Source organism: Setaria viridis, chromosome 5, assembly GCF_005286985.2.
Source record: "Setaria viridis chromosome 5, Setaria_viridis_v4.0, whole genome shotgun sequence".
Classification (NCBI taxonomy): Eukaryota; Viridiplantae; Streptophyta; class Magnoliopsida; order Poales; family Poaceae; genus Setaria; species Setaria viridis.
Window position 1 is genome coordinate 13,437,245 of NC_048267.2, and position 285,132 is coordinate 13,722,376.

Consider the following 285,132-nt stretch of genomic DNA (forward strand, 5'->3'; position numbering starts at 1 on the left):
CAAATTATAAGCTGTTTTGATTTTATTAAATTTATAGACTTCATTATCCAATGCATAATAATATCTATATATCTAGAAAAGCCAAACAACCTATAATTTGGAATAGAGGAAGCAGTAAATAATATGAATGTAGAAAAATCAAAACGATCTATATAATTTGAAACGGAGGGAGTATATAATGTTAGATCATGTGAGCATCACAATATCTAGCGCGCATGGATGCCAGTACTATGAATGACGCCTGCGCCTTCACAATAGGCGTGCTCCACGCTCAGCTTGAGCCTTGAGCCGCTCATGACGTACGCTACGTGGACCTACGGCTGAATGCGAGCGATTATGAGGTTGGTTATGGTCCGGTGATGGCCGGTATGGGTCCAGGGCCACCGATCAGTGCAACCACAACCACCCGGCCCGCCGGCGGTCCGGTCGCCGCCGACGATCTCTCTTTTTTTTTACTGTCGGATCCTCCGACGCGCGGACGATTTTTCACCAGCCAGGTGGTGTAACCCGACATGTCTTGGCATCTCATTTTCAGTATTTCACTGCAAATAGAACCAAAGCACTACGAGGCAAAAGGTTTGCCATCTCACACTTGTGTGGGTGCGAGAGTTTTTCCTCCCTTTTCGACGTTGCTTCACTCGGTTTACGGGGAAACCTGCCGCCGGCCTAACACGTGCACGGCCGCGCCGTTCCGGCGAGCCCCCGGAGCGCTCCGTCGTCGGGTCACCGACGAGATCGGGGCGCGGAACCGGCCATGCCGGCTGTCGCTCGCGGATGCCGACGGCGGCCTGTGGCTGTACGCGTACGCCGGCTCCATGCCCGGTTGCTCACCTGCTGCTGTCGTCACGTGGCGTGCTCGTCTCCTCTGCTCTCCAGATCCGACCCCGCCCACCGGCTACCGGCCCCGCCTCGTCGCCGACGTCCGCCCGAATCCATGGGCGGCCAGTCGCCAACGCTTCAATTTCTCACGGGCCATGCCCCGCAGAATACAGTTGCCTCGGCCCTCGGCTGCGATGCCAGAAACGATCGGCGCTCTGCTCTCCTGGTTCCTGACGGAGGCCAGCACTGTAAGGTCTGTGAGAGGTGAACACAGATTTCACTGTGCAGCAAGTTTTGGTGGTGGCCAACTTTGCTTCAGTCAGTCACCACTGGTTCAAGTTGGCTACTTGTGGAACCGGAAATGGAACCAGAACCAACAAAGATCCAGCCTGCCCCCTCTGTTGCCAATTGCAGCATCACCTCTGGTCCTCAGCACCTTTCACAGTGCTCAAAGGTCACATGAACCTTTCCTTTTTTACCGTTCAAGGTACTCAAAGGTCAGCAACAGAGAAGCAACCAAACGAATGGAGGGGATTGGGAAGAATTTGTAACGACAGCTGCTCATGGCTAGTACGATGTAGTATCAGATATGATCGTTTGATTGGCATCGAGAGGGACAGTATTGCCAATGCCGTTGGTTTGCAGTGCACAGGAGGGAGGCTCCAAAGAATACAGTAACGACAGCAGTAACACAGGAATTATGATAGATCAAAACTGCAAATCTCTCGGCAGTTTCGGTAGTACAGACTCGAAAAAGGGGGAGAAACAAAAGAGGAAAAAGATACCGGACGACCAAACTAGTACAGGTAAAGACCAGCGCGTAATCCTGGCTGCCACACCAAATTATACCAATCACTAAGCCGCCGGGCGGCGACATGGCTTTGCTGCAGCAATTGCCAAAGCCTTCTTATCTTCTTCTGCATCTTCTTCTTCTTCTAAGGAAGCAGCCAGTCACTCACTGATCAGACACACATCCACGAGCAGGAGCAGCAGCAGCAGCAGTGCTTGCGGGTAACATCAGCAGCAAGAGGTAGATGATAAGCACGGAGACGGACACTCTTCTTCTCTAAGCGGACGCCTTGTCGAACTTGAGGGGCTTCACCACCTCCCAGGTGAAGTCGGTGTCGTCGCGCCCGAAGTGACCGTAGGCCGCGGTCTTGATGAACCTGTTGCCGCCCTTCTTGAGGTCGAGGTTGATGGTGATCATCCCGGGCCTGAAGTCGAAGTTCTCCTTCACGATCTTGAGGATCTCCTTGTCGGGGATCTTGCCGGTGCCGTACGAGTCGACGAACACCGACAGGGGCTCGGGAACGCCGATGGCGTAGGACACCTGCACGAGGCAGCGGCGGGCGAGGCCGCTGGCCACGATGCTCTTGGCCGCCTGCCTGGCGATGTAGGCGCCGCTGCGGTCAACCTTGGTGGGGTCCTTTCCGGAGAAGGCACCACCGCCGTGGGCTCCCCAGCCGCCGTAGGTGTCGATGATGATCTTGCGGCCGGTGAGGCCGGCGTCGCCGTGCGGCCCGCCGATGACGAAGCGGCCCGAAGGGTTGAGGTGGAAGATGGTCTTCTCGTCGAGGTACTTCTCCGGGATGATGGGCTTGATGACGTGCTCCTTGAGGTCGGCGGCGATCTCGTCGTTGGTGACGGTCTCGTCGTGCTGGGTGGAGATGAGGACGGTGTGGACGCGGACGGGGACCATGGCGCCGCCCTCGTTGACGTACTCGACGGTGACCTGGGTCTTGCCGTCGGGCCTGAGCCAGGCGCAGGTGCCGTTCTTGCGGACCTCGGTGAGGCGCGCGCCGAGCTTGGTAGCGAGGACGTGGCTGAGCGGCATGAGCTCGGGGGTCTCGTCGGTGGCGTAGCCGAACATGTGGCCTTGGTCGCCGGCGCCAATCTCCTCGGGGCGCTTGGTGAAGTGGCCGTGCACGCCCTGCGCGATGTCGGGGGACTGCTGCTCGATGTTGACGAGCACCTTGCAGCGGTCGGCGTCGAGGCCGACGTCGTCGGAGGTGAAGCCGATCTCGCGGCAGGTGTCGCGTACAATCTTCTCGTAGTCGACGGTGGCCTTGGTGGTGATCTCGCCGAACACCATCACCATGTTGGTCTTGGTGCAGGTCTCGCAGGCCACCTTGCTGTCGGGGTCCTGCGCCAGGCACGCGTCCAGGACGGCGTCCGACACCTGGTCGCACAGCTTGTCGGGGTGCCCCTCGTTCACGGACTCCGAGGTGAACAGGAAGCTCTCCGCCGCCATTGCTGCTGCTGCCTTCTCGGGTAGATTACTCCACCAACCTCTGCGCATGGGAGCAATCAAGGAATCATCAGAATCCACTGCGCATAGTTCGAATTGAATGACCAACAAATGGTAAAATTCGATGCCTTCAGATCCAAAATTGGCGCAGCACAGACAGCATAACATGCACAGGCTGCGCTGCGAGATCTAAAAATTCAGAAAATTCCCAAATTTTCCCCATTGCTGACTACGAAATGAGGAATTGATCCCCTCAAAATGATCCATTGGTCTACTAATGAATACTTCCGCTACTAATGAAGATAAACCAGCAAACGAGACCCCAGATCTACAGAACCGCTGCATGGACGATAACCACCGAATCCCACACCACCAGATCCAACACCACCCCAAGAAATGGCCACCAGCTGCATACAGCACAGAGAAAGACCCCAGCTTTCCAGTATCCCCGACCACTCACACCCACAAAAGGCACGAACCTAGTAGCGAGAAGGCCGGCGATCGATCGAAATACAGAGAAGCAGGGGTTGTGGGGCGAGGTGGCTCACCTTGCGCTGCTGCTCTTTATTCGGGGATCCGGCAGGAGAAAGAGGAGGAGAAGAGGCGGACGGATGTGTGGCACGGGGACTCGGGGATGCTCGGTGGCCGCCATTTATAGCCCGCGCCGGATCCGGGGAGGCCGGTAGGCACGGCCGGGGTGCGGGTGTACCCGAGTCGCGGTGCGAAAAGTATTTCCGCGGGTGGGCAGGCGCGCACGTGAGGACGCCGCGGCCTGAGCCTGACCGGATGGCCCCACGCCGGGCAGAAGCCACCCGATGGGCGGTACCCGGTAGCGGACTAGCGGGAGCGGTAGCGCTCCCTCACCAACCCCACGGCCACCACCACCAACCCCCCATGATGCGGGCCCGACCCCACCTAACATTTCTCTCTCCCTAGTAGAACTATCATTTTCGTTTCCCTTTGCTGATATTTTTTCTTTTTCTTTTTCTCCCGTAGTGGAAATTCCTCAGCCTCAACCTGAAATGGAAAACAAGTTTGCCGCCTCACCTACTACTACTGGTTCCATGAGGGCCTATTTATTTTTATTTTTTTGGGTGTAAAAGGTAACTTTATTTGTGGATGGCTACGGTCGGTGCTTGTCGATTTCGAAGAAAAAACTTGTTTTCCCATTTTCCCATTCATAGGTTTTACTTTCACAAATTATTGTCGCTGGGAGTAAGGCTGGACAAATTTTACCAAGAACCAAACCAAACTTACCGAGAAACGAAACGACCTAAGAACCGATATTTCAATTACATGTTCAGTTAGCGGTTCTTAGTAACCGAACTTTTAATCGGTTAAATCGGTTCCATACCTCGGTTAACTGAAATAACCGAAGTACTGAGAATATTTGGAGGCCCATTAAGGCAGTAAGACCCAACTTCAAGTGCTTAACCCGTGCCGACCCCGAGTCCCCGACCATGTGCACTTTCACTTTGGAATTGGAACCCTAGCCAGTAGCCAGTAGCCATGATTTTGTGTACTGTTTGGGTTTTCGGTTATAATCGGAACTAAAAACAGAATTTACTCGGTTCTTATTTCTGAAAAGAACCGATCAGGTCCTATTTTCTGAGAACCGAGTTATACAGGAATTGAGGAACCGATAATGTTAGAACCGAATGCCCAGACCTAGCTGGGAGAAAAGAAATTACACGAATAATTTTAGCATGGCTTTCAACGCCTAAATATGGACTGCATGTAAACAGTTTTCAAAATACTTAAGTGCAGGTCAACATGGTATATCCTCTCGCTTGAAAAACGTTGGACTTTTATGGGTCGTGAGTGTGCTCTCCGGACCATTTGGCGAATTAACTTCTTCCAAAAACGCATAAAAATCATTAATTTCTGCAAGATTTTTATGACGCAAGCTGCTCGGTTGGAAAACCTTTTCACCATTTTTTCTTATTCGTGTGACTTCTGTGATATAAGTATAATTTTATTTATTCATACTTTTTTCAGCCTTTAGCTGAGCCTGGATCAGTTTTGCAAAAGAAAGCAAGAAAGAAAGAAAGAAAGGAAACAAAGAAAGAAGAGAAAAAAAAGAAGGAAAAGAGGCATATGATGAGCACGCTAATATTCATTTTGTTTATCAGGAAGCATGCTAGGCGGCTAGGCCAGCGAAGCTGCGCAGGTCCAAAAATAAAAAGGAAAAATTAAGTCAAAGATGCGGATGTCCGGAAGAATACAGAATGTGGCCAGAAAGAAAGAATGCCTTTGCGCTTGCTCACGCATGATCCCGCCACTAGCACCGCACCTCCATCTCCATGGTTGCAAATGGTTAGTCTAGTAAAAAAGAAAGAAAGAAAGAATCACTAGGCTGCCTTTTATTTTAATTTAGGTCTTATTTGGATTCCACCGGATTCTCAGAATCCAGCTTCTAGAATCCGGCTGGGATCCAAACACTCCAAATTTTGTCTCAGATTTTAAAATCTAGAAGCTAGGTTCTCAAAATCCTAGAATCTGAAGTTAGCTAGCTTTTGCTAGATTTTGAGGACCAAGTGAGAGAGAAGATAGAATCTATGGATCAAACAATCTTTTTAGATTCTACCCAAAATCTAGCTTTTGGAATTTATCCCAAAATTCTAATCCAAACTGGGTCTTAACCTGGTTTGCCCCCTCTTCTTGACTTCCAGATGTCCCTAGTTTTAAGAACTTAACACTACAAGATTAGGATTTTAGAAGGTATGTAAACATGTGGAGCTTCAAAAACTTTATAAACAGACCATGATTTTCGAGGTTTGTAAGATACTTTAATATTCCCTCTATTTCAAATTATAGATCGTTTTTGACTTTTTTAGATTTATAAATATTATTATGCAGTTAGATATATGCTATATCTAAATGGAGGTTAATTTGCTGGGCAACCTATGGAAGCCTAGAATGAAAAGTAAAAAAGAAAGAGCAACCAAGCCACGCATGTGCTCGTGTGTTGTCGGCTTCGTTTAAGACAATCGGACAAGCTGGTCCAGCACCAGCAGTAGCAGTTGCTGCGTGGCCACGGCGACATCTTTCCAGCTGACGCTTCCCGTCACCAACAAAGAGTCGTTGGGCTCTGGCATGAAGGTAAACAGTAGGAGTATAGTATAATGGAAATGGTAGAGCCATACTACTAGCAGGTAGTATATTCTGGTCTCGTCCCTTATATTTTAGCTGCAAAATCCTCAGAGCGTTTGGATGGATTACAGATCGACAACAAAATAACAATAATAAAGATTGCTTCAAGTACAAAGCTTTTTCTGGGTGCTAATTAACAAATGGAAATGGAAGAACAAAATGATTCGAGGAGGACGAGAGGAAGCCGGAGTCTCGGGCGGGCCACAGCCCACAGCAAAGCATGCTTCATGATGCCTCACCCGGTGTCTGTTTCTGTGTCTGGTCCGGATTAGGAGTAGGGGATCAGAGACACCAGCCGCGTACACCTACCACAGGCAGCAAGATCCTGCCCTCCATGGACGGCGTGCCTCCAGCCTTGCCTTTGTTTTCCTTGGAAGGCAAACCGTGCGCGCGTGCATGCCGCTCTTGGGCACGCCGGCTGGCTGACGTGTCGTGCAACAGGCTGCTCAACCTCACCTCGCGCACTTCACGCCTTTCATCGCTGACGTGTAGTAGGATTTAAACCTATTTTTCGTCCGTTAAAAAATACATTTATTGTTAGGAACGACCCGCCACAATCCCTCTTTGGGGTTTTCTGTACGAGCTAGGCATTCGGTTACCCGTCACGTAGTTCGGGTTTTAAGAACGTGGGATAGGGTACCATGGATCCTACCGATCATATATTGGTCGGTCTTGACAGGTGAGCTCGTTCGACCATGTCGTGCGGGCCAAGGCGTAAAGATAGGTGGAGTATAAGTTCGGAGGCCGACCGAATGGATTTTGTCCGAATATTATGGGATACTTATTGTATATCGACTCAGATTGCTTTTCATGTAACAACCTACTATGATTAACTATCCGATTGTAACCCTAGGTCGTCAGCCTATATAAGGTGGCTAGGGATGCCTCCAGAGGACACATTAACTTTTCGCACCTGCAATCAGCAATACAATCCACTAGAACACAGGGCATAGGGTATTACTTTCCGGAGACCCGAACCTGTCTAAACCTTTCGCCCCTTTGTTACCATTCGAGTTCTTGGTCTCACGATCTCCCCCACCTACAAATCTACCACCTGAGTAACCTCATGGTGAACTGCCAGTCACTAAATCCGATAGTTGGCGCGCCAAGTAGGAGAGATCGCGAGATCCTCCCCAGCGAATTCGATGGCATCCTGCCGCAACGTCATCTTCCCCGAGAGCATGAAGGAATTCCTCACCAATCCAATCCAGCTCCGCTTTGGGAGTATGCCGGCGGACTCCGACTCCGCCACCTCCATCGCCGACTCGGTGTCTATCGCCAGCTCGGCTTCTGTCGGATCTGCATCGACGGAGCAAGGTCTTCACCCGAGGATCATCGCGCCGCTTGCCCAGCAGGTCGGCGATCTATCTCTCTAAGAGAGGATCGCGCGCATCCTTGCAGCAACCCGCCCATCTACACCCTCCGATCTAATCGTGGGGCTAGATCGCATCAGCAACGCCATTGCTGAGTACATCAACCTCTCTGAGGCGGCACTATGCCCCGGAAGGTCGGCGCAGGGCTCCCCCCACGCCCCTTTTGGCATCAAGAACTCGGTTGCCGTGTCTTTCGAAAAACTCATGCAGTCTTTCCAGATCCAATCTGAAGACCCACCTGAACCCACCCAGTTTCCGGATTGTGGCAAGTTTCAGGTCCCTTGCTTCGTCCTAACCCAAAACCCTTATGGCGAGGGTGATGACGGAAGCTCTACGTCACTAGATTGGGAAGTCTTCGCTGTCTCCGCCGATGAACCTCCCGGTGATAGTGAAACCTCCTCCCAAGAGGAAGGGCGCAGTGAGAGAAATCGAGACTGCGGCAGGCGCCGCCAACAGGAACGAGCTGAGCCAGTTCGTCAGCCGCTTGCTATCCCCGCAGCGGCCGGCACACCGCCCGTCCCACCGGTCTGACCCAACGGTGCTGTCAATGATGACCAGGACGATGCGGGAGGTCGGCAAAGGCACCCTAACCCCCCGCCCACTCGCAATCTACAGGCCTACTTAGAACAAGCCGGTCACGACATCTTCGCCACATCCCAAGCCAACCTGGGGGCTGTTTTTGCCGATCTGGTAAACCTTCTAAATTCAAAGCAACTGCAGCGGATCCGGGCACGACTCTGTGTTGCTAACGCCCAGATCAAGGAAAAGGCCTAGGCTCTGGCGCGCTCAATATGCCGATCGTTGCACTCCAGATCTACATCTACCCGGCACTCCTAAAGCCGATCTACTCAGAGTAGATCTGATTGCAGCTGAGCCGACACCTTCACGCCGACACAGATGAGGCCGACAATGTCCAATTCCACGACAGCAGGCACCGCCACAACAATGACTACGAACCGCCGACCCACCAAGACCACCAGCACCAGTCCAGGCCGGAGCCCTCCCGACCTCGGAAGAGGGCCCTTGAGGTCCTCGCCACCGAAGCTGACCCTGTGAGGCAGACAACTTTCCTCTAGGAGGAGTTCGACGACACATTGTGCCCCTTCCACAAGGATGCATGCCAAAATCTTCAGGACTGCACAGTCCTCAAGAAAGAGCTCGGCATCCCGATGAAATACAATCGGCTTTGCGGGAATGACTATCGCAAGGAAGACAACCTCCGCAACAATTGCCGCCGCAACGACCACCGCTGCGACGATCGCGATGGCCAACGCAAAAAAGAGCACCGCGACCAGCGCAACCCTGACGCCAACCAGGGCGTTGGCAACAACAACGGCGAGTTCCAGCGCGTCGAGTGGGAGGTGAACATCATCATCGGCGACCTTAAAGCTTTATGCAGTAATCGCAAGCACAAGTTGCACAGGCGGGAAATACACTTCGTCTCTATCACACCAATCCAGTATCTGCGCTGCTCGGAGATGCCCATAACCTTCTCCAAGGAAGATCATTGGGTGCACATCTCGGACCCCGGGTCTTACCCGCTGGTGGTGTCCCCCACCATAGACAAAGTCCTCCTCTCCAAGGTGTTGATCGATGGTGACAGCGGCCTCAACATCATCTTCACCAAGATCTTGAAGAGCATGGACTTCAACTTCGAGTGGCTCCTTCCCTATGAACACCCGTTCTAGAGCATAGTACCCGGCAAAGGATCCTATCCTTTCGGGAGAGTCATCTTGCCGATCACGTTCGGCACCCCCGACAACTACCGCACCGAGCACCTCACCTTCGAGGTAGCCAACTTCAAGACCCCCTACCATGCCATATTTGGTAGGCCAATGCTGGTGAGGTTCATGGTGATCCCCAACCATACCTACCTCATCCTCAAGATGCCGGCTCCAAACGGCGTCCTCTCTATCTTCGGTCATGTTAAAACGTCCTACAAGTGCGACACGGAAGCCGTACAGCTCACTGAGACCCTGGAGTACTCGGCCAACAACACCATGATGCTTGCCGAGTCCAAGAAGGTGGACCAGAATTAGCTGATGTTCCCAGAGGAGGACCCGACACCCATGGCGCTGTAGCCCGACCCGCAAGTCAAGATGATCAACCTCGGCTTGGAAGACCCCTCCAAGACAGCCCTCATCGGGGTCGGCCTCACCCCCAAATAGGAAGACGTGCTCACCAGTTTCCTCCGGGACAACTTGAACATATTCGCGTGGAAACCATCTGATATGCCCGGTGTCCCGCGGGAGCTGGCTGAGCACTCCTTGGAGCTGAGCAAGACAGCAAGGCCGGTCAAGCAGAAGCTTCGCCGTTTCGCTCAAGATCACAAGGAGGCCATTAGGGTAGAAGTAAATAAGCTCTTAGCTGCCGATTTTATTTGTGAATGTAAGCACCCCAACTGGTTAGCAAATCCAGTCCTAGTAAAGAAGAAAACCGGTGAATAGAAAATGTGTATCGACTGCACCGATCTCAATAGGCGCTGCCCTAAAGACCCCTTCCCTCTTCCTCGCATCAACCAAGTCGTGGACTCCACAACAGGCTACACCCTGCTGTGCTTCCTCGATTGCTACTCGGGCTATCACCAGATTGCCCTCAACCCCGCCGACCAAGATAGGACTGTGTTCATAACGCCCTACGGCATCTACTACTAAAACACCATGTCTTTCGGGTTAAAAAACACCGGTGCCACCTACTAGAAGGCAATCTAGGGCTGCCTCACAAAATTCAGCAAAAACGTAGAGGAGTACGTCGACGACGTAGTTGTCAAGACCAAAGACAAAGAAAACTTCATCGCCGACCTCACCCAAACTTTCGACAGCCTCCAGGCCTATCGATGGAAACTCAACCTGGGCAAATGTGTCTTCTGTGTCCCGTCCGGAAAGCTCCTAGGCTTCATGGTCAGCCAATGCAGCATCGAAGCCAACCCCGTCAAAGTGGACGCCATCAGGAACATGGTGCAACCAACCAGCAAAAAGGACGTCATGAAGCTCACAGGCATGATGGCGGCGCCAAGCCATTTCATCAGCAAGCTCAGCGAAAAGGGGCTCCCATTCTTCAAGCTGCTGGAGAAGGCAGACAAGTTCGAGTGGGATGACAAGGCCTGCAAGGCCCTCGAGGAACTCAAAACATTCCTCTTCCCGTCATGACAGCTCTGGCCGATCAAGAAACCCTGCAGCTATACATCTCTGCAACAACACACGTTGTGAGCATGGTGCTAGTTGTAGAACCCGAGGAACCTGGCCACACCCATATGGTGCGAAGGCTGGTATATTACGTCAGCAAGGTCTTGAGCGACTCCAAGGTCCGCTACACACATGTCCGAAAATTACTCTACACAATCTTGATCATCTCTCGTAAGCTACGTCACTACTTCCAAGCGCACAAGATCCGAGTGGTCTCCTCTTACATAATCGGCAAAATCCTGCACAACAGGAATGTCCACAGGTTAATGGTCAAATGGTTTGTGGAGCTCAATGAATTTGACATCGACTTCTGCCCTCATCATGTGATCAAGTCCCAGATCCTGGCTGACTTCGTTGCTGAATGGATTGAGATCTAGGAGCCACCTTCCCTAGAGAGGCCGGAGCACTGGAGAATGTACTTCGACGGCACCCTCAACCTCGAAGGATCTGGCATGGGGTCCTCTTCATATCCCTGAAAGGTGAGTAGCTCAAGTACGTCCTCCAGATCCACTACAAGGCTACCAACAACGGTGCCGAGTATGAGGCCCTCATACTTGGGCTCCGCATCACCGCCTCACTCGGCATTAAGTGTATCCTCGCGTTTGGTGACTCTAAGGTTGTCATCAAGCAGTTCAACAAGCCCTGGGAGTGCACCAAGGAAACCATGGACACCTACTGCGCCAAGACCTGCAAACTCGAGTCTCACTTCGGCGATCTCGAGTTCCATCACGTCCCCAAGGAGCACAACATCGCCGCCGTCGTCCTATCTGAGCTCGTCTTGAAACACACCCAAGTCCCAGTCGGTGTGTTCGTCCAGGACTTGAGCAAACCCTCCGTCAAGATATTGGACCCAGACCAAGCTGACGATAACACCCAGGCTTAGGCCGACCTAGCGCCCACCGATGTCCTGATGATCGAGGCGGAGGAAGGCTGGCGCGCACCTTTCATCGCATTCATCACCTACAATATGTCCCCAGAGGAAAAAGCCGAGCACGAAAGCTTGCACGACGCAGCACCAACTACTTTGTGATCGGTAACGAATTGTACAAGAAGGCCGCATCTACCGGCATTCTGATGAATTGCATCCTTCTCAACGAAGGCCTTGAACTCCTCCACAATATTCACTCGGGTTCATGAGGGAACCACGCCACCTCGGGCAATCTAGTCAGGAAAGCATTCCAGTCTGACTTTTACTGGCCAACTGCTATCGCCGACGCAAAAGAGCTCGTCCGGAGGCGTAAAGGGTGCCAATTTTTCTCCAAGCAGTAGCACCTCACAGCGCAGGCCCTGCGTACTATCCCACCATCCTGGCTCTTCACATGCTAGGGGCTGGATATGGTCGGTCCTTTCAAGGCCGCTCCGAGAAGATACACCCATATCTTCGTGGTAGTTGATAAATTCACCAAGTGGATCGAAGTTAAGTCTGTCACCTGTATAGAGTTGGCCAAAGCTGTTCAATTCGTCGAAGAGCTCACACACCGCTTCGGGATCCCCAACAGGATCATCACCGACCTGGGCAAACAATTCAAAGGATCTGTGTTCTAAGATTTTTGTCAGGATAACCTCATCAACATATATTACTCCTTAGTAGCTCACCAGATGCATTGGCCAGGTCGAATGTGCGAATGGGGTGGTCCTCTAATCCCTCAAGTCTTGCATCTTTGACGACGCATCAAAGTACGCCACCAAATGGCTCCACGAGCTACCCCATGTTGTTTGGGGTCTCCGCACCCAAAAGAGTCAGGCCACTGGCTACACCCCATTCTTCCTTGTCTACAGCTCAGAGGCTGCACTGCCAACAGATGTAGCTTTGGTGGCCCGCGGATTCAATACTACATGGAAGGGAAAGCAGAAAAGAGTTAGAAGGTTGACATCGACAGCTTAGAGGAACACCGCGTGGCGGCTCTCATCCAGCACGCACGGCATGAACAGTAGATTCGACACTACCACGACAGGAACATCCAGGAACGCTCGTTTAACGTCGGGGACCTAGTGCTCCGCCGGATCTAGTCCGCCAGATCCTGGGAGGGCCCCTTCATGATCAAAGATGTCATTCAACCCGGTACATACCGGCTGCAGTGAGCAGATGACTCAGGTGTCCCGAACCCGTGGAACATCCAGCACCTACGACGTTTCTACCCTTCGGATATAAAAGCTATATACTCTTTCAACTTTCCTCATATTGAATAAATAAAACATCATCGGTTCTTCGTGTACCTACTATCGTTTTGCTTTCTTAACGAGCTCTTACTTACGCTCGGGGCTGTCCGATCTGATCGACAGACCACACCCTCGCTGCTACGCTCGAGGCTTCCCCCATTACGCGCCGATCTGCGGGTCTCGCCTCTTCTCCTACCCCTCTCATGACAAGTACGACTAACTCATGTGGACAACGTCCTAGTTCGCGAAACCCAGAAAACCTTGCGTCCGCCCCCTCTACAAGGTCGAGAACAACTCAGCAGAGTGTTGACCAGGCAAGGCTGGGTGCTTAGTGGCTACAGGCCTAAGCTACACGATGTCTTGTCGTATGCGCCAAAGGAGGAATGGAGGCTTTCAACTTGCATAAGTTAATTGACTAGTTTACTTGTGTCATGACATAGATTGATACACATGTTAGTTTTTCTCATTACAGGTCCAGTTCCTTAACTACGTCCTCCGCGGCTTGTTGATATCGCTCGGCCAGCTCCGGGAGGTTATCAGCATCAAAGTCCTCGGCAACGCCCGTTCCAACACGCTCCACGGGCAGCCGAGGGAAGTGCGTCTTCAAAAGCGCCATGACATTTTTAGCGCATTCCACGGCGGTCTCCTTCATCAAGGCCTTCAGCCAACTTGGCGCACTCTTCAGGTGGTCCAGTAGTGGCGTTGGCTCATTAGTGTTGGCCTCGGGTTGGATCATGTCCATCACGTAGTCCGCGGCCGACCTCAAATCCTCCAGCTCCACTTCTAGCCCTGCAATCACCACCTGATCATGCTAAAGACTATGCATCGTTGCAATTAAGCACCAGTCCATATCCTTGCGCAAGTCGGCCTCATAGGCAAGGTTTTGTGACACGACATACACACGGTGCACGTAAATATCATGATCTTGCTGGAGTCGGGCATTGGCTGCTTCACACTCTTTGAGGTCTCTCTTAAGGCTGTCTTCGTTCTTCTGGGCATCTGCAAAGCAATTAGATTCAAGAATAGACACTGGTCCACATCTAGTGGATCTGGACTCACAACAAGAATTGAAGCCATTACCATTCAGCATGGCGTCGAGGCTGCTGTGGTTATATGTTTTTGGTCGGCAATCTCCTGATCTTTTTGTTGGATCTGCTCTATGACGTCCTCCTTGGCCTTCCTAAGCTTGTCCTCCAGGTGCCCGGCCTTGAGATGATACTCCTCGGTGCGGTGGATGGTGTCCGCCCTCTTGTGCGCACGGTCGGCCAGGTTCTGGGCAAGAATTATCGCAACTAATTAGAGAAGGAAACAAGGAATGATGATTAACATCAAATTAGTTTGGCTAACTTACGTATAACAGCTCAGTGACCTTGATGGAAGCCTGCTTCAGCTCGGCAAGGTCTCTCTTGTCCTCGGCAGTCTCCTGCGCCGGAACCATCCCAAAGAAGTCCAGTGTGAAGGGATCATCTTCTTCGTGTGTGTTGACATTGGCCTCATGGCCCACCGTCCCAGCATCAACTGGTGCCTCCCTGGGGTCTTCCTCCATCTGGATCTCGACGTTGGCATCCGTGTCACTGGGCGCGCCAACTGTATCATCTTCGGCAGCGTCTTGTCATAGGGGCGACTGCTGGTCGGGCCTCTCAGGCTCTGTCACTAGGCCACTTTCAATGCCGGCCTGAGTAGCAAATGCCGATGCAACCCCCTGGGGTGCATCAGACGTCCGACCTTTTGCTTGGGTCTCGACGCCAGCATCCTGCGGGTTCGGCTCATCATCCATCACTGCCTTGTTGCTCAGACAGCGGGACTCAGAGATAAAGCGACGCAGCATACATACAAGCTTTCAACAACAAACGATGTCGTGAAACCATGCTCTTCTCCACTTGGAACTTTAGGCAGAGAGGCACTGGCGGTGGCAGGGTTGGCACCTTCTACTCTCCCCCGTGGATTTCCATCTTCAGCCGCTCCTTGACCTTTTCCACGTCGGCAGCTATTGTCTTAAGGAGCTCAGCCTTCTTCTTTTTCACAGTGGGACTGGGCGAGTCGGAGTCATCGCTCACCACCGCAGATAAGGCCTCAACCATGGAGGCAGGTGCCGCAGTTGGGGCCTCGGTCTTTGTGGCCGCCTTCTTCTTTCGCTTCTTCTTCTCTGCCTCTGGCGCCTTGGACTCCGTCACCTTCCACATAGCCTGGCGCGTCTGCCGCCCAACAGGAGCAGAGCTCCCCGCCTCCATCCCACTACCTTGGACTTGCACGTCCTCGTTTGAGCCATTGAAGGAGGAGTCCGACTCCCAGATAAGGGCAGTAGGCGGTTGGTCGACCTCGGTGGATGGATGGAGCTTGGGCCCTTGTTGCTCAGTGCTTTCAGGGAGTGGTGCCGGACAGAAGAATTTTCACTCTCGGCTCTGACAAGTAAAATAGAATCAGGCAGAAACAGAGACAAAAGTGAAGTAAGCAAACTAAATGATGAAATCAAGATCTTACTAGGTCGGCTGACCTCAGGAGGGAGTACGTCTTGAGGCAATGCTTGTTCTTGATGACACCACCGAAGAACTTGCAGACCCGGGCGACCTCCTCCCGGGTAACCTTCCGCTGTGCCCCCCAGGTCGGATCCAATGGTCCCGAGTACTCATACGCCGAGTGGACCCTATCCTTGATCGGCTGCGTCAGCCTCCGGCAAAAGTTGATGCCACAGCCCCGGCTGTGAGCCCATGACCTTTTAGCTCAGCAATCTCTTTCAGGAGCCGCTTCACTTTGACCATTTCTGTGGAGGTCGACTAGTTCGACCACTCGGCATTGTCACGAGTGCATATCCAAACTGGGGTAGCAGCTCGGGCTTCTGATTGGCGATGAGTAACCATTCCTTATGCCACCCCTTGTTTGAGTCCTTGAGCTTTAGATCAAAATACTCCAGGACTTTCTTTGGCTGCAGTGAAAATCCACAACCACCAATCACTCTCGGCTTCCCCTTGGTCGACACAACTTTCAATTGGTAGAGATATCTCCACAGATTGAAATAGAGAGGAATGTTGAGGAAAGCTTCTCAAAGGTGGATAAAAACTGCGATGTCCAGTATGGAGTTGGGGTTTAGATGCACTTACTCAATTTTGTAGTACTTCAGCAACCCACAAAAGAAATCCCCTATCGGGATCCTGAATCCCCGCTCAAAGAATACAGCAAAGATGACGACTTCGGTCTTGTCCTCTGTGGGGAACTCCTAGCCCGCGGTCGCCTTCCATTCTAGGAGGGACTTGGGACCGAGCAAGCCGCGGTCGATGAGGGCTTGGATCCTCTCCTCTGTCATCACGGATTTCACCGAGTACGTGGTTGGATCTAGTGCCTGCTCCACCACCATTTCTTCGGTTTCTATTCCTCAAGAAGTAGATCTGATGAAGGCGGGCCTCTTGGTTTGCATGCGGTGGGGAATGGTGGCATGACGACGATGATTACAACCTTCGGGCGGAGGAGTGGTGGATGCGGCTGGCGGACGCGACGGCACGATTTAGTGCTCTCGGGCCCGGCGACGATGGCGTTGGTTGCGGCGGCACTTGGGGGTGAGTGGGGTGGAAATGAAATGGAAACAATGCCTCTTCAGCTTTTGAAGGCATTGATGGCGTAACCCTAGCGACGAAATCCGCAAGTCTCCCGTTACGGTGCAAGCGATGGACGAAATCTGTGGGTTTTCTGTTAAGTCTCGTGGCGTGCCTCCTTGGCTCTGCTAGTCCTCGCCCTTGAGGGCTGGGTGCCTATTTCTAGTCAGAGTGCCTCCGTGGCTCTGCCAGTCCTCACGCTCGAGGGTTGGGTGCCTATTTTGGATTGGCGTGCCTCCTTGGCTGTGTCAGTCCTTGCGCTTGGGGGCTAGGCGCCTATTTCTGTTCGGCATGCCTCCGTAGCTCCGCCAGTCCTTGCGCTCGCGGAGATCACAGGTGTATGACCAAATGTGCATGGCTATGCGACTGTTGAGCTCCGAGATGTCTGGCATCCTGTAGATCGAAGGAAGCACATGGAGGGCATCCTATAGATCTCCCCCCGGCATCATCTTCTGACTCCATATGGAGTAGCCCCCAAGCCTTGAAGCGATTAAACTAATTGGTCCAGGGGTCAAGAGATATTGTCAGTCTGTGGTCATTGTATTGTTAGTGACCAAGATACGGTGTCCAGCCCCCGAGCTCGAGGACTGGCGGAGCCAAGGAGGCATGCCGACCAGAATATGATGGACAGCTCCCGAGCGCGAGGACTGGTGGAGCCAAGGAGGCACGCTGCCCTAAAAACAGCGCCCAGCCTTCGAGCGCGAGGACTGACAGAGCCAAGGAGGCACACTAACCAAAGTAAGACGCCCAGCTCCCAAGCGCGAGGACTGACGGAGCCAAGGAGGCACGCTGACCAAACTAAGGCGTCCAACCCCCAAGCGCAAGGATTGGCAGAGTTAAGGAGGCACGCGGACCTGAGTACGGTGCCCAGCACCCGAGCGCGAGGACTAGTGGAGCTAAGGAGGCAAGCCGACCAAAGTAAGGCGCCCAGCCCCGAGCGCGAGGATTGGAAGATTCAATGAGGCACGCCGACCAAACTAAGGCGCCCGGCCCCCAAGCGCGAGGACTGGCAGAGCTAAGGAGGCACACGGAGTTGCCTTTCGTACCCAGCCCCCGAGCTTGGGAGGTCGGCCGGGTGGCAGGAGGCACGTCGAGTCGTCTGTAGCGCCCAGCCCCCAAGCCTGGGAGCCGGACGAGCCGTGGAAGCATGTTAAGTCACCTCCCGTACCCAGCCCCCGAGCCTGGGAGGTCGGCCGGATAGCAAGAGGCACGCCGAGTAGTTTTGGAGATGTAAAAGGATAATACAAAGATTATGTAGCATAATGTAGAACATTTAATAATTGAAAAACTCAGGATTTTATTCTGCATAAAAGTAAGTTCTTGCGCGTCCTGCTCTTGTAGGCCATGTAATTTCCCCAAGTAGTTAGCTCGTTACGTTTAAGCACCTGATCTTGCCGGGGTGTTGCCGAGAGCAGGCTCGAGCATGCTTAGTAGGAAGCGACACATGAGGGCCAGGCTTCACAGATTAAGGCGTGTGCTATCCGAGTACATTAGCAACCGTTAAGAGAGACGGACAAGCTGCAAAGCAGTCGGAATTGTGCAGAAAAGCAAATGCATGCGCTGGGCACTCATAGGGTGCAACCCCCCGACTACTTGTGTAGTGGATGGACCAAACTGTATAAGCAGTCGGGGTGTGACTAGGGTGGTCGGCGAAAGTCACGGACACATAGAGGAGCCAAGGCGTATGGAGGTATACGGAAGCCGTAAAATAATTTATTGAAGGAAAAAGTCCATTTTACTCCCCTCACCTACCCACTTTGTCCGCTTAACCTCCTGAACAAAGTTTTGGCTCATGTTACTTTCCTGAACTATTTGATTTGGTCCAATCTACCCCCTAATTAGATTTTTGTTTTTTCATCATGTATGAGTTGAATTTTGAGTTCAAATTTTGTGAGCATGTACAAAATATGATGCCTTATATTAGAAAAATATACTAAAAATTTTTCATGGTTATTTTCATAGGTTAGGAATATTTAGTACCAAATTGATCTTAGATATACAAAATTGTACGAAAAGTAATCATAAAAAAGTTCTAATATATTTTTCGAACATAGAACATCATGTTATAAGTCAACTGACCAAATGTGAAATTAAAATTCAATTTGTACGTGAAGAAAAAAAATCTAATTAGGGGTAGATTGGACCAAATTAAATAGTTTTGGGGAGTAAAGTGAGCCTAAATTTTGCTTAGGAGGTTAAGTGGACAAAGTAAATAAGTGATGGGGAGTAAAATGGACTTTTTCCTTAATTTAAAATAGGACCTAGCTTGATTTGTGGCCGATTTGGAGATCGGCGTGTCATCCTCGTGATTGGGCTTTTGAAGCCCAGGAGCGCCATTTGGTCGTCGTGGTCGGCGGACTATTGTCGATGAAGCATAGTTGCGGTTAAGGACATTGCTGCTAAGTCGCCAAGCTTGATTGATGCCGAGTTGCTTGCCATGTTGTCGTTCCATGCATGCATCCATGCATGCGTTGTATGTAACGTGCCTTAGAGGAAAAAGGAGATTAAGATAATCTTAGCCTACCACAGAAATAAAAAGAGCTCCCAGATTGAATATAGAACAATAATATAAAAGCAAGAGAATCTTCTCTGACATACGCACGTATCCTGATCCATCCAATACGCACGCTATGCGCCGATGTCAATAATACCTAATCACCCGCGTACCGAGGTCAGGGCCGGTACTTGCTGACGACGCCAGGGGCCTGTTTAGTTTCCCCCAATATCCCAACTTTGACACTATGCAAAAAGAAGATTCCCCATCACATCAAACTTGCGGTACATGTATGAAGTACTAAATGTATACAAAATGAAAAACTAATTGCATAGTTTGGTTGTACTTTGCGAGATGAATCTTTTGAGCCTAATTAATCAATATTTGGACAATAATTCACTAATACAAACGAAACGCTACAGTGTGCTACAGTGCTAGCACAGTGATTTTGGACACCCAAAATTAGGCAACTAAACAAGGCCTAGGTTGCATCTAGGGCACCATGCCTAGAGGTCGACATGCAGTGGAGAAGCAACGGCATAGAGACCCGTGCCACCATGCCAGATCGACGAGACTAGCAACTGAGCGGAACAAATCTCGTCGAGTTGCCAAATCAGCCCGATGACGCGGTGACGCAGATGTAAGTGGTGATAAATCTGCCATCAAGCTCGCTAAGAGGATTCGGCGATTACCCCTACCTGGCACGCCAACTGTCAGATTTAGTGTACCGGCGGTCCACCAGGGGGTTACCTAGGTGGTTGATTTGTAGGCAGAGGACATCATGGGACCAAGAACTCGAATGGTAGCACAGGGGCGTAAGGTTTAGACAGGTTTGAACCTTCGAAGAGTAATACCCTATGTATTGTGTTTTGGTGGATCGTATTGCTGATTGCAGGTGCGAAGAGTTAATGTGCCCTCGGGGGGCACCCCTAGCCGCCTTATAGGCTGACAACCTAGAGTTACAATCGGATAGGATCTAATTCTAGTCAGTTGTTACATGGAAAGCAATCTGAGTCGGTTTACAATAAGTATCCCGTGATATCCGGGCAGAATCGTTCATCCGGCCTTTGGACTTGTGCTCCACGTATCTTTACACCTTGGCCCGCACGGCATGGTCAGGCAGACCCCCTTATTAGGACCGACCAGTATCCTGGTCAGTGGGGATCCAAACCATCACCCGCGAATTTCAGGTTTCAGAAACCAGAACCCGAGAACTGCTCGAGGAAAGCAGAACCCGACAGATCGGGTACCCGACATTTTGGGTTTAGGTACGGGTACCCGAGACCTACCTGACCTACTTATCTCTCCCCTTTGTTGCCGCTCGTGGTGTCGGCAACAAGGTTCGGCGTTAGCGCCGGTGCTGTCAGCGCCGTGCCGCACCCAGTCCCCACCGATGGAAGCCACCTCCCTTCAATCGAAGCTCCCCAAGCACATGTCGTTGTCCTGCCCATGCGTCGTAGGCATCGATGGCTCCATGCCTCCATGGATCTGCATCCAGCCTTGGTGGAGACGGGCAAGCCGCTGATGCCATCTAGCGCGTGGGTGCGTGGTGGTAGGGGGCAGCCACGCAGGTAGGGGCGTGAGCACTTGGCTTGGCGGCAGCGGGTGATAGGGTGTGGTGCGGAGATCGGAGAGAGATGCTGGGCAGAAATTGCATGCACTTGCTAGTTAGGGTAGAGGCTTCTCTAATTTCGGGTTTCTCAGGTAATTCGGGTACCAAAGGTTAAAACCCGAACTGATCGAAGTAATATTGGGTTCTTGGACCTGGCACCCGATGTAGGTTCGGGTTTTTCGAACTTTGGGTACTTCAGGTTCAGGGTTGGGGTTTTCAGGTTCGGGTATCGGGTTTTATGCCCACTCCTACGAGCTAGTACCAAACGAAGAGCCAACGTAAATGAACATGAATCTACATGTAGTGATTCAACTGTAGGGGTAGCAACTGCAAAGCGAGTCCTGTACACATAACATGAATGGTGAGTTCCCTTTTTTTTCCTCAAAATATAGGACATATGCATTCACATACAATTGTATGCACACTAAGCGCTACGAACACACGCATATATTATAATTTTTTTAATCACACGGAGATGCTTACCAAAACACGCGCAATCATTTTTGTAGATATAGAAATCCTACCCTACGATCCACAGTAATATTATTATTAATCTTTGGAGTAGTGGATTTTTTTTGTTGGTGGGAATATTTCAGCGCCATTGCTAGAGGTTAGAGATGTCACTCCTCGTGGTCCTCCTGGTTTGCTTCCACGAGATTAGGTTGCTTCAAAAAAATCAAAAGCCAAGTTAAATGGGTGAGTTTAGAGCAACTCCAAGAGCTCCCTTTTATCAACCCTAATACCTCAATTAGGGAGATGAGGAGTAAACCAGATGCTCCAACAGCTCTCTCAAACTGTCCGTATTTTTGCGGGGACGCAAAAAAAGCTACCGTCATCCTGCATATTTTCGCAGCCCCACTCTTCCCCAATTGACCTCCCGAGCGATTCCTTCCCCCGCGTCCTACTCCGCTGCTCTGCCTGGGCCTGCTCCACCCAAGGTCGGTGCTAGGCAAGGCGAGCGCATCTACCTACATGCCGGCGCTGCTGATGGCGGCGAAGCAGATCCCCTGCAGCGCACCGCTGCCGAAGCTTACCTCTCGTGCGGAAGTGGCTGGCGGCGTCGCAATTGGAAGTGGCTGCGATGGAAGCAAAAGCAAATCGAAGTTGTTGTCTCGCGGTAGCACACAAATTGAACTCCCACACAGCAAACAATTGCTAATTTACCATTATTTTTTAATTCAATTTTGGGAGCAACTCTCGCCGGAGCAACTCTTCCTTGCGGCCGCTTGCCTTGCCTCGCAGACGTCACTTTGGCTGGCCTATTTTGAATTATTAGTGATAATTTTTAGCGATCTACTATGGGCTGATATGTTTTTAGGAAAAAAATTCTTTTAGCATAGCTCCTAATACTTTGTTTTGGGGAAGAATTTTTTTTAGTAACTTTTGGAGTTGCTCCTACCACCGAACTCTAGTTCATCTTCCAGTGTTGGATGCTTTTACCTGCTGTGAGGGCTTTCAGCGAAATTACCCCCAAATAACCCGCCATGCCACTGGTGGGCGTACCGTTTCGTTTTCTTCCCGCCGACGCCTCCTCTCGGTCAGTTCCCCCCGACGCCGCCTCTCCGCCTGCCGCACGCCGCAACCATGGTTCCGGCGGCGGCGTCCGGCCCTGTCCTCCGGCGGCGCGATGAGCCACACCGGCGGCGGCCCTCCTTCGCCTCCCATCGAACCGGCGGCGCCCTCCTTCGCCTCCCCTCGAGCCAGCCGCCCCTCTCCGGCGACCACCCCTTCGGGCCCCTCTTCTCCTCCGGGCGCAAGGAGCTTCCTCGCCGGCGCCAGGAGGTCCCCTTCGGCGGTGACCTTCTCTATCCCCGCTAGCGCCGTCTCCCCTGGTCGCTTTGCACCCCGTCCGCCTCCCCTGCGAGATCTTGCATCCCTGCCTCCCCCGTCTGATCCGCAGGTAATCTCCCCCAACTGCCTTGCGTCAGGTCCAGCACGGTGCACGACGATGCAGCTGCCAATCTCGCGCGCCCTCCCTCAACGGCGAAGATGATGAGGACCGAGGACCCCTTCCTCCCTGCAGCCCTGCGGGCTTCGTCTCCCTGTTCTCGGCTTTCTCCCTCGAGTGCCACCTCGCCACCGGCCTCCTCGCCAAGCTGGAGCACGGTGAGCCTGCCACAAGATCTGCAGCATCTTGTTCTTGTGCTCGTTCCTGTGTGTTATGCTCAAGTTGATCTCTAGATTAAGCTGTGTCATTGTGCTTGCAATTGCTATCAGTAGCTGAGCATAGAATTTCTCGCTGCAGCACGTTCCTATCAGATACTGTTAGTATAGGTGTCATCCTGTGTGTTGATTGATCGGATGAGAAATTCATAAGTTGGTACAACTGATGTCCTCCTGTTTTTTAGGCTTACTTCAATTGATGATGATGCTGTTCGACAGCGCGGCATTTTATTTCTTTCTGTACATAGTGATGTATAGAATCCTCCTTGCTGACTTGAAACTGACCTGCAGTTCTATCTCCATGTAAATGTAAGTATGAGTTGGGTTCAATTGCTCTGAATAACTCTAAATAGTAAATACCATTGTTCTTTTCTGAAAGTTGGCACAAGCAAGTTTTCCGAGAGGGAGATAATTAGTGCAAGTGGATATTGTTATATAAACCATATGTCTTTAGTAAAATTCTATCGTTGTAATTGTGTGGACCATCTCTTAATGGTGGAGGGTGGATGCAAAACTTAAACTTTTCCTTTCTAAAATAGTAATTTGCATGCGAATTATTGAACAACACAATGTTTTATAATCAATTTGAATATCAACGGTCCCTCGGGCCTTCAGGGCGTTACAAACATTTCTTTTTACCAAACCTACAGTTTCACATATGTTCCAACCAAACGGCTTTTAGCTTTTTTACAGCTTACAGCCCACAACAGCTTTTCCACAGCTCACAACCTAACCAAACAAACTCTAGATATACGACATATACAATGTGTAATGGACACTAAGGCTGTGAGGCAGATTGTAGTACTCCCTCCGTCCTCACCTCGCGCACTTCATGCCTTTCATTGCTGATGTGTAGCCGTCCCAAATTATAGATCGTTTTAGCTTTTCTATGTCTAGATGCATGCAAATAGCTATGAACCTAGAAAAGCTACAAATAACTATAACTTCTATAAAAGCCAAAACGACGTATAACTTCTATAAAAGCCAAAACGACGTATAACTTGAAATGGTGGGAGTAGGATTTAAACCCAGTTTTTGTACATTCAAAAAAATGATACAATTTATGGTAGGAAAGACCCACCACAATCACTCCTTAGGATTTTTGTGCTGACCCACCAAACGAAGAGCCAACACAAGCGAACACGAATCCTATACAGCAATGCTGCAGTTGAGTAGTACTTCCTCTATCCTAAATTTGTTGAGTAGCACTTGCTCTGTCCTAAATTTGTAGGTTGTTTTGGTTCTTCTAAATGCATAGTTTTTCTATACACTTAGATATAATGTATGTCTAGATGCATAGTCAAATCTAAGATTTATAAAAGTTAAAATGATTTACAATTTAAAACGGAGGGAGTACGTGTAGTGGCTCTAACGGCAATGTCAACATGAATGGCATTTCAAATATAGGACATATGTCAACATGAAAGGCGTTTCAAATATAGACATATGCATTTACGTTCAATTGTATTCACACTCAACACTACGAATACACACACTTTAATTTTTAATTAGATGTAGATGCTTACAAATACACACGCACAATCGTCTCTATAGATACATGCATAAAAATCCTTCCCCTACTATACACATTATTATTATTATTTATTATTATTGTTGTTGTTGTTGTTGTTGATGTTGTTGTTGTTGTTGCAGTGACTGTTTTTGTTGGTGGGAGTATTTTCAGTGCCATTACTAGAGGTTAGAGGTGTCACTCCTTGTGATCCTCGTGTTCCTCGTGGTTTGCTGCCACGAGATTAGGTGTGCGACATATACAGTGTGCAATGTACACCGAGGCTGCGAGGCAGCAGGCAGCGGTACCTCTCTGTCCGAGTCCCGACTCCCGAGATGAAAAGAAAACAACGGTCTCTGTTGTCTCTCCGACGGACTCTTCACGCGATGCGCGGGAAAACGCAGAGCGTGCAGTGGCGTCGATGGGGGGGAAAAAGAGGGCAAGAATCCGAAAGGAGGTGCTGGGTCCACGGCATCACGCACGGAGACGGTGCGTCCGTCCAGGTTCATTATGGAGTCTGGACCAGGACGTTTATACCACTAGTAATTAGTAAATCAGGATAGCCAAATCAAGACAGCTCCTACTCCTAGCTTAGCAAGATTAGTCCGGCCCAAAAATTGGTGTAGCTGGCAAGCCGTTTCAAGCAGATAAGCTGCTATTGCTATCCATGAGTGATGAGTCACTTGTGTGACCATTTTAGATCCGCGGTTTACACGATCTTTTCTTGTTCTCTGAGCGGATGCTGCCAGGATCTGGGTTCCAAAAGAAAGAATATTCAGGTTCCAGATCATGCCACGGGTGCGCACCTAATCTATGTGACCTCAGAACCTCACGCCTTTTTCTTAAAAGAAAAAGTTATGCAAGACGAGAACAATGCAGAGTCAGCTGGCTGTTTGTAGTCGGTGGGTATCTCTGAGGTCTGAGCTGAAGAAGAACCCAAAAAATGGGGGGAAGAGCTTTGAAGCTTAAACTCTTAGCGGACCAAGCCCACTGGAGTTGCACCTTTGCATTCTAAGCCCAAGAGATAAATTTCATGCAAGCATAAGGCCCATCTGGTCCATTTTACGTGCTGGGGTTTGGTAGACCGCAAGACAGCCATTCACAAGACAGCCCATGGGCGTTGCAGGCCATCAAGTACATAGACTAAGGGGGTGTCTTGTTCCTCCCTAAATTTTAGCTCCTGTCACATCAAATGTTCAGATACTAATTAGAAATATTAAATATAGACTATTTACAAAATTCATTACTATTTGCTAATTATGATTAATTAGGCTTAATATATTCGTCTCGTTATTTAGCTTCCATCTGTGCAATTAGTTTTATAATTAACTCATGTTTAGTCCTCCTAATTAGTCTTCGAATATTCGATGTGACACGAACTAAACTTTAGCTTAAGGAACCAAACGCCCCTGTGGTTTTGGCGTGATCTTCGGGATCTCAGGTTAGTGTAGTTTTTTAATTATTTTTTTCGATGGTTGCTAGCGGTTGCTAGCAGGTGGTATCAGCTCTCCCAGAATCATTCAGCAAGTCTCGAGGCCACCAGGTTAGCACCTCTGCTACCCCGATATGTCAGGGAGGGTGCCGTATCGGATACGTATCTGATACCGAAACATCATGGATACGCCACGGATACGTTGAGCGGCTCCCCCACCTTTTGCTCTAGCAGATCAGTGCCTCCTTGCTTTTTTTTGTTACCCCCTCGTGTAGCCTCTTGACTCAACGTTGTGCTCTAATGGTGTTGTGTGCTTGTGCTTAGTGCAAAACGATAATCACAAGCTTATATTTACAGTTTCTGCTATTATAAGTATTATATCAATTATTTTTAAAAATAGTAAAACGTATCCACGTATCGAGTTTTTTGGACAATGGCGTATCCCCGTATATGGACCAAACTATGTCTGAATTTATCACAGCAGGTGGACCCAACCAGACCAACCGATGCTCATTTAAAACCAAACTTATCTAAACTAACGAGCAGCTTCCAACCGAACAAAACCACCCATTGCTACCTCCTACCGGTTCCTGAACATGGTTTTCACTGTCTGCCAAGCAGCAACCTACGCTTGCCATTCGATGTCACAATGGGAACTTGATCCTTGCGTTAATTAGCATCCTCTGGCAACAAATTAGGTAATTAGCAGCGTCAGGCGTGGTGGGAGTAAGCCTGGTAACGGATCGTGATCCGATCCCAACCCTACTTCAGCCCTATTTAATTAGTTAGTCAGCTCGATCGTTATCCAATTCTCAAATGATTAGTACTATCCGATTCGATCCAACCCTTCAGCTAACATCCTCCTAATCCAGCCCTTATCCTATTTATACCCACGGGCCAATCAAATTGCAAAGAAGGAGCACGATCCGTGGGCCAAGCAGGAGCCTAGAGCCGCTCTAGCACTTTCTTATTTGTACGTTCCTGTGCTACAGGCCTACAGCCGCTCACTCAGGTACATGCTCAGGAACGGGTAGATGTTGACCGTCAACTGCCCACTTAGGAGTCACTCTTGCACTTTCATATTCGTGAGCTGCCCACCAGTAAAATATTCATATAAGAAGATTGGTAATAGTACAAGCTAGAAAGCAATAACGGCAAGCAACAGGCTAAGAAAATGTTAAGATACTCCTGAATTCGTACAAAGTATACTGAATATATGGGATAAGAAAATGTCAAGATGGTTCAGCATATCGGCTTCACACGCTTTTAGTATCTGTAAAACAAAAGAAATTGTCAATTAGTGAGGAACAAAGTCAAGACAGAACAAGCATTGTCAAGCATTTGTCAAAGACAAGCAACATGCATGAATGACCAGATTTTGCTCACCAGATTATTCATCATCTTCATTTTCCTCGTCTGAATCAAACATTCTATGACCGGTCATTGGTTCACCTTCTTCTTCTTCATCAAACCCGATTAGCCAATCTTTTGCACAAATCAATGCTTCAAGCGTTTCAGGTGAGAGAGATGTCCTATTTTCCCAAGAATCCTTCCAGCTGCATTAAAGGCTGATTCTGAGGATACTGTGCTAACATGAATAGCAAGAAAGTCTCTAACCATCAAGGACAACATTGGATAAGTATCACAATTTTTCTTCCACCATGCAAGAACATTGAACTACTCATCTGACCTCATAAGGACTCTAGGGTCTTCCAGATAAATATCCAGCTCTGACCGTTCTTAACGGGCCTGTGAGCTTTGTGATGTAAACTGAGCGAATGCAAGCTCTACCCACCTTTTACCAGAAACTTATCTTAAAGTAGTGCTACCAGACTCACCAGACTCACTTGTGCTCTGCTCATCATTTGATATATTGAACACAAGCACACTATTGCTCCTGACAATCTTTTCATACTCTAGGTAATATTTCTTCAAATACCGATTCAGCTCCCTCATTTTCACCAATGGTATAGAAATAGAACTTGATGAAGTCAGTTTTCATACTTGGATCAAGAACAGCAGCTATTAGAAGAGCAATATTAGGCTTTGTCCAGTGCTTTTTCAAACTTTGCATGCATGGCATTAGCTATTTCATTAAGGAGCTCATTTGAATTCCACACCTCATCGAGCAAAACATCTCGGATTGCTAGAAACATCTTCAAGAAAAGGTGGGCTGTAGGATGCCTGTATGTGGAGAATGCTTTAGTTGCCTCACTAAACTGTTGCAAAAAAACCATGAAGGGCTTTAGCTTTTGCTGATTCATCTTCACTTGGAACTTGGTGATGTTGCTCTACCGCATATCTGTTGAGAGCCACCTTATATTTCAAAGCATCATGCAACATATCATACGTAGCATTCCAACGGTGCGGAACATCCAGAATCAGTCCTGACTTTGCTTTGAGGCCTGAATTCTGCACAATTGTGTTGAAAATCTACATGCGGGATGGTGTGGATGTAACAACTTTTATAATGTCCCTCACTCTCTCAATTGCATTTGAAATTACCTTCACACCAGCCTGAACCATGATGTTGAGCACATGGGCAGCACACTTGACATGAAGGTGTTCACCTTTGAAGAACATCCTAACACCTAAAGCATCACGAATGTCCTTTTCACACTGGTATTGTCTAATGTCAGTGTAAACAGTTGTTCAATCAACTCCCTCTCCATCAGGCATGAGGTAATTCCGTCATGTACCGCATATGATGTATGAGAGAAAGAAATCTTCTTGAATGCTATGATTTTCTTATGCAGTTCAAACTCCTCATCGTTGAAATGTGCTGTAACACCTAGATAGCCTAGGTTCTAGTTAGAAGACCACAGATCAGCTGTAAGACTAACATGGGACTTCACCTTTCTGAACTTGTCCACCAGCTACAACTTCTCCTCTTCATAAAACAAAACACAACATGTGCGTACACTTTGATGACCAACAACTCTAAAAGATGGCTGACAATAATTTATCAAGTTTGTCCAATGAGGATCATCAGCTTTACGGAAAGCAATCTCTGCAGTGATAAAATATTTGGCAATCAAAATACGAAATACTTCTGGATCAAAGACACCCTTTTCCTCATTCAGAGACTTTGGCTTCAATATTGCAATGAATCTATCCTTATCCTCTTGTGGAATGGAATGATAGTGAATTGCAATGTGTCTGTTGAGGTGCATTGTACCTTTTCCAGGTTCAGAGGACAATTGAAACTTACAGTATCTGCATATTGCCTTCTCCTTGCCATCAACCACTTTGGTATCCACAAATTTCCAAACTTTAGCTCTCTTCCTAGATGATCGACTTGATTGGTCAGTTACCAGACTATCACGACTATTGACCTCAACCACAACTTCCTGTCTTAGATCCATATCACCTAGATGACACAAATGCAATTTCAGTATAAGATAACAAAAAGAATCACAATTGTTGCAAAAAAAATTAGAACTACTGAACATATATCACCAGAATATGAGCCTATTACTATGACTAAAGCATATAAGCTGTGTGCCTATGCAGAATGAAACACCACAAAAGTAAATTCAGCAACGAGCATATACCATCACAATGACACCTTCAGAGTAATTATAAAACAAATATTTAGTAACCAGCCAATGCTAACAAATATTCAAGATGGAAGGAGAATATTAAAAATTTTCTGCTATGCAATGGCAAAATGTATCAATCTGAACTTGTTAGCAAAAAATGGAAGGAGAATTCCACCATGCACATCAATCTGAACCAGGCAAATAAATGGAAATCTGAACTTGATATCGACAGAACCTTCTTTAGCCCTCTTGTCCCCTGTCTGATTGTACTAGCATTGCGTACTATAAGAACTTAGCTCACCTAAAGCACGACGAATGGGAAGTTCGAGATGTTGTCAGCGGGGCGGTTGAACTCCACGGTAGGCGCGAAGTTGCCCTAGTCGTCGACGCTGCCTCCAGATCTTGGAGCTGACCCCTCACAGCGCTGCGCCGGATCTTGGAGTAGCAGGCCGCCCCGCAACACCATCGCCAGCCCCTCACAGCGCCGCCGCTATCGTCTTGCGTAGTCGCGTAGTGGCGCTATTATCTCGCCTGGAGCCTCTTTGTGTAGCAGCGCTACGCGAGTCGCTCCTCTCTGTGTTTCTGCAGACCTGATAACATTAAGGCCCTTATCTGATTCGCGGGCCACGGTCCACACGTTGAGCTCGAGGCACAGCTACAATCCAATCCTTTTAACAAGCAGTCCGATTCAATTCGGCCCTTCTCTACAAGAGTCCATATAGGATTCGTAAATCATAGCCCACGAGTTGGGAGGCCCTTACGGCCCTTGGGTATACAACGCCCATTACCAGGAGTAGGTGGGAGACACGGGCGTGAATATCTAGCAGGATAAATTGAGTCAATTCCCTCGGTGCCACAAAAATTTACATCAATTTCTTCGGTGCCATAGATTTTCTCAAAATTCCCTCAATGCTATAGATTTTCTCAAAATTCCCTCAATGCTATTGAAATTTAAATTTATGCCCTCAATGCCATTCCGTCCATAGTTCCATCCATGATATATTAAATATTCTTGTAAAAGACCCTTTTACCCCTCCTCTCACCTGTCAGTGCCCATCTCAATCTCCTCTCTCTCTCTCTCTCTCTCTCTCCATTCTCTCTCTGTTCCAAAATCTACCAGGCCATCTTCGAGGCCTTCGCCAGCGTTCCTCGCTCGTCGTCCGCCCCGGCGGTCCACACTGCAGCTCACGGGCGTCAGGCACACCGCCGCCGCCGTCAGGGAGATCGGGCGCCACCTCGCCTCCCTTGCCGCGTCCCTAAGTGTGTCGTTCGAGTTCCACGCCGCCACCGCCGACCGCCTCAAGCAGCTCCGCCACCGCTGACTACCTCGAGCGGCTCCACCCCGCCGCACTCCAGCACCGCGTCGGCGAGGCGCTCACCGTCACCACCGTGAACAGGCTCCACCGCGTCCCCAGCGCCCACCTCGGCCCGCTGCTCTCCATGATCTGCGAATAGGCGCCCAAGATCACTACGCCTTTCTCATCCCAAATTCTAATCACCAAAATCCACTGGAGCTACCAAATTTTCTCCTCAATTCAATCCCTGCAAACCCACCACCAATGCTTCCTTTTTCCCTCAGCGAGCACACAAAGCAAAGTAGGGCCAGTCCCAAAATCTCTGCTCTCTCTGGTCCCTTCTGAATAGAGCAAGCAGATAAGCACAGTAGGGTAATGCGGCGCGCTGGTGGTTGCATGGTCGTGCGCGCCGAGCGACGCGAGGGTGCGCTGGCGGTCGCACGGCCGTGCGGGCCGGGCGAGGAAGACGAGTAGACAACGGCGGCGCGAGGAAGCGAAGAGAGGAAATTGAGAGGGGGCACCGACAGGTGGGCCCCTAATCCAGAAGGGTAAAATGGTCTTTTTAAGCACACTTTAGAGCAACTCCAACAGATCCTCTAAATAGCCCCCAATCCTAAGTTTAGAGGGTGAAGGAAAAAAACATCCAGTAGGCCCTCTACTCTACTCCCTATTTTGTGGAGGCCTCCAAATTCCTCCCTCCACTCTCCATTCCTGGGGTCTCTGGAGAGTCCTCTATCCATGGGGCTATTGTTGAAGTTGGAGACACTTTTACTGTCTCATCACATTTGATCTTTGAGAGCTTTGGTTTAAGGGCTATTGCTGAAGTTGCTCTAACACCTCATGGATGGAACTATGAACAAAATGGTAATAAATCTAAATTTCAATGGCACCGTGAGGAAATTGATGTAAATTTATGGCACCGAGAGAATTGACTCATCTAAATTGGTCCAAACCAATCTCAGCTGGACTGAACCCAACCAAACTAACTCTTAGGGCCAACCGATTCCCATCAAACTAAGCTCAACTAGATCAAAGACTAAGGGGGTGTTTGTTTCCAGCCTCCTAAAAATTTTAGCTCCTAAAAGGTGACTAAAAAAGGACTAAAGAGTCAAACACTCATCCTAAAAGGTGACTAAAAAGTTTTAGGAGGCTCAAAACTTCTAGTCCCTCCACCCCCTCCTAAAACCGACTAAAACCCATCCTGGACCGCCACTACCCCCGCACCCATGTCCCGACAGCACGCTTCCCGCGCCAGACCCGTCCACCCTCAACCCCGCCGAACCCATCCCTGCCACCGCTAGATCCGCCAACCTCGCTGGCGTCCGAGGCCAAGAAACGCCGTCCGTGCCCTCCCCCTCTGGTCCGTCGCTCCTAGTCCAACCTTTCCCGGTTGCAAACCCCACATTCTTCCTCGCCGTTCCCTACACTCCCCCAACCCGACTGCCGCTCAATCTGCCATCGACTCTGGTTTCCGCGACCAAGAATCGCCGGCCAGGAGCTCCCTCGCTGGGACCTCCTCATCCTCGTCCTCTTGCTAGTCGTGGCATCCGCCGTCGTCCAGTCCGCGATGACCTCCTGGGCCTGTGGGGTGAGTTTCTTCCCTCTCCTATTCTCGATCTAGTGTTCTTCCTTCCCCTTGCTGATCTAGTTTTGTGCGCAGGTGGATTGTTCGCAGTATGTTCCTTCCTCGTGCCATCCCCCACCGCCGGCCGTGCCCTCCTCCAACCCGGTCGCGCCTCCTTCGCTCTTGCGCGCCCAAGCACATCACCCCGCCCATGGACAAGTACAATTACAGGGACTTCCTATCTCAAGAATCTTCCTTCGGTGCAGGTAGCTTTCTCATGTAATTGCCGGTGACGAAGAAGACGACATGCCCTCTGAAACACACTCTCAGGTAATTGCCTATACTTGGTGAATGAAATGTTGTCTCTGATATGGTAGTGAAATGTACGGTTGCCTTGTCATGTATGAAATGTTGTCTCTGATATGATAGTGAATTGTAACTGGTTGCCTTGTCATGTATGAAATGTATGATAGGGACTTGTGAATTGTATGCTTTCCATTTATTTTCCAATTGTGTGACATTGCAATGCTTAGTGTGACAATTTCTTTTCTGCTATAGAATCTTCATGATAGGGCCGATTGGTCCGAAGAAAACACACATCATTACTGTGAACTTGCTGTTGAGGAAATAAGGGCAGGGAATTGTTGTAAAGGAACAATGACACGTAGAGGTTATAATAACATGAAAAAAGGATTTATATTAAAGATTGGACTCAATCTTTCTATCAAGCAATTCAAGAACAGATGGCCACAGTGCAAGACTTTGTACACATTTTGGAATAAGTTGCAAACTGATACCGGTCTAGGGAGAAGATCTCATGGCACTGTAATAGCATCAACTGCATGGTGGAAAAGGGAGTTAAAGGTAACTTGTTTGTAATGTTGTCAAACATGTAATGTTTATATTCATCAGTAGTTGGTCCTGATAATTTGTTTGTTGTTGTATAGGAAAAAACTGAATGTAGGAAGTTCATGCTTGGTGTGCCTACATATGTTAGATATATTGAAGAGATGTTTAAAGGAACTATAGTGGACGGTCAAGCTTCTGTCATACCAAGTTCATCAACTCAAGACAAGGGAGATGATGAGGGAGACTTGGGTGATGAGGAGGGTGAAGAACAAGAGGAAGATGAGTTCCTAGCAAGTCCTATGAGCAGTAGCAATCGCAAGAGAACAAATAGCACTGCAAGCACAGCCACAAGCACAAACAAGAAGAGTAAGAGCCCAATGGTCAAGATGTTCCAGGGGCTTCTTGTTGACTTGCAAGTTTCTAGGAGTAAGGAAGAAGCAGCACTAGCTGAAATGGTAAAGCAGAGGGAAGAAGAGTTGGAAAAGAGGCACTAATTTAGGCAGATGGAGTTGGAAAAGTGGCACCATTTGAGGGAGATGGATAAACAGATGCAGAAATAGATGTCATGGCCATATGTGATTTCGATATGAGGTTTACTTTTGTGGTGGCTAGTTGGCCTGGGTCAGTTCATGATATGAGGGTGTTCAAAGATGCAATTGACAAGTTTGGAGACAAGTTTCCGCATCCACCTGAATGTAATGACAATTGATTGTATGCATTTTCTCATTATTACAACACTTGGTCTGTGACTTACATAATCCATGTATTATGAATGTGCAGACAAGTTCTACCTTGTTGACTCAGGTTACCCAAACCGACCGGGATATCTTGCACCGTACAAAGGAACCAAGTCCCACCTGCCGGAGTTTAGACAAGGGCCAATGCCAAGAGGTAAAAAGAACTGCTTAATTACTCACATTCTTCATTTCGTAATGTCATTGAACGGTCGTTTGAAGTTCTAAAGATGAAGTGGAGGATATTGCTTGACCTTCCTAACTATCCAATGCAAAAGCAAATCCATATAATTATTGCGTGCATGGCACTACATAATTTTATTAGGGAGAGTTTTTTGAGAGATGCGGACTTTGGTTTGGTTGATCATAATGAGAACTATGTTCCATTCATCGAAGGATCCTCTTCTGACGGTAATGTGTCAAATGTACATTACAGAGACGAAGATTAAAACATGAACGAGTTCCGTGATTGGATAGCCGATGGTTTGTTTAGTAGATCATAGATATCAACTTGTAATGGTTGTTTTATTAATGTGTTGAATTATTGTATGGATGATTTATGGACACTACTTTTCGATTGTATGAGTGTATGTACATTTGTATGAACTTTTTTTACTGAATGGAATAAACATGTGGCAAAAAAAATTAGTGCCTAGAGCTAGCTCAGTGTGTTAGCGCCAGCAACAAAAAATTTTGGCGCCTAGAGGTACCTTTGGTGTAGGGTGTGGCGCCAGCAGCAAAATGGCGCCAGCCAGCGTAGGGAATCCATGGCGCCAGTCAGAGAAGGAGCAGGGGCATGGAGGGAGGGCAACATGGTCCTTTTGCCACAGAATTTATTGCCTTTAGTCAGTTTTAGTCACTGGAACAAAATAGTCTAAAGGCTGACTAAAACTTTCTAGAAGCTAAAATTTTAGGAGCCTGGAACCAAACTAGGCTCAACAAGATCAAAGACTAAACTGAGAAAATTGGTTTTACACCGAACCGTTGGCAGCTTTACCGGCGGTACCAATAACTGCACTGAACATGTACTGCTGTAGCAAATTGCAGTGAAGCTTTGAGGATTTAACTCTTAGCGAACGAAGCGGGGCCGCAAGCCAGATAGGATGCTTGGCTTAAGGCCTGTTAGCAGCCCACGAGCACCACCCTCCGCAGCCACCATGGCCCACGAGCACCATCTTCTCTTCTCTCATCTTCCTCCGCCACCACCGTCCTTCTCGTCATCTTCCCCGACGAGCACCACCCCCACCACCTCCTCCTCCACCCCAACCGGCTGCTGCCGTGCCGCCCCCCACTGACCACCGCCATCGGCTCGCTCGCCCTTCCGAATCCCATGGGCATCCTCGTTCCACCGCCGACCACCAGCCCACCGGCCATCCGACCCCAACCTAGCGCTGCCTCATCTCCGCTGCCACCGCCAGTCCTCCGACGCCCCCAACCCCCTCCTCATCTATAGCCGCAGGCCATTAGAGCCCCCCAACCCCGGTAACCTAAACCATAACCCTAAGCCACTGCCTCGACCACCACTAGCGGTGACCTTGCTGCTGGCCGCCCCCGCCCACACCCGGCCCTTGGCCCGGCTCCTACCCGCCGTCCTCTGTGGAGTGCATCCAGCAAAGGCAGCAGCGGTGGGGCGTGCGGAGAACAGGGCGGCAGCGACGGATGAGCGGGTCGATGGCGGCAGCTCAATCGGGAAGTAATTTCGGGTTATGGGGAAGCTAGACGCATCCAACGGACAGGAATGCAAGCACGGATCTCCAAGAGTGGAACCTGTGTAACAAACGGGCGCCCACTGGAAACTATGCAATCTAGCCCAAGAGATAAATTTAACGCAGGCAGAAGAAGGGCCAGCCCACCGGACGTATATGACTTACGCTACGAAAGAAGCATTCACCAGAAATCCCACGGGCGTGGCAGGCCCTTACCCCTACCTAGGCCGACATTCAAAATTAGCAGCTCACGACGCTAATAGCCCCATCAACATTTTGCTTCATGATTAACGAAAAAACAACATTTTTTCACTTCTTTGCCAATTATTACAGTATACTCTAACCAAGCCGTCTTTGGTGTGGATAATTAACACCACCTCTCCAAAGCAGACAGACGACAAAGGACATAGGAAGAAGCTTGATTTTCCACAGAGGCACTACTGTATACTCTTTTGGATGATATCCTCATTTATCAAAGTCTTATATACAGATTTTGCACCGAGAAATGGCCACTCTTGTGTAACGCTTCTAATTTGTTCCCAAGCAGGAGCTCTACGAAGCAAATGTTTTATGGACCCGACTTTGGCGCCGAACCGCCACCTTGGAGTTTCAAAGTCCAGGAAAATGGGTTTCACATTACTCATTTAGAATATGGTAATGGAAAATGGGTTTCACATTACTCATTTAGAAAATGCCTTAAAACGTGTAGCTTTGGATCGTTGCTAAAGATAAAGGTACGCCGGTAGAGATGCTTTAGCAGTTTAGCCTGCTGCTTTATACTGCTCACTCTCAGTGAGCTCTTTATAATGCTTTAATCGAGTGCTCGCTAGTCCCGACCTCCTCCGATCCATCATCCCCTTCTATATAAACTCCCCCTGGACCAACGGCTCGAACCGTGTGTCCCAGCCAGTGACCTGACATCACTCACTGCAGGCTCGACAGAGCTGATCTGACCAACCAGCACTCGGCAGCTGGAGCCACGAGCCAGGTATAGTTGCTAGGCTGCCACACGGCCGGCCATGCGCGCCGCTAGGCAAGGCAAGCCGGCGGCCGGAGGAGTGGCCCTGCTGGTGGCCCTCGCCGTGTGGCTCCTGCCGGCGGTGGCCCGCGCGCAGCTCCGGGTGGGGTTCTACGACACCACCTGCCCCAACGCCGAGGCGCTCGTCCGCCAGGCCGTCGCCGCCGCCTTCGCCAGGGACGCCGGCACCGCCGCGGGCCTCATCCGCCTCCATTTCCACGACTGCTTCGTCAGGGTAACGAAACTTCAGCTTTATACCACCTGCGGCTTTATTTAAACATGAAAAGGTGCGTCGTCCGTTTAAAAAGTTTTGACATGGTTGCCCATGCAACGCAATGCTTTAAATTGAAACATACGAATGCAACGCGATCTGATGTATTTAGTAACTTATTTAGGTTCAGTAATTAAGAACGAGCGTCTGCGTTAGCTAGGATGTATGATAAACTCACTACGTACAGTTACCCAATAAATGAGCGGGGAAACAATTCAGTACTTAAGAAAAAAACAGAGTTCTTCTTCCGTGTATAATGTACATGAGATGTAGCGTTGAAAGGCGACATGGATCAAATTGCTCTTATGCACATAATTAATTTCATGAGATTTTCCATCATGCTTTCTCTGTTAGATTTTTTTCTCCCTAGTATTCCCAGTTAATTGCATGAAAAAGTTACCCATATTTCATTTTAGTTCCATGTTACGGAAAGTTACAAAAAAAAACTCACCGTAGTTATTAGTTTTCATCGTAAACCCTCCTACAAGAGTATTAGAGACTTGGCGATTAAAATCAACTTGATTTAAGTGGATGAATTAAAGTTCTCCAAATTTTGAGTGAGATGATCCTGTAATATCTTTAGTCTCTATGTTGGTTCCCGATCCTTTGTGGTTGAAAGAAATGAGCTACACATTCAGGATGTATTAGTGTATAATGACCCAGCCCGACAACATGAGCTTCCTCTGCTTTTCAGTTCTATCCCCTAGCTTGACATTGAGTCCATGAGTTTTCGAATGAACTTAGCAATAAAAGGCAAGATATGACACTGTTCTTATCAACATTATATAGGGGTATCTATTTGTAATAGATCCATATCTCACAATACTAGTTTACACAAATTTGGGGACACCATTTGTAATGGGAAAGAAGTAGAAGGAGAAAGCTGTCTCTTGAGACAAAGAGACAAAGCGTCAAAAGCACAAAAGCTCCGAAAGCAAGTGAACGGCATATATGCATGCTCTGATGTTTTCTTTCTTGGAAGGCAACGCATATTCCCTGCTTGCAAATGTCGCCAGGAATGACCTTTCAGCAGAAGAATCTCACTGATCTTTATCTTTTTTCCTCCCCATGCTCACATGCATGGATGATCGTACCAAAAGACAGTCAAAGTCAAGGACACATGCACAAATATGTTTCCTAGCTAGCTAGTATCTTCTCTTTAGTAACAAAAGCATGGACCATTCTCCCTTGCAAACTTCAGAAACAATGTATAGGCACAGTTGCTTTGAAATAACTAATAATCTATTTGTATATCTGTAGTAGGACACAAAGAAATAACCTTTGATCATCGATACAAAAAGACATCTTGAAGATATTTTCGTTAAAGCAACCCAAAACCGGACTATTCCACAGATTCAACTGATTTTGAGCAGAAGGATGCTGAACGACCATCTGATCTTGTATTCCATATTATTAGGTCAGTTAGTTTGGTTCAACTATCTGATCAATCGTCGTCTCATTCCATCCAAGGATGACATGATCTGTAAATCAAACAGCTTGTTAGAAAAAACTCTCCGAAAAATTAAGAAACCTGAAATTTAACTGGTTTGATTGAGTAATATGACACCAGACAACCATATGATCTTGTATGCCGTGCGATATCAGCAAGTTCATTAGTTTGGTTCCATGAAGAGGTTGATCAACCCTCATCTTTTTTTTTATTATAACATTGACTGATTGACATGCGTCTTTTATAACACTACTACAATGCAGGGCTGTGATGCTTCGGTGCTCCTGACCGTGAACCCCGGCGGCGGGCAAACGGAGCGTGACGCCGCCCCGAACAACCCGAGCCTCCGCGGCTTCGACGTGATCGACGCCGCCAAGGCCGCCGTGGAGCAGAGCTGCCCGCGCACCGTCTCGTGCGCCGACATCGTCGCCTTTGCCGCCCGCGACAGCGCCGCCCTCACCGGCAGCGTCTCGTACCAGGTCCCGGCGGGGCGGCGCGACGGCCACGTGTCCAACGCGTCGGACACCGTCGACCTTCCCCCGCCCACGTCCACGGCCAAGGAGCTCACCGACCTGTTCGCCGCAAAGAACCTCAGTGTCGAGGACATGGTCGTCCTCTCCGGCGCCCACACCGTTGGCCGCTCCTTCTGCGAATCCTTCGTCGACCGCGTCTGGAACCGGAGCGCCAAGCCCCCGGCCGCAATCGTACGCCGCCGCCGCCGCCATGCTCGAGCTTGCTCTCTTGCTGCAGTATTACATATATAATATATATAATATGTATGCAGGTGGACGCGGGGCTGAGCTCGTCGTACGCGTCGCTGCTGCGGGCGCTGTGCCCGTCGAACACGACGCGGGCGACGCCGATCACGACGGCGATGGACCCCGGGACGCCCAACGTGCTGGACAACAACTACTACAAGCTCCTCCCGCGCGGCATGGGGCTCTTCTTCTCGGACAACCAGCTGCGCGTGGACACGGCGATGGCGGCGCTGGTGAGCAGCTTCGCGGCGAATGAGACGCTGTGGAAAGAGAAGTTCGCGGCGGCGATGGTGAAGATGGGCCGCATCCAGGTGCAGACGGGGACGTGCGGGGAGGTCCGCCTCAACTGCAGCGTCGTCAACCCGTCGTCGTCGACCATCGAGCTGGGCTCGAGCGCGCCGGCCGCCGACGAGAATGGCGGCGTCGCCACGAGCTAACTGTTCGATGCCTCTCCGGCCGTCGTCGTCGTCGATTCGAGACTCACGATTTGCGCGCGCGCGCGTCCTTTCGACGCGCACGTTTCGTTCTAGCTTGATTTTATTTGTCGCGTGGACTCTTGTTTTTGCTACGTCGATGGCAGACTTTTCGACGATCTCTCTGCGGTGATTGTGAGCACCTGTGTCTTAACAGTCCGGACTTGAACTTTCAGTGGTCGATTAATAAGCACGTACGCGTGCGTGTTTCATGTTGTTGTCACGATACTGATCTGATGATCGATGAACATGAGAATCTGTCACTTCCATTGTCATATTATAGCTTGATTTTTACACAGCTAGCTATCTTTTTTTTATTGTCTACATGTCATGTTATGTTATGTCTATATATGTCGATCTATAGTTTATGGCGAAAGCTATTATTTCATATTTTTGGTTTGGTGATGGTACTATTTTTATATTGGGCGTATAATTATTGCGAAAAATGTCATTATAAAAAAACATATCTCGTAGTGTGAAAATCCTCAAACTGAATATCCTCGTATAAAATTTCGACATTCCTCAGACAGACTCTGCGTCTTTGCCCAAGCCTACATGGGTCGGCCCATTAACTTCGACATGTTGCTTATTAGCCCATTCAGCCCATCTGCTCATGGAGCTCGTGATTGTTCTTTTTCTATCGCCCCATTTTCTTTTCTGTACAGCATATGTGCGTACGATTATCTCCACGATCAGTACTTGGTCCCGATTAAAAAAAAAATTACTGCAAGACTTGGTTGGCAGCCAATACATCAAAGTTGTTCACGAAAGCGAAGATGGAACGGTTAGCACTAGTCATTAGATACATGGACGGGGACCTGTACTGCAATTAAGCACAGTAAAATAAGTCTGCCCAGTAAACCTACGGCCGCAACACGTACGGAGTAGGCTGTTTTTAGTTGAAGGTGTGCTCCTGTTTGACCGTTGCACTTGATCTGAACCCACCATCTTCAATCTAGCGGCTGAAGGACGAGCACCTAATGCCAAGTATACTGTCAAATATATTAAGATGGGAGAATTGGAGATATAGATCACATGCATTTGGAAATACACCTCTACAACATTAACACGTTACAAGGAAGTTAGCCGTCAAAATTGGACCGATGCCGTGCTAACACCTATAAATTTATTTATTTATTTATTAGTTATATATATATATATATATATATATAACCGAAATGTCACTAGCACACAAAATGATTCATTCCATTTGTGGTGAATTAGATTTGGTAGCACGGTCTCATTTTTCAAATCCCATGAGAGCCATGCGGCACATATATATACTAGACATTTGCTGCATGCGCGCTGTATCTTTAAATTAACCATGGTTTTATTGAAATAGAAAACTCCACCACAGTCCACAGAAGAAAGGGCCAAAATTAGTTGTAGTCTTGTAGATATATATAACTATATAGATTAACACTATGACACGCAAGTGGTTCTTTGAACGTAGATGCTTAAACGTGTGGTTTTGTGATAGATTTAACAGCGGAAGTGTAGGTTTAAGATGTTTACTCGCGCTGTTACAATATTAACAGCGGTCATATAGGCATAATATATTCAAGCTGTACAAAAGGCGTATCTTCATAATGTTCTATGAACATTTCTGAATACATATTAGAAGGCATGTTCAAGCCAAATAATTTGCTTGAAGTTGCAGCCGTCATCGACGGCACAAACACCAACACCGCAAGAATATAATTATGTTTCACATATGATGAATTCAGCTTCGTAGCTTGGTCGCTTGGCCTCAACTACCACTACTGGAGAACTGAGCATTCATCCCGAGGCTTAGTACCAGTTGCATTTTGATCCGGTACTAATGTGTCCCCGACGAGGTCCCCATGAAACCCTGCCTTCACCCGGTACTAAAGGTTGCACATCAGTACCGGTTGAAGCATCCACCCGTACTAATGTGCTTGAGGGTGGCGGGGGCGGGCGGGCGGTGGGAGGGGCCGGGCGGGAGGGCGGCTGGGCCAGGCGGTTTTTTTTAATATCCCTTTGGTACCCCCTTAGTACTGAAGTTGCAATACCGGTTGCACAACCGTACTAAAGGGGGTTAGAAACTGGTACTGAAGGCCCTTTCCCCAGTAGTGTACCATATCTGGTGAAAGCTATGCTAGATATAAAATTGACATTTGAATCACAAGATATCTTATATTAACAGACATTCTTAATAATGAAAAAGTTAACAAAAAACAGAAGTAAGGACAAAAATTAAGATGGTCAATAGCTCAGTTATCACAAACTAGAGCTAGGAACTTGGATATATACATCACTGGACGTCCCCATTCAATTAATCAACTTCCATTCAGTCAACAAATGTGATTCATATGATCATTAACTAACTGAGACTTTGAGAAACAACGACAGAAGTATTAAGTATTATATGCATGCACGTTTCCCACATATATAAAGGATGCGTGTATGTGAAAAATTCCATACTAGAGACGGGCCAAATAATTTGTAGAATTGTCACGAAATTCCCGAGTTCGACGCGGCTTTTGTCACGGAGAAGTCAGGTGTAGGTGTGTAGCTCCATGATATAGACATGACAAGTTCTTGTTTTGCTCATCGATCGATATCCTCGCAGTAGTACAAGTGGAGGACAAGGGCCTTGAGGCAGAAGCAAGTGATCCGACAAATCAACTAGCCAACCAATGCAAGCGCAAGGTAATCAAAGGCTTCTTTGGCCATGTGGACTAAAGGTACTGAGAAGTACTCAAAATTGCAACACATGCATCCAAAAGGAAACAATGTTAATGCAGGGGTTACGTACAAGGCAACAGATTATTACGGATTAGAGTAGGTTTGCACGGTTATCGATGAACCAAAGTGTGCTCAAGAGTGTCGAAGAAGGATTAGCCCCCATGTTGGAACTGTCCTTCCAGTCATACAAACAACGGTATGATTTCTGGAGCTCCTCCATATAATAATATTTCTAAAGCCAGGGTTGATTGGTATGGTGGATCATATTTTGCTGCAAAGTGCAAAGCAATTGTCCTGTATCTGGACTATCTTAACAGGTATCTCCGATCGACATCAAGTTTCGTGACACCAACGTTTCGTATGAATTTGTTGGCAAAGGCCCGGGATTCCTTACGTAGAGCTGAGGTTAATTATGTAGGTACTAATGGTCCTTGATTAAGTTGATGGGGAAAATTAAGTTGAAGGATATTCCCTTCATCCTCTCATTTTGTGGGTATATATGAAATGGGTGCTAAGGAACCTCGCAGTTGGGCAATGTGGGCATGTGGGCATGTTGGTATGATGGTTTAAGGCGACTCTAGCTAGAGTAGAGGAACAAACAGTGAATGCGTAATACCGTAAGGGTGACAATGATGGCTTATTGATGCATTAAGAATCACCTTTTCTTAACATAGCAATCACATGACAAAAGAAAAGAGGTAACAAGCTAAAAGAAGAAAACTAACTGTGAAACGTAACTAGAACGAGCAAACAAGCAGCAAAAATTAAAGTGCTGTAAAGAATCTAATGGAAAAATGATGACTTGAATAAATGAGTTTAAAGTAAGTTATGTGTTGATCACTCGTACTTTATCTTTTCTATGTCTGGTTATCATGGGCTCAGATTTGGCTTCTTGCCTTTTTCCCTAGTTGGTCATCAGCTCTCAGTGTACATCATCCACATCCATGCAAAAGCGCCAAGAGAAATGCAAAAGCAGTGATGATAGCGGCGCATACAGCTATCTTCCTCTCCACAAGTATAGAGTCATGCTAAATGTTACTGGTTTAGAACAACTATAATCTTCTTCTTGAAAGGAGAGTTACCTGAATCCAGCGTGAGAGAATGGAATGTTATTTAACTTATCAGCTATATATAACGTAGTACCTCAGTTCTAATATATGACGTTTAGGATATGATTAGTTCATTTTAAACTCCATATATATATCTAAGAATGGATGGACTAATTGCTAGACATACGTATTATCATTAATAAATAAGAAAATAGAGCATTCTTTCCTTAGCGCGTCTAAATAAAACAACCATGACAGTTAAGCAAAATAAGAATAAGCTAGATTTATCGTCTTCAAACCTAGAAAATCAAAAAGGACGTATACAAAACGGATTGCTTTAGGAATCATAGATGGATTGTCGCACAAGTTAGTTAGGTCGTAAGAATCAAAGTTCTAGAACCTATTTTGAAACCAAACCTCTGACCCAGCACCAACAAGGAGTCGCAAGCCCACTATATGAAAGATATTTGAGGTCTAGTTCACATTGTCACAAGTACTTATATTAGCATGAAACAAAATGCTGCTCCTGTATCAGTAACAGTACTGTTCTTTGAAGTAACCCAAATGAACGTCTCCAAACAGCTGTGTTTAATTTCAAAGTGTTTTACGTAGTAAAATTACACTTTTTTATTGCATTTATGACATCTTGGACACCAAAGTGGTCTCTAACGTATAACTTTCACAACTACCGTATTATATAAGAAATGGCCGGTAATAATAAATTTAAATTAATGCATTATATATAATTATTTTTAGGAAAACAATCCAATGATTGGTACTCTGCATATATTTGTTTAAAATTAGGAATCAAAGTTAGTTACAAATTTGACTACACGCTTTGTAGGGTTTCATAAAGGTATGGAGGAAGGAGTAATTCTTTGTAGCCTTCTTGTTAAGAGTCAAACCTCATAATCTTAATCGATCTCGCCAGATATAATTTTGCAATACAAAAATGATATCATCTGACTCACATATGGAAGTACTTTCTTATGGTAATGATTTTGTTGCTACAAACATTATAGTATATATAAGAGTGGGTGTAGAGGCCGGGAATTTCTTTCAAGGACTCATATCACCTCGATGTAAAATCTAAGAAAGTAATAAAGTTTTCCTTATAAAAAAAATATAAGAATGGAGCTAGGGGTCTCTTGCTTGGTTGGCTAGCTCATTGTAGAGTAGAGCTAGCAACAATGGTATGGTTCGAATCCTTGTTTGTGTAGATATTAAGCCATCCATAAAGCTGAGGGTTGATCGAGCATGCCTTATATTTTGCAATGGAGGAAGTAATATATATTTTTGTAAGTAACAATTTCGTAGATATGACACATGGATCGGTAAACTTCACCCAAAATCAAGCTCCTCTAGATCGAAGATCGAACCCAAAAGAATTTGCTTCATAGTAATAACAAGAAGTTGCTTCACAACGTAGTGAATCAACATATTTGAATAAATTTGCTTAATTTAGTATTTTCGTCCAACCATGGTGGTTCAAGTTGCCAAACATACGAGCTCTGATCTCTCTCTAAAAGGAAAAGCAACAAAGATGTGGCCATTCATTTGATTAGTTATTAAAACGAAAGGTAAAAGCATGCTCGCACACGGTAATGGACCTACGGACTACGGTTTGTGAATGATTGTGTAGCGATGGCATCTTTTTGCCAATGACTCTGGCATCGCGTTCCCTCGCCTCAAGAACTGTGCATGCCAAAATCCCTTCTATATAAACCCTCATGTTGTCCCACAACACACACTCGGAGACATACAGAGAACTAGCCTAACTAGCTAGATCTATCCAGAGGCATACATTATCGATCTCGACATGTCGCAGGTTCGAAGCAAAGGAATGGATGGTGCGGCGGTGGTGGCGGCGGTCATGGCGGCCGCCGTTGCTCTGCTGTGCTTCCAGCTGCCGGCGGTGGCCCAAGGCCAGCTGCAGGTGGGGTTCTACAACACGAGCTGCCCCAACGCCGAGTCCCTGGTGCGGCAGGCGGTGGCCAACGCCTTCGCCAACGACTCCGGCATCGCCGCCGGCCTCATCCGGCTCCATTTCCACGACTGCTTCGTCAGGGTATGCATGCCTCTTCCCCATGGATATGCTGTCCTGTTTCTTCTCTGCTCGTTTGGCTTGACCTTTTCTCTCTCGTATTTACAAAATTACAGTAACCGGTAGTACGTTATCAATTGGCTCTAGCTAGTTCTGGACAAATTCCATAAACAGACCCTACTGTTTATGCATCCATTGATCCATTCTATGGTTAGTCCAGCGAGTGACATTAGCTAAGGAATTAGCCAGCAATTGCACAGTAAAAATTCAAGTATTTGGCCATTCTTTTCTATTGAATATATATGGACGGAATAAAGGGTTCAGACAGTTGACACAGTTGCATATGCTTTGCTTCCTCCCTGGTAACTGGTTCTTCACCTTTTGGTTTGTTTAATTTGGTCGGTATTCCCTTCTTTTGGAGATGTGGACAACACTGGACAGGCTTGTGTTTTGTAACTAGTAACTACTATAATACAATTTAAAGTCCTAAGTAACCAGGAGAAAATGATCGCCGATGCATGCCATGGAAGTCATGGTACTCTAGCTTGCTTTCAGCCCATCACTTTCCTCCCCCCATCCTATGGGTATAGCTAGCTGGAAAGCTCGAAGTATAGTAAACCGAAAGAACCTCGTGTATGAATTATTGTCAAACAAAGTAACGAACGAACAGTCGAGATCGGCATACTCCTACCATGGAAAAAGTAAAGTCAAAGGAGCTAGCTCCACCTCCCTGTCCCTCTACTTGCTAGCTCCCGATCGAACAGCTAGCTTTTTCAGGCCACAGATGGTGCGGATGAGCACTGCGCCACGTGCATCTTCGTGCTTGTGGTCGCCACTCGCCAGCACTGTATGCTGGAACAATCAGAAAAAGTTATTCTAGTTGAGAAAACACGTACAAAGGACAGTAAAAGATTCCGTAAATTTTGGTTACACAAGAGTTACCACAAATGATATGATCATCAAGCAACTTAATTCTGCGACGAATTGTTACTCTACTTGTTCTTGATTTTGCAATCCCGATCTTCGTCGTGCAGGGCTGCGACGCGTCGGTGCTGCTGACCTCCCCGAACAACACGGCGGAGCGCGACGCGGCGCCCAACAACCCGAGCCTCCGGGGCTTCCAGGTGATCGACGCCGCCAAGGCCGCCTTGGAGCAGAGCTGCCCGCGCACCGTCTCCTGCGCCGACATCGTCGCCTTCGCCGCGCGCGACAGCATCAACCTCACCGGCAACCTCCCGTACCAGGTCCCCTCGGGTCGCCGCGACGGCAACGTCTCCACCAATACGGACGCCGTCAACAACCTGCCGCAGCCGACGTTCAACGCGTCGCAGCTGGTGGCCAACTTCGCCGCCAAGAACCTCACCGCCGAGGAGATGGTCATCCTCTCCGGCGCCCACACCGTCGGCCGCTCCTTCTGCACCTCCTTCCTCACGCGCATCTACAACCAATCCACATCCGCCCCGATTGTGGACTCGGGGCTGAGCTCGGGGTACGCGGCGCTGCTGCAGGCGCTGTGCCCGTCGAACGCGAGCTCGTCGACGCCGACCACGACGGCGGTGGACCCGAGCACGCCGGCGGTGCTGGACAACAACTACTACAAGCTGCTGCCGCTTAACATGGGGCTCTTCTTCTCCGACAACCAGCTGCGGGTCAACTCCACGCTCAACGCCTCCGTCAACAGCTTCGCCGCCAACGAGACGCTCTGGAAGGAGAAGTTCGTCGCCGCCATGATCAAGATGGGCAGCATCGAGGTGCTCACGGGGAGCCAGGGCCAGATCAGGCTCAACTGCAGCATCGTCAACAACGGCTCGTCGTCGGCGTCGGTGGCAGCGCCGAGGATCGAGACGGCGATCTACTCTGGATCCACCGCGTACCTCGACGAGATCGCCACGAGCTGATCGATCGGCAACGATAGATGTTGATGTGGGCACCGTGCCTGTCCATGTTTAGGTTATTATGTCTTGTGTACGTAGTACCACACGTACGTGTGTGTACGTAAGTGTGTCATCCTACACGAAAATTTCATCGCATTGTCGTCTTTTTTCTGAAGAACAGGCACGAGACTGTGCGCCATTTCTATTACTAAAGAAGGAGTTTACAAGCAGCCGGCTTGAGCGGGCCGCCGACCAGGGAAGAGCTTAAAAAAACATTACACTCCAGTATCATCATCGTCATTATGTATCCCATGAATGTCGTGTATCATCAGTGAATAAATCTTGCGTTCTTAGACTCAGGTTTGGGCTGCTCCATAATTTTTTGCCACCAAAAGGAAGAGTATATTTAATTATAGTATGGAGGATTTTTTTCGAAAAATTACATACGCAAACATTCATATACACATACGTACTCATGTAAACGTAACTTTCTATGTGTCATACGTTCTTCCAACCTGTTTTATTTAAATCTACAAAATGGATGATGCTAATGATACTAGGACATGCGCTATACCACAATTACACCGTGCTTTTTTAAATTGGTTAATAGTTCTCACGAATTTTCTTTCTTTGTTTCCTCCTCCCTCGCGACGCAACTCCCGAATGTACTTCTTATCCTAGCTGCCCGCTCACCTGCATTTATGACGGTTTTCTCGCCATTGGATCCACCACCACCATCTCCTCTCACCCTTGTCGGTCCACTACCTGCTCATAAGACCATCTCTAGTGGCCGATCGAAAGCGAATCATCGTCCGAGCTGGGGCACTCACGAATCGATTCAACCAGTAGAGAATGTGATTCATACAGGAGAGAGAAGACCCGGATCATAATCTTGAGTCGATTCATGGTGCCACATGCCATACCGTGTTGGTTGCCTGCCCCTGTCACTCACCAGGACAAGCTTGTCCTCTTTTCCTGACGAATAGATTTGTTCATAGAACTAGATGGATTTGTTCTGCGGATGAATCGATTCAAGTGAATAGTTACGTGGCTGTCCTCTTTTCCTGACGAATCGAAAGCATTGGGTTTCTGCTTGAGACCGGGGCTGGGGCGTCCCATTGCATGCTGCCCGCCCCTGCACTCAGGTTCATTGCCAAGCTGGCCTACCACCTAGTGACCTCCGATATGCCTCTACCCAAATAGCACATGAATCTCATGTTGTAATCCAGGTAAATCCATTACGAAGAAGAAATTTATAGTATAAAATTCTTCTTGAACCGACTAAAACTAAAAAAATTCAAGGAAGAAAAAAAAACCCGTTGGATTCTTGTCTTTAATTGGATTCCTTTGCAATTGAAGACAAGCCAAAGGCTGTAAATATAATAGCATGAATTTTGTTTTGTGTAGAATGAAATTTTAATAAAAATAAAGAAGAGTCTTCATAATGACGAAGACCTTACTGAAAAAATTAAATATGCCACCTGCGAGCTTTACCATGACTCATTAGGAAAACACCTAAATCTGGAAGCAATCATGAAAATAAATTCCATAATGCCTTCAAGAAAAACAAAATATTATAGGGTTAGTTCGGTTTGCAGGAGGATTAAATCACTACCAAATTTTTAATCCCCATCAAACCAAGCAAGCTCTAAGATGGTAACACACTTGCAAGAGATAAAATTTTGTGTTGATTGTTTATTTTGAACTCTTTGTTTAGTTATTGTTTTAAAAATAATCCATCCGAACAAATATTTGCAGATCACCTCATTTTGTCATGCCAGTCTACGTGGCACGAACAAATATTCTAGTCAGTGCGACTAAAAGGTTAGATCTGCAAATATTTGTGTTGACTGGGTTATTTTTAAACAAGAATTAAGAAAGGGTTAAAAATGAAAATGTTCAAACGCTGCTAACCACACTGGCACAAGCATGTTCACACTAAGTTAAAAGTTCACCAAAATTCCAGTCACCGGTATTCTAGATGTGTGGATAAACCTCCAAATTATTTGTGTACGATCTGCGGATTCTTTTCATTTGATAATTAATTGTGTCGCATTGCTGATTCTTTAATACTATTTTTTTGAAATTACATAATGGTACGCCTCATTTGATAAGTTACAAAAGTGTACCCCAATCGTCTATTGGGTAGATGAAATATTTCGTCTACCCAACGAACGAAATTATGTAATTTAGACGAAATCAGTGATTTGTCCACTGGGTAGATAAAAATAGATAGGCCGGACGAAGATACTCTGGGGCCCATAATTTCGTTGGCCCGGTGGACGAAATCTACTCCCTATCCATTCGAGCCATCCTCTCCCTCCCAACGCTATCTCTCTGTCGGCAGGCGGTGGTTGGCAGGCGGCGCGCATATCGGCGTGGGGCAGAGTCGGCGGTGGCAGGCTGGTGGCATGGGTGTAGCACCTCCGACGCCGGCAGGAGGGCAGCGCCCAGCCGTGGCGCCGACGGGCGTGCGGCAGGGAGCAATTGGTCGCGGTGCAGGCGGGCGTGCGCGCGGCAGGCAGCAGGCGATGGCTGACTTGGCTGCTGAGATGGCAGGGAAGTTATTTTTTTTAGTTTTTTCCTAAACAGATGTGTTTAGGATAGGAAATGTAGTTCATATTATTTGATAGTAATTTTATGGTTTGTAGAGGATTTTAGGGTTGAGGCAATAGGATTTAAGTAAATACTCGACATTAGTTTATGTTTTAGATTTGTGTTAGTTTTAGGGTAGATTTAATTTATAACTAGAGTAGCTTGATTTTAGGTTAAGTACTCAACATTAGTTTGTATTTAAAATGTATTTTAGGTGTAACGATAATAGTTTTGAAAGTATAATTGATAGTTGAAATGTATGTCAGGTGGTAGCAATGTCGAGCGGAAATTAGATTAGAGTATTCTATGGTAATGGAGAGATCATTTATGGGTCAATGGTTGAGGATTTGAGTTCTCTCCCCGAAGTCATTGTTGAGCATCCGAATCCGGAAGGTGCTAATATAAGGGATTTGAAAGATTGGTTCATGGAATAATTTTAGATGGATGCAAGTGTTTATTTCGTCACAGTGAAATGCCTTTATCTAAGGAGCGTGAATCTAGTAATGTATGAGCTTAGAGTGGCTGACCGAACATTTCAATGGAAGAAATAGGTAGAATGGTGCAAACGGTGTAATGTTATGTTAACCATTCTAGTTCAACCATGTTCAAAAGAGATTGTTCGAGAGGCAAGCTCTTCGCAGGCACCCGAGATCGAGAGCAACTGTGGGGATGATGTGTCACTGGATGGGTTGAAGATCGGAGAGGAAGGTGCTGTTGGGAGGGGGTAGTTGATGTTGAAGGTGTGGCTGATGGCGGAGAAGATGCCCAAGATATTATTGAAGAGTTAGAGACTGTTGACCGCAGTGCCATGGAAGATGAGGCAAATTTTTTGAATGATGAAGTTGAAGATGATGATGATGATGATGAAGAGGCCGTGGGAGGGGCCAAGAGGGGCTCCTCTCCCTACCATCACATGGCTAGGTTCGTTTGGCCCAACGGAGTATATCCACAGTTAGATTAGTTCCCTTTGGAGGAATGTCAGTCGTTCCTTCCGCCACAATATCTCAGGCCTTGTGATGACCGCAACGATGTGTGGCCATAGTGTCACCACACGAAGCCCTGTGTCATGCAGATGTACAATGACTGGGGCAATTGTGATCAACTCTTCTTCAGATGCCCTATAGGTTTGGTGAGTAATATTTCCCCTCGCTCTCTACTATTCGCATCGCATGGGCTAACACAACCTTGTATGCAGTCCTACCTTGATGAAGGGAACTGCCGCTTCACAAAGTGGGTCGACCCTCCTGTTCAAGGGCACACCAAAGAGTACATCGACTACCTCAAGTGCAAGATCTTCAATCTCCAGCAAAGGGTGGAGAGCCTTGAAGCCGATGCGGAAGCAAATGCTTGTGTCATTACTATCAAAGGTGACCCATTTGTCCAGATCCGTGGTGCAAGTGCCTATACCACCGCAACAAGGATCTTCCTCCATCTCCACCTTCCTCTGGTGGAGTAGGATTCTACAAGGCTGGACCCTCGCAGTTCTCCCAGAGCCAATACTACTAATTTGGCCGTTTTGGTTTTAACTCGGCTCTCTAAATTCCCTAAGGCATGTTAGGTTTACAAACAGTGCATGTTTAGATTAGCACATCATCGTACATGCCATACAACTTGTGGTAGATTGTTTAGGTAAAAGGTGGTGTCTGCATGTTGTACTGGACATTGTACCCTCTTTGTCATTTAATTTTGTTGTACTCAGCAATGCAATTTATGCTGGGAAGTGCAACTTGAATGGTTCGAAAAAAATTCAGATGCATGTGTGTTGTCCATTATTTTTCCTCACACAATGTTGTAGTTTTTTTTTCGAGGGAGGTCAATTATCGTCCAATGAGCATACGAAAATAGGTTTTCGTCTATGGAGAAGATGAAAACTAGTTTTCATCCGGTGAGCAGATAAAAACTAGATTTCGTCATGCAAACAGCGTCCACCGATGGATTATTTAAATTTTGTCTTCTGGTTAGATGAAATTTTGATATTTTCATCCATAAGGTGGACGAAATTGTGATTTCGTCTATATATTGGTTAGATGAAATCCCCTGTTTTCGTCTAGTGGGCCAACGAAATTAGGATTTTGTCTACTGGGTAAACGATTGGGGTACATTTTTGTAATTCCTGAAATGTGGAGTACCATTTTGTAATTTCCAAAAAAGGTATTTTAAAAAATTCCTCGCATTGCCGCTGATATAATAGGTGTTGTATGGTGGCGCAAATCCTACTTGGATTAGGACTCAATAGGGGTGTGCTATTAGGACTTGTAGTTATACTAGGATTTGAGCATTGAATCCTACTAGTGTAGGACTCCTACTTGCATGTATGAGGGTCTTGGAGGGGATTATATAAATGAGGGGGGTGGAGCCTCTAGGAATAAATCAAGCTAAAGGCAAACACCAAGGTCTCATCCAAGGCTTGTGAGAAGCAATTAGGAGCACTCAAGAGGGTAGGCTAGACAATTCTATAACACTAGATTCTTGTAATCTTGAAGGGTCAAGTAGGGTTGTGAGGGAGTGACAATCATTTGTACTCTTTTGGAGTTGTGCTTAAAGAATTTGCGGTCGGCTTCACCAAAACCCTATTCTCTTGTCGTGGTTGCTTCAACGCCATCATTTAGGATTTTCTACAAGATTCATCTACGTTGTTCTTGATACGGTGCAAGCTCGTGTCGTACTCGCAATATCCTTTCTAGATTCGGGGGGCTATTGCGCATAACGTGGAGTATCAGATTCTAACAAGTGGTATTAGAGCCGAGGTTGGATTGATTCGATTTTGTGATAAGGTTAGCAAAGCTAGGAAACATGAAATCAAGACAATGTTAGGGATGTGGAATAAAGTAGAGAAATTTGATGGCAAAGGAAATTTCAACGTGTGGCAGTGCGTGGTGCCAGATGTGCTTGTCCAGCAAGTGTTGATTGATGCTCTTGAGGGGAACAAACCGGAGAGCACAATTGCTGAAGAATGGAAGGTGATGGAGAGGAAGGCTATTAGTACAATTCGACTATGTCTCTCTGATGAGGTAATGTGCTCGGTAATCAAGGAGAATTCACCAAAGAAATTATGGAAGAGCTTAGAAGACTTGTATATGGCAAAGTCGCTGACAGATATTTAGGTTGCGCATGGAGGAAGACGCATGATTCATCGACTATCTGAATATCTTTAACAAGCTTTGTCACACAGCTGATTTGTGTGGATAAGAACATTGAGGAGAACGATAAGGACGTCATACTGGTTTCATCCTTACCGTTATCGTGGGAGCAATTGGTGATGAATATTCTCATCGGAAAAACTACTCTCAACTTCAACGCGACAGTTGCATACCTACTGGAGGTGGAGTCCTTGAAGAAGCATTAGGAATCTTCATCCTCGGGTGATTAAGCATTGACTGTTTGAGGTGGAGCAGGAAAAGTCAAGAATCACAGTAAGAAGAAAGGTAAGAGCAAGGGCAGCAACACATGCTATCTTTGTGACAAAGAGGGTCACATGATAAAAGACTGTCCAAATTTGAAGAATATGAGAGGAGTATGCTAAGTGGCAAGTGAGGATGAAACTGATGTACTTATCGTCAGTCAACCAGATACTACTCATGAATGGATATTAGATTCGGGGAGTTGCTTCCATATATGTTCGGCGAGGGAGAAGTTTGACCAAGGATCTCTACGCTCGGCGAATGAAAATGTTCACTTGGCGGATTGCAAGGAGTATGCAGTCACTGAGGTGGGAACGGTTACATTGGAGATGCATAATGGAGCACATTGCACACTAACAGGAGTTCGGTATATCCTAGGTTTGAAAAAGAATCTAATATCTGTAAGGTCGCTAGAACTCTAAGGTTGTGGCTTATCGCTTCAAGGTGGAGTCATGCGAGTTACTTGAAAAGGCCAAGTAATCATGAAAAGTATTTGGATTAATGGAGGATACCGAGTGATAGGAAATCTTAAAGGTGGTGCAACCATTCGGAGATTTTGGTAAAAATCCTGATCAAGAGAAGGAAGTCGTCTCGTCAACGACCGGTACTCAAATCTCATTTGTAGTCAAGTGCAAGACTACAAAGGTAGTTGCAAAATCTAACAGTCGTAGAGGCGAAGCTATGATCTGTTGGAAGGAGGAAGACGTGGTGGGACTGACCACGCAGTAACGGTGAGTAGGTGGAGCTCAAAGGCGGTACAAACCTATGGCATGGAGGGCTGTAGGAAAGGATGGTGTGGTTAACCAAACTACACAACGAAGGAGCTCTTAGGTGGAGGGTCCGGGCATTGTAGCTTGGACAATAACATGCACATTGCGATGATGTGTACGAGCTCCCATGGTAGGGGCACTCCTGTGGTTGGAGTATAAAGAAAATAAAAAAAGCTGTGTGACGACCGACCCCTAATCTTCCGAGTTAATCTTAATCGGAGCCCTTGATCATAGTCATCTACCTTGTTTTTACCGCGCCCGAGTGCTCAGCCTTCAGCCCGATCCCGACCCCTGAGACCCGACCCCTCCCCGCTTCACTCAGATCCCGACCCCGGCGAGCTCAGCCCACCGTCGGATCCTGCTAAGCCTTCCACAAGCGTCTGTTCTATCCACCCGGTGGAACCGCGAGATCTTTTCCCCCAGATCCTCCGCGACAGGCGCACTCGAGTTGCATGCCCGCTTCAGAGTCTCCCTGCCACGTGGCTCGTCTTCTCCGACGCCGCCGCTCAGTTTTGTCTCTGGCTAGCGACCGAGTGGATTCTCGCGCCCCCTTCCCCAATGGCAGCGGAAGCCCCTCTACAACCTTTCTGCAGAGCCTCGCCTCCCGCGCCCATCATCACGCCGCCAGATCCCGGCCCCAGTGCCCGATGTCGCCCGTCTTTTCCGTCACTTCGACCACAGTCGCGCCGTCTGGTCTCTGCTACACGACGATTCCTCCATCGCCAACCCCGACCACGGCAGCGACAGCTCCTTTCCCCGCCCTGTCAGAAACCGCCCGACAATCTGTTGCTCCGCGCTCGCCCGCGCGCCCGCGGCCGCCTGTCTTCTCACCTGTGCGCCCTCGATTCTAGCGCCGTTAAACCGGTCGCTTCTATCAAATCTTCCGCACGACGACGCCCGCCTTCCGCCAAATCTCAACCACCGGCATAACCGCTCCTACGCCGCCCTGACGGCAGAACCCAATGACTGCTGGCGTCACCCCCGGAGTCCTGCACCACCGCCCTCTTTGCTCAATCGCCGCCCCGGCGGAGCACTCCATTGCTTCTCCCCAGCCTTCGCGCCACTCCCCTTCTCTCTCTCCCGCGCCGCTCCCTTCTCCGTTCCAGCAGCTATAAAAGGAATGCACCAGTCGCCGGAGTTCCCTCCGCCATTGTTGCCTTCAGCCATTCTCTCGCTCCCTGCTCAAGCTCCTTGCGCCACACACCAAGTTCTTGAGGAACTCTTCTCTCAGATTCTCCCTCAGTTTTCTCCAAGTCACCCAGCCGCTTGCTCCTCCGTGCTGCGTAAAAGCTTACTTGTGATCTGCAAGAAGCATCGCTGCCGCCGGAGCATTGCCGGTCTTAGCCGTTGTTCAAGCTTTAGTTCCTCCGCCCAAGTCTGCCTCTTCCCGACCCTAAGCTTTCCTTTCAGGAAGAAGGTAAGTTGCCGACCCCCAGTCCGCTTCGCCCGACCCCTCTTATCCGCCCGACCCCGGTTCCGTCTCGCCCGACCCTATCTGTTCCGCCGACCCTTATCTGCCTCGCCCGAGGGTTCGGCTGTGATCTTTTTCTTCAACCCGAGGGTGTATGTGTACAAGTTAGGAACCCTCCAGCGCTTGCGTATGAGGAACCCTAGTATACACACCCTCTAGTTCAAGGATCAGATCATAAAGTTCCTTTCTGACCCTTGCCTCTTGATCATCACCAGCTCTCTCGAACCTCCCTACCCTCCTGCTCTTTGTCGCGAGTTTCTGGGCTCAGGCGAGCCAGTGTTGTTGTTGAAATAACCGTCTATGCTAACTTTTGCATTGCATTCGTGTAGAGCTGCACCTCGCCGACGGCTTCTACGAGCTACACCCGGCGCCAGAAGACGAAGCTGTAGCCGAGCTCCTGCCTGCTGAAGCCGAAGTCGCCCCCGAAGTCGAGCAGTTTCCTTCCTCTTTGCTCGAAGGCAAGCCCCGGTTGCATGAAAACCCTGCGTGTTTTACCAAACTTGCGCATGCCTTCTGTAACATGCTTGGGCATTTACGTATAGAAGTTGTTTGAAGCCCTAGCTGCATAACTTAGTTATCCCCATGATCTGAGCACTAGCTGTTGGACCGAGTAGATGCATTGCTTAACTAGGAGACGGTAAAAGCCGAGTGATTCCCTGTCACTCGCGAGTTGTAGGAGTTGCATGTTTACCCTTCTGTTACAACTATAAGGACGATGGACAGGGTAGGGTTTTGGTAACTCTTTGGTGGTCGGATGGTTGTCCCGTCTATCTATGAAATCTTGCTAAGGCCCGACAGTGGTGGTGTTCGTGATCAAGTGTTTGAAAGTACTAGCCTCATACTTAGTATGGGATGAGGAAGCCTAGTACCGGATTGAACCTAGACGTGAGCGGTCGCCCCATTGTTCTTGGAACGGAGTTTCCCCTGTTGGTTGTCGCACGTGGTGGCAAGCGTGGTCACAGGACGGCAGAGGCCGGGTCTGTGGAACCTTGCACGCTCCACTGGAGGATATCTTGTTTCAGCATCCAGAAGTCTTCTACTGACATAATAAATTACCCGCTCCTTGCCTTCAAACTCCTGGACTAGAGCCAATCCAATAGTTTTTTCATCGGCTGATAAGTATAGTTTAAACGGCTTACCAGTTTGAGGGGGAACCAACACTGGTGGTGAGACCAAGTATTGCTTGATATCTTCCAATGCTTTGCGCTGCTCTTCTCCCCATATAAATTCCTGGTCCGGCTTTAGCTTCAGAAGTGGCGTGAACGCCTGAATCCGTCCAGATAGATTAGATATAAATCTTCTGATGAAATTCACCTTGCCGATTAGAGACTGCAGTTCGGTTTTGTTCTGTGGGGCCACGACTTTGTTGATGGCCGCTATGGTCTTCCGATTGATCTCTATGCCTCGTTCGTGTACCATGAATCCTAAGAACTGTCCGGCGGGTACGCCGAAAGCACATTTGTTGGGATTCATCTTAAGACCGTGTTTTTTGGTACACTCTAGCACTTTTCGCAAATCGGCCAGATGTTCTTCGTGACCTTTAGACTTGACCACGACATCATCGATGTAGATTTCTACCAGAAGGCCAATGAGTTTGTGAAATATGTAATTCATAGCTCTCTGATATGTAGCGCCAGCGTTCTTCAAGCCGAAAGTCATCACCACCCACTCGAACAAACCAAGGTGGCCTGGACATCTGAAGGCCGTTTTGGGTATATCCTCTTCGGCCATAAGTATTTGATTGTATCCGGCGTTTCCGTCCATGAAGCTAATGATTTTATGCCCCGCGGCAGCGTCGATCAGTACATTGGCCGTTGGCATGGGGTAACCATCCATCGGTGTGGCCTGATTAAGATTCCTGAAATCAACGCAAACGCGTAGCTTCCCATTTTTCTTGTATACTGGTACGATGTTAGAAATCCACTCGGCATAACGACATTGCCGAATAAATTTTGCTTCGATTAGCCGAGTTATTTCAGCTTTTATGTCTGGTAGAATTTTAGGATTGCAGCGCCGTGCGGGTTGTTGGTACGGCCGATACCCTGGTTTTATGGGTAGCCGATGTTCAACAATGGATCGGTCTAAACCGGGCATCTCGTGATACTCCCAAGCAAAACAATCCTTAAATTCCTTTAATAAATTTGTCAATTTACACTTGTACTCTGGATCTAAATTTGCACTAATATAAGTCGGCCTTGGTTTGGTACCATCGCCTAAATCTATCTTTTCCAATGAATCTGCCGATGTGAACCCGTGCCCTAGCTTCCCATCTTCTCGGGCGAACTGATCCATCTATTCTGAATCTTCGGAGCCGACTGCTCGGATCGGCTGTAGGCCAAAATCGGTGACCTTCAGGAAATCGGTCTCCCATACTCTACCTGATATGCACCTGACGGTTTCGCAGCTCCACTGTTACGTGTCGGCTGCCGCAATGCTGTATGCGGAGTCGGCTTTGACCACCTCGATGTTATCGCCGACCCATTGTACGAGGCACTGATGCATTGTTGACGGGATGCAGCAGTTTGCGTGTATCCAGTCTCGGCCAAGTAGCATATTTGTAGGATCCCTTGCCATTAATAATAAAGAAGGTGGTAGGAAGGGTCTTACTGCTGATGGTGAGGTCGACGCAGAGAGCACCGCGAGCGTTTGATACCTTGCCCTCGAAGTCCTTGAGCATCATGTCTATCTTGGTCAAGTCGTCGTCGCTTTTCCCAAGTTTCCGGAGTACGGCGTACGGCATGATGTTGACTGCAGCTCCTCCGTCTACCATCAATCTAGTGAGGGGATGGCCATCAACATGCCCCTTAAGGAACAGCGCCTTCATATGTTGTCGTTCGTCATCTTCGGGCTTTTCGAACGTGGCCATCATGGGCTCCAGGGCCAACTGCGCTGTCTGTTCTTCTATCGCCGATACACCCTTTTGATCGGTGGGAGTCATGAATTCCATCGGCAAAATGAAAACCATGCCGATCTCGGCCGCCGATTCGTCACCCGCCGACTCGTCGTTCCCTTTATCGTTTCTTTTGGGGCGCCACACCCGAGATCTTCCTTCCTTCTTGTCCGTCGCGCTTTCTTCTTCTTGCTGTTCCCATTGGCGGAGACGTTGGATTCTTCGTTTTTGAGACTTGGTCAATCCGTCGGGACACCACTTGGGGTTTATTGGTCTTCCCCCTGACCTGGCGCGTTCCCACTCCGGTTCACGTCCTAACGGGTTTTCATCTGTCACCCGAGCATCGGCCATCTCTTTGAGCCGGCTGTGAATGCTGGCTTTGTTGTCCGACTGGTCATGCCGATCAGTCCTGCCCCCCTGCCTATCATGTCGTCTATCTTCCGACCGATCATATCGGTCACTTCTGCCCCCCAGCCGATCACGCACGGGAGGGCGCTGGTCATCTTGGTTGCGCCAATTCCTGCTGGTCGGTTCTGGCCTTCCGTCTCTGGAGCGAGACCTGTTGAACGGCCGATTGCCACGATAAGGACCGTTGCATTATGGGCAAGTATCGGCTGAAGGTAGCCTGAGGTTGTGTTCCCAACAGTGAATGAAGAACGGACATCTCCAGTGCTCCTCGTGCCGACGCATTGCTTCTTCTCGGGACCTTGAGCGTTCATGCTGACGTTGGTACTTCTGGAGCAGGAACTGGGAAGTAATGCGTGGCCCTTCTGACTCACCATCGTCGTCCTCTATCCGCCGCTTCCCCTTGACATCTTCAGGGGTAGCTTGATTTCTGGGGTCGACGGCGCCACTCTTTTTGGCCGATTCGGACGTCAGCACTTTTGTTTGGAGTGAATTCTTCCCCGTATCAACCATGTTGGTAGGAAAGGGGTGTTGGTCAATCTTCATTGGCCTGGCCGATTTTGCCGGCACTTCAAATTTAAGTCTGCCTTGCTCAATGGCCGACTGTATCTGCTGCCTGAAGATTTTGCACTCGTTGGTATCATGGGATGTGGCATTGTGCCACTTGCAATACTTCATCTTTTTTAGTTGTTCGGCAGAAGGTATTGTATGGTACGGCGAGAGTTTAATCTGCCCTTCCTGGAGGAGAAGGTCGAAAATTTTATCGGCCTTAGTTGTGTCAAAACCGAACACTTCCGGATCCTTTTTGCCGAATGGGCATGATATCGGCTTCTTCCCTTTGATCCACTCCGCAAGTCCGACTTCAACATCTTCCTCATCCTCTAACTCTTCCAGGAACGCCACTTTCTTTTGGAAATTCCTCCGCGGATCGAAAGGACGTACCTCCTGTCCAGACAATCGGTGAACAATCTGGCTCAGACTTTTGAACTCTTGTGAAGCGTATCTTTCTTTGATGTGGGGCAGAAGGCCTTGAAAAGCTATATCGGCCAACTGTGCGTCGGTTAGAGCCAGGGAGTAGCACTTGTTTCTGATTTCCCGAAACCTCTGTATGTACGAGGATATCGGCTCATCACTCCTTTGCCTGAGGCTGGTCAAATCGGACAGCTTCATCTCATGCACCCCAGCATAGAAGTATTTGTGGAACTGTCTTTCTAAATCGGCCCATGTGATAATCGAGTTTGGCGGCAATGTCGTGAACTATTGAAAGGCCGAACCAGACAGAGATGACGAGAACAACCGTACCCGTAGGGCGTCTTGCGTAGCTGCTTCTCCGTATTGGATGATGAATCTATTCACGTGCTCTACGGTCAAAGTATCATCCATCCCCGAAAATTTAGTGAAGTCAGGAACTTTATACCGATGGGGGAACGGCAATAGGTCATATGTAGATGGGTATGGTGTTCTGTAGGTATAAGTTTGCACTTTCGGCTTCAAGCCGAATTGTTCTTGCATCACCTCCGCAATACGTGCCGACCAATCTGGCTGTTGCTGGTGAACTGTTGGCTGAGGTATCGGCACGTGCTGGTAAATCGGAGGCTGAATAAACGGAGGCTGATGAAAAGGTGGTATCTGAGTGTAAGCCGGCTGTGTAGTAAAGGCTGGTTGTTTGAATGAGCCACTCGTTTCATCGTACAGCATGATTTCTGCTGTCTTGTTGATCTCCGGAGCGACAGGCTGGTATGGCGGCACGGTTGGCCGAATAGCAGCCTGGAAGGATGTCTGGAATGGGGAGTTCACTTGACTGGCCGATTGATTCTGACCGGCCGTGACCGAAGGTGCCCCCCAGGGTGATGGGTTAATTGGGCTAACTGGAGGGAATAGCGCAGAGGACAGTTGGATGGAGCCATATCCCATTGGAGTTGATGATGAGGAAGCACCTGAACTTCCGACCGAAAATTGGATCGGCTGCGAAGCCGAATTCGAATAATTCTGGTTTGGGGGAATCGGCTGAAAATATGCCGGTCCCCTGTATCCTTGAGGTATTCCTCCGGCGAAGGAGTTGACAACAGCATTGTGCACCATATTTGAAAGTACCGGTGACTGATCAATGAAGGCGTGATAAATAGACTGTTGAATCATATCGGACATTTTGTCCGAATCCTCGGAAATTGTGATCTGACGGGGAGGAGGGAATGGATTCTTCTTGATAGTCTCCCCGCTTCTGGAGCGACTGAAAGACTTTAGGCAAGCTTTCCGGAACTGCGCCGTACACTTGTCCAGTTCTTCCTTCTGGTCGTCCTTCAGATCTGCTTCCGTCACCTCGATGACGTTATCTTCGGAGACTTCAGCAGCTTTCGACATGATGGCGGTTGTATCTGTCCCACCAGGCGTGCCAAAAGGAAATGGGCCCGACACGGGTTAGGGGATTGATGGGGAAGGCCGACACAGGAAGCGACCTCCGGGTGCGCGGATGTCGTGAGGCTAGGTTCACCATGCATGGTTAAAGAACTCGAATCGATTCGTCTGCCTCTCACAGTTTGAGATTGCTTGATCGCTATGTCACCCTGAGTAAATGAGGAATCTGATGATGACATGTTTATTGATTTATCTTCACCTCTTGTTTGGCTCTATGATTGTTTAGAATAGGTTGCAAAACCTAGACCAGCTAATGAACTTAGAACCGGAGCTAAAACTTGAAAATAGGGTTTTACTTAGTGCTTTTGGCAAACAAACCCCTCAGCCAAAAAGCCCTGCATGTCTAGAAGGAGGAGTAGTTTTACTCCTATCGGTTAAGCCTTGTTGAGCTTAGTAGCTCAGCCTTGTTGTGGCTCCTGTTTTTTTTAGGTGAAGTTGCTGCTCCCGACCCTCCTCTAGCTGGCGCTTGGCCGCCCCAGCTCCCGCCGGGCTGGACGGTCGAGTGGGATCCCTCCTCGGACGGCGAGGAGAGGAATCAGTGATGTCCCGGCTGGCCTCACCAGGACATCCGACCCCGACGAAAGCTTCCGCTAGTGTTTACCTCTGTGGTCTTCGTTTGAAACCTTGTAAAACTCTGATGTTGGTTTTTATGGCCGAACTAAACGGGTAAATTTGCATAACTCAGTGGACTCGTTGTATTCTCTGGAACCACTCACCTTCGTGTGAGGTTGCTAACTCGATCCTGTTCAAGTGGTTAATCGGATGAAATCCGACGGCACTTCGTGTTAACTTGGTTTAGGCAGGAGTGTCGCATGTTAGGTGGCTTAACTCTGTTAAATCAAGCTAATCCGAAGTGGATCCACCACAAGCTGATTTGGAGCGAATTCTTGGAGGAGCACGGTGACTTCAAAGGATTAGAGTCAAGGTGGAGATTGTTGTATGTTGACTCAAATTCTACTTGAATTAGGACTCAATAGGGGTGTACTATTAGGACTTGAGCATTGAATCCTACTAGGTGTAGAACTCCTACTTGCATGTATGAGGGTCTTGGAGGAGACTATATAAACAAGGGGGTAGAGCCTTAGGAATAAATCAAGCCAAAAGCAATTAGGAGTGCTCAAGAGGAATAGGCTAGACAGTTCTATAGCATTAGATTCTTGTATAGGGCAAGAATCGGAGGATCCTAAAGGGTCAAGTAGGGTTGTGAGGGAGCGACAATCACTTGTACTCTTTTGGAGTTGTGCTTAAAGAGTTTGCGGTCGGCTTGACCAAAACCCTATTCTCTTGTCGTGGTTGCTTCAACGCCGTCATTTATGATTTTCTACGAGATTCATCTGCGTTGTTCTTGATACGGTGCAAGCTCGTGTCGTACTCGCAATATCCTTTCTAGATCCGGAGGTTGCTGCGCGTAACAAGGGGGTATCAGATTCTAACAATAAGATCGTTGCATTGCGCAGTCGTTCACAACTGCACCATCTTCAGTGGCGTACCTAGTGGGTGGGCCATGTATGCCATGGCATACCTAAATTTCTAGCTCTAGCAGATCAAAGAAAAAATATTAAGAATTTATAACATTGAATTAAGACATGTCTAAACTATTTATATTGTACTTATGCTAGTTTCCAATTTAAATTTTGAATTTGGGATATATAATATCTTTAAAATGTATTATCATAATGTATTCTCTAGCTATTTACTGAATTGATTATTGGAGTATACTATTGGAGTGTTTGCATGGCATACCCAAGTTAGAATCCTAGGTCCGCCACGTGAACATTCCTGATGATATCTTAGATGGACAAACAACTTCGTCTAATGGCCTTAATTTCAACTACGTCGGAAGCATCACGTGCTATCCATGTCCTCATCAATAAGGCTACCCCCACACAAGTCTGCCACACCGGCGAGCTGTCTGTACCTGGTCATCTCTGAAAGAGGAGTGAATCAGTGATACGGATCAACGAAACCCGCATCAATCACCGGCCACGTTGTGCAACCTAACAAGTTATACCCGCATCAATCACCGGCCGCGTTGTGCAACCTAACAAGTTATCTGGATGGACACCTCTTCCTATTGGAAATTGGAGTTGAGTCAGTCACCAGGGGCCTACTGCGCCTGCACCTTTGGCTTGACTTTCCAAGCAACCTCGGTGGGAACCTGAAAAGGTGCCTTTGAACAGTCAGTCCGCGTCATCTATCCTATCATATTCTATCTCCTCGGTACTAAGATCAAGCTTGGAGACATTTTCGGATCACGTCGGATATTTAATACCAATTAAAAGAATTAAATATGAACTAATTATAAAACTAATTGCATAAACGAGGGCTAATTCACGAGATGAATCTATTAAGCCTAATTAGTCCATGATTAGCCCATGTGATGCTACAGTAAACATGTGCTAATTATGGATTAATTAGGCTTAATAGATTGTCTCGAGAATTAGCCCTCATTTATGCAATTAGTTTTATCATTAGACTATATTTAATACTTCTAATTAGTATGCAAATATCCGAGGTGACAGGGATCGAAGTTTAGTCCGGGGAATCCAAACACCCTATAAATGTGAGGTGGTGGTAGTAGTAGCCTCGTAGGATCATGCACCCCACGGATTTATCACTATGTGAAATCATGTTAATACTTTCGATCATAAGTTTTCTAGGTAACATATACAAGAGGATTAGAAAATTAGATTTGTTCATGAAACCATACTGACTTTCAGTAGAACAGAGGTACTACAACTCCGATCTCTTTTGTAGTTAGTAAGGCGTGGCCAAAATTTTAATAGTCAACCTCAAACCTTTTGATCAGTTATCATGATTATTCATACAACTTTTAATCATAAACAGCTGATGATTTGGACAACATCACACATTTTAAGCTTAGTTTTGACCATTGTTTTCCGTGCAAAAAGTACGTTTGAAAAAAAAGACAATTACTCCCTCCGTTCCAAAATATAGATCGTTTTGATGTTTTGATTTTTTAGATACATAGATTTTGCTATGAATCTAAATATAGGGTTATGCATAGATATATAGCAAAACTATATATCTAGAAAGGTCAAAACGACCTCTATTTTGAAATGGAGGAATATCGTGCCTTCAGAATACAGATAGTCCGCGTCAAAATATTATCAGTCGAAGTTTAAAAAAAATCGTTGGAACTTTGTCCAAACCTTAACCACTCTTTGACGGGAGGACAAATTTGAATTTTCTCCCATGTAGACGCACTCATCATTTCATACTATGAACCACATATTTAACGGCGACATTTCAATTTGGATAGAGCCAAAACTAGGTAGGCTCTATTATAAAAAAAAATTAGTGAGGACACCGGCTGCTACTACTAGCTTAGCTTAGTTAGCACCCTCGCTAAAAAACCGGGCTGGCCCCGGACCCCCGGGTGCCTCTCTATAAATGCTAGAGCAACCGTCGAGTTAATAAGCAAGTGCCTGCTCATAATCAATTGTGTGGTTGAGCAAACAGCAGTCTCAGCTGACAGGGCCATTCTGGCAAGGCCGGAGTTTAGAAGGATGAGGATGGGCGGAAGCCTGGCCGGGCCGGTGGCGCTCGTCGCCGCGGTGTGCCTGCTGCTGCCGGCGGCGAGCCTGGCGCAGCTGCAGGTGGGGTTCTACAACACCTCCTGCCCCAACGCCGAGGCGCTCGTGCGGCAGGCCGTCACGGCCGCCTTCGCCAACAACTCCGGCATCGCCCCCGGGCTCATCCGCCTCCACTTCCACGACTGCTTTGTCAGGGTACGTAAAGATCTAAAGATATACTACGGCAAACATGCATACGCAAAACGTTGGTGTCGGCACAGCATGTTGGCTCCCTTTGATTTTTCACTTATTCATCTCTACAGAGAAAGAGTTTATTCATGAAATATGGAAATATTGTTTAAAGTTTACTCCCTTATTATGAGAGAGAAAAAAAGAGAGAGTAGCACCCAAGTATGAGTTAGAAAATAGCAGGACAAAGCCCTCGATTTGCTACCTCTGGTCTCTAGCACCGGTCTTGTTTATTTGTCGTCTAGCAGGACATCTGTCGACATGTTACACATCATAACACAGTTTTGGCTATATATTATTATTCTTAATATTATACTGTACAAATACGAAACAGCAAGTAATGATATAAACTTTCTACCTCAAGTATCTTTTTATTTGAAGTAGGGATGGAAAGGCCCCTACCTAATATTTATTTAAGAACGGACTAAAACTGTAAAAGTGCAAGAAAGCAAATCTAGCTTTCTACGTACGATGATTATGTTAAAAGAAATTTTACAATGGTTAAAAAAATTAATTTATGTTTTGAACTAATACATTAGCTTGTCCTAACGGCATGTATTTAAAAATGAAGGGGCCACAACTCCCATGTTACTGTGATCAAAGTTTGAAATAAGTTCAATTGCATAGCTTGGTATGGCATCTTATTAAACAGTGATAGGGGGTAGTAAGTAACTAAGTATGAACACCAAAGCCATCCATACACATGAAACAGCTGAGAAGTGCAATTTCTAGAACAGGAAAAGAAGGGGCATTAAATTCTGATTATGACTAATGCTAGTAACTCCTGAATGCTATACGTGCCATGCATCTGCATGTAAAAATAATGGTTGGATTAGTGTAAGTCAAACCGAAGAAACTTCAAATCAGTGTGAAGTGGAGAATGGTCTTGGGGAAAATACTGTCCAGCACGCGTCGCCCACTAGTCCATGTGCACATGTGTACTGTTGTGTAAAACATTTCTCAATTTCGTTTAAATTTGACTATTGATTGTGTAGTATTTATAATTAGCTGAATATATGCATGGTGCATAATCTTTTTCCCTATCTTGTCCTTAACATATTGCGCCACACCTATATATTGTACGTCAAAGCTGCATAAACAATATACATATTTGTTTAAGGGTGTCAAGTGTGAACAACCACAGAAAGAGGTTGTTTGTCTCTATCATAAAAATAAATGCGAACATTACAACCAAACAAAACCCTGCTTGCACCTAACACGTGCCAATAGTCTTGGTCAGTGTTCACAAAGTTTCTTCCCTTAAGTATTAGGTCGTTCAACAGCAACGAAAGCTCAGTTTGGATCCTGGCAGTATATGCTCCCTGAACTCTTGGAATTATCCTTGTTGAATACATAACATGAATTATTCTTGTACTTCAACATGTAGACCTATCATCGTTAATTGAATTGATGGACGAATAAGTCATTGTTGGTGACTATAGTACTGCACATATACTCTTATAACCACCTAGAAAAGTACTAGCAATATGTTGAATTATTGATGTCGTCTGAAAGGTACGTACTAGTATTTACTAAGATTTCTGCTATTCAACACCTACCTACTGTTTGGAGTTTGGACCATTGCCACCTGCTTAGCTCTCACATTCCTGCAATTGAATGAGTTGAACAATTAAATCAATGTTAATTCTGTTGCTGTCAGTCCATATCAGGGTTGAAGATTACGTGTTATCCACAGATAATTGAGCATGCATTGATGTCACATTTGAGTACAGTAAAAAATGTATTTCTAGGTGTATAGAGAAAACTGTCTATCTAGAAAAGCTAAAATATCTACAATTTGGAATGGAGGGAGTAGATGAAATTTTTTTTTGCCGATTGATACAGGGCTGCGACGCCTCCGTCCTCCTGAAGGTGAACCCCGGCGGCGGCAGCACGGAGCGTGACGCGCCGCCGAACAACCCGAGCCTCCGCGGCTTCGAGGTGATCGACGCCGCGAAGGCCGCCGTGGAGCGCAGCTGCCCGCGCACGGTGTCCTGCGCCGACATCCTCGCCTTCGCGGCCCGCGACAGCGTCAACCTCACCGGCAGTAACGCCTTCTACCAGGTGCCCGCGGGTCGGCGCGACGGCAACATCTCCAGGCAGGACGACGCTCTAGATAACCTCCCGGGTCCGAACAGCACGGCGCATAACCTCACCGATGGGTTCGGCCGCAAGGGCCTCAGCGCCGAGGACATGGTGGTGCTCTCCGGTTCCCACACCATCGGCCGCTCCCACTGCGACTCCTTCCTGTTCAAGAACCGGGAGCGGCTGGCGAGCGGCACCATCAGCCCGGCGTACCAGGCGCTGCTGGAGGCGCTGTGCCCGCCCACCACCGGCCAGTTCACCCCCAACACCACGGAGATCGACCTGAGCACGCCGACGGTGCTGGACAACAACTACTACAAGCTGCTGCCGCTGAACCTGGGCCTGCACTTCTCCGACGACCAGCTCATCCGCAACGCCACGCTGGCGCCCCTCGCCAACAGCTTCGCCGCCAACGAGACGCTATGGAAGGAGAAGTTCCTCGCCGCCATGATCAAGATGGGCAACATCGAGGTCAAGACCGGCTCGCAGGGGGAGGTCCGCCTCAACTGCAGCGTCGTCAACCCGGCCTCGTCGTCGTCCTCCGCCGAAATCGAGATGCTCATGTTCCCGGGCGGCACCACCTCAGACGATGCTCCGGCCGAAGACGTCGTCGCCACCAGCTGATCGATGGAGATCTATACGAACTATCCTGATCATCGAGATGCCACCTACTGAACGTATGTATGCTTCGGGCGTGCATGTTTGAACGTGTATGTGCGGTTATTATACGTGGACGTAAGCTTTGTGTTTAGGGTGTGCGTAGTGTACGTGTACACGTACGGCTCTTGCGAGCTAGGCTTTGAGCGTGCGCCAAGATCGAAAGACATGTATGATAATAAAGTTGCAAGAATAAAAGTTACATGATCCAAGCGAGAAGTCGAAATCAGCCTATAGGCCGGGGAATCAGATTTGTACAAGGAGGGCCGTGCTAATGAATTACAGAGCAACCAGCACAAACTTGGTCGATGTGTGTCTCTTCCGTGCCTGAATCGCGCCTTGACGCAGCAGTGTGATATGATGCTCTTCACCTTGGAAGACCGTCCTGCTTGTGTTGTTTCTTCCTCGAGAGCCACATCGGGAAATCCTTGACCGAAACAAAGAACGAGCTGCCGAAACCGATAAATAACGCATGACCCTGCAGATCCTTGATATCGATTAGATCCTGTTTCGCAATGTCTGACTTGTACACTATGACTTGGGGTGTGTTTGGTTGCTTGTATCATTTGGTTCATATATGGAATGGTTCAAAATAATAATGATTATTTTATCTGGTTGGACGAATTGTACCCTCCCATCCAGGATAAAGCCATCCCACTTAATACATTATTCTACTAATAAGAGTACATAATCATATGGTACAAGCAAATTGGTTGAACCTCACCATATATCCAGGATTATCCATACCTTCATCATGTGGTGCATGCAATCAAACACGCATTGATGTGTCTTTGGCTCCTGGTTGTCACTGATGTAAAAAGTATCGCCAGACTTGAAGGAGGTCAGCCCATGGAGCCCGAACAATATGGCCTTGTTTAGTTGTGAAAGTTGGGATGTGCCAAATTACTGTTACAGCACTGTAGCACACTGTAGCGTTTCGTTTGTATTTGTGAATTATTGTCCAAACATTGACTAATTAAGCTCAAAAGATTCGTCTCGCAAAGTACAACAAAACTGTGCAATTAGTTTTTAATTTCGTCTACATTTAGTACTCCATGCATGCACCGCAAGTTTAATGTGATGGGGAATCTTCTTTTTGCATAGTGCCAAAGTTGGGAGTTGGGGGTGAAGTAAACAAGGGCTATATTTGGTACAGTCTAGAGAGACTTCAAAGGCTGGGAATTAATACTATCGACCAAGGGAGCAGGCCCTCTAAAATCAATGGTGTGGATCTCGCCGCTGCGACGGAGGGTACCGTCGAGTAGCTAGTTTTCCAGGTCCTGCAGACGGCTGCTGAGCTTATGAAATCTAGGAACTCCAGAGCACTGAATATGCGCGTTAGCAGATCCTCGGGAAGCAGGGACCAATCGCAGCCGGGGCACGAGATTTCTTCAGCTGGATCAAGCACACTTTCATGGAGTTGTTCATCTTCGCAGGAATTATTATAAATCTGTTTATTACCCAGCGCAGCGCCTGCCCCTTTTGCGACTTCTTCTTCTTCAACCATGGAGTCACGGAGGAGTTCTTGGTTACGGGGCGAAACTCCAACATCATCATGAGATTTCATGGATATTTCTTGATTATCAGATGTTCTCTCTCACACGTCGCCAGCTCCCAAATCGCCTCTAACCTAAAGTTTGCTGGTCCACGCTTGCTACATGCATGGAGGAGAGTAGTACACCGATTTTTTTTTGGTTAAAGATAGTACACCGAGTTCGAATCAGGCTGGCTGCATTTTGCAGATTGGGCCGGGCTGACGTTTCAAAAATGTCATTTTAACACCTCATATAGCAGCGTGGTTCCACTATAATGTGTTGCATCGATCGGCAGACAGTTTCTAAAAATTACCATGACTGTTAATATGTAAATTGGCCATGCTTTTGCATAGATAAATTATCAAACAACACAAAATGTTTTGACAAAGTATAAGGACTAGTTTCTTTTCTTGTGACTCCAAAATTCCTCTCCAATATCAATACATGAAATTGTAGTAGCAACACATATGCGTTCAAGCAATATTGGGGGAAAGGTTCCCGTGTGTTTCAAATTAAATGGACCCGCCTAATTTGGGTACCAGGATTGAAAACATGGTGAACCGGCCAAGTTTACAAACAATAATTGAGACGACCAAATTGAAGCAATTGACACTAAGTTCTGTTTTATTGTAAATTTGAAATCCATGCGTCCCGGCTCGGAGCCAGAGGCGCTTTTCTTCGCTACGACATGGGATAGATGCTTAAGCAAAGAACATTCGGTTGAGCTCTTTTGGCGTGTGCTGCAACATGCTAACAATGAGCCAATGCATGTCAAGTCTTTTCACAAAGAGAAGTTAAACAAGTTCAAAGATAAAGGATGGGATGCAAAAGAGCATGTCTGACCAATTTAGTCCATGCTGATCGAATCAAATCGAGCATTAAGAATTAAGATTTCGAAAGAAAAATATTTCTAAAAGGAAAAGGGAAAAGGACGTTGTCTTGGGGGAGGGAAAAAAGAAAGCAAAGTGGTTGATGCCGCCATGTACGTAACTCTAGATGAGTGTAATCATGCTAAAGCTTGCCTTGACCGCGATCTGGAACACGAGGCACATCACATACCCTGACGAAGCATGCAGTCATGGAGGAAGAGCATGTCCAAAGGTACAAGAGCGACCATTTTTCACTTGGATGCCCGAGCCAGGTCCAAATCGTTCAGCTGATTACCTGAGCATGCAGCAATGGAGAAACTAATTCACCTTCACCGTACCTCTATTCTTCAGTGCCAAAGATCGATTGGACGGTTAAGGACACGTTAGCACAAAGACAGAGATTAAGTCAAGGTGAAGTGCCGCCCCACCTGCAACGACTCACAATGTTTAGTTTCAATTAAATCGGCCAAGAATAACGATGGTCGGCATTAATTCCGGAAGGTGATGATGGATGTATCCCAACATAGACTTCAGACACGATGAAATGCTTCAGCGTGCAAGATTTAAGACGGCAATGCAACTTGCTAATACCAAACCTAAACAAGGCTAGGTTCCCAGATAGGACCAGTTGCCCACAGCTAGCTGGTTCCTTTTGCATGTTCCTTCAGACCTTCACCTACCAGGCCTTGAGAATATATCATCCTCTATCACTATCAGCTAGTAAGAGATAAAGATTAGTTACTACAGATAGTAGTTTAACCACCTCCAAAGCTTAAACAGAAGAGATTCCCTCATTCCCGGCCTTATCAACTTGTACACACTCGATTATTTTCTTCCCTGGGGACCAACACATAGATTCCTTATTGTTCCTGAATATGAAGTCACAGAACAGTGATCGAACACACCTCACACACTAATACAGGGAAGGGAAGCTTCACTTCAACCACACCCACACATGGGGCCTGGGCATGCACAACATGAATGGTGTCAGGGAGAAGGAAAAAGCATTCCAATGGCACCACTTGTGCAGTGCACTCTTTCACATTGTTCTTTGACATATCTACCCATCCATCTCATATGGGCCGGGAAACAATAAACTATCCTGTATTACAGTAGGCTATATAATCCCCAAAGACGCTCAAGGCTTAGGCAGCCAAAGAACCAGCAGCTGGACCAAGCTCCCAGCTTAGTGTCGACATGAAGGGCTTCTTCTTCTTCTTCACCACCTCTGCACTTGCCATCCTTGCGCTCCTCCCGGTCGTCGCCATAGGCGCCGGCCTCAAGGTCGGGTTCTACAACAAGTCCTGCCCGTCGGCGGAGTCGCTGGTGCAGCAGGCGGTGGCTGCCGCCTTCAAGAACAACAGTGGCATCGCCGCCGGCCTCATCCGCCTGCACTTTCATGACTGCTTCGTCAGGGTATGTGCTCTCTGCGTACATGAATGCTTTGTAATACAAGTTGTACACTTGTACTATTTTTACAAACAGATGATCGTGCTGATCGACTGGACGAGCACCCAGCAAACATTATCTGTACTTTAACTTTAAATGAACTAATGAATACAGTTAGCAAGAATTAGGTGGATGATAAATAGAGTTAGCTACCCACATCTCATTTACAATTTGCTTAGGTACCGTTGACTAGTGCGTTCCGACTGGCCGAGTCTTTCTTGTGGACATCGGTTACTTTTACACACATGCATCTCGGGTGCTTTAGTTGTTTCTGGTCCCAGACGTGTGTGTGAGGTATGGGTATGGCGACGAAAAAGATGACCATGACTATGCATAGCATAGTGGCTAGCAGTAGCACTGCACATATCCATTCACAAAATGTGTAGCCGGCCGGAAAATGCAAGTCTGATCCACATCCACTGTTTGCGTAGCTGCACTTGTGACTTAGTTACTGTTACTGATGAGCGATGACGGTCCATATGATTCCTTTGTAGTATGCATGTTGTGTATCTTTAAGCAAAGCATAGTAGAAAGAGGTCCTGCCAGAATAACAAATTTCGCAAAGCAAGGAACAAGACAGATCGGCAATCTATCATTTTTGCAGCAGTCTCTTGCAAATAAAAGGGAGTGCCAGTGTTTGAAGAATATAGACGACATATATGAAACTTTATCCCTTTCGAGAAAGAAGCACACATGGACTAGTTAATTGCAACAGTTATTGAGCTGCTGGTTAAGTACTCCATGCATGCCTCCGTTATCATGAGCTCTATTTGCATACTTTCCTTTATACTCAGAATAGTTTTCATTTGGTAAATGGCTGAATAACATGTTTCAGACATCAGTAAGAACTGTAACATCAGCTTTTTGCTAAAAAATATAATTAATACGAAAGACAATAATAAAAATGAATGGATACGGTTAGGAACCAAAATCGCATTTATTTTTGTTTAGGTACCGTGTTGACTAGTGCTTGCCGACTGCCCAACTCATAGATGTTGCGGCACACATGTATCTCGATGGCTGTACTTGTTGCTGGGCCCAGGCAGACGTGTGTACTTGTATGGCAACTACAAAGACAGAGATAGATGACCTTGACCATGACCTTGTGGCGACCACTGCAAATGCATTTCTCTTGAAACAACGCCTAGCAGTTGCTTGCTGCTAATACTGTGGAGATTTAGTAGTCCCTTGCTAAAAACCTGCTCCGCTCCATTTCCAAATGTAAATCTTTTTTAGTTCCGTGCCCTAAGACTTAAGTATCTTTGATCAAGTTTATATAAAAATAGACTAATATCTATAACATCATCAGTTGTGTTTAAAACACTATGAAGTAAGTCTAGTTAGTATAGTTTATTTGGTATTGTAGACGTTAATACATTTTCCTATAAACCTGATCAAACTTAGGAAAAATGTTTAACTTATAACAAAACTAATTAAAATAGCCTATATTTTGGAATAGAGGGTATATATGTAGTTGGAAAATTTTATGTTCATGTCTAATCCACATCTAGCTTACCTTCAAGCAACCTAATAAGATGACACATGTGCACAAACAATTCCTAGAAAGGACGACCAGTAATCTTTAGCTGGACTTGCAGGGGGAAAAAAAAGCTAAGTACCTGCAGCATGAACCTAATGCAATTCAGAGAGATGAGCGTCAGTTTTGTTTGTGTTATCATGAACTTATGATGCAAGTAACTAAGATCATGTCAAATAGTAAAAATTTCATGGCGGACGCGTTACGCAGGGCTGCGACGGCTCCGTGCTGATCGACACGACGTCGAACAACACGGCGGAGAAGGACGCGCCCCCGAACAACCCCAGCCTGCGTGGCTTCGAGGTCATCGACGCCGCCAAGAAGGCCATCGAGGCGCGGTGCCCCAAGGTCGTCTCCTGCGCCGACATCCTCGCCTTCGCGGCGCGCGACGCCGTCGCTCTGTCGGGGAACAACCTCACCTACAAGGTACCCGCGGGGCGGCGCGATGGGCGGATCTCCAGGGACACGGACGCCAGCAACAACCTCCCTTCCCCGCTCTCCAACGCCACCGAGCTCGTCGGCAACTTCACCGGCAAGAACCTCACCGCCGAGGACATGGTGGTGCTCTCCGGCGCGCACACCGTCGGCCGTTCCCACTGCTCCTCCTTCACCAACCGCCTCTATGGCTTCAGCAACGCCAGCGACGTGGACCCCACCATCAGCTCCGCCTACGCGTTCCTGCTCAGGGGCATCTGCCCCTCCAACAGCAGCCAGTTCTTCCCCAACACGACCACGGAGATGGACCTCATGACGCCGGCGGTGCTCGACAACAAGTACTACCTGGGGCTCGCCAACAACCTGGGGCTCTTCACGTCGGACCAGGCGCTGCTCACCAACGCCACGCTCAAGAAGTCCGTCGACGAGTTCGTCAAGAGCGAGAACAGGTGGAGGAGCAAGTTCGCCAAGGCCATGGTGAAGATGGGCAACATCGAGGTGCTCACGGGGACGCAGGGGGAGATCAGGCTCAACTGCAGGGTCATCAACAGCGGCAGCAGCTCGGCCGGGATCGAGCTTCAGATGGGCTCCGGTGGCGACGACTCTGCCGAAGAATTCACTGACATTGCAACGAACTAGATATTGTGTGATGTGAAAATGTGATGCTCATGCTCTTCGGTGGTGTGATAAGTTCTACGTCAGGTTTTTTTTTTTAGCATGGTTCTACGTCAGGTTGTTGCGCTTGACAGGAATGAAATAAACTGAACTTATGGAAACATGGGGGAAATGAGGTTTGTTTGTTCTTTTTTCTGTTTTGGATGATGTTTGGATCTGTTTGTAACAATGCAAGAAAATAAAATAGTAAATGAAATGTCCTTCAACGGGAGCATGTGTTGTGCATTACTCTGTCAAAGCAGAGCATCGACAATGGACCATCATACACTAGTGTTGCTATATTATCTCGAAAACTGAAAGAATGAAAGGGAGTGGGGGGCAAAAGTATTCATTCCCTCTTACTACTGCACAAGTATCCTACAATTTGTTTTACTATGCTTATATTCGAAATGGCTTATCTTATGCAACTGGGTTGTATGAATCGTGTATACAGAAGTTAAAAAATATATATAATGTTTAAGAGATGGCTTGACATACGCAATCACCAATCGGTCAATTTTAATCATATATATACCCCTTGGAGTCACAATGAGCAACATTTTGGGTTTCGGACATAAGTTACAAATGACCCTGACTTTTGTATATTTTCTTCCTTATTGGACTTTACTAGTTCATCAATCTATACTTCCGCACGGGCTAATAATTTTAAAAATTATAGTTAATTAAAAATAAAATTCCCTAGCTAATAATTAAAATTATTTATCTGCAACTCGTTTATTTATTAAATATTCTTACAATACTCTAATTTTGGTTGAAATTAATTGGTAATTACTTTATACACTTTTTCATCCTTATTCATAATTTTTTACCTTACAATGCACCTCCATACATTGCGTTTAACATTAAAAATCAGTACTTTTTAGCGCTATCTCACATACATGTATAAATGGTCTACACGGTAACATACATCATGCATATATACCTTAACTTAATATTTCTATATTAACAAAGATAGAAATAGGTAATTTAGAATCATATATTTGTTTACATTTCAATATTTCTATACAATAAACATGCCGACAATTAGATTAAAATTTTGGTGCGTACTTTTGGTTATTTTTTAATAACGGATAATTATTGGTTACTGTACGATAAAGATGCAGATAATTATTGGTTACTATAAATTTATTTTTTATAATACGGAGGTGGGTAATTGGTTTAAGGTTTATTATATTTTCTAAAAAAATTACCCACATATAAAAATTACCAAATTGATGCTCCAAGAATTTCTCTCTTTTTCTAGAGTGTCCACCTAGGATTCTTAGGAGGCTTCATGTGAAGGCTTCAAAAGGAGCCTCTAGTTAGTAATAGTAAGATGATATTCTTGCATATATAGTGTTATGCTTGGCTCTTATGCTATGTTTATAGTTGTAAGTCCTTGCTATAGTCTATATTCATGTCATTTACAAAAAGCATGTTTATACTAGTCCATCTATGCCACGAAATCGGTTCCAACGATCTTTATGGTTGCTCCAGCTTTAGCTAGTCCATCCATTGGGTGGGAGTCCATGGGAGGCTGGTTATAGTATTCTTTAATTAATGTAAGTATGGTGCTTGGGTTAAATGAATATGGTTAAATAAATATCTTTGGATATGGGTGTGGCCCACTAAATGCAGAGGTAGGTGGCATGTGGTGATAGCCCTATCCATCCTTCATGATCCTCCACATTCTGGTATAACGTAAGAGTTCATAAATTACCATAACGCTGGCAGACCAGCAGGGAATGATCTCTCGGTACTGCTTGGGAGCATAGAACTAAATCCTAGATGTGTATCTTTTATGTGCATGTGTATTAGTTGCGCAGTATATAGAAAGTACATATGAACCTAGAGTTTTTTCTTATCTTTCTCCCTAGTCTTATTTATCAGAGTTTGATTCTCTTGTGTGTCGCACTAACTCTATATTATCACTTACCCCTATTTGTACCTTGCTTGCTCAATCATGATACATTCCTGAACAGAGTAACTCTTTTGACGCTGCCTTCTTCTGGGATAAAATAAATAACTATAGCCCTAAATACTCATGGGTGAAATGCTACAATAGTACGCTTGCAGATTTATTCGTGATCGAAAGAAATACCGACAAGCATTTCTAGCGTCGTTGCTAGGGATGGCATTGGTTGAAAAGTTTACTACTGTTCGTGCATATATTGTAATGGGTAGCCATTGCCCAAACCGGCTAACCTTGGCTTTGTTTTCTCTTCTTGTGAAAACATGGTAGTGTATGACTAGTTTCGGCAAGAAAACAGGGTAGTGTATGACTGGTTTCGACTTGTCAATAAACTTTATTGAGAATCTGGAGTCATTTGTGAGAAGGATACGATCTTGTGCCATTCCTCCTCAAGGCATCCTTTCGGAAACCGAACCAGCTCTTTCTGCACCATCAACGTCCAACGCAATGGCCCAAGCATAGAAGACTCTTTGTGAGTTATCCGCTCCCTCTGCTGCCAACATGCCTACCGAGCCCGTTGTTAGCATTGGGACGCGAACTTCAAGATCAAAACGGGTCTCATCACCATGGTGCAGGCTAGCCCATTCTGTGAGAAAGCCAACAAGGATGCAAGCGCTCATCTACAATTGTCCATGAAACTCTGCAGCACCTTCACCATAAGGGGAGTCACTCAAGATGCCATCCAACTCCAATTGTTCCTATTCTCTCTAGTCGGGAGGGTGAAGCAATGGTTCTGTGCGAACATAGGTGAAGTGGATACTTGGTGTAACATCCCACTTTTTAGAGTATTAAAAAATACAGACTTTTTAAATTTTTTCTTTAAATTAAACATACTTCCTCTCTCCCAAACATTCAAACCTTGTTACAAATAAAACTTGCATGAAATCTGAGCATATATGTTGCATTTGATTGCTTTAGATTTCTCTCTTAGGAATATATCCTTCTCCCAAAATCCTAGTGTCGGATTCATCAGGGGGTTACCCAGGTTGTAGATTTGTAGGCGGGGGAGATCGTAAGACCAAGAACTCGAATGGTAACACAGGGATGCAAGGTTAAGACAGGTTTGGACCTCCAGAGAGTAATACACTATGTCTTGTATTCTGGTGGTTTGTATTGCTGATCGCAGGTGCGAAGAGTTGATTTGAGGTGGAATGAGTTGACGTGCCCTTGGGAGGCATCCCTGGCTGCCTTATATAGACTAAGATAGGATCTAATCCTAGTCGGTTGTTACATGGAAAGCAATCTGAGTCAGTTTACAACAAGTATCCCGTGATATCCTGGAAGAATCCGTTTGCCCGGCCTCCGGACTTGTGCTCCATGTATCTTCATGCCTTAGCCCGCACGGCATGGTCGGGTGGGCCCACCTGTCAGGGTCGACCAATATCATGGTCAGTGGGAACCCGTGGGTACCCTTATCCCTCAAGCCCCCGAGCAATGTGGAGTCAAACAGGAACCTGACGGATGCGCAATGAAGCTTGTAATGTACTTGGCTGAAGGTGCGGTGTCGTCAAAGTGATGGAGAGGTTGCGCAGTGCACAGAAAAGGAAGAAAAATTGAAGCTTCCATAGGTGTATGACCAAATGTGCATGGCTACGTGACTGCCGAGTTCCAGGATGTCTAACATCCTGTAGATCAAAGGGAAGCACATGGAGGGCATCGCAAGACACACTCGATATGGAGTAGCCCCCGAGCATTGAAGCGATTAAAGTAATCGATCCAATGGTCAATGATCAGTTGTATTGTTTCTGTCATAAAAGGGATCCAAATATAGCACCCAGCCCCCGAGCATGAGGGCTGGTGGAGCCACAGAGGCACACTGATCTGAAATAGGCGCCCAGCCCCCAAGCGCAAGGACTAGCAGAGTCACAGAGGCATGTTGACCTAAAGTAGGCACCCAGCCCCCGAGCGCGAGGACTGGTGGAGCCACGGAGGCATGCCGACCTGAAGTAGGCACCCAGTCCCCGAGCGCAAGGACTGGCAGAGCCACGGAGGCATGTCGAGCTGCCTCCCACCTCGAGCCTGAGAGGTCGGCCAAGCAGTGGGAGGCACGCCAAATCATTTGTGGCACCCAGCCCCGAGCTTGGGAGCCGGCCGAGCCACGGAAGCATGCCGAGTTGCCTTCCGCCCCGAGCTAGAGAGGTTGGCATGGCAACAGGAGGCACGCCGAGTCATCTGTGGCGCCCAGCCCCCGAGCCTGGGAGCCAGCCGAGCCATGGAAGCACGTCGAGTCGCTAGCCACCTAGCGTAGGTCAGCTGAGTAGCGGGAGGCACGCCGAGTCATCTGTGGCACCCAGCCCCCGACCTAGGAGCCAACCGAGCTACATAAGCACGCCAAGTCGCCTCCCGCCCAGTCTAGGTTGGCTGAACAGCAGGAGGCATGCTGAGTCATTGTTGGCGCCCAGCCCCCATGCCTGGGAGCCGGTCGAGCCACAGAACTATGCTGAGTCGCCACCCACCCCAAGCTAGAGAGGTCGGCTGGGCAATGGGAGGCATGTCCAGTCATCTGTGGCACCCAGCCCCCGAGCCTGGGAGTCGGCCGAGCCACGGAAGCACGTCGAGTTGCCACCTGCCTCAAGCAAAAGAGGTTGGCTGGGCAACGGGTGACATGCCGAGTCATCTGTGGCGCCCAGCCCCTGAGCCTGGGAGCCGGCTGAGCCATGGAAGCACACCGAGTCCCGCCCCGAGCCAGAGAGGTGGGCCGAGCAACAGGAGGCACGCCGAGTAGTTTCGGAGTTGTAAAAAGGACAATACGAAGATTATGTAGCATAATGTAGAGCATTTAATAATTGAATAACTTGGAGTTTTATTTGGCGTAGAAGTAAATTCTTGCACATCCTGTTCTTGTAGGCCATGTAATTTCCCTGAGTAGTTAGCCCGGTACGTTTAAGCACCTATCCCTACCATGGTGTTGCCGAGAGCGGGCTCGAGCATGCTTAGCAGGAAGCGACACATGAGGGCCAGGATTCACGGATTAAGGCATGTGCTACCCGAGTACTTTAGCAACCGTTAAGAGAGACGGAGAAGCCGCAAAGCAGTCGGAACTGTGTAGAAAAGCGAGAACGTGCGCTGGGCACTGGTAGGTCGCAGCCCCGACTGCCCATATAGTGGATGAACCAAGCTGTGTAAGTAGTTGAGGTGTGATGGGGTGGTTGGCGAAAGTCACGAAGACATAGGAGAATTGAGGCATGTGGAGATATACGAAAGCCGTAAAATATTTAATTGAATATATGACTTAGCTTGTTCGTGGCCGAGTTGGAGAATCGGCGTGTTGTCCTTGCGTTTGGGCTTAGAAGCCCTAGGGATGGCAATGGGGTGGGTTCGGATCGGGTGGAGTGCCTGGGCATCCAAAACCAAAACCCGAACCTAAAACCCAAATCCAAACCAAAAACCATTTTGGGTTAAAATCAATCCCCGAAATTGAAACCCGCGGATACTCGAAACCTGACGGATTAACCGAAACATGAAAATGAGCAGAACAATATAGTGTAACAGCAACAATACAACACCAAGTTTAGGGACAAGTTGAGTGATAATTTGAGTACCAGTAACAGTACAAGTCTTAAACGATTTTGAGTACAACAACAATACCAATCTTAACAATACCAGTGTCGTTATCAAGATTAGTGGATCAAGACTACGGCTAGTAAATTTCTTTTATGCGCGTAAGGCTTCGAATGGTAGCGTGAGAGGACACGGGGTTAGACTGGTTCGGGCAAGGAAAGCCTTACGTCTAGTATGAAGAGCAACTCGTGTTACTCATGCAAGGTCTATAGTAGGGGGTACAAACGGGCGAGAGAGGGAGCCGATCCCAAGTCTCTTGGGTGTGCACTGATGCTCTAGAGGTGAGTGTGTGGGTTCTATTGGCTTGAGAGTCCTCCTCATATTGGGGCCCCTGGTTCTCCTTTTATAGCGCAAGGAGGGCTCAGGGTTACAGGTGAACCGGGTATGTGGAGAAGTCAAAGAGATAAGCTAAGTAAAGTAAAGTACAAGGAGAAGGACCAAGTCCTCGAGTCGCCGCCTCCTGCTCCGGCCTTCGGCTCCTGTCAGTGTGTCCACCGGAGGAGGGTGGCTGTCTTTGGATCCTATCGACGATCTTCCTGGCGACTGCTGCCGCCAAGCATGATGAATGTGTTCGGTCGTGGCAACTGTGCACGTTTGGGGAGACGGCTGACCCCTGTTGTCCTGCTTATGGTCCGTGGGACACGGACGTCGCGTCCCTGTCGCCGGATACACGGGGCGTGAGAACGGGCGGAACTCCCTCCTGTGTCGGGCGGCGCATGCCATGAGTGCCTTACGACGAATCAGGCAGAGCCGCGGCCACTATAGCCTGTGCGGTCATGGCTACAGTGTTCCACCCGGGTACTTGTGGCGGTCACGTCGAGGGGCGCGGACGCCTTTCTACGCGCCAGAGCCGCTGCGCATTTATGGCAAGATCGGTGAGGGGCCCACAAGATCCACGCCCTCGTCTGCCAGTCTGCGCCCAAGGCGGACCCTTGTCTTGTGGGCCCGGATGAGTCCGACCCACTACGCCCGAGGTCGGGCGAGGCAGAACCTTGCGGCGAGGGGTCGGGCGCATCCGACCTTGGGACCGTGGGTCAGGCGAGGTGGAGTTTTGCCATCGAGGGGTCGGGAGTGTCCGACCCCAGGACCCTAGGTCGGGCAAGACGGAGCCGGATGTTCCCTGCCCATGCTGGGCCGGCGGCAATCGTCATCACCGCAGGTGGGCCTGGGCCTTTATGATTGTTGTATTAAGGGGCATTAGGAGGCCGTTAATATTTCCCCCCAACAACCAGTACAGCTACAATTTGAGTACTAGTACAGTAACAGCTGAAATTACAAGTTCATGGACAATTGAAATTATAATTATTTCAAAGATAGCAATACAACGACGCCAACTTGGGGAATTAAACTTCGCTTGATCAGTTCATCATTCATCCATTATTGTGGAATCATCTTCATCCTATGAAATAAAAATAGAGAGAATATCTCATTACTAAAATGTTGAACGTAGTGTAAATTCACAAGTTGAAAATAGAACTATAGAAGCAAATAACAATACCATTTCTTCATCTTTTTCGTCAAGGCAAGTCATCAAAGCACCAACAAAAGTGGACTGAGAACCTACATTGATATAGTATTCACAAATTAGTTTTATTGCTTATCCGTAATGAAGAACACATACTTATAGAAATTGCACTTTCTAACTTATTCAACATGTCGGCATGAGACCATGCTTGAATGCACATAAGTGCTTCTATCATTGATGGTGTAAGCCTACTATGATGTGGACTAATTATTCTTCTACCTGTACTAAAGACTGACTTGGATGCCACCATTGTCACAGGAATAGCAAGGACATCACGTGCAATCATTCGTAACGTTGGGTATTTCAGCCCTGCATGTTGCCACCACTGAATGATATCCAACTCTTGTATCCTAGGCAGCAGTGTCTCTTCCAAGTACAAATCTAACTCTATATGCACATAAGTGGAGGTCACAGCTGGCTGCTTGGACATGTAATCATTAAAAGTGTCCATCCAATCCTCATCGTCCATTTGAGTAGGAGCACTAGGTCTAGTTTGAGCACCATCTGTTGTGGCAACATCCTCGATAGCACCTTGGTAATCGAAAACTAGATTGTACAACAAGTCTTTCACTTTGTTGACAGCTTTCATAGCTATACTTTCTAACCCATGAATTTTTAGAAAAAAAGCATTCAACAATTGCAATTTAAACCTAGGATCTAGGGCAGCAGCAACAGCCATCAAACTATGCACATCTGACCAATACTTGTTGAATTTTTCTTTCATTTTAATAGATATTTCTTCTACCTTACGAGTATCACTGCTTTGCCACTTCCTAATTGCAAAAAAAATGTTGCATATTTAGGGGAAGAAAAGGTTGGCTGTGACATATCTAGTGCCTGGCAGTAGCTCGGTTACATCATAGAATATCTTTAACCTGTCACAAAGCTCTCTAGCAAACTTTCAATAATCTTCAAATGGAACACATGAAGCATGAGAAGCAAGGCGTTCAAAAACATCTTGGTAAAGTAGTGTAGTGCTAAGCATGATATAAGTTGAGTTCCATCTATTGTACAATCAAGAGCAATTCTTTTTTCATATTCTCCTTTCATCTGTGCTGCCATTTTCTCAAACTTCTCATGCCTTTTAGGAGTGGCCGACCAGTATGCTACACTATCATGCACGTTATCAATTACATTCTCCATGACACTCATTCCATCTTTCACAATCAGATTTAAAATATGTGCAGCACAATGTATATGAATTAATTTGCCCTTCAACATACAAGAGAGGAGTGGTAACTTGCCTTCCATAGCAGCCTTGTTCTTTGCAAGGTCATCACCATTAGTGCCAATCATATTCTTCATGAGGTTGTCATTGACACTACAATTGTCAAGAGTTATAGGGGACAGGTTCCTCTCAAGATGCCAATCTAGGAGAACTTCATGAAGAACATCAGTTATAACCTCTGCTGTATGTGGCGCTGGAACATAAATAAACCTACAACAAGAAAATATCATAAGTGAATAAGTGATTGTGGTGGACAGTTTGCTCTCAACAGAATAAATGCATAACACAAGGAAAAAATGCCATGTTTAAAGTTACCTAATAAGGAAACTTTTTAGCTTCCAATATTCATCTAGAAAATGGGTTGTAACTACCATGTAACCTTTCCTCTGGTGGTTTGTTGTCCACAAGTCTATAGTAACAGCAACACAAGAACTCAATTTCTTGATATAATTCACCATAGATTGCTTCTGCACTTGATACATATCCAAGATATCCTTCCTAACTGTGTTTCTAGACACTACTTTGAATGTTGGCTGCAATGTTGCACAAAACTTGCGAAATCCAATATGGTCCACCATGGAAACAGGATACTCATAAACAATAATCATTAAAGCAAGTTCTTTCCTAGCGACATCTTGATCGAACACATACTTCTCTAATGTGACTGTGCCAACTTGTGGGTTTGCAGATAATTTAAAAGTTGATCGTGTTAAACCTTTTCTAGTAGCTCTATCCTAACATACAACAATATGATTCTTCAAGTGAGTTGTACCATTTCTTGTCTCCCCACCTAAATATTTTTTTTACACCATTACATTTTGCTTTCCAAACCCCACTAACATTAATCAAATCAAAGTCTTTCCATACTTCAGATCTTAGCTTCCTCTTAGTACCAACAGGAACATCATCTTCGACCTCTACCACATCAGTATTACCTACAGTTGCAGAATCAGTTGCTGCCGGTGCTGCTAAATTGGATGGCGGTGTTACTGAATTGGCTGCAAGACATCGACGAGTTTGAGGACGAGAACCCACAGATTGAGATGCTGCAACAGCTTGAGATCCACTGGAAGCACCAGGAGCGGACATTTCTCACTTCATGTTGTTCATTTTAAAAGCAAAGTTATCAGTAGAGTTGAGCAACACAGGACTCATGCCATATCTTTCACTGCAAATTCACTAAGAAACATTTGCATTTCTTGTTCACTAATTACTAAATGCAACCATTTTCTTCTTGACAGGTTAGATGCAATAGTACATAGGAATGCAGCTACTTCAAATTTAAAGATCTGTCAGCACATAAGGTACAAGGAACACAAGAACATGCTATAGCGCAATGTACAATTACTCCATCAATTCCACATGGAACCAAAAATGGATATGATGGGAACAAAAGAAGGAAAAACTCTGTTCAGGAACATTTGTGCAAGTAAACTTTCACCTGCAGACCTGCCCCCTTTCCCTCCCGTCCATCCCCTCCAGAAGTCCAGATCCAATACAATGGTGAAGGGCTCGACCCTAAGTCCCCAACGATTGACCTTGGTGATCCAAATCCCCTTGGTGGTCTGCTGCCTGCCATCAATGCCACCAAGAGTCCAAGAGTTAACAGCAAAATTTGAGATCTAGGGAAAGGGATGTGCCATTGCCGTCGTACCTCCTGGACTGCTGGAATCATGGAGAGGTGAAGCCGCGAAGGAGCTGGAGGTAGGGACGCGGGGTCCTGGCGTGCCGCCGTGCCGGGGTGCTGGGGTGGAGCGCGGTCGGGGACTTGGGGACGGTGCACGGTGGCGGGGGCATAGAGCGCGGCCTCGCGGGCGGCAAGACGCTTGCCGGAGGGGTGAGGCCACGCGGGATGGCCTCACAACCGACGGCCGGACGGCGACAGGGTGGGAGACTGCTGGACGGCGGCGGGGCAGACTGCTAGTGCCAGACTGGGGGTGGGGGTGCGACGTGTACGGGACTGCGGGGCAGCGGGGGCTGCCTGGCCGCCTGGCGCCTGCCACCTGCAGTGCGGAGTGCTATTTGTTGTGGTTATATATGTAGCGTTACTAATGGGCTTCTATTGGGCTGAGTTGTTTCGAGGCTTCGATGGATAACTGCGGGCGATTTTAAAAACCTGCCCCAAACCCGCGATATTTCGGGTATTCAAACCCGAAAAACCATGGGCAAAAATTTGGAACCGAAACCAAAATCCGTGGACCCGAAACCAAAATCCGTGGACCCGAAACCTGCAGATATCCAACCCAAAACCGATCTGCTGCCATCCCTAAGAAGCCCCAGATGCTAGCTTGGTCGTCATGGTCGGCGAACAGCTGGTTCGATGAAGCAAACTAGTGGGGGCTCGTCCCCGACTGAGTCTCAATTGGCCAAGACTTGTCCCTGACCAGTACGCCAGATCCAGGTGGTTAAAGGTGTCGCTAGTGCACCGACATTGCTGATCGAATGGGAAGTAGGTCGGGTTGCCCTGAATGTGGCCGGCCTCTTGTTGCTTGGGTCGTCATGGCTGTCATGCAGTAGGGCATGTGTGGTTGTGCCGCACATCTTGCGCAGGCCAAGGATGCAAGGTCCATCCCCTGCCAGATCCTCGTAAGATAGTCCTCACAAATCAAGGAGATAATATAGAAAAAAAATTGTTAGCTGCCATGACGAGCAACGTATGAGATTGGGTGGAATGGATTAAGGGGGTGTTTGGCTCCCACATGCTAAAGTTTAGCACCTGTCACATCGGATGTTTGGATACTAATTAGGAGTATTAAACATAGGCTAGTTACAAAACTAATTGCACAGATGGAGTCTAATTCGCGAGATGAATCTATTAAGCCTAATTAGTCCACGATTTGACAATGTGATGCTGCAATAACCATTTAATGATGGATTAATTAGCCTTAATAGATTCATCTCGTGAATTAGCTTAGGAATTCTGTAATTAGTTATGTAATTAGCCTATGTTTAATACTCCTAATTAGTATCCAAACATCCAATATGACAGGTGCTAAACTTTAGCACGTGGGAGCCAAACACCCCCTAAATAATAAAAGGAAAGGAGAATTGTTCCCTGTTGTTTGCGTGGCTGATCCCATCCAGAAGCACCTATTTTCTATTCAACCAGGAGTCAAAAAACAAATCGAATCTCCAGCCGACCTGACTTCATGCGTGATGAATGCGATTGATCCAATCTCGGCGTTAGGGTCGTCGGGCATCCTGTGGCAGCGCACAATGGAGGCCCCACGGCAGTGTACAGTGGAGGCACATATGCGTCCAAAGGCATGATGGTAAAGGGGTCAGCGGTCAATAAAGAAGAGTCGGTGTATGCGAAAAATTAATCAGTGAGTAGAAAATCAAGTAGATCGATTTGAGAGCGATGATAAGAATGAATCACTCGGATTGCAAGATGTGGTTGATGATTGCCATCGAGTTCGCTGGTGAGGATATCACGATCACCCCTACCTGGAGTGCCAACTATCGGATTTAGTGACCGGCAGTCCACCAGGGGGTTACCCAGGTGATAGATTTGTAGGCGGGGGAGATCGTGAGACCAAAAACTCGAATGGTAACACTGGGGCACAAGGTTTAGACAGGTTCGGGCCTCAGAAGAGTAATACCCTACGTCCTGTGTTCTGGTGGTTTGTATTGCTGATCGTAGGTGCGAAGAGTTAATCTGAGGTGGGATGAGTTGACATGCCCTCGAGAGGCGTCCCTGGCCGCCTTATATAGGCGGACGACCTAGGGTTACAATCGGATAGGATCTAATCCTAGTTGGTTGTCACATGGAAAGCAATCCAAGTCGGTTTACAACAAGTATTCGTTCGCTCAGCCTTCGGACTTGTACTCAACGTATCTTCATGCCTTGGCCCGCACAGCATAGTTAGGCGGGCCCACCTGTCATGGCCGACCAACATCCTGGTCGATGGGGACTTGTGGGTACCCTTATCCCTCACCTAGAAATAGTTCCTTTTCCAAAAACCCTAAGATTAATATTCAGATTCAATTTGAATATTAACTTCTAAACTAAGCCCTATGCAAACCCCCACCAACCCTAAACGTGTCGCATTCCTTAAAGATCAAAACTTTCTAAAAGTCCCATTTCTAGATCCTGTTCAAACCTATAAGTTAAACCTCATCTACATTTGAAATCTAATTCAAATTTAGATCCAAAACCCTCTTCAAATAATAAATAAACCCTTTTAAATGGCCGCGGGCCAACGACCTCCCATTCAGCCCATCTGCCATTCCGGCCTGGCTCATTTCGCCTTCTCCCAATGGCCCAGCTCCTCCACTACAGCCCATTAGCCGGCCTGCCTTCTCCGCTCGCCCTGGCCTATCTCCCCTTCCCGTTCGCTTGTGGCCCAGCTCACCCCACCGTGCGGCCCAACAACACGCGCAGCCCAACTCGCGCAGGGGCCCAGCCAGCCCACCACAACGGCCCAGCACCGCGGCCCAGCTCGAGCATATAGTCACCGCCGCCGCCGCCACGGTGCTATTTCCCTAGCGTGGCCACTGCCATCCACCGTGCTGCCACCGACGACGGCCAGGCCAGGTGCCTCCTCCCTTCTTCCCCACCGTTGCCACCTTCCCTGTCACACTGGCACCGGCATTTATTCCGTCTATATCCCCCCTCTACCCTTTCCCCCTATCCTGCTCCCGTTCAACCCCCGCTGCCGTAATTACGTCACCTTCACCACACTGCAGCTGCCATTCTGCTCCACCGCGCCCTGGCACCAGAAGTAGCTCCCCCACGCCTGCCTTCGCCCACAAGTGAGCTCGTCCATTCCCCCTTCCCTCCCTATCCTCTCCGCCACCACACCCCCATTGTAACATCCAAATTTTCCTATGCATCTAAAATATGGACCCCAAAATGTTTTCTTAAAATTTATATACCAATTCAAACCTTAGAGCCATGCATTTGAAAATTATGCATTGAAATATAATTTTCATGAACACATGTGCATTTCATTGAACTAACTATCTAGTTTACTTTGAGAATATCTCACCCAATGACCCTTCCAAACCTATAAAACAAAACCTATTCAAATTTGAAATTACATTTCAAATTTGAAAACAAACTCATAGACAAATAGATGGAAAACCCATAAGAACCTAGGCAGGCCGATGTCCTTTTTTTCAGCCTGTTATCACAACTAGCCCGGCCTGCATCGATCCTCCTCCCTCTCACGCACACACAAGGCTATGCAGTCGGCCCAGCCAGCAGCCCAGCCCGCAACCCCGTCATCCCCTACCTTCGGTTCCTCCCCCCTTCCCTTCCCCTCACCCGCACGCGATGTCACGCCAACTGTGCACCGCACCCGGCCCTATGGCCACCTCCCCTGCTCGCTTTGGAGCACATCGTAGTCGCCCATGCCTCCACTACCCTCTACACAGGCCAGAGCCCCCCTCCACCCCATAACCTAGCCATCCCAATCCACTCGTGCGCGCACCAAAGCACGCCACCGATGGCATGCCCACCTTGATCTCCCTCACCCCCGCCGGATTCACCCCTCCCTGCAAGCGCGCCGTACCCGCTACACTAGGCGCATTAAATGAGCCCCTCATCCTCTGCCTAGATCCTCTCCCTGTCCTCATCCACTCCGACACTGGTGCCACGTGTCGCCATCCACTGGCGCCACATGTCGCCATCCACTGCTGCACCAATGCCACTTGTCCCTGGCTAGATAAGCTCGGACGAGCCTCCCCGCACACCTCCTTGCCTCCTCGCCCCTCTCCTCTCAACCTCACTAGCCCTCGTCGGAAAGTAGGACCTTGCTGCGCTTCCTCCACCTGCCGCCGCGCTCTATCCCCTAGAGCCGGGCCGGGTCAAAGTAGAGGAGCTCCGTGCGGTGATAGCCACTCCTCCCCACATTGCAGTGCTGCTCCCCGCTGGTGCTCCGAGTTCACCCTCCGACGCACGCTCCGGCAAGCTCCCCTGCCCGCACGGCGCTCCGACATTACGACTCGGGCGGTGCCACCACTCCCTCTCCTACCCCCTACACCACGTCCACATACACCGCACACACACACACACACACCTCTCTACACTCTCTCCCCCTTATTCTACTACGGCCACATGGATTATTTCACACCAAACCTGGCAAACCTATGCTAGAAATTCCCAAAAATTTACCCAAAATTCACTAAAAATATTAGAACCCATCTCAAACCTAGTCATGCCTTGTTTGCACAAATCTCACATCTATAACCCCCAAATTAATTCCCATCCCTTTTCTAAAATAGAAAAAGTCCATATTTTATGTGGCCAAAATAGGGAATCAATCCAAAGAGCTTTAGGAAAATCCTAGAAAATTCTAGGAAATTACCCAAGCCTTTTAAAACCCAATTCTACTCCTTTAACCCATGTTTGGTGTATTCCTTTAACTCTTTGCTTGATTGCTTACATATAACTATGATAATGTAGGAAACAACAACATCGGAAATGCATTCGATGACCCGGATTAGGAGGAGGAAGCTTTGAGTGACTCGGACTTCGAGGAAGGCAAGTCCCACAAATCATCATCATCTTTTGATCCCCAGCTTTATTAATAAAATAAACCAAGATAATAACTTGTTTACCTTATAAGTTTTGCATACTTTCCTTGATTTCCTTTCTTTGCTCATCCTAATAATTTTGAGCCCTCCTTGATATCATGAACCCCACATACACTAGGTCGTATCATGACTCACAAATCCTAAGGAAGAGTGAGAGTACTTTTAGAAATGGCATAAAAGCAACTACAGTGAGTCTAGCAATCAGTTAAGGTTGGACCTGCGAGTAACAGGGTAGCCTCGACAGATGATCTTATCCTAAAAGCTTACTCTAGTCACATGAGGACCGGCTCATGGGAAAGTCCTTCTGGTGGACAGTACAGCCACACGTGCCAAAAAGGTACATCCTTCGGGAGTTCCTAAACATGTGGGGCCTTGATTCACACCCCACCAACTGAACCTAATAAACCGTCCCAAGGGGCCATGGTAGGCAACAGATAGATTGGAGCAGGACCTTCGCGGAGTCCCAGGTCTGGTGGACACGGGTCGCGAGTTGAGGTCCGTAGGACCTGTAGACATATTATGCCAAGTTATGATGCATCTTTTCCCGGGATAGAGTCCACGAGTAGACATAGTGTGACCCCTGTTTAGACCCCATCCATATTTGTGGACGGAGTTAGGGAATGTTATCTAGGAATAGACACTGGTGGGTACGGGTCTCGTAGGTCAGTAACGCCTCCGTACAAGGTATGGGCTGATCGAATGTGTGGGTAAAGTGTACACCTCTGCGTAGAGTTATAAAACTATTGGAATAGCTGAGGCTCACGGTCAAGAGCTCACGTAGTTGAAGCTCCCATTGATTAGTCATAACCTGCTCTATGAAAAGAGTGATATTTAGGCTCGTCATGAGATGTGTCTAGAAATAAGGCAAAAACTGGCTCAGGTAATCCCTGATAGATCCTGATGCTCTTAAAACTTAGGGACTGGTAGGGAGGTAGATTCCCCTCTAGGACCAACAACTTATAAATACCTACATTCCATTCTCTTTCAATTTACTATTGTATACACTATGCATATTGTTAGCCTTCAGGTATATTTCAAACTAGCAGCTATTCCTTGAGAACCTGCATGAAATAATACAACAAATGTGGGATTTGCTGAGTACCCATTGTATGGTGCTCACTCTTGCTTCCCCTTCCTTCCTTTATTCAGAGGAAGAAGTTGCTGGTGAGGAAGATGAGATTTTGAGGATCTACCTTAGGAGCCAAGCCGCTTGTAGGCTTAGGACTCCGCTGTATAATTAAGGTTGAGGTTACGACCCCTCTTGTATCATTAGTAATATGCTTTCTCTTTTTCAACCTTATGTAAATTATCAATAAAAGTTGTATGAAGTATGGATGTGATACTTCTTATGTGAAGTGCTCGTATCATCTACTTATCCCGGGAATGATATGAATGACATTCGGGGTCCCTTAGGGGCAGCCCCCACACCCACCCACCATCAACTGCTGCCATGGCATGCCACCGCAGCTCTGACAGCCTTCCATGGCCGCCGGCCGCCCCTATCCTCTCCACCCCATCCCTTCCTTAGCCACCAAGGAAGCTCCGACGACGTGGCGCCCTCCCCGGCTCCTCCGCACCTATAAAAGCCGCCCCAATCCATCCTCTCCATCCACACACCAAGCTCCAGTAGCTCAAACTCTAGCCTCCTTGTGGCTGCACCCCTTCCCGTCTCCCCCTCGCCTCTCCAAACCATGTTCCTCTCCGTGCCCTCCGCATGAGCTATAGAGGGTTGGAGCACCCCTAGCCCCAAGCTCCAGCCGCCCCCTTCCTCCTCCCATGGCGGGTAGGAACAAGGAAGGAGAAGATCGGGGTGCCGTTTGACTCCGTCCACTCGCCCTCTCACACACGGCCAGGTGGACGCCACCTAGGGGGTGACGGCATCAAACCCCGTGCCATCCGCCACCTTCCCCCCCTTTGTGGACAGGGACCACCTGAACCAAAGGCCTAGTGGCCTTGGTCCACCACGCCTACGAGGCTGGCCCACGGAATAGTAGCCGTAGACTCCCACCCGCTTGCGCCAGCCAGTGTGAAAATGCTAGATGCACCCGGTAAGTGTACACCATTTTTCACTTAGAGCCCTTCCATATTTCCAAAAAATCCCCAAAAGTTACCAAAAATACTAAACAATATTCTAAACTAATCCCTATACTCCTTTCCCATTGTTCATCACATTCATACCCTTTTCCAAAATATCTAGCCCCACATAAATAGAAACCCTATAGAAATATACCCATAGATTCATGTCCTGCCAATCCAAGCCCCAAAAATTCTAGGAAAATTCTTAAAAAATACCGTAGAGCCATCTAAGCCTATTTCCATGCCCATATTAGGTCACCTTGCCCAGGCTCTACCTCAGTGGCCGAAGTGAGTCCATCAAGCAAGTTCTATGCTCAATTTTCTATCCGCTTGATCTTGCCCGAGCTCCACCCTAGTGGTCGAAGTGAGTTCGTCATGCAAGCTCTCTGGCTTCCACTTGATCTTGCCTGACTGCACCATGTGTACTATCCCCTAGTACCAGGATAGACCAACTGTCACACAAGCTCTCGAGTTCCACTCCTACCCTACATAAGGAAACTAGACCAGCTCCATCTGCCATAGGGTCAAAGTCGAGCTTGTCTTACAAGTTTCCTAGCCTTGAAATCCATCCTCATCACCCAGCATCCACATCATACTTAGGGTCCATTCTAATACCCAACCGTTGTGCTACCTAATCCAAACCACATATATCGACCCAATCTAGCCGTTATGTTGCCCAACTAAAAACCCCAAATATCGACCCGACCTAGCCGTTATGCCGTCCATCCAAACCCTAGAAAATCCATTCCTTATTCTCTTATAAATTCAACAATTCCATCCATTAATTATTTGCAAGCTTATTTCTAAATAATTAATAAACCATTCATCCTTTATCCGAGGATTATCCTTTGAAATCCAATAATTCCCAAAATATCCATTATCCATTCTTTTTCCATTTCCTTTAGTCATATATTGATTGCTAGGAATTTATTGTTAAATTATTTGTATAATTGCATGCTTGTTGGAGCCGAGAACGTGACCAAGACCCGGCTGGAAGCCAAGGATCCTAAAGAAATTTTGACCGTCGAGAAGACAAGTAGACATGTTAGCCAACTAGGCTCCGACAAGAAGCCAAGGAACCAGAAGGCGAGAAGTCAAGACCCTGGTCAACCTTGGAAATGTGAATGAAGGCAAGTCCTAGAACCAACCTCCTTGATCATATTTTCATCCTATAGTTATAGATAATAAAATATACCAAGATAATAATTTAACTTGCATGATTTCTTAAAACCATTAGGATAGCCCCTCTATTCCCTCCCTCACCTTGACTTGAAGCCATTGCTAGCCAAAAATCCTACTAATGACCCTGGTCTCGACTAGATTGATGATCGAGCGTCATCCCTTAGGAATATCACAATTATAATGTATTTATGAAAAATGTGAGAGTTTAGTAATAAAATAAACCAACTAAAGAGTTAGACACCGTTAAGGACAGGGCAAAGGAGTAAGGGGGCCATTGGTGGATTCTGTCCCAATTCTTACTCCAGTCACATAAGGATCAGTTCACAGGCAAGTCTTTTTAGTGATACTTACAACCATACGTGCCAAAAAGGTACAGCCTTCGAGAGTGCCTATCTGTTGGGGGGAAATATTAACGATTCCCTAAGATACCACTTAAAGAAGCAGACACGAAGGCCCGGGTCCACCTAGACGTGATCAAAGCTCCGCCTCGCCCGACCCAGACGCTAGGATCGGGAACGTCCGACCCCCCTCCACAAAGTTTCCGCTTCGCCCGACTGCGGCCCCGGGGTCGGGGGCGCCCAACCCCTCATCACGAAGTTCCGCCTCATCCGACCCCAAGCGAAGGGGTCGGGCGCGCTGAGGCCCCCGTGGCAGGCATCCCCTCGGATACGGTCCAGATGGATGAGACAGACAAAATCCTGTGGGTCCCCCCGACGGCCTCACCATAAATGCGCCGCAGGCCTGGCGGAGGGAAGGGATGACCGCGCACCTCACGCAACCCGTCGCAAGTACCCGTGCACGACCACACTGTACAGGCTACAGTGCCGGCGGCTGACTCCCATTCGCCGCAGGGTACTCACGGCCTGCGCCGGCCGGAGCGAAGGAGAGACTGGCCTGTCCTCGGGCCACGTGCACCCTCGGGTCCCACGCAGCAAGGATGTGATGCCCTCTCTCCAGGAGCCATCGTCTGAACAACAGCATCCACCGTCCTCCCCAACAGACACCAGGATAACGACGGAACGCCCTCATCATGACCCGACGCCTACGGGTAGTGAAGGAGCTATCTGTAGGGTGCAACGACAGTTGGCATACGGCGGCCTCCCCTTCCGGCATGCACGCCGGCGTTCGCCAGGGGCCGGCAGAGGCGTCGGGCGCCTAGGAACTTGCTCCTCCTTCCTGCCGTATTTTTTACCATTCTACGCTTTACTCTTTACAGTCCTCTTCACCCGATCCCGACTGTAACTCCGGCCACCCCCCTTGCAATATAAAAGGAGGAATCCAGGGCCGGAGGGGGGATCGGCTTCTTCTCCCACAAGCCACAGCACACAACGACTCTCCCTGAGAGCGCAAGCACTAAAGAGACTTGGGACCAGTCCATCTCTCATCGACCTGTAACCCCTACTACAGAACCCCGCGTGGGCAACACGAACATCCTCGATACTGGACGTAGGGCTTCCCTTGCCCGAACCAGTCTAAACCCGTGTCTCCCACGCAACCACCTGAGGCTTACGCGCATAAAAGAAATTCACTAGTCTAAGTCTTGATCTGCCGATCTTGACAACGACAGTTGGCGCGCCAGGTAGGGGACCTTTGCGCGTACATTCCCAGCCTCAGATGGCCAATTACGATAGTAGCTTTGCTCCGGGCTCCCTGATCCGATTCGGGAGCCTGGACTTCCTCGCCACCGGGGAAGGGATCGAGCTGATCCCGGTCCTCATCCTACCCGCTCGCCCAGCTACGCCCGGCCCTGCCGCCGGGATGGCGGCGAGCGGTCGCTCGCCTACCGGAAGGACCTCACCAAGGGGACAGCCCTTCGGGATACGCAACGCCACGGGGGCCTACGGACGCCTCCTAGCGCGGTCCATGACCGCGTCGCCCGCGAGCAACGAGCTCGTAGGCGCAGCAAGGACGATCTCTGATGCTGGCTCCAGCAGCGGGAGTCCACACCCCTCATGCGAGTGCCTCATGGCCGACGCGCACTCCGAGGGATCCAATGGCAACGATGCCGAGGGGAGACAAAGGGCTCCCCCCTCGCGCGCCGCAGCTTTAACCGGAGCCTTACCAAGGGCCCCGGAGTGCTCTCGGCAACCAGAAGCGCGCGTGGGCGCCCGCCAAAAAGTAGAGCACCCCCCACCACGAGGGGGGAGCGCGACAACAGGCGCGCGACGTCCAGCAACGCATCTGCGCGGACGGAGAGCGTCCGCAGCTCTTTGCCCGCGCTAGCCAAAACGTCGCAGCCGCGGCGGTGTTGCTCTGACAGCTCCCCGAACCAGCGATGCCCGAGGAGCGACAGGCACGCCAAGAGATGCGCAACCTACTCGAGTGCGCTGCCGTCCAGCAGGCGGAAAGTTCGGCGTCCCGGCGACGCGGGCAGAACGCCAGCCGGGCGACGCCTGACGCGCCCCCAGAAAGGCGGGGGGAATCTGTCCATCAACCCCCTCCGGGGGTGAATAAGGCCGCGTCCGCCTGACGGACCTCGCCACCCGCGGGAGGTGAGGCGCGATCCGTCCACCAGCGCGTCGGTCTCGTCCGCGACGCCCGCGACACCCTGAACGCGCGGGGACGCTCCCGCGCAGACAGGGAGGACGGGGCAGATCGAGGCTACCACGTCCACCGTGTCGGGTGCTACGACAGCGGGGAAGACTGCAGCCCGAGCCCTGGACCGGCTGGGCCTCGGGCCTTCTCTGCGCGCATCCTAAATGCGCCCTTTCCGCCGCGCTTCAGGCAACCCACGAGTATAGCCAAATACTCAGGGGAGACGAATCCTGGAGTGTGGCTCAGCGATTACCGGCTTGCATGTCAAGCCGGCGGGGCGGATGATGACCTGTTTATCATCTGCAACCTACCCCTTTTCCTGGCCGACTCCACGCGAGCTTGGCTAGAACATATCCCTTCAGGACGCGTTCGCAACTGGAACGACCTGAAAGAGGTTTTCATAGGAACCTTCCAAGGGACGTACACGCACCCCGGCAACTCCTGGGATCTTCGGAGCTATCGTCAGGGGGCGGACGAGTCCCTCCGGGATTACATCCGGCGCTTCTCCAGAAAGCGCACCGAGCTCTCCAACGTCGCAGACGCCGACGTCATAGGAGCCTTCCTAGCAGGGACCTCCTGCCGGCCCCTCGTTCACGAGCTGGGGCGCCGAGGCCCGCGAACCACGGAGGAGCTCCTCAACATCGCCACTAGCTACGCCTTTGGCGAGGAGGCTGTTGGAGCGATCTTCGATCGTTCCAAAGGCAAGGCGAAACGGGAGGAGGACGCCGACGAAGGCACTTCCAACCGCCAGCAGAAGAAGAAGGGCAAGCAACGACGCGAGGCCCCCCTTGTGGCCGCGGTCGAGCGCAAGCTGGGGTAGCCGCCCCCCAAAGGCGCTCCCGGCTTCTTCGACAAGTTGCTCGAGGGACCGTGCCCGAACCACGAGTTCCCCGTCAAGCACGCCTACAAAGACTGTAACCTCATGAAGAGATACTTCGTGGGCAATCCAGTGAAAGGCAACCGGAAGCGGAAGCCCGATGAGGAAAAGAAGGGCGACGAAGAGAAGGAAGACGGCTTCCCTAAGGTCGATGGCTGCTTCATGATCTTCGGTGGCTCCGCAGCGTACGACACCAAGCGCCAGCAAAAGCTGGAGCGCCGGGAGGTCTACGCGGCTGAGCCTGCAACTCCGGCCTTCCTCGACTGGTCCGGGCCGGCCATCACCTTCGATAGGTCCGACCACCCTGGACGCGTCCGGCATCCGGGGCGTTACCCACTCATCGTCGACCCTATCGTCGGCACGACGCGCCTCACCAAGGTACTCATGGATGGGGGCAGCAGCCTCAACCTCCTCTACGCCGAGACTCTCGACGCTATGGGGATCGACCGCTCCCGCCTCCGTCCCAGCAAGGCACCTTTCCATGGCGTCGTGCCAGGGAAGCAGGCGACGCCTCTCGGGCAAATCGACCTGCCCGTTACGTTTGGGACCCTTTCCAACTACAGGAAGGAGGTCCTCACCTTCGAGGTAGTGGGGTTTCGCGGAACCTACCATGCCATCCTAGGACGGCCATGCTACGCTAAGTTCATGGCGATCCCCAACTACACCTACCTCAAGCTCAAGCTGCCGGGGCCCAACGGGGTCATCACCGTCGGTACGACTTTTCAGAAGGCATACGAGTGCGACGTCGAGTGTTGCGAGTACGCCGCGGCCATCACCGTCACGAGCGGCATGGCGGTCCAGCTTGCGGAGGTTGTCGAGGATCAGCCCGACTCCAAGCAGTCGAATACCTCCTTCGAGCCCACCGAAGGTATCAGGGAAGTCCCTCTCGATCCCGGCTGTTCCAATGGAGGGGTTGTGCGGATCAGTGCGGCCCTATCCCCCAAATAGGAAAGCGCGCTCGTCGACTTCCTCCGCGCGAACAGCGATGTCTTCGCGTGGAAGCCCTCGGACATGCCTGGCATCCCGAGAGAAGTCGCCGAGCATTCCTTGAACATCAGGGCCGGCTCCAAACCAGTGAAGCAAGGCTTGCGCCGTTTCGACGAGGAGAGGCGCAGGGCCATTGGCGAAGAGCTCCAGAAGCTCCTGGCGGCCGGGTTCATCAAGGAAGTGCGCCACCCTGAGTGGCTGGCCAATCCTGTCCTTGTACCAAAAAAGAACGGGAAATGGAGGATGTGTGTCAATTATACCGGTCTCAACAAGGCGTGTCCAAAGGACCCGTTTCCTTTGCCACGCATAGATCAAATAGTCGACTCAACCGCCGGGTGCGAGACCCTCAGCTTCCTCGACGCATATTCCGGCTACCATCAGATCGCGATGAAAGAGGCCGACCAGCTCGCTACCTCCTTCATCACCCCCTTTGGTCCCTACTGCTACGTTAAGATGCCGTTCGGCCTCAAAAATGCGGGGGCTACCTTCCAGCGATGCATGCTGAAGTGCTTCGGAGATCTCATCGGGCGGACCGTTGAGGCCTACGTTGACGACATCATGGTCAAATCTAGGAAGGGTGACCAGCTCATTCCCGACCTGGAGCTAGCCTTCGAAAGGCTGAGGAAGAAGCGTATTAAGCTCAATCCCGAGAAATGTGTGTTCGGAGTCCCAAGGGGCATGCTATTAGGCTTCATCGTCTCCGTGCGCGGCATCGAGGCAAACCCGGAGAAGATAGCGGCCATCAGCGACATAGGGCCAATCCGGAACATAAAGGGGGTGCAGCGCATCATGGGAGGCTTAGCCGCTCTAAGCCGCTTCATCTCACGCCTCGGCGAGCGGGGTCTTCCTCTCTATCGGCTCCTGAAGAAGTCTGACCGCTTCGAATGGACCAGCGAGGCCCAGGAGGCACTTGACCGACTCAAGGACCTCCTAACAAAGGCCCCAATTCTGGTCCCGCCCACCGACGGTGAGCCCCTCCTGCTCTACATCGCGGCGACCACCCAGGTGGTTAGCGCGGCCCTGGTGGTGGAGCGGGAAGAAGAGGGGCACGCTCTTAAGGTGCAACGCCCGGTGTACTTCATCAGCGAAGTCTTGTCCGAGTCCAAGACACGATATCCACAGATCCAGAAGCTCGTCTACGCCATTCTCATCACGAAGAGGAAGCTGCGTCACTACTTCACCTCCCATCCGGTAACGGTCGTTTCATCATTCCCGCTTGGTGAAGTAATCCGGAACCCAAATGCTACAGGGAGAATCGCGAAGTGGGCGCTTGAGCTTATGGACCAGCGTATCACCTACGTCCCCCGCACCGCCATCAAGTCCCAGGCACTTGCCGACTTCGTGGCCGAATGGATGGAGGTTCAAGCCCCATCGGCGCCAGAGAAGCAGGAGTACTGGACGATGTACTTCGACGGATCACTGATGAGGGCCCGCACCGGAGCAGGCCTCGTCTTCGTCTCTCCACTGGGCGTGCGCATCAGGTACATGATCCGCCTCCATTTCCCTGCATCCAATAATGTCGCCGAGTACGAAGCCCTACTTAACGGGCTCCGCATCGCCATCGAGCTGGGTATCCGTCGGCTGGACGTCCGAGGCGATTCCCAGTTGGTCGTCGAACAAGTCATGAAGGAGTGGAGCTACCACGACTCCAAAATGGTAGCCTACTGCAACGAAGTCCGTAAGCTCGAGGATAATTCGACGGGTTAGAGCTCAACCACATCGCAAGGCGCTTCAACGAAACCACCAACGAGCTGGCGAAGGCGGCGTCCGGCCGAATGCCCGTCCCTGACGGCGTTTTCATTAGTGACCAGTAGAAGTCTTCAATCCGTTATCCGGAACCGGCAGGGTCGGCGAAGCACCCCCAGCCCTGGGATCGGGACCCGAGCCAGGGGAGGTCGGCGACGCGCCACCTGTCCCGGACCCGAGCACCGGTCCCGAGGAAATCAACGCTGCTGTACCCGACTCGGCCCTGGAAGCCGACCCATCCGACCCCATGGTCATGGAAATCACGGCAGACCCCACGGCGGGGGCCGACCCCCCAATCGACTGGAGGACCCCGTACCTCGACTACCTTGTCCGCGACACGCTCCCGGCAGACAGAACAGAGGCCCGCAGGATCGCGCGCCGCGCCAAATCCTTCACCATCATCGACCAGGAGCTCTACAAGAGAAGTCACACTGGGATCCTCCAGCGCTGCATCCCGATCGAGCAGGGAAAGGCACTGATCCAGGATATCCACGCCAGGGCTTGTGGTCACCACGCCGTGCCAAGGACACTCGTTGGCAACGCCTTCCGACAAGGTTTTTACTGGCCAACCGCGGTCGCGGATGCTACCCAGGTAGTCCGCACCTGTGAAGGATGCCAGTTCTTTGCCCGCCAAACTCACCTGCCCGCGCAGGCGTTCCAAACCATCCCCATAACGTGGCCGTTTGCGGTCTGGGGGCTGGATCTCGTCGGACCCTTCAAAAAGGCGCCGGGCGGCTTCACCCATCTGCTCGTCGCTGTCGACAAGTTCTCCAAATGGATCGAAGCAAGACCAGTGGCGCAAATCAGGTCCGAGCAAGCGGTACAGTTCTTCACCGACATCATCCACCGCTTCGGGATCCCAAATTCCATCATCACCGACAACGGCACGCAGTTCACCGGGAAGAGATTCCTCCAGTTCTGCGACGACCACCACATCCGAGTGGATTGGGCGGCAGTGGCGCACCCCCGCACGAACGGGCAAGTCGAGCGAGCCAACGGCATGATACTCCAGGGTCTCAAGCCACGGATCTTCGACCGCCTTAAAAAGTTCGGCGGACGGTGGGTTGCGGAGCTTCCCGCAGTCCTCTGGAGCTTGAGGACGACCCCCAGCCGGGCGACGGGGTTCACCCCGTTCTTCATGATCTACGGGTCAGAAGCCATCTTGCCCACCGACCAAGAATACGGGTCGTCGAGGGTCAAGGCATACGACGAACAAGGAAACCAGGCATCACTCGAGGACGCACAAGATCAACTCGACGAGGCGCGAAATGTACCCCTACTACACTCGGCTAAATACCAGCAGGCCCTATGGCGTTACCACAGCCGCAGGATACAAGGCCGCGCCTTCAACGTCGGTGACTTAGTGCTCCGCCTCGTCCAGGACAACAGGGGTCGGCACAAGTTGACTCCCCCATGGGAAGGCCCGTTCATCGTCGTACAAGTACTACGACCAGGCACCTACAAGCTGGCAACTCCCGACGGGCAGATCTTCAGCAACGCCTGGAACATAGAACAGCTAAGGCGCTTTTACCCATAGCTCTTATTTCCAAGTCCTGCATAAACTTGCCGTCATTTCCATTTTTTCCTTTCAAGCTCAGGGGCATCCAACCCTGGCCTCGTTCCAGGGCCGCATACCCCTCGGGGGCTACCAGTTTTGTTCTTCTGCGAAAAAAGAAACCTCGAGCCGCCTCGGTTCAGGCCTTTTCCTTTAAAGCTTAGGGGTATCCGACCCTGGCCCATCTCCAGGACCGCATACCCCTCGGGGGCTATCAGGGGTCCTGACCCCAGCCGCTTGGCGCCACCTAAAAGAAACGGTTTTTTCTTTTTCAAACCGAACACTCCCTTTCTAGACCTTTGGGCGCAAAAAAGAAATGGATGCGTGAACGGTGCTTAGGCAAGTTTGATCGGACTGCGAAAAAACCTACGCCCCAGCGGCTACGGCACCTTCGCTCATCAAAACTTACTCACGCACCCGGCGACGCATTCTAAGCTTTCGAGCTCAAAGGAACAGTAAAGGGGATCGGGATTTCTTACGCAACAAAGTCATAGAACAGGCCCGTATGGCCGACGCAAAACAAGTTCAAAGACTGACATAATTACAAACTTTTGGGGCGCAAGCCCGGTACAGCTAACTTGACGAAGGGTCGGCAGGAGGGGCGGCCTCATCCTCCAGGAGCTTCGCGAGGGCCTCCGCCGGCGCGGTCACCGCGGCATCAATCCCATCCAGCTCAGCTTCGGTGTAGCCCGCGGCGTACCCTTCACTCATCCCGGCAAAGTTGATGCTAGAATAGTGAGAGTCGAAGACCCCGAAGGCTCGCCGCACGCCAATGTGAAGCGCGTCCACGGTGATCTCGCGACGCCGACGGCGTACCCCGAGGACACGAGCCGGCAGAGAGCTCGACCCCTCCTCCGGAGCTACGCCAAAGTCATCGCAGACGACGCGGACCGCATCTCGCAGGGCGTTGTGCTCGCCGCGCTCCTCATCGAGCAGACCCCGCAACTTGGCGATTTCACCTGCAGAAATCATCCAGAAAATCCCACCAAGTCAAAGAACAGAACACAAACAACACGGGAACGCGGGAACGGAAAAAACCTCACCGTCGGCCTGGGTCTTCAACTCCATTCCCGGTCAGCCCCTCGGGACACGGCGGACTGAAGTCCCTGCACTTGCGAGCGAAGTTGGCCGGTCTCCGTGCGGAGGGCTTCACGCTCCCCCCTCAGCTGCGCAAGCTCCTCGGCGTCGCGGCGGGCCCTCTCAGCAGCAGCTTGAAGCCCCTCGGCATCGCGGCGGGCCCTTTCGGCGACGGCCTGGAACTCCTTGAGGTCGAGGCAGGCCTTCTCGGTGACGGCTTGGAGCCTGGCCTCCGCACGCCGCGCCTCCTCCAACGCCGCCCGCTCACGCCCTTGCAGGTCGCGAATGACCCCCTGGGCGGCGCTGATTTGCAGGGACAGGTCCCTGGTGCGCTCCCTTTCGGTATTGAAGCGATCCCAGAGACCCTGCTGCCGCCGGAGGAAATCAGATTTCCCCCGACTGCCCTCTTGGAGAGCCTGCAAAGCAACACGCCGTTAAGGCAAAAAGCAAAAGGGAGGTACTCATCACCAACAGTAGGAGCAACATACCTGGCTGCCAGGGAGGACGGTGTTGCCCAGAACTCCCAGTGCTGAAGACAGAGCCGCCTGGACCTGGGCGATGCCGCCCTGCACCGCCTGCCACTTGTGCCACTCGGCGGCGTCGTCCAGCGCGAAGAGATGCCTCGGCGGGTCATCGCGGGATGACCAGCGGAGGACGGACCCTCTCCACGCCCTGGGAACGGAGGAAGCTGAGGCCGAGGCAGGGGCCGACCCTGACGCTACTGTCGAGGTCAGCACCATGGCACTAGAAGCCGCCGGGTCTACTGACGGCCCCGGCACCTGCACGCTCGTCGCCGCCAAGGCCGGCAACGGTATCCCGGTGGGCACCTCCGCCTCAGCCGCCGAAGCCACTCCCACGGGGGTGATCGGGGCGGAGGTCCCTGCCTCCGTTACCACTGCCTCCGCCGCTGCCACGCCTCCGAGAGCAGGCGCTCCCTCCGCCTCTCATCCCGCCACAGCTGCGGGGGCATCCGCCCTACCTCCCGTCGCTGCCGTCTCCTCTGCCTCGTCGCCGTCGAGGTCGATCACCTCCCCGGCCTGAGAGCCCGGGAGGATCGCGCCCTGAGTTGAAGGGGCGACCGGAGGAACCGAAGGCGGAGTAGAGTCCGCTCCCCCTCCCGCGGCTGACGCCGCCGTCGCTCCGCTAGCCGCCTCCACAGGGGCCACCTCCGCAGGGGGATCCGCGGCCGCACCAGGAACCCCGCCGATCGCCGCGGGAGGGGCCGCGGCCCGCCCCCCGGAGGAGGTCAACAACCGCAGCGCCTTCTTGGGTGCCAACTGCAGGGTGAGGCCACGGGGAGTAGTGCTGACATCAACGGCCAGACGTCAGCAGAAACGAACGAAAAAAGAGGAGAGGAACGACACGCAGGGAAAGCCAACTTACGTCCTCGTAGCACAAGGGCGGCGCGCGCGCTTCGCCTCGGAGCCAGACGCCGACCCCGGGGCATCCGGCAACGGCCGCTTGTCGCCGCTTCGCTGCTCTCCGGCAGCGGGCACGGCGGTGGAGGCAGGCTCCACGGACCCCCGAGGAGCGCCCTGAACGGACTCCTGGGGAGCGCCTCGCGCCGGACCCAAAGCTGCGGCGGGGGCAGGCTCCGAAGACCCCCGAGGGGCGCTCCGTGTTGACACCAGGGGGGCACCCTTTGCCGACCCCGGGGGAGTGTCCCGTGCCCGCTCCTGGGGACCGCCCTGCGCCGACCCCTGGGAGGCGTCCCGCACCTGCTCCTGGGGGACGTCCTGCGCCGACCCCTGGGGGCGGCCCGCGCCAGATCTTGGGGCACGCGCTGTGCTGGCCTTTGAGGCACAGCCCTAGGGCCTGGAGGAGTCGAAGCCCGGATGGACGCCTCCCCCGCTTCACCTCCTGCGGCCATCCGCGGGGGCGCCCCCCGAATGACAAGGGCGCCCGATCGCGGGGGGGGGGGGACCAGCTCCTCCTCCCCCTCTTCATCATCTTCTTCATCTTCATCCTCTTCATCATCATCGTCATCGTCGTCGGACACGAGCGACCCCCTCCGCCGCCGCTGGAACTCCTTGGCGGCCTTCTTCCGCTTCCTCGCCGTCTCCTTGTCCTTGCGGCGCTTCTGCGCCTCGGCTTGGAGACGATTGCGAGCCCTCCGTTCGGCATCTTCCAGCACCGGCGGAAGGGAGTCTGCGACCCGGGTTAGCGAGCCCTGCAAACGCAAAACAGCTCCGCGTCAGAGCGACAAATAGCAGGACACAAAGGAAGGAAGACGATGCCCCAACTCCTTACCAGGTCTATGAAGCCCGCCTCCAGGCGCATCGGCGGGTGCCCGGGAATCGGGTACTCGACGTCCTTGTCCTCCAGCGCCTCTCGAAGCCGTTGCCGAATCTCGGAGGCGGCAAGCGCGCCCGTCGCCAGGGCAGTGCCCTCGGTCGGCGCGTCAGGGGATCATGGCGCCAAGCGGTCGGGTCCGGAGCATCAGCGGCGCCACCCGTCGGGCGTGGTACGCTCCGATGACCCCGGCGCCGGTGAGCCCGTTCCTCTTCAGCTGCTCGATGGCCTGCAGCAAGTCGGAGAACCGCTTCTTCTCCTTCTCCACCGGCCCGTACGCCCATACCTCCAGCGCCGCGTCGATGGTGCGGCCGGTGAAAGCCGGCAGGAGGGAGTCCGGGTAGCTCTTCACGTAGAACCACTGGTTGTGCCACCCCTTGTGGGACGCCGAGGTCTTCACCGTCATATACTCCTTGTAGCGAGTATGACGAAGATGGATCCCGGCGCACCCGATCGGCACCGGAGGCGACCGCTGCTGGCTCCCGGCTTTCCCCGACTTCTGGTACAAACTCACTGTGAAAAAGTATTTCCACAGCGAGAAGTGGGGCTCGATGCCCAGGAATCCCTCGCACAGCGCGACGAACGCCGCAATGTGCTAGATCCCGTTGGGGTTGAGGTGCTGGAGCTCGAGCCCATAGTGGTGGAGGAGCCCGCGGAAGAAGCGGCTCGGGGGAGAAGCGAACCCCCGCTCATGGAAGTGAGCGAAGGAGACGACGTAGCCGGGGGGAGGCGACGGAACTTGCTCCGTCCCCGGCAGCTCCCACTCGCCCGCCGCCGTCCTCTCGCAGAGGAGACCCTTCCGCACCAGGCCCTCGGCGCGCGAGGAGGTGAAATGAGAAACCCCCCAGGAACCCATCGCCGGAGGAGGGAGGAGATCGACGGAGACGGGAAGAAGAGCACGCGGCTTGAAGCGAAGGAAACGAGGCAAGCGCGGATGAACTGAGCGTGAGGCTGGAAGGCAAGAAGGCTCGAATGCGGAAGGAAGGCGAAACCGGCACGGCGAGCTCCTGCTTTTATAGGAAAGGTACTGGGGAAGCTAAATCGATGCCCCGGCCGCCATAAATGCAGCGCCAGGTACGCCCCTTCCACGCCCATTTCCTTTTCGAAAACCGCGCGCACGATCGGCTGCGAAAACATCCTATCCTCCTCGATTCGCGGGACGGCGCTCCCCATAACTCCACTTCCCGGGTAGCGCGCCCACGACGCCCCCCACATTCAGCCCAGGCGCAACGACCGCTCCGTTCCGGCCCAAGGCCCACAGGAAGGTAAGGGATACGGGGCTGAAAACGCCCCTACGGCCCATTACGGTCCAGAGGTTCGAAAGCTGGCCCGACACGGGTTCGACAGCTGCCTCAGGACATCCCCCGAGCAAGGAATGAGAAGGGACGGGCCCGCTAGCGGCCAATACCCAAGCGAGCGAAAGCCAAGGGCGTCCCGATCTCACGTTCGAGTCCCGCCCGGTATAAAATTCATGGTTTTTCCACGGGGAAAGGCAACGAGCCCCCAGATCCGGTCGAACGGATCCGGGAACTATATGAACTGGCCGGTGGGAAATTGGAGTGCGCCACCAGCTTGGCCCGAGCTGGACCTCCCCGAACGGGGACCGGGACTCCACTCAAACCTACCCGTTTGTAGCTCAAACGAGCACCACGGTTCGTCCAACGCGGATAACGTGGCCCGGCTCAACCCCTCCGTCCTAGCGAACGGACGCCTGAGGGACAACGATCAAAAGTCGACCTAGCCTCCCGATCGGTTTCCTGCAATGAGCAGGAGCTCGGGGGCCAGCTTCGCAACCAACTACCACGCGTGTGGTCACAATTCGCAGGTTCCCCAGCTAGGCTGAAATAAAGCAAACGCGCCATAAAACAGAGCCCGCAGCGAAACAGCGAAAGAAGCCTCCGGAGGAGCACTTCTGCTCCACCACAGGCTCGGGGGCTACTGTTGGGGGGAAATATTAATGATTCCCTAAGATACCACTTAAAGAAGCAGACACGAAGGCCCGGGTCCACCTAGACGTGATCAAAGCTCCACCTCGCCCGACCCAGACGCCAGGATCGGGAACGTCCGACCCCCCTCCACAAAGTTTCCGCCTCGCCCGACTGCGGCCACGGGGTCGGGGGCGCCCGACCCCTCGTCACGAAGTTCCGCCTCGTCCGACCCCAAGCGAAGGGGTCGGGCGCGCTGAGGCCCCCGTGGCAGGCATCCCCCTCGGATACGGTCCAGATGGACGAGACAGACAAAATCCTATGGGTCCCCCCGACGGCCTCACCATAAATGCGCCGCAGGCCTGGCGGAGGGAAGGGATGACCGCGCACCTCACGCAACCCGTCGCAAGTACCCGTGCACGACCACACTGTACAGGCTACAGTGCCGGCGGCTGACTCCCATTCGCCGCAGGGTACTCATGGCCTGCGCCGGCCGGAGCGAAGGAGAGACCGGCCTGTCCTCAGGCCCCGCGCGCCCTCGGGTCCCACGCAGCAAGGATGTGATGCCCTCTCTCCAGGAGCCATCGTCTGAACAACAGCATCCACCGTCCTCCCCAACAGACACCAGGATAACAACGGAACGCCCTCATCATGACCCGACACCTACGGGTAGTGAAAGAGCTATCTGTAGGGTGCAACGACAGTTGGCATACGGCGGCCTCCCCTTCCGGCATGCACGCCGGCGTTCGCCAGGGGCCGGCAGAGGCGTCGGGCGCCTAGGAACTTGCTCCTCCTTCCTGCCGTATTTTTTACCATTCTACGCTTTACTCTTTACAGTCCTCTTCAAGATCCCGACTGTAACTCCGGCCACCCCCCTTGCAATATAAAAGGAGGAATCCAGGGCCGGAGGGGGGATCGGCTTCTTCTCCCACAAGCCACAGCACACAACGACTCTCCCTGAGAGCGCAAGCACTAAAGAGACTTGGGACCAGTCCCTCTCTCGTCGACCTGTAACCCATACTATAGAACCCCACGTGGGCAACACGAACATCCTCGATACTGGACGTAGGGCTTCCCTTGCCCGAACCAGTCTAAACCCGTGTCTCCCACGCAACCACCTGAGGCTTACGCGCATAAAAGAAATTCACTAGTCTAAGTCTTGATCCGTCGATCTTGACAACGACACTATCGATGTGAGGCCTTGATTCACACCCCACCAGCGGAACCTAGTAAACCATCCCAAGGGGCCACGGTGGGCAACAGGTAGACTGAAGCAGGATCTTCGCATAGTCCCAAGTCCGGTCGGCACGGGTCATAGGTTGAGGTCCAGAGGACATGATGCCATTGTATGCCACGTTATGATGCATCTATTTGCCATTGTATGCCACGTTATGATGCATCTATTTCCTGGGATAGTGTCCAAATATGGATATAGTATGACCCCCTGGTTAGACTCAAGCTGTACCTGTGGATGGAGCTAGGGAATGTTGTCTAGAGATAGACGTTGGTGGGTACGGGTCTCGTAGGTCAGTACCGCCTGAAGCTGTGGTATGGGCTAATCAAACGTATGGGTAAAGTGGACACCTCGATGCAGAGTCATGAACCTATATGGATAGCCAAGGCTCACGGTCACGAGCCCACATAGTCAAAACTCTCGTTAATTAGTAATCGTGTGTTTATAAATGGTGTGCTGGTGAGACACTGCCGAGGCCCTAAGAGGGTTAATTTAGAATGAGGCATAAGCCAGCCCAGAAGTACCCTAATGGTCTGTGGTGCTCTTTAAAACTTGGGAACTAGTAGGGGAGGTAAGATCCTCCTTCTAGGGCCAACAACTTAAAAAGAATATAACTCACCTCACCTGGCATGAAATAGGTTTAGTAATAAAAAATAAACCTCATATCCTTTCCTTGGTTATCCCCAGCATTTAATATAATTTCAACATTAAGATTTGTTGAGTACCATTCATAAGTGTCCTTAAGCTTACTTTCATTTGTACTGGGCTAAGACTTATTTGGTGCTTTAACTTCATTCATGAGGAATGGGTATCTGCACCGCTCTCAGCTGCGTAAGGTGAAACTTATGCCTGTTTTATTGCTTAAAATACTAAACTATAATTATGACTGTATTAGCATACTGATCCAAGGATTAATACAGGTGATCAACGGGACCTTCAGAGTGAGGTCCTCACTTGGGATAAATGTTCCACGGTGTTCCTCAGGAAGTTCTTCCCGATGGACAAAATTAATACCCTTCGTGGAAAGATCTCAAGCTTCTAACAAGAAGCATCAAGTTAATCCCTAAAGCATGGGAAAGGCTCCAGGAGTACATCCTGGCCTGTCCTCACCACAAGATGGATGATTGGCTCCTACTCAAGAACTTCTACAATACAATAGGCTATCCGTCAGCCCGTAATCATGTTGACGCTGCTGCTCGATTTAGGAAGGGGAATGCTAAGCTATGCCCGAGCAATTTTCTTGCTCCCTACTCTTGATTTTTTTTCTTCCCCCAGATCTTCCCATCTTCTCTAGCTTCGACGAGCTTCGAGCTACTCCAACGAGCTTTTAGGATTCGGGGTTTGGAGGAGGGAGTGTACCTATCTCCGACAGACCTAGAGAAGCTTCAGGATAGCGGGCGGTGGTGGTGCCGTCCGCCGAGATGACGATGGATCCCTTGTTGGGTAGCGGAGGGGTGGGGGCAACCATCGACGATGATGACGATGCCTGCACGTGGAGAGACAGTCGAGATGGCGTCGCTGTAAACGAAGAGGGCGGCGGTGGAGGTGGGGGCGAACGGTGATGGGAGCTCGAATGGAGAGTGTGGGTGGAAGAGGGAAGAGGGAGGAGCGGTGGTGGGAGGGCAAGCCTCGCCGGCGCTGTCGGGGGTGGAGGTAGCGGTGGAGCTAGTGGGTGAGCGGATGAGGTGGGTGAGTGGTGGTGAAGATAAAAGGAGGAGCCCAATTCGACCGTCGATTTAGGATCGGATGGCAAAAAATCGAGCGTGCGAAGGATATTTTCACTCGAGTGGGAAAAGACAGCCAGGAAATCCGCTTCCTTTAATTCTCCCCAAAAAAAAATTCTCCACAAGCCTCACGGTTTCCCTCTCGCCGCCGTAGATGTCGGCGCCGCCGCCGCAACCAGATGCGCCGCTCCCGCTGCCGTTGCCGCTGCCGCCCCTCCCAGCGGACCTCCAAGTGGAGATCCTCTCCCGCGTCGGTAACGCTGTCTCCGTCGTCCGCTGCGCAGCCACATGCAAAGCCTGGCGCTGCCTCATCCAGGAGCCATCCTTCCTCCCTCTCTTCTACCGCCGCCGCGGATCCGGGGGCTTCGATCCCTTCTCTCTGCTCGGGTTCTTCTTCCGGGACACCTCCCAGAGGCTCCCCCGCCGCCGGCTCTACCGCCGCCGTCCCACGCGCTTTCTCCTCCTCGGGGCCTCGCAATCGCGGCCGTCGTCACCCGTGGTCCTCCCGCTGTCCCGATTCTTAGCGACCGCGGGCGACCTGGACGGCTTCGTCCCCGTGGCGTCCGGCGGTGGCGGCCTCGTTGCCCTCTGCCGCACCCTGGGCTCTCGCGACACTGCCCGGATCTGCGTCTGCAACCCCCTGGCCGGGACCTCCACCTTCCTCCCACCGTTGCCGCCTCTCTTCGTCCCCGAGAAGACCATCTTTCTCGAGGCCGGTGGCTCCTCATTCCGCCTGCTCACCGTGATGGACGACCAACGCGTGCTCGTCCTGCGCGTCTTCTCTTCCCAAACTGGGTGGTGGGATGCGGCCGTGGCAGCGGAGCTTCCTGACAACATGGTGATGATCGTCTCCTCTCCTGCCGTCGTTCACCGTGGTGCCGTCCACTGGATATGCGGTACCCATGCCCTGCCCAACGCAGTGCACACTGTGGCCGTTCGCCTCACTCAGGCCGTGGCATCAGTCTCCCGGATCAACCTGCCGCCACGCGCTGGCTTGCACCGCCTGACGGAAGCTTCAAGGGCAGTCCATTTGACCAATTCAGTGCAGGACACCCTCTCCTTGGTCCTTGTGGATGAACTGGTACTATCCATCTGGAACCTTGAAGAAAGCAGTCCTGATGGAAAACAGTGGTCTTGTTGCAAGGCAATACATCTGATGCCAATGTTACCACCCATCAACTTCTCTTGTCGCAAAGTGGAACTCTCAATTCAAGGGTTATGCGAGAAGAGCGGTTCTTTGTTCTTACATCTGGTGGGTGAGGGCCTCTTCATGTTCAACGTGGAAACGAAGAAGCTTGTGAAGGTTTGCAAGGACCATTTTGCCAATTACCTATGCCCATATGTGGCAGATATTGGTTCTTGCCTAGCAGCAATGAAAAAGTTTTGATGGTCGGATCAAGATTGAGGTTTTATTTCTGCATGATCGTGTTGAAGTCCTTATTGGAAAGGAATGTTCTACATTCTGCTTTAATTCGATGCACTTAAAGGTTCCCTCTTTATTTGAAGATGGTGCATTGTGATACCATCTGCTATGTTTATTTGCTTTTCTATTTTTTTTACTTGGCATGGTTTATACTGTTTATTTAGTTGTAAGAGGGCACAAGGTTGTTGAATGCATTAGATGCAACTAAGAAAACATTAATTCGCTGCAGTGGGTTTAATCCCTCGGAAGGAATTTGGGTTCTGTAGTGACATGGAAATGGAAGAAATGGAGCTTGTAGTTTTTTTAATTGATTTCTTGCAGCCTAGTTTCCATCTAATTGAGAAATTAAGCATTAAGACAGCCTATAGGTTCACAATTCTTGAAATTCTACAGCCATCGTTGTTGCAGCTGCCATTGTTTTTCCATATCCTGTGAAGCAATAGGTCAAAGTTCAATGCAATTGCAGAATTCCATCCACTCAGATTTTGCAGAATTCCATCCACTCAGATTTTGACCCTAAGCCCACACAACACAATGTACCCTTCTGCAGCACTGCAGATAACTCGAAATTGCCCCTTTAGATTTCTTCCGTAGCTTTTGTTATTTTGATTGCTGTTCAATCATGTATTATGCACAATCAATTACATGAATGAGATCGTATGCACTATACCTTCTATAGTTCAACCATGTTAAATTTCTTTGAGCAATAGCAAATTGCAGCTGTTATTTGTTTAATTATTTCATTCTGCCTTTAAGTAAGTTTGCAAATTGTGGTTCCTTGGTTTCCCAGTGTCATTATAGGTGTGTTCTGTGAACTGTAAGCAGCTTGTAAATACCGTGGAACATGGCATATTGTGATGTAACGAAGTGATCATTTTGTTCAATTTACATACTTTTTACTTGTTCATCTCTCCCGTGGCATATTGTTTTGACAAGTGTAAGATGCATAATCCAGTAACCGGTTATGTCACCTCTGTTTTGTGGCCTTTGATATATCCCAACCTGCTGTGGATTGTGTAGCCAAATTGCCTTCAAAGATCAATGCATTAGCTGAATCGATCTATTTTGGTTTATGTTTGATATCTAATACAGTACATTGTTGACCCTTCTAATATGTCACATGAAACTCAATTTCTATAATACCTTGTTTTCTCAAGCATTTTTTTTAAAACACAGTACAGATGGACACACACATCTATGAATGCACATGTGCAGACCCTCACTGTGCACGCATGCAGACAATCTACCACTGAAGGACAATATCGTTGATTTCTGAAATAAATCTAAAAAAGTACGATCACCCGTGCCAGTTCTAGGATTTGAACGTAGATGGTTCCAAATAAAAAAAAAGTTTGAACTACAAAGTTGTAGATTTTAGAGATCTACACTTTTCACATAAATTTTATCTTCATTTAAGTTCATATGAAAAAGTTATAATTTTTTTAAAGATGTGGTGCCTAAAGAAGGAAAATTTCGCCGGTTCAAGTGGGTCAAAAATATATTTCGCCGTTTCAGCTGACAATAGATTCAGCTGACAATAGCCGTTTCAAACAGTTATATGCATATAGATTTGTAATTTTTAGCCGTATGCATATAGATTTGTAACTTTTTATCAGGACATATATTTTTGCAAGACACTAAAATAAAAAATGTAAAAATAAAAATATTTCCGCGCGAGTATGATTGTTATTGTGTCCTAACTTGCAGGCCCATCTATGGAGCAGTATGGGCCATTTCGATTTTCTAATGGGCCCTCGTACAGCCAGCGCAACTGAAGAAATGGCAGCCACAAGCTTCTCCGAATCCGATCCGCGCCCTCCGTGCGTGACCGAGTCCTGCGGTTCGCCGCTGCCCCCTTCTCCGCCTAGCCGCATGCATCGTCAAGCACGACCAACGGCCATCCCCTGCTTGCCTGCCTATATTTACAGGCCACCTGCTCGTGTATCGACGAACAACGCGGCGTTGCAAATGTTTGGTTCACATGGCTGCCACAGGCATCTTCCTCCTGTGTTGCACAAGACCACCACCATGAGCTACATACCATGCCGCCGCCACCACCACCAGCAGCCAGCAGCCACATACCAGCTCTCCATGCCAGTGCCCGGCCCACAAGCAATGGACAACGCAACGCACTACACCTCCTGTCCAGCGCCCAGAGGCTCGTCGCCGTCTTCTTCTTCCTCCTCGCTCGTGGACTCGTCGGCTCATCGGGCGACACATCGTCCATGCCGTACGAAGAGGATCGCGGACGTACGTCAAGACCCTTATCCCTTATGCCCTCGTCGTTCAAACCAACCGTTGGGCAGAAGCAGCAACGACTTGATTGGATGATTGCAGCTGTCGATGCGTGCTGCGAGCAACCCGTCACCGAGAGGGCGGCACACGGCTCTCAGGCTGCTCGAGCTCACCCGCGCCCAAAGTATCTCTGCGGGGCAGCATAATCTGCTGAATGCCGTCTGGTTAATGCAGCTCCTTAATTAAAAAGCAACATTGTTTTACTGCATTGACTAGGTACAAGATTGCAGCTCCCTACTCAGTTATACATTGGCTTGGTATATATATAGGTTATCTTTTAGAGGCCAACTTCGCAGATCTTAGTTGCAACGGCATCTCAACGATTCGGTGCTGGTGGTCAAGGAGTTTTTCATCCGAATGTATAGCTGGCTGTACAGGATTGAGTGCATCATTATTGCATCGGGTCCTTTGTTTTCTTTTGTAAGGTTGTGTGTATCTTAAATATGAAGAGGCGGAGAGTGGTTTAATATATTTGAATCTGTTATTAGTGTGAGAAATTTGCTTTCTTTTGTAAGGTAAGTACATGCACATGGGTGGCAGTGTATAAAACTAAATGTGTTATTAGCGTGGGATATTTGCTTCCTTTTGTAAGGTTTTGTAAGGTTGTGCATGCGTCCTGGATATATAAAGACCGAGAGTATTTTATTTTGTAAGGATAGGCCAAGAGTATTTTATCATCGCTCCATCATATTGATGTGACAATATTGAAACCGATAAAAGTTATTTTATCGGAAAAATGTTACCCCTCAATGCGTCCTTGGAATCATACAACGGTAAAGTAGAAATGGGTGGTTTCTTAGAAGAATTTATCCGCCCTTATGTAACCACAAAAGATATATACAGTTGATCATTGTGAATCACTCAATCACTACTGGAAAAATAACCTCTAGTACCGGTTGTGCAACCGGTGCTGTACAATCGGTACTAGAGGGTGTTAAAAATTTAAAAAAAAATAAAAAAATCCCCCCCCCCCGCCTCCCCGCTGCGCTGGCGGCCCTCCCCGCCACTCCTCCTCTGCCCCTCTCTAGCCTCCTCCACCCCCGCCGCCACTTCCCGTAGATCTGGCGCCATGGAGGCAGGGGTGGGCGGAGTCTCAGAGGGAGGGAGAGAGAGGAAGGGGAGCTCTGGGCGGAGGGAGAGAGGAAGGGGATTGGAGCTCTGGGAGCAGGCTGAGGGAGCGAACTCAGTGAGAAAGGAGGGACGAGGGAGAGGGAGCGGATAGGATAAGGAGTGGGAGCAGGCGGAGCAGTGGAGCGGCTGAAAAATTTTCTAAGTGTTGACGTGAGGATCCGGTACTAGAGGGGTTCCGCCATACTTCAAATTTGGATCCGATACTAATGCTACCTTTAGTACCGGATCCAAATTGAACTGGTACAAAGGCTAGGAATGAAAGGTCATATTTCTAGTAGTGAATTAAGGGCATGTACTGAGCATCCATACAACATCGATCATCGGTACATGATTAACCGGTCTGAGTTTCATCTTTTTTTTAAATATAATCGACAGCTCCTGCCTCGTTCGTTTAAAAAAACATCAATCATCGAGAATCTGACATGTCTGATACTAAATAATGCACTGCGAAAAGGAAGGGAAGAGAGAAGCACACAAGATTTAGCATGCATGTACCTCTTGAAGTCCTTCACACACAAACACAGGATACAAAAGCATGGATAACCAGGACACAACACGATGACTGCAACAAGAACAAGCCAGAGTTTGGTCATACCATTAAACAACCATCCACACCCACACACCATACTCATGGACTCACGAAGCTCTACACAGAGAGAGTTAACCAGATTTTGGAAGATACAATTCGAGCCGGTGTGTTATCTTTATTACAAGAAGTGGGACGACTACCTTCTTTTTGTAGATTTCTCCTATAACAATAGTTATCAAGAGAGCATTAAGAACAGGGGCGGATGTAGCGGTGGGGTGGGCGGGGCTCAAGCCCTCTACCGCCGCTCGGACAATGGAGCACACTAGCCTCTCCATGATTTTTTATGAAGAAGGGAGAAGAAGAGAAGGGAGAGAAGAAAGGGAACAAGAGAAAGCCCCTCCTAAGCTCACGGGCTGTATCCACCACTGATTAAGATGGCACCTTTTGAGGCTCTTTTATGGATGCAGAATACCTCTTAATTGGTCCGAGATGGCTGAAAGGGTAATCTTTGGGCAGACCTTGTTAAGGAAGCAGAAGAAAGAGTTCGGGAGATTCAAGCTAAGCTTAAAGCTGCTTTATCTAGGCAAAAGAGTTATACAGACAAGAGAAGACGTCCTCTAACTTTTCAAGCAGGAGAATATGTATATCTCCGAGTTTCAATTCACCAGTGAAGGGTATTCAACAATTTGGGGTTAAAGGAAAGTTGACCCCTCTCCTCCAGGTACATCGAACCTTATCTGATTCTAAAGCAACGAGGTCTAGTGGTGTACCAACTCATTAGCAGCTGTGCATGATGTTTTTCACATATCATAGCTCAAAAGATGTTTAAGAGTGCCAGAAGTCATCCTTGGACAACAAGAAGTTCAACTCACATCAGATCTTTTGTATGGAGAACTACCGATCATGATTTTGGATCAAAAGAGCTGTGATACTCGACAGAAGAGTATCACATTTTACAAGGTTCAATGGAGTGACCACACTGAAGATGAAGCTACATGGGAATAAGAGGAATACTTCGTCTCACAATATCCGGAGTTGTTTGAGAATCAAGTGATGTAAGTTGTGTAGGCATGTGAGATCGTAGTCCAGTGTGAACACCCCAGTTCTTTTGTGAGAATGTATAATGATATGTATATGACACATTTTTCTTTCCACTGTGAAAATCATATATGTGAATCCTGCAAATTTTGGGATGAGATTTTCTTAAGGGTGGAGGGCTGTAACACCAATGGTGTTTATAGAGACAAGTCTTACTCAAGGAACTAATGAGGAGAAATATATAAAAACAGGGAAAAGAAAAAGATTAGGGCTTCGTCAAACAAAGTCAAATGAGGGTTGACTAAGTCAACCATGATGAACCAAGCCAAAAGAAATGAGTTTGGGTCAAACATGACAAATCGGAACAAGTCAAAGGCAAATCAGGTTTAAAAATTCAGATTTGATCTTGATTTGTGAAACATGCCAAATATGGTCAAGCACTCATGTTTAGGTCTAGACTTAAAAAGATTTTATATAGAAACTTTGGAAAATGTTCCATTAAAAGTTGAAGTGGAATGTTTGCTGAAAATTGTAGACTAGTTGTTGTTCACAGGAAAATGGAGTTTGTATAATGTTAATTGGAGCTCAAAGTTTGAACTGTATACTGTTTTGAACTTTGTCAGACTTGCACTTCATCTCTGAAACTGAACTCAGGAATGACAGGTTTTTGGTCGAATTTCAGAGCTCTCTATCCCTCAATCCGTGAATCCTTTGATGAAAGTTCTTATCTAGCAGTTGTATCCCTTTGATCCAGCTACAACTTTGTTTAAAGGTGCTTGGCAAGGTTATGTTTGAATTTGGCATTTTTTGTGCATTTGGAGCTTCAAGAGCCGGCAAGCAGTGTGCCTGCTTCACCAGTGCGCCAGCCTGCTTCACCGCCAAGCAAGGGCGTACCGCCACGCGCCGTCGGGCAACGCGGCCAGCAGCAAGCAAGCAGGCAGGAGCTGGACGGGGAGATAACGGTGAAAGGTTTGAAATTTTTTAGTGCCATCGTCGTCATCCAGTTCTTCCTCCCCGCTCCCGCCCAGTTCGACCGCAAGACCTCACCGCCGATTTCGTCGCCGTCAAGCCGTCACCGGTCGTATCCGCCTGCACACCACACCATAACCACCAGACCGACGCCCCAGACCACTTCTCGTCCGAAGAAATCAACCCAAGCGCCGTCGCCGACCCTGTCCTGTTCCGCCGGCCGCCGTCAACACCCCCACGGTGAGGACCCAATTCCCGGCCCTCTCCGCTCAAGATAACTGCAGGGATGAGCTCGCAGGAGCTCATGGATGCTCATGCGCGCGCGTGTTGGTGTAGATCTTGGCTAGGGTGGCTGGAACGCCCAACCCTAGCCAGAGCACGCCGCGGCCATGGCCGCCGTTGAGTCAAGCAGCCGTTAGCCGTGCTCCGGGGATGTTAGCGGGGTATGCGATGCGATAGCTCACGTGGGTGCTGTTAAGTTCTTGTTCGGCTTTGGCCGCTAATCAGACAGAGTTGTGCGCCACCGCCGTGTCTGCGCGCCGTCGCCGCCGCCGCAGGCGCTAGCCGCCGTCGATCGCCGTTAGTCGTCGATAATGCCAGCAGTGGGTGCGCCGTGCCAAGCCGAACCGATGTGGGTACATGTCGTCGCGGGGGAAGCTCACCGGTGGCGAGAGCGCCGCCGGTCAGCCCCGCAAGGCCTTGGTCAAGGCCGGGAGCCCTGTTTTGTAAAGTTTAAGGACCGCGGGCGGGAATTGAAAATAAAGTCCAGGGGGTGTTGTGCAAGTTTTGCTATTTATGTTTTAAAAATGCATTTCAATAGGTTAAATTGGCATAATTCATACCTAATTTTAGGAAACTCCAAAATTGATGAAACCAGTTTTGGTGAGTTCATCTTTTATTGTGATACAAGAAAAGTAATTAAGGGCATTGGAAAATATTTTTTTCCTTTATTTAAACCTCTTTTAAAATTAGGATGTAATTTCCTTTAATTATTTCCTTAAATATATAAAATTTAGGAAATTTCAAAAACAAGGACTATAAGTTATTTTATAGTTCATAAAAATAAGCGACCATTTAGAATTTATAAAAATGGTTTATTAGATTTAAATTATGATTAAATACTTTTCTTTCATTAAAAAATAGGATAAATCATACTTAATTGATTTATAATTATTACTTGGTTAAATAAATAAATCTTGTTCTAGGAAAAATATAGAGCGCTCTTATTTAAATAGGCTAGCCTTTATAGAAAGTAGAGGATGGTTATTTTATGTTGCTTATCATTCATTGCATCATTTCGTGTAGATTTGAAGCCGTGTGGAGTACGTGGAGATTCCCTCTAAGCTAGCTCAGGAAGGTGAGGGTGTGATCGTGGTGGAGCAAGGTCCTGAAGCCACCCTGGAGCTCATTGTCGAGCTCGCTGTCCCTAAGGAGCAGCAAGGCAAGCATAGGAGCATTACTCCTATTTAACCTTTGCTAAATTGAGTCCAAATTTCCTTATTCATGATTATGCATTAGGTCTAAGAGTTGAGTGGAGTCTTCTTATGCATTTCACCTTCCTTGTTTTAAGGACATCTTTGCCACCTGTTTAAAAGATTAGAAGGTTAAGTCTAATCTGCTAGTGCCTTAGAAGTCAAGTAATTCCCCATTACATGATAAGGATAACATCTAAAGTTTGTTAGAGTGCAAAACAACTTGTTTAATAAAGAGTCGGGTAGGACATGGTTTCATGTTAAAAGATGTTGATGAATGTTGATGAAGAAGTTGGAAGTTTTGTTCCTGTTAATGGATCTAAGGCCTATTTGATTGGTGGCCTTTTGGTCAAGCTTTGAATACCGTAATCACATGCTGTTATGTTGGACCCGATAAACTGACGTACTTATAAGGTGCTGAAGTTTGAACTGTGATTCGCCGTGCTTGACGTGGACCGGTAAGTGGGGTCGTGGGCATTAACTCATGGGACCTTTGACCGGACAATGATGTACAACAGGACACGACCCCGGGCTATGCCAGCTCAGTTCAGGTGACGGAAGCCGAAGAGGGACAAGTTGCCACTAGCGATCTGACAGGTTGCGCATGTGTCGTGTGGTTAGCTCCCTTTTCTGCAGGATGTAAATGGGTTTGAATCACCGCACTTCTCGAATATGAACAATATGAATACCACTTGATCTCTTACCATCATCGTAAAGTTGCTTGCTAATGATGTTTATAAATGATTTATGATGTTAACTTGTTTTGGCTGGGAGTCCAAACTTTGAAATATAAGAAGTCTAGCAACTAACATGAGATAAAATATGCCTGCTAAACTTGAGTCGACAAGAAACCCAAAGAAAGCCTTGCATGCCCTTGAAGTCTTTCTATTGACGGGTTAGTCTTGCTGAGTACCTTTGTACTCAAGATTTGCGTGACTTGTTGCAGTTAAAGAAGGTCAGTAGATGTCCTATGCTTGAAGGAAGGAGCTCCTGAAGACGAGGAACAGGTTGTGGGCATGACGTGTTTCTCTTAGACACATTTGTTAATTAAAGCGTTTGTTAATTAAAGACTTTATAGCAGTGTTATCCCTGACTGTGAACACTCTTAGGTACTGGTATTGTATGTTTAAGTCAACTCTCTTATAGTTGTAATATTCCGCTACTGTAAATTATTTGTTTAAAGTTGTGATGAGCTCCTGCGTGTTGCGATATGGAATGTATGGATGTATCAGTTGAAAGTGAAGCCTTAAGGTGAATTGAAGATACCCGACGGACTACTGGATTTACACTGATTCAAGTATGCGGCGTGTTGGACGCCCAAAGCCCTAACCGGTGTCACTTGAGGCAGTTTAAACTAGACGGTTCTGCCACATATCTCAGTAGGCACTGCTACAAAATCAACTCAAGAAGACCAAAATTTCTCAGTTCAATGGAGATACGATTACCAGTACTAGAAGCAACTAGTGGCAGATTTTGTGGAATCCATCTTCAGTTCCAACCACGAACAATCTTGACAACGGAAGCACATCAATCGTTGAAAGCACAGAAATGTTTTTGTGTTTCATTCCTCTGTCAGCCGAATACAAGTTCTGAAGTGCTAACTGCTGATGTCGAATCTGCATGGAAGTATATGAAAATCACTTTCACAAGAACCAAACGGATTTCAAGCTCATACCATACGTTAAATTGCTAAATGGAGGCACATTGTGTTAGAAATAGTAATTTTTTTGAGATTAAACAATGGTGCAGGTTGTGAGAAAGATAAAGTCTTACATCACTACTTGCTGGCCTTGAAAGAGAAGTTAGTGCGATTTTTTTTGTTTAAATTGATATCACATCGTGGGAGATGCCATCTGAATGACTTCCGAAAATGTTTGACTGCATTGCCTGATTCCCACTAATCTAATAGTTATTGGTACAAACCAATAACTCACCCTAAATCTCCTCGAATAAAGGAGTTGTTGTGACTCTCCCAATATGATAGTTAGATTGGGATAAGATTATTGGGTGACTCCAAAAGCAACTCTCCCAATAATAATAAAAGTGATGTTGGGAAATCCTCATTAACTAGTTATTGAAAAATATTTATTGGGAGACGGCTGGAGATGCTTTAGTTCGACTCCCCCTGTTCTATAAGTACCTCCTGTAAATTTCCATGTAAATATCACCACTCTTGTACTCTTTCCGCTTTTTTATTAATGGAAAATTGAAGTACAGTGGGGAACACAGCTTGCCCTTCAAAAACAAGTTATCATAAGTTATTATATACTAGGATCATGCTCGTGCGTTGCTACGGGCAAAAAAAAAACTGGAGTACACTATGTCATACAAAATTAAGGAATATACAACTCATATTTCAACTTGCTTTACATTTAATTCAAAGAAATGGAAGTATAAGTGTTCACTTCGTAAACTCAAACCTGCAACTTCACTTTGGAGCACAGCCTAGCTTCTATTGTTCCCGATGCCGTCCGCGGGCGCGAGGACAACCAGCGTGGGTTGACGATGGTGCCACCGTGCCAACACCAGATGACAACGACGACGCCAGGATGTGTAAGCAGCTTGTCCCCACCGCCTCAATGATTTTATAGTTCGTTGATTTGTGTTCACACGGTGAGCAGCATTAGTTCAAGAGAAATTAGGACCGTTAGGCAGAAATGAATTAGAAAACATATAACATTAATAACACATATTTATAAATCAACTTTGGTCAGAAATATAAACATGAGTTAATCATAATTTCAAATAGAATTACATGAAAATCACTAATTAAAATTTCCCGTTGGTTCCATTTTAATTAGAGACAAAGCATTCGCAGCGGAATAAATTCACATAAATATTCAACATTATTCTAGGCATTCATCATAAATTACTTAGTGTAAAATTCATTGAAATACATGATAAATCATTAATAATTCTCGTGAAATACATCAAAAATATGTTAAAACAAAGAAATACATTGAAAATAAATGGAAAAGCCCATAAATGTGAAGGGCCAAGCAGGGCCAGCTCCCTTTCCTTTCTTCCCGTAGGCCAGGCCCAAACGAAAACCGGCCCAAAAGCATTGGCTCGGCCCGCTCCCCAGCTCGTTTTCCCCAGCCTTGATCTGGTCCGTCCATCAGATCTGACGGTGGGCCTTAGCTCCGCCCGGAACAAAAGATCCTCCGTCGGCTGCCTACCCTTACCCTATAAATCATTCCACCCATGTTTTCTGGATGAGGATAGCGGCGGCGGGGAGAAGGCGTCGAGCGTCGGAGATCGCCGCACCACCGTGGGCCCTTTTGCCGATGCCGCGTGTGGCTTCACCACACGTGGCTCCATCGTGCGGCTCCACAGTGGTGCGCGCATATGAGTGGTGGTGTCACGTGTGGTCACGGTGGACTTGGCGGGATCATTCCGCTATGGCGCATGTCAACGATCGGATCCATGATGGCAATGTGTGCGCGGCAAAGCAGATCCACGTGAGGCCACGCGGTGGCGACACTAGTAACTCGTAAGTGCCACGCGGTTGTTCTGGGGATTTAGGGTGCAAAAGATTCCAGGATCTAGGGTTTCGAAAATATTGAGAATTTCTTGGGATTTTACAGAGGTTTTCTTGAATCGATTTGATTTTCCCCTCCTTCTACTTGCTGCTCGTGCCTAAAAGGTCATGCTCTAACGACTTGTACTGGGATTTTGCGTCACTTTTGAGTGAGCAGAGGTAGATTAGCTCTGTCGATCACTCCCATGGTGGCGTGTGTTAGCAGCGGTGCATGTTGGCTTAGCCGCGATGGCGCCTGGCGACGTCAACGACAAGATTTGCACGGCTCCCATTTTGAGTCTATGTGCGTCTGGTAGCACAAATTGATATGGTGGGTGCCCATGTGCCCCATCGAATGAGTCAATGCTATTGGCTCGGCTCGCGATCAGCTCAAAATCGGCTCGGCTCGCGATCAGCTCAAAATCGGCTCGGATAGAATTGGATGATAAATAAGGCCTCAACGATTGTTATAGTGGTAACAACGATTGAGCACCGAATAAGTCGGTGGCTGTGTCAGTGACCGTTCCTAAGTGTACTTGCTGCTTGCACGGATTCATACGGTGACCCCTTTGGGCTATCACTGAATCAGTCAATGCTGCTGTTTTCTGTGCACTTGAATAGCAACGGCTAGTTTCTTGCCTTAGCCTATAAATACCTCTTGTGGTGGTTCATTACATCCCTCTTAGCACTCAGTGAAGCTGATAGGATAGATTTGAGGCCAAGGGCAAGTTGAGCACTAGAAGTGATTTGAGAAGTTCTTTATTGAAGATTAAGGACATCATTATGCTTGGAGAGTAGTAAGTGTGCATCCATCCATCTCTTTGTCTTGTGTAGGTTAAGTGAGAGTCTTCGCTTGTTACTCTTGGTGATCGACATCACCTAGATGCCTTGGTGGTGGTGTTCTTGGTGAGCTCTCAAGGAGGTGACTTGTGAGAAGCCTCAAGAAGTGTTGTTCTCGGTTTGGAATCCGCCGATCCGGACTAGAGAATGGATTACCACCAGTGAGAACTTGATCCTTGCGTGGATCAAGGGGGAGCTATACCCTTGCACGGGTGCTCAAACAAGGACTATGGGATAGTGCCGACTCTTCGATGCCTCGAGAAAAAATCGGCATTCTAACCCTCTCTTTACTTTCCGCACTTAAATTCCGCATTTCAATTCCTAGAATTGCCATGTAAGAGTAGGGTTGGAACTAGGTTGCAAACCTCACTACAAGAAATCATCCGACCTATGACGAACCAAAAAGTGTCATAAATGCATTTTCTTGCATCATAAATCGTGATTTATGATGCGGGAGTAATGAAAACCCTTCGTCATTAGTCGAGGATCATAAACTGTGACTAGTGACGTTCCTTATTTCGCTGCGTCACTAAGATTATGACGCCTACAAATCATCAAACAGAAACATCATAAATTAGATCCTACTATTTTGCCACGATGGACAGAATCTGATGTGGCATGATGATTGTGACAAATTATTTTGTCATAAAATGAATTTGGCCCATTTGTTGTTGGGTCGAGCCCAAAATTGTTCCCACAGGCCAATGTTGTTCCGATAGCTCAAAATTTATTCCACTTGGCCCACTTGTTATTAGGTCAAGCCCAAATTTGTTCCACAGGCCAATGTTGTTCATATAGCCTAAAATTGATTCCGGTAGGCCCATTTGTTGTTGGGTCGAGCCCAAAAATTGTGCAAATTATTTGTGGTCCTTTTAGTCCCGATTTATGAATGAAATTGACTTTTGTCCCAATTATATGTGGGCTAAGCCCACTTAAATAAAACATAAATTTAACTAATCGAGCCTGACAAATAATTGATTTCATTTCAATTCCGATCTGGTTGGCAAAATAATAAATAGAACACACATATTTATTGTTCCCCATCGAGACAACCACTACCATATTGTTCATCACATATCACAAACTATTACAAGATAACTGTCTCACAAAGAACAGAGATTAACAAAGTGGCATCCAGGTCATAATCTCAAGAGACAAAGTAGAGCATTGATCTTAACCTCTTGTATATGTTAGCAGTTGACGAAGGAGTGCTTCACTATCTTGTGTTACCTTCTTCAATTTTTCAATCTCAGCTGACTGCAATTTGAGAGTTGATTCTGATTCTTCTGTCTTCTTCTTCAAGGTAGTTAACTCTTGCTGGTGAGCAACAACCCATTGTCGAAGTTGTACCCCATCCTGTTTGTCGGCGTCAACTTTCTCCTCATCAACACTGCCGCATAAGGATTTGGTAGAGCTTCTTGAGTACTATGCTACCACATCACGTTCTTGTTTTCCAAGAAGCACCATTGATTTGAGAACTTCCAGCTAGCAACAGTGGATCCGAAGTCAGATTGTGATCTTGTAATAGATTTAAAGTAAGGAAACAAGGAACATCAATAATCATCATGTGTTTATTTTGTTACCCTAGAGCTAGACTGAAAAGGAGCAACTACAGATGTTGACCCTCTGGCCGGCTGAAATAGGATACAATCAAACTTCAGTTGATGCATTTGTTTAAGTATAAATTAAGAGCGAACAAACAAACAAGCACAAGAACATGTGGCAAAGGTTGAGATCATTCGTAAACTGAAGCAATTTCATCTATTAAGTTCTACAAACCACATAAATAATTTAACTTGCCACAAAAATATATTGGAAAAGGTGAAAGATAAAGGGGATCTGCTAGAGCAGTAATTTTTCACCAAATCTACCAATAGGGTACAATAGATCCACATTCACCAATCTAACTATAGTAGTGAAAACTAAAGAGCATGGGAAAGCAATCTAATAATTTTATCTATTAAGTTCTACAAACTACATAAATAATTTGACTTGGCACAAAAATAATTATTGAAAAAGGTGAAAGATAAAGGGGATCTAGTGGAGCAGCAATTTTTCACCAACTCTCGCAATAGGGTACAACAGATCCACATTCACTAAAGCATGCAACTACAATAATGAAAGCCAAAGAGCATGTGGAAGCAATCTAATAATTGAATTTAGCAATACGGGGAGGAGATCGCTGACCTGACGAACATGAAGAGAAGGAGGTGATGAATGCCGCCTCAAGGGAGCAGCCCGGGCATGTGCCGCATCCTCGGTCTTCTTCACACGTACTCGAGCACGGTAGCCGCTGGTGGCAGCCTCGGGGAAGCTGACGGAGCGACGGCCTCGAACCATCTCGTAGCTTCAAGCCCATCACTGAGGAAGCCCACCACTCGTAGCTAAGGTAGCCCGTCGCTAGTCTAGCTTGACGGTGCTGCTGAGGTCGCGCTTGCCGCCGCCACTGCAGGTCTACTAGGGCTATTCGGCAGGAAGAGGAGAAGGGACTGATTTTGTAATTACCATGCGGGATGTAGGAGGCTTGGCTCCCCTCTTTTATTTATATGTAACGAGGGAGGACCCAGAGGAGGAGTGGGCAATTCAAAATTTTAGATCCTGCCTTTGTGCTTGGTAGCGGGAGACGAAACTCTTTGGAAACCGCCACGAGACCTGGGTCACTGACATGTTGGACCGCTTGGGACTCAGACCCAAGCGTTAGTGACCTTACGTAGATGAGTGGTTCTAGAAGGGAGTCTGGGATAGTCCGTGGCATCATGGCATTAATAAGAACTTCATGGATTATCCTCCTTTGTAGATTCATGTCTGCAAGATGATCCGACTATTGCATTACAAATGTACTTCAGTGCAACAAATTAATGTATCGTTTTTATTGTTTACATGATAAAATATACTTAAATAGTATATTAAAACTACAGTGGACCCTGGCGGCAGCCTCCTAATCTCTACTTGACATTCTTTAAAGCAAGTACGCGGATCCTCTTGATAACTTTAGGATGGTGGTAACACACGAACACAAAATCCTCTGCGAGAATTCCGTCCAGCGAGATTAGTGCTATGAGAGACATGCACTTCTCCTACAATTGGGTGCAGTTACTCTCCAATGCCCATTGTAGAAATGTGGTCACAGTTTTCTCACACGCCATGTCCCACATCTTTGATGCACACTGTAGCTTCAACCGTTCGACGTAGTACATGTCGGCGAGTGAGAGTAACACGGGCTAGGCGTTGACAGGGGTGTCCCATAAATGAGCCTCCTTTGGGAGTGATCTTTCGCAGGTGTATTTGATCAGCAGCGAGAAGCCAGCAGGGTTAGTGTCTTTAATTGAAACAATTTTTGACTTTGACTCCACTCCGTTGCCATAGAGCAATGCCTCCATCGCACAAGATAGTGCCGCCACATCGGCCCGTCTTGCTCGAATCACCCGGTCGCCTATGTTGAAGATGACGTCCATAGGTCTTGGGCTGCAATTGTTGTTGATATGCTTCTGCCTACTGATGGAGGTGGAACTTCAATGTAGTCGTCCTCCAGTACTGTAATAGTGCAGGATATGTTTACGAAACCAGAACGGTCCCACACATGCTCAATCTCATCATGCCCCATGAGGCAGTTAAAGCCATGTTCTAGATTCCCATTCCTGAATTCAAGTTCCTTTAAATCTTGAACTTGAAATGTATCATCATAATCAGTTGCGTCTCCAGACACCACACAGAACAAGGCTCGTACCTACATGCAAGGATTCACAGGGTTGACCATGCGAGCGTATATGTGAGCATGTGTATTCATAGCAACGAGACACCTACCTTTTGTGAGCTATTCATCTGAACGAGGATGATGAAAATTCCTTCTGGTCCTAATACCTGTAGGGTAGCAACGTATCCTCCATTGATGACCTCCGATCATGAATGTACTGATTCCTTGTACTGCCCACTAGTTCCTTCTACTTTTGTTTCCGCGCTTGAGACTAAGAAGTCAACTTGCGACGCAGGGAACATGTAGTGTGTAATGCCATAACTATAAATGACAATGATCGACTTGTGGATACCATACCTCTTATAGGTGGAAGTGTGTCATTCCAAAATGGCCATTCATGAACATCCGTTATCAGTCTTGAATCGACATGTCCCTACAGTGGCGATCATGAATGCTCGTTACCAATCTTGATTCCCACCCTCTGGCGGTATTTGGTCCGCCATATTCTGCCTAGGCCTAGTCGCATTGACCAGTTCATGTTTTTTAGGCTCCGCTAGCATGCGAGAATCGACATGTCCCTGTAATGGCAATCATGAGTTGGACTAGTCATGACATCCTGCAGTGTGCGTCTGACAACGTAAGGACTATCCAACCTTATTGATTTGTGCAACATGACAAAAATTATTCTCTTTCTCTAGATGAACGGTGGCAACATCTTTCTTACATTTAACTCAAATTCAAAAGGGAACCTATGACTCATAATCTCACAAGAATTGTTTTGCATGAATGTCTTGTGTTATATGTTGGACAATCCAGCGAAATGTACACCTGCACACGTCAGGCTTATCCCGTGACACCCATCATGCACACATGTAACCGATGTGCAAAACTGAAGATTCCTACCTACATTTGTGGCAGGCTTAGGCCTGAATATATTCTGAGCATCTCACATTTTCATTGCAACTTTGGCCCGCCACACCGACCTTGTGTGCCCGATGTAGTGCTCAATAAATAGGCGGGTGCACAGCATTCTTGCAAGGCAGTGCCTTGACTCATCAATTCACCATCTTGCATTGTTCTATTGGAGGTACGTGCCCGATGTAGTGCTCAATAAATAGGCGGGTGCACAGCATTCTTGCAAGGCAGTGCCTTGACTCATCAATTCACCATCTTGCATTGTTCTATTGGAGGTACGCGATGTTATTTTCTTGTCTATCTCATTTAGTATATGCATGTTATGGATATGGTTAGTATTGTAAGCCTATGGTGCCTTTCTTCTTCATTTGTGTATGTAGTAGAGAATGGCCGGACATGGAAGAAACGGAGCATGAAACTTGGAGGAGTCAGAGAACTGGGAGCAGCCTACCCCCATGGCACCTCAGCAGCAGCCGACTCTAAGGCACCTTCGCTTCTACCGCTAGTAACAGCACCTCAGCAGCACCCTGTCCACATGACACCTCTGCTTCAGCCGCTGGCAATGGCACCTCAGCAGCACCTTGTTCGCATGGCACCTCTGACTCAGCCGGTGGCAACGGCACCTCAGGATCAGCTGAACCTCATGGCACCATCTTTTCACCCGCGGCCAAGGCCACCACCTCTGCTGCTGCCCGTTTAAATGCCACCTCTGCAGCCAGTCCTCATCGAACTAGATGAGTCGCATGAGCTGAAATGGTCTGTGTTGGCTTTTCTTCAGTAGTCCAGGCTCAACCGTGTTTGTCTCCATGGTATGTGGGTCTGCACTTTTTGCCACATGGGTCACAGGCAATGGACGATTCGTGACCTCTTGTTCGACGCACATACCATTGCCATTTCACCTGCATGGTTGTGGGATACTAGGGCAAGGCATCATGCTTTAGAAGAGTATCTACGCTAGGATGGCCGTTTTGCTAAATTCCGTGTTGCCGCGAGGTTGCCATGAGCCTATGATGGTAGTAGTATGTCGATGCACCACTTGTATGCCTATGAGTTGCCATGCTTTGTTCGTTAGAGTGTGTCATTGTACCCATAGTGGATGTATGCCAATGTATGCTTGATTCCTTTGTTAGAGTGTGTCGTTGAACTTGTATTGATAGTGGATCTATGCCTATGTATGTTGTGGCTTATGAATGTGGTGCTAGTAATAAGAATGATCATGTTTATCTATATTCTAACGCAAATTATTGCATTTGTGATTGGTACGTTGACGTGCCCCAAGATATCTTCTTCTAACAAGTTGGAAATCTTTAGTGAGGAAAGAGGAAAGTTCGTTGCCCTGATTGTTAACAGACCAGACGATAGTGCAAGCAATAGGCCTTCTTAGTCTCACAACAATTGTGTAAAGCATCCACAAGGAACAAACTTTTGTGAGGAAGGGGGAAAGTTCGTTGCTCTGTTTTTGAGCTGATCGGATGAAAGTGCAAGAAATAGGCCTTCTTGGTCGCAAAATAGTTCTGCTAGGTTCGACAAAGAGAAAAGTTCGTTATTTAGTTTTTGAACAGACCGGATGAAATTGTTACCAATAATAATGCTACTTTATTAAACCCATCTTACTAGCAAAAGAAAACCTCATCACAAGGGATCTAGATCCACGATGGCAACAGATTGTTACCACTATGACTAATACCACTAATTCTTCTTCTTCTACTACTACTAATTCTTCTTATTCTTCTACCACTAATACTTCTTCTACCACTGATTCTTCTTCTTCTTCCACCACTAATTCTTCTTCTTCTACTACTACTACCACTACTTCTACTAGTACCACTAATTGAGGCGCCGCTTCTTGGTCGATGGTGTATTCGGGACCTTGATGCATCTGCCTGACGACGAGGCCATCCCTCCGTTACCGCGGCCCATAGAAGATTGAGGACCTCCTTGGCCGTCGCTCGCGGATGAGGCTGTCCCTCCATTGCCGCTGCCTGCGGATGATGGCGCCGCTCCATGGCCGCCGGTCGAGGACCAAGATGGAGGTCCATGGCTGCCGCTTGACGAGCATGGTAGAGATCGACTGCCGCCGACCGACGAGGATGGTGGCTGTCCCTTCCTGCATCCTCGGGCTCTGTGCATGAGGATGGTGGTGCCCCAGCAAGTGGCAGTACTTCCGCACCCCTGACCACGGCCACCTCTTACTGACTTGCGGATGGTGCGATATTGGAGAGGTACCTGATCGATGATTTTGATTTGTTCCACCAACTCCAAATCATCAAAGGATGTGTCCCCCGTCGCTCGAGGAGACAACAAATTGCTCGGCTCCGAATCCATCAGCCCTGGAGCTTTCTCCTCTTCATCAGAGGATGTGACATACACCATCACTCTAGGAGACGATGGTGCCATGGGGATAGGAAGAAGCGCACTACCAGACTGGGGATGTTTTGGTGGTTGCAAGAATGATGAAGAAGCTTACTCGACAAGGGAAGAGAATAGGATATAATCTGACACTGCCCTTATTGACAACTGACCCCCGCAAAGTAATGTAAAATCATAAAGCGATCCTCCAATCTCTCCATGAGTGCCACATCATCGCGCTATTTCCAATACTTCCCTTATCATATCACGGTTTCTTTAGAGGTGTGGGTTCATTAGTGATAGAAATACATAATTTCATTCCACGGATTCAAATACATAATTTCATTCCAAATGCATACAAGCCATAGCATTTAAATAAGCGATACAAACACAGGAAGGTCTAGTCTATTAAACAATAGTTATACAAGATGATCCGGTGAACATGAACAGACGGACGCAGTTGTTAGAACTCATACATAGGAAGGTCCTTTTTGCAAAACATCAATACATCGGAAATTCACCAACCAGTTCCACTCCCTCATCATTACTCTATTTTGGAACTGCAATCTCTGCCTCGTCCATAACTTCCCTCTTCTCTATCTATTACGAGTCCTCTATTGTTCTCTGCTGAAGGTCCTTATGATAAAATTCCGACTGTCACACTACTCAAAGAATAAAGGAAAACTAATATTTCTTACTCGCATATTTGTTATCCATATCCTAGTTCCACATGTAATGGCAAATAACTGATTTCAGGGATACAAGTCTGTACAAGAGAGGAAACGTGCGCAACCGCGGACGAAACACACTGAAGAACACTTGACGCGTACACGACGGATAAGAGGGCCCACATGCCAGAGCAAACTAGTCCAATCTAGCACGGGTCCATGAGGCAAAGGACCAAGGCACACTAGGTAGCCCACCACACAAAGGTGGTGGGGAACCGACCTAGCCCAGGGTCGGTCGAACCGCAAGTTCAGCCAAACCTGGACAGGCGGTTCCCGCCTCATCCTCCATGTGGTGGTGTCTGGTTGACTGAGGATGGCAGTGGGAGAAGATTCCCCGGAGATACCTCCCAGGAATCGCCCTCAACCACCTATAAAAGGAGGTCGAGACACCCCTCTACACACATCACACTTGAAGCCTCTCTCCTTCTCTCTTGTGTTACTCTTGTAATCCTTAGGCTAGTGGAGCTAGGCTAGAGTTGAAACTCTTGTAGTGCTAAGCAAGACTTTAGGTCGGTTGGGGATGTAACCTCTGACTCTTAGTATGGCTTTGTACTCGACTTTTCGGTATCCTATCTATAAAAAGTATGGTTGTTATGCTATTTCGGTAGTATGCTATACCATGATTTGTGCTTTATTAAGTTATACTCATATCCTTAGGCTGAATCTATGTTGCCGCATCGGTTCGTTGTGCCTTCAGGCTTGCTCTAGTTCTATGCCTGTCGATCATCATGTTCGGGGTTCCAGAGGGGCTAGAGTAGTGATCACATATATCATCGTGAAGCTCGGGACATTGGGATCAATCGAATATGACTGTGCCCCATGGTTTAAGAGGTAGGCGGTAGGTGGTGACAGCCCTGTCCGTCCCTTGTAGTCCCCCACCTTCGGGTATGGTATAGGAGTTCTGAAAGAAATCTTGCCTTAGCAGACTAGGGATGGGAATTCTCCCCGTAATGTTGTATGCCTAGAGTTAGCTCTAATCATGTGCTTGTATGACTCTTGCTAATATAGATAGATGCCACTAGGACCTCTTGTATGTCTTGCTCCCGCTAACCTTGGGCTTATTCTTTTATTCTTTATTCTTGAGATTGGCTTGTGTGTGTGTCGCATTACCCTCAAATATTTATCATGGCTTACCCTTGTATGTACTTTGGTCTATTACTTAAGCTTATGATCTTGGATATGTATCTGATAAATCCTTTTACACCAATACCATACTTTGGGAAAAATATAAATAACGATACTCTGAATATTCTCCGGGTGAAATGCTACAATGATATATCCGTGTGCTTGCAGATTTATTCATAATGTTAAGAAATACCAACAAGCATTTCTGGCACCGTTGTTGGGGATGGCACTGGTTAAAAGATTTATCAATACATATTCTTGGTTGTTTGATTAAGGAATAGCCATTGCTTATACAAGTTAACTTGTCTTTGTTTTCTCTTGATGGATGAAAACAGGGCAGTGTATGACCGGTTTCGACTTGCCGACCAACTTCGTCAAGAACTTAGAATGTCTTGTGAGAAGGGTTCGACCTCGCATCATCCCTCCTCAGATCATTCTTTCGACAACCGAACCAGTAATCCTAGCACTATCTGCTCCTAAGGCTATGGCCGAGAAGACTCTTCGTGAGTTCTCCATCCCCTCCACTGACAACGTGGCCACCGGCCCTGCTGTTGACCTGGGGGATGTGAACTTCGAGCTGAAGACAAACCTCATCAACATGGTGCAGGCTAGCCCCTTCTGTTGCAAGCCAAACGAGGATGCAAATACTCATCTCCAACACTTCGTTGGCCTATGTGACACCGTCACAATGAGAGGAGTCACTCAAGACGCCATTAGACTCTGCCTGTTCCCATTCTTCCTCCTCGGGAGGGCGAAGCAGTGGTTATACAAGGACAAGGATGTTGTCAACATGTGGGAAAAATGCTCCATAGCGTTCCTTGCTAAATTCTTCCCGTTGGGCAAAACCAATGCCCTGGTCGAGAAGATGGTCTCCAACCATGGGTGGAGCAAAGAACGACTCCAACCTCGTATGCGGGGCATGCACACCGTCAAGGAGATGGACATGCTAGCCATTAAGCTTGATCTCCTACTCCGTCAAGGTGGTGGACATGCTAGCCATTAAGCTTGATCTTCTACTCAAGCACATGGACGAATGGCAGAAGCCTCAAGAACCCATGCTCAAACCCGTTCAAGCCTTGGACTCGCACCTCACGTGTGAGGTTTGTGGAAACGAAGGACACTCAAGAAACGACTGCCCCGAGACCCGAGAGGATGTCGCCTACATGAACAACAACAACAATCGGTACCGTCTTCAAGGAGGTCAAGGGTGGAACTAGTCGTGTCCACCTTATCAAGGAGGTAATAATAATGGTAATTTTTGAAATTACAATTCAAACCAACCCTCCTTAAAAGATCTTTTTTTGGCCAAGCTAAAATCAATGAATCTCTTTTGAAAAAGCTTGCTGCCAATGATAGAACTTTGGAAATCATCAATGATAAAATTGAGAGTCTTTCCTCAGCTTTTGAAAGCCAAGTGAGATTCAATAAAATGATTGAAACTCAATTAGCTCAAATTGTTGCTGTTGTTCCTATTTCTGAACCTAGGAAAATCCCAGGGCAACCAGAAAATGTGAGTGCGGTTACCGTTAGATGGCGCAACCCATCTCGGAACCTGCCCACTACTAACCATGCAAGAAGACCCAGACATCAACGAAGAAACTCATGGGAGGAACCGGGAGTCAAGAACGAAGAACTGGGGTACCCGGCGATCAGTTGCTCAATGTGGGACTTCCACATTGAGAGAGCCTTTTGCGACCTTGGTGCAAGTATCAACATCATGCCCAAGGTTATGTTTGACACAATAAATTTCCCCACTCTTTCTCCTACCATGATACGTCTGCAGCTAGCTGACTCGACGATTCGCTACCCCGAGGGGATAGTAGACAACCTCCCAGTAAAAATCTGAGGTACTATTATCCCCGTGGACTTTGTGGTCCTTGTTGACGGTCATTAAGTACCAAATATGACCATCAATATACTCAAAAAAAAAAAGGAGGATTGGCATTTCTTACACACATATTTGGTTTCGAATAATGTAGTTCCACTTGTCCTTGGAGATTATGTGGTTGCAGGTGAATTAGCACAAAAATATGGAGAAAGCACCCTCTATGGATCCAAGAAACAACCTTCTGACTAATAGGAGGTTGCCACGTGTGCATCCCATGGATTAAAGGGCCCACAAACTACAACAACCACCTCAATCCACTAGATAACACACACAACCACCATTAGGACCCACCAGGCAGTCCCCCGGAGAAAGGCGGTTGCGAGGCGGCCCACAGGGGTTCGGTCAAACCGCTCTTGTCCCCCCTCGTATCCAGCCTCCATGTGGCAACGGTTTACATCGGTTATGGGATATTCCCCGAAGATTCCCTTGTAGAACTACCTCTTGGAGCCTATAAATATGAGGGAGGGGCTCCATTCTAGGACACACGCCACTCTCTCCCACTTAATTTCCAAGTTAGTGGAGTGTCACACCCTGAAATTTTTAGATTTCAGGATGTGATTAAAAGGAATAATTAAACAATGATTTTCTCATAATTTTAAAATTTTTCCAACATTTATTTTCCTTACAGGAAATTTTGTATAGGAAAAATAATTGATTGTTTATTTAAATTAAATAAGGTTGTACTGTGTCTGTGCATTCATGCCAAAATATCTTGATGTTTCTTGAGTGAAAAAGGTTTTAATGTGTGTTTAGACGATGTCCACACCCTTCTGAGAATTTTCCAGCTTTTTCTTCAATTTATTCTCCTTTTTCGTAGAGCTAAATCTATTTATTAGAAGGCTCCAAATTATTTTTCTTTAGTTCCAAGTATTTTATTTGGATTCCTCGTGTCCCAATGTATCTCTTGGAATTTTTTTGGAATTTTTGGGATTTTTAGAGTATCTTTCGTGGCTTAAATAAATTATCTAGATTTTCTGGATTTTTATTTACACAGGAAATGATTTCTAAAAAAAAGAAAACCTATCCTTTCCCATTGGGCCAAGCCTTGGGCCCAACCCGCTCCGACCCACCAAAGCCCATCGGCCACTGCTGCCGCCGCCACCGCTGGCCGGCCTTGGCGTGCGTGCCATGCCAGGGTTCGCCCCGCGCCCTATATAATGCGCCACCCTCGCTCACTCGCTCCCCTGCTGCTCGCCTCGCCTACGCCGCGCTGCCGCCACCGCTGCAGCCGTATGCGTTCTACCCCTGAGGCCCGACCGCCGCCGCCGGTAAGGCTCCTCGGCCACACAAGTGGATCGGACCGAAGGAGGAGGAAGGTAAGCTATTTTTTGCACTTTAGCCCTTGGAGAAATCTGTAATTCTTCGCCTTTCTTCTGAGTCTTGTATCTTTTACAGAAAAAAAACCCTAGAATACCTAGACCGTTCCAATCTAATCTGAGCCCTAGAATCTTACAGATCTAACCCTGAGGATTCATCTAATCGCAGTGACTATTCACTAAGTCTAGAGTATCTTCGCTGCTAGCCCCTGAGATCTACGATTAATCGCGATTAGGTCCTTAGAACCTTGTTTAATCCATAGATTACACATTTTAGCTTCGTTTCTATCCGTTCAAGTTGCGTTAGATTCATAACAACATAAATTATATGTTAGTGATGATGTTTTCCATCATTGAATGTTTGTGAAAATAAATTTAATATTAATTTGGTTAATACCTATTAAACATGTTATCTTCAATTAAAAGCTATTTAGTGTTATACACTGCTTTTAATAATTAGTGTTAATTTGATTAATGCTTACTCTTAAATGTATTTCCAATTAAAAGCTAATTAGAGATATACCTCGGTTTTTTATCAATTAAACTTAATTTGATTACTGTTTATTTAAGTTGTTTTATAAATAAAAGCTATGTAGGTTATATCTCGAGTTTTCATAATTAAATCTTAATTTGGCTAATATAAATGGAAATATGTTTTTGAATTATAATTTAGTTAGTTCAACATGAATCATAAAGCTATGTGCTTAGATGTTTACATATACTTTATTTTCAAATTAAATGTTTAATTTGCATAAATTGTACTTGAATGTATATAAATAAAATTGGACTAAGCTTTACATCATCTTTTCATATGTAAATATGACTTGATTAATTCCAACTAAGGGTATTTCTCTGAAATATCTTTACATTGTTTTCTTTATTTATATATGAAGCACATAGGCTTTTCTCTTTCTTTTATAATTCAAATCTCTCGATAGCTTTATCTTTACAACCCTAGTTTCTTTCCCAGCATTTCTTGCGTTCGCATGACCTTAAATTCGAGCCTTACCCTTTAGTGCACCCTTTTAAAGCTTTTCTTTGATTGGTGTAATATTCTTAGTTGTACTTATTTGTTTGTTTTGTATGCTTTTGCCAATGATTGCTTCGAGTAGAAGGATTGTTGTTCGAAAGATTTAAAGATCAAGAGTTTCAAGAGAGCACGAGTTGAAGAGCAGTAAGAGTAAGTTTTCATTGGAGAAAGGCAAGTATCCCTAACCATCCTTCTATCTATGCTTATTTTACAAGAATATCATGGATTAATTGGAACATGGAGCGACCACCTAGAAAAACAGTACAACCGTAAGACCAATGGGCTCTGGTCTTGGCTAATTAATTAGAGACTCTAGTTTGTGATAGTCTTACTGAAAGGGCAAAAGGGGCTCATAGGTTGTGCAATGGCTTGTCCAGCCAAGGGGTGTACGCACCACTTGGGGGAGGGTTCATCCCCTTACGAGGAAACCTTAGCGGGTTCTCACTTATTAGGGAATCTTTGTGCTTGTAGCGTCCCTATGCAGTCATACCTCGGTAGTGTGATAAGTGCCTACTTTTGCATAGCATGGTTGGGTCTAAAGTTCTCTTGAACTTTTACGCGACTTGTGGTGAAAGGTTACAACCTCTGCAGAGTGTAAAACTAATATATCAGCCGTACTCACGGTCAAGAGCAGCTTGGACCCTCACATGTATAATAAACTTGAAGATGGACTTAAATCATTTATTCTAGTTATTTCTTGTGGCCTTGCTGAGTGCCAACCATAAGTGTACTCACCCTTGCTAATTGTTGCTCAAAAGGAGAAGGTTTGTGAAGTTTTCTGAAGATGATGCTGAGTTCTAGGCGTACGCAACCCCCAGTCGATTGCCTGTGAAGTTTGGAGCCTCTATTTCTAGGATTAAGTTGTATATGTCTAATAGACTCGTAAGTCATTATTTATATTTCTTTACGTGATACTGTTACTATTATTCACTAATGATGCCACTATATGTATAAAACTAGATCTTGGCATACATATAGGTAGCACTTGGTTTTGTTTTAAAACTAGCTGTGACATGGAGTTAGGCTAGAGTAGCTCTCCTTCAGGTTCCAGGTCTCCTTAGAGTCTAAGGTATGGCTCTTGTATCTTACATTCCTAGGTTGAATTTATTCTATTCAAAGTATTCATCTTCTTTATATAGTGTTGTGCTTGGCTCTTATATGCATCAGTTAGATATATATCCTTGCTATGTTGATGTGCTAGGATTATACGCTCGTATGCTAGTCGTATACCTTGCTATCGTAGTATAGGCTTATATACTCTCATGTATGCCTTGAGACCATGCTTCAATACATACTCTGTGTGCATATATACCTTGTATAGCTTAATTGATCTATGCTACGGCATCGGTTCAATGGCCATATCTATGGCGGTTTCAGCCCTTGTCACAATAGCTCGGGTCGGCTAGAGTGTTGTTAACAATGCAAGCATGGTTCTTGGATTGATTAGCTTCTTTGGATATGAGTTTGCCCCACGGGTTGCTAGGGGTAGGTGGTAGGTGGTGACAACCCTATCCATCCTTCGTAATCCCCCACGTTCGGGTACATTCTAGGAGTTCGAAAATTAGCAGTAATTTTACTGGGTGGAACCAGTATGGGTACTGTCTCCTCCTGTGTGCTTGGGTGCATAGGCCTGAGTTCTATACAATGTGTATGTATGTTATGCTTGTATGATCTATGCAGTATATAGGAAGTACATATGAACCTAGAGCTAACTCTTAATCCTTCTCCCTAGCTTAGTTATCTTGAGATGATTCCTGTGTGTGTCACACAACTCCTCTATCATTATCTTACCCCTGTCTTGAGTATTGTCTCATTCCATCTATGGTATACTCATATGTATAGTAAACTCTTTTGACCTACCCGCCTTCCTTTGGCAAATACGATACTCTTAGGAATACTCTTAGGTAAAATACTACAATGGTATATCCGTGCGCTTGCAGATTTATTCGTGATAGTTAAATATACCAACAAGCATTTCTGGCACTGGTTAAAAGTTTTTACTTTGTATATGTTTATATTCATAGTTGATAGATCCTTACTCAAGCAGGATAACCTTCATATGTCTTCTCTATCTTTGATGTGAAGACAGGTAGTGCATGACTGGTTTGACTTGCCGACAAATTTCACTGAGAATCCGGAGTCACTTGTGAGAAGGGTACGATCTCGTGTCATTCCTCCTCAGATTACTCTCTCAGCAATCGACCCAGCTTCCTTTGCACCATCTACGTCAAACGCGATGGCCCAGAAGACTCTTCATGAGTACTCTGCTCCCTCAGCCTCTCAGGTGCTGAAAGGCACTAAGGTGGACACGGGGAACGCAAGCTTTGAGATCAAGATGGGTCTCATTACCATTGTGTAGGCTAGCCCATTCTGTGGGAAAGCCAACGAGGACGTGAGTGCCCATCTGCAGCAGTTCCTGGACCTCGCATCACCTTCACCATTAGAGGGGTGAGTGAAGATGCTATTCGTCTCCGATTGTTCCCGTTTTCTCTTCTCGGGAGAGCGAAGCAATGGTTCTATGTGAGCCATTCAGAGATTAATACATGGGATAAGTGCTTGGCAACATTCCTCGCGAAGTTCTTCCCGTTGGGTAAAACCAATGCCCTTCATGGGAGAATTTTGAGTTTTCAGCAAGTAGCTACTAAGTCAATTCCCGAGGCATGGGAAAGGCTCCAGGAGTACATCCTGGCCTTCCTCACCACGGGATGGACAATTGGCTCATCCTTCAAAACTTCTACAACAGGTTGACTTCGACAGCCCGAGGCCATGTTGATGTTGCTACTAGAGGAGCCTTCTTCTCGCTTACCATTGATGCTGCTACAACATTGATCAAGAAGATGGTCTCTAATCAAGGGTGGAGCGATGAGCGACTCTAACCCTGACAGAGAGGTACGCATATCGTCAAGGAAGTGGACATGCTTACCGCTAAGATGGACCTCATCATGAAGAGATTGGATGACTACACCAAAGAAAAAGCTGCCATGTCCAACACTGTCCAAGCTATGGATTCTCACATGACATGTGAGGTTTGTGGAAACACTAAACACTCGGGGAATAATTATCCCGAGACTCAGGAGGACGTGTTGTACATGAACGGCAACAACAACGAATATCATCCACAAGGAGGCTAAGGGTGGAATCAGCAACACCCTTACCAAGGATTTAAAAATGGTAATTCTTTCAATCCTAACCAACCCTCCTTCAGAGATCTCATTTTTAGGCAAGCTAAGATCAATGAAAGTTTTACTGAAAAGTTAGCTGCCAACGAGAAAACCTTGCATAGCCTCAACATAAAACTTGATGGTCTTTCTTCTGCTTTTAAGAACCATCTGAGTTCCAATAAAATGATAAAAACCTAGTTATCTCAGCTGGCCGCTGTTGTTCCTTCTGCTGAGATCACGAAGATCCTGAGGCAACTTGAGTCTTCTCGTGAAAATGTTAGTGCAGCGACTGCCAGATAGGGTAAGCCATCTCGGAGGCCATGTTGATGATCCTTATCACCAAATCCGACCATCAACTTCACTATCAAAACAGTGACATATCAAGCACCAACCTAGAGATAGTGGTTTAATTCTAACTATTTCCACAAGATTTGGTGAATCATTGTTTGCAAGAGATCACGTCTGCACATGGGGATAAACGTTCTTGAAAAAACACTCAAGGTGCAAAGAAACACACCCTTGACCAATCAGAGGAAAGCACATGGATCCATGGGCCCACAAATAGGGGAAAACCGACCTAACTTTGCACCAGACCTTGTGTACCCACCTGAGGACCCACTGGACAATGTCCTGGATGAAAGGCGGTGTGAGGGGCGACCTTGGGGGTTCGACTGAACCCGGTCGGACCGAACCATCCTGGCTCGTCTCATGCTCATCCTCGACGTGTTGCTCCCTATGGATCTCCCTATGGCAGTTGTGTGGGGTCAGTGTGCAGAAGATGTACCTGGATGCAGGAAGGAGGGAATAGAGGAGAATATTTCCTAGGATTAAGAGGAGGTCCTCCAGTCCCCTAAGGCACCTCTCCACTATAAAAGGTCCCCTCTCCTCCATTCAGCACACAACACATCAAGGCACACAAGAGAAGAGGGACTCCATACTAGAGCTACTTTAGTAGCATAGGATAAGTAGTGAGTGAGGATGTAGTCCGGAGGAGTCCCGGGTTTGTCGGCGACCTTCCTCGGCTTGTACCTCATTGGATACGATCCACTTGAGTAAGTATCCAAGTTCATCTATGGTGGTGAGTTCATTGGTAAGGCTAAGCTCTTGTTATTATTCATTTACGGGTTCATTGTTCATTCTTGTAGCGAATGCTCTAGTAGAGGACTCCTGATAAAGACGGATAATCCTGATCGACGCTAGAGTAGTAATCGATAGTGTAGACGTGGTGTCTAGTCTAGAGGTTACCTTTGTTTGCTCCGTGCTCCACGATTCGGAATAAGGTAGGCGGTAGGTGGTGATAGCCTTGTACGTCCTTTGCAGTCCTCCCCGTTCAGGTATGGAGTAGAGCTAAAGGCCGGAGGCACTTGGCAGACTAGGTGTGAACCGGTGCCCCGAAGTAAATGTTTAGTAACCGAGTTTAACCTTCCTAGAATCTTTATCCTTAGACAACCTCGCTACCTAGGCCATTCTTCCTCTTGTCGTCCTTGGGTTAAACTAGTTAGAAGACCTTTACACTACCGTTTCCTGAGAAATTACGATACCTTGAATACTCATGGGTGAAGTGCTACCATAGTATATTCGTACGCTTGTGGATTTATTCATAAACGTTAAGAAATACCAGCAGGCCATATGTTGCTAACCATGCAGGAAAAGCCCATACACCAAGGAAGGAATCATGGGATGAACTAGTAGCAACAAGCAAGGAAGATCCAGGATACCCAGCAATCAACTGCTCAATATATGACTACTACATCGAACAGGCCCTTTGTGACCTTGGAGCAAGCGTCAATATCATGCCCAAGGTGATGTTTGAAAGGTTGAACTATCCTACTCTTTATCCTACCTTCATGAGGTTGTAGCTAGCCGACTCAACGATCCGATACCCTGAAGGGATAGTAGAGAATCTTCTAGTGAAATTCTGAGGTTCTACATCCTCGCGGATTTTGTGGTCCTTGATATGAAGGTGACTTGGGAATGCCGCTCATTCTCGGGTGACCATTCTTGAACGATGTCAAGGCAAGGATCGATGTTGGAGCTGGAGAAATCCGCTTCCGCATCAAGAGGAAGAACATGATGTTCAAATTTCAACCAAGGGAGAAGCAATGGTCCTTATCCATCAAGATGATGAGTGGCACGAGGAGTGGATGGAGCCACAGCCCCAATCCAAGAAGCCACCGACTGCACCAACAAAGCCTAAGAAGACCAAGAAGGTGTGGTGGAAGGTGGAACAAGCATCTTCATCCACTTCGCCAGGTGGCTTCAAACCTATCATTCTACATTTGCTTGAGAAATAAAATGACCAATAAAAAACAATAAAAAAGCAGTAAGAATGCCATGAATTGATAGAGCATGATTTTAGAAACATTTTGGAAAAAGAATCACCACATTTGGAGTTAGCATGAGGGAGAAAGACTAGTTACAAAATTTCGCTACAGATTAAAAGGAGAAAACTTTTGTTCATGTTCTTGAATTTCTAGTATTTAAGCAATTATTTTTCTAGTGTCCAGCAACCCATATTTCGTGGCGGTGGAATTTGACCTCATGAAAATGATCACTCTCATGAAAATAGAAAATTTCGTGGTGGGATAGTCATTTTCATGGGGGTATTTAAATACTCTCATGAAAACAGCTGATTTTCATGACGGTGGAGCACTCTTATGAAAATAAGTTTTCGTGGCGGAATTTACATCACCCTCATGAAAACAATTATTTTCATGAGAGTATTTTCCACTCTCATGAAAAATTATCCCCCTCACAAAATCTCCAGTTTTTGGTAGCGACTGAAGAAATAAAAACTGGGTATTTCACTATTTACAAGGTCAGTGCAAGCCTGCACCTGTGTCCATAAACCACTGGCATCGGGTAGACTACGCCCATGTTCAAAATTAAATGAACATGTGTCCATGAACCTGTCACGGGTAGACCATGCCATGTTCAAATTAAATAACTTCGTTTGCAAATGGAATGGGTAGTATGTTGACACTTCAGTGAATATCTCTGGATTCTTGTTTCAGATTAATGGACTTTCTAATCGAAACACCGAATGCGTATAGCCGTCAACAATGACCTGACCCATATAAATCGCTTTTGGATTTGATCAAATAGTCCATAACAACCCAATAATAACCCCAGGTGCCAGGAAAAAAAAATCCAGGTCACGAAACTACAAAATCCAAATGCACAAATCTTGACCATGTTTTTTATTCCTCCCTTTTGATTTTTCTAGATACACGATTTTTCTATGCACCTAGGTATAAGTTATGCCTAGATATATAGTAAAATTTACGTATCTAAAAAACTAAAATGACGTACAATTTAAAATGGAGGGAGTAGCTAGGTAACAACTGAGTGTCGACAGCAAAAGCAACATGCACTGGAGACTTGCTCAAAAATTTTCCTGCTTGTACTAGTTAACCTTCATCCATCCATCCCCTAGATGTGCTGAATGTAGAGTGTGGCCCATTTACACAATAGATTCAGCTCATCATTTTGTCTATGCTTTTTTCAATAAAATATTTGTATGTCTGGAAAAAAAATTATGTCCATGTTTTAACTTTTTTATTAAATTGGAACATTAGGAGTGAGCAAACTTTACTGTACCGCCATGATACCCGATGCTGCTCTGCCGCCTATGCTTTCTGCTCCATCTATTGTGTGTGGAACTTTTTTTTCTTTATATAGAAAATTTTGAAACACTTTAAAGGGAAAAATGTAATAGTCTGAAATTTAGAGGGAAAAAGAAAAGAGGCAGTGGGAAGGGGTGGGTGGATTGGAAGCAGCCTACGAGGATTTGATTTGATCAATGAGTTGTTGAGCACAGTAGCCACCACTCGCGGCCTGGGGCCCGTAGAGAACGCCAGTTCTCATGGTCATGGATGCCATAAGTACATGAATGTACCACATGAAGTAGTTAAACACGTCGAATATCAATTTCATGTGCTATAAAAAAGTATAAAACCGTTTAAAGTCTTTTGCTTCTACTCGCAAACAGAAAATGTCTTTTGCTTCTGCAGCAAGAATGGGGTCTTTCGCTGCCCTAAAACTCTAAAAAAAGTTTATGTGAATTTCATGTGCTCTCGTTCGTACCGCGCGAGTATGATTGTTATTGTGTCCTAATAATTAAGGGGCTGTTTGGCAATAGGGTGTTAAAATTTAACACCCGTCACATCGGATGTTTAGATGCTAATTAGGAGTATTAAATATAGGTTAATTACAAAACTAATTGCACAGATGGAGTGTAATTCGCGAGACGAATCTATTAAGCCTAATTAGTCCATGATTTGACAATGTGGTGCTACAGTAACCATTTGCTAATGATGGATTAATTAGGCTTAATAGATTCGTCTCGCGAATTAGCACAGAGTTCTACAATTAGTTTTATAATTAGCTCATGTTTAGTTCTCCTAATTAGCATCCGAACATCCGATGTAACACTGTTAAAGTTTAACACTTCGTATCCAACACAACTTATAGGCCCATCTATGGAGCAGTACGGGCCATTCCGATTTTCTAATGGAAGAAATGACAGCTGCATGCAAGCAACTCCGAATCTCCCTCCGATCCGTGCCCTCAGCTCCCTACGGGCGTGTTTGGTGTCCTGCAGCTACGTGAACCAGGCTCACCGCGTGCACCCTCCATCTGTTCGGTTGCCTGGTCCCCCCCCCCCCCCGCGAGCCAGGTTGTGCGTGTGCAAAACAACCCCCGCGGATATGAGAGGAGCGGCCGTTTCCACCGGGCCTGGCTCCCGCGGTGCGACGGCGGGCGCGCGGGAGGCGAAAAGTTGGCCGGCGGGAGCTCGCGCTATTTCTCTACGGTTACCTCCCCCTTTCGCGCCACTCACCGCAGATATATCCCCCTCCCCGCCGCCTCCGCTCCCCATCGGTCACCATTCGTCTTCTTCGCTAGATCTGAGGTGCTCCCCTCTCCTCTCTTCCTATGGTTTTCATTGATTCGGTTCATCGATTCGCGTTGTATTGATCCCTTCCCTCCTTCGTTGCTTCCTAGGTGCTCTAGATCTGAGTTGTTGCACAAGTAATCTGGTTCGCCTCCCCCTCCCACCCTCGTGTTCTTGATCTCCTAGCCCTAGATGCATCTCTCACTGGTTCTTGTTCAAATCGACGCAGGGATCTCAGATCTGTGTTCCCCGCTTGGTTCGAAGGTACGAATCCATGTTCTTGGTTAGGGTTATTTTTTTATGTTTATTTCTTTCATTTTCCTAAGGTATGAATCCATGTTGCTTAGGGTTCTAAGGTATGAATCCATGTTGATGGTGCCAGGTTGCAGATCTGTTGTCGGTTGTTTGTTCGTCTACATCATTGTTTGGGTGCTTGTCGTCCTCGTTCGGTATAAGCAATCCTCCCCTCCCTCTCCACCTTTTCTGATGAATGCGGGTGCTATCGATGGTGATTGTGTGCGCTACAGATCTGATAATGCTATTTTTTCTGAGCTTATGTCCAAGTCAATGATGTTTTCTCTTTTAATCTGAGCATATGTCCATGCCAATGTTGATGTTTGTTTTAATCTGAGCACTTGTTCAATGCTAATGATAATATGCTGTTTTTATCTGAGCACTTGTTCAATTCCAATGATGTTGTCTCATTTTCCCTTTAATCTGAGCATGTGTTGCATGGCAATGATGTTTGTCACCGTATTGCTACTTTGGTAGTCATGGTAATTGTCTTGTTTGCTTAGATGGCTTTGGAGGACCAGCAACGCTTGCTGTTTGCTCGAGCTGCTGCTCTTATCACGGCTATGTATGCATTCTTGTTCACCAGGGTAAGAATGCAACATAGTTCAAGGCCACAGATCAGTTATGGCCCTTTGAGTGCCATGGATGAGGAACGCCAAAAGAACCTAGACAAAATTTACAATTGTACTGATATAGAGTGTGTTGCTATGCTTCGCATGAGAAAAGCACATTTTTTTGCACTGTGCAACTTGCTTAGGGAAAGGCATTTGCTGTCAGATAGCCTTCATAGTTCTGTTGAAGAGCAACTAGCAATGTTTCTACATATTGTTGGCCACAACCAACGCTTTAGAGTTATTCACCAACATTGGAGAAGGTCAATAGAAACAGTGCATAGATATTTCAAGGAGGTCTTGTATGCTATTGGGGAACTTAGGCAAGAAATGATTAGAGCTCCATCTAATGAGACACCAGTTAAGATAAGCAATAGCCCAAGATGGTACCCATATTTCAAGATAATAAATTTGTCATGTAGTTTGTAGGTTATTGCTGCATACTTGGGTGCATATCATGTAACATGCATGTATTGGGTTTTCATGTAGGATTGTGTTGGGGCAATAGATGGGACTCATGTATATGCTAGAGTGCTAGCCAAGATCCAAGCAACATTTAGGGGAAGGAAGCACTACCCCACACAAAATGTTCTTGCTGCTGTTGACTTTGATCTGAAATTTACTTATGTCTTAGCTGGTTGGGAAGATGCTACTGTTCTTGCTGATGCACTAGAGAGGGAGGATGGGTTAAGGGTTCCACCAGGTAATTAGCTGAATTGGGTACCTAAATAAAAATTGTAACTTCATAACAATGGACTTAATGCATTTCTGTACTTGTTATAGGAAAATTCTACTTAGTAGATGCTGGATATGCTTGTCGTCCTGGATTCCTTCCTCCTTACTGTGGCACTAGGTACCATCTGAAAGAGTATGGTGCTAGGAACTACCCAACCAACCCAAGGGAGTTGTTTAATTTGAGGCATTCAAGTTTGAGAGTATCTGTTGAAAGGGCTTTTGGTGCTTTGAAGAACCATTTTCGCATCATTGATAATAAACCATTTCATCCCTACAAGACACAAGTGAAGTTAGTACTTGCTTGCTGCATATTGCATAATTGGATACTTGGGCATAGGGTTGATGAGGTAGTTCCTACTGAGTTCTCATGGGTGCCCAACAATAATGCTAGTCCTGGACATGGGGTCCAGATGGATGACAATGTTGTTTGGGCTCAAAGTAGGGATGAATGGGCTCATCACATGTGGTCCAATAGGGGCAACTCTCACATCTAAGATGTATCTGTTTTGTATTCTATGTATGTTGAACAATGTTGGTTATTTATGTTCTGAGGCATTGAACAATTGCAATGATGATTTTACTTATTTCATTACACAATATAGCTAAGGCATTGGACATGTGCAATGATGTTACACCTATTTTGATACTACACTAGACCTGAGGCTTGAGACATTTGCAGTGATGATTTTATTTTCTCTGATACTTCCTTAGAACTGATACTTCTTTAGAACTGAGGCATGAGACATGTGCAGTGATGAATTTTTATTCCTATTTTCCTCTTGAGTGCAATGCATATTGATGGCATAGGCCAGATGACACATGCAATGATGTTTCACCAACTATGTTGTTCCTATTTCTGAGTGGGGGTGTGGCAATTGGAACTAGGAATGGCTGAGAAGATGAATGTTGAGATCCTTGCTGCTGATGAGCTTGTGTTCCCTGGTGGGGCTGTTGGGGCTGTTGGGACTGATGGGGATGATGGGCCTGTTGGGGCTGTTGGGGTTGTTCCTGGTGGTGCTCAGCAGAGACCTGCTATGAGGTGGACAGATGTGATGTCTGGATTTATTCTTTGCCGCATGTGCCAGCTGATTTCAACTGGTGTTAGGACTGATAAAGGTTTCAAAGAAGTCCACCTCAACCAGGTTGCCAAGGCTCTGCATGAGTTCAGTGGCAATGAGGTCACTGGCACACAGGTGTATAACCACTTGAGGAAGTGAAGGCAGAGGTGGGTTAAAATCTCAAAGCTGAGAGAGCTGAGTGGAGCTCTGTGGGATGGGGATAGTTCCATGATTGTCCTTGAGGAGGAGCACTACAATGGCCACATCATGGTATGTAGTATTGTTTCTGTTTTTTTTATTCAATGTTCAGTAGTTTAAGTATCTAACTTCAATTGTTGTAATGCAGGCACACCCCAAAGATGCTGAGTACCTGAACAAACTAATTGTGTACTACCAGGAGATGCTGGTCATCTTTGGTAATGGTCAGGCAACAGGTAAGTATGCTATGGGGTCAAATGAGGCTCTTGGTAGTCCTTCTGACTTTGCTGACAGCCCAATGAAGCATGACTTGCCTGAGGAGCTTAGGAGTGGCAAGCCTGAGGCAGCTTATGTTTCCAAGTCAGAACCACCTGTTGGAAGCAAGAGAAAGAGGTCCATGCTGTCAGATGATGATGTCCTTGTATTCACTGGCATGACTGATGCAGTGAACAATGTTGTAGATGCTATACGTTCTACCAAGGTTGAGGATTCCCACCCTGACTTGTATGGTGCACTGATGTACATGCCAGGGTTCAGTGAGGAAGCTCTAATGCTTGCATATGGTCACCTGCTTAACAATAAGGTCCAGGGATCTGCTTTTGTGCAGATGTCTCACTCACACCGTGTTCTTTGGCTGAGTACCTACTTGGCCAAAAACAACTACATGTGAGTGCCTGGGATGGTGGTTGAGCTGGTCTGGTTGGGCAATGATTCTTTTGGATGACCTGGTGCAGTTGTGGCTTCTTTTGTGCATACCTGTTGTCTGATCTGATGGTCTTTTGTGCAGCTGACATTACCCTGCATTCTTTTGGATAGTTGACTTGATCCTGTCTCCTAACTATATGGCTAACTGCAGCATATAGTTGCCTGACTTAGATTGGCCTATTGTGAAGTCATCTTATTCTATCTGAGTGAGATATTAAACTGAGCATGTGTCTATTGTGCCTATTGTGTCTGTTGTGCCTATTGTGTTTTAATCTGAGCACATATCCATGCCAATGATGATATGCTGTTGATATGCTTCTTCTTGATCCTTTTTATCCATGCCAATGATGATATGCTGTTGATATGCTTCTTCTTGATCCTTTCTGTCCATGCCAATGATGTTAAGGTCTTGTATGCTGTTGTGCCTACTTCCTGTCTGTTTCATAACTTGCCTGTGCCTGATCCTGTCTGTTTCATGATGTACTTCCTGTCTGGTTTGTTCTTGATCCTTTCTATCTGTCTGATAAAAAAGTTCCTGATATGCTTGCTGTGGACCTTTCTAACCTTATAATGTGATCCTTTGTAACCTTCATATCATATGCATCTTTATATTTATATATGTTACTAATGTTTCATGAATTGTAGACATCTATGGCCTGGTATGTTGTTCATGTTGGCCGACAACCTGGAGTTTACTCCAATTGGGTTGATGCCCATGCTCAGGTCAGTGGCTACAAGGGGGCCTGCCACAAGAAGTACAAGTCAAGTGAAGAAGCATTTGCAGCCTTCTACGGTCTTCAAAACAAAGAGGTCAAGCCAACTGCCGCGAGTGAACCTGTTGCTCCGAAGAAGATGGAATTGTGGAATGTTAAAGATGTAATTATAGTTGTTCAGTTTGTAATCATTGCCTTTTTGGTTTGCAAGTTGCTGTAATGTCGACCATGTTTGCAAGTATCTGTCATTGTAGTTATGGTTACCTCCTTGTGCTGAACAAGGCAGTGGTATTCTTACCACTGCATGCAGGGGGTAACCTCATACAATTGCATGCGACTAACCAAACACCGTTCCCTGCATCTATTCTTTCAAATTTTGAGTACATTCAGGCAACCAAACACCGTCTCTAACAAGCCTGGCTCATTGCATGCACTCAACCAAACAAGAAGGCCTTGCATGCGCGCGACCTGGCTCCGGGGAGCCTGGCTGGCTGGTAAGAGCCAGGCTACCCTCGTCCAGGACACCAAACACGCCCTACATGACCGAGTCCTGTGGTTCACCGCTCTCTTCTCCGCCCAGACGCATCCATCATCGTCAGCTCCGCCACAGCCAATGGCCATCCCCTGTTTGACTAGTCGTGCTGCCTATATATACAGGCCACTCGCTCGTGTAGCGATGAACGACGCGACCTCGCAAATGCCTGCCTGGTTCATCACATGGTTGCCACAGGCATCTTCCTGTGCTGCACAAGCCCACCACCATGCATGAGCTACCACACCACCACTGGCCCCACCGCCAGCAGCCGCATACCAGCTCTCCGGGCATTAGTGTGGCATTACTGTGGGATATTTGCTCTCTTTTGTAAGGGCTATAAGTACATGAGTGGCTGTGAAAGATTGAATGTGTCATCAGATGATGTAACAATATTAAAATTATTCTTTTTTTCGAAAAAATGTTACCCCTCAACAATAATGGAACTGCGAGTTGGAATCATAGTGGGCAAGGGCATTGATGGAATTGCAAAGACGGTATAACACTGCGTGCTGCCAGTGGAACGGTAAAGTTTCTTAGGAGAATTTGTACGCCGTTATGTGACCACAAAAGAGATGCACCGTTGATCATTGTGAATCACTCAATGACTGCAGGTATACTGATCATCCAGACTAACATCGATCGTATAGCTGACACATCGTATAGCTGACACGCAACTCGGGGGGAGTGCGCCCGCTTTTCCTGCACCTCCCGCATCGAGCCCCGTCGGCCGCCGTCGTCGCGCTAGTTGGCGGCGGCGGCGGCCTGTGCCGCACCCTCCCCTCCATCATTCTCTTTCCTCCTCTTTATCCTCACCTCAACCCTATCTCTGCAGGATTGGACCGACGCCAACCGCTAGAGGTTGGATCCGCGCCTCCCATGGCTGGATCTGCACTCTCCACCACCAGATCTACCCTTTCCTCCTTCTTGCCGCCGCCAGGTTGTGTTGCTCCCAGCATCGCCATGGCCCGGTCGCCCCCTTTGACGTTCGCGCACGGGCTGGTGAAGGGGCCACGGCACTTTCCCGGGGACTACCGGGGGCTAACCCGCCCTTGGTGCGTGGCAGTGGCTGTTGAAGGTTGGCGGCGTGCTCTAGGGAGTGAGGGCAAGGCGAAAGCCACTGCCGCTTGCGAGCAGATGACGGCGATGCCCTTGGGTGTCGTTTATCTCCTTGGAGGCGTCATTCTTCTACCCCTCCCCCCTCCTGTATCTGTGAGCTTCTTGGGTGAAAACCCTGACCGTGTTGGTCGAGCGACGGCGGTGACGATGACATCGTATCCCTCCCTGGAGATGGTGTCTTGGAAGTTCATGCCAGATTGCAGTTGTCGGTTCATGATGCCTTCCCTGCTACCGTACCCGTGCCACCGCTCTCTTGTGGGATTGCCGTCCCCATCTATCTTCAAACACCGGGTATCGTCTTGGCGGCGGTGGTAGTCATCATCAACTCTCCATGGGGAAAGTCTTCTTCTGCGCCTACCTTCGCATTGAGTTGTCCATCATCGTCTTGGTTGCTTGAGCTGCTATCATTTGGCGAATACTTTGCCACCACCATCATGTTGGTTGGTGCTTGCTATGGGCGGATGCTTCGCTGCAAAGGTTTCGGTTGCTGAGTGGATGATTTGCCACTGTTACTTTGTTGGGGTGAATGATTTGCCATTGTATGCTTGGGCGGATGCTTTGCCACCATGATTATGCTGCTTGGGTGGATACTTTGTCATTTGCCACTTCTGAAGTTTGTGGGTGCATTTAGGCAACCCTATCAGATGATATATCTTTCTTTTGTAGGATCAGATGTTTAGATTGTATTTGTGTTTGCCGGGTTGGTGGTTTCCTATCCTCTTTTCTTGCTACTCTGGCTCGTGTTGTGTTGGATTGCTTACTACTTTCTTGAAGGTTCTACTTTCTTGAAGGTTCTTTGTAACTCTGCGCTACGAGAATTCTCTCGTAGTTACATCGCTGTAATTCTTTCCTTTTAATAAAAACATGCTAAGGCATGGTCACGAAGAATATGGATCATATAGAAGCACACAAGATTTGGCAGGAACCACTTGAGAACAAGTCCTTCACACACAAGCACAGGATACAACAAAGCACTAAGAACCATGCAGGACACAACACGATGACCACAAGAAAAAGCCAGACTTTGCTCATACCACTAAACAACCTTCCATACAACACACCACACTCACGAGTCACGAAGCTCTACCACCTCACGCATGTCACCGAACCACCAACACAGCCTGACAGCCCGGCCACCTCGCTCGATCTGAGTCTCACGGCTTCTTCGCCGCGGCGCCAGCAGCAGCCGCTGCACCCCCACCCCCGCCGTGGATGCCGACCACGCCACCGCCGCCACCCGGCGTGAACGGCGAGACACCGCCGCTGCCGCCGACGCCGGGGAAGGCGCTGGAGCCCGGCATGCCGCCGAAGCCGACCTGCGGGGTGACGCCGTTGGGGCCCGGGAAGACCCAGCTGACGGAGGGGCCCGGGTAGAAGCCGCCGAACCCGAACACGTTCTGGGGCCGGAGCGGCTTCTCCCCCGCCGGCCCGGCGGGGACGTCGCGCGCGCCGTGGCACGCGAGCGAGGCGGCGGCCAGCAGGAGGCCCACGACGAGGAGGCTCGCGGCGCTACTACTGCTGCCTCTCTTCTCCATGGCTGGCTCTGGCTGGATGCACTACTGCTTGATTGCTTCCACAGACTCTACTTGGTTTGGTTCTCCTCCAAGAACCAGCTGCTCGGCACACACATTTATATATATATGCAGAGATGAGGTGCAGAGGTAGTGGTGCATTCACTGTGGATGTGTGAAGTGTTGAAGCATTCATGGCGGAGGAACAGCTGAACTGTGATGAGACCGGCCAGGCATTGGCTGGGATGTCTGGACTATGGCTGAGGTGTGCCCCAGCCCATGTTTCTTGGCAGCAAGACCCACATCTCAGTGACAGTAACTGCACTGGCTACAGAGGACAAAGATGCATGGGCCAGCATGCATGGTGCTCATCTTACGCTGACAGTGGAGTTGTGTCTTAACCTTTACATGATTCACAAAAGCCAATCCTTGACCAGCTCACAGATGGCAAATGCAGAAATTATGCAGCAATCTGATGATGCCTAATATGGTGGATCAGGTAGAGAACTAGAGATACTGAGCAATGCAAGAACAGGATGAAGTGAGGATTCAGAGTGCAGTAAAGCCAGCATTCATGCAAGGCAGTAGTAACAGAGTTACAGAGATCATCCCTATTTACTTTTACCTGTAGCTACCCAACCACCCACATTTAAACCCACTGGAATCCTTATCCGCCCCGGGCCTGCAGCGAATCCGGCAGAGTAAAGCTAGAATTCAAGGCGTCCTCAGCTTGGTGGCAGAACAACAAGCCAATGCGAGATCGACAGGCAGTCATGTGCAAGAGCAGAGATCAAGACAGGCAATAGTAATTCCCGATAGACAGAGAAAGTTCTAGTGGCGTCGATCAAACTCTGTCCTAGAAAAGGTATTTGGTTAAGGGTGTCCTAATTAGCATCAGAAATTACTCTTTTTCTACCCAAAAAACTAACACAAGCCATGAAATCAGCAATAATCAAACCGTTTTTTCCATCTATTAATACAATGACACACAATTCTCTTGCATTTTCAAGAAAAATTAGCACCAAAAATTTGTTTTCTATATCCATGCTGGGGCATCCACGAATTTTGGTCAAATTCAAGTGAAGCAAAATTTTAAACCAATCAAATTTTACAGTATCTTCAAATCCTATGCAACTATTTGGTCACTATACTTCCATTTTTATTGGACTTCATCAGAGCATCAAGCAAAGACTACATATGGAGATGCGCTGTTTCATGTGAGAAGGTGAAACAAATTATCAAGCTTTCACTCAAAGATAAGGTTTACACACAATGTATTTCCTGTACAATATGCGTGTGTATACTCTAGTGTGGCTCCTGGCAAAATAAAAACGAACTATGGAAATAGGCACTGCTACAAAATCAACTCAAGGAGGGAGGTATAAACCACCAAAATTTCTCAGCTCAATGGAGACACGATTACCAGTACTAGAAGCAACTAGTGGCAGATTTTGAGAAATCCATCTTCAGTTCCAACCACGAACAATCTTGAAAACGGAAGCACATCAATCGTTGAAAGCACAGAAAGGTTTTTGTGTTTCATTCCTCTGTCAGCCGAATACAAGTTCTGAGGTGCAAGCTGCTGATGTCCAATCTGCATGGAAGTATATGAAAATCACTTTCACAAGAGCCAAATGGATTTCCAGTTCGTACCATAAGTGCAATTGCTAAATGGAGGCACACTGTGTTGGAAATAGTAAAAAAAATTCGAGATTAAACAATGGTTCAGGTTGTGAGAATGATAAAGTCTTACATCACTTGCTGTCCTTGAAAGAGAAGTCAGTGCGATTTTGTTTCTTGAAATTGATATCACATCTTGGCCCCAGACAGAAAAGTTGGAGATGCCATCTGAATGACTTCTGAAAATGTTTGACTGCATTGCCATATTCCTATCACATTTTCCAGCAAAAGACATTTAAGAATTTTGTGCGAATTCGAAGAGAAAATACAGTAAGCCAGAAGAAATACACGCAATCCAGCAAAGACAGTTAACAAAATAATACCCTCTGATGTCCCAAACTCGAAGAGTCTTGTCAAGGGAACTTGATACAATTAAGTGGTCATCTGGAGCTGCCAGCTGTAAGTATAAATGGGAAAAAAGAACACAAAAACACATCAGAAAATGTCAAAGGCAACAAGGTTCTTGTAACATCTGTGGTAGAGGGCTAGGGGTGCAGTGACCTTTGTGATGTGTCCATCATGTGCTCGCCAAACTGCAATGATGCTCCCACTACGCTTATCAAGCAACCGACAGTAACCAGAACTTAGACCTGCAGCTATCCAGGATGAAGCCATAGGGGTTCGTATGGAAAGCCTGTCTGAGCTACATGAGCAAATAGCTGACACAAGGGATGAGAAAGATATTTCAGCAGAATCACTCTTCCATAAATGTAGCTTCTGATCCCGAGATATGTCAATAAATCTGCAAGAAATCAACCAATGTGCAACAGAGTAATTAGCAGACATATTCAAGCTTTACTCTGATAGAAATAGTGTGAAATAGCAATGAGCTTTGGAGAGAATGGAACAAGCGCTCAACTTCTAGTCGTTAATCCTTCAAGATAAAAACAAGCATACACAGCCTCCAGACTCATATTGCGTAAGTACTACACCTAGTTAACTGAAGTAAAATTTCAGCTTTTTGGCTACGGCTTTGCCAGTATATTCATGTGCATGGATGCATAGCTGGTGCTTTTGGTGACATATCCATTCCCCCAAGCAAAGAGTAGGATTGAAGGAAAGATTATTTTCTTTTACATAAAAAAAGAAAGATCAAACCAGACAAATTGATGACATAAAGATCAATACCTGATTGAACCATTTCCCATACCCGCAACAAGGATACCATCAGATTCCATATAATGCATAGTCGTATACAAACTACCACGAAATGCATTTGACAATATTCCACCTGAGAGTGCATCCTGATTAAGCATGTTTGCCTGCTCAATAGATGCAGTTTGGAGTGGGAAGGTAGTAGACGACTCAGCATGAACTGCAATGAGCTTTCCTGTCTGCCCATTCCATATATGAATAGTGCCATCACAAGAAGCCACTCTGCCAGTAATTGACAGGATGCGGATGGAATTGACAACCTTCACAAACGAGTTGGTAAGAAAAAATTTAAAGAGTGAACTGTTTGCACATAAAATAATTCATTAAAAGATTGTAAAGAGTATGCCAATGACTTCAAACATAGAAGACATGTAAGATAAACCGGACAATCTAATATACAATATGTCAAGCAGCAGAACTAGTCAAAATCTCTACCACAGAATACTAGTCATAACTTTTATACTGTTTGACTTTTTCAAAAAGAAAAGATGTAATATATTGCTATTTGAAAATTATTGAATATATATAGACAAGAGTTTGATTTATTGAACAGCAGTGGGTGATCAGATCCTTTCTTAAAGGACAATGGATACTGAGTTAAGAACAAGTATGAGCAATTCAAGTCAAGTACATTTCTCATTTTCTTTAATGTCATCTGTTTTGTTATTTGTCTCCTTCATTTTGGCGATTACAAGTATAATATCCAATAATGTTCAAGAACTGTAAAATGACCAAAACCTAACAACAAGGTTCTTTAACACCCCCAGGGCCTACTTTCACTTTTCCTCTCTCCTCTCCATGTCTCCTAGTACTGAAGTTACTATTTTTGGTTCCCATCTTGTAGCCATATGCTTACCTTTAACACTTACCAGTTACCAGTACCAAGGTGGAGCCAAGGCTACCTAACTACATGCATTAAAGAAACATAAAGCGGCACTGTTTCTTAGCTGATAATGGGCAATGTGCTAACTCAAAATCAAGCACAGACATGAATTTCAAACAGTTCAAACCTAGTTAGCAAAGGTTCTCCACCAGTCACCAGTTATTACCATGAACCAGCATTTTTATTTTCTCGAACAACCAGAATTTAATCTTTTTTTATTTTGTCAGGTTTTTACTAGGGTTTTTATCTCACTACTATTTCAGTGCCCTTTGATTTGTTTTTGTGTTTCCAAACATGCAGGAGAACTGCATCTTGGTGCATTGCGTAGATGAAAAAACAGAGACAAATAAAACAACGGTTTGGTTTCGAAACATATGCCATTATGAACTGAGCTTGCAACCTTGTAGTTATTTCGTTCAAGTATTTCAACCTCTGTCAAATGTTTAGCCGCAGCAGTAGTCAACCAAGACCAGCTGAAGCCACTCGTATCTTTATCAGGTTCAATGACATTGCCAATAACATGCATCCAGCTTGCTAGTGGATCATTTCCACTAGGAACGTTGGTCACTAACAAAATGCATCCAAAAAAAATACTGGAATTGGCTGGTTACTCGATGAGAACCAAAACCAAACTGATTACCACTATGGAACACATACCAGCTCATATTAAAAGCACATGCTGATGCATTAGTTCGCTCATAGTAGAACTTTTCAAAATCAGATTTCATTTTTCAAACCATACTACTATGGGACAGAACTGGCCAGTTCCTGAGTAAAAACCAAAACCTGGTAGGTTCCAGTTTCTAGCCCAAAAAGAAATTCTAAATGTTGCTTGCTTGATGTCCTAATTATTGAATGAAACTAGATTGGTGGTTCAACCAGAAGAACCAAAATGGAAGATGCATGGTTCATCATCATTCATCTCAACCGGCCAGTAACAAGTAATATCGGAGGGCCCAAGTTCCCCTGTAAACTAGCTGGATTGAATGTGAACCTGACATTCAAATTTGGTCCCTGGAAAGATATCACATTTTGAATACAGTTTTTCATTGCTAATTCGCAAATCATTTTGTTTATATATTGAAAATAAAATCATGCATCATAAAAGCAGAGAGAGAATGACCTTTTTAAAACTCAGAGTAAAAAAAACTGACCTCTTCATGTCCATAATAACCAGACGTGCAATTCATGTTTGGCAACTCCCACCTCTGGATACTTCCTTTAAAACCAGGACCAACTCCTCCAGTAAAAACTGTGCACTCATCATCATGAACTGCTAATGACCGTAGAGCACCAGGGTGAGCACGGGCTGAGTAAAGGACAGAAGCTTTAATCTTCCAGGGAAGTTCATCTCTCACACCACCACCACGTCCAAGAAATTCTGGAGCACCCCAGCTACTATCAGGGCTGGGGAACCAAAACCATGGCTGATTTCCAGAACTTGAAGTATATGAATTGTCACTGTTAGTCTCATTCTCAAGCTTAGATCCTGGCTTAGAGGACGCAGCATTCCGACCCGTTTTAGTGGTTTCTGATTGTGGCACAGACCAACCTGCCCCATTGAAAAGCAGTTTGGTTGGAACAAACTCTGATGAGATAGAGTTTCCAGGCTGAAACCTTTGCCCTTTCATATTTTCAGCATTCTTAGAACAATCACCGGAAGGCTCCCACTAAACAAAAGCACAGAAGGAAATAAGGAAAACTAACATGGTAAGTATATCATCTCAACAATTGACAGTAGAAGAAAGAATGCAGCCTTATGTACCTTCCAATTGTACAACCTTTGAAGAGCTTGCTCCAATAGAAACCATGTTGAGCAACACTCCCGGAGCTTCTCTATCCCAACAAGTGATGCAAGAAAAGGATATAGCAGGAACCTACAATTATTTACCTTATATAAGAAAACATAAGCATATAAAACTATTTATATGAAAACACAGAAAACATATTTTTGACTTACACAAGATCAATTCGAGATTCCATTGTAATTGACTCACTTTTGTTTCCTTCAGAAGTTTTTAACACTTTCGTAAGAAGGCTAAGACCAGATGACTCATGAGAAAAGGCTAGTTCAGCAAAAAGCTCCTTCAGTTGTGGCAAAACATATATAGAAGTGTTCTCTGGTCCAATGCGTCGACAAAGGTCAACAAGTGCGGTAGCCGCCACCTAATCAACAATGCAGTTGTGATGGCAAAATGTTTCAGTTGTATAATAAACACTAATGGAATAGAATAAAGAGAAATACTAAAGGGAAAGCATGTTAAGAACATATATTGCCTGAATCACACGAAGATCCAAGTGAATCTGCATAAGAACCTTTACATGAAGACAGACTTGGTCCTGTAGATGCCAGCAAAAGAATAATGGGCGTATGAATGCATGAGGAATACAATAAGGGTGAAAGTAGATACAATTAAAAATAACATATTTAAATGAGGAAATGGGCACCAACAAATTTCACTTGACTAATATGCCAAATTCTGTATTAAGATTTTTCAGTCAATCAATATCAAAATTTACAATTCTAGTATCTAAATCAGTGCTGGAATTTAATAACATTACAGATAATATTAATAAACAAAGTTTAAGGACCTACTAGATGCACACTTTGAGATTTTATGGACCTAGGTGAGAACCTAGATAAAGTTACCCCTGGTGCATTTTACTCATGATTTAAACTGTGATGTAATTTCATATTAATGTATATAACAAAAGCAGAAATTCTATACATTGATCAAAGGTAACTAAAGTCTTATTGGAATCTGGTAATCTTTGAATTTATGCTTCAACTCAAGTGTTATTTGAATTTGATATCAACTTAAATGTTAAAATAAGGATTCCAGTTTGGTTCAGCTTCAACCCAATATAAATTATAACCATTTCCACGCCCTTGTAATGTCTGTCTGCTAAGCTTTGTTTTTGCCAGTGAAGTACCTGAAGAAGCTCTTTAAGAACAGCTTTTATGGGAAGAACTGAGACAAGGCCTTCCAAGGCAGATAAGCCATCAATGAGAGCAAAAGAGTTCCAACTATGCTGTGGCTCAGGCTTATTCATCTTTGACGAATCGATACATGAGAGTATAACATTCCTAAGCAATGGAAGAATTTGCTTGACAACAAAATTTTCTCCAAGTAGCCCACCTATATAATGACTAAGGTCAAGTAGTGATCACTGAGCAATCAGTCAACATAACGAGAAAGCATTATGTGGTTACCAATCCTGACCAAAGTATCAATTCCATCAGCACACAATCCTTTGCCGAAACAGTGAATTAGCGGTAAAATTGTCTGGATAAATGGAGATATTGATCAGTGATGCATGGATTAGGATGGTATACCAACAAAAGTTTCCACTCAGACTTGCCTGATGAATGGTAATTGGTATTCCTAGTTCCTCACTTGAGACGATCAGAACAGTGGATGCAGCAGAGGCAGTGATCTTGTTAGGTGAATTGTACAAGTTTGAGATCACCAAAGGATGTACCTTCTCAATATAAGTTTGTTTTCCCAATTTCTTCCACAAATCTCGAACAAAAGAGTCTTGAAGAAGGGCAACCTTCAGATGCGAATATTCTGGTGCCTGTAGCAACCACCATCAGGCAAAACTTATCAGGAAGAAGAAACTATATGTTCCATAGGTCAAAACTTCAAAATGGAGAAAAAATTCACATGTGAATATCTTTCCTACTGATAAATCTTAACTGGCCTGTAAGATCTTCTGAATGATGTGCAGAATGAGTTCCTTAGTTGCTTGGATACTCAAGCCCTTTATAAATTCTTTAAGCAGAGACAAGGCCGATTCAGTATCAACATCTAACAAAGATGATGAAACAAGCGATAAGCAGTAAGGTGCACACATTTCAGCAGCAAATTCTCCCATAGCTTTAAGTGCACCTTCACTTGCAAGCTTAGCAGCATACTTGATTCGCTCTCTAGATGTACACAAAACTTGAAGTGGAGCAAGAAACATATATGCAGATCGAATTGATGGAGGAAAGTATGATGATTCCAAAAGGTGCTTTGCTGATGGCCTCCTGCAAAAGAACAGAAATCGGTATCGATGTAACAGCTGTCTTTATATTCAAGAAAATCATAGCCAAAGCTGTGGAATATAAACTATAAACATTAGATTTCATTGCTCAAGTTACCTTTTCCATTCCCTCTGTATGCATGACTCGACAAGAAGTGCAACATGAGAAGGCAATTCTTGAATTGCTCCTGGCACTATGCCACTTTCTTTGTATGCAGCTAGCAAGGCAGTGTCAAAAAGTGGCCTTTGCAGATACATTTCTGCCACCATGCACCCTATAGAAAATACATCATTTGCATGAAGCTCATTTTCTGAATGGGACTTTTGATTCCACAGCAGCAGTTCTTGATAACCTGCAGGACCACCATCAGATTCGAAGCATTCAAGAAAGGAACCAAAATCAAATAAAGCTGCAACTGGCATTGCACAGTCCTGTTGCAAGATCTGATCTGCAATTTGGCTCTTGGGATATTTGGCTGAAGAGCAACAAGTTGAAGTATCACCATAGTCATATGTTGGATCCAAATGGTGTTCAAGCTCTGCAAACAGAGTTGCTTTCTCAAATTCCTCCATACAGCCAATTTCTGAAAGCACATTTGGAGAACTGCCATGTAATGCTGCATCAGTTGTTGCACTACTTTGTTTGCCACAGCATCTAGCACAGGACTCCATTTTGTTGTGGTAGACAGCATGAGGGGTGCTAACAAGACGCTTAGGATGAGGCCTTGTAAAAAGCTGATGTCGCCCGATTGATTTAGGTCTAGATGGATCACTAGGAGGCAACATTACATTTTTGGCTTCAACAGATGCTTCTCCAGAAAGTTTATAGCCAAAGGTTATGTCGATCCAGTGATGCAGTTGTTGTGATACTCTGTCACTCTCTAATGCATCCCTGTGCAGACAAATGAAATCCTCTGCGGATGTTGCCCAGGAAGGCAAAGCCAAATCACTCATTTCAGAATGAAGTGAGGCGAAAATCCGAGGATCACTATAAAATTCTGGAATGCATTCATCAGGCGTCCACTGGTAAAGCCTTTGCATACTAGAAGGGTATTCATTGGGCTCATAGACGGAACGCACAGCAGACCTCAAGATGGTCTTAGGTAATCTCCTTGCTTTGTAACTGCAGACAGCTAGCTCTGACAGACACTCATCAGAAACATGATGTGGAATCTCAGATGATGAATACGTAAAATCCAACTGCTCATCACCTTTCGCCAACCGCCATTTACTTTTGGTCAGGTCCCTCCAACCATTATCAGAACTCTCATCAGGCATCAAAGTGAAATCTATTACCCAAGGCATCACTGTGTGAAAAGCTGGATCACCCCACCTTCTACCAGCTAACTTGTTTAAGACAAGAAGGTATTCATAATTGCTCAACTCACCTTTCCACCATTGCTTAAAGTGAGATTGCCAATCCAAGGATGATTGCAGTTTGAAACCAGTATAAATGGCTTTTGAGGAACAGTCCTCCATAAAACAGCATGAATTAGGTGAGTTTTTGGTATCGGCAAAACCCCAACTGTATTTTACAGGACAAGTATCACTTATGCTCAGGTAAGGCCATAAGGAATCTGACATCAAGATCTTTGATGGCTTTAGATTGCCATGATGAACCCCTGAATCATGAAGGTATGCCAAAGCAGATATTATCTGGTAGATGAGAAATCTAATATGCCAATCTGAGCAGAATGCCTCTGGACTGTAGTGCATGATATTTTCCAAAGTATATGGAGCCTTTGGATGCAACATGTAGCAACAATCAGATGTTTCTAGAACACCTAACACTGGTAAGATGTTGGGATGCCTCACACGTCCAGAAGGATGCAGATCATCAAATGCTGAAAATCCAACAAAACTGAGGAAATCTAATCCAGCAAAACCACTAATTTTGTTTTCAGATAACAGATTTAACGAATTAATTACATTCTCTTCAGTTGAGATGTTCAGGTAAGTCGAGATAAGCTCTCTAACCTCTGAAGTGTGGCCTATGCTGAGATAGCAAATGGGAATTAATTTGGCAATTGTGCTTATGACCTGTTGCTGCTTACTGAGCCCAGAGGGACTTTTATGATCTTCAATGCATCCTTTGCCAGAAGAGGAATCTGATTGCTCAGGATACTGGTCATCATCACTATATATTCTTTGCTCTGCCTGGGGATCTTTATGAATACCATTCTCCAAGGAATTGTTGTCACTGTAGGGAATGAAAATGTGGAGAATTCCGTATGTGTTGATACATCAATTTTGGAGCCTTTTGAAGATAAATATAATCCTTGGAAAAGAAAATTACCATTTCTTACTACCACAAGGCGCTTTGCCACCGCATAGGCCCACTAAAACAAAACTGGAGCAGTGCTGCCTGCAACATATACAGTATCACTTCTGTGTAAGGATGAGCGGAAAGGAGTGGAAACAAGAAACTGCAGTAAGTTGGAAAATGTTCGGATTTCAGTGGACCTGACTGCAACCTGCTGCGATAAACACAAATGCATAGATGTGGAAAATGCTTTACCAGATTTTGCTATGGTTTCGTTTTATGGTGGGTAATTTGTTATATATAAAGTAGGAAATTGTCACATGACTAATTTGGCTGCTTTTTAAACTAGGTTGTCTACTACACAGCTTCATTCTGAAGATCCAACAATTTGGCTCGTGTTTATGTAATTTTTCAACATTAAACAAGAATTTCAAGCAGCATTGATAGGGTAACTGGTTTGAAATATAGAGCTCACTCTAGTCTGTATTGCACTGAAGCACATTTCGATGACTTGCCTACCCCAACTGAAGCATTATGTTGCAAACTTATAACCATGCAACGTTCTACACGGCTACAGTTGGATGAAACAATTTTTCCATAATGATAATGATATGGACACACTGAAACAGTATCCAAATATCTTCACATGAGAAGCCGCAAACCAAGTAATTCACGAATGCGTAGCCTTACCTCCCGTTACTTTCCTCGGCTCCATCAGACGCTATCTGCAGGGAGAAGGAAACAAGCATTAAGCCAAAGCTACAGCCAGCAGCTCCTCCAAACCAAGCAGGGGTTTATGTATGCAAATAACGGAAGCTTAACATTCTGCTCCAAAACAGCACGCTGGCCAAACCGACGATAAGGATAGCAACGAGTTTGGGAGCACGCGCCGGCCAAAAGCGCCCAGAAATTATACAGCAAATAGAGCAGCCGAGGCGGACCTGGACGACCGCGGAGGCGGCGAAGGGGAGCGGGGAGTCGGAGAGGCCGTGGACGAAGGAGAGGCCGGAGCCGTCGAGGTCGGAGCGGACGAGGCGCTCCAGGCAGTCCGGGCACGCCGCGGCGGCCGCCTCCGGCGAGCAGCCCATCGCCGGCGCTGGATCGGAGGAGCCGCGGCCGAATTCGTGTGACGGATGGCCTCTGTGCTGTGGACCCCTCCAGACAGAACCAGAAATGTAGGAGTGGACCAGGTGGGCCGGGCCGGGGTGGATGGGCTGGGCTAGCTCGCTCGACCCAATCCAATCCATCTTCCGGAAGATACGTCCTGTTCGCTTCAGCTTATTCAGCCGGCTTATCAGCCACCGAACAGTGTTTTCCTCTCACAACAAATCAGCCGTTTCAGCTTTTCAGCCGGGTTATAAGCTGAAGCGAACAGGCCCAAGATAACTGAACATCTGTAACCCAGCAGTAGCCCAATAACTAATCCACAACAGCCTGACCAACTGTCTCAACATTTTTTATGAATTATATCAATATTTTTTATGTAAAAAAGTTGATGAATGTAAAAAAAATGTTGAGAAAAAATTGTTGGTAGGTGAAAAAAATTGTTGGTAAGTGAAAAAAAAGTCAGTGCATGTAAAAAATTGTTAGGCAATAATATTGATGAATGTAAAATGTTAAAGAAAAATGTTGGTATATAAAAAAAATTTAAAGATGCGTTGGACTTTTACGTATAGGATTTCCTTTCTATCTTTCGGTACATAGATAACTAAATATTTATAACCTAGCAGTAGCCCAAAAACTGGCACACAACACTAAACCAACACTAAACGAACTATCTCAATATCTTTTTCCTTTTTCCGTAAAAAAGTTGGTGAATATCAAAAAATATTGAAAAAAAATATTAGCGAGTGCAAAAAAGTTGGTGCATGTAAAAAGTTGTTGAATAATAATGTTGTTGAATGTAAAAAAGTTAAAGAAAAATATTTATATATATAAAATGTTGGTCAATGTTAAAAAAATATTGGTAATAATTAAGTCAAACTTTTAAAAATAATGTTGATATGTTGATGAATGTTAAAAAAATATTATATATGGGTGGCATATGCACTTTAAAGATGAGTTGGTTGCCGAAAGGCAGGAGCCCCCAACGCATCGAAACCTCTGCGTTGGGTCCGTGTCTGTGGCCGTCGTGGAGGAAGAAGAGGACACGGTCGGGTGCAGTGTGCACAAGGATGTTGTGCTACTCCTTAATGCTCTGGAAGTAGCTCAAGGAGCACGAAAAGAAGAAGAAACGCACGAAGGAGGATCTTCGAAGGTGAAGCCGCGATTCAGGCACAGAGAACGCATCGACCAACTCAGCAGTCGTCATGTTAAATTCCGATCGACCACCTTGCCCACTTAGGGCCTGTTTGGTAGAGCTCCATCTGATTCTGATTCTCCATGTGAGCTAATTCTCTGAGAGAAATGATTATGTGGCTGAAAGTAATTCTCTTTGATTCTTTAGCATAAACTTTTAAAATCGGATGGAGAATCACTTCACAGAATCAGGAGAAACTACTTTTTTTCAACTCTCAGCCTTTTAGTTCATTTCAGAGAATCACCTCACAGAATCAGCAGAGAATCACTTGTCTATCAAAAACTGTTTGGCAGAGCTCATACTAAATTCAGCAAATAATCAGCTCTGGGAGCTCTACCCAGCAGACCCTTAATTATCATGTACGATCGAGTTTTATTCTCTTCTTGAAGCTGGACGACAACTACGTGTGCAGTCCCAATCTTTACTGACTGAAACATGGTCGAGTAGCATCAATGATTGAGCCACGTCAAAAAAAAATTCACCGTCTGATTGAAAATGGAAGGTAAAACACCAGCGTTCTCAATCACAATTGTAAAAAAAAATTGTACAAAAAATCTGTTGTTCTAGACTCTTCGCCTATGGTCCATACAGCAAGTGGCACAACAATTCCGATGCAGCAACCTGCACTGCTACCGCCACGGGAGGAGGCCTCGTCAAAGGATAATGCATAGGAGTAGAGACATGGGAAAAGGTAGGGAGAGAGTCAATGCTCACTGGTCACACTGTTCATGCTTAGTGGTCACACTGTTTATCCGGAAAATGTACAGATATGTAATATTCTTTCTCTCCTTTTAATTCTATTGGGATAGTTTAAACAATTTCAGAATTTGGAAAACTTGTACGAAAGACAGATAAGGGCAAACTATGAGGTAAATTTGAATTAAAATTTCTCCAAATTAAATAGCTTTTATGCCTTGTATGACTTTTTATGGATTCAATTTGACTCTAAAAAATGTGAGGAAATTTCAGCTACCTTCATTGCATTGGATCTGTTGCTTTGCCGAGCGTATTTCAACACATCAAATCTTGAAACCAGTTAGAAATCAGTTTGGAATCAATTTGCAAACTAAATTTTTTTACACTTTTTCAATATATCAACGCTCTCCAATCTGATTTTATATATTTGACATTATGTATATAAGTTTTTATATCCAACAACTCGAGATCTAGCTAGAGGGCTATTTAGCTTGCTGCGTGTGATTCTAGTATAGTTTGGACAAAAAGTCCGATCGATGAAGAACATTTGGGAATAGTGGTATAATCAGAGCAGAAGGATACACGGATTGCACCATTGAGTTAGTGTATAGCAGTGTCATCAACCCAACATTTGGTAGATAACCTTGACACATGCTTTCAAATCCATCCAATGCAACATGCTCAACTCAAACAGCACGGGACAAATTTCCAACTACCTGACAGTTTGCACCCAACAATCATATCAATTATCACCTTGACCTTACAACATTTTATGTATATCCTAACATAACTAAACTAGGCTGAAAGCGTCTGGTAACATATCAGCAAGTGAGCATACACTACTGCATAATTGACTTTTCCAGACGGATCATCCTGCCAGTTTAAACTAAATCGGCATTGATAAATTTTCACCGCCGGATGGTAAGACAAAAGGCCTTCACCGTCGGTTTTAGTAACAAACGGGCACTGGTACTTCGTAGCACTGCTAGATTGTGCTAAAAACCAACAGTGATGACCGTCACTGACGAGTTTTAATACAACCCAGCGGCGATACAAAGGACGTGGAATTCAAAGCAGTTAAGTCTAGCTCTCTTGGGTACGAAGCTAAGGCCTTGTTTAGTTGCCCAAAGTTTGGAGGTGCAAAATTACCGTTATAGTACTGTAGCACACTATAGCGTTTCGTTTGTATTTGTGAATTATTATCCAAATATTGACTAATTAGGCTTAAAAGATTCGTCTCGCAAAGTACAACAAAACTGTGCAATTAGTTTTTGATTTCGTCTGCATTTAGTACTCCGTACATGTACCGCAAGTTTGATGTGATGGAGAATCTTCTTTTTGCATAGTGTCAAAGTTGGGAGTTTTAAGGGAACTAAACATGGCCTAAGTTAAATCCGGTTGAGTCCGCAGGCGCTCAAGTCCAGTTGCAGAGTCCGGCCACATTCTTTCTCCCTCGCCCCCCTCTCTCTTTCTCTCTCTCTCCTCCACATCTCTGTCCTGAGTCTGATCGGTCTCCTCCTCCATTGGATCTCAGCTCTAGCACCCCCCTCCCCCTCCGCTTGCCATACCTCGCGGTGAGGAGCGGCGACGATGGGTGTGGGGCGGCACGGTTTGAAGCTGTGGCATGGCTAGGAGTGGCGGAGTGGGTCCTGGAGCGGACAATAGCTCGGTAGGCGCTGGTGTGGCCGCGGCGGCCACGTCGGGGGCGCGATGCATTGGCAGGCACAGGTGCGGCCACGGCGGTGTGGAGGCTCCACAGGTGCCGGTGCGGCCTCGGCAGCCCGACGGGCATGGTGGCTCGGTGGGAGGAGGGGCATGGTGGCGCGGCGGGGGCAGGCACGGTGGCGTGGCACATGTGCGGGCATGTGGGTGCAGCGGCGCGGCGCATCGGCAGGCGTGTGGGTGCGGCGGCATGGCGGCACGATGCATTGGCGGGCATGGAGCAACTTTTTTTTTTATTTTGTAATAGGCTTTACTACCGGTCTCCATTCGGCAGCGATGGGCTGCTTTATCTCCACCGATTTAAATCCGACGATTCTCTAAATCGGCTGTGATGATGATTTTGGGGTGGCAGTGATGGGTGGTTATGCCGTAGTGATACCATCGCAGAAAACGATCGACAACTACGATGCCATTATCAGATAGATTACTCACTGCAGCAATAAGCATATTGCTGATTCAGGAGCCTAGGAGCGCCACGAAAGGCTTCTCTAGCTCCGCGCTATATCTATAGAGTGCTGGATCACCTCGGTAGTTTTCTTGGTAATGAAGTGTGTAGTTCATCAGACATCCGCTTAACATGAGTTAGACAGATGTTGAAAGCTGCTTGCTGAACTTTATCAATAAATAAAGGTTCATTCATTCAAGAAGACAAACCTAGAAAACCGTTTATTTGCTGATAAAAGAAAAGGAGGTCACGCAGGTCATCGGTAAAGAGGGTCCAATCTAACTCTCCGTAGTATCACTACTCTCTCCTAGTGACGATAGTAGTAACTTGATGGTAATAAGAGGGTCCAATCTTGCGTGGATTTCAATACGCGCGTGCTCGTGATCCTATCTTAGGCATTGTTTGTTTGAGCTTCCTGGTAGTTTTTTAGTGTGAAAAATCAGAAGCTCAAATAAATAATAAATTTCTCGTGTAGCTTCTGAAAAGCCTAGCTCAGAAAAGGGGGAAGCTGAAAAGTTCAGTTTTCCAAACTTTTCGTAACTTTTTAAGCCTAGAAAACTACACTTCTTCTAAAAGCTACTGTTGACTTTTAGAACCAACAAGCTAGCAACAGCTTTTTAAAAAACTCAAAAGCTGCAGCTCAGACAGCCCTGGGCCTACTCTTTCGTTTCCTCCCCTGGCTTGCTTTAATGTCTTGCTGAACCTATGTCTTCTTTGTCACCCATCTCGGAGTGGCCTCCCAGAACTACAAGAAACAATTAGAAAAAAGACAAATTAAAACACTTACGAGATGAAATAGACCGAAATCAAAGGGAGCAGCTAATTCTTTAATTACCTCACTCTATTGGGATAAATAAATACTCAAACCTGTGTTGGCAAGTCCAAAACTCCTGTTGAGTTCATAGCTTTTCATCCTTTTGCGAACACCTGGCCTCTCGCACCATCTATAGCCATTCGGTACATGTTGGTCTGACGGACGGTCCATCGGTATAGGTGGAGTCAGTCAGTATAAACTTATACCGGCGGGACGGGATTTACACCGACTGTAAGTGTTGTTCATCGATCGAGAGGGACTAGCTGACTCTTGATGTAACTAACCGAAATCTCTTGCGGCAGCTACAGGTTGAGTTCATGAGGGCGACTTCCCCAATTCCTCACCAACATTCTTTCGTCCTCCTCCATCTGCTTGTTACTCGCCGTTGAGTTGGTTCACCACCGGATGATGAGAGGGAGTTTATATACGCGAACGATAACACCACTCGGCACACGACAGCAGGACACAACGGATCAAAGCATATGGAACCATATGCTCGAAAGAGCTACGTGAGGCTCATAACAATGCCGCGGCATCTCTCTATGGGAAGAATCACATTCAGGTCTCGTCAGACTCCCGATGAGCAACGTGATCGGTCCAGGAAGCATGAAGGGACAGTAGGAAGCTAACGGCTGCTGCAGTGCAGCAAGAGAAACTTCATCTAGCAACCAGCTGAAGAACCGGTACACCCTGCGTCTGAGCCCCATGCACAGGGTAGTGCCAGCTTCATGTTTGTTTTTTGAGGAATAGTATGATTCTGAAGGTCAATGTGCTCGGAGCTCATCTGCTGATTTGTGTAGCGTACCAAGGTTGCACCAATTTCTTTGGATCTCAATTCTGCGCTTACCAAGGTCGAACTATTTCTTTGCTTCTCAAATCTGAATTGAGGGAAATCTGCAGTGCAACACCACTAGTATAACGCAAGCAGCTTGCCGATCAAACAATAATCATGCATATTACCATTACTCGCCGATAATGGGAGTCAAGTATACAAAAGTTCCAACCAGGGAAATCCTCAAAGCATCCACGAATGACGCCATATTCTAAATGGAGTGCCTTTTCCAACCATACGACCCGCTTGGACCAATGCTATAAAATTCATCAGGAATTTAATCGAACGCAGCAATACTTGGTTAGTGGTTGCTGCTTGTAAGCCATCGTGTAAGAGCAAATGCAGTGCAACCAACCAACGAGTTCGCTCATCAGGCTTAATATACAACCACCAAAACTACCCAATGTTTCCAGAGCCGCAAAAGAAAATGGAAGTGAAATTGTCAGGAACACCAACAAAGTAAAATTACATAAATTCTTGCAGTTACTCACAAACTTTATAAGCTTATAGATTCCTGCAGTTAAGAATACTGCTTTTACTTTCCTTTCCAATAGACAAAAAACATTTGGAATATAGGATTATCAGAGCAGCAGGACACAGGAATAATACATTGATTATGAAGGGCATAACAGTGTCATCAACCCAGCATTTACTATGATAACCTTGAAGAGGGCTTTAAAATCCATCCAACATCCTCAACTGAACAATACAGAACTAACATGTTTCCAACTACACGATAACAAGCAGCAGAAGCACAACACTATTTTGCACCCAATAGAGTAGATCATCAACCTGACCTTGCAACATTCCGTAAGCTAACATAACTAACTCCCAATAGAGTAGATCATCAACCTGACCTTGCAACATTTCGTAAGCTAACTTAGGCAACAAATCTTTTACAAATCAGTTAGTGAGCATACCATATTGCACCCTATCATGTCTATCACCGACCTTGCAACATTTCTTATGCTAACATAACTAAACTAGGCATAAAGCTTTTTGCAAGCTATCAGCAAGTGAGCATACCCACAAAAAAAGATTGAAAACTACAGTGACATGTTATCATATCAATCACACACGGCAATACACAAACTACTGACCCAGGGACCAATATTACATCAACATCGAGCACATAGTATAGGATTAACACAAACATAATTGGAATTCAACAGTGCTTGATAGGATCCATAACGACACGATATCATCAAAACCAAAAGTAAGCATCACCATAAGAGATGCAGGAGTTCTGTTCCAAGAAAACTACTTTAACATGCGACAAAAAAGAAAATTATCATCTAGCAAGACTTTCCATTTTCCTTCTCCCCAACATAACAGCGGAGCACCCTACGCCTGCTGGTTGTAGACGTAGGTGAGGCCGCACTTACCGCAGTAGTGGCGGTCGAAGTGGTTGGCCATGAAGGTTCCCGCGCCGCACTCGGCGTTGGGGCATTCCTTGCGGAGGCGGGTAACCTTGCCGGTGGCGTCGTCGACCTTGTAGAACTGGAGCACGGCGAGCTTCACCTTCTTGTGCTTGTGCTTGATCTTCTTGGGCTTGGTGTACGTCTTCTTCTTGCGCTTCTTGGCCCCTCCCCTGAGGCGGAGCACCAGGTGCAGCGTCGACTCCTTCTGGATGTTGTAGTCGGCGAGCGTGCGGCCATCCTCGAGCTGCTTGCCGGCGAAGATGAGGCGCTGCTGGTCCGGCGGGATGCCCTCCTTGTCCTGGATCTTGGCCTTCACGTTGTCGATGGTGTCCGAGGACTCCACCTCCAGTGTGATGGTCTTCCCCGTCAGGGTCTTCACGAAGATCTGCATCTTGGCAGGCGCGCCCTTCCCGGCGGCGGCCGCCCTTACCTGAGGTGGAGGAGGCGCTGGTTCTCGCCTGCGGCGGCGGGGTGGAGTGGTGTGGTCGACTAGGGTTTCGGTGGGGAGAGAGAGATGACGGTTTTATAGCTGGAGTGAGTTTTCCTGCGGCGTTGGATTCGGGAGGGTTTGGATCGGACGGCGGATATATGGGCCGACGTGGACTGCGATTGGGCCGCATGGGCTTTCACCTTTTACTAACGTGCGTGTCCCTTCCGGTTGGGCTGGGCCTTGTACTTCTCTTCACCAAATTCGCTTTCTCTCCCTTGTCTCTCTCCCTCTCTCGTTGCGGCGACACCTCCGCTTCCGCCGCCCGAGCAGACGCCGAAGCCAACAACCGCCGTCCGCCGGGGACTCGAGGGATTGATTCGGGGATGGCGTCGACGAGCTCCGCCGGAGACGCGGGCGGCTCAGGTACGAAGCCCTAACCGAATCCTTGGCACACGAATGCTTAGCTCGGTTTCATTGGATTGGACTTCCTCGTAAGGGAAAGAAGGGGGGATTTACTGTTAGATGCTGCGCTCTTTGTTGGGTTTGCGCCTCCAATTCCAGCGTTGGTGCTGAGATCTTCCCCTTTCTGGTTCGTGAGAAGCATCTGCGCGCGGCTTGTAGTCGTGTACGGTTCTCGATAAGATTACTGTTCATGTGTTTTTTTTCTTGGTGTAGTAGGCGCATTAGGATTGGTTAATCTATGTGCAATCTTCGCCATTAGATTCTTGACAGTTAAGGGAAGCAATAGTTTGTCCTGCCATGCATGCGGGAACCGGGAATCCTACGGTAATCCTGATTTTGGTAGAAACAGAGGACTGCTCGTAGTCGTAGGATATGTCTGCAATTTTATCTTCTTAGTAATCCTGATGCAGGAATGCAGACTGTTCATAGGATAAGCCTTTCCATTAGATTCCTACCCGTTCGTGGAATCAACAGTTTGTCCTACCATGCATGTGGAAATTCTGAAGTAATCCTGATTTTGATACTTTTGAAACAAAAATACGATAATTGTAGATAGCAGTTTTACATTTTCAGATGCAAGGACTAATTTTGATGCATGGCTCCTAGGTAGTAGGTAGGATGAGATAACATCTTGAAATGCTTTAAAAGTGTTCCTGGTCCTTTCGGTGTGATCTTTGAAGAATCCTGCAAGTGTGGTTTCGTTGGAACAGGCAGTTCAAATGCCTGCCGCAAAAATGGATAATTTTTATTTAGAAGAGTTGAGAGGTGACTGTTTTCGATGCCTGCCAAATGGATAATATATGCACGGTTAGTTGGCACTAATCCTGTAAACAGTATTGTAGACATGAGACTAAGAAACCGCACATCTCACACACAGAAAGAACTCCCTAAATAGGATAAGAAAACTGTTCAAAAGATTTGGTCAGATAACTTTTTAATCTTTTAAGTCAAAATGGATGCATGATATTTGGAGTGTAAATTTGGCGAAAACATACCAAAAAACAGTTTTATTAAAAAGGACAACAACTATAATGCAGCTAATGCCTAGAGACTAGTCAGACCCCCGAACATTTTTCTGGTGGCAGTGGGATAATTTGTGTTTTGTTTAGAGGCTCTGTGAATGTACATTTTCTGTTATGTGTTTTGGTTCAGGGTCAAAAGATGTGGTTCCAGATGAAACTCTTACCAGTTCTGCAAATGCCAGTAGCTCACATCAAGAGTCTCATGATGTTGGTATGTACACTTCTTGTATCCCCATGCTTGAATTGCTCCACTGTTTTTCAGAATAATGTTGTGCTTTTGCACACATGAATCAGAAACTATCCATTTATATATTTGTGTCAGAAGATTTAAATTGTGATGTGTATACAGGATGTGGACCAGTCATACTGCAATTGTAATTTTCATGCATGTTTGATGGTAATTCAGGAGACTGTGATTTCTGTTCTTTTCACTGGATATTATAAATTAGTAACCATCTGACTCTTAGTTAATGTATGTTAGTTTCCTTTTTTTCCCCCAGTGATGATCTATTTATCGAAACCATCAATACTGTAGCTTTGTTTAGCTACTGAGAAGTGGTCATGGGTATAAGGAAACTTAAGCATAAGTGGAAGAACTTTGAAAGCTACATTATATCTGAAAATAAGCATACATGAGGTGGTATGGGACACCTGTTAACTCAGAAGCTGGCATTATGTGATATATCAATGAACTTGTGGTGCACATGCTCCATAGTTTTTGTTTTAGACAGCACAGTGTAACATGCCAGTCATATTTGATCCTTGTGCACATGCTGTCATTATTATTTTATCATTTTCTTCATTAAAATTAAACACATAGCCTCAAACATTTTTTCTTCTCTCACAGGCACAAAATCACGTGTGGAGGATATTTGGAAGAAAATGAACAGTGGATTACCTAATAAGATGCCCACACCTATGATGACCAAGTTCAGTAATACAGCAAAAGAAAAGAAAAATAAGCCAACAAATGTGAGTAATGTTGTATCAATCTAAGCAGCAATGATTTATCTGATGTTTAGATTTTCATAGTTATATTTACCTTTCAGAATTTTCTTTTCCTGTAGAAGAATTGGATGACTGTTCTAGGCCTTTCGCCTAGTAATGCTTCTACTGCCAATCAAAGCCCCCAAAATGGGCAGCAACAGGCACAACATGAAACGAGTGAGGATGCCAAAAAACTTGCAGCAGCTGCCCTTGTAGCTGCCAAAAATGCTGCTGCTGTGGCATCTGGAAGAGGGAAAGTGGAGGTAAATTTGAAGCATCAACATCAAACATCTTTCCTATTTATTACTGGTTTTTTTTACAATAGAGTTTCATCAATGATATAAAGAAAAATATAATGGCACAGGGCTTTATAATATCTTGTTCACATGTTATGTGCTATTCCTTGTCCATTTATTTGAATCTTACTTTAGTCCAACTGGACTAAAACTTGAGAATACCTATAATCTTGGATTAGCATTGGCTCCACAATTACGGACATAGATGACAAACTTCAGTTTGCACAATTTATTCACCTGGTAATCTTCTACCTTTGAATGATCAAACAGATCACTGAGGTAAGGGACTTTGCTGGCAAGGACATTGAAATCAAGAAATTGGTTGATGCTAATTCCAAGGAGGCAATCGAGAAGGCTAAGGCAGGTGGTGCTGCCCCCTCCGCTGTCGACAACATCCTCGAGCAGATACGTAAGAAGCAGAAGCTGAGTGTCCTGGACAAGACGAAGAAAGACTGGGGAGAGTACAAGGAAGAGAAGGGCGTGGAGGAGGAGCTTGATGCCTACAAGAAGAGCTCGAACCAGTACCTCGACAAGCAATCGTTCCTGCAGCGAGCCGATTACCGTGAGTTTGAGCGCGAGCGGGATGCTCGGCTGTCCATGATGGCTAAACGGAAAACTGATATGCGTGAGGATAATGCGTAGGCTTGGAATGTGCCGACTTTGGAAAGATCTTTCTCCACTGCTCTGTTGTCGACATTCTTTTGAGATAATGATAGAGACTAATTTCTCAATTGCATTGCAGTCCCATTCGATCTGTTGTTTTTCCCCCTTTTTCTTTGAGTTTGAATTGTTTGATTGTGAATGAAGAATATGCATGTGCATATGCCAGTCTGTCCATCCACTCATGAGTAGAGAGGCTGTGTTTGGCAACGTTACTGGGAAACTCTGACGAAACAGCAGCAGGGACCGACCTCAGAAAACTTGAGGTAAAAATGGTTAATGCGACTGGTTACAATAACAGAACGATTTGAACAATCAAGATATCCTTTTCTCTCTCTCCTTTACAATCTTTTCGCATCAGAAAATGAACGTCTGTGCTTTGAATCTGTTGGTTAATTTGTTAATTCAACCTGTTGATCTATCATCATGTGCATATGCCGGCCTGCCCATGAGTATGAATGTCCGTGCTGTCGCTAGTGTGCCAAAGCTGCTCGCGTCAGTTACTGAAACCTGAAAGCTCCGCCTGAGCTACCCCCAAGACGCCAAGTGCTGTCCTAGCAGCCCATTGAATATTCTTGTGGTCGCCGCGAGACAGTGGCCGCGCAGCCATTCAACCACGCACACGGCACGCGCACGGGAGAGAGAGGGAGCAGCCATGGCCGCCGCCTTGTACTACCACCCGGCCGCCGGGAAGGCGGGCCTCGAGGCGGTGGGCGCGTCCTCGCCGTCGCTGGCCCTGCGGCCGTCGCAGAGCAAGGTGCTGTGCGTGGGCAGCAGCCGGTGGTGGATGAGGAGGAGGAGATGGGAGGGGAAGGCGAGCGGCATCAGCATCAGCAGCAGCAGCAGCAGGGCGAGAGCAAGGGCGAGGCCTGCCTTGTTCTCTCCCGTCGCCATGGAGTGGCAGGAGTGCACGTACGTGTGTCTTTCCTCCTGATTCTGCCTGATTCCTCGCAACCCATGTCAAATTCTTGGGACGCTTCACCAATCTGAGTGTGTTCCTGCGCTTGTGGGTTGAATTCATGCAACATTCTGGATGGTTCCCAAGGAGGGAAACTATGAATTTCTTTTTTCCTGTGGGGTTCTCAGGTCTTGATTGGTTGACTAGGAGAAATCACCCGAGCTCACTTCTGCTTGCTGAATTCGAATCACGAAAATTTAGTGTTTGCTTGAAGAGGAGCAAACACTAAATGTGATTTATGCTGTGCATGGATTGGTAATTAGTAGGGTGAGAGGTGTAGTATTAGCAGCCATGCACCGTGGTCCATGGAAGCAGCAATGAATAATTTCTGCTATCTTGAGATGGATAAGGCCCAGTAGAAGCCGCTTGCATTGGATAGGACTAGATTTTGCTGGCCCCCCAAGTTATGGATGCTACTTATCACATACGCCATACCCAAAATGTATGTGTGACTCATAAAGCTCTCTCTCGTCTTGTCATGAGGAAGAAACTATTTGTTGGGGACAAAATTTTGCACTTTGGCTATGGCTTGATGCAAGAAATGTTGATGCGTACTTTCATCAATAGGAAAAGTTTCTAGAATCTAGATAGATGTGGCCATGTTAAGTATCTCTCTCTCTCAAATAAAAAAGTCTAACCACCATTTATAAACATATAGAAGTTAGATTACAACCAATATGGTCATTCTAACTTGTGTCATACTTGGTTTGAAAAAAAAATATACTAATATGTGCCTACTGAGTACTTTATTGGATGATCTTGAATTTTGATTAAAAAATTCTGCATATACATTTTTTTTCTCCTTCAAAAGAGAAATCATGGCATGGTTTTCTTAAACTTGTATAAATGTCAACTAGGAAGTTCACTGTGCAATAACCATCTTATGCAATTTACCTGCTTGACTGCAGTAGATGAAATAAATTTGTTCATTAACTTATGCTACATTTTGAATTTTGACTGAATATTGTCTTGGCAACAGGACTGAACTTGAAGTTGATGTTCCATGTTCGGTTGCCTATCAGTGTTACTCAGAACGTGAGAGCATTCCTCAGTGGATGCCATTCATCTCATCTGTCAAGGTTAATATTGTTCGCTATATTAGAAACAATACTGATATATGTTAATGTCATTCTTGTGTACATATCCTTTTCACTAGCTTGGCTTTGCATGCATTTTGCCTCTTTTCTGAAGTACATGGTTACGCAAATGATTATTTACAGGTCCTGGAAGATAAACCAGATCTTTCACGCTGGAGTCTGAAGTATGAGGTATTTGGTCGGAATGTAGAATTCTCTTGGCTTGCTCGAAATATGACGGTAAGTAGCTTATATGACAAGGCTCCTACAAGTTTAGCTGTCAATATTCAGTCTCAATGACATCACTTCTGCCTGTCAGCCAACTAAAAATCAAAAGATCCATTGGCGGTCTCTTGAAGGCCTTCCTAATAGGTAACTCTTCAAAAAATAAAAATCCAGTTGTTGCATACGTATATTACTCCTGTTATTAATGCTTATGTTCTCTACAATATATTTCCCACATGGTTGGCTTACTTCTTATACTAAAATATTTTGAAAATCATCCATGGTAGAAACTTGCAAGCTAACATAACCAAATTTGCTTGTTGCAGAGGCGCTGTTCGCTTCTTCCCTAAAAGCCCATCCTCTTGTAGAGTACAAGTGAGCGAGTCCTGTGAATTCTTTCGTAACCAAAAAACTGTTATATGAGACTATAATACATTATTATTCATTTGATTGTTGATTGCAGCTGACTGTGGCGTATGAGATTCCTGAAATTTTGGCTCCGGTTGGATCAGTAAGTGCCTAAGTGGCATGTTCACACGTCATATGCTCGTTGCTATATGCAACCAGATGCTGCAAATCCTTAAATTGATCAAACCATCATTCACCAGGCACTGAAACCATTCATGGAAGGCTTACTTCTTAAAGGTCTAGAACGCTTTGCGGCGTATGCAAAGGAGCGTAACAGCAAGATCCCTCAGCCTTGACGATCGTTCCTCGTCTGCGTTCAATGCTAGATTTCAAGAATTTGATCAGTTTCATTCCAGTGAAGCATGATGATCCCAGAAGATGAAAAGATTATGGTTGCATATTGTCACTGCAGATGTAGTGAAAATAATGTACCTGACAGAGGAATTCAGAGTGAATATCATGGCCCATATAAAGCTTGAGTTCGGCTCTTATTGTCACGTTATTTATCATTTTGTTTTTTTGCCGTTATAATCATGCTTCTTGGTTCAGGTGCCATCCCAACCAAATGCACCAACCAGCCGCGAGAGAAATGCACCTTCAAAGTGCCTACATATGTTTTGAGTCCAATAAGTCGAATCTTATATGCTTAGCATTCGAGTCTCAACCACACCACAAAGGTACGCTAAGCACCATTAGTCTACAGATATCTTACAAGCAAGGAAAGTTTTTCTGCAATCATCTCATGTTTATATAGTTAGAAGTAGAGTAACCCTTATAAGTAACCTCCTATGAACGCCAGCGGCCATGTCAGTTCAACTAACAGAATGCACCTATTGGAGTTCCAGCCAAATTGATTCAGCACTGACAGCTTCACGTAAAAACAGATTTAACTGGATATGAAATAAAAAATGAAATAGAAGATAGGCGTGTCTACAGCCTGAAGTGGTCGGCAATATACAGAACAAATGAAGCTGTACCATAATATTAATCTGCACCGCACCACAGGTACTAGATGTAAGAAATAAATCGAGCTTCGTTTCACAGAGACACACAGAAATATCAGGATATTATTGTGATGCATATAGCAGATAAGCAAAATGAAACAGATTGCTATAAGATGGGGCAACTGGCAAGGGTCAATTCACAGTATTGCCAACAAAACGAAATGACAATCAGAGGCCTTTTGGTCCCAATAATCCAAAATTAACATCCTGAGCCAACAGTTTGGATGGTGAGGAAGCAAAAAACCAGAAATCATATGTGGATGGCCTTTGAGAAGGTTTGTAGGCAAGCCTCCTTGAGGGCCTCGCTCACAGTGGGATGCGCGTGGCAAGTGCGGGCAACGTCCTCGCTTGATGCTCCATACTGCAAGGCGAGCACAGCTTCGTGGATGATTTCACCAGCATTGGGTGCCATTATGTGCACACCGAGAATCTTGTCGGTTTCCTTCTCAGCCACCACCTTGACAATCCCCTCAGCATCGTCAATGGCCTTCGCACGGCTGTTAGCCAGAAGTGGGAATTTGCCGACGCGGTAGGCGATTCCTAGAGCCTTCACCTGCTCCTCAGTCTTGCCAACAGATGCAACCTCTGGATGTGTGTAGACCACACCAGGAACTGTGTCATAGTCAACATGGCCTTCCTTTCCAGCAATGAACTCGACGCATGCTACACCATCTTCTTCAGCTTTATGGGCAAGCATGGGCCCAGGGATGGCATCCCCAATTGCATAGACTCCCTTCACATTGCTCATGAAGCGCTTATCAACAAGGATCCTGCCAGCCTTGTCTGTCTCAACACCAAGAGTTTCCAGCCCAATCCCAGAAGTAAATGGGGTTCTGCCAGCAGAGACAAGGACAACATCTGCTTCAAGGATGGTCTGCTCACCACCAGCTGCAGGTTCAAGTGTCAGCTTTACGCCATCTCCACTGGTATCACACCCTACAACCTTTGTCTTGAGCATGAACTTGAACTTCTGCTTCTCCAACATGCGCTGGAACTGCTTCCTGACCTCGCCATCCATTGATGGTACTATATCTGGCGCAAATTCAACAACAGTGACCTCTGAACCAAGGCGGTTCCAGACTGAACCCATCTCAAGGCCAATATAACCTGCTCCAATTACCACCAGTTTCTTTGGGATCTCTGACAAGCACAAAGCACCGGTAGATGAAACAACTTTCTTCTCATCAATTGTGATTCCAGGAAGTGATTTTACATCAGACCCAGTTGCAATGATTATGTTTTTGCCTTTGACAACAGTGTTGCCACCATCAATCAAATCAACTGACACTTCTGAGGGGGAAGCCAATTTCCCAAAGCCTTTAACGTAAGTCACCTTGTTCTTCTTAAAGAGCCCTTCAATCCCTTTTGTTAGCCCTGTCACAGCCTTGTCTTTCTGAGCCATCATGGCTGGGAGGTCCACTTCCAGATTTGAGAACTTGACTCCATGGTGTGCAAAAGAACTCTTTGCTTCGTGGTACATATGTGATGAGTGCAAAAGAGCCTGAGGTACAAAATCGGAAACATGGATAAATTAGAAGTGTTCCAAACGAAGCAAGTCCATAGAAGATAAATCAGCAAAGCAGATAATTCCCTAGAGGAAAATGGTACACATAGAACCAATAGAAGAACTGCAAAGATGTTTGGATACAAGATAATGAAAAAGGAGATTTAAATCACTAGGTTGATTATCCAAGGGAAATACTACAGAAATCTTACATTGCAGTTGTATGAAGTATCGGCTTTTAAGCAAGAGGTTAAGATCCCATGTAGTGAGGTTACGAATAAACAAAAAAAAAATGTCTGGTTCAAGATTGATATTGATTGAATTGAGCCTGACTCATATTGTGTAGACACAGATTTACATGTGTGGTGCTTATCTCCCACAAAAGAGAAAATATTCAACATCTCTTAGCACATGAACAGTACTCTAGTTAAAAGAGGACCAATACAAAGTCGTTTAATCATTTATGCAGTATTATATAGATGGTAAAAGCAGGTTCAAGGCATCAAAACTGAAAGTATGAATAGCTTATTATAACGCTTATTAAGTTATAACTATCAGAAGTAGCGCAACTCATTAGGGTCATCTGGTATATTGTCAGTCACAAAGGGTAGTTAAGAAACAGATCATAAGAAAAGGATAGCTAAACTAAAACTATAAAATAGAAATACTATGACTAAAGCGCAAAATATGCTCCTCAGTTCAACTAAACCACAGTCCAATGGTATATGATTATGGACCAAAAACAAACCTAAATGCTGCCAACAAGGCCAACTACAGCAGACTAGCAGAAGCAAACTGATGCTAAGGTATAATCGAAATAAATATTATTGAATAAGCATAGATTTATTTTTCATATCAGTTGCTTATGTGGATCTGACAGAGAAGTGTGTGTAAATAAAATTGAGATAGGTACTCAACTTGGTTCACAATATTTGTCTGCAACAAATGCAAATATACCAAGGAAAAGCATTAAGTCATGGAGAAATAACAAGAAATGAAAACATATACCCCTACGAAGGGGCATGCCATAATAATTTAATCTCTTCCATATCATTCGAGTAGGTGTAAAGTGGAAGATTGCAATAATCCTTTATCTTTGTTTATACACAACCAAGTTCTTTTAGTTCGATGCAAGTTGGGGTAGGTAGAAATGAAACCCACAGGAGCCACAAAAAAGGACTCTGGACAAATGCTGCAATATGGAGAGTATTGAAGATGATACATGGGAAAATACACTGCTACTTTTTTAGACTTCATATAGAAGCAGATGCTATCCAGGCAGATTTCAATGTGGCAGAGTTGCAAAAGGACAGCAGAAATAAAGCAGAAGACCACTAATCATGAGGATGACAGAAGATGGTTGTGGATTTGGAACACTGATTTGCATAGCAATCACACATATATTATCGATACATTGACAGTATTAAGATACTTAGAGTAACACTGCGCTTTTTTTAGATTTTTATTATAGAAGCAGAGGCTAACCAGACAGATTCCAAGGAGACAATTCCAAATGAGGAGCAGAAACAAAGCAGAACACCTCTCACCCAAGGGTGGCTATACTGGGCAGTGGATTTGGAATCCCAATTTGTACCCCAAACAGGCATGTACTATAGCAGTGCACCTCAAGCCCTAACCGTACATTGCAAAAGTAGTCCCTAATCAGCACTACACCCCCTCGAGAACCAAGGTGCAGGCGCTTAACACCACGCACCCACATCAAAACGCGCAACCAACATCAACTACAAATTACAACAGCAGGAGCCCCACAGTCGCCGCAGTAACAGATCTATGGCCACAAATCATGCCGCAGCGCAACGCATCGCGAAGCAATACCGATAAATCTAGAGGGACGCCGCAATTAGGGATACGGGGGTGCGGGAGGGAGAGCGCATCACCTTGGACGGGATGCATCCGACGTTGAGGCAGGTCCCGCCGAGTGTGCCCCTCTTCTCGATGCAGGTGGTCTTGAGCCCCAGCTGCGCGGCCTTGATTGCCGCCACGTACCCGCCTGGCCCGCCACCCACGACGACGACGTCGCTCTCCTCCCCCGCCGCCGCGTACGCCCTCCACGCGGACACGGCCGCCCCCGCCGCCGCCGCCTGCGGCCGCCGCATCACGGCCTCCGCCGCCCGCCGCCTCGCGAGGATCGCCAGCGCCATCTCTCTCCCCCCGATTAGGGCCTCTCCGTGCTCTGCTTGGGAAGAATCCTTGCGCTCCGGAAGGAGAGAAGAGAAGGGTGGACGACGGCCAGGAGGAGGGGGAGAAAGCAAAATGGGAAACACCTATCGCTGCCGCTGGCGGGGCCCTCGGCCCCATCAACAGGGCATCTCGCGCTCCGGGCCGTAGGATGCACAGGGTTCCGCTCCGCCTGCCCCAACGGAAAAAATATATTTCTCCTTTTCTTTTGACGCAAGAAATAAAAATATATGTTCTTCTTATTCTTCTGCTGATTGCCTTGGTATCTTCTCTAAATCAAAATTGGATTAGTTGACTAAAATAACCAACTAACCTACCTTTGCTACGACTCCAATACGTCTCTCCTTTTGTTTTTCCTTTGACGAAGCGAAACACTGCCAATTTGGTATAAACTTCGTGTTAGCTGCTAAAGTCATCTTTAGTAGATGACCTAAGCTGGTTTATTATTCTTAGAGCAGCTTCAATAGCGTTACTAAAATTAGATACTAAAAATACGGGAGAGAAAAATTCAGATACTCTCCTGCAACAGCAAGGACGAATCTACAGATGAAATGTTTGGTAGGTAATGCTCAGGAGCGGACGTCCGACACATCGGATGCTCTAATCCCCGTCACCTTTGTGTTGTTAGTTAATTAAATTAGAACAATAGAAAATGACGTGACCTAACTTGCACCACACATTTTTCTACTTTCATTCTTTATCTCTCCCAACTGCTCTCTCTCTCCAATTTCCAACCATTCAGCTCGATGAGACTCCGACAAGCTCAGCGGCCGCATGGGGGCAACGACACCAGGGCAGCGCTCGAACGGGCGAGGAATAAGCAGCACGCCATGGCACTCCGACAAGCGTGGCAGCGAGAAGCAGCGTCAGTGTGGTGAGCGCGACAGCGACACGGGCAGCACTTCGACGAGCGAGGCAGCGGATTGCCATGATTTTGCCGGTTTCCTGTGAGCTTATGGATTATGTGGGGCAAGGCCGTGGCCGATCTACGCACGCTGCCGGAGCCTGGGCGTCGGGTGTTGCTCGAGCGTCGGGGGCGCGGGCCGCCGCTCCCCGCGGCTCGGGGGCGAGCCACGCCTGCCGCTAAAGGAGTTGCTCCGCCCACAATGAGCTTGGCCACCTGGGAGATTCGCGAGGAAGGTTGTCGGGCACCGGGGCGCTGCCGGGCACGGGCTGCAGCTCCCCAGCGGCTAGGGACGAGCCGCGCCGGCTGCCGCCATCCTCCTCCAGCACCGTTTCCTAGCGTCGGATCCCGTTGTGCAGTGCTCCTCTTGCTAAGGTTTGCTTCATGTTGCAAGAGTATGTTTCAATTGTTTCAGAAGAATGTTGCAAGTGTTTCATGTGGATGTTGCAAAGTAGATCTAGATATTGCATATGTTTCACACATATTTTATCTGGATGTTGCATTTTCAATAAAAGATTTGAATGTTCCATGCAACACGAAACAGATGTTGCGGCGGGTTTTTTTCCTCATCATCAACGGATAGCCCCCCGACTGCCATGTTGCAATAGGTATCTCACGATGTTGCAGTAGGGATTGTTGGATGTTGCAAGTGCTATAGATGTGCACGGGTGTTGCGGATGAACGTATCGTCTGATGTTGCACGATTGATTTTCTGATATGTTTCGATGTTGCAATAGTTGGCTTTTGTTGTTTGATCTGTCAATTTTTCATGTTGCAATATTTCTTCCCGTACGAGCTCGACCCCAACTCAACATATGATGATTTTTTGGAAATATTGTATGAAACATGTGTTCAATGTTGCGGTGGGAATTTTCCCTCACAAATATTATATTTACATTGAGCTATTTTTTTCGCATCTTTTTCATATTGCAACCATAGATTTTCGATGTTGCAGCTATTTTATTTTGATGTTGTAACGGAATGTCGGATAATTAGTGGTATTTATTTTGGTACTACTGTAGCCGTCAGATTTAAAACGGATGGTGATACATGCGTCCGACGGGAGTTGCTCCCGCCGGACGTCCGGGTGCTAGCAAGCCCCATCTATGAAGCTGGACTCATCTCCTTCATCATTTCTTCCCCATCCCGCCGCTAGCTCTTCTACTTCTCCCTCGCCCCCACGCTACTTCTCTCCTACGCCTTCTTCTGCTCCACTCTTCCCGCCGTCTTCTCCTCTCTCTCTCCCCTTGTCGGCCCGGGCTGGGCCGGCGAAGCCTCGCCCACACGGTGTTGCTTGCTAACCTGCTCGTGCCCACCGTCCTCTTCTCCTCGCCCCCGCTGCTCTCTACTCGGGCGTCGGGCGAGCTCGAGCTCTCGACATGGGCGACGGAGAGGGTGGCGAAGATGGTGAGGGCAGGCGGGGGCGAGTTTGACGGCAAGGTCAGATGCCCGGAGCCAACGGTATCGGGGAAGAGCTCAAATCGCCCAAATTGGACTTCTTTGAGCAATTCACCAAATTGGTGTTGGGATACGAGGTAGGCTACGCTAGCGTAAATCAAAATTTCTACCGCGTATAACCAGGAAGAACTGCCGTATAAGGATCACGGGATTACCACTCGACGCACTACTGGTGCGGAAGATGTAGATATGCGTCGGTGCAGTGAAGACGATCACGTAGTCGTACGTAGTCGATCAACGTAGTCGTACGTAGTCGATCACGTCCAGCAGCTCCTCAGCAGCTCGTCCACGTGCACAGCAAGATCGCCTCCGGTGCCGCGGCTCGTCGTCGGCTCGTCGTGGCTCGTCGGCGGCTCGTCGATGGCTCGTCCAAGTGCTGCAGGCGCAACACCTCCAAGGTATCCACACGTGCAGGGAGGAAGCGTCGCAAGCCGGACTGCTAGATCCGCGAGTTGCAACAGGCGAGGGCGTGGGAGGCGCGGCAAGTGTGTTCAGCCAAAAGGTGTGAAACCCTAGGGCGCCCCCACCCCTCTATTTATAGGGGTTCCCGATGGGCCTCTGGATCCGAGGCCCATTAGTACTCCTAAACCTAATCCAACTCGGATCAAATCCGAATTGGGCTTCCAGCCCCTTAAGTGTGCGACCCTTTGGGTTCGGATACGTATAGACATGGCCCGAGTACTCCTACTCGGCCCAATAGTCGGTAGCGGCCTCTAGCAAGACGTGCCAACTCCTATACGCACACGAAGATCATATCAGACGAACCATCACAACATAATATACATGCTATTCCCTTTGCCTCACGATATTTGGTCTAGCTTCAAGCCGACCGCTCTTTCTCGATCCTGTGATTCGGAATCCCTTTGTAGGTTAACTCTTAACCGTACGTAGCATGGCCATGCATTTTCAGATCCGATCACTCGAGGGGCCCAGAGATATCACTCTCAATCAGAGAGGGGCAAATCCCTTCTTGATTGACCATGTCTCATAGCATGCTTCTTGACAAACCCGAAAGCTACCTTTATAACTACCCTGTTACGGCGTAGCGTTTGATAGCCCCTAAGTAGGTCGATCCACATCTAGAATACATGCGACAATCTCAGGTCTAAGGACAAAGCGTATATGTTGTTTAAAGAGAGAACTACTTCTCGTGTTGGGTCAGTCCTAACACATGTCTCCACATGTGTCCACATTATTAGTTCAACATCTCCATATCCATGACTTGTGAAACATAGTCATCAACTAATACATGTGCTAGTCTAATATTCATGTGTGTCCTCACATGAACTCCGACTAGGGACAACTTTAGAATAACCATACAAGTAAAGAGTTTCACGTACAATTCACATAATTGCAAATCAATTCAAGTAGCCTTTAATGGATATTCAATGAACACAATATACAAATCATGGATACAAATGGAATATCATCATCTCTATGATTGCCTCTAGGGCATACCTCCAACAATTGGGCACCTTCTTCACCAAATCGGTGGGCAAGAAAAAGGAGATGGCGCTGAATCGAGCTTCTTCTTTAACGAATCGAAGCTAGTGCGCGCCGGGGTGGTCAGGGAAGCATGGCGGTACTCCAACGACAGCTTCTTCCTTGCCTCCTCCTCCCCCTCCATTGCTGGCTATTTTGGGCCTCCAAGATTGCCCGTGCGGTGGCGCTCGCCCGCGTCAGGGCGTGGCTGGCAGGGCCACCGCGCCGTGGTGCTAGCGCGCGCTGGGGCTGGGCCGACGGTGGGATCCACGCAGTGGCACTCACCTGCGCCGGGGCAGGGTCGGCAAGGCTGCCGTGCGATTGCGTTTGTCCGCGCTGGGGCTTGGCCGTACGACAGGCAGAGGAGTCATAATGGGCAGCGGCGAGGTCCGGCGATGGTAGGCGGCGCTGTTGGGTAGAGCGAGGCGGTGGGATGAGCACGAAAATATCCTGACGCCGGTGGTTGGCAGCTCCCGCGTGGAGAACAAAATCAATCCACCCTTGGATTGGTATATTGGGTCAGGGAGATAGAAATTTAGGTCATGACCTATTATACTGTATACTGTTGGAGTTTTTTTTTTCTATTTTTAAGGTATTATGGTAGCTTTTATAGCAATCCGGTTTAGGTAAGTTGTTTGAGATGCCCTTATAAACTGCAGAATATTGAAAATCGAATTGCTATTTTAGACTATCACCTAAATTTCTCTCTTCTTTGACCTAAATATACCAAACATCTATATTCTGTCTGGATTGAATTGCTATATTCTGTCTGGATTGAATTGCTATATTCTGTCTGGACTGCTCTCTCATGCGAGATGAACCAATCGTTTCTGTTGTACATTTTCATGCCGAGCCTGCCCTTGTGCCCTTGTGCTGCCTCCGTCTTCCCCACCTACAGCCATTGTCCAACGATCGGAACTTGCTGATGAGCTCACTGTCGCTCGTCCTCACCCTTCGCACTCCTCGATTTGGTCCTACTCGAGCTTCGGCGGCCGTCCTCCTCGCCGCCTCTCCCGAGGCTCGAGGCCCGCTGCCGGGTGTCGTCCTCAGCGCGATTTGAAGCATCCCACCGTTGAATCGTCATCCTCTTGGCCTAGCTCCTTTGGCGCTCCTCCGGTAGCCCGTTCTCTCTGCCTTGCCGCCTCTCCCCTCCTCTCCTCCCCCTCCACGCGTGGGCATCAGCGAGGGAGAGCTCGAGCCGCCATGTGGGGAGGACGAGTCCGGCGTGGGCTGCCCCTTGTCCGGCCTCGCGCTAGTGGGGATGACGTCCCCTATCCCCACAGGTAGCAGCGCTGCAAGCGGAGGAGCAGTGCGATCGGCAGAGGGGTGGAGTGCGGCACGGTCAGAGCAACGATAGGCCTGGGAGAGCGGAGTAGCGGTGGGGTGGGGGGTGGGGTGGGGTGGGGTGGGAGGGTGGTTTGGAGGAATGGGATAAGTCAATTTACAGATTGACCCATAAAAGAAGATTTCATTCATAAATTAATTCTTAAACGAAATACAGGTCACCAGTTTTAGGTAGAACTTGTAGGTTTCCAAATTTACAAATGCTACTAGAGGTGCTGTAAGTGTGACTTGGCTATTACCTTTTTTTCCCCTCTCTACTTTCAAGTAGAAAAATACTGCCATTACTTTTATGATGAAGAGGACAGGACACTCATTGTGGATGTTTGCATCGTGGGGCCAAGCAACCTACTAGCGCACTGTGTGTTTTTTTTTTTTACTTCATATCTCGGTCTGTTTGTGGACAGATGGGGCTTTCAGCAGTTTTTGAGAGACGAGAGTGAAGTTGTTGGCTCACAGCTCACGGCCCCATCCAAGAGGACATGCTGCTGCTCTCTGGACGGCACTGGGAACCCAGAGGAGAGGCATTGCGTAACATGTCAATTTCACCTGTCCTCCACAGCCATCGGAAACCAAAGGCTTCCCATCCTATCATGTCTCATCTGCATGTTGCCTGGGTTTGGATGCACAGACACAGCTTCGCAGTGCTGAAAACTTCAGCTTAATTTTTTTTTGTCTATCATTAAACTCTTATAGCCATCCCTACTAACACGACAATGCAAAAGAGAACGTATTTGTACACATGGCAGAATAATAACTATCAGCAGGTGGGAACTGCCTCTCAAGCATATGCTTTACAACTCTCTTCAACATCTGTTCAGTGAGTTACCCAATGTTACAAAGTGTTGCGTGCGTAGTCCCAACAACTTTCCACTAAGCGTCAAAATCTCAGTAATGTGTTGTACAACGAGGCTAACCTATCGCTCTCCTACTTGCGAAAGTTGATGCAGATGCTATTCACAGCATATAGCTTGATATTCCGTCTTAAGCTTCTCCCACAAGCACATCATAAGCCTTGGGCTCTGGTAGTGCGCAAGGACATAGTCAGCATCGCATCCTTCACTGTAGAACCGGTCATCGGTCACGATGTTTACTTGCTGCCCGCTGCTCTTGTACTGTTGGATCCAAATCCCCATTGCCACATCTTCGAGTTTGAATAGCTGAGACAGCAACAAGATCAATCAGGACCTGCATCGATGCACAGAAAATAACACAATAGGAAATCCGTGGATATGTCGTGAGGTCATTTCCTACCTGAAGAGTCAGCTCCTGATGGCCTCGGACTACAAACTTAGCAATGTCACGTGAGATTATGTATCCGGGACCATGAGCCCATGGTGGATACATGTCGTAAGGCCATTCCTGCATTTCCAACGAGTGTGAAAAAAGGCAACCAAACAAATGAAATCCTCGTGCATAATAAATGGTGCTGGCAATACCTTCCTACTGATGAACCATTTGCTATCTTTATCTCTGTGTGGTGAAGATTGGAAAGAAATAAGACCATACAGAAGGCCATGGGAGTTGCTCTTCTTCAGGCTTGAGATCACTTCATCGATCCTAACAAAAGCATCATCATCTGTTTTCATGATGTACTTTGCAGGAACAATTTTGGTCTGCAAAATTGCAATTATAAAATATACTTATATAAGTTTGTGCTAATATGATGTGCATGCATTTATTTGAACTCTGCTAACATGTGGAATTCGAAAAGTTGCTAAATCAATACAATATGTCACCATATATAGCACAACAGGCAAATAAAAAGCATGACGAACTAAATTCCAATTCTTTCCCTCTACCATGTTGCAAGGCAACAATGCGTTTGCCTCAACTTTCTCATTTCAATGTTTGTCAAAATGTGTAACTACGCAACAAAAGGTGAAGCTTACAAGCTATGCCTCAAGCATTCCATTTGATCAGTACACAAATTACATGGTTAGGCTGCATGGAAACTGCAAATGTATAGATATCTTTTATACTTCATGGGAATCTCTTGGCATCAAAATATTAACAATTTGTAGACGTCCCTGTCTGCCAGCAACAAAAGAAGAATCAGGGATTCAAGGGGCTGGAAAATTCTGACTTTTAAGCAGCCACTGTGCTGCCTTGGAAATTTTTTAAGGGTGCCACATGATATGAACGAACCAAGAAATCTATGAAACACACAAGTACTGGGAAACAGAAAACAATCCAACCCTAGTTTTAACAGACTGCTAAGTCTGATTGCACAAATCTATGATATAATGAAATAGCAAAACTACAGTTCAGATAAGGTTCTAAGTCCCAACATCTGAATGAAAATTTCACCATCTGAATCATCCTCAAATTAGACTACCGAAATAAAGGGATATGGAAAAAATGCCGAAAATAAAGGTCAATTGTTATTTAAAAATCATGAAAGTAAAATATTAGAATTCAATGCATTCTTTCAAGATGGCGAGATGATCCACAGTCCAAATAAAATGACTTTAAATCGTGCAGGAGAGCTGCGTCATTTCATCAAGAGAGGGAAAAAGATTCAAAATAACAAGGTGAAAACCTGAAAAAGAGAACATACCCCAAAAATACAAATTGATATGGTCTTAAAAGTGATCAAACTATAGTAGTCAACAAAGGGCATCAATTGGATATCACCATACAATTGAGCTTCTCTCCATAATTCCATATTGACTTGCTCACTCTTATGCTGCATTTTGGGCATAAAGAAAGATGATGTAAGAATGGAACTAGAGTTGATTAACATTGAGAATAACTGAATATGGAAAGTAGCTTAGATAACAAGCTCAGTTGTATGGAAGGAGAGAAGGTCCAATATTAAGGAATACAAATGGACACGATTCATGCTGTCAAGAGCATTTGTATTGCAAGAAGATGTCTTGCATACTTAGGAGCTGGATTAGAGTTGAAACAATACATTGACGGATGCAAAATGGAGCCTATAATATATGTACTTTCAGTTTATCCTTTATTAGTATTTTATTTTTATTTTTTGTAAAGGTTTCATCTTGTTCGTCAGTCTTACAGATTCAGCTGGGGAAGAAAGGAGTGCATAATATTGGGACACAGATAAGGTATTCAATTCTCTTAAGGAATTTTGAATTTCTGGCTACACAATCCTTCAAGACATAAGAGCCAGCAAGGGATGAAAACAGATCCCCAATCTATGACATCCATGTCCTCCCAGCCCTTTCCTAAAGTTATAGTGAGTTCTTAAGAAAGAAGATAAGTTATGACCCAGAGTTGAAAAGTTGATAGGCACAAATGAAGTTCCACAGTCTATACACAAAATATATGGTGTTCTCTACTAAATTTATTCTCAACAACAGTGCCTTGTTCAGTGGAGTAGAAAATTTTAAGTTCTTATATGCTGAAGCTGGTGGGGAAGTAGGAAATAATTAGGGCCATCATAATGCGAGAATAAGCAAGTGGTTCTTTGTCCGCTAGGGTGTTTCAACTAAACAGAGACACTGGTTCAAAAGAACGAACTAGAAATATTGTAGCAGTACTCAAGGAGAATAAAGTGAACTTACAAGACCAGCGAAAAATCGGACTACTACATCGCCTGAGCGAACAGCCTCATATTGCATCCATGTTCGCCTCAGAGCCATCCGCCGCTTGAAGTTGTTTCCAGTAGAGAAAACACCCACCAGTAGAAAAGCTCGCTTCTTTGGCAGAGGTGGGGCCTTCAGAAGTGCGACACTAGCCATGTCTATTTCTTCTGAAACTGGCAATCCATTAGCCAAGAATGACAAGAGCTCCAAATCACCAGAAACCTTGACTTCTGCTATCAACCACGGCTCTGACCACTATCAAAAACCTAAAGACTTCACAATTATGCAGTACTCACAAAAATTGAAGTATGAAGTCTTATTGCTTTGAAAAATCTAACCTCTCTATAGGCAAATGATGTTTCATGCTGGCCATTTACTGTGATATGGAACCCCTCTACACCAGCCCACACTGTTATTGTAAAAGGCTCTCCTTCAACAATTGAGAAGCTGCCACTTAACTGACTGCGCTCTTTTGGTCTCTGCCCATCTCCAGGTTGGTTCCCATTAACATTTATCATGGTACTGTTATTCTCCTGGATGATGCTGGAACCCATTTTCTCATTGCAACGAACAAGCCCATCAACTAGACTGGTCACACATATAGCAAAAATAATTTGTCTTTTATCAGTACCAGCAGAGACTATAACAAGATAAATGTTTAGTAACTAAATCCTAAATATGAAAATTTAGTTTTCAACAGTAAGAAACTAAGATGAATAATAGAGAGTGCTAACAAAAGCAATCAAGTGATCAACTGGAACTTTCCAGTCAGTACTAAATTAACAGATCAAAATTCGAATTGCAAATAATTTGAAGGAACTCATTCATATAAAAAATACTAAAAAATGCTATCAAAGGCTAGTAAAAAGTATAAAGAATAAATCTTCATGAATGCTGACTCTTTTTATAAGTACTCCAAAAAATTGATAAATGTGTCCACATGCTCAAATTTGTAGTTAATCACTTCTTGTCCAGTTTTGTAGGATTACTGAAGAACTTTAGTAGACCTCTATTGTGACAGGTCACCATGTTAGTCGATTCTATTAGAGTACCGCATGCTTGTAATGGACCTGGTACATGTGAAGAATTTAATAACACCTTGCTCTTGGTCACAGATACAGTGGTCTACATAAAATTACTCACAAATATTACATCATTACTCATCAAGTTTTTTTTTAAAAAAAACTGTAGTATGTAGCTAACAATGTCGATAGAGGCAATGTGCAATGCAGGATGATATCACTGAAAAGGTCCACATTATCACATTGTGGACTCAAAGTTTAATCACTAGCAAATGTATCCTAAGTAAACCTTATTTTTCATTCAATTAAAAAAGTGCAATACAAGTATCTCAACCATCACACCAGAATCATTAACAAATAATTCAAAAACAAGATCATGGCAATGTCTTCACTGGCACCTCAAACGGAACAACCACCCATGCTGATATACTCTGTATCTATTTGACGACAGTGTGATAATAGGAAAGAAAGTATCTTATGGTCTGTGATTTGCATTTCTATAATTTTTTTCCTTGATTATAGGATTTGACTCTGATGTATAAACTGTAGACTCCTGCTAGTTTCTTATTGTTTGGATCTGTTGATAAAAAGCTCTGAAGTACAAATCACAAATCAGTTCTCAGGTACACTCCAGAATTTGTGTGTCTACTAGACTCTTATAAACCCTGAAGCAGATCCGCTAAGTCCTGAACTAAGTACTAACCATAACACAGTGATAGGAATCAAAGCCTCAACCAGGACATGAGGAAACTACTGCGTGGTGACTATCATGTTACTACTTTCCTTCTGGCACAAATACTAATCCTTCATATTCTTTCACATCAAGCATGTGCAGTCAATGAGCTGACACTGAGGCACATCAGTAGGTACCTTACATTCCTACAAGTAACTAGAAAGCAGCACAGCACAAGCAAGTTTCCAAGACTTGAACTCATAGATAAAACAAAGTAGTGCACTAGATTTTGAAATCATTGCATTTGCATCCACCAGACATGCAGATCAAGGCAAAATGAAGACAGTGAACCTTCGCTGTAAGCTGCTATTGCTGCTGCCGACATCACCAACCTGTGGGCACCGCTCCCACTCCCCCCACCCCTCCTGGGGCGTCCATGAATTCTGCTCCACCAGCATCCCCGCGGCTCCCAGGCTCACATTGACGTGCAGAACCACCTCGCCGCCCGCACCCACCATCTCCACCATGAACCGGGCCGCCCCCTCCCTAGGCACCCCGACCACCGTCACGGCGGCGCCCTCCGCGAGCCCGCACGGGATCCCGGCACGGCCCGCGCCCAGATCCCCTTCCACGGACGCCGGGCAGCTGGGTCCTTGGGCGCGCCCCTCCTCGTCTGCCGCGGCGGCGGCCACGGCCAGGGTGAGGTTCCGCCAGGCATCGGCGGCCTCGAGGACGCCTGTGGCGGTGCCCGGGAGAGCGTCGGAGCGGCAGAGGAGCGGGCGGAGGAGGCCCCAGGAGAGCTGGGCGGTGGAGTTGGCGGGGGGAGGGTAGAGGTCGGAGAGGCCTGGGAGGGAGGGGAGGAGGTGGGCGACCGGGCCGGTGGCGGCGGTGGTGGGTGGTGGGGCTGGGGAGGGCGAGGGCGAGAGGAGGAGGAGCACGACGGCGAGGGTGAAGATGAGGAGCACGCCGGAACATTTCCTCATTGCAGCGAGCGAGGGGTCGAGGGCCGCCGAACGGCGGAAGGCGGGTGCCGCCGGTTGTCTCGGCTGTTGGCTGAGTTGAGTAGCATCCAGAGTCCAGACCAAGAGTCCAAATGTTCCTCTCTTTTTTTTTGTTTTTTCTTTTCTTTTTATGAGCGGAAAAGCTACACTATTGATCGAGTGTTTTGGAGCTTGTGCACAATCAAATTTTGAGACCTGCTTTGCTGTGATCCATGTGGAGGAGCTTCTTTGTCAACTCCGACGATGTCTACTGTTTAGGATGGAGTTGAGTTTTGGATTAAGGTGAATCCGACAAGTTTAGAGAGAGAGAGCTCAGCTGATGTAGCGGCATGGTGGTACAGTACAACCTATTCCGAGCTCCACCGCGATCTACGTGGTACGCGTATATTCATGCAAAACTAGTCAGCCAGCAGCCTTAGTACCTTCCTAACTTAGGGTCTGTTTGTTTACATTACTTATGCATAAGTAAATAAGTTGCTTATTTATAGCAACTTAGGATCTGTTTGTTTACATTACTTATGCATAAGTAAATAAGTTGCTTATTTATAGTTGCTTATGCATAAGCTAAAGATGTTTGGTTTGAGTTGCTAAACTGCATTGAATGAGGTTGCTTTTGACATGTTTGCCCCTAATAATTGAGAGAGAGAAAGCGGGAGTCACCTAGCCAAAAATAAGCAGCTCTATAAGCAACCCAATAAGCAAGGGTGTTTAATTGCATAAGCAAATACGTTACTTATTTTTAATTGCTTATGCATAAGCAACTCAAACCAAACACCCCCTTAAAAGGGAGGGGTGTGAGTGTGTGATTAGTCAAAAGAATGACTTCCTAGTTTTTTTTCCCCGAAGGGGCTGGATCCCATATAATCATTGTAACAAAGTTTTTTTTACAGAAAGCACCCCGGAGAAAGGCAAGATTACAAAGAAACCCACAACACGCAAACTCCAGGAATGCACAATTACACGAGGGATCTTGATAAAGATAAAATTTGAAGAAACAGTCCTCAGATCCTTCTAACATGCTCCTGACCGCTGCACCTCCTCCGGATCCGCTGGAGATGGGGAAGAAGCACAAGAAGCAAGAAGAGCCTTTTACCTGTGTGCCATTAAAAAAGTTTGTAATTACACACAAGCCATTAAAAAAGTTAACCGCATACAGGTGCCACTGCTCTAAACTTCTTTGCCTTACAAGCCATTTCGTCCTTGTTCTGTTTGTTTTTTGCCGTTTGGTAGCCTTACAGGTGGGACCGGCCAGTGAAATTGTCCATGTTGCCCTTGGGCGGTGTAGACGGTGTTGACTACGATTGACCGCCACCTCAGTTCCTCACTCTCCCCATCTCGCTCGAGTCCTCTTCCCCCACACCCTAGCGGTGTTGGCGAGGAGAGAAGAAGACAATCCAGCCCTGCTTGCGGCTGCAGCGCTGAGAGAAGAACCCACCAATCCCCCCGTGCTTGCAGCGTGGAATGGGGTTGTGGAGCAAGGAAGAGGAGGCCTGAAGGAAGAGACCGTGGATCCTCTGGATTGGCGGCGCATGGCCGTGAACAAGGAGGCGCGCGCGGGTGACCAACCTCCTTGGCTTCCTGACGGGTGAGTACCATTTTAGGGGTTTTTTCCCGCTTCGATTGCTTGGTCCTTGTGATTGTGGTTAGTTAGGTGTAGTAGTCGTGGTTGATATAGTGTGATTTTAGATAGATAGATGTATGTGAACTCGCGTTGTTCATCTGTAGGATGGACTCTGCTAGTAGCTACAACCTAGAAATCCGGATAATTGCTCGCCATACTTGTTTTGGGTGGTTTAGCTTGGACAAAATCGTCGATGCTGATTGTACCAACTTCGTAGATCTAGTTGCTGAAGTTGAGAATAAGTATCCTTCTGATTATGGGGATGTTGTGAGATTGTTTTACTTCTACATTGAGAGACAGATGAACATCCAAGTTTGCACCGACCAAGATTGGCTTGACATGTTTGCAAAACATAATGCTTCCAAGTGCTGCTTCCTGACTTTTTATTACCACAGCCCCAGTACTGAGCCTCCTGAAATTCCTCCTTGGGATTTTAATAGTTGTTGGCAGTCTGTTGAGAACCCTTTTACCCCTTCACTGCCTTATCCTAGCATTGCACAACCAAGCCATGCCTAGAGTGAAACTGCAGATGATGAATACCTGACTAACCCAAACCCATCCAATGAGCATGTGGGTGTTGATTAGGAAGGGTTGTATATAAACCTTGGTCCTCAACATCCACCACCTCCAAAACCTCAGAGTCAAGGTTGCAGCAAACAAAGGGATGGTGAAGTATCTGATGCAGATATATACTGTGAAACAGACAGTGATGATAAATCTATGTCTGATGATGATGATAATTATGAAATGGAGGATGTAGATGACATTGTTAAAGATAATGAGCCTGATCATATGCCTGATGCTGAGTATGACAAGAAGGATCCTCCTATGACAGTAGGCAATGTGTATAGAGACATGTATGCATTTAAGCTGGCTTTAGCTTCACATGCTGTCAAACATGAGTTTCATTATGACATTGAAAAAAGTGACACAGGATGGTACATAGTTCACTGCTGTGGGAGTACTGAAGGCTGCAGGTGGAGAATTCATGCCTCAACCATGAAGTATGATGAATCAATTAAGGTAATCTGTTAATTTTAAATTTGTATGCTTTTTTTATCTGTCAGTTGTTTTCAGATATAAGTATTCTATTTTTATGTCATTTCTAGGTGAAGAGGAACCCCCCATACTTGTCAAAGCAAAAGGAGGTTTGGCGTATGTAAAGGGGTTACACAGTTTTGGGTCAGTGAACAAGTGATTGACTGGTTGAAAGAAGATGCAACTGTTGGTGCTACTGAACTCCAAAGGAGGCTGAAGGATGAGTACAAAATCTTGATACCGTACAGAAGGGTGTGGAATGGTAAGAATCTTGCATTGGATAAACTATATGGGCCCTGGAATAAAAGCTTTGATAGCCTGTATAGATTCAAGGTCTAGCTAGATGAAACATGTCCTGGTTCATTTGTTGTGATTGATCACCACACCATTAATAAGAAAATTAAGTTTAATAGGTTTTTTAAGCCCTGAAACCATGTGTTGATGGCTTCCTTAGAGGTTGTAGGCCATATTTGAAACCATGTGTTGATGGCTTCCTTAGAGGTTGTAGGCCATATTTGGTAGTAGATAGCACTTTCTTATGTGGAAAATTCAGGGGTCAGTTGTGCATTGCTTATGCAGTTGATGCGCACAACTGGATGTACCCAGTAGCAATAGGTGTCATTGATTCTGAAATAAATGAAAACTGGGTTTGGTTTATGGAGAGGTTGAAGGAAGCAATAGGCACCCCACCTGGTCTGACATTCAGCTCAGAGTGTGGGCAGGCAGTAATGCATGGTGTTAGTGAGGTCGTTCCACGTGCTGAACATAGAGAGTGCGCGTGGCATTTAGTTCAAAATTTTAAGAAACGGTTCAGTGGTAAAATTTTTGATGATCATCTGTGGGCATCTACCTATTCTTGGAGCAAATACATGTTTGAGAAATACTACCAGGCCATGGCTGCAGCCAAACCTGAGGCAATGAGCAACAGAATCACAAGAAGCTATGGACGAGAAGTCAGTTTGGTACAAATTCCAAGGTGGATTATGTAACCAATAATTTGGTTGAGTTCGTCAATAACTGGATAAAGGCAGAGAAGGCCAAGCACATTGATGATTTGATGGATACCATAAGGCAGAAGCTGTTGATTAAATGGAATATTAGGAAAAAGGTGGCCAAGAAGTTTGTGGGAAAGATTCTACCTCATGTTATGCAGCAGCTGAGGGAAGGCAGCTTCAACCTAGACATTGAGGTCATCACAAAACATGATGGAGTTGTTGAAGTTTGTGCTAAGTGGGGACTGGATTCAGATTTGTTGTGGACTTAAGAAACAGGACATGTTCCTGCAGGGCTTGGCAAGGGTCAGGAATACCATGCAAAGCATGCAATTGCCTACATAACATCTACACCTGGTGAAAAGCTAGAAGACCATGTGGATGAATGCTATTCTGTGGCCAAATTCAAAGCTGCATATGAAGGTGCCATCCCATTCATTCCTGACAAGTCTATGTGGCCTGATACCACACATGGATTCTTCATGCATCCTCCCTTGCTTAAGTCCACAGCTGGTAGAAGAAAGAACAGGTACAAAGGGGTAGTTGAAGGAGTTAGCAAGAAGAAATCAAAGAGACATGAGTGTCCAATATGCCGTGAGTTAGGGCACCACTGGTATACCTGCAAGAATGGGAGTCCAGTAGACATAGCTATAATAGAGGCTGTCAGGTGAACTTCTCTCAGTTACATTTATTCATATATGATATGAACTGCATTAAATAATCTAACATAACTAAAATTTCACCTGCAGGGGTCTGCCAAAGAAGAGGCAAAAAAAAAAAGCAGCTAAAGCTAACACAAAGACAAGCATTGTTGTGGTCACAGGGATGGTGTTCCCTCCCAATGAGGCAGTGGAGAATGTTGTACACAAGAAAAGAAAGAGAAAATCCTCTTCTTTGGGAGTAGCAACAAGTACTTCAGTCTCTACTACTACTCCTTTCTCTAGCAGGTATGCCACTTCTCCATTTCTTTCTAATTTTTTGCAATGCCAACAGCCCACACTAAACTTCATGTTTCATGTACCACAAGATCTGGAACTAGATCCAACAAACCAATTCCTATTCAAGTTGTGCACCTTGCCCCTTGGCATGAAGATGCTGCAGTTCAGCATGAGCCACAGGAAGCTTCATCTGCTACAGTTCATACACCAAGGAGGAAGATTGGATTGAAGAAGAAGCTTACACCAAGGCAAGATGTGTCTGCCACTCCAGTAGGGGAACAAGCAGCAAGGCTCCAGCTGACCCTTTCACCCCAGCTGAAAATACCAGAAGTAAGAAGCAACTACTGCTGGAATGAACAAAGGTGACTCCACCATGTTGTTTTGATGATGCATTAGTGCTACACTGTAGAACACCTTGGCTTTTGTGGTATGAAATCATTTGGATGGTATGAAATGCTCATGTAATGGAGCTGTAATATTTTGCATGATCAGGACATGTAGTTTATGGTACTTGCTCTGGACAAACTACTGGTGTTAGATGAAATTGTGGTTTATGGTTTGCATGTTGGTGAACAATCTGAACCATGAGCATTACTTATGTTTGTAATGTATTAAGGTTTGCATGCTGGTGAATGAACAATTTGAGAATTTTATATTTCTGGACTGCATTCATCCATCCATCATTGACTCATTCATTCATTGATTCAAGCATACAAACAAAGTGACACACACACATACATAGGACCCTACTTCTTCATAATTGCATACAATGCAAGGAAGATGGCAACAAAGACTAGCTTCTCAATCCATCTGAGTTGCTGCATAACCCTATCTTGCACTACTCTTCCACCAGCCTTCCACCTTCCTGGATGAGAGCCATTGGAGTGGAAGTAGGGATAGCAGCTGGTGCTGGCACTTCTTGAAGAGGAACATGAGGCAAAGGTGCTGTAGGAGCCACTGTCTGTACACTAGTCTCCCCCATTTCATCCTCGCACAAATAGTACTAACAACCTCCAGCCTGAAAACCAAAGCAACACTAGATTATGAACCAAATAGCGGAAACCAACATTCTAGAGCCAAATAAAGAGCATGTTAGCAACACAAACTGAAAAGTAGGGACACTTGTGGAAGACACGACACATGTTGCTGGTGGTCATCGATGTGAACCGATTGGCAAGCACACCGCAGTTGGGGCAAAGGACAAACCTTGGCACTCACAAAGGCGCTTGAAGCTTCAAACATGGCAGCACAAACCTTGAAGAAGAGAGAGAGCGATGGATAGGGAACTGAGTGGAGAGAGAACTGAGTGGGGGAGGGACCTCAGTGCTGTCTATTTATAGGAGCCACCCAGGGAGAGTTTTTGGTGCCAAAGCACCATCAGATAGCCTCTTCTTCCTAAGGGCATGCTTGTCTTTTCCCACATCCGTTAGCCACAGTTAGCGTTGCATTTGGACGGAATGGCTTGTAAGGCAAAGAAGTTTAGAGCAATAGCACCTATGTGCGGCCAACTTTTTTAATGGCTTGTGTGTAATTACAAACTTTTTTAATGGCACACAGGTAAAAGGCTCAACTAGGAAACAAGCTCAAGCACGTAGTCCGATGAGACCTCCAGCTTTGTAACCACAAAACATCACCCCTCTAGCACACATCGATCGTCACCGTAAGACTTATGCCTAAGCAGAGAACCAGCATCCATCCACTTTGGTCGTCACCGCCAAAACGAAACAAACGAAGCTCAAATCCGCAGTCAATATCAAAAATCTCGACTAGGAAAACCAGCCCCCAAAGGGCAAACCAAAGCTCCATCCCCAATGCAAAAAGGATGAGCAAAACAAACCTCCTAGGCTGACCCGTGAAGTTGGAGTCGCCCTAGAGGAGCAAAAGCCTCACCATCGCGCCGTCATCCCCGAAGCTGACGCCGTCTATGATGAGGAACACTGAGTCCCCATGCCGCAGACAAGCCACCATGGGACAAACTTATTAGCACCTAGACTAGAAACTAAACCTAGGCCTAAAACTGTACAGCACCTAGCCGATTACGCTTCCCCTCCCTCTCCAGCGCTAACAAGGTCACCCGAGAGGAGGGGGGAAGCGGCGGAATGGAGCCGAGGTCAAAGAAATCGCCTCTCGCATTCGCTCTTTACTGTAGCAAGGGGAAAAGGAGAAGGGTCGAGAGAGCTCAATCTCAAATGACTTCCTAGTTGATTACTGATATCGGCATCTATTGCCTATGTAACAATGCCCTAGCAAACTACCACCTCTGTATCCCTTAACATGCTGTAACAAACTTTGTTTGGCCATCCTTTGGCCCATGAGCCATGAACAGGGAAAGTTTCAGTTGGGGGAGCCTCTAAAAAAGAGAATGACTTCAACCATGATAGGGAGGTAATTTCACAATTCAAGACCACTATTCGGTAAGGAATGACTCTTCTTGATTGTATCATACCATACTTAAGTACTGGGGGATTATATCACCTTCAACTTGAAATAGTCTCACTTAATAAAGACTAAAGAGGTCTCCTAGAGTTCACCACATGACTCTAAACCATACACGTGAGTAGGAATCCTATATACTACCCGTTGAAGATATAATGAAGAGCCATCCTTCAATTTCCATCTATCATGGCTTCTCCTCAGGGGCAGGAAGGTTGAAACTATATTCTCCTGGGAGGTAATGAATGTTAACAGAGCAGCCAAAACATTGTAAACCCAACTAATAAGGAATTATTTTTAGGGAGCTATCCTCGTTGGGTTCTGTAATTAAAATACAGACTAGCAAAAATGCCCGTGCGTTGCTACGGGCGAATATCATAGCTTGACATGTATTATCATATGATTTTGCTAGTGCAAAGCGTCCCACGTATGTTTTTCTACTAAAAAATTCATCCTACTTAAAAATGTACATCCATCTCACTACATTGAAACATGGAATAATTGCATTATTTAGAAAAACTAATGATATTAGGGCATAGCAATACCTTCATCCTCTACATACCTGTTAGGTTTATCAACCTTTTCAGGTTTTCTAATAATAGATTATGTAGAGATACCGAAAACTCTCGTAGTATTTTCTTTTGAAACTCTCAAACTTTATAGTTTTCTGTCATTGAACTTAAACGATCTCTACTTTTTTTCTAGAAGATCATCATTTTTAAATTTGACATATACAATTCCTTCTATTCAAGTACTCATTACATCACTAACTTTTTTGTTTTAACAAGAGAGTTTATAATAAAGATAAAATTAGCCACAACCACATTCTACAAAAGAACATTACCTCATCTCTAACTTTAATATCTGATCTAAATCAGCCAAAACTTATTTTCATACATGGCCCACCCTAGCAAGCATCACTAATTTGCACGTGCACGTGCATGGTGAGATCCGCGCTAGTTAGCCTCGCATCAATATGTGAGGCATGAGTGACATGGCAACTGCGCTACTACTGATTTGTGCGTGTGTCAAGGATGAAAATCATATACGTCGAGGCCAAGCACAATTGTGCAAAGCGTGAGAATCAGAGATGTGTTGATGTAACAAATGATTAGAACACTATTGCTTTAGTTTTTTTTTCTATTCATTCATATACTAATTATGTAGATTAAATATCTTCAAATAGATATTTTTGTATTTGGATAGGTCCACGTGAAATCCACTCTGTTATATATATATATATATACACACACACAAACGTAACTTAGCCCAACCGGTGAGAGTTCCTCCCTGAGGGTACACGGGTCGCAGGCTTGAACCCCATCCTACGTGTCAAGGAGTCGCAACAAACCAATGATTAGGCCCACTTGTCATTGTAATTAAGTTGGATCAAACTAAAAAATCAGGGCAGAAGAGTTGCTTACTTTAATAATAAATAAGATAGGATAAGTTGAAGAAGAAACAAGAGTCATTAGCTAGAAAAACCAAAAAGGCCCAAGGAAGAAGATAACAGAATTCCATATTGTTGATACGGAGGCTAAGTGGGTAACGTATGTACCTAACTTAATCGTGCAATGCTCGGATGGTGAACTCCTTACCACCAAGAAAGAACCAAGGAAAGATTGTAATGATAATGTCAAAGTAGTTCTCTGAGGCAATTCATTAATAAATTAATTTCAAGGTGTTGCCAACAATAACTCTACTAATAATAATACAAGAAGTCAAGGAGAGAAATAGGGGTGGGCAGGGTTGGGTGACTGTAGCTTATTCAAAGAAAGATATTCCAGGATGTCTTCTATGATGGTTTGATACAGCTCAAAATTATCATTTGGGTTTGTTGCATTAAATCAATAGTGTCTTTTCCTATGTGCATAGAAGTATCTTGTGTTAAACACATGGCCATACTCGTGAGAGGTAAGCAAATACCTTTAGCTTTGGCATACACTTTATTTGGCTGATCAAATCAGCTCATAAGCTGATGTCATTATATGTCAGATATTAGAATCCTTGGCACATGACTACATGAGTATACTCTTGGTTACTTGCAGCAAACAACTGGCTGTATGATTTCCCTCTCATCCTGTGAGGTTGTGATGTGGCAACTTTTCTATATCGCAAGCATGCTATTGCCAATTTGTAAGCAAGCACGCTATCATAACAGTTTTTCCATTCTTCACTTTTGCACTAATAATAAGTAGAGACACTGCCATCTTAAACTAACTATATGGATTGTAGGACAATAAAAACTTAAAATGTTGCACAATAGCAATTCCTACCAACGTTTATCTAAAGTTGTAAGCATTGAAGGTCTAATCCAAATCGGAGGTGGCAAACTGAGCCATGATTTAGGACCGGGCAAGAAATCGCTGAAACTGCCATCCTTCAGGTTGAAGACTACCACCTCCTCTAAGTTGGATTCGTGTAGATGGTCATATCTTGTGCTGTCATGTGCAAGGTAGACGCAATCAGGAGTCAACAACATTGGGTAGTCCTTGGCGACAACAAAGGAGGACTCGTTGAATCCAATGAATAACGCGTCTCCTTGCAGGTCTTTTATCTTGTGAAGAACCTCTTCAGTAACAAGCATCTTGCAGACTGTAAGCTGGAATGTCCTCAGCTCGCCATTGGCGGTCCGATGCTTCCTCCAAATCTGAAGAAGATCACCCCAAGGTGCCCGAACAATGTATTTCGTGCAGTTCTGGGATATCAGGACCGGTGGAAATATCGATCTCACCACGGGAGTGGATCCGCTGAGATCAATAGCGTGGAGGTTGCCGGTGTGCCGGAGGGCGTAGAACAAGCCATCCTTAGCATCGTAGATGCAGTCATGGTAAAACTTGCAGCAGCTATTGTTTTCTGGAGCGATCCAAGTCCATTTGCTGTTGCCGGGCCTGGCAAACAAGAGTTGGTTGTGTGGTTTGTGTAGGAGCACCATGGTGCAGGTGCTTCCGTCACTAGGATCGGAGGAAAGGATCATCCTGAGATACAGGCCACGGCATGTGGCCTCCACCGTGTAGAACGGCGGGACTCGCCTCGCCGGTTGTTGACATGTGGATTCTCCAGCAAGATGTCGAAGACGGCGTAGCCGATGAAGACCTTCTCCCTGTTGTAGAAGAGCCTGACGGGCGCCAAGGTCGTGACCGGTAGGAGCACGACACCGGTGCAAGGTGTGATGGGGTTCTCGAGGTGGAGCTCGAACCTGCCGGCGGCGGTGACCAGCTAGCCGTGGGAGCAGTCGACGACGCGGCGGTGGGGGGCGGCGAACGGGGAGATGGCATCGTCATCTGTGGGGAAGGTAACATGGTAGTGCCGGCCGGTGGAGAGGCTGTGCAGGGTGGTGGTCACGTCAAACACGCTGTCCGTGGAGGAGTAGAGGAGGTAGGGGCTCTGCTGGCGCTGCGAGCAGAGGCCGAGGCAGCGGACAATGAGGTAGCTCTGGTTCTAGGAGTGGCAGATGGCGCCTGAGCTGAAGAGGTCGGGGATCTCCAGAAGGGCTAGGACGCCGACCTGGAGGTCCGCCGGGAGCGCAGATCAGTCGGGATGCAGTGGGTCCTACATGAACGCAGAGGTCCCGCCGCCGCAGGCACAAGTCCAGCCCTATAGATTGGGTTTTCTATTTTTGGAGAAACTAGATGGATTGGGATTGACACAAACACAAACTATCATTTTCTTTGCGGAAATCTAAATCTCACCCGAGTAAAAATACAACCCTCCTCATCCAAATTTTTCTTCACCCCCATCCCCTTTTCTTCTCCAACTCTGGTGAGATTCCAGCGAGGTTAGGGGTTCGGGGTTGCCAGGGTGGGGCTGCTCACCGCCAGCCTTAGAGGGAGGGCCAGCGGCAGTAGGCCGGCCTGACGGAGGTGGCGAGGTGCGGTGGCGGGGACGCCACCGTCCGGGTGGCGGAGGATGGCGGTGCCGGGGTGGGGGCGTCAATGGTGACGGCGGCGGTGGGAGGTGGCAGCGGGAGGGGCAGGAGGCGGCCGGCGCAGAGCTCTAGCGGACCCTAGCCCGCCCGCGCCGGAGGGGTAGGGGAGGGCCAGGGTGGCGGGCGGCGGAGGGGTGGGGGAGGGCCAGGGCGGCGGAGGGGTTGGGGAGGAAGAAGACGAGGGTGGAGGGAGGAGATAAGGGAGAGAGAGGAGGGATCTGAGCCGCCGATTTTAGATCCAATGGTTCAGAAATTCATGTGAGGAGGGCCTCTGTTTCACCTGGGTGAGCTATAAACACTCCCTCTTCTTTTCGTCGGTGATCCGGTTTCGGCAATGCTCCCATCCTATTTAATTTGTTTTTTTCCTCCAAAATTTCTTTTTCCTGAGCAGTTTCTCCAAAGCTTCTCATTGAATTTTATAGTTTGGTTGCATACACCACTAGATGCATGCATGGATGATTCTGGATGGTGGGGTTCAACCAATTTGCTTGTACCATATGGTTCACTTTTATTAGTAGAATAATGTATTAAGTGGGATGGCTTCATCCTGGATAGGTTGGTACAATTCACCCAACCAAACAAAATGATTATTATTATTTTGAACCATTGCATATATGAACCAAATGATACAAGCAACCAAACACACCCTTAGAGGCCCATCCTATTCAGTTCGTGACAATAAAAAAAAGGCCTAAAGTATAACCAGCATGCTTCGATAATAATTTGGTAAGGTGTCAATTCGGCGCAATTTAGTCGCTTAAGTCGGCGCTTCCTTCCCCACCTCCTCTATAGATAGATGGAGTATCTTGCTGAGGTTTTGATTCCTGTGTGATGAGGATCGGAGCTTGCTCCCTCCCCGTGCCCTCGTTGCATTGGATCGCTAGTACATTTCTGAGATTGTTGACATTGTTGTCTCGGCGCAGGAGGCATCGAGATAACCCATGCATGGTGCGACAACGGTGATTGCAAGGAGTGCTCGGAGAGGTGTATATGCTGGCATGGTCTAATGTTAACTTAAGGGTAGTTGGGGAAAGAAGCGAAGAAGGAATTTGAGGTAGGAGCAAGCAAGGGACACGAAGAAGAACAAACACGGTAGCATGAGGTCCGTTAGCTTGCTGGAGGAGTTGATTGTTCATACGTGTCCAAAGATGCTCTCCCCCCCTATGCCTCACCTCTATAAGTAAACGCAGCTATTACATGAGCTAAGCCTTGTTCGTTCATGCAAGCACCCATTAGACGCCTTTAGATGGTCCAGTCTTCTCCGAGCCAAAGTGAGTTGGGCTTCCTGGGCCTAAAACTGGTTCTTGGCCCATTTGCTGCCGTCTGCACCTGCTCATGATCTTGTCTTGATGATGAACTGCTAACATTCCCCCTCCCTTGAGACGTTGCTTGAGCCCAAGGAGGCGCAAATGGAAAAAGCTGCTGTAAGGCAATAGTATCCTCCCAAGTTGCCATTTCCATCGGCTAATTTGACCATTTCACCAATACTTGTTGCATCGGTTGAACACCCTGAGTAGTCAGGTTGTGCTGCAGAATCAATTTAGGCACCCGAGGAAGGTCCAAGTCAGAAGGAACATAAGGCAATACCTCAATGTCTTCAGGGACCGCAGCCTTCAATTGACTGACGTGAAACATAGGGTGAATAGATGATGAAGCAGGTAAGAGCAGTTTGTAAGCCACCTTTCCCACCTTGGAGACAATCTTGAATGGACCGAAGTATTTGAAAGCCAACTTCTGGTTTGCTCGCGGAGCCAATGAAGCTTGCACATACGACTGGAGTTTCAAGAAGACCAAATCACCAACCTCGAATTTGTGTTATGTTCTGTTCTTATCTTCTTAACATTTCATTCTCATGCGAGATCAAGTCAGATGTTGCTTAAGCAATGTATTCATTGTCTCCCTATTATGAAGCCATGTTGACAGTCCTGGAACTGCCACATGTGTATCAACTGAGATGCCAAAATGCTTTGGAGCATAACCATACAGAGCCTCAAAAGGAGATCGGCCTATTGCTGAATGATAACAGGTATTGTACCAATACTCTGCCAGAGACAACCATTGCAACCACTTAGATGGACAAGCATTAACAAAGCATCGTAAAAATATCTCCATGGTTTGATTTAGTCTTTCAGTCTGACCTTTAGACTGTGGATGGTAAAACGAGCTCATCCTAAAGGAAACATCAGCCAGCCGAAACAGCTCCTTCCACCATTTGCTAGTGAATATTCTGTCTCGGTCAGTAACAATAGCCTTTGGCAACCCATCAAGCTTGTACACATTGCTCATAAACGACTTAGCAACAGTAGCAGAAGTGATAGGATGATGAAGAGGGGTAAAATGGCCCTACTTGATTAGATAATCCACTACCAGCAGCAGTGAAAGGATGATGAAGAGGGATAAAATGGCCATACTTGGTTAGATAATCCACTACCACCAAGACACAGTTTGTTAAACCAGAAGTAGGAAGCCCCTCCACAAAATTCATAGAAATGATTTGCCAAGCTTCAGATGGCACCTCAAGTGGCTGTAACAACCCAGGTAACTTGCTTCTATCTGGTTTGGCTTGTTGGCAGATCAAGCAGTGTTTGACAAAATGAGTGATAGCTGATTTCATTCCCTTCCACGCAAACAACTTCCTCATCCTCATGTGAGTAACAGGAATACCTAAATGTCCTTCCACTGCACTATTATGACAGACAGATAACAATTTTTTCTAAAGCTCAGGATCAGTACGAATCAAATTCTTCCTTTATACTTGAGCAGGCCATTAAATAAATTGAAATTGGGAACATCATCAGGAGATATGCACAACTTGGCTATCATAGATAAGGCATGTTCATCATTTTGATAACTTACAATCACTTCCTGAAGCCATTGGGGAGCCAACATAGACATAGTAGCATAGGACATGTCATGAACTGATTTTCTTGACAATGCATATGCAATTCTATTATCCACCCTTTGCTTATAGACTACCTTGTATTGCAGGCCCAACAGCTTAGAAAATACCTTCTTCTACCAATGAGAGTGTAGCCTTTGCTCAGTAAGTTAGGTGAGACTCTTCTGATCGGCAAATATAGTAAATTTAGTGTGTCGCAAGTAAGACCTCCACTGCTGCACTGCCATTAGAATAGACAAATATTCCTTCTCATAAGTTGACAACCCCTAAGATTTAGGACCCAATGCCTTGCTGATGAAAGCTACAGGGTGCCCATTTTGCATAAGAATAGCTTCTACCCCGGTGCCACTAGCATCAGTCTCAATAGAAAAAGGCTTTGAGAAGTCAGGAAGGGCTAGCACAGAGGCATTGCACAAAGCATATTTCAGAGCTACAAAAGATTTATCATGAAAAGGGGTCCAAACAAATATGACATTCTTTTTTAGAAGATCTATCAGAGGCCTGCTAATAACTCCAAATGCTCTCACAAACTTCCTGTAGTAACCTGCTAAACCCAGAAAACTTCTCAATTCTTTGGCATTTGCAGGAGTGGGCCAATGTGCACTTGCAAACACCTTGGTTGGATGAGTCATTAGTGCCAAGACCCTTCTCACTAATCACATGACCCAAATAGTTGATTTTCCTCTGAGCAAAGGAACAGTCAGAGAGCTTGATTTTCCACTTGTCCTTAAGTAGCAATTCAAAAACCAACCTGATATGAACCGCATGTTCCTCATAAGTTCTACTGTAGATGAGGATATTGTCAAAGAAGACAAGCACAAACTTCCTCAATTATGGTGCCAAAGTAGAATTCATAGCCTCTTGAAAAGTTCCAGGAGCACCAGGTAGACCAAATGCCATTACTTTGAACTCATATTAGCCACAATGGGTTTGGAATGTTGTTTTGTATTCTTCTCCAGGCTTGAGTCTAATCTGATGGAAACTAGCTCTATGATCCAGACTAGAAAACTAGGATGAGTTAGCTAATTCATCCAAAAATTCTTCAATTATAGGCACATGATACTTGCCCTTAACAGTAATAGTATTGAGGTGTTGATAATCAACAAAGAATATATCCATGTGTTGTCCTTCTTTTTAACTAGCAACACAGATGATGAAAAGGGACTGGAATTTTTCTAAATTAGACCATTCTGAAGCATCTCCTTAATCTGCTTCTCTATCTCATCTTTTAAAGCTGGAGCATATCTGTAAGGACGAACATGCACAAGAGCAGCTCCTCAATCAATGGGATGGCATGATCACAAGATCTAGAAGGAAGCAGCTCCACAGGTACTTCAAACAACTTAGCAAACTCCTGGATCAAGTTCTGTATCTCCTCAGGGATAGACATCACTACATCAGACTCAGAAATGGACACCTCCACAGCACAAACATCCACTACAGTACCCGCTGGAGCTGTACAAAAAGAGCCAGAAATAATAGCTGTGGAGTTCTGATAAGGTATAGCAACCACTTTTGCTTCCAATGAACTTTCGTAGGACTGTATTCACCAAGCCAATCCATTCCCAGAATCATGTCATAGGATGATAAATTTAAGACTTTCAGGTCAAAGGTGAACTCACAATCAGAGACAGACCAAATTGCCTTAGCAAGCTGCTGAGAACACACCAATTGTGCATCATTAGCCACGTACACTGTTAAAGGTGAAGCAATGGAAGTTACCCTAGAAAACAAAGAAACAATGTTGTTACTGATGAAGGAGTGGGAACTGCCAGAATCCACATCCTCAAGATTTGGTTCTGAATTCAACTAGACAAACATAATGTTTTTGGGGACAACACACCAGACACTGCTGCCAACGATAGAGTCAAGAACAGTTGTTCACCACTCTTTGGTTCACTGCACACAGACATAGCTTCTTCTTCAAGCTGAAACAATTCAAACATTTCCTGCATGGCATGGAGCTGGACTAATTCAGAGCATTTATGGTCCTTAGACCATTTCTCAGCACAGTACTGACATAAACCTTTAGCTCTATGTAAGGCTTTTAAAGAGTGCCACTTATCTTCAGCTGAAGTAACTCGAGCAGCTTCAGAAGTGTGTTTATCATCAGCAGGTGGTGCAGGTTTGTGCCTCTTGAATGGAGGACAAGGAATCAGCAGTGCTTGCAGGAAAGAAGGTTTGCTAGAGAAAGAATAATCCATCCTCTTGCCCTCCCTCTTTCTTCCAGAATCAACCACCTTTTCCTGCAACTGAGCAAGGACATAGGCAGTATTGAGATAAGCACCACATCACAGTAATCATCCCACAACCCATTAACAAATTTCATAGTATAATGCAGAGGATTAGTATGAGTTTCAAAGCCTAGTAGCTGATCAACTAAAGCAGCAAACCGATCAATATAATCACTGATGGAACTGGTGCGTCTAATGTGCAATAGTTGGTGAATGAGTAACTCATGTTGATCTCTACCAAAACAATCTAAAATCATTTTGCAAAGTTCAGACCAAGTGCAGAACCTGACCTTCCTTTCCACTCATGGCAACCAGCGACCTGCCACATCAGAGAAATGCATACACACAACTTTCACCTACCTATACTCTACTACATCATATAACTCAAAGTAATCTTCGCATCTACTAATCCACAGCTTAGGATTCTCCCCATCAAACCTAGGAAAATTCAATTTAGGCAACTTCTTGACACTACCACCCTTGTACCCATCAGAGTGATAATGAGTACTAGACATGTGCATCGAAGGCAAAGCAGTATAAGGTTTGGGCTCAGAGTATGCACCCTTGATAGGGGGATGAACTAGAGTCGTAACGACCCCCAATCCATCCTCCCGGACGTTGTGGTCGACACAATGCCTATGGGGCCATTCGACTGGGAATCCGACAAATGGGTGCCTGTTAGCCACAGGAGACAACGCGATGATGCCCGGAAGATGCGTTGGGTGATCAATCGCTGCTCGTTCATAGTGCTTGTTGAGCTTCTTCACCTCGAGGCAGATGTTGTCAATGAGGCCGTCGATCTCAGGGCGCTAGTCCTCATACGTCCCCGCCACTTTCTCCAGCGCGGTGATGCAGGTCTCTTGGGACTCCTTGAGATCTGAGAGCTTGTGCTACCAATCTGTGTCGCGGTCGGAGATCCACTGGTCCCACTTGAGGTCTTGCTCGGTGAAGTGCTTGGAGAGCTCGTCGGAGAAGCACTTCAAGATCTCATCGACTAGCAGCTTGGACTCTGGATTCATGGTGCCGTGGTGACGTTGGAGGTGGGTGTAGTGATCGTGAGGGGTAGGAAGCTCCAGGATAGATGAAACCATTCCAGATCGAGATGCGATGGACACGAATTATAGGCCACGACAATGATCTCTGAAGAAATCAGTACGCACGCTCACTAAACCCAATCCAGATGCAGCTCAAATGCTCAATCGATGGAAATGGGAGAACAACTTCACAGGGTCAGAGAATCTGATACCAATTTTTAACTGAAGGGTAGTTGGGGAAAGAAGAGAGGAAGGAATTTGAGGTGGAGCAAGCTAGGGACAGGAAGAAGAACAGAGACGGCACCACGAGGTCCATTAGCTTGCTGGAGGAGTTGATTGTTCATACATGTACAAAGATGCTCTCCTCCTCTACCTCACCTCTATAAGTAAACGCAGCTATTACATGGGCTAAGCCCTGTTCGTGCATGCAAGCACCCATTAGACGTCTTTAGACGGTCCAGTTTTCTCCAGTCCAAAGTGAGTTGGGCTTCCTAGGCCTAGAACTGGTTCTTGGCCCATTTGTTGCCGTCTGCACTTGCTCATGATCTTGGTCTGATGATTAACTGCTGAAATCTACGAACTGTACAGGATCTGCCCCCACCTTTGGTCCTTCGCATGCTGATACTAGGGTAGCTCCTCGCCTTTGCGTGATGATGCTACGGGAGCTCCTCCTTCAAAAGCCACCAGGACCTAGCAATGCTAGGTTCATAGATCTGTGCATCCCTAGGGCAGCTCGTCGCCTTGGCCAGCCACCACCCAAGAGGATGACTCCTAACCTTCATGGGCCATTGCTGGGGTGGTTCGCCTTCATTGATGGGAAAGCTATGGGGATTAGGAAGATGCAGGAAAGAAGTGGTGAAATATGTGGAGCATGTTGTGCCACGCATCCTGCGTACATCCGAAAAAACATTCTTGCGTCGGACGCTCTGCGGATACCATTACCATTTGTAAATATATAAATGAAGTGAAGAGAATATAATTTTCATGTTAAAAATATAGCTCAAACTTAGTACCCTTTAAACAAATTCAAACTCATATCTGCGATGCAAAGTGAAAAAAAGAAAGACCATAAATATGGATAAAATCAGATGATTATAATTAGTATATATCTATATAAGTATTGTGTTAGAATATTTAAATGGGAGAGATGGCTCAAGGTAACCATTTTGGTTGTTAGCTATGTGCCATCATTTTTTTTTCAATTGAAGACTCCTCATTAATTCTCACGAGACACGCTAGAAAAAAGATAAATTCTAGAAATTCGCATAAAAATCAGAAATATCTAGACATCAATCATGTAGACTCTAAGGTATATATGCATGATGGGTATCACATATAGATCATTAATTAATGTATGGGAGGAAATGATGAAAAAATACTAATTTTCATGTTAAACATAATGGAAGGAAGTGCAATGCAAATTGGAAAAAGTATGAATGTGGATGAAAAAAATGTATAGAGTAATTACTAATTAAAAGTCAATCATAACTGGACAAAGTTAAGTACACATTTATACGAGTATTATGTTAGAATATTAAAAATATGCGAGAGTTGTATGTAATAATTTTGATTATTAGCTATGAGGTCTAATTTTCAAATAACTTTCTAATATAGGTTCTTAGGCATATATATTTTGTTTCCCCTCCCCTTGTTAGGAAAATTGCATGAATGCAGGTAAAGGCTTAATTTGGACAAGGGTGATGATCACCATTGCAAGCCGTTGGCACCACTATGACCCTGTTTGATATAGCTTCCATGGGTAGTGATTCTCCGGAAATCGAGCTGCCCTAAGAATCTGCTGTGCATAGAATCGTGTCACACCCAGTGCCAGGATCAAGTTTCACACATACGATGACTTCAGTAAATATCAAATACAGTGTTAAAGCGTAAAGAGAGAGAGAGTTACATAGATTACAAAACCAGAAATGAGATAAAAATCTCTAATATATAGTCAGCGGATCTCCAACAACTCCACAGGCAACTGACTGGGGAATTTGCCTAGAACTCCTCCAAAAACTCCAGTAGTATCCTCAAAGTTCTCTGGGGCTGAGCAGCAATCTGGACGTTGTAGATAAAACACAAGCGTGAGCACATGCCGTACTCAGCAAGAGAGAAAATATATGACATGCAAGGCTTTATATGGTGGAAGGCTGACAAGATTAACTGTGATTAGCACTTTTAGTTGGTCAAGTTTTATTCAACAATTAATTACTGGCAAATGTAAATTTATACCATCCCACAATTAATATAGAGCATTGATATACCAAAAGTGTGAACATAACAAATAACACAAGTTGTTTCATCTTCAAGTGAATTAATCATGTGAGGGTCCAGGCCGCTCTTGACCGTGAGCACGGCTGATATATTAGTTTTACACTCTGCAGAGGTTGTACATCTTTACCCACAAGTCACGTAAAAGTTTAGGAGAACTTTAGACCCAACCATGCTATGCAAAAGTAGGCACAATATCACACTTCCGAGGTGTGATTGCATAGGGACGCTACGAGGCCTTTACAAAGATTTCCCTAGTGAGTTCTAGTGCACGAGGTTCTGCGAGTCATGCCCCCCCCTTATCACCAGTCCAGCACTAGAGTCCTCTAATTAGTTAGCCAAGACCAGAGCCATTTAGTTCTTGTGGTTGCACTGTTTTCCTAGGTGGTCGCTCCATGTTCCAATTAACAAATATGGTCTTGTAATTAAATTATCACAGAGGAACATAGAGTAAATAAATAAATTTAACCATGTTATTTATTTACCAACCTAGTTGAGCAAACTAAGCATCATCTACCCTCAAGTTAATTAAAAAACCCGGCTGCAAGGTATGATCAAAAGAAACTAGGCATCGTCCTTAATAGGAACCCATCTTGTTAATGGAAGCGATAAATAAATATTGTGAAGCAATGCATGTCATTTAGGTATAAACGGGAATGACCAAGGACACTTGCCTTTCCTCAAAGCCCTGTTGCTGCCTAGAGTCTTCAGTGTTCCTCTTCTTCGGATTCCTTGAACTACGTTCCTTCTACACATGTCACACGAGCACATACAAGCAACAAATGCATAAAATAAGAAAATAGTATACCAATCAATATAAACAGAAGAAAACAAACTTACACAACTATTCTACATGCTAAAACAAACATGTGGACATAAAAACGGAGCTAGGATGCAAAAGATACACCTAAAACAAGCTACCGGGGCTTATCTACGAGGAAACTAAACTTTTAGGAGTCTAACTGCAAGAATCCAAGGGCCTAAATGCAATTACGCATATAAACTGAAGGTTTAATGCGTAAAAGAGCAGCTCTGGACTGCGGATGCTATTGTGCTGAAGCCTAAGGGTGTGCACGAAAGAAAAAGGACTTAATTGGAAGGATTCTTGAACTGCGGTGGACTGTGGAGCAAAATGCAGAAAATGCAGGGGTTTTCATGCAAAAGCAACATGGATGATCGGTATATGCCGGTTTGACTCGATCTGAGCTGTTCGCTCTTGATCGGACGGCTATGAGATGACGCGGCGGCGCGTGTGGCAGCGACTGGCGGTGAGCCGCGACCTGCGGCAGCGGCTCGTCGACGCTCGCCCGGGAACGCGCGTCTGGGGCGTGATTTCCAGCACCGAAATAGCCAGGCAGAAGAGGAGACTGCGGCAGACTTGTTTGCGGGGAAGTCACCGGTGGACGGTTCGTGACAGAGGGAGCGCGCGAAGCGCGGCAGCGGCGGCGGCGCTCTGACGAGCTCTTGCGGGCGGATGGAAACGCGACAGTGCATGGGAGAAACACGGCTAGGGTTCCTACCTCCCCGCGAAGCTCCGATGAAGGCCTTAGCGTCAGGGTGCGGCGAAGAACAACGGTGGCGCAGGCGAGCTCGGGTGGCGGTGGTGCCTGAAGATGTGGAACTCGGGCTAGGATTTAGGGAAAACAAGGTGGCGGCGGAAGCTTTATAAGGGCCCGCCCTGGCGTGCGGGCCCAAAGAAGGGATGGATGCGGAGCACGAGGCGTGCACAGCTCGGACGCGAGCTCGTGCTCGGGACGGACTCGGCGGGTGTGCGCAAGGAAATTGGCGGAAGAAGCGGAGGTAGGGGATGACGCGTGGGGCTGGCGCGTCAGCGGCTGGAGGAGGAGGGAGCTAGTTGGGCCGGTGCTTGCTGGGCCGCGTGAAGGGGGGAGCGAGCGGAGGAGCTGGGCCGGAAAGAAGAGCAGGCAGCTGGCGGGCCAAAAGAAAGAGAAAGAAGAAAGAAGAAAAAAGAAAGGTTTTGAAACAAACGGATTCAAATTTTTGAAATTCAAACCCAAATTCCAACTCAAGCAAACAAAACTATGCACCAGCATGAATGCAACAAATAACTCCTATGATGCATTAATTTAATTTGGAAAGGTTTCTAAATGCCTAGGAATTCAAATGGAACCTTAATTTGGGCAAATTTTATTAAGTTTGAAAAATTCAAATTTTGGGTGTTACAAATCCTACCCCCTTAAGAAGAATCTCATCCTCGAGATTCGGATGATCCAGCAAAGAGATGGGGAAATTCCTTCTGCATCTCATCCTCTCTTTCCCAAGTTGCCTCGTTCTCTGTATGGTGACTCCACTGAACTTTGCACATCTTGATCACCCAGTTCTTGGTAACCTTTTTCCAAAGTATCCAAGATCTTGACGGGATACTCTATATAAGTGAGATCATCCTGAACATCCAATTCCTCCATAGGCAACTGTTCCTCCGGAACTTTGAGACACTTCTTTAGCTGTGAGATATGAAACACATCATGTACATCTGAGAGCTGATTAGGTAGCTCCAATCGATAAGCTACATGTCCTACTCTCTTAACACTTTTGAAAGGTCCAATGAAGCAAGGTGACAACTTCCCCTTTACCTTGAACCTGCGCATACCCTTGATGGGCGATACTTTGAGATACACATAATCACCTTCCTCAAAGGTCAATTCCCTTCTCTTGGTGTCAGCATAACTTTTCTGCCGAGATTGGGCTGTCCTTAAGTTCTCCCTAGTGATCTAGACCTGCCTTTTAGCTTCTTGAATGATCTCTGGCCCAAACAATTGACTCTCTCCTATCTCACTCCAATAGAGAGGAGTTCTGCATTTTTTCCCATATAAAGCTTCAAACAACGACATCTTGAGACTGGCTTGATAGCTGTTATTATAAGAGAACTCCGCATAGGGAAAACTCTTATCCCAACTGCCTCCATGCTTTAATACACACGCTCTTAGCATATCCTCTAGTATCTGATTTGTTCTCTCAGTCTGTCCATCTATCTGAGGATGATAAGCTGAACTGAAATTTAACCTTGTACCCAGAGATTCATGCAACTTTTGCCAGAAGCAGGACGTGAACTGAGTACCTCTGTCGGACACTATCTTCTTAGGTATGCCATGCAAACACACAATCCTTGACATATACAACTCTACCAATCTTGCTCCTGAATGGGTAGTCTTCACAGGTATGAAGTGTGCTACCTTCGTTAACCTATCCACAATCACCTAAATCGAGTCGTAACCAGCTTGGGTACGGGTCAATCCGACTATAAAGTCCATACCAATTTCTTCCCATTTCCATTCAGGCACCTTTAATGGATGAAGCAATCCAGCTGGCCTCTGATGCTTAGCTTTGACCCTTTGGCATATGTCGCAAAGTGCTACATGTGCAGCTACATCTCTCTACATTTCGGACCACCAATACCTCTGCTTAAGATCTTGATACATTTTGGTGCTCCCACTACCGGAAACAGTAAATTCGCCGAGTGCAAAACGTGTGCCGAGTGCATTTTTTCGGGCACTCGGCAAACACCATCTTTGCCGAGTGTACACAATGAGGCACTCGGCGAACATAAAACACTCGGCAAAAAGGAGGTTTGCCGAGTGCCAAAAATCAGGCACTCGGCAAACAACTCCTCGACACTCGGCAAAGAAGACACACTCGGTAAATCAGTATCGCGTGCGGCGCACGTGCGTCGTGCACTAACAGGGTGGGACGGCCGTTACACCTTTGCCGAGTGTTTGCCGTGTGACACTCGGCAAAGTCTGGTTCGCCGAGTGCCAGACGCATACACTCGGCACACTCAAAAGTTCGCCGAGTGCCTCAGCCGGACACTCGGCAAACGCAACACTTTGCCGAGTGCCATCCTAGAGGCACTCGGCAAACAAAAAAAACATTCCTTCCAACAGCTTCCACACTTTTTCTACTCCCCACGTAGGACATTTGGTTATACATATTTAAATTTGGTCTATTTTCGGGTCTGTTTGGGATTTTTAATGCTTTGTTTGCATTAATAAGAATTTTTTGATTGAAGTCAAATTTTAACTACAAGTACTTGAAATAATGGATTGAAATCAGTGAAAAAATCATATTCATATTATGGAGACCAAATTGAGGTCTCAACCAGAAAATGAAAAGAAATTTTGAACATTGTTTTTAAAAAACACGACCACGAACCTGTGGTTCAATGATTGTTAAATTGTAAAAAAACCAAACGAAATATGAAAATCACAAGATTTGTCAAGATGTCATTATATTATGTGTGTAGGCTGTGGTAAAAAATTGAGAACGTTTCGCCCAATTTCTGAGCTATGATGCTTAGAAACCGACTAATCTCCTGGAAGGATTCATAGAAGTTAGAAAGGAGCCAATAAGATTTGGTGTTCAAGTGACACTTGAATTAAGGAGTGCCTTCAAATCTTTTTGTACAGGCAACATACAACACATGTTGGTTCATGTCAAATTTTGGAAATTTTTCGGATGCATTTGATATTTTTTATTGATTAAATGCAATTATAGATTTTTATTAGATATAAATGGAATTTGAGCTATAACTGCATGAAATAATGGAATAATTTCGGTAGAAAACTAATTTAACAATTTTTTAGTTATTTTGACACGATTTTGAACAAGTATATTTGAAAAAGGCCACTAAAATACGTTATTTCATGTAACGTTTGCCGAGTGTACCCATAAAACACTCGGCAAAAATGGTATTTTGCCGAGTGTTTTCTATGTGCACTCGGCAAACTAGTTGCACGGGCCCACTTTCTTCGGCCTCGCTTGCAAAAAAAAACCCGAATTAACTTTGCCGAGTGCCCTGGATCTGAGCACTCGGCAAACACTAGTGCTTTGCCGAGTGCCCGCGATCTGGCACTCGGCAAAGGCTTTGCCGAGTGCCAGATCGCGGGCACTCGGCAAAGATTCGAAGTTATCTCCGGACTTAGCGTCTCGTCGATTCATTTCCGCGCCTCTGTTGCCCCGTCCGCCGGCCCCCGCGCCCGACGCGACTCCCGCCTCGCCGGCCGCCACCGCCTCGGCGGCGCCCACCGCCACCGCCCCGCCGGCGCCCACCGCTACCGCCCCGCCTGCGCCCCTACCCGGGGCGAACCCGACCGGCCGCCCCGGCAGCCCATCTTCCCCGGCGCCTGCGCTCCGTGCCGCCCGACCGCCGACGCCCCGGCCCCACCTCCCCACCACCGGCGCCGCCCGACGGTCCGCCGACGCCCCGGCCCCGGCTCCCCGCCACCGGCGCGCCCGGCGCCGGCTCCCCGCCATCTTGCCCCGCCGGCCGCCCACGCCGGGCCCCCGGCTCCCCGTGCCCGGCGGCCGCCCCCCGCGCCCCTTGCCCGGGCCCGGCGCCCCTTGGCCGGCGGCCCCGGCCCACCGGCCGCCCCAGCCGCCCCCTGCCCGGCGGCCCCGGCCCACCGGCCACCCCCGTTCCGGCCCCGGCGCCCCCTGTCCCTGCGTCACGGCGTCCTTCACCCGGTAGGTAATTTTTTTTTGAATTTAGGAAATCTGACTTAGATTAAGGTTAAAATTAGAAATAAGATATTAGAAATTAGAAATTGTAGGGCTTTAGTTGTTGAAATTAGGAAATTGTAGAGAGCTTTAGTTGTTGAAATTAGGGAATTGTAGGGCTTTCGTTGTTGAAATTAGGAAATTGTGGGACTTTAGTTGTTGAAATTAGAAAATGATGGTTGGCTTTGGAATTTAAGCTATAAGAATGTTTGTGGAAGTGAGCCATCGTGCCATTCCTTGCTCCGTACATGTGGTTGTCGGCCATCGTGCCGTTTCATTTGATGCAGGTTATGGAAACCTCCACGTGTAGGGGAGGTGCTGCCGAAATTTTTAGTTGACAGTTGTATGTTTTTTTTGCAAGAGAGGCTACGTTACCGTCCTCGAGTCGTCACTTTGTACGATAGCAAGGTGAGTCATCCTAAATATCTATTTCCGTATGATGGTCGTATATCACGTAACCTAGTTAGGCGTCTCCCGGTCGAAAGAGATACGTTTGGAAATATGCAGATGTTTGCATATTTATAACCGTATCTGTTTCGAATTGTCCACGTTACTTTGGACAGCACGAGGATGTGTAGGTGGGTTTAGTTTCCATAGTCTACTCCGATCCGAGTTAGAGTTTCGGCAGCACCTCCCAATTGTTCTCCGGATACACAATCTCCATCACAGGACGTGTATTTGGAGAACAGCGGGGAGGTGCTGCCGAAAGTCTATCTCGGGTCGGAGTAGACCATGGAAACTAATCCCACCTACACATCCTCGTGTGGGATTAGGACCTATCTTTACCTAATAGACAATATAGGAACGTGTAGATGCAACTTGAGTGTTTATATTACTCGCTGGTATGCTAGAGGATGGAGGATCGTCAGTGGATGTACACGGGCCGATCTAGTCAGAATTCGTTGACCGATGAATGGATAAACAAGACCGATGCTTTCTTGGAACGGGCATTTGCAAGGATCAAAGGAGGAAGAGAAACTTGGTGTCCGTGTAGCAAATGTGGAAACATGCGTCGGCAAACCAAGTTAGGAATGGGTAAACATCTTGTTAGGCACGGATTTACGTCAGACTATACCATATGGATCTACCATGGTGAGGTCGATCGTGGGAGGGACGAGGTCATCAGACAACGTATCGAGCAATATGATGATGACGCCGGGGTGGGAGACATGTTAGATGACTATCATGAAGCTCATAGGGAGGAGGAGCCTGAGGCTACCGCAAAGGCGTATTATGACATGTTGTCTGCGGCACAACAACCCCTTCACGGGCATACCAAGGTCTCTCAACTGGATGCCATTGCACGTCTAATGGCCGTGAAGTCCCAGTTTAGCTTGAGTCGAGACGCCTTCGATATTATGTTGACAGTTTTTGGGAGCCTGCTCCCGGAGGGTCACATCTTGCCAAAGTCTATGTATGAGGCACAAAAACTTCTTCGTGCACTTAAGATGCCATACGAGCAGATACATGCTTGCCCGAAGGGATGCATCTTATTTAGGAAAGAATATGCGGAAGCCAAGTACTGTGTGAAGTGCGAATCATCTAGATTCCTGGAGGTAGACTCTGGTGACGGTCAGAAGAAGCAGCTTGCAATCCCTGTGAAGATTCTACGGTACCTTCCCTTCATACCGAGGATCCAACGGCTGTACATGTGTGAAGAATCTGCGAAACAAATGACATGGCATAAAAACGGACGTCGATACAATGCTGACAAGCTGGTACATCCATCCGATGGTGAAGCCTGGACAAAGTTTGATGCCATTTATGATGAGAAAGCTCGAGAGGCTCGTAATGTACGTGTTGCGCTCGCAACAGATGGGTTCAATCCGTATGGAATGGCGGCTGCCCCGTACACATGTTGGCCTATGTTTGTTATCCCCCTGAATCTCCCCCCTGGTGTCATCTTTCAGCGACAAAACATATTTTTATCGTTGATAATTCCAGAACACCCAGGGAATAATATGAGTGTGTACATGGAGCCTCTGATAGATGATTTGGTCCGTGCATGGGAGGAAGGGGTATGGACATACGACCGGGCTACACGGACAAACTTCAAGATGCATATTTGGTACCACTACTCCCTGCATGACTTGCCGGCATATGGTATTTTCTGTGGCTGGTGTGTTCACGGGAAGTTCCCCTGCCCAGTATGCAAGGCTTCAGTGAAGTTCACTTGGTTGACCAAGGGTGGCAAGTATTCTTCATTCGACAAACATCGACAATTCCTTCCTCCTGACCATCCTTTCAGAACAGATATTAGAAATTTTACGAAAGATGTCGTAGTTAATGAGCCCCCACCGCAGATGTTGACCTTAGCCTTGGTTCATGCTCAGATAGATGCTCTTGAGGTCAATAATCATGAAGGTGGGTTTGTGGGATATGGCGAGCAACATGCTTGGACTCAGAAGTCTTGCTTGTGGAATCTCCCCTACTTCGACGATCTTCTTCTCCCACATAATATTGATGTTATGCACACTGAAAAGAACATCGCTGAGGCAATTTTTGGTACAATCATGGACATTCCTGACAAGACAAAGGATAACGTTAAGGCTAGAGTGGATCAAGCAAGGTTATGCAACAGACCAAAGCTAGACATGATGCCTCCTAGAGCCGGCAAGTCGTGGAGAAAGCCTAAGGCCGATTTTGTCCTGACGAGGGCCCAAAAGAGGGAGGTATTAGAATGGTTCCAAACGTTAATGTTCCCTGATGGGTATGCAGCGAATTTGAAGAGGGGAGTGAACCTAGCTACTATGCGAATCAACGGGCTCAAAAGTCATGATTACCACGTATGGCTTGAGCGCCTACTCCCGGTGATGGTTCGAGGCTATGTACCTGATAATGTCTGGCAAGTGCTAGCGGAGTTGAGCAATTTCTTCCGTCAGCTTTGTGCTAAGGAATTATCTCGGACTGTGGTTGCAGAAATGGAAAGAATGGCGCCTGTGTTGCTCTGTAAGTTGGAGAAGATCTTTCCGCCTGGCTTCTTCAATCCGATGCAGCATATGATTTTGCACCTCCCGTATGAAGCACGAATGGGGGGGCCTGTGCAGGGTCGTTGGTGCTATTCAATTGAGAGATGTCAAAAGGTCCTTCGAACTAAATGTAAAAATAAATTCAAAATTGAAGCATCCATTGCAGAGGCATACATTCTGGAGGAGGTGTCAAACTTCACAACCAAATACTATGCTGACAACCTTCCTAGCGTGCACAATCCACCCGCTCGTTATAATGACTCAGAAGTTGAATCGAGCCTTAGCCTTTTTCGAGGACAACTTGGAAGTGCAAGTGGTGCGACACAGAAGAAATTGAAACATAAAGAGTGGCGCACTATCATGCTGTATGTATTGACCAACCTTGCCGAGGTGGAGCCGTACATACTGTAAGTTGTCAACAAACTAGTTTGTTCTCAATTAATCACTATTCTGGGATCAACTCTCATGTTTCTCGTTGGTACAGAGAATTTCATCGTAAATTCTGGCGTAATTCAAGGGAACCTACCCCGCACGAAGCCGAGACCCTTCTTCAAAAGGGTGCGGGTAATGGAATGCCCGATTTTATTTCTTGGTTCAAACATAAGGTACAATCCAATTTCGCTCGTTCATGATTACCACGTTCCAAGTTTGCTGTACATGTGAATAATATAACGAACCACCCTACTTTAACTTGCAGGCTCAAACCGATTCGTCTATAAATGTTGAGGTTAGACAGGTTGCCGATGGCTGTGCCTACAGGGTCAGATCTTTTACCGGTTATGACGTAAATGGTTATCGTTTTCACACAACAAGTCATGAGCAGAGTCGGCCCAATCGAAGAACGACAAATACCGGAGTATTCACGCTAGGCTCTGATGGTGTCGAGTACTACGGAAGAATTGAAGAAATATACGAACTAACTTTTCATGGTTGCAAAGTTCTTAATCCAGTCATATTCAAATGCCATTGGTTTGATCCATCAGTCGTGAGACGGGCACCTAATCTTGGGTTAGTCGAAATTCGGCAATCATCCGTCTTCCAAGGAGACGATGTCTATATTGTGGCTCAACAGGCCACGCAAGTTTATTATTTGTCATACCCGTGCCAAACTGACGATCGTCTGAAGGGTTGGGATGTTGTGTACAAGGTATCGCCACACGGTAAACTACCTGTACCAAATAATGAAGATTACAACATTAACCCCAACACATATGACGGAGATTTTTTCCAAGAAGATGGGCTCGAAGGGATTTTTGAGATTGATTTAACCGACGCTTTCGCAATGGAAGTAGACAATGAAAGGGTTGTTGACGATGACGCTGGAGAGGAGGTTCATAATATGAAGGAGTTAGAATTACTTCAGCGGTTACAGTTAGGACAGGACATTGATGATGACGCTGAAACTTTGGAGCACGGGAATGATTTGTTTGACACGCGTGACAGTGACGATGAGACTTATGATCCAGCTAATCCCGATCATGACGATTATTTCTAAGACATGTATGGATCGTAATAATTTATTTATTATTTGTCATACCATGTTATTTTTGAAATTATGTTTTATTTATATATGTGCTGATTGGTTTACTCTTGGCAAATGCAGGTGATTGAACAATGGTGGGCGGTACGAGAAAGATCGCAGCGCTTTACGAAAAATTAAAAGCTGCAGCTTCCGGGTCAGGTACACGGTCACACGCATCGAGAGGTCGAGGAAGGCGTCTAGGGAGGGGTGGAGGCAGGGGTGACGCACCCGTGGAGGAAGCGGTAGGGGCACAGGTCTTGGCTAGAGGCAGGGGTCGGGGCAGGGGTCGAGGAAAGGGTAAAGGGGTGAGGGCCCCGTCGCCTGTGCCTTCGTCGTCGTCGGAGGAGGAGGAGGAGGAGGTACCCTCTGCGCACGCCTCTAGTGACGAGGCGGAGGTACAGGAGGAGCAGGAGCAGGAGAGGGAGGAGGGGGAGGAGGCAGGGGAGGAGGGAGGGGAGGAGCAGTCCAAGATCTGGTTGCGAGGTCCCTCGTCCCTCCCGAGGCGACCCATCCCTCTTCATTTACGCCCCCTGATTCAACCCGCTGGGGCAAAGTAAGTTTCTTCACATATTCTCTGTACTTTTGATATGTTCAAACTCACATATTAATCACTTGTGCAGGAGTTGGACTAAGCTCAGTGGGGGTGCCCACAACCGCAAGGTCAACGGCATCATCGGTCTTTTGTGTAGGCTACACTTCCCCGGTCTAGTGGTCTTCGCCAGACAGGAGGAGCCGGCCTACACGTGGGACCACTACGTCGCTGCCGCCGACGTCGGTGATCGTGACCACAGGCAGTTTGCGAACAAGGCAGAGCGGGTGAAGGCCGAGCTGTGGGTAAGTCTTCGCAGCACTACATTGCTTAATACATTCTTGATATAATAATTGTATGCTTGCCGTCTATACGCAGGACTTTTATAGATGTCAGGAGGGCTTCGAGGCTAGGGCGGCCTCCGTGATTGAACAAGCCGCTAAGAAGCTAGTTAAGGACATGCACTACGAGGCGCGCGTTCAGGCCATCATCGACTTTTATGCTGAATACAAAAGGATGAGGATCAAAAAAGAAGAGGCCAGGACAATGAACCTGACCAAGGAAGAATTCATGGCGGTACGTGCATAAAGACTATATTTACTATTTGAGAGATTAATTACGCTTAATTCCGTTATTTATATGTCACACACTTCATATAGGTGCCTCCGTGGTGGTGCCGATCCTTTACCCGGTGCTGGGAAAAAATGGTGGACGTGTGGTTGCAGCCTGGGTGGTTGGAGAACCACAATGCCTGCCGGGAGCGGCGTCTGCAGATGCCATATGCATCACACCATCAAGGCAGCCTGAGCCTTGATGAGTACAAGGAAAAATGGGTACGTGAATTCATTTCTGTTTTCTCAGACATAATACTGCATATTTTGTAATCATTTTACATTTTTTCCGCAGACTTCATCACATGATGGTCAGGAGTGCTCCCGGTTCAAGGCATGGGTTATGTCCAAAAAGGGCAAGGCCACGGCAGACATCGACTTCAACCCGGAGGACCCGCCCGAGGCGTACAGCCATCCCAGCATCCACAGCCGCGTCACCGAGTACACAGCCATGGCGAGGGAGGTTCACGGGCCAGAGTTCGATCCGAGCTCTCAGGATATCGATGCTGAAATAGTGATGAGGGTAGGAGGAGGGAAGAAGCATGGCAGGTATTGGATTGGAGATAGCGTGATCGACACTGCCAGTACTCCCACTCTCTCCCAGATCCGAGCAAGGAGCACGGACTCGAGCCCCGCGATACGGCCACGGCCTACCGCTGCACAGCTACAAATGCAGGCTCTGCAGGTTAGTTGTGTTTCTTTAATTTTTCATTCATTTTGTACTTACCTTTTGCTTGACAATAAGTGGTTGGGATGAAATATTGTAGGCCCAGGTGGAGGTAGAACGGAAGCGCCGAGAGGAACTAGAGGCGAGGATCGAGGCGGATCGGCAGCTTGAAAGGCAGAGGACGGAGCAGATGTTCCAATACATGCAGAGTGTGTTCCACAGTTTAGGTCAAACTCCACCACCTATGCCACCGAACCTCTTCCCGCCACCTCCACCACCTCCTGCAGCTACTCCTGTGAGTCAATCTCAACCTTACAATCAATCTAGACTTACTTCCACTAGAATTACTTGTTTAGACTATGAAATCTCTTTACCTACATTTGTGCAGAATCAATCGGCGGCGTCCAATGCAGAATCTTCCTGGGGGCACTGGACACCTGCACGTCCTCCTCATCCTCCTCAGTGACTTGTCATTTCTGTGTTTGTGATGCAAAACTTGTGAATTACTTATTTAGACGAGAACTTATGAATGCTATTTGTGTGCTTGTGAATCCTGTGGTGCAATTTATATGCTTGTGCTGCCATTAATATGCCTGTGTATCTGTGGTTGTTTTTTGAGAGGGGTCCTTTATACCTAACATTTCTATTTTGTAGCAGGAATTAGGACACTTTGCCGAGTGTTAACACTCGGCAAAGAGGCCATTTCTGGTAGTAGTAGACGGGTTTGCCGAGTGTATTCTTCAAACACTCGGCAAAGGGGTCAAAAAATTTGGCGAAATTGCTTGTTTGCCGAGTGCCATTGGGTAGGCACTCGGCAAACAAAGGCCATTTTGCCGAGTGTTTTCAAAAAAACACTCGGCAAAGGGGGCATAAAAAATGGCGGGCCGGGCATCTTTGCCGAGTGTTTTATTAAATACACTCGGCAAAGATGGAAACTTCGCCGAGTGTAATTGGGGAAACACTCGGCAAACCTGTACACTTCGCCGAGTGTATTTAGGGAAACACTCGGCAAACCTGTCCACTTCGCCGAGTGTATTTAGGGAAACACTCGGCAAAGATGTAGACTTCGCCGAGTGTTGGCCGTCAGACACTCGGCAAAGCTTCCGTCGCCGTGACAGCCCGTCAACGTCTTTGTACCGAGTGTCATATTTTGCCGAGTGTATTGCGGCACTCGGCAAAGTCTTTGCCGAGTGCCCGATGGTCGACACTCGGCAAACACACTGTTTGCCGAGAAAAACTTTGCCGAGTAAGGTTCGCCGAGTGTTACACTCGGCAAACCCTTTGCCGAGTGTATTTGGCCCTTCGCCGAGTGCCTGGGGCACTCGGCAAAGTTACTGTTTCCGGTAGTGTCCCAGGGTGAATAGAATAAGCTGAATCGTGAACTTTTTTCAAGATCGTCTCTCAGAGATTTCCCACATCTGGTACACAAATTCTCCCTTCAATCCATAAAGTTCTCTGACAGTGAAATTTGAGGCTTTTCCTCCCTTCACCATCTTCTTAATATCCCTGATCTTGGCATCCTCAAGCTGTCCTTTTCGTATCTCTTGCTCTAGAGTCGACTCCACTTCCGTAGTTACTCCTTTAGTATGAGCAACTATACTCAAGTTAAGCCTCTCAAATTCCCTCATCAACTCTTCAGACAACTGAAATGCTAAGGCCAGATTAGCTTGATCCTTCCGACTCAAAGCATCTGCAACTATGTTAGCTCTACCAGGGTGATAGTGAATTTCTAGGTCATAGTTATTGATGAGCTCTCCGATGTCGGGTGGAGGGACACCTCTGACAGGGATTCAACAGCCGCTATGGTTGGGGGCAGAGTGGTGGTGGCGCTGCGTTGTTGCAGAGGAGTGATGGTAAAGGAAGAATGGGAAAGAAGGGTGCGAGTCGAACCCTAAGCGGGCTTTTATATAATGGAATTTTTCTTGTAATTTATGATGAAGTTTAAGGGTAAACTGGTAATGAATCCCTTAGAATCAGCAGGCCAGGATTTTTCCCCAAGTGTGCTCCTCGCTAATTCTTGCTAGCAGTTTTTTTGCCGATGCTTGTAGAATATATTTTTGTGGCATCGGCTCTGAATCACGGCGTTAGGGCGCTTTCACTCGATTATTTCGGCTAGAATCGTGTAGGAATCGGAATCAAACAGGGCCTATCTCTCAGTTTGGCATGGGAGGTATTGGGACATACGACGACATTGCTGTGGTCCATGTAAGGTTCCCATGAAGGTAGCACTCAGTCCTGACCGTCTGATTGGGTGACAAAGTTACAAAACTCATACTGTGCAGCTGGCTGTAGGTCAATAGTGATCAGACCATCGCTATTGGGTTTGTCATGGCGGCATACCAGGCCGCCCTGCGTGCTGAAGGGATGATGGATGCTGTGTTGTTTGTCATATCTTGCTGTTCATTTGGCTCTCACATACTCTTGCTTTTATCTTCTTTTGTTCACCTAATCTCAAGTATTCCAAGATTAATCTTCTTTTCTTCTGTTAATTATGTTACTTTTGTATAATTTTTAATTGAGCAAGGGAAGCACGTACGAGGGCATGCAAAAGAGATCATAGTTCAAGATTCGAGTCTTGTTCTGCTGGCGCTCATACGTCTCAAATCATTTACAGGTTGTTTGTTGGAATGCAGGCAGCCTAGCTATCTTAGATTAGGAAGTGAGTCTGACTGGTTTGGGTAGGAGGTGTGCACACTCTAACCACCTAGGTTCGAGTCCCATCTAACTTGAATTTGGATGCCTATTTCTTTTTCTTAATGAAAAATTGTCTAGGTCCTCCTAGATTGATCTAATTTTTTTAGCTATCTTAGATTGCTATTTGGTTGAAGTTAGATACGATGCCATCCATCATCAAGCCATTCCGTGTAGCTATAATCTTTGACAAATATGCATGACCGATTGAATCCGCAAAAAGTTACTAAACGAAGCCATCTTTTTAGTGCTGCCTGTGTCACGAACAAACTAAGTACAACGTGGATGGGCCCTTGGTACCAGCGTGATTTGGGCTAGCGCGGATGAGCCAACACGAATTAGGCCTTCACATTACCAACTTGGACTCATCCTTGAAAACTCTTAGAGCACAAATAATCTCCCTCGTCCGAAACAGCCGAGGGGTCGTGTACTTCTCACAATATAGAGATCAAAGAAGAGGTATTTTAGAATAGAGTTTTGAATCTGTCGAATTTTTTGATATCGCAAATGTCGTCGTTTGATGTTGCAAATATTATTTTTCGATGTTTCAAAATATTTCGTGATTTTAGGGGAGGAAATGTGGCAGATTCTCCTGATGTTACACATGCTATTTACTATGTTTCAATATATTGTCCTTGCATGTTGCATAGTAATTCATGTTTCAGTCATATGTAATATGGGAGAATAACATTTGCAACATCAGAGAATAACATATGCAACATTATAAAATTCGATAGATTTTATCCCAAAAAATCTGTCGACAGATAAATAGACACTCCCTTTAGAATATAGGGTTCCAATGCGTAATTCACTAGGTTTTTAAACTCTTAGGACATTGAAAATTTTTCTCATAAAGTTAAAATAGTTTTTTCTTGATGAGTTGATATTCGCAAATTTGATCGGAGGGATTTTTATTAAGCAAATATTTTTTCTTGAGTATATCATTCACAAATTTGACTGGGGAAATATTTTTTTACTTGAGGAGAATATTCACAAATTTGACGGTCGTGAACCCCATTGATCTTCAAATCATATCGCTGACCTGGAAGTTCTTATCTGTTTAGGCGCTTGCCATCATATTCCGTAGTTTAATTTCTTCATGTCTCCTTGCTCATGCAAATGGTACGTTTGTTTACTAGCACCATGGGCTAGGCAGGTCACAACACAAAGATGGGTAGATGCTAACCATCATTCTGTTTGATCCTAGTCGTTTTGACGTATACAAGATGTACGATCAAGTGCCCCTTTATTTCACCGCACAAATGAGAATTAACTGCCCTGCCGTCCTTTGCATTTGGTCTGTCTCGATGCTTACTTATACCATTCACCATCCTCATCCCATCCGTGATCATAAGCAAACCCTGTGAAGATTCAGGGATTATATATATTATCGCTGCAGGTGGAGATTTATTCCTCCGTGCTTTTTTTACCACGTATATTTATCAAGTCATTGGTTGGGCAAGGGAGGCACCGAGGGATATCCCAAGGCGCAAAGGCTATAGTTACATGTGGAGGCAGATGGCACAGACTCTCGTTGAAGACGTGAGGCTTGTTCCAGCATGGCTGATATGCTTCGGCCATTGAATTTATTATTAGCATGCTGTTCCAGATAAGATTGCATTGCTGCCAGGCTGGGGAAAATTTGTGGTCGATGCTGTTGGATATGCGCACTACCAGAAAATAGGAAATTCCTATCGGTTTAAACTTCTCCTGTTGAATAGAAATCCTCACGCAATCCCGTCGGATGGGGAAAACCAACCGGCCGGAAAGCAGCTAAGATTTCCTGTCGGTTTTGGAGAACCATCAGGACATGAAAAAACTGACATGAATTAGCTTATGGTTTGCTCATGGAACCGACAGGAAACCTTCCGCCCACGGAGGGCGCGCACCAAACCCGCACAAAAATTTCAGTCACGCAAAAAAACTGGACACGCTCCTATCCCGCGCTATTGTGCACTCGGGCCCACATACTGATGACCAAACCAACAAAATACCCTGCCGACCCTCCTCTCCTCCGAAACCCTATCCTAATCCCTGTCGCCACCTCACGTCTTGGCTGCTCGGCCAACGCGCGCACCCCACCACCGCTCCCCTGACCGCCGCTCTCCCGACATCATCCCTCCCCCCAACCATCGCTCCCCCTACGCCGTCCCTCCCCCCGACCACTGCTCCCCCGATGCCATCCCTTCCCCCACGACCGCCGTGCTTGATTAAGAGATACGTGCATCTTTTTCCTTGATGCTTAGTTATCCAAAAAAAATCACAAAAATCCTTACATGCATTTTGGACAGATTGTGATCCCAAGATCAACCTGGTCTTTGGAGCCATTGTGGTACCAGGGTCAGCCTAATACGTGGGCCGATTGTGATATCAGGATCAACCTGTCTAATCCAAAACTAGAACAAGAATAGAGAACAAAGACATATTTAGTTGAGGACTCTCAGTTTTTTTTTAATTATGTAAGCAATGGGTTAATAGACATATATGTTTATCCAACACACACTCCATTTATTTGCGTACAACTGCACACAACACACAGGCACAATGGTAGACAACATCGATGGCGTCCCCTCCAATAGCTGGGCAGGTCATGCACGCATGGCACGTGCATCCGCGGCAGGGGGGCCGTTGGGGCATTGGTATTTTTTTTCGCACGACCGGCCAGTTGACCCTCCACCAGGGGCGGCGCACGAGTTGTTAGGAGGACAAGTCTGCTTGTCGTTATTGAGGTCTTGCTCATCGCTGAGGTTGCCGACATTTCCCGCCCTCAGCAATTGGTCACCGTCGAACATCGGTGCAACCTTGTTCTGTGCTAGGCGTCGATGCTGCCACCTGTCTAAGGCACCACCAACAGTGACGAATCCTTTTGCCCTAGGGGCGCGAATGGTGACCTTTGTCTCGCTGGCCCCCGGAACAGTGGACACAGCAAGGAGAAGGGTGACAGCGGTGGCAAGGAGGAGGTAGCTGGCAGTCATTGTGCACCTTTTGGTTTGGTTTATAAGAAGACACGCACTTGGGGTGGCCGGGTGCTTCGCTGCCTCTTATATACTCTTTGCATCTTAAAATAATTGTATTTTTTTTGTTATGCACCTGGACATGTACTTATCCAGGTGCATAGTACTTATCCAGGTGCATAGATAGAAACATGACTTACAAAGTAATGTGATTTATTTGGATAAGAACATAATTGCAAAGTTCATTATGTGTGGATAAATTGCCTCCAACGATTATTAATTAATTGTTACAGCTAGCCCATCATATCCCATCTATTTTTCTATCCCTTTTCCCACTGCATATCCAAATGCCACCGCATTAGGATAAGATTAATGGAGGCTGCTCAATTCTCATTCTTAATGTACTGTATATCCCTTTCTAGCTACCTAAACATAAGGTAGAACCCATCCCTCATATCTTATTTCTTCCCCTTATTTCCCACTTGCCAAATGCCAGCTCTGTGAAACGGATAGGATGCCCAGGCACCTACCTCTTTTTGCAGCAAGTAGGGGTACACGTGGACATAATCAATTGTGACTAAGAACCAAACAGAATTGCTCGAGACCAAAGCCGAATTGACTAAAACCGAACATTTCTCTCTCCGATTCAGTCTATGTATTGGAATACGTTTGATAAACAGGGCTATCACCACCTGCCATCTACTAAAGCTATTCTAGGGCTGGGTACAAACCAAGGTAACTTCAAGCGACTACCAGAGAAACCATCATTCATATTTTTCTCACCTATGTCGGTCATAAACAAACTAGCACGGATAAATCATCCATGCCGGGTTGAAAACGAGCGGGCACAGATAATGGATTATTGGTGCCGGCTCTCTACCCGTTCCAATGATTTTTGAGAGCCGGCACGGATAATGGATTGTCTGCGCCAACTCAATATATAGCACCGGCTCAATAACCTGCCCTAAAATATTAGTTCATGATTTTGCAATATCACATTTTGAGTGCCACTACACTACCATCTTGCTAGATCAAGAAGATTAACAATGGATCTTGCGTGAATATGATTCAATGTTTATGTGTCATCCAAGTTATATTAGTGCATGGTTTTGATATCGCAAGCAATATTGATTTCTAATGGTCGTTGTTGTTACCTTTCGATATTTTGATGGCATGTCAGGGTGTTCGATAGGAAATAACCTCCTATAAAACATCCAGGCACTAGTATTCCTGATGTTCAGTTGAAGATAAGGAAGGTCAAGAAAGGGGGAAGGGATATCCATATATAGATAGAGGTGGACATCTTTTAGGTTTGAAACATAATATCTATGCGAGTATTAAAAGATTTTTCATTAGGAAAAAGCTATTCCATGCTCAGTCGTGCTTGCGGAAACACGCGTATGCGTTAAAGAGACATGTTTGTATGTGGCAACTGCTTACGTATAGTTTATTAGGCTTTTGTATCGTGGGCTTGCATGGGTGGATGGGAGGGGGCCAGATAGGACATGCATGAACATTGCCAGATAGGACACACCCATGCAGCTTGCTTCGGCTCACAGGATGGTACTAGGCTGCCGCTATCCACATATTTTTATTTTTATTTTATCTTTTTAAAATGTGATAACTTTTTTCTTGATTGTCCGTTTTCAATTCTGATTCCACCACTATATTTGCTACAACAAGATCTACAAAATTAGACCCATGATGCATATGTTTCGGAATAAATTTTATGTGCTAGCAACTAATGTTGAATGTGCAGTAGCTACTTCTGTACCAAGTGTAGCAATTTATGTGTAAACTTAACAACAAATATATACATAGGTTGCTACAACATATTCTTTTACCTCAAATTATTGCATCTATAGAATACCTAAGTAGTTGTCAAATTATCTCTAAAAAATTGATACATTGTTACAATATAACTTGTTATCAAACATACAATTAGATTTGAATGTACATGCCTTATAGTTTGGGTGTACATAAATTACAAATTTTACCCTCATGTTATTATCTATCTAAAATATTTACATAGGTTGTAAAATTATCTCTACATAGGTTTTAATATCATACATACTATATAAATTGTTAGGATTTTTGCACACAAGTGGTTACATATTATTTGGTATAAGTTGATACATTTGTCTCTACGTAAATTTGCTACTAGATTAGTAGACATGTAGTATGGTCTAAATAGTCTTTAGAGAAGTTTACATTGCCTCTACATAATATGCCACACTGTATCTATAAAAGTTGTCTCTTGATCAACACATAAGTTTTCATACATAAGTTGCTATACACTTTGTACATAAGTTGCTTCGTACAATCAATATAAGTTGTCTCTCACATAAAAAAAACTTCAAAACATATCGAATATGGATCTTGTTTTGTAGATTTTATTATAAGGAGTGCAGTGGTGCAAACAAATTTGAAAACGGATACTTTGTGAGAGAGTAATGCTTATTTAAAGAAAAGGTGGCTAATTTTTCTTGTTGATGTCAGCATTGACATCATTTGGAAAGTGACATCTCCGCATATATTGCTCCACTTCTGTGATGTGCGTGTTGCAGATCAACCAGAGACACGTGATGACACCGGATAGGGGTCGCGCGCATGGAGTTTGCGTGACCCGCGCGCGTTATCTTAGTCCTTTTCATTATGTTTAGAAGGGAGATTTCACCGTGCAAGCGTAGCAAGGGAGGATACAGGAATAACTCTAGTGCTACCACAAGTTAGGGTGCTGCCATGGTGACAATGCACGGTAACACTCCAAACGTGCACCAAAATAGGCATCAGAAAATATATATGGATCGAGGATACAAATATATTCCATCATGCAACATTAAGATTGAATTGCGGATGCAAAGAGAAACTAAAAAAGAAAAAAAAACAGTGCGCGATAGAGGACAAGGCAAAAGGAATAAATAGTGACTCTACTGTAGCCAGGACAATTATTGAGGAGCGGAGAGCCATCCAGGTGTCCAGGCAACAGAAGAGGAGAATAGTTGAAGGCACCAGAAGCCTTAAACACGAAGCAACTCCAGAAGCCTCTGCTGCGTCTATAAAAGGAGCTACCAGGTGAAGCATTCAGCATCAGAAAATAAGCAAGACACCACCACACCGAGCACCGAAGAAAGCAAGATCACCGAAGACCTCCACCCACACTCCACTCATACTCCATGAAGACATCCACCACCTTGGAAGTGCTCTGAGGAAAAGATTAGCCACCATATTTAGAATCACCCACTACCGTTGTATTACTCCACCTCTGTACCACTACTAGAATAAAGGGAGGCCGTTGGAGCTCGTCCCTCGGTTTGTAAGGTAATCAAGGTTTGTGCTAAGTGCTTGGGGTTTCCCGAAAGGGAAAGCCGCATGTAAGCTTGTCCCGTGGAAATGGATTAAGCTGTCCTGGTAGCATCCCTGCCTTCCTTTAAGCTCGTTCTTATGGGGCGATGTCTCTACGCTAGGGACCCTAGAGGAGAAACCTCTGCGTGTGTTGTTCTCGTGTTAGCCCTGGTAGCGGCGTTTGAGGAGAACCCTGTGTGCGCAGAGAAGTGTTCCCTTCGGGTGGAACTGCCTGGGGAGACGGTAGAGCCTGAGTCCTGTGTGAGCGTGGCTGGGGACGGTGAGGGTGCAGACTGGGCTGGCCTGGTTCTGAAGCGAGCCAGCGACACATGCGGTGAGTACCGAGTAGGACTGTCACAAGCATAGCAGCACGACCGGCTGAATTCTTTCGGTCTCGCCAACCCGCAAAGATCCTGAGAATTGACTTAATCAAAGAATATACCTAATCACGCACCCGCGCATGCCATATCCTCTGAAAGCGACCCCCAATAGTAGCTCAATAGTGCGCAATAGTGAGTGAATAGTGCCGCCACATTTAGGTGCTCCACCCACTCCCTGGTGAGTGCTCGGGCACTATTCATATTCCCATTTTGAATAGTGAGCTGAATTTAAATACTGCCGCAAATTTAAATAGTGTTCACTGAATTTGAATAGTGTTGTGAATAGTAACTTGAAATTTGAAATCCGAATTTTTCGAAGTCGCTTGAATTTCCCTCGAACCCGTTGTAAATTTCCCGCACTGGTATCAGAGCCGAGGTTGTTAAAATTTTGTGTTTTTGAGGGTTTTTCTATATCTAGTCAAGATTGAAAAACTTCACTATTTAAATCTAGAAGTTAATACCGGAAAGACAGTTAATACTAAAGAAAATATAAATATAAGGTGCAGAATAAATAGCTCTGAAGATCATACTTGGCATACTTCACACGATCAGATAAACTTAATAGTTGATTTAATACATAACTTTTATATATCTTGGGGTAAAAGGCAAGACGATTTAGAATTAAAATTTGAAAAACTACAAAAAGAACATAAGCATTTAGAAGAGAATATTTTAGCCTTGAATAATAAGCTAGAATTAATCTTGCAAGCAGCAGAAGAAAGTAGAAATTCACTAGGAAGAATCATCCAAAATAGTGATTATATTAAAAAGGATATAACCCACCTATATAAGAAATTTGATAATACTAATATTGAGCATAACAAAGAAATTGTTCTATCATCAACAGGAATAGTTGAGTTTAATAGATCATTAAATTCTGAAAAATGGAAATATCTGAAAGTCTCTCTAGAAGAGACAAGTCACTCCAGCTAATAAATAGAGACAAAGCCTTTAAGCTTTATGGATAGATTGAAAGAAGGATGTGACGATATTGAAAACTTAGAAGAAATGATAGATGTAGAAAGGTATCTTGAAAGATATCAGAGAGATACCTTAAGAAAGATAAGACCTCAGCAAATATATCAAATGGGCTGGTTTGAAAATAAAAATGGGCTATACAGAATATCTAGAGAAGTAGAATTAAGTGTTCTAACAGAACCAGTTCAGCTAAGAATTGTTAGTAAACAATTTGAGAACGGGCTAAAATATTCAGGCTACAAATATATTCATTAGGGAATGTATATCATAGGAATTAAAGGAATGACTCGAAAGAAATTAGGAACCAAAGTTCTAATAACCTTGTTAGATAAAAGATGGGATTAAGTGAATAAAGCAGCATTGGGTTTCCTAGAAGGAGATATGAATGAAAATATGTTAATAATATACATAGCTCCAGATTTAATAATGCCAATAAAAGAATTTATAGATAAAATGGCAATTGGTTTCTAGACCCAAGGCTATGAAGATTTTAAAGGTACAAATTTATTAGTAAGTATAGAATTTGTAGGAAGGTTAACTAATAGAAGTGCAACTAAATACAAGGTAAATGTAAACAATGTAATAGAAAGTATGCAGTCTAAGGGAATAAAATTCATGAGTCCTTTAAAAATTAGTTCTGAAGAAAGAGCAGGTGAAGAATGGAATATAAGTGCTGTAATAGAACCAAAGATCTTAAAACAACCTAAAGATTATGTAAGTTATGAAAATAGTAAAGGTAAAACTAGTATCAGGTTTGTTAATTATAAAGAAAGAAGTTTAGATGATTTAGAAGTTTCAACTTCTGATTCAAATATAGAAGAAGCTAGAAGACATAGCGTATGTGAATTCATGGAAAAATTAGATATTGATAATGAAATAAAACATTATGAGAAAAAACTAAGTAAAGTTCAAGATGAATATAATACCTCTATGATATGCGAATGGTCCGCTATTAGAGAAAAAGAGCTCTATTTCAGACGAGAATTATATAGACTTAATAAAATTAAGAAAGAAAGAGAGCTAAATAATAAAAGGGTTAACATGCCTATAATGAAACATGAAACTACTTTGAAACATCTAAGTGATAAAAATAGTAAGATTCAGAAAGAATTAGAGAATAATAAAGAAAGGGCAAAGGAAGAAGAAGAGGTTGTTATAAGTGAAGAAGATCAATGGGAGATCAATAATAAAATTTTATTAGAAAGTTATGAAGAAGAGGATGAAGATGTTGGGATACGAGGTAGGCTACGCTAGCGCAAATCAAAATTTCTACCGCGTATAACCAGGAAGAACTGCCGTATAAGGATCACGGGATTACCACTCGACGCACTACTGGTGCGGAAGATGTAGATATGCGTCGGTGCAGTGAAGCCGATCACGTAGTCGTACGTAGTCGATCACGTCCAGCAGCTCCTCAGCAGCTCGTCCACGTGCACAGCAAGATTGCCTCCGGTACCGCGGCTCGTCGTGGCTCGTCGGTGGCTCGTCGGCGGCTCGTCCAAGTGCCGCAGGCGCAACACCTCCAAGGTATCCACACGTGCAGGGAGGAAGCGTCGCAAGCCGGATTGCTAGATCCGCGAGTTGCAACAGGAGAGGGCGTGGGAGGCGCGGCAAGTGAGTTCAGCCAAAAAAGGTGTAAACCCTAGGGCGCCCCCACCCCTCTATTTATAGAGGTTCCTGATGGGCCTCTGGATCCGAGGCCCATTAGTACTCCTAAACCTAATCCAACTCGGATCAGATCCGAATTGGGCTTCCAGCCCCTTAAGTGTGTGACCCTATGGGTTCGGATACGTATAGACATGGCCCGAGTACTCCTACTCGGCCCAATAGTTGGTAGCGGCCTCTAGCAAGACGTGCCAACTCCTATACGCACACGAAGATCATATCAGACGAACCATCACAACATAATATACATGCTATTCCCTTTGCCTCACGATATTTGGTCTAGCTTCAAGCCGACCGCTCTTTCTCGATCCTGTGATTCGGAATCCCTTTGTAGGTTAACTCTTAACCGTACGTAGCATGGCCATGCATTTTCGGATCCGATCACTCGAGGGGCCCAGAGATATCACTCTCAATCAGAGAGGGGCAAATCCCATCTTGATTGACCAAGTCTCATAGCATGCTTCTTGACAAACCCGAAAGCTACCTTTATAACTACCCTGTTACGGCGTAGCGTTTGATAGCCCTTAAGTAGGTCGATCCACATCTAGAATACATGCGACAATCTCAGGTCTAAGGACAAAGCGTATATGTTGTTTAAAGAGAGAACTACTTCTCGTGTTGGGTCAGTCCTAACACATGTCTCCACATGTGTCCACATTATTAGTTCAACATCTCTATGTCCATGACTTGTGAAACATAGTCATCAACTAATACATGTGCTAGTCTAATATTCATGTGTGTCCTCACATGAACTCCGACTAGGGACAACTTTAGAATAACCATACAAGTAAAGAGTTTCACATACAATTCACATAATTGCAAATCAATTCAAGTAGCCTTTAATGGATATTCAATGAACACAATATACAAATCATGGATACAAATGGAATATCATCATCTCTATGATTGCCTCTAGGGCATACCTCCAACAGTCTCCCACTTGCACTAGAGTCAATCTAGAAGGTACCTAATACCCATAGCTCTTACATGCGCATCATGCTTAGCCTGCGGGAGTGGTTTTGTCAACGGATCAGAAATGTTCAGATCCGTGTGTATTTTGCATATCTTGATCTCACCCCGGTTAACGAAGTCTCGAATGAGATGAAATCGCCGCATTACGTGTTTGTTCTTCTGGTGGTTCATTGGCTCCTTTGCTTGCGCAATTGCCCCATTGTTATCACAGTAGAGATTCAATGGGCTGGACGCATTCGGGAACACACCAAGCTCAATGAGGAAATTCCTTATCCAAACACCTTCCTTCGCGGCTTCCGAAGCCGCGATGTACTCGGCTTCTGTCGTAGAATCGGCCACCGTCTCCTGCTTGGAACTCTTCCAACTAACAGCACCACCATTTAGCGTGAACACAAATCCTGATTGTGACTTTGAATCATCTCTGTCGGTTTGGAAACTAGCATCGGTGTAACCTGTTACAACGAGCTCCTCCTGACCTCCATAGACGAGGAACATATCTTTAGTCCTTCTCAAGTACTTAAGAATGTTTTTCACCGCTGTCCAGTGACTCTCACCTGGATCAGATTGGTGTCTGCTTGTCATACTTAGCGCATATGAAACATCTGGGCGAGTACTTATCATTGCATACATGATAGATCCAATAGCCGAGGCATATGGCACTCTACTCATGCGATCCCGCCCATCATCAGCAGATCCAATAACCCTTTCTTTGCCTCTTCCATGCTGAACCGCTTCAACACTTTGTCAATATAAGTATCTTGGCTCAAACCTATAAGCCTTCTCGATCTATCTCTATAGATCTTAATGCCCAGAATATATGCCGCTTCCCCTAAGTCCTTCATCGAAAAACTATTTTTCAGTGAAGTCTTTACGGACTCAAGCATAGGAATGTTATTTCCAATCAGTAATATGTCATCCACATATAAGATTAGAAATACTACAGAGCTCCCACTAACCTTCTTGTAAACACAAGACTCTTATTCGTTCTTGGTGAAGTCAAACCCTTTGACCACTTCATCAAAACGAATGTTCCAACTCCTAGATGCTTGCTTCAATCCATAAATGGATCTCTGAAGCTTGCATACCTTTCCAGCATTTTTTGGATCGACAAAACCCTCGGGCTGTATCATATACACGTCCTCAGCTAGGTTTCCATTCAGGAAAGCTGTCTTGACATCCATCTGCCATATCTCATAATCGAAATATGCAGCTATAGCTAGAATAATCCGAATGGACTTAAGCATCACTACGGGCGAGAAGGTCTTGTCGTAGTCAACTCCTTGAACTTGTCGAAAACCTTTTGCGACAAGTCGTGCTTTATAGATGTGAACATTTCCATCCATGTCCTTTTTCTTCTTATAGATCCACTTGCACTCTATGGCTTTAACACCATCAGGCGGGTCAACCAAGTTCCAAACTTGATTGTCTCCCATGGACTCTATTTCGGATTGCATGGCACTCTGCCATTTTTCGGAGTCTGGGTCCATCATTGCTTCTGCATATGTCGCATGCTCATCATTGTCCAACAATAATATTTCCCGCATTTCGCGGAGCCTTGCCGACCTTCGTGGTTGTGGCGGTGCTTCTCTCGCCATGGGTATCTCAATTTGTTCTGCTACGTTAGCATCACTCATTGATTCTTGCCCGATTGGCTCATCTTGAACTTCTTCAAGATGCACTGTTTTTCCACTCTTTTCTCCTTTGAGAAACTCTTTCTCTAGGAAAACCCCGTTCCGAGCGACAAACACTTTGCCTTCTGATCGGTTGTAGAAATAATATCCCAAAGTTTCCTTTGGATATCCCACGAAAATGCACTTATCCGACTTGGGTGTGATCTTGTCCGACTGAAGTCGCTTGACAAACACTTCACATCCCCAAATCTTTAGAAAAGACAAACTAGGAACCTTTCCAGTCCATATCTCATATGGTGTCTTAACTACGGATTTAGATGGTACCCTATTAAGTGTGAAAGCTGCTGTTTCTAGAGCGTATCCCCAAAATGACAATGATAGGTCCGACTGGCTCATCATTGATCGAACCATGTCTAACAAAGTTCGATTACGTCGCTCGGACACACCGTTTCTCTGAGGTGTTCCAGGCGGCGTAAGTTGTGGAACAATTCCGCAACTCTTTAGATGATTGCTAAACTCGTGGCTCAAATACTCGCCTCCACGATCAGATCGCAAGGCCTTAATTTTCTTGCCACACTGATTTTCAACTTCATTCTGAAATTCCTTGAACTTTTCAAAGGTTTCAGACTTGTGCCTCATTAAGTAGACATAGCCATATCTACTAAAATCATCAGTGAAAGTTATGAAGTATTGGAATCCTCCTCTAGCCGTCGTGCTCATTGGTCCGCATACATCACTATGTACGAGTTCCAACAAGTCTACTGCTCTCTCAGGAAATCCTGTGAAAGGCGTCTTGGTCATCTTGCCTAGCAAGCAAGCCTCGCATGTCTCGTATGATTCAAAATCAAACGAAGTTAGAAGTCCATCAGAATGGAGCTTCTTCATGCGGTTTTCACTTATATGACCCAAACGACAATGCCACAAGTAGGTAGGACTCAAATCATTAGGCCGAGGCCTTTTAGCACTTACATTACAGACAGGCGAACCATCAAGATTTAAAACAAATAATCCATTCACAATGGGTGCAAAAGCCATAAACATATTATTCTTAGACATCACACAACCATTGTTTTCACTCGCAAATGAATAACCATCCTTCATCAAACATGAAGGAGATAAAATGTTTCGACTTAAACTAGGAACAAAATAACAATTATTCAACTCCATAATAAATCCTGACGGGAGGTGGAGTTGCATCGTCCCGACGGTCAAAGCAGCAACTCTTGCATTATTGCCTACGCGGAAATCAACTTCTCCTCTTTCCACGCTTCTACTTCTTATCATTCCCTGCATCGAATTGCAAATATGAGCAACCGATCCGGTATCAAATACCCAAGAATTAATAATTGTATCAGCGAGAAATATGTTGTCTATAACATTAACAACAAGCGTACCTGAGGTAGAAGTACTCTTACTTCCACCATTCTTCAAGGAAGCTAGGTACTGCTTGCAGTTTCTCTTCCAGTGACCAAGTTCATGACAGTAAAAGCACTCTTTGTCTGGAGCAGGTCCAGGTCCAGCTTTAACCTTGGGCGGTGGGTTTGGCTTGGACGTTCCAGCCTTGCCCTTCTTCTTCCAAGAATTGCCCTTCTTCTTAAAGCTGGGCTTGTTCTGTATCGCCATCACATGGCTGGTACTAGCGCTTTTCTTGATGTCAGCCTCTGCTGTCTTGAGCATACCACACAGCTCATTCAATCCCTTCTCCGTCCCATGCATATGGTAGTTCGAGATGAAGTTCCCATAGCTAGGCGGAAGAGAGGAAAGAATGAAATCAGTGGCCAACTCTTGGCCCAGTGGGAAGCCTAGCTTCTCCAACCGTTGAGTGTAACCAACCATCTTGATTACGTGTGGTCCTACTGCTGCGCCTTCTGCTAGCTTGCTCTCAACAAAGGCCTTAGACACATTGAACCTTTCAGTCCTGGCCTGTGTTTGGAACATGTCTCTAAGCGCCACGATCATATCGTGCGCCTCATGGTTTGTTTCGAACTGCATCTGCAGCTCGGGTTCCATGCAAGCAAGCATAAGGCAGCTTACTTCAAGGTTAGCATCACATGCTTTCTTGTAAGCATTCTTAGCAGCAGCGGGTGCATCATCAGCAGGTTCTTCTGGTAGTGGGTTGTCTAGAACATCTTCCTTTTTCTCAGCCCTGAGAACAATTCTCAGGTTACGGATCCAATCCGAGTAGTTTGTTCCATTCAACTTGTCCTTCTCAAGGACCGAACGCAAAGCAAACGGTGTAGTGCTGCTAGGTGCCATTAATCTACAACAAAGTAATGCAAAATACACTAAGACAAACGTATCCATGATAGAGCAAATCACATTAAACTATTTTAACAGAATCTACTCCCACTAAAATCAATATCCCTCTATTGAAACTTAGTGATTCAGGATCCACAACTAACAAGTCCACTAGTGAGCTTTAGCATCACCGCTAGCAAACGAGGTAGATCGGTAAGCAACTTTTGCTAATCATATCACATATGACTCCTGTTGTTGGGTGACATCTCTATGTCTCGGCGCCCAACCTTTATGCCCCAAGGTCCTTAACCGTTAAGATAACCTTGTTAAGCAAACCAACCCTTATGCGTGTAAGTGTCCGACACAAACCCGTCTAGTCAAGGAAAACTAGTGGCACCCTAATTTCATAGACCCACCACTAATTGTACAAGACATGGGACGGTGCAAGTTTTAGTTGGGAGGGCATACTAACTTAAAATTGGCGAGGGATCGTTCTACTTCTAACATCACAGCATGCAGAAAGTAAAACATAAACAGAATAGCATTCACACAGTTGTGACACAGTATGACCCGTTTTTCTTATGGTGATCTCCATCTCCATGTTCCATGTGCGCCATCCTCCTGGTGATGAGTCCTCCAAGAACTAGAGCATGCTATTACGCCTAATAGCTAGTAAAGAATCTAGTAATGAAGATTACATAGTTGCTTGGATCATCACAGATTGGTACGCAGACCATTAATTACAATAAAGTGACAACACATATGGCTCCTGCCGTGTTGCCGTACGCGCGACACGCAGGTCACGAATGAGTTACACACATGCATCACATACACAAGGGGGCCACACTGATCACAAGATACATGCATACATCCTGCAAAACAGAGTTAGGCGTCCTAACGTTCCAAACTTCGGAGGCCCGAAACTCCATCTTCCAAGCCGAATTTGGCAAATCTAATTTCGCCGAAAACGGCAAAGCGGTTGAAATTCACGTGTAACTTTTTCTGTAGATCAATTTTCGTATAGAAATCGCCCCGATCCGAGATCGTACCGAAAAGTTACGGCTGATTTACCGAAGCATGCGCATATGGCAAAATCCCGACTCCGGCAGTAGATCCCATCTACTATTGCACATCTAATGCGCCTGGCGTATGACCCTGGATCTCGATTCGACCAATCATATTGATCTTCCCTCACTGCAACTGGATTTACGTGTATCACTTAACTCCGATGGCGGAAACCGACCGGTAGGAGTATGTCGTTACACTACCATTGCAGCAAGGGCACGAAATCAGGACATAGATCAAACAGAAAACTCGCATATCTCCATATGCACACATCTCGAATCCAAAACTAAGCAGCTACGGCTCTGATACCACTGTTGGGATACGAGGTAGGCTACGCTAGCGCAAATAAAAATTTCTACCGCGTATAACCAGGAAGAACTGCCGTATAAGGATCACGGGATTACCACTCGACGCACTACTGGTGCGGAAGATGTAGATATGCGTCGGTGCAGTGAAGCCGATCACGTAGTCGTACGTAGTCGATCACGTCCAGCAGCTCCTCAGCAGCTCGTCCACGTGCACAGCAAGATCGCCTCCGGTACCGCGGCTCGTCATGGCTCGTCGGTGGCTCGTCGGCGGCTCGTCCAAGTGCCGCAGGCGCAACACCTCCAAGGTATCCACACGTGCAGGGAGGAAGCGTCGCAAGCCGGATTGCTAGATCCGCGAGTTGCAACAGGCGAGGGCGTGGGAGGCGCGGCAAGTGAGTTCAGCCAAAAAAGGTGTAAACCCTAGGGCGCCCCCACCCCTCTATTTATAGAGGTTCCTGATGGGCCTCTGGATCCGAGGCCCATTAGTACTCCTAAACCTAATCCAACTCGGATCAGATCCGAATTGGGCTTCCAGCCCCTTAAGTGTGTGACCCTATGGGTTCGGATACGTATAGACATGGCCCGAGTACTCCTACTCGACCCAATAGTTGGTAGCGGCCTCTAGCAAGACGTGCCAACTCCTATACGCACACGAAGATCATATCAGACGAACCATCACAACATAATATACATGCTATTCCCTTTGCCTCACGATATTTGGTCTAGCTTCAAGCCGACCGCTCTTTCTCGATCCTGTGATTCGGAATCCCTTTGTAGGTTAACTCTTAACCGTACGTAGCATGGCCATGCATTTTCGGATCCGATCACTCGAGGAGCCCAGAGATATCACTCTATATCAGAGAGGGGCAAATCCCATCTTGATTGACCAAGTCTCATAGCATGCTTCTTGACAAACCCGAAAGCTACCTTTATAACTACCCTGTTACGGCGTAGCGTTTGATAGCCCCTAAGTAGGTCGATCCACATCTAGAATACATGCGACAATCTCAGGTCTAAGGACAAAGCGTATATGTTGTTTAAAGAGAGAACTACTTCTCGTGTTGGGTCAGTCCTAACACATGTCTCCACATGTGTCCACATTATTAGTTCAACATCTCTATGTCCATGACTTGTGAAACATAGTCATCAACTAATACATGTGCTAGTCTAATATTCATGTGTGTCCTCACATGAACTCCGACTAGGGACAACTTTAGAATAACCATACAAGTAAAGAGTTTCACATACAATTCACATAATTGCAAATCAATTCAAGTAGCCTTTAATGGATATTCAATGAACACAATATACAAATCATGGATACAAATGGAATATCATCATCTCTATGATTGCCTCTAGGGCATACCTCCAACAGAAGATATAATTGAAATACATAGTAGTAAGTCAGAATCACATATTCTTTCTTTAGGAAATGAAGAATTATGCAAAAAAGATACTGCTATAGAAGCCGTGGATATAGATCCTAATCCATCTAAAAGAAGATGAGAACAAGATAAAGATATAAAAATTGAAGGAGAAAGGGATAGACCATCTAGAAAACCAGGCAATTGGCCACCAGAAAAGGAAGAAGCTACATACACCTATATACCTGGACAATATAAGCATATGGGTTCAAAAAGGAGAGAATTTGAAAGGACTGTGCAATTTCAGAATTATAGAAGTGATGGTGCAATATTAAATTTAGCAGCACATGATCCTATTGATTGGCCAAATATTATAAGCATATGGAAAAGCTTAATAGTCCAAAAATATATACAAAATCAGCATAATATTGGAAGTAGAGTAGAAGATATGATTACATATTTAGAAACATTCTTAGGAGAATCAGTTAAAGTACTATGGGACCAATGGATAGAAACTTATCCTCATTATTATGAAGAATTAAAAAGAGCTGGTAGCAACCCTTATAATTTTGCAAATATCATATCAAGTATAGTCATAGATGAAGATCCAGAATTAGGTTATACTACATTACAAAATGAAAGATTGAAGGAAATAGAGAAGTTGACTTTAACAAATTGGAAAGGAATAAAAGAGTTCTCTCAGCATTATTTGTATAACGCTACAACTGCTAAGCAAGGCTATAATAAGAATATAGTTGAAAGGTATTTTAATAAATTGCCAGATCCTTTAGGATAGGAGTCTAATAGAAAGGAATATAACATTTCTCAGGCTATAACATTTGTTTTTAAGCAATTAAGAAAGATATGCACAAGCATACAAGCTCAAAGGTCAATGAAGCAATCAGACTACAATTTTTGTAATAAAATAGTTCAAATACCATTGACATATGGAGAAGAGAAATATAGAAATAAGAAATACCCTAAAAATTATAAAAAGGGAAATGTAAGGACAAAGAAAAGATATTTTCTAAGAAGATCAGATAATAGGGCTCCTTTCCTTCACAAGAGAAATGTAAGAAGATATAATCCTAGAAAAAATTATGATAGTACATGTAGATGCTTTATTTGCAATTCTCCAGATCATTTAAGTAAAACCTGTCCTAATAAAGATAAGAAGAGATATTCTAATAAGCAGGAAGAGCAAGAAAAGGTGTTAATTATAGATAGTGTTAATGAAATTATTCTGGTATGTGATGATGATATAATGGACGATGAATCTATATATTCAATAATAGAAACAGATGAAATTGAATATAATGAAGAAGAGGAATCGCGTGATGAAGAGTTAAACTTGATTGACGAACTAGGAGGACTAAAGATAGAAATGATGGATCAAATAATTCGGGATCATAAAAGAGATGACTTTAATATAAAATGTGTGTTTTGTATATATTATCAAGATCCAGGAAAAAGGGCTACCTGTAGTTTATGTATAAAACAGGCATGTAGGTCATGCTTAGAACAGCAAAATGACAAGAAAGTAGTCAATACAAAATATGAGGAAAATAAGATCAGTCCGAAGGAAGACTCTTCAAATGATAAAAGAAATAATAAATATTTAGTCAATACTCCACACGAGTTTCTTATCCCTAGGATAAGTTTTAAGACTGAACAAGTGCTGGCATATTTTACACAGGATATTATAGATCTAATATGGAAGAAATATGCTGAAAGGCAGTACAAAATATTTTATGATATACAAAATTATTTCATGAGGCTATATCAAGGAGTAGAAAGGAATTTGGGAATAATAGTTAATATAAATACCTTTCCTTTGCTTCATCTTGATGATAAGTTAATTGTTAAGCCTCATCACAAATTTATAATACTTAAGGCTGATATAAATCTATAATATTTTACAAATATACAAAGGCATACAGGAGAAGATATCTCTTTACAAACTATTATTGATCATGGGTTAGTCCGAAATATTTATGGAACATTGGAAGAAATACTTCAATCTGATTTAGGAAAGGCTATTAAAGAAGCATGTAAAAAATTGGCGTGTGTTCAAGGAAAATATAAAATAAAATACTTTTCTAATCCACCAAAATTTACACTAACATTGAGACCAGCAAGTCATGATATATATATTATAAAAGTTTCATATAAATTCCGGTCGTCAGAAACATGGCAAAATTATGAAGAAATACGTGCCAAAAATAATCATGATAATTGGAGAATTTTCAGTGAAGCAAAAGAAATAGAAAGAAATACCAAATTTGATACTGAGTACCATATGATGTATCAAAACAAAATACCAAAAATATTTCTACGAGAATATTATGGAAAGAATAGTATAATATCAAAAGAAGTAGGAAGGCTACTTAAGCCAAATTATAGAATGGAATGCCAGTTAAGAAAGGAATATCGTGAATTTCTGTCATGGTACGAACTGTGGCAACCAGAGGAACCTGGTATTGAAGAAGAAGAATAGAAATACAGCTCGCATAAAAGAATATTTTGTCACACAAGAGAATAAGTCTCCAATGTTGTTAAAGTGTTAACAACAATTCGGCCGGGGAAGAATAATAATGCTACATGCCATGATGTTGTGATTGAAGTCTGCGACGTCAATCATTCGGGCGTGGAAGATCATACCAAGCAGCATCCAGATACCATATACTCCGTAGCCAGCTATAGAATAGGCTATTCTGTAGCCAGGACACATGCCATGCTAGGATTGGCCAGCAGTAAATCCACCAGGGTCCACACCTACCACGCTCCAAGCCGGTCTAGGTGAGTCCGCTACGAGCGAGCCGAGCATCCAGGAGCGAGGGAGCCGTGCATCGTTACGTAATTTGCGCCGGATTAGGAGCTAGCGTCATCAACGCTGGAAGAGAAAATTCGATTCGTCTGATGATCAAGATTCCAACCAGGTTCTCCGTTTAAAATACGATCACGTAATTAATTCACGTTGTTTAGTCATTTTGATTACTCAAATTCGAGACCACATTTGCAGGCGAGGAAGTGAACGAGTTACGAGAATGCATGAACGTGGTTTGTATACAAGTGTTCTGATGAACAAGTTACAAAAATACCAGGACAAATTTACCATGTAATTTTACCATAATTTGATTGGCCTGAGAGGATAATTACAACGGAGAGTTATTATAATCACAAGACTGATTTAACATGAAATACTTACAATAGTTCGATTGATTGGAGACATAATATGAATGGCGAGCTACCAATTTCTTGCATATTTCTATCTAGCACTGCAACACATCACACAACTAGAAATTGCAGCAAACACCATCAGTCCCTTGCTTGCCGTAGTGCTAGGAAAGTCAAATCAGAAGCCATGTCGGGGAGAAAGTCTGGTTGACTGAGCAGAGCTCAAAAGCACCTTTTGAATTGTCAATGGGCAGATCATGGCCTGCTCATGCCAGAAAGCAAGGAAACAAAACCTGAACGGACAGCATAGCATGAAACCATGATCACTGACTAATCTCACTAACTAAATTTAGGCAAACGCCACACCAATATAGTATTCAGTATAATGGAGTTTCACATTTTGGAGGAAATACTTTCACAATAGGCTCATATAGTTACATAAAACAACCATTTACTGTATATTTCACAGTTATTGGTAGCTCTGGTGATATCTTTTTTCTCATGTTGGGATAGCAAGCTCCTTTTTTACAACAGAACCGCTGAAAAAAAATCAATTTTCAATCTGCAAGGATAAAAAAAATAGAAAATGTTACGTTGAGAGAGTGAGACCTTATTAACAACAAATTAATCTTATGTAAATGATTATGATACTCTTATGTAAATGATTACTAGAATACTCAGAGGAAGCAAGTAGGTACCAAACAAAGTTTTCTTCTGGTGTTGATTACGTAATAATGAATCGGCGTGATTACCAAACAAAATACTAAATTATATGGTGAATTTACCGCGGTGAAGGAATCCGAAGGGCTCCTACAATTACCATGATTGTTTACAGTAAAATTACGAGAACTGATGGAAAAAAAACTGAGTAAATGGTATGATATATTAACAATGGCGTTGTGCACCTAAAGACCATAGACTCTCACTGAGAAATTACGAGAATTTTGAAATAACTAAAATTTTAGTTCCATGAGCAAAAGATAAAAAGAAGGGTAGGTCATGCCAATCATATTCGCATTTGAGTTGCCGCAAAGAAAATGTTAAAATTAGTGATGATGAAATAGATCGAATCGAACTACTTGTATCAAAAAACTAGTAAATGATATGGTTAATTTACCACATAATTGATCAGTCAAATTACAGTAACACAACAATGGCAAACGTAATTTTCTGACTATGATTTGCGATAAAGAAAGTGCTTGACAACTAATGAACATGAGTCCAAGAAACTAGTATGGTTAATTTACCACATAATTGATCAGTCAAAATTACAGTAACACAACAATGACAGACGTAATTTTCTGACTATGATTTGATAAAGAAAGTTCTTGACAACTAATGAACAAGAAAGCACGCATCAGCCAGCAGGAACCATTTACTGTGCAAGTCAAATGGCACCAGATGAAATATTTACAAAATGGTGTCATCAATTTACCACAAGGTACTTACCAGAACAGCGTCATCAATTTACCACAAAGTACCTACCGGAATATCGTCATCAACTTACCAAAAAGGTATTTACAAAAAAAGTGTCATGAATTTACCAGAGGTCTTTACAAGTGTTGCGTCACCAGTTTATGACAATGGTAGTTACCAGACACTATTGTAATCAATTTACCAGTTCCTTTAAGTTACTAAATGATTGGCAGTAGATATGCACCACATACTTACGGTCGGAACTACAGTAATGCAACATTTGATTGACGTAATTTTGTAAATATATGATTTCCAGGAAACATAATTCAGATAAGTAATTAGCATGGATCCATCAATAAAATTACGAGAATTTATGAAAGTAAATTAGTAAATGCGGTATGTTATATTTACAATAGTGTTGTACACCTGAAGACCATGGACTCTTACTAAAAGAAATTATGAGAATTGTGTGCTTGACAACTAATGAACATGAGTCCAAGAAACTACTATGGTTAATTTACCACATAATTGATCAGTCAAAATTACAGTAACACAACAATGGCAGACGTAATTTTCTGACTATGATTTGATAAAAAAAGTTCTTGACAACTAATGAACATGAGTCCGTGAAACTAAGATAACATTCAGTTCCAACAATATTAAAAGTTACTAGTGAAATCCACATATATATATCCGCTTATTCTGTACCCGAGTCCGTCCACGCACCAGCCTCCCGTGCGCTCGACTGACCCTCCGCGTCTCTTTTTTTTCCTCCATGGGCTGGGCTGGGCGTCCCTGCACATGCTAACCCTCGACTGTCCTGATTGCTTGTTCCGTTGTTCGGAGGACGTTTGCATCTGGAACCGCTCAGCAGTATTCAATCCCGCCACCGTATGCCCTGTGCCAGACGCAGCGACACCCAGGGGAGGACGACGCCGCTGTTCCGCCGGAAGCAACGCCCAGAGGACGGTGACACCGTGGCCCCGCCAACGTCTACTGCGTCTTTTCCGCCAACGTGAAACGCCGCTCCTGCTGCAGCAGGGATCTACGAAGAAGACGTTGAGACCCTAGGGGGTTCCGCGCAGACCAGCAGGGACGGCCGCCGCTGTTGCCAGCATAAACGCGAGGACTGCTGCCTCTGCCGTCATCAACGAGGAGAGGGGCTGCCGCAGATTTCATCGTAAAGGAGTTGGGCAGCCGACGGCATCCTTGTCAACGAAGGGAAGCTGTGCATCCAGGTGGGTTAAAACTGCTTACGTGAACGAAGATCGCGATACCACTAAGAATAGAAGGCAACGAAGTAGAACGCTAGCATCTGCCAGTTAATGTCCAACGCATTCAGTTTGTCATTGACCACTCAACGTGTAGACTATCGTGCAAAAATCCATATGTGACCCCGCATCAAGAGTCGAACCATACTAAAACCTCACATTCACACCTTAATATTTTAGCGAAATTAACTAAAATATGTTTGAGATGACTCAGAATGATACCTAACTACTTCGTACAGACTAGTATCACTAGATGCGCATGTGGATCCAACATCAACGACTATATCTAGAACTAAAACCTCACATTCACACCTTAAATTTTTATTGAAACTGACTGGAATTTGTCGGAAAGGACTCACTCAGCTACTTTGTGCGGATCCTAAGTCAACTGGATGTAATTTCCGCAAAAAAAAGTCAATTGGATGTAATGGATATTGGAATTTGACCAGACGTAAACTCCAAGTTCATATCAATTTGGACCCTCAACTCAATCCATATATATCTTAAGTCCAAATCAAACCAATCCAATGGAGTGGAAAAATATTTAAATAAATTTTGGACAATCTAAATCTATTATCAAACTAACACCACGGTAGCATGCACTAAAACAAATCATAAAATCTGACGGAAAAATTCTATCACAAATCGCTGAAAAACCGTCATAGTGCAATGTCTGTGACGGTTTCGTACATCGTCATGTACTTGAGCGTCACATATTAAATCGAGCGACATTTCTTCATAATCATCATGGATCAACACAATCTATGATATTTTCTAACCGTCATTTGCAGATCTATGATAAAAATACATAAATCGTTATAGATGTTGTCCTATTTATGACGTTTTCAGTAAACACATCAAAAATCTGTCATAGATATTAAATGGTTTCTGTAGTGATGAGATAACAAGATACGTTCTCAGGAGTATACAAGTTCAACCAGTCCTGAAACTTCACAGCTCCGGTGGTCACGTGATCCCAGTGGTCCGTCCATATCTCAAGTCAAACTACCACACCCCGCCGTACAACGCGCTCCTTGTGTCCCGCACCTTCGCTGTCTCCACCTCCAAGTCAAAGCCAGCGGGAGCAAGAGATCACCCGGCAATGGATCACATGCAAGGCACTGCGGTCCGCGAGCCGCTGCTCCCGGCGGCGGACGAATGGTGCCGGCAGGGCCTCGCCGCGGCCGAGGCGAAGCGGCTGGTTCGCCTCGCCGGGCCGATGATCGCCAACTGCTTGCTGCAGAACATCATCAACATACTGTCCCTCATGTTCGTCGGCCACCTCGGCGAGCTTCCCCTCGCCGGCGCCTCCCTCGCCAACTCCGTCGCCAGCGTCACCGGCTTCAGTATCATCGTACGCCCATTTCCCTAGCCTCGTCGTCTACTCTTTAAGTTTGAAGAGCTCGGTTCTGTTCTGATTCTTGCTTGGCATCCATGGGCATACGGCTGTCTCATCCAGACCGGCATGGCGACTGCGCTGGACACGCTGTGCGGGCAGGCGTTCGGAGCGCGGCAGCACAACCTGCTCGGCGTCTACAAGCAGCGCGCCATGGTGGTGCTCGGGCTCACCTGCGTTCCCATCGCCGTCGTCTGGGCGCACGCCGGCCAGATCCTGGTGCTCCTCGGCCAGGACCCGCTCATCGCCGCCGAGGCCGGCGCCTACGCGCGTTGGCTCATCCCGTCCCTCGCCGTGAGCGTGCCGCTGCAGTGCCACGTCCGGTTCCTGCAGGCGCAGAGCCTCGTCCTGCCCGTAACGGCCAGCTCGGGCGCCGCGGCGCTCTGCCACCTCGCCGTGTGCTGGGCGCTCGTGTTCAAGGCCGGCATGGGAGCTAAGGGCGCCGCGCTTAGCAACGCCATCTCGTACGCTGTCAACCTGGCGATGCTGGCCCTGTACGTCAGGCTGTCGAGCGCCTGCAAGGACACATGGAACGGGTTCTCAATGGAGGGGTTTAAGGATCTGCGCAAATTCGCCGATCTCGCCGTGCCGTCTGCAATGATGATCTGGTATGTAAGGCAACAGATTCTCAAAAATACTCATCCAGATTCAAAACGTACGCTGTTTTGTTGTGCAATAGACAATACACCCGGATTTCATTTACAGGTGAAAACTTTAACAAATCTTCAAAAACTGGGCCTTAGGAATGATGTGCTCTTCTTTTGCACACATCCGGTGGCTCGATGCACCACTTGATAGAAACAATGTCATTTCTTGGGTGCAGCTTGGAGTGGTGGGCTTTCGAAACCCTTGTGCTGCTGTCTGGTCTTCTGCCGAATCCTCAGCTGGAGACTTCAGTGCTGTCAATTTGGTATAGCCCCACATCAAGATTCAGAAAGGACATACACTTTGATCTAGCTAACCGAGTGTTCAATTATTCTGCAGCCTTAACACTGGTATTCTTCTCTTCATGATACCATTGGGGCTTGGCTCTTCCGTGAGGTGACTGATTCCATGTCCTCCAACACAAACTGTTATATACCACTCAATACCTACAAGCATTACACTGCTGGAAATTTGATCGGCTCACTGTCTCGTTTCTTCACCCCACAGCACGCGCGTTTCCAACGAACTTGGTGCTGGACAGCCTCAGGCAGCAAAGTTGGTAACGAGGGTAGTCGTTTACATCGCCTTATTTTCAGGCTTCGTTCTGACCTTGGCCATGACCTTGCTACGCCACGTTTGGGGATACATGTACAGCAACGAGCAGGAGGTAGTGGCATACATTGCTCGAATGCTGCCGGTTCTTGGGATATCTTTCTTCATAGATGGCCTTCACGGCTCTCTCTCAGGTGACCGGCCAAATACGAAACTGACTGCATCATGGATAATCTTGAGAAATTAGAGTTGTAATAATCTTTGCTGCTTTAAATTTTCCAGGCGTGCTCACGGGCTGTGGCAAGCAAAAGATCGGCGCCGCCGTGAACCTCGGCGCGTTCTACTTGGCAGGCATCCCTATGGCGGTGCTGCTTGCGTTTGTCTTCCATCTCAATGGAATGGTACCTCTACCAAGCTCAACTTCTCATCTGAAACAAAAAACACCCTTAGAATGTAGTATAGTGAAACGACATGAACATCTCTCAACTCAGATACTGATCATCATGTGCTTCCGACAGGGCCTTTGGCTCGGCATCGTCTGCGGCAGCCTCACCAAGGTGCTCTTGTTTGCATCTGTCACATGGTCCATAGACTGGAGCAAGGAAGTAAGTAGAGAACACCAACTAAATTCTACCAGGATGCTGCTCTAGAGTCTAGTCTATCCAGGGTGACATCTCTTTCCTTCATGTTTTCGAATTTCAGGCTACCAAGGCAAAGGACAGGGTGTTCGGCTCATCTCTGCCAGTAGCATGAAATTTCAAGCATCACATGGAATAAGTTGCAACTAACTGTTAGGATGCCTTATTTGTCTATCCCCTGCCTTTGTCTTTGTCTTAACAAGAGTACGGAACCTTGTCTGGTCAGGAAACTTCATGAAACCAGTTTTCAGGGAGCGGCCTCAGTCTACTGTAGACTCTACCAACCGCTAAGCTAACAGTAAGTTGTACTCCCTCTGTTTTAAATTGTAGTTCGTTTTGCCTTATCTAGATACTACATAGCAAAACTTATCTATCTAGAAAAATTAAAATGACCTATAATTTGAAACGAATGGAATACATGTTATTGGAATATGTAAGAAACCAAAGAACATGGAAAAGAGTCGGGACATTTTTCAGAGCAGAGTCTGGTCCAGCACTTTGGGATGTTCTATATTGGACATTTCTTCCAAACAAAAAAAATTTGAGGCAGGGAGACCCTTTGTCACCGGTCTTATATAATATTGTGGCAGATATGTTAGCAATTCTCATTTCAAGAGTTAGAGATAATGATCAAATTAGGGGCCTAGTGCCTCATCTGGTAGATGGAGGATTATCAATTTTTCAACATGCGGATGATACGATTCTCTTTATGGAAAATGATTTAGAGCAGGCTAAAAACTTGAAGCTAGTACTATGTACCTTTGAAAAGCTCTCCAGCCTTAAAGATTAATTTTCATACAAGTGAGTTGTTCTGCTTTGGGGAGTCAAAAGATATTGTGGGAGACTATGTGCAGGTCTTTGGCTACAAGGAAGGATCTCTCTTTAAAATATCATGGAATCCCAATAAATCACCGTAAAATCTCAAATGGATTGGAGCATGATTGAAGAAAGATTCCAGAAAAAATTAGGAAGTTGGAAGAGCAAACTTCTGGAGGAAGACTAGTGCTAATAAATTTTGTTCTCTTAAGCTTACCAATGTTTATGATGTCCTTTTTTAGAATACCTAAAGATGTTCTTAAAAGATTGGACTACTATAGATCTGACTACTAATCTAGATTTTTTTGGCAGTGTTATGAACATAAGAAAAAGTACACACTAGCTAAGTGGAGCATCCTTTGTGTACCAAAGAATGTGGGCGGTTTGGGTATCACAAATCTGGAAGTTCAAATAGATGTTTGCTAAGCATGTAGTTATTTAAATTTCTGAATGAGGAGGACATGTGGCAAAGCTTACTAAGAAGAAAATATTTAACTAACAAGACATTGACTCAAGTGTCAAAGAAGCCTGGTGACTCACAATTTTGGGCCGGCCTCATGGATATCAAGGACCAATTTCTATCAATGGGCAAGTTCGAAGTCTATAATGGTAACCAAACTAGATTTTGGAAAGATTTATGGATTGGGAATGAGACTTTGATGAAAAGATTCCCATCCGTGTATAACATCACTAGAAAGAAAAATGAAACTGTAGCCAAAGTTTTTAGCACTGTCCCTCTGAATATATCATTTAGACGTGCATTGACAGGGGACAAACTAAATAAATGGCTAAAGCTGGTGACAAAGGTGGCAGGACATAGTCTAAGTGAACAGAAAGACATTTTTCTTTGGAAGCTGAATAAAAACAAAGAGTTCACAGTGAAATCAATGTACAAAGAAATAATGCAACATGAAGGAACACCGTCTTTGTGTGCTTCCTGAAAATAAAAGTACCACTCAAGATCAAAGTGTTCATGTGGTATTTGAAAAAAAGAGTTGTCCTGACAAAGGATAATCTTGCTAAAAGAAGATGGCAAAGAAGATGGCAAGGAAGTACCAAGTGCTATTTTTTTAACTCTAATGAGACTGTACAACATTTATTTTTCATCTGTCATATGGCAAGGTTCATTTGGAATGTTGTGTATCTCTCGTTTGGAATTCAACCGTCTACTAGTGTGTCCAATTTGTTGGAGTCTTGACTTAGAAGCTTTTCCTGATAGATTAGAAAACAAATTCTTATGGACGCTTCGGTTTTATGTTAGGCTATTTGGTTGAATAGAAATGAGGTGGTGTCAAAGGAACCATTCCTAATTCGTTTTTGCAGGTAATTTTCAGGGGGACCTTCTGGATAAGAAGCTAGTCGATGTTATCTAAAGAGGAGAAAATTACTCTGAAGGACAACTGTCGCAATACAGTTATGGATTTCTTCATACTTGGAGTAGATTTCAAGCCTAGTGTTTTTAGTGAATTTCAGGAGTAGACTTCAAGCCTAGTGTTTTTAGTCTTAGTGTCTCTGAACCTTGCTTAATTTTAAGAGCGTTTGCTGTAATCGCGATCTAAGTATTGTTTCTTGCTTTATGCTGTAAACTGTGGCCGTAAACATTCATGAGGCCGGATTTGTTATCCTTAAAGAATGATGGGTTGCGGCACTTGGTCGGCGATGTAAGTGGGGAGAGAGGCAGGGCTTGCGGATGTAGCGACTAGCGAGGATGTGAGATGTGCTCAGAAGAGGCAGGGCTTGTTATTAATGCTATATAGTTTAACCTTTTTTAGTTTTTACTGTCTTGGGAGGTACCAAGAGCTACCAGCGAAATATAACTAGAGAGAGGTATGGTATGGTACAAATTTTAGTGCTTATGTATCAAATTATTTACCTCTCTAGATAAATTTTCGTGATACTTCTCATGTACAAACCTCACCTCCGCAATTTATCCTAACTCAGTGAGTTCTTGTCTTTTGAGCCTTTGCCGGACACAATGGAATTGCTCTGTTGCCGGATTGGTAGCAGCAGCAGCAGGCGCGGCAACACGGTTGGCTTATCGTGCAACTGTACTAGTGCGGATCGGTACTGGCTATAGTATTTCCAACAGAATCGGATAATCCTGACCAAGATTCAAAGGTTGGCAAATCCGTATTTCACTTGCTAACAGCTTGAATCAGCAAACTATGCAACATGTTACTTGGGAGTTGGGATTAAACACCAACTATTTCACAGCCCAATGCATACCCAAGCATTCAGTCACTTCATATCTCAAAAAAAAAAAAAGCATTCAGTCACTTCACGATAATACCTGGGCTAGGCAGGCAGAACCAAACACTAGCAATTGTCTCGCTAAAGCCATGTTTGAGCCGGCCTGGCTTAAGGCCCATGCTTGGGCGGACCTAGGCCGAGCAACCAAACATATCTTAACCAAAGTTAGATTTTACTCGAATGTTATCTGGTCACTCCCTTTCCCCTATGCTTGAAAATATTTAGCACAGGGAGAAATTAACATGTTCAATCCATTAGTAATTTGGACCTCGGTTCCTGATTATACCTCTTGATGACTCTTGAATCTTGATGAGCCATAAAAAAGGCCCTACTCCAAATCCCATCGGCACTAAAGTTTAAAACACCAGGGCAGCACAGACGACAGACCATTTTAATCTAGCGTCCAATGCGTGTACCCTGAACCCTGTGATCCAAGTACATGTCTGCTTCCAGCAAAAAGAAGCAACAAAACAAGTAGAGTGAGACACTGGCGCTGTCAGTCGGAGTGATCTCCCTTTGGCTTCGCATGGATTTTCTTCACAAAAGCAAATCTACTGCAATGCTGGTCGGCCGGAGATTTGGAAAGAAAATGGCCCAAACTGTTTGATCTCCTCCCCAATGGGGGCCAAAGGCCCATCGGGACCCTGATCCGCGCCCTGATCGGGGGCGCCCCCCTAGCATTGGGTGGTAGGCCCCTATCGCGTTGCGCTATATAAACAGGGTGGGGGCCACGGCTCGGCTCACGAGGTTCGCCGCAGCCAGCCGCCCCACCAACACACCTACCGATCTAGGTCTTGCGTAGTAGCGGCGGGAAGCACCACCGCCACCTTGCCGACGACTCGACTCGGCACTGCGCATCGCTGCCTTGCGCAGACTTCCCCACACGAACATGAGATGGCCAGCAACTCTGCTGCTACCACCCCTAGGGGTGAAGGTAATCCTATCTCTCGCTCGCTCTCGCTCTCGGTACACACCAGAAACACCAAGTTCTTCATGATGATTATGATCCCAACTAGATATGCATCTAGAGATCCTAGGCACGCATCTAACAATGGTATCAGACACCTCACTAGAAGCTTTTCTAGATCGGGAAAAAGAAGTAGATCAAAAAAGAAACAGAAAAAGTAAAACCCTAACCCTAACCCTAGATCTAAAGAAAAGAGGGACGCGGGGAGGCTTACCTGCCGCCGTCCTCACCGCCGCACGTCCACCGATGGCGAGCGGCAAAGGCCGGCTGAGCCACGGGCTCTCTGGGGAAAAGATCCACCCGAGCCGCCGGAGCATCCGCTCGGGGCTCGGGGGGACGCAACAGCACCACCAAAGGACCGCTCGACGGCGGCGCGCCCAACCTCGCGGTGGACGCGCGCGCCGGCGAGGGTACCCGCGGTGGCGCCGGCCCTTTTCCATGGTCGCCACGGCCACCTCCTGGATCTCGGAGTAGGCTCCGAGGGAGAGGGGGAGGGAAAGCAAGCAAAAGAGAGGAAGGGGGGCTGCCGCGGCCGTGCGCCGGCGGGGCCATCCCTCAACTGCCGCCGCCGGCCATCGCTGGGCGCGGGAGAGATAGCCCCGCCGCCGCCGCCGCTACGGTGGGATCTCGCGGGGGAAAGAACAGACTGAGCTAGGGTTTTTGGGGGAGCCGGCCGTCGGAGATTTTGATCCGCCGAAAGTGCCGCTGGACCGTCGGATTTGACGGACGGATGAGATCGTCCGGGCCAGATTTGGCCCAGGCGGGTAAGAAGAGCAGGCCGCTTTGGCAGCCCAGGCCTAGGCTGCGGCCTGCGAGTGAACGAGCAGAGCCGGCCGGGCCTCAAGGTTGCGATGGGCCGAGCTAACCGCGGCTGCTGGGCCAAAGGCTAGCAGGCCGCGCTCACAACCGGACGCGTCGCGCGAGTGGGCCGAGTGCGGGAACGGGCTGTGGGCCGTTTTCGCTGCTGGGCCAAAAATAGAGTTTTGCACATTAACGCTTGAAAATTAGTTTTTTCTATTTCTAGAAGCATTTAATTGATGCTTTTTGCATAGTTTTGGTCTCTAATCTAATTTGAACCAATGGGATAATTTGTATTAGAGATTAATAAAGTTTATACAGTGGTTTTGCTTCTGAAAATAGATTTATTTCACAGTTTCCGCTGCAAAAGTTTAATTTATTGCTCTATTTAAATTTAATTTGAACCAACGAGACAATTAAATTTGTGAGAGCATGATAAAGTTAATTAGATTATGGTGCTGTTATTTTCTGACCAACGTTGTTAATAACTGTATCATGATTTAAAAAGTTTTGATGCTTTTATTTCTATTTCTGCCCAACGGTGATATAGTTTTAAATTGCATAAACAGTTGTATGTTTTATTTTTTTACCAACGTTGGAAATAAATCATGCAATTGTTGTTATGATCTCACCTTGGATTACAAATTTCAGGATCATTCAACTTAATGGCTTGTCTCAAAGAGATACCCATTCTGAAAGGAACAACCATACAGAGTGGAGGAAGAAGATTGAATTCTCCTTCGTTTGTGGAGAAGTTGACTGGGTGCTGACTACACCGCGGCCAAAAGCTCCAGAGAAGCTAGTGAGGGCTGAAGGTGATGATGATGCTGCATGGCAGCAAAAGGAAAGGGACTATGCTCCACTAGAGTTGGCATATACCCTTGAAAACAAACAGTGGACCACTGCCAACAAGAAATGTATGGCTTTGGTAAAGAATACGATTGAGCCTGCAATTTTGGGCTCGATCACAGAGTGCGACTCCGTCGCAGAGTACCTCGAGAAGATAAGGAATCAGTTCACTGGTTCCTCAAAGATATATGCTACCCAGCTGTTCAAGCAGCTGGCCACATAGAGGTACAATGGAGGAGGGACTGGCATAAGAGATCACATCTTGAGGATGTATAACTTGGCAGCACAGTTGAAGCCAATGGATCTTGAGCTCAAGCCTGGGCACATTATTCATTTGGTTTTCGCTTCCCTGCCAAAAGAGTTTGACACTTTTGTTGTCAATTATAACATGCAGCCAGAATAGTGGGACATGGAAAAAATGATAGCCATGTGCATGCAGGAAGAGGATAGAATTAGATCCTCATATGGTGGTTCATTGCACTATGTAAAGGACAACAGGAAAAAGAATGCTAACTCCTCTTTCAAGGCACGAGGAAAGGCTCTTATGCAGCAGCATCACCAAAAGCCTCTCACAGTAGAAAAAGATCAGTGTCTACACTGCAAGAAAAAGGGGCATTACAAGAAAGAATGTCCCGACTGGTTAAAGTCGATAATGGTAAAAGGAGGTGAGAACACTATATCCTTTGTAAATGAATCCTTGTATACACAGTATTCAAAATCTACTTGGTGGATTGACTCAGGTGCAACTGTTCATGTTGCAAATTCTTTACAGGGATTCCGTTCGACGAGGACTACGCAAAGAAGCGAAAGATGCGTTGAAGTCGCAAATGGAGTCCAAGCAGATGTTGAAGCTGTTGGCGATGTCTCTCTAGAGCTAGTTGATGGTTTCATGCTTGTACTTAGAGATGTACTTTATGTTCCTTCGTTACACAGAAACTTGATTAGCATTTCACGTATGGACCATGATGGATATGAATGTCATTTTGGAAATGGAAAGTGTGCCATTTGGTTTGATAATGCATGTGTTGGTGTTGCCATCCTTCACAATGAGTTGTATTTATTATCACTGCGTGAAAAAGTAAATTTTGTGTATGATGTGAATATGAATATATCCTCGTCAGAGCAAGAAACAAAGAAAAGAAAGAGAACTCATGAAACATCGTCGAAATTATGGCACTGTCGTTTAGGCCATATTTCGAGGGGGAGAATAGAAAGACTAGTTAAGAATGAAATTCTTCCTCAATTAGAGTTCTCAGACTTAGAACAATGCGTTGATTGCATTAAAGGAAAGTTTGTAAAGCAAATTAAAAAAGGCGCTAAACGTAGCACAGGAGTTTTAGAGATAATCCACACTGATATTTGTGGACCATTTCTTGTGAAAAGCGTGGATGGCTATGACTCGTTCATAACATTCACAGACGATTACTCCCGTTATGGTTGCATTTATCCAATTAAAGAAAGATCAGAAGCGCTGGATAAATTTAAGATATTTAAAGCTGAAGTTGAAAATCAACATAACAAAAGAATTAAAATAGTAAGATCCGACCGTGGGGGGAGTACTATGGTCGACATACACCATTTGGCCAAGTTCCTGGACCTTTTGCGAGGTTTTTGTAGGAAAATGGCATAGTAGCCCAGTATTCGATGTCGGGCGAGCCTCAGCAAAATGGAATAGCTGAGAGGCGTAACCGTACACTGATGGATATGGTGCGCAGCATGATGAGTTATTCCACCTTACCATTGGGACTGTGGATGGAGGCGTTGAAAACCGTCATTCACATTCTAAATAGAGTGCCAAGTAAGTCGGTGCCCAAAACACCGTATGAACTATGGACAGGAAGAGTACCCTCACTAAACCACCTGCATGTGTGGGGGAGCCCAGCTGAGGCCAAAGTATTTAACCCGAACATGGGGAAGCTAGATCCCAAAACAGTTAGCTGCCACTTCATTGGCTATCCGAAAAAATCAAAAGGTTTTCGTTTCTACTGTCCAGACAGATATACAAAGTTTGTAGAAACGAGACACGCTATTTTCTTAGAGGATGAGATGGTGAGGGGGAGCATGGTGTCTCGAGAGATTGATCTTGAGGAGAAGCGGGTGTATGCACCTAATCCGATGATTCAGGAACCATTCTTCTCACTACCTGTTGTTCCCGTACCGATAGTTCCTGAGGTTGTGGTGCAAGCACCCGCTACAGTCCCTGATATTGTGGTGCAGGCACCTGCTGTGATTCCACCCGTGGAAACGATGAGTGAAGTTTTGGAACCTGTCCTTCAGGAGCCAATGGAACCCATCATCACACACGAGGAAGAGTTGCAGCAGCCACCTCTGGATGACGTGCCACAAGCAGAGGCATAGAATGTGCCTGAAAGTGAGGGGCCTAGAAGGTCTCAAAGAGTCAGAAGATCAGCTATTTCTGATGACTATAAAGTTTATAATACAGAAGAAGTTCATATAGGAGGTGATCCCACTTCATATGAGGAAGCCATGAAAAGTGTTCACTCATCAAAGTGGCTGGAGGCCATGGAAGATGAGATGAAATCGATGAGTTCCAACAAAGTTTGGGAACTTGAAGAAAATCCTAAATGAGCCAAAACAGTAGGCTGTAAATGGGTCTACAAGACTAAACATGACTCCAAAGGGAATATAGAAAGGTATAAGGCGAGACTTGTGGCAAAAGGCTTTACACAAAGAGAAGGAATAGATTACAATGAGACTTTTTCTCCTGTCTCATGTAAAGACTCCTTTAGAATCATAATGGCACTGGTTGCACATTTTGACTTAGAGTTACATCAGATGGATGTAAAGACGGCATTTCTAAATGGGGATTTAGAAGAAAATGTCTACATGAAACAACCCAAGGGTTTTATCATGGAAGGCAAAGAGAATATGGGATGTCGTCTAAAGAAATCCATTTACGGATTAAAGCAAGCCTCTAGACAGTGGTATCTAAAGTTTAATGATATAATCAAGAAATTTGGGTTTCAAGAGAATATAGAGGACAATTGTGTCTATGCAAAGTTCAAAAATGGGAAATACATTTTCCTAATTCTATATGTGGATGTTATCTTACTTGCGAGCAGTGATATCAGTCTACTGCAAGAGACAAAGAAGTTTTTGTCCTCAAACTTCGATATGAAGGATCTCGGTGAAGCATCATATGTTTTGGGCATAGAAATTCACCAAGATAGAAAGAATGAGGTTCTTGGATTATCGCAAAGGGCATATTTAGAAAAGATTCTAAAGAAGTATAATATGCATGCGAGTAAGGCCACACTTGCTCCCATAGTCAAGGGCGACAGTTTTGGGAATTTTCAGTGTCCCAGGAACCAGTACGAGATCGATCAAATGAAAGCGGTTCCATATGCTTCAGCTGTCGGAAGCTTACAGTATGCTCAAGTGTGCACTCGCCCTGACTTAGCTTTTGTCACCAGGGTTCTTGGTAGATATCAAAGTAATCCAGGTGTAGAACACTGGAAGATGGTAAAGAAAGCATTGCGCTATGCGCAAGGTACAAAAGAACTCATGCTTACATATAAGAGATCTGATTCCCTAGAGATAAAAGGGTATTCAGATGCAGATTTTGCGGGAGACAAAGATGATAGAAAATCCACGTCTGGATACGTGTTCACTCTCGTAGGAGGAGCTATCTCGTGGAGAAGCTCAAAACAGAAAGTAACTGCGTCATCAACGATGCATGCAGAATTCATAGCATGTCATGAGGCCACGGGGCAGGCGATGTGGCTAAAGAAATTTATACCCGGATTGAGAGTGGTTGACTATATTCACAGACCAACAATGAGCCAGCAGTATTCTATGCTCACAACAACAAATCAAGCAATGCTTCCAAAACCATTGAGATAAAGTTTTATGTTGTGAAAGACAGAATCCAGGATCGCACTATAAGTCTCGAGCATATAAGAACAAAAGATATGCTTGCGGATCCGCTCACGAAAGACTTACCACCCAATGTGTTCAGAGAACACTTAGCCGGCATGGGTTTAAGGGAAAGCCTATGATTCCTGGATTGTAAAAGGCCCAAAGAAACAGAATTGTTTCAAAATAGAGAGGTGTGTTGTAGCTGTTGATTCTATCGGCGATTAAGCTGTGACGATGAGGCATGCTCTACATATTAATCTACGATGAAACGAATAAAAGCAAAAATTGTAAAGTTAAAAGTAAATGATGAGATCAAGGGGGAGAATGTTAGATTGATCTCCTTCCCAATGGGCCCAAAGGCCCATCAGGACCCTGATCCGTGCCCTGATCGGGGGCGCCCACCCTAGCATTGGGTGGTGGACCCCTGTCGCGCTGCGCTATATAAACAGGGTGGGGGCCACGGCTCGGCTCACGAGGTTCGCCGCAGCCAGCCGCCCCACCGACACACCTACCGATCTAGGTCTTGCGCAGTAGCGGCGGGAAGCACCACCGCCACCTCGCCGGCAACTCGACTCGGCACTACGTGTCGCTGCCTTGCGCAGACTTCCCCACGCGAACGTGAGATGGCCAGCAACTCTGCTGCTACCACCCCTAGGGGTGAAGGTAATCCTATCTCTCTCTCGCTCTCGCTCTCGGTACACACCAGAAACACCAAGTTCTTCATGATGATTATGATCCCGACTAGATATGCATCTAGAGATCCTAGGCACGCATCTAACACAAACCAGTTTGGAAAAAAAAACAGAGAGTAAAAAGAAAAGAAGAAACCGCAAGATCACATATAATTTCGAGTCGGCAACTGCCGGCTTTGCCAATTAAGTTTAATTTAGTATGGAGACTGATGAGATTTATTATCTGAACAAGTACTACGAAACCGCATACATCAAGTCTCTCTGAAACTGCCCGTGACGCTCACCAACAAAAGCATTCAGAGACAAGGAGCCGACTAGCTCTGAGCATTGCCGGCTGTTTTCAGTTTGCTTGCTTGAACTGGGATTCTCTCATTTTTTTCCCATTTTCAATTTTTCATACTGAACTACAATACTTTTGTGGTTGTGTGAGCTACAATGTCCGGGTCTAAATTACTGCTACATTGGCCGGTTAACAGGGACGTACAGGAGATACGAAAGATCAAAAAGCATGCAGGTGTTAATCTTTAAAAGAAGTAATGTAGATGAACACTTGGAAACCCTTAGCTGCTTGCTAGCTTATGGCTTGTACAATAATTTTCAACCCCTTTAATCTGCAGTACAGGCCGCTGATCAATCAAAAAAGCGATTGGGATTCACGGGTGGCCTCGCTCGCACATCATCTCAGCTCAGAATGATGAGCGATCACACACAGTACTCTTAAATAAGCAAAGTTAATGGACATTTCTGGTTCGTCTGCTGTCTAATGTGTCAGTGACTTATTCTCTTGCTTTCAGGCAAGCGTACTGTCCCGTGTCTGCATCTGCTAAAGGAGGCGGATGGATGGCCATGGCCGGCACGGGGGCATGTATTGCTAGATCCTCACATGCATGCACATAGGCTGCACCGGCCCTATCCTTTTCCTTGGGGTTTCCTGCTCTGCATGTTTATTATTGTTATCAACAAAAAAGAACTACAGTACTACTAGCAAGAATAAACCTACCTGCAGGTGTTTCGATTCAGTATTTGCAAACCAAAAAATAGAAGAACCACAAAAACGTAGAGGAAGAATTATTAGATGTCGACATGATTACAAATAAATTTGAAGCAAAATGAAGTAGAAGAGACGAACTCATTGGAATTTGCAACCAATTTCTTATATTCTTCTTCATCTAACGAATCTAGTATCTAAATTCTTGAGGGAATTCAGAGCGCATATTTGTCCCCACCGTATGGCCATCTCGTGAAGAACTAGAAGCTTCCTTTGAGCGTATACCCGTGCACTGAATTTCTTGGCAGCAGTAAACTAATCGCTACCAAGCCATTCGTTTCGATGCGACAGTCGCGGTGAGTCAAAAGAATACAGTGATGCTTGAGATTTTGAGACTCATGTGAAGTGACATAATCCAAGCTAACAATCATAAGGTATTCATATCATATATACAGACGAAATTAACCGTTCACCGAGGCTTTAAACAGCAGGTTGGCACTAGATATATATTCATATATGGTAAGATTCGAGCTGTAGCTCGTAGCAGGCAAAGCTACTATAGCATCTAGCATGTCCTTCGTTTGGTGCACAAATGGGCGTGTAGCAATCCACTTGCGATGCTAAAGCCACAGCAAAGAATGCGACCGGGAACGATGAGGCCATCTTTTCAGCAGACCCTAAACCTTTCTCTAACTTCTACCGCTACCACACCTAACGCCATCTTGCTTTCCACGTCACGTCGAGGAGAGAGATTCCCGCCATCTCCAGCTCCGACTTCTCCTGCGGCTTCACCTGAAGCCCTACCAAACAGTTTGGTAAAAAAATATAGCTCCACTCATGGAGTACTAAGAAATCGGAGCCGTTTTATATGGAGAAGCTAAAGAGAAAAAAAGTAGCTACTCCAGCTCTTCTCATTCTCATTTTAGAGGAGCCGGAACCCTGCAAAAGGCCTTGGAATCAGCTGGAGGCCGGATCGATCGGAGCTGCTGCTATTTCACATGATTGGTTCCATCATTGCAACCTGAAGTTCTCACCTCACATACGTGCTAAAGACCATATCCAAGTACACTGGTCCGTGTACTGTACACCCTACTGCAGCTCAAGTATATATAGCGTCTTCGATCGATCTTTTCCCTCAACCAAGCACCGTACCATAGCTTAGCCAAAAAGCTCAGAGGTTAGAGCCCTACTACCTGATATACGCTGCCATTATTTGCAATGCCGTCGCCGTCGACGAGACCGCTGGTGACAAGCACGCGACCGCAGTGGCGTCGTCCGGTGCCGCCATTGGTGACGACGGTGCTCATTTCCATATTGGTGCTCCTCTCAGTGTTGTGCCTTCCTGTCGCCGCGGACGCGAGCCGAGCGCTGCACTACCACCGTAAGCACCGGAGGCACCACAGGCGCCACCGCGCGTCGGAGAACAGCAGCCACATCTCCGTGCCCCCGGCCGCGCTTCCTCCCGGCGTCGACGGCGATTCTCCGGCCGAGCCTCCGAGTCTGCCTCCGGATGCTGGCGACGACGCGCCGGTGCCTCGCCCTCGACGCCACAAGCGGTGCTACTCGCCATCGCGTCCTCCTCCTTCAGTAGCACCGGCGCCTGCTCCAGCCAAGCCACCGCCGGCATTCTCCTCAGCAAAACCCCCGTCAGCAGAGCGGGCTAAGGCGCCGACTCATTCTCATGCCAAGCCGCCGTCGTTGCCGCCGGCCAAGCCACCTAATTTCTCCTTGGCCAAGCCACCGTCGCCTTCGCCAGCCAAAGCACCATCTCGTTCTCATGCTAAACCACCGTCGTCGTTATCACCAGCAAGGCCACCGTCGCCCTCTCCCAGAAAGGCCCCGGCGCCTACGTTCTTTCCCTCCAAGCCACCGTCATTGCCACCGTCGCATGCCAAGCCGACACCCTGCACTCCGGCTAAGGCACCACTGGCCCAGCCACCGAGACTAGCCCCGGCCAGGCCACCAATGCCATCTCCAGCCCGGCCACCACCGTTCTCCCCGGCGAGTCCACCGGCACATCCTCCGGCCAAGCCATCAAAGAGAGCTCCTGCACAGACACCGCGACTCGCCCCGGCCAAGCCACCGACGCCGTCGCTGTCGCCGGCCCAGTCGCCGCGCCCTTCCCCGGCAAATCCGCCAGCAGCCTCTACGGTGCCAGCGAAGCCACCGGCGTTCCCTCCAGCCATGTCAAAGCCAATTCCGCCGCCGCCGCCTCCTGCCAAGAACAGCTCGTCAGCCTGCGCCAACGTGTTCGACGTGAGGGCGTTCGGCGCGTCGGGCAACGGCTCGAGCGACGACACGCGCGCGTTCCGCGCGGCATGGAAGGCGGCGTGCTCCTCCAACGCCTCCACGACGGCCACACTGCTGGTACCACCGGACGGCGTGTTCACCATCACCTCCACCATCTTCGCCGGGCCATGCAAGTCCGGGCTCATCTTCCAGGTAAACTCAGTTACCATTTTTAATGGGAAAATAGCATGAAGCCAACCCGGCCTAGTTTCACCCTTCCTTCTTCATTCAGTAAACGATTCCCCATTTTTAATCAATAAATGCCGCCGCTGCAGATCGATGGCGTGCTAATGCCGCCGGACGGGCCGGCGAGCTGGCCAGCGACGGACAGCCGGAGGCAGTGGATAGTCTTCTACAAGGCCGACGGCATGACGCTGGCGGGGAAGGGCACCATCGAGGGCAACGGCGAGGAGTGGTGGGACCTCCCGTGCAAACCTCACCGGGTACGTATACGTGGCTCGCGCTTTTCCCGCGTGGTCTGTCACCTCGAGAAGCAAGCATGTGTGACGTGTCATTATTCGTGTCTGTGTTCGTGGTTCAGGGCCCCAACGGATCGACGCTGCCCGGACCATGTGACAGCCCTGCGGTAAGCTCGCCAAAAACGACCACGTGGACTTGGATTTCGCTCTTTCTTTTTGTCGAATTCCCTGGCCTCACTCTGTTCGTGTGTATCTCGCAGCTGATACGATTCTTCCTGAGCAACGGCGTGACGGTGAGCGGCCTGCGGATCGAGAACAGCCCGCAGTTCCACCTCAAGTTCGACGACTGCGTGGGGGTGCTCGTCGACGGCCTTTTCGTCAGCTCGCCGGCGTTCAGCCCCAACACCGACGGCGTCCACGTCGAGAACACCACGGCCGTCCAGATCATCAACTCCAGGATCTACAACGGTATATACAGTGAAGCAGGATCCTATTTGCCAAATTGATGGTGACGACCTCTGACTTGAGTTCGATTACCTATCGCCGCAGGTGACGACTGCGTCTCCATCGGCGCCGGCTGCTCCGACGTCCACATCGAGAACATAACGTGCGGCCACGGCCATGGCATAAGGTAACTGCTCGTCGTTGTTCCTCTTTGGCCGTCGGTGGTGGCGTTTCTAGTGACGTGGCAGCTGGCTCTTGGTCCTCGCAGCATCGGCAGCCTGGGCGTACACAACACGCGCGCCTGCGTGTCCAACGTCACGGTCCGGAACGCGCGGATCCTCGACTCCGACAACGGCCTCCGGATCAAGACGTGGCAGGGCGGCGCCGGCGCCGTCTCCGGCGTCGAGTTCGCTGGCGTGCGGGTGCAGAACGTCAAGAACTGCATCGTCATCGACCAATACTACTGCCTCGGCAGCGGGTGCGCCAACCAGACCTCCGCGGTGCGTGTCGCCGGCGTCGCGTACCGGGACATCCGGGGCACGTACAACCCGCGGGGCGGCGCGCCCATCCGCCTCGCGTGCAGCGACGCCGTCGCATGCACGGGCATCACCATGTCCGGCGTCGAGCTGCTGCCGGCCGGCAGCGGCGCCGGCGCCGGCGCGGGGGCGCGGCTTGCGGACCCCTACTGCTGGAACGCATACGGGTTGATGGAGACGCTCACGCTGCCGCCGGTGTACTGCTTGCAGGAAGGCCGCCCGGAGTCTCTCCAAGATCAGCTCACGAGTTGCTGAGACGACATGGTTTTCTATTCTCTAACATTTTTTTCCTTTCCTACCTGACACTTGATATTCTATACATGACAAATCGAAATACGTAAACAATGTGATCATTCCTCGATTGGCATGCTCTGTATTCTCAAGATGGATGCAGATGAGAACCACAATTTTGACATACATGAAGGGCGAAGAATGATCCTTTGGAGACTTGAGAAACTACCGTGCAACGTTGACAGACCTGTGGACGCCCATGGGCCATGGCTCTAGTCCGATGGATCGCTTCTTGCAGTTCTCACTTCACTCCTTGTGCACAACTACTGAAATTTGAGTTGCAATGGATTCACTCCCTCACACTATAAAAAACGATTTGCAGGGTTGCTCCGTTATTTTCTAGGAGCGACGAAATTGCTACCCGTTCCTATAAAAGAAGTGGGCTACTATAGTAACCGATCCGCCTCCACCATTTTCAGGGCGGGTCACCCCATCACCAGTCTCTGGAAATGGGAACCATTTCTAGGGGCAGGGGTAGGTGATGGCATCACCCGCTCCTGAAAATGATTTCTAGGGACAGGTGATGATATGACCCGCCCTAGAAATGGTCTCGTGAAAATAAAATCAAAACTTTTTCACATGATCTCGGATGAAGACAAACTTTATATAAAAAATGTATAGCACGACAAGATCTAAAATTTTGTAGTTCAAAAATTTTCCATTTAAGATTGCTTAATACTTCAAAATACCATTATAAGTTCTCTAGTTTTAAAATCTAAATCATTTGAAGTTTCAAATGACTTCGATAAATTTATAATTTTTTCATAAAATCTCAGATGAATACAAACTTTATATCAAAGTTGTAGATTTATATTAGATCTAAAATTTTATCGTTGACAACTTTTTCATTTAAAATCGTTTAGTAGCTCAAAATATCATTCTAAACTCTCTAATTTTGAAATCTTGAATTTTAAATTTTTTAAACGAGCTCGGATATAAACAAGCTCTATATCAAAGTGGTAGTGCTTAACAAGATCTAAAACTTTATAGTTTACAACTTTTTATTTGAGATCATTTGGTGGTCCAAAAAATCATTATAAATACATAAAAGGAACAAGCGTACATCCACATCAGCGATCCACACCTCCAAAACGGAACCCTCCCGTTGGCTGACTCTTCTCACCACGTACCAGACTTATCCTCAATCCTCCACTCTCCACCGTCCATTCCTCTTTCTCTTTCCCTCTCAATTATCTCTCTCCCATAGGCAGGCAGAGGGGAAGGCAACCGGCACAGTCGTGCCCGGCCCTAGTGGAGCGGCCCCCCTTGGCGCGGGTGGCCAGCTGTTAACGGCCGTTAGCACGCTAATTTGTGAACCGCAAGCGCATGGATCAGTTGTAGCTCTTCCCTCAGAGTACTCCCCCAAGGTTTATCCATCCGTGGAACTTATAGTACAAAATCTATTTTAACTAGCATTGTTAGTATGAACTTGGTGTTGATGGGTGATTCAGATCCAATCTACTAAACATGTACAGACAGATAACATATAGAGCAGAGATAACCAATCTAGAGCAACCTATACTATGCATATGTTGTAATTCTGAGCATGGTTAGCAAAGCAACACAGATATGATCTTAGTAAAAAGCATCTTTAAATCTACACCTCTGGTCTGGCTCCCGAAAACCCCCACCTTACACAAGAAAGATCCCATCACGATCCTCTCTATCAGCGCAGGTAGATTAAGGGCACGATCAAAAGAACATGTTATACTCATCGGTAGATCAGGCATGCAAATCCGATCACCACGACCACAAGAACATCCTAAGCAATCTAACATCAATCAGAGATTGAAAAGCAACCAAATCTGAAAGAGTATAAAACTATATAAGAAGATACTTAGATTTCTAAGAACAAGAGTATATTTATTACTTCACCATGAATGAGACATCACAAGATCACCACCGGAATCCTACCTTGATCTTGATGACTCCTAGCTCCAGAACTCCGGTGTGGATCTTCCTTGCAGGGTGATCATGCCGGCAGAGACTTAGCTACGCTAATCCCTCGACAACTGCACGGCCCTTGGCTCTCCGAAGTGGTGTCCCTCAAGCTCCTTCTGCAGCAGAGACTTAGCTACGCTAATCCCTCAAAAACTGCACGGCCCTCGGCTCTCCGAAGTGGTATCCCTCAAGCTCCTTCTGCTTCTCTGCTGCTTCACGTCGAGTACGTTATCTTGAATATCGAGCTCAGTGGATTTTTAGGGTATTTATAGTCTGGAGAGAGCGTAGTGAAAATTGGAAGGCGAGGGGACGAAGGGATCCCCTAGGCCGATCGGCCTGTACCTTCCTTTTGCCTGCTCGCGTCCTGCTTTATTCCTAAGTCTTCTCAGGTGCTTTGGAGTCTTCTTTTCACTTGCATGTGGGACTGGCATGTCGATAACTTCGGAACGAGATTGATCTTTGATAACTTAATCTCAGCTTGATCCTCTTTGATCCTAAACCGATCATTGTTATATCTTTGCAGACTTAGCCCTTAAGTCATCTTGGATGATTGCTTGCCAAAAACTAGCTCGAGAGGGGACCAGGGGACCCTGGGCCGATCGCCCTAGGCCCCTATAGGCCGATCGGCCTAGGCCCTTCCTGATCCCGTTGGCCTTCGTCTTCGTCTGGTTCGTTGCTTGTTTTAGGTTTATCCAAAAATTCTCCTTTAGGTCCAGTGAAAGCAGAATATCCTCCAAAATATATTGCACATGTGAAAATAACCGGTTTATTAGGTACGATCAATAGTTTAGGTATTAAGTTTGTGTCATTATTGAAGATAAGCAGGGGTAAAAGTGTGTTAATAACGAGTGTCAAGATCGGCGCGTCCCCGCTGCTGCACCCACCACGAGGTCAGTCAAGGACGTGTTCTGTGTGGACGACGATGCCTGGCCGAGGAGGAGCAAGGGATGCTTGGGGGCGCGAGGGTGCAGGCTCGGCCTCGGCGAAGCGCCCCCTAGTGGTGCGGGTGGCCGGCGCCGCCCCGACGTCCGAATCTGACCCTAGCGGCGGGTGTGGCCGGGGTGGCTGAGCGTGCCCCCAGTGGCAGGGACAACGTCGCCCCGTGGTGGAGCGGCCCCCAAGTGGCAAGGCTGACCAGCGCGCCCCTGTATCCTGGATTCGACCCTAGCAGCAGGCGCAATCGGCTCCGTTCCGAGCAACGGGAATGACCAACGCAACCTCAACGGTTGGGACTATGTGGGTGGCCGGCTCGGGCCTTGTGGCGAGGCTGGCGGGGACGGCCGGTGTGGCCCCAGTGGCGGGGATGGCCGGCACGGCACCAGCGGCAACGACGGTGCGGGCGGCCAGCTCGGCCCCAGCAGCGCAGGCGGCACGGCTGGCTAGCTCTAGCACCAGCGGCGGCCTGGCTGTGATTTCTTTTTTTTCTTTTTTCTCTTTTCTCTTTTCTTGTTTTTTAATCGGTTACTAGGGACGGGTCATCCCGTCACCCGTCCCTGAAAATGGTTTGCAGGAGCAGGTACCTTGCCCGCTCCAGCAAATAGCTATTTGTAGCTACAAAAAGTAGGAGCAGGTAGTGCGCCAGCCATGTAAATTTCGTTTCAACCGCCCCTGAAAATACCCTCTTCTGATCTGATTCTGTCATTCAAGTACAGAACACCAGAATAAGTAAGATACACAAATAACGAACAATCTTGGTAGATTCCAAGTAGGGTGCAAGCAGCAGGACACCGACAACTGGAGAACTCGTCATTGAACGAAAAGGATGCTAATTTCATTGCCAAAATTTTGCTGAACCATTATACAGGTCCAGCCATAAGGAGCCCCATTAGCCAGAAGCACAGAACAAGCCTACGGGCCTATTTCAAAATTTGAAATTGAATGAATCTAATTAAATTTCATAAAAAGGGTGGTAACCGGGCAGTTCTGGAATTGCCGAATTTTTCGATGAAGTTCTGGATGAACCACATGCGAACATGACTCCTGTTTCAGGAAATGGGTGGCAGGGGACTGGATGAACCACATGACACCTGAGATAGGAGAACGTTTGGATGCGATTCTAGGGGAGATGTTTGAAGGGTCGGGGCTCACTTTTGCGTTGCTGTGGGAATAATAGGAAAAAGCTACTTGATGCAGTCAGTAATACAATGAACTGTGTACATTTCAGCCTTGATAATTATCTCAACAAGAAGATGCATATAGCCATATAGGTAGGCATTCAGGTGTGAGGCTACAGTTTCGCCTCAATAGATATTTTCTACTATATGAAGGCTAATATATGAATATAAGCTGTATGCAGTGCCACTATTTTCAAAAAAAAAGGGACTGGGATTAGAGAGTATCTATCATGTTTGACATGTAATCGTCAGAAAATCAGAAGAATATGACAATCTGACACGTAACTGTTTTAGTTAATAGAAAAATGCAGAGACCAAAAATGCCTATCCTGATTGACAGGTGAACTAGATGTATAGCAAATACATGTCACAAACACCATCCTCATTTTAGTACTCCCTCCATCTATGTTTATAAATACATGTCACAAACACCATCCTCATTTTAGTACTCCCTCCATCTATGTTTATAAGGTATAATATGCTTGACACGGTCTTTCAAATAACACTTTGACCATTCATTTATCATATATTATATTATTTATGATTCTAAACTTATAATCATTGTAGAGTATATTTGATTACGAATCCAACCATATAGAGTTTAAATTATAAAAATAAAAATTATTAGTCAAAAGATTGCAAAGTTTGAATCTTAATATGTACTTTATAAATAGAAAAAACAGAGCGAGGATAGTATAATACAAATGCACGTTTAGCTAACAAGACAAGATACATGCCCATTATGGAAGCTAAGAATCTCATTTCCAATGCAATACGAAAACAAAGAAAGCATAAGTACCAATTCATTTTTAGTTTTATGACAGGATTTAAATTTGGATCTTTCCTTCAATACTCCCTTTTGGAAAACATTATGAATCTGAAAGCAAACTAAGAAAAAACTGGATCAGTTATCCAGCTGCCACCTCGGGCGCACCATAGCTCGCTGCCACCGCTCCTAGACAGGCGATGGATGTATAATGCGCACACAAGCCTTTTGCTTAACTGAGACCGTCACCCAAGCGCAGACACGATAAAATACACAAACAAGAAATAACGAACAGCCTTGGTTGATTCCAAGTAGGATGTAAGCAGCATGACACCGACGACTGGAGAACTCGTCATTCAACGAAAATGATGCTAAATTCGTTGCCAAAATTTTGCTGAATCATTAACATGTACAGCCATAAGGTGCCCCATTAGCCAGAAAAAGCCTATGGGCTGTAGGCTGTTTCGATTACACCCTAGAGCCGGCTACAACATCCTGAAAAGAGGGCCTTTAGCACAGATATATACATATCGCAAGTCTCATACAGAAGCATGTTATGCAACTATAAGTGGTAAATCTGCATCCTACTCTATCATAATACTCGCCGACAGTTTCCGTGCAGCAAACACACTATATAGCCTGTATTGATAACGATGATCTTGAACTAACCACCTCAGTTGGGTGATCTTGAACTAACCACCTCAGTTGGGAAAGAAGTAAAGAAGAATTATTCGGACTTCACCGAGAGCCTCTCTGCAGATTTGGAATATGAAGAGAGTTAATAAAACTTTAGACTCAATATCTATTGGTAATGATTTTTTCCTGAAAAACTGCCTTACTTATGAGCTCATATGTCACGATCATTGATGTGCCCCAGAGAGACATGTTAAGAAACCTAGGTCCAAAACCTCTATAAAACCCCCTCCAGCCATCCTCGTCTAGCAGGAGCCTGGTAGTTTTCATAACAGATGGCCTGCCACTATAATTGTCCATAACCTGAAATCGCATGCAGCTATTAGCACCCGATGATGCAATTAGTATTGCAATTCTCATAAGCATCATGGAAAACAGTTTCTTCTAGGACAATAGTTAGGTAGGTGCAACAATATTAAGTTTCAGGGCAAAAGGGCCTCTAGCTTAGTGGTTAGAGCACCTGAGCAGCACCAAGCAGGCCCAGGTTCAACTCCCCGTCGGAGTTGAATTAAACGGGTTTGGAATAAAAAAATTATACAAAAAATAGGTAGGGGCTTCCCCTGCTGACTTCGGTCAAAAAATATTAAGTTTCAGGTACACATCCTACCATAGCAAAGGTGCTACTTCAAAAATCCAACTCAAAGACAATCTGCATACCTAAGGTATGATATGAACATCTCAGTACTGTAGACATCATCCGCTAGCACAGGCAACAACTAAAATGTTGCAGTGCCAGACTTGTAATGTCATATTGATGTATAGGAGCACGGTAGCAAAACTGTGGCAGTTGCCTGGACAGAGGAACAATAAGCTAAAAACACGATCGAATTCACTCAGGTCAAGAGCTAAAAACACAATCACACAAGCTACCTAGAATAGCAGAGATTTTGTCCTTCTCCGTCCAAAATTTAGGTGCTAAAAGATATAGTTGTGATACTGTATGTTAAAGCTACCCATATTTCACGAGGCAGGAAATACAACAATGGATCTATCTTATGCCAACCAGGCCCTAGGTCCACAGACCTTCATCCTCTGTTGCACAATCATGTCTACTAAAAAGGGGTTGCAAGCATAATTTTGCTACCTTCTATGATATGTGACTGAGAAATTATCAGGAAGAACCACGGCTAGGAAACCCCTGTGATCTTCTGACACTCAGAAAATGAATCAACCTCCTAGTTCAAAAAACTAGTCTAATAAAGAAGATTACAAACAGTTGGGATGCTAGGTTCAAAACACCAGAAAATAACATGCTATCAAAAGAAAACATGATGAATGTCACAGAAAAGAAAAGTACACTCCGCAAAGATACATAACCACTTGTTCAGAAGAACAAATAAAAACTAACCTGAAGCCGTGTCTTGATGGTATCTACTGGCGTGGTGATAATTGATGAGCAAGCACCAGCAATTGTTCCTGCTGTCGCTTGGACAGCAACAAGTTCTGACTCAGATGGTTTTGTTTGCGAGTCATTTCCATAACCCAAGCTCCTATTTAAGATTGCAAGGATATCAATCAACCATGTCACTAATCCATTTGCGGATTCGAGGAACAATAAATGTTAGATAAAACAATCGCACCTCCAGATAGCGTGCTGAGCACCACCATATGCACTCCACCAAAGGGCAGAAGCTGGTGACTGGGTCAACATTGTGATTCCAAAACCTCGGTAAAGCCCCCGGATCCCTTCCATTCTGACAACCTTATTTATCACATCAAATGGGCCTCTATATGTTGCCATCCCTGGCAATCCTTGAACCATGAGCCTTTGGCAAATCTGAAAGTTCAGAGATATGAAAGAGCATTATGTAAATTAGATAGCAAAATAAGGATACCATGCAGAAAAATACTGTTACATATGCTTGTAGAGAGAAACTATAATACTGTCTAATAGAACGGATCTCAATGGGTGAACTACAATACTGTATCATAGAACGGATCTAATTGGACAAACTATAGTACCGCCCAATAGAACTTGATCTAAATGGACAAACATTAAACCTTAAAGCTGCCTGGAGAGAAAACATTAACAATTCATAGGGGTTCAAGCAATTGTAACATGCACAGCTTCACTAGAGAAATATTGCCCACTCAAAGGCAAGGTCTCAATCAACTGAGTTTCTGTGTTGATTGCAACTTTGATCAGATTTACGTTGTTGTGCTTCCTTCTTTTGGAAGTAAATAATGTTTGCATACAAAAAACATGTTAACAGTGATGTTAGTTATTTGATTCAAAGGCACCAGCCACCAAGTACATCAGGTCGACTTATGAGCATATGGAGCTAGTAAGAAAGAATACTCACCACGTCTAGAGGCACAAAATACGCACTTGAACAGATACTCGACACTAGGCCTGCCACGCCATTTGCTACAGCAATTCTTGATGCCTCTGACATATCGAAACGTTCTGAGTATTTAAATGTCATTTGTTTGGAGACCTCCAGTGATGTTAGAGCTAATACTCGCCCAGGTAGAGCTCCAACTGCAGAGGTGCCAAAGCCTCTGAAAACACCAGGGATGCCATCACTTCTCAGTATCCTCCTAAAAACAGCAAATCCAGACATGTGTGCAAGCCCTCCTTCGGCAACCTGCATCCTAGTCTTCACAACAGCTGTTGGGTGCAGAGCACCTTGCTGGGCTGTAAACAGGATAGCTCCAATCACATGAAACCTTGTCTTGTCCAACCTTCAGTGTCATACAAAAAGAAAGCTATGTGAGTTCCAAGATTATGTGAACAAGGATAGTTCCTTTATAGAACTGATTATTGTTTTTTTCAATATAAATCACTGACCCTAACATCACATATGAAACAAAAAAAACAAAGAAAGAACCAAGCACTGTGAAAAATTATAATTTTCTTAAGGCACATGAAATTCATAAACCAACAATCAGATACACCCATTAGGTATATGAACTTCTACATAACAATAATTCCTACAAAAGTCTGTACATGTACAGCACACGTGCAAGATATGTGTATTCGCGTGCTGTACAGAAAACAAAGTGATCAGGATTATATGTGTAGAAATTCAGTAACACCTAACGGGTGTAGATGAACTAGAGTTTATGGATGCATTTTTGTTTTCTTAGCGCCATGCTTAGTAATGTGCAGTGAGCCCCAGCAAATATCCCCATGCTAATCAATATGCATGTAGGACACAATTGAAAACATATACAAGCTATTGTAGGAATCCCTCTAAGGCCGGCGGTGAGCAGCCCCACCCCGGCAACCCCTGAACCCCTAACCCCGAAACCCTAACCTCGCTGGAATCTCGCCGGAGTTGGAGAAGAAAGGGGGATGGGGGTGAAGAAAAATTTGGGTGAGGAGGGGCTCTATTTCACTCGGGTGAGATTTAGCTTTCCCTTAAATTTTTCGTAACGCTGAGTAGAATCACTATCCTGAACTATTAGCAGCCATTCCGCACAGGGGAAGCTGACGGCAAATCATCTCTACTTGTTAACTGTATCTGAACAAAGCTTGCAGGTTACTGGAAAAGCTAATTTCGGTTCCCCGTCCAAATCCACCGCAACTATCTCGTGATCCTCCCCCTCGCCCCCAACCAAAATAAACACACAAAAAGGCTAGGGGGGTAAAAGATCCAATGCGCCCGTGAATCAGGCTCCTCGAACCAACCCGCACCGGTTCCCCATTTCTCATCCTACCCCCGTGCCGCGTGCCGAAGATGAGAACATCTGAACATCTGCCCCGCACGCTAGGATAGGAACAAAAAGATTCCTCTTAAATTTCAACTCTGTAACCGGACAAGGGGTCTCCGGCGCGTACCTCTCCCAGTTGATGTTGGCCTCCGCGAGCGCGAGCCCCGCCGCGGACGCCTCCGAGGTATCCGCCGCCGCCGCCGCCGCCATGAGTACTATCACCACCACGCGCCTACACACAGGAGACGGGGCTCCGCGAGAGGAATGTAAGTAGAGGAGATGAGGTGGTTGGCCTTCCTCGCTGCCGTGCGCGTTTCTGGTGCGCTCCCCAAGCGATGTCGGCCGCCGATGCGGGCGAGCGAATATGCGCACGGGGAAAACAAGGCAGGGCACCGGCGCCGCGGCGGAGGAAGGAGGGAGGAGGAGGGGAGCGAGTTTTGTTTGGGTGCTCGAGTCATTAGGGGTTTGGAAGTTTCCAGCACGGTCAGGTTCGGGTCGGCACCCGCCGGGAGCGCCGCTGCCCGACTCCATTCGGCCGAGCTCGCCTCCCTGACCTGCGGGGCCGGGGCCGGCCGCGGGCCGAGGTGGGGCCGGGTGGAGCGTGTGGTGGGGGTGTTTCTCGATTTCCTGCTCGCGGGGAGCCGGGGGTGGTGTCGAGGCTGCCAGCGCGCCTCGGCGGGGGCACGTGTCAGGCGCCCATGAGCCTTGCTGTCCGCCTCGCCTCCGTGGGTCAAAAAAAGGTTGGTGGGCGACTTTCTTTTGTTTTTCTGTTGTGTCAGGGTGCAAGCGAGCGGCTTCCACGCCGGCGACCCCGATCACGTGCCCGGGCTTCCCCATTGACGATCGTTCTAGAAGCCTTCTGTTCTAGGCTCCCATTTGATTTTGATTTCTCAGTTTATCTAAAATTCCTGTCAAGAAGTTAGGCAACCGTTTTCAGTGTACTAGGTGTCATTTTCGAAAGTGAAAGCGCTTTTATTTTTGGTTACTTTGTCACTTTCAAAAATTAACTTTGGATCACCCGATCAACTTCTATACGGTACTGGCAGCGCCCATGCAGGGGCGCGTTGCCTTGTGCCATGAAGGCTTATACCTCTCCTACAGCTTCAAATACAATGGAGCTTCTCTTAGCTCCTCGTAATGTTTTAGCTAGGGATAAAAAAGAGGAAACAAAGAAAGGACAGAAGGAAGATGAGCTCCTCTTACGCTAGATCTGTGACTGGCTATATAGTTACTTTCTCTTATATTTGCACAAGAGCAGGTATTGGCAATTGTGATGGACTTTATTAATCGCAATGCCTACCAGCTTAGTGTTCTTAGATTATACGTATATAAGCATTGGGTGTACGTGTTTTAGAGCGCTGACCGAAACTTCCTGACAGCTCATTGGCTCAATAAAGAATGAGGCCCATAAGTTAAGGTGGCCCAAGAATAGTGCTAGAACAAACATCCGTATGGGAGTATTTTGCCTTGCTCTAGTCATAAAATAGGCCCACCCATATTACTCAGCTGCTAGTGACAGATCTCAAAAAATTTGTTAGCTTCTTTCAAGCTTCAATGAATGTAAGTTTATGAGACGGGTTTAGAAGGAGCTTTGGCAACAACTATATATCGCGGATGCGATGAAATCGCGCCAATCGCCTGAAGGAATTGGTGGGGTGGCAGGCGCGATTTCTCAGTTTAGCTGGGGAACTGCTGGTGCACGAGAAGTTGGCTCACGCGAGTTGGCCCACGGGAGAAGCTTAGCGTGTGTTTGGTTCCGAGACTAAGGTAGTGTTTGGTTGGCTCAAATGTAACGTAATCTGATTACTGAAGGTAACGAATCCCATTACATATGTTTGGTTGCGGTGGTTTGTAATCAATTGACACTGTAATCGAATCCCTTACCTAAATAATATCTATACAAGCTTGTTACCCCTCCTCCCCCACCGTAATCAGATATAGCACCCACACAGTAATCTGATTACGTTACCAGAGTGCAACCAAACAAAGAGGGCAATCACCTATTCCACCTCTAAATACACTGTAATTTGATTCCCTTTGCGTTTACATTACCTTAGCACGAACCAAACACTATCTAAGTGGAATGGAACGGTTCTGACTCAATTTTGTGGGATGGGATAATTATGTCTAATGTTTGGTTGAGGTGGGATAGATCCATCACTACTTTTTGTTTGGTTGAGAGTTAAGGGGGTGTTTGGATGTGAGGTACTAAACTTTAAGAGGGTCACATCGGATGTTCGGACGCTAATTAGGAGAACTAAATATGAGCTAATTATAAAACTAACTGCAGAACCCCTATACTAATTTGCGAGAGGAATCTATTAAGCCGAATTAATCCATCATTAGCAAATGGTTACTGTAGCACCACATTGTCAGATCATGGACTAATTAGGTTTAATAGATTCGTCTCGCGAATTAGACTCCATCTGTGCAATTAGTTTTGTAATTAGACTATATTTAATACTCCTAATTAGTATCTAAACATCCGATGTGACAGGTACTAAAGTTTAGGAGGATGTATCCAAACACCCCCTAAAAAATATGGAATGGATGATACTTATAACACCGTTAGCAACAGGGTTTAGTAGGACCCATCTGTCATTTTAGGACCCACACGTCATCCTTTATCTTCTTCTTTCATTATCTTCTTCTCCACGCTCCTTCTCTCTCCCACCCGCCTCCTCCCCGCCGGGCTTCCTTTACCCCCATCGCCTTCTCTCCCCACTCAGCCAGCCCGCCGCCTCACCAAAGCCGCCTGCCGTCCCACCACCGGGCCGTCCCGCCACACCACCCTCCCCTCGGGCTCCGCCACGCCGCGCTGCCCCCTTTTCTCCTCCCCATCCGCGCCGGCCCACCGGAGCAGCTCCCACGCCCACCACCCTAGGGTCTAGGCCGCGCCACCGGAGCAGATCCCGGCCGGCCTGGGGTCCCAGCCGCGCCACCGGAGCAACTCTCGCGCCCGCCCGCCGGCAGGAGCTCGTCCTCCTCCTCTGCGCCGGTTGGCCTCGAGCGGGACGGCGTGTCACGGCGTGCACGGGGATGACTCCGTCTGCCACTTTTGGTGGGATGGGGACGTCCCGCATCTGGAGGGTATATTCCCTCCAGGGGATGTTCCCGTCCCACATGTTTCTCAACCAAACGCGGGACGAAGTGGGATCGTCCCGTCCCATCCCACTTCGTCCCTCGAACCAAATGCACTCTAAGGGAGCGTTTCTGTGCTGCATTGCTACCGTTGGCCCCGTTGCACACTGCATAGAGTGCACACAAGTTAGCACACTTTTTTATTTTCATTTTTTATTTCTTTATCTTACCTTTTGTTTTATTTTTACTTTTATTCATTTCGTTCCTATTTTCTTCTTCTTCTTTATTCTCTCTGGTACTCTTAGGCAAATTTCTTCTCAGTATGTAATTTGTATTTCCTATCAATTTTGACTTGATCCAATTTTCTTTTTTTCTTTTGCTTTATTTCCCTTTTCTTGTGTTTTCTATTTTCCTTCTCTTTTGCGGTAATTACAATTTTCTTTTGTTTTTTGTTTCCATATGTTTCTTTTTTATTTCTATTTCCTTACTAGTTGGAGATGCAAATAGATTTGTTCAAGTTTTATACTAACTTGTTCGTAATGCAAATATGTTTGTTCACCTTTAAGAATATTTTGTCCATGATGTGATCTGTTTTGTTCACTTTGTATATTAATTTGTTCATGGTGTTAAATTATTTGTCCGTTTTGTAGGCTACTTTGTCTGTCGTGCACTCCTTCAGGTCCGTGGCCTGCTCGTGCGTTCCCTACTATCGGTCCTCTCGCGCGCACGCGGCCCTCTCCAAGTGTTGACGTTTAGTAGCGTCAACTAGTGAAGATTTCCCATGTGAATCCTCGGATGGGTTAGCTTGCGAGGCACAGGGGATTTATACTGGTTCGAGCAACTTACCCTACGTCCAGTTCGTGATATGGATTCTTTATTCTTGGGCTCGAGACCTCAAGTTTGTACTACAGGGTTACAAACGGTGCGTATGTGTGCGTTCTACTTTGGATCGAATCCCCCTCTCGTTCCTCCCATTCCCTTATATACATGGCTCATGGGGAGGGTTACATCATCAATCGTTGTGGGCCTACTATGTAGTAGGGTGCCTCCCCTCGATTGGCCACGATGGGTCCCACCCTTTAGTTGGGTTATCTTCCGGCTCTATCTTCGTGAGAAACCTTTAGAGCACCTTGGTTACTAAAACCCGACCCCTACACGTATCCGGGGGCGGCACCTGCCCAGTCACATCACCTGACGTTGTCATCATGGCGAGAGGGAAATCAGCGTGCCTGACCAGGCACGATCTGAGTCGGCGCTATAGTGTCATTCCCGACTAGGATTTTTTCGTCAGGACGGGGTTGTCCTGCCTTCCTAGGCACTGAAAATGGTGCACCCGACTAGTCGGCCCGCGCCCATTTGCCTCAGCCCACGCAGCGCGTCTGCGGCCGTCCCATTAGGCAAACCTAGCTACGCCTTAGGGCCGTGATAGGCCTGACCCATCATTACACCTAGGCCTCTGTGGGGCATCTTGGGCCAGGTTGTCGACCTGTTCTTTTTGATGCCTGGGCCTCCACCTCGGGTACCGCTGGTCAGTCGGGCGATGATGCAGGAAGACCCTTATTTAGCCCTGTTCATTTTGACTCGCTGTCTTCCTTTGCTTAACTTAGCTGATGGTTTAGGGTATCCTTAGTCTGGATATCCGTCAATAGTCCCCGAGTCCTTCTTTGACTGAAAGTCAAGGGAGGACTGCGTTCTGGCAGTAACCCTTCCGTTGTCTCTGCTGTTTATTCAATGCTCACTCCCTCTGGATCATCGGTTGTTGCACGCTCTTATTTTATTGATGCCGAACCGTGATGGGATAGCTTCCCACCCCACGTTGTCGGTATTTTATACCCGACAACCTACCGAGGGTATCCTGAGGTAGTAGATTAGTTGGTGGGGGATCGCTGGATCTAGAACTTGAAGGCAAAAGCGAGGACACAAAATACAGATTTATATAGGTTTGGACTGCCAGAGTAGCGTAATACTCTATGTGTTGTTTTGGGTGTTGTATATTGCGTCCTGCGCTTGGGTGTTGTTTTGTATCAATGATATGGTCCTCTATTGTGGTTCTACTGATTTAGGTACCCCTGCCCTCCTTTATATACTCCAGGGGGCGGGATTACGAATTGGTTACAAGGTAGAACTCCTAGTAGGATTACATGGTATGAGTCCTAGTAGAATTATAGAAGAATCCTAGTAGGAGTACGTCTTCTTCCTTCCTTGTGGGTACTAGGAATTTATCCTCAACAAGCCCCTGAGCACTTCATAGTCAAGTGTAGCAGCCTTCGAATACTTTTCAGATCCTCATATTTTGGTGCTCTTCAAGTACTTTGTCTGGCTCAATCTTCAAAGTTCCTCAAAGCTACCATGAGGCTATGGTATGCTAAAGCCCTTGATCTTCTTGATTTTGTAATCTCCATCTTTGGAATGTGATATGGGAGGCAGCGAAAGTCGCACTCCATATGGAGTAGCCCCCGAGCATTATGTTGAATCGAAGAATCAGGCTGAGGGTCAATAAAATCTTGAATCTTCTTCTTTCATCTTGGAAAAATTAACTATTGGGTATAGTTTATCAGCCCCCGAGGCTTGAAATGATTAAATAATCAATTCAAGGGTCTAGCGAGCTTTAGTCTTCACGTCTATTGTCATCTGAGTAGTTTTGCGGTGTCCAGCACCCGAGCTTATGTGCAAGGTGAACCGTAGGAGCCACGTCGAGTAGTTATTTAGCGCTTAGCCCCCGAGTATGGAAGCTAGCTTAGCCATTGGAAATATTCCGAGTAATAATTGGTACTTAGCCCCCGAGCTTGGGAGCTAGTGGAGCCACTGGCGGTACGTTGAGCGTCCATGAAAGTCGTCGCTAAAGCTTGATCTGCAAAAAGAGATGCATACATTATGTAGCATATTTGTAGAATTTTGAAGATACTACTGAAATTTATTCAGTAATGAATGTAAATGTTGTATGTCATACTCTTATTTCGGCCATATTTCTCCCGAGTAGTTAGCCTATTACGTTTAGGCTCTCAGTCCCTGTTTAGCTATTTCCACTGCATGTGAGATCTTTATCTCGTGTACGTGTAGTGGCACTGCTGCTACGCATCTGAGATCTTTGTCTCGTGTACGCGTCCTAGCATTTAGACATGACAGAAGATCTGAGACTTTCATGGATTGAGGCGTGTTCTGCTCGAGGAGATCAGTGACCGCTAAGAGGAGACAACAAAAATAAATAGTTGACATTGCGACAAAAAGAGAGCGCGATTGGGTGTAAAGTAGTCATTGAGACTTTTCTGCCTTTTGGCGAGGAGAGCGCATGTTGCCGTGCATAGTATTTGTACCTCCTTAGGGTGTAGCCGATGTGAGCCTCCAGTGCTCAATACATCAAACTCATGGCCATAGCCTCCGAAATTCAATGTACCAAACTTGTGGTGGTGCCTCCGGAACTGAGTGCACAAAATCCGTGGTTATAGCCTCCGTAATTCGGTATACCAAGCCCATGGCTGTCGGTTAACATGCCTCAGGAATAATTGGCAAAGTGTAGCTCTGGAGGGTAATTTCCGTCGAGAGGCGTACATAGAAAAGTATTCGGCGCGTTGCCCTGCATGCGGAAAACAAGCTAGAAAAATTATTGAAATAATTAGAAAAGGTGACTTAGCTTGATTCATGGACAATTGGCGATGAAGCCGTAGCGGTCGTTGATGAAACCGCAACGGTTGTTGATGAAGCCGACTAGTCGGAGTTGATTCCGACTAGTTGTTGATGCTATGAGGCCCGCCCTCTACTAGTTTTCTAGTTGAGACGAGTAGTTGAAGTAGTCGTTAGCGAGCCGGTGTAGATGTCCTGCTCTTGCACAAGTAGTTGATCGCATCATCGGAGATTTGTTGGTGTTGTCATGCAAGCTGAAGTCCTTTTGGTATCTTAGCACCAGAGGGAATAGCGGCAGTTGTTTCTTTATTTTGATGCTTGGCGTGCCTTTCCATCTCCAATCAACAAAGTTAGTCTCTGCTTCAGCCTTTACTAAGGAAATTGATTCCCGGTAGGATTCCATCTTGACGTCGTCCAATTCTATTCCATCTCGATCTTGATGCTTGGAGACGATCAGCGTCAGGTAAATTGCTCCACTCCGTACTTCGTTTCGAATTCGAATTTGGCATGAACAGAGGCTAGCTTGGAATTAGCGTATCCGGCGACTTCGCCTCGGACTCCGACACAATCACACACCGAGTTGTCGATTGGATGGGAGAACATCGTTCTTGTCTTGTAGAGTAGATTGATCTTGATGAGGTCCTTCAAGCTCACCCGATGAGCTCGACGATCACCCCTACCTGGCTTGTTAGAGCATATCACACCTGGTCTGACTGGCCACCCCTTTTACCCTAGGGGTCAAAGGGTTCATTGTCCTAGTACGAACGTCCTGAGGCTCGTTCAAACGGGGGAGTCCTCTTCCGGCCTGTTCGCGACTGGTTAGAAATAGGGGCAATGGCACCTCCTTTCTGTCGTCCATCATTAGTGTTCCAAAGAAAATGGCGTCCCACTTTCCTCCCTGTGGTAGGAGGCCTCATGATGAAGTCTTCATCCACGTGATGTGCGCATGGCTCGATCCTAGATGCTAGGAGAATGTCAGCGAGCGGAGGGGTGGACAAAGGCGTGTGGAGGTAGCGGGGCAGCCGGTGTCGGGACAGTTTCCATGTTGCCCATGATACTGTTGGCTATCTCATCAGTGCTATTGGCCATGTCGTCGAAGATATGGCTTGTTGTGCTGATGTTAGTTGTCAGTCCATGGTTGCGCAATCGACTGTGGGTGTCATACTCATGAGTGTTGGTGCTCATCCAGGTACCATCCAGGTTGGCTTCCCATATTCATCTAGCACTTCCCATTGGAGGCTTGGTTGAGCGATAGGCCCTTATCCTAGATCTTCTTCTAGCCTTCGATCACCCCCTCTGCAGTGGTTGAGGTAAATGCTTTCTTTTGAGTCTGTTTGAAAGTAGCTTCCCCAGCTCTTCCAAGCATGTTGCTGATGCTAGCAGAAGGTTAGCGAGGAGCTTCGCTGCCTCATTCCACCGCAATTGTAGCACCAGCACCTATTTTCCTACCTCGTCAGCCAAGTGGGCGGTGATGGCCATGTTTGTACATGTAAATGGCTTCAGCCTTTTAATGAATGAACATGTTTTTCTTCAAGGCCCTTCTTTTTTAATTTTGTTGTGCATATGAGTTTGGTCTTATTCTCTAGCTTGCTTCCAATTGATCTGCATTTCCCTCGGCGGGGCGGGCTTTTCGAGCTCAAACGGCATATTCCTCGACGATCGCATACCGTGCTCGCTTTGAGCCTCAACAGGTTTGTTCAGGCGAAATCCAGTTTTTCTTTTGTAGGAACCCTAGCTTGGCTCATCTTGGAGCATCTCGCGCTGCCCTGGTCCCTCTCTCGTTTTGGCTCCCAAGTCGTTCAACTGACTCGAGGGACTCTATTGTCCTCCCCTCGTGGGGTCTGCCCGCGGGTGGGCTCGTAACCGTGATTTTCGAACGCAGTCGGATATTTCCTTCAATTGGGGGCTGTTCCTGACTCATTCGGGCCGTCTTGGGGCCAATCCCTTGGAGCCCCTCACTCGTTTGGCATGCGGCAGCCTCAGTGCCCTCTTTGGGGCCGGCCTTCGAACCGTGCGCCTGCTTCGTGTGCCGGTGGACATGTGTGCGTATATATTTTTGGTTTTTGTCCTCCGGCCCGTTGGGCTAGCAGCCCATGGGCCGAGCGGCATCACGTCACGTGATGCGCCGGCGCCGCCCATGCCTATCTTTCTTGGGAAGACAAAGGGGCACCTCACGGTTCCCTATTGTTGAGGTCTAGCCCATTCTTACCGCTGGCAGTTTCGCTCCCCATGCCCCGGCGTGGGTAGTGGAGGGCCCACCACACGTGCGTGCATCGCATCAGTTCCCCATACCTTTATTAACCATCACGGGGACGGTAGGGTTCGCCCTTTCTTTTTCCTCGCTTTGCACCCATTTGCTCACGTACTCGCGCCACTGTGCTCAGGTTAGGTTCACCGCTTTGTCATCTTCACTGCCCTCACCATCGCTACCGCCACAGTGTCATGGGGTCCTGGCACTGCTCAGAGATCTCTGGCGCCTACATCCGCAGGCTCATAACCATTGGGTTCCTCCCTCCGCAAGAGGAATCTAGATGACACCTACCACAGGGGGAATCCTTCCCCCGATCCTCGGCTGGGTGAGACAGTGGTCTTTGCTCCGTTCTACGAGTGGGGCTTCGGGCTGCTAGTGCATTTATTCCTCCTGGCGCTCCTACACCATTATCAGCTATAGCTGCAGCACCTCAACCCTGACAGGCTTCTCCACATTGCGGCCTTCATCACCTTCTGTGAGTGCTTCCTTGGTGCGCAGACAAACTTCTTGCTATGGACGTACTTGTTCACTGTGTGGATTGAGTCCTACCCCAGGCTATGCGTCGGAGGAGGCCCACCCATCGGCGGAGCAGGGATCCAGCTGCGAAGCAGGAAGGGGAAGGATTACTTCAATGTCCCCTCCATCACCTTTAACAAAGGATGGCACGGGGAATGGTTTTACATCAGCATCCTTTCCCTGGGTCTTCCTCCATTTACCAACAACGTCCCCATCGTGCAAGACTAGTGGACCTAGGGCGTGCCGGCGGCGGACAAGAAGAGGTTGGACCGGATTCTCCCCATCTTCCATGAGCGCGTTTTGCAGGGGATCACTAGGGCTGGGCTGCTGCGGGAGTTTTTCAGTCAGCGCATTCAACTTGTGAAACTGTGGGCCCATAGGATGTTCCCGTACTCGGCCCTTAGGATCTGACCAGGGAGAAACCCAAGGAACTTTCTAACTCGGAGGTCCCCACCCGCGTCATGTGTTGCTTGGCGGGGGTGCTGATGTCGTGCCAGGGGGCCAACCCGTGGCCTTCCATGCAGGCAATCCTCCCAACCTGGTCAGTAACCCGACTGAGTTTTTTCTTTCACAATTTTTCCTCTACCTCTATCTCCAGCGTTCCTTGGTGGCTGACGCTGTCTTTATTT

General features: G+C 46.4%; 19 protein-coding genes, 2 long non-coding RNA genes, 1 other non-coding gene and 2 pseudogenes across 25 annotated transcripts; 14 read left to right on the top strand and 10 right to left on the bottom strand.

Annotated features, from left to right (window-relative positions):
* Nucleotides 1-1,489: 1,489 nt before the first annotated feature.
* On the bottom strand, nt 1,490-3,775 carry LOC117857290 (S-adenosylmethionine synthase 1). 2 transcript variants are annotated; one of them, XM_034739879.2, is made up of 2 exons: nt 3,616-3,775; nt 1,490-3,110 (listed from the first exon to the last, which is right to left on the bottom strand). In XM_034739879.2, exons 1-2 carry the CDS (start codon nt 3,717-3,719, stop codon nt 1,886-1,888), a joined length of 1,329 nt encoding a protein of 442 aa, XP_034595770.1. In that variant the 5' UTR covers nt 3,720-3,775; the 3' UTR covers nt 1,490-1,885. The 2 variants fall into 2 exon arrangements, with proteins under 2 accessions (XP_034595770.1, XP_034595771.1); XM_034739880.2 differs by having other exon boundaries at nt 3,547-3,687.
* Nucleotides 3,776-26,992: 23,217 nt separating this feature from the next.
* LOC117856241 (zinc finger BED domain-containing protein RICESLEEPER 2-like) lies at nt 26,993-30,720 on the bottom strand (annotated as a pseudogene).
* Nucleotides 30,721-36,282: 5,562 nt separating this feature from the next.
* On the top strand, nt 36,283-39,671 carry LOC117854476 (peroxidase 1). Its single transcript, XM_034736680.2, has 3 exons — nt 36,283-36,679; nt 38,429-38,869; nt 38,950-39,671. Exons 1-3 carry the CDS (start codon nt 36,446-36,448, stop codon nt 39,358-39,360), a joined length of 1,086 nt encoding a protein of 361 aa, XP_034592571.1. The 5' UTR covers nt 36,283-36,445; the 3' UTR covers nt 39,361-39,671.
* Nucleotides 39,672-44,844: 5,173 nt separating this feature from the next.
* LOC117855109 (peroxidase 1) lies at nt 44,845-47,431 on the top strand. The gene is made up of 2 exons (XM_034737386.2): nt 44,845-45,222; nt 46,233-47,431. Exons 1-2 carry the CDS (start codon nt 44,974-44,976, stop codon nt 47,094-47,096), a joined length of 1,113 nt encoding a protein of 370 aa, XP_034593277.1. The 5' UTR covers nt 44,845-44,973; the 3' UTR covers nt 47,097-47,431.
* A 16,968-nt stretch (nt 47,432-64,399) lies between these two features.
* Nucleotides 64,400-67,765, top strand: LOC117858930 (peroxidase 1). The gene is made up of 2 exons (XM_034742089.2): nt 64,400-64,771; nt 66,650-67,765. The coding sequence occupies exons 1-2, from the start codon at nt 64,550-64,552 to the stop codon at nt 67,511-67,513; spliced, it is 1,086 nt and encodes a 361-aa protein (XP_034597980.1). The 5' UTR covers nt 64,400-64,549; the 3' UTR covers nt 67,514-67,765.
* A 3,161-nt stretch (nt 67,766-70,926) lies between these two features.
* LOC117854752 (peroxidase 5) lies at nt 70,927-74,252 on the top strand. Its single transcript, XM_034736988.2, has 2 exons — nt 70,927-71,366; nt 73,147-74,252. Exons 1-2 carry the CDS (start codon nt 71,148-71,150, stop codon nt 74,008-74,010), a joined length of 1,083 nt encoding a protein of 360 aa, XP_034592879.1. The 5' UTR covers nt 70,927-71,147; the 3' UTR covers nt 74,011-74,252.
* A 33,097-nt stretch (nt 74,253-107,349) lies between these two features.
* LOC117859371 (small nucleolar RNA R71) lies at nt 107,350-107,455 on the bottom strand. The gene has a single exon (XR_004641169.1). It is a non-coding gene; the product is annotated as a small nucleolar RNA R71 (small nucleolar RNA).
* Nucleotides 107,456-108,113: 658 nt separating this feature from the next.
* Nucleotides 108,114-110,391, top strand: LOC140222972 (uncharacterized). Its single transcript, XM_072294194.1, has one exon. It carries the CDS (start codon nt 108,216-108,218, stop codon nt 109,446-109,448), a length of 1,233 nt encoding a protein of 410 aa, XP_072150295.1. The 5' UTR covers nt 108,114-108,215; the 3' UTR covers nt 109,449-110,391.
* A 4,949-nt stretch (nt 110,392-115,340) lies between these two features.
* On the top strand, nt 115,341-118,110 carry LOC140222951 (uncharacterized). Its single transcript, XR_011898350.1, has 2 exons — nt 115,341-115,686; nt 116,752-118,110. It is a non-coding gene; the product is annotated as an uncharacterized lncRNA (long non-coding RNA).
* Nucleotides 118,111-130,573: 12,463 nt separating this feature from the next.
* Nucleotides 130,574-131,092, top strand: LOC117856243 (uncharacterized). The gene has a single exon (XM_034738648.1). The coding sequence runs from the start codon at nt 130,574-130,576 to the stop codon at nt 131,090-131,092; it is 519 nt and encodes a 172-aa protein (XP_034594539.1).
* A 6,161-nt stretch (nt 131,093-137,253) lies between these two features.
* On the top strand, nt 137,254-144,512 carry LOC140222795 (protein ALP1-like). Its single transcript, XM_072293928.1, has 4 exons — nt 137,254-137,349; nt 143,176-143,259; nt 143,773-143,986; nt 144,067-144,512. The coding sequence occupies exons 1-4, from the start codon at nt 137,254-137,256 to the stop codon at nt 144,510-144,512; spliced, it is 840 nt and encodes a 279-aa protein (XP_072150029.1).
* Nucleotides 144,513-144,876: 364 nt separating this feature from the next.
* LOC117856244 (uncharacterized) lies at nt 144,877-146,912 on the top strand (annotated as a pseudogene).
* A 2,345-nt stretch (nt 146,913-149,257) lies between these two features.
* Nucleotides 149,258-150,929, bottom strand: LOC117855529 (uncharacterized). The gene has a single exon (XM_034737906.2). It carries the CDS (start codon nt 149,876-149,878, stop codon nt 149,498-149,500), a length of 381 nt encoding a protein of 126 aa, XP_034593797.1. The 5' UTR covers nt 149,879-150,929; the 3' UTR covers nt 149,258-149,497.
* Nucleotides 150,930-151,080: 151 nt separating this feature from the next.
* Nucleotides 151,081-161,015, bottom strand: LOC117855528 (protein GFS12). 2 transcript variants are annotated; one of them, XM_072294162.1, is made up of 18 exons: nt 160,806-161,015; nt 160,555-160,589; nt 159,898-159,966; nt 158,990-159,801; nt 157,720-158,890; nt 157,278-157,605; nt 156,936-157,151; nt 156,787-156,859; nt 156,507-156,712; nt 155,850-155,912; nt 155,533-155,738; nt 155,338-155,449; nt 154,727-155,242; nt 152,663-152,949; nt 152,036-152,276; nt 151,858-151,931; nt 151,608-151,743; nt 151,081-151,448 (listed from the first exon to the last, which is right to left on the bottom strand). In XM_072294162.1, the coding sequence occupies exons 1-18, from the start codon at nt 160,950-160,952 to the stop codon at nt 151,293-151,295; spliced, it is 4,848 nt and encodes a 1,615-aa protein (XP_072150263.1). In that variant the 5' UTR covers nt 160,953-161,015; the 3' UTR covers nt 151,081-151,292. The 2 variants fall into 2 exon arrangements, with proteins under 2 accessions (XP_072150263.1, XP_034593796.1); XM_034737905.2 differs by having other exon boundaries at nt 157,720-159,801.
* Nucleotides 161,016-167,785: 6,770 nt separating this feature from the next.
* Nucleotides 167,786-168,597, bottom strand: LOC117857384 (ubiquitin-ribosomal protein eS31z fusion protein). The gene has a single exon (XM_034740023.2). The coding sequence runs from the start codon at nt 168,482-168,484 to the stop codon at nt 168,017-168,019; it is 468 nt and encodes a 155-aa protein (XP_034595914.1). The 5' UTR covers nt 168,485-168,597; the 3' UTR covers nt 167,786-168,016.
* A 169-nt stretch (nt 168,598-168,766) lies between these two features.
* LOC117857383 (uncharacterized) lies at nt 168,767-172,021 on the top strand. Its single transcript, XM_034740022.2, has 5 exons — nt 168,767-168,946; nt 170,138-170,218; nt 170,855-170,979; nt 171,075-171,257; nt 171,561-172,021. Exons 1-5 carry the CDS (start codon nt 168,907-168,909, stop codon nt 171,930-171,932), a joined length of 801 nt encoding a protein of 266 aa, XP_034595913.1. The 5' UTR covers nt 168,767-168,906; the 3' UTR covers nt 171,933-172,021.
* Nucleotides 172,022-172,520: 499 nt separating this feature from the next.
* LOC117856245 (uncharacterized) lies at nt 172,521-175,108 on the top strand. The gene is made up of 7 exons (XM_034738650.2): nt 172,521-172,862; nt 173,888-173,987; nt 174,129-174,224; nt 174,304-174,356; nt 174,536-174,584; nt 174,673-174,720; nt 174,818-175,108. The coding sequence occupies exons 1-7, from the start codon at nt 172,606-172,608 to the stop codon at nt 174,911-174,913; spliced, it is 699 nt and encodes a 232-aa protein (XP_034594541.2). The 5' UTR covers nt 172,521-172,605; the 3' UTR covers nt 174,914-175,108.
* A 598-nt stretch (nt 175,109-175,706) lies between these two features.
* Nucleotides 175,707-179,376, bottom strand: LOC117857382 (dihydrolipoyl dehydrogenase 1, mitochondrial). The gene is made up of 2 exons (XM_034740021.2): nt 179,024-179,376; nt 175,707-177,122 (listed from the first exon to the last, which is right to left on the bottom strand). The coding sequence occupies exons 1-2, from the start codon at nt 179,285-179,287 to the stop codon at nt 175,872-175,874; spliced, it is 1,515 nt and encodes a 504-aa protein (XP_034595912.1). The 5' UTR covers nt 179,288-179,376; the 3' UTR covers nt 175,707-175,871.
* A 5,881-nt stretch (nt 179,377-185,257) lies between these two features.
* On the bottom strand, nt 185,258-190,841 carry LOC117857878 (hydroxyproline O-galactosyltransferase GALT3). Its single transcript, XM_034740775.2, has 7 exons — nt 190,110-190,841; nt 188,402-188,651; nt 188,043-188,318; nt 187,070-187,198; nt 185,949-186,125; nt 185,764-185,871; nt 185,258-185,669 (listed from the first exon to the last, which is right to left on the bottom strand). The coding sequence occupies exons 1-7, from the start codon at nt 190,739-190,741 to the stop codon at nt 185,463-185,465; spliced, it is 1,779 nt and encodes a 592-aa protein (XP_034596666.1). The 5' UTR covers nt 190,742-190,841; the 3' UTR covers nt 185,258-185,462.
* Nucleotides 190,842-200,053: 9,212 nt separating this feature from the next.
* LOC140222796 (uncharacterized) lies at nt 200,054-201,312 on the bottom strand (the record flags this gene model as incomplete). The annotated part of the gene is made up of 3 exons (XM_072293929.1): nt 200,054-200,672; nt 200,714-200,735; nt 201,234-201,312. Coding segments are annotated over 3 exons (720 nt in total), but the record flags the coding sequence as incomplete, so codon positions are not given.
* Nucleotides 201,313-221,973: 20,661 nt separating this feature from the next.
* On the top strand, nt 221,974-222,543 carry LOC140222961 (uncharacterized). Its single transcript, XR_011898355.1, has 2 exons — nt 221,974-222,254; nt 222,348-222,543. It is a non-coding gene; the product is annotated as an uncharacterized lncRNA (long non-coding RNA).
* A 25,878-nt stretch (nt 222,544-248,421) lies between these two features.
* Nucleotides 248,422-253,232, top strand: LOC117855847 (protein DETOXIFICATION 16). The gene is made up of 9 exons (XM_034738245.2): nt 248,422-248,768; nt 248,874-249,418; nt 249,634-249,720; nt 249,795-249,851; nt 249,963-250,201; nt 250,290-250,408; nt 250,526-250,612; nt 250,710-250,943; nt 252,785-253,232. The coding sequence occupies exons 1-8, from the start codon at nt 248,517-248,519 to the stop codon at nt 250,758-250,760; spliced, it is 1,437 nt and encodes a 478-aa protein (XP_034594136.1). The 5' UTR covers nt 248,422-248,516; the 3' UTR covers nt 250,761-250,943; nt 252,785-253,232.
* A 9,541-nt stretch (nt 253,233-262,773) lies between these two features.
* Nucleotides 262,774-265,989, top strand: LOC117858440 (polygalacturonase At1g48100). Its single transcript, XM_034741510.2, has 6 exons — nt 262,774-264,326; nt 264,449-264,616; nt 264,715-264,759; nt 264,853-265,060; nt 265,142-265,223; nt 265,305-265,989. Exons 1-6 carry the CDS (start codon nt 263,103-263,105, stop codon nt 265,825-265,827), a joined length of 2,250 nt encoding a protein of 749 aa, XP_034597401.1. The 5' UTR covers nt 262,774-263,102; the 3' UTR covers nt 265,828-265,989.
* A 5,075-nt stretch (nt 265,990-271,064) lies between these two features.
* On the bottom strand, nt 271,065-275,483 carry LOC117854436 (uncharacterized). Of its 2 annotated transcripts, none has more exons than XM_034736622.2 (6): nt 275,162-275,483; nt 273,681-274,062; nt 272,958-273,154; nt 272,726-272,867; nt 271,524-271,680; nt 271,065-271,437 (listed from the first exon to the last, which is right to left on the bottom strand). In XM_034736622.2, the coding sequence occupies exons 1-6, from the start codon at nt 275,242-275,244 to the stop codon at nt 271,412-271,414; spliced, it is 987 nt and encodes a 328-aa protein (XP_034592513.1). In that variant the 5' UTR covers nt 275,245-275,483; the 3' UTR covers nt 271,065-271,411. The 2 variants fall into 2 exon arrangements, with proteins under 2 accessions (XP_034592513.1, XP_034592514.1); XM_034736623.2 differs by lacking the exon at nt 275,162-275,483 and adding an exon at nt 274,638-275,155.
* Between the last annotated feature and the right edge of the window lie 9,649 nt (nt 275,484-285,132).

Coding starts and splice junctions, on each gene's coding strand:
- LOC117857290 (XM_034739879.2), bottom strand. CDS start 3,719: ATGGCGGCCACCGAGCATCCCCGAGTCCCCGTGCCACACATCCGTCCG. Junction 3,111..3,615: donor ATAAAGAGCAGCAGCGCAAG/GTGAGCCACCTC, acceptor TCCCATGCGCAG/AGGTTGGTGGAGTAATCTAC.
- LOC117854476 (XM_034736680.2), top strand. CDS start 36,446: ATGCGCGCCGCTAGGCAAGGCAAGCCGGCGGCCGGAGGAGTGGCCCTG. Junction 36,680..38,428: donor TCCACGACTGCTTCGTCAGG/GTAACGAAACTT, acceptor ACTACAATGCAG/GGCTGTGATGCTTCGGTGCT. Junction 38,870..38,949: donor CCAAGCCCCCGGCCGCAATC/GTACGCCGCCGC, acceptor ATATGTATGCAG/GTGGACGCGGGGCTGAGCTC.
- LOC117855109 (XM_034737386.2), top strand. CDS start 44,974: ATGTCGCAGGTTCGAAGCAAAGGAATGGATGGTGCGGCGGTGGTGGCG. Junction 45,223..46,232: donor TCCACGACTGCTTCGTCAGG/GTATGCATGCCT, acceptor TTCGTCGTGCAG/GGCTGCGACGCGTCGGTGCT.
- LOC117858930 (XM_034742089.2), top strand. CDS start 64,550: ATGAGGATGGGCGGAAGCCTGGCCGGGCCGGTGGCGCTCGTCGCCGCG. Junction 64,772..66,649: donor TCCACGACTGCTTTGTCAGG/GTACGTAAAGAT, acceptor CGATTGATACAG/GGCTGCGACGCCTCCGTCCT.
- LOC117854752 (XM_034736988.2), top strand. CDS start 71,148: ATGAAGGGCTTCTTCTTCTTCTTCACCACCTCTGCACTTGCCATCCTT. Junction 71,367..73,146: donor TTCATGACTGCTTCGTCAGG/GTATGTGCTCTC, acceptor CGCGTTACGCAG/GGCTGCGACGGCTCCGTGCT.
- LOC140222972 (XM_072294194.1), top strand. CDS start 108,216: ATGTCGGCGCCGCCGCCGCAACCAGATGCGCCGCTCCCGCTGCCGTTG.
- LOC117856243 (XM_034738648.1), top strand. CDS start 130,574: ATGGCCGAGAAGACTCTTCGTGAGTTCTCCATCCCCTCCACTGACAAC.
- LOC140222795 (XM_072293928.1), top strand. CDS start 137,254: ATGGACCTCATCATGAAGAGATTGGATGACTACACCAAAGAAAAAGCT. Junction 137,350..143,175: donor ATTCTCACATGACATGTGAG/GTTTGTGGAAAC, acceptor TTGTTTGCTTAG/ATGGCTTTGGAGGACCAGCA. Junction 143,987..144,066: donor TGGGTTAAGGGTTCCACCAG/GTAATTAGCTGA, acceptor TACTTGTTATAG/GAAAATTCTACTTAGTAGAT.
- LOC117855529 (XM_034737906.2), bottom strand. CDS start 149,878: ATGGAGAAGAGAGGCAGCAGTAGTAGCGCCGCGAGCCTCCTCGTCGTG.
- LOC117855528 (XM_034737905.2), bottom strand. CDS start 160,952: ATGGGCTGCTCGCCGGAGGCGGCCGCCGCGGCGTGCCCGGACTGCCTG. Junction 155,913..156,506: donor TTCTTAAAGAGCTTCTTCAG/GTACTTCACTGG, acceptor TGGCATCTACAG/GACCAAGTCTGTCTTCATGT. Junction 151,744..151,857: donor CGAGTTTGGGACATCAGAGG/GTATTATTTTGT, acceptor AAAATGTGATAG/GAATATGGCAATGCAGTCAA.
- LOC117857384 (XM_034740023.2), bottom strand. CDS start 168,484: ATGCAGATCTTCGTGAAGACCCTGACGGGGAAGACCATCACACTGGAG.
- LOC117857383 (XM_034740022.2), top strand. CDS start 168,907: ATGGCGTCGACGAGCTCCGCCGGAGACGCGGGCGGCTCAG. Junction 168,947..170,137: donor CGGAGACGCGGGCGGCTCAG/GTACGAAGCCCT, acceptor GTTTTGGTTCAG/GGTCAAAAGATGTGGTTCCA. Junction 170,219..170,854: donor TCAAGAGTCTCATGATGTTG/GTATGTACACTT, acceptor CTTCTCTCACAG/GCACAAAATCACGTGTGGAG.
- LOC117856245 (XM_034738650.2), top strand. CDS start 172,606: ATGGCCGCCGCCTTGTACTACCACCCGGCCGCCGGGAAGGCGGGCCTC. Junction 174,585..174,672: donor CATCCTCTTGTAGAGTACAA/GTGAGCGAGTCC, acceptor TGTTGATTGCAG/CTGACTGTGGCGTATGAGAT. Junction 174,721..174,817: donor TTTTGGCTCCGGTTGGATCA/GTAAGTGCCTAA, acceptor ATCATTCACCAG/GCACTGAAACCATTCATGGA.
- LOC117857382 (XM_034740021.2), bottom strand. CDS start 179,287: ATGGCGCTGGCGATCCTCGCGAGGCGGCGGGCGGCGGAGGCCGTGATG. Junction 177,123..179,023: donor TCGGATGCATCCCGTCCAAG/GTGATGCGCTCT, acceptor TTTGTACCTCAG/GCTCTTTTGCACTCATCACA.
- LOC117857878 (XM_034740775.2), bottom strand. CDS start 190,741: ATGAGGAAATGTTCCGGCGTGCTCCTCATCTTCACCCTCGCCGTCGTG. Junction 185,872..185,948: donor AATGGTTCATCAGTAGGAAG/GTATTGCCAGCA, acceptor TTGGAAATGCAG/GAATGGCCTTACGACATGTA. Junction 185,670..185,763: donor ATCAGGAGCTGACTCTTCAG/GTAGGAAATGAC, acceptor TTGCTGTCTCAG/CTATTCAAACTCGAAGATGT.
- LOC117855847 (XM_034738245.2), top strand. CDS start 248,517: ATGGATCACATGCAAGGCACTGCGGTCCGCGAGCCGCTGCTCCCGGCG. Junction 250,202..250,289: donor CCTTCACGGCTCTCTCTCAG/GTGACCGGCCAA, acceptor TAAATTTTCCAG/GCGTGCTCACGGGCTGTGGC. Junction 250,613..250,709: donor CCATAGACTGGAGCAAGGAA/GTAAGTAGAGAA, acceptor TTCGAATTTCAG/GCTACCAAGGCAAAGGACAG.
- LOC117858440 (XM_034741510.2), top strand. CDS start 263,103: ATGCCGTCGCCGTCGACGAGACCGCTGGTGACAAGCACGCGACCGCAG. Junction 264,760..264,852: donor GACCATGTGACAGCCCTGCG/GTAAGCTCGCCA, acceptor TGTATCTCGCAG/CTGATACGATTCTTCCTGAG. Junction 265,224..265,304: donor GGCCACGGCCATGGCATAAG/GTAACTGCTCGT, acceptor TGGTCCTCGCAG/CATCGGCAGCCTGGGCGTAC.
- LOC117854436 (XM_034736622.2), bottom strand. CDS start 275,244: ATGGCGGCGGCGGCGGCGGCGGATACCTCGGAGGCGTCCGCGGCGGGG. Junction 274,063..275,161: donor GCCAACATCAACTGGGAGAG/GTACGCGCCGGA, acceptor ATGACACTGAAG/GTTGGACAAGACAAGGTTTC. Junction 271,681..272,725: donor CCATCAAGACACGGCTTCAG/GTTAGTTTTTAT, acceptor ATGCGATTTCAG/GTTATGGACAATTATAGTGG.